Source organism: Mangifera indica, chromosome 10 (genome assembly GCF_011075055.1).
Source record: "Mangifera indica cultivar Alphonso chromosome 10, CATAS_Mindica_2.1, whole genome shotgun sequence".
NCBI classification, from domain to species: Eukaryota; Viridiplantae; Streptophyta; class Magnoliopsida; order Sapindales; family Anacardiaceae; genus Mangifera; species Mangifera indica.
This window is the reverse complement of record NC_058146.1, coordinates 1-244,386: the sequence shown is the minus strand read 5'-3', so window position 1 is coordinate 244,386 and position 244,386 is coordinate 1. Positions and strand designations below refer to the sequence as shown.

The window sequence follows — 244,386 nt, the reverse complement described above, 5'->3', positions numbered from 1 at the left end:
TCATATTTTATTTATTTATTTTGAATATATAAATATATACATATTTATACTTATTATTATATAATTAAATATCATTTTTATTATTAATTTAAATTTATCCAATCATAAATACACATAATTTTATTGTTAATATAATAGATAATATATAAATGATTTAATTATCATTTTTTATTAGTATTAAAATAATATTAAATAATTTTAAATTTGTTATAATTTATCCCATATATCTACACTATTAAGTTAAAATAAAAGCAACCCTAAACCTTATTTAAACAATTATTAACACAAAAATAGTGTGTTTGATTCAGATTATTTTTTATTATAAAAAATAAAATATTATATCACAAATATATATTATTTACAAAATTAATTGATATAAATTATTATTATATAATTAAATATCTTAAAAATTATTTAATATAATTACTCTAAAATATTTTTCATATTATTATATTAACTAAAAAAATCCAAAAAGTGATTAAATGAAGATAATATTATAATAAAATTAATATTAATTCGGTAATACTTTAATATTTAAAGTAAAAGTTATTATTGGTAATAAAATATTATCATGATATTTTATTATTTAAAAAATAAATATAATAATATCAATAATAAAATATAGGTTACTGAAATAATTTATTTTTCCTAAAAACTAAACACCCACTTATTTTAAATAAAAATAATTTTTCACCACCCACCAATCACTTATTTGCCACCACCCAATACTACTTGCCAATTTTGTTCTCTCTAATTTTTTTGGTATTGTCGTCGTATAATCAAAATGCATAAATAAGATATGGAAGCAATTGCCTCCAAATCACACAACTCCCATAGCATCAATTAAGAGTGGGAGCAAGTCATGGCCGCAACAACACACACAACCTACAAACTTCAAATTTGAAAACTTTGAGTTGGTAACCAACAAACTTCAAATCTATAGGCAATCGCCTTTAGGTCAATTAACCCTTCAAAGGTGTTGTCCTCGCAACATCAATCAATGGTGATGAAGTAAGATTTACCCACCAATGCTCACGAATAGTTATTATACTCTTTTAGTTCAATCTCCGACTTTTAATTTATTATTGTTTTCTCTTATCATTTTCTTTTCAACTCTCACATTTGATTTACTGTAATTTTTTATTTCTTTATAAGTTTGATTTTTTTTATATAAGAAAACATTCTAATAAAATAATATTTTTTACTATTAGTAATCAAATAAAATAATGATTTATGTAAATCAATTTATCTAATACTCATTAAAATAATTTATATTAGAAATAATCTTTAAATATAAATAATAAAAATTTATCAAAACCAAATATTATTATAATATTATCCAATGAGAAATAATAATTTATATGAAAAGCAATCTTTAAGTGCCACTAATAAAAATTATCGAAATCAATATCTTTTATAAAATTACTGAATGACAAATCAATCAAAATTGTATAGGGGATTGGAATAAAGATGATAATATTAAACATAAAATGATAAGCGTAGTCTTCTTTCTCCCTTAGTTTGTGATGTGATAATCATGGTAATAATGCAAATGTGTGTCCCAAGGTTTTTTTCTTTCCTTTTATTATTTTTTTAAATTAATGCGATGGTCTCTGGGGAATTTCCTTTTAAAAATATTAATAAGGCCAAATAACCGCTTCCCACTCAATGTTTGAAACGACAATTCCGTATCATGATTAAAAAATAATATTTCAGACGCAAATTATTATAATATATCGGATATAGATAAATTATTTTGTTATTATAAATAAATAAATAATTTTAAATTAATAATAAAATGAACAATTAACTCATCTAAATATTTGATGTTAATTGTAAATGTTAACCTAAATATTTGGAAAAAATAAAAACCTACCATTATATTTTCACTCATACGTATATCAACGTTTTAAATGATTGAATTATTACTAATTTTTATATTGAATAAATTTAATTTTTTTATTAAAATAATAAACTCTCGGGTTTTTTTATTAAAAGAATCAAATTTTTATATAAAAAAAAAAAAACATTTTAAAAATTTTCTATTGAATGTACCACCTAAATACAATTTAAACAATTTATTTTAAAAGTAATGTGATTAGGATGATATATTCAAATAGAAAATAATAAAAATTTGCTCATTTCAAAATAAAAAAATTGAAAATTTGATTGCTTAAATAAAAAAAAGGTTCATTCCCTCCAATAAAAAAAAAAAGATAATTTGACATCTTTAAATGTTATCATACTTATAATTTTATAAGATTGTGAGTGAAATATAAGAATAGTTTTGAGTTTTGTCTATATATTTAGTTGGTGTTCCCAATTCACACCAAACACTTGCATGACCTAATTCTTTATTTATTTTTAATTCAAAATTTACTTAATTATAAGTTAAAACTTAAATTATTGACATCTATCAATGCTTAACAATTTATATATTAAATATTATATTCTTAATTGATATTTCATAAATGATAAAGACAAGGTAGTATATATTCTTATAAGAGAGTCGATTCTTATTTAAACTTAACTTAGTTGGAATTTATCCCTAATTAGAAACGAGTGTTATTAACATTATCATGTAACTACAAGTATACCTTAAATTATTTTAAAAAGTCCATAAACAAAATTTACAAAAAATATCATTTTGTCATTGATAACCTATACTAAATAATTGAAAACTTTATATTGATGTAAGTACGGTTGATACAATTTTATCTTAACCATTTTTTTAATAATATTATATATATATATATATATATATATATATATAATTTTGAATATTTATTTACGAATCCAAATAATAATATATTATTTGAATTTTTGACTAGATAAATGACGCTGAGTAGAGGTAGTTTTTATTGTGTATTTCTTATATGGTTATAATATTTAAAACAAAACCCTCTTATTTCCACCCAACACCCACCACTTGGCAACATTCTATTTGACAAGTCACCAATCACCGACGCGCGCCACTTTACTATGCATCATTGATTACCAGTAATTCTGTTTTTTTATCCCCTGCAGCCAATTCCAATTGATTCATCATTCCTTGATCCGAGCTGTCGATTTTTAAAAAAAATGCAAAGTAAGATTGAATTTTGGCCGACCTAACTTGAAAATGATTATTATTATTAGCTCAATTCAATTGAGCTCAGAACAAGTAGCTTTTAGACTAGTTTAAGTTTAATTTTGATATAAACTGAATCTGAGTCTAATTTTGAAAGAATTTATCAGATCCAAACCTAGATTTTGAACGCAAGTTTACTGCAATTTAAATATCTTCATTGTACAATTATTAGATGCTTCACTCCAATGTTCTTTGTCATTTCGTTCATTCAGTTTTTAGTCCGTTGTATTTAATTTCTAATCTCGTAAAATCTTCCAGCCTAGCCTAGCCTACCGTTCCATCTTGACCATTAAATAAGTACAAAGCCGATTCCGTTCCTCCGTTGTCAGTCCGTTATATTTAATTTCTAATCTAATCTTTCAACCAACCGTTTAAATAATAATAACTCCGATTCCATTCATTCCGTTTGAGTCAGTTAAACTAAAATTCTAATCTTGTAAAATCTTTTAACCAACCGTTCCATCTTGACCGTTAAACCAACGTATAATTCAAGTTAAGATGATTCACGAAGCAGGTGATAATTCCCCATTCTATACAAAGTCCACTGAACCCTGTTGCAGAAGGGAAGGTAAAGAAGAAGATATTTTCTATTCTAACAGTCTCAGATAACGGACTTTGTAAGGATGACGGTGATGCGAGTTCTTTTAAACGGTGGGAGGTACGGAAACAGGTACATTTGGACGGCGATCTCCCGACGGCATCCGGAGGTTATGGAGGGCAACGGCTTGCAGTCGGCAGTTATGCAATGGAGGAGGATGTTGAGCAACGCCGGTGGAGCTGAAGCCCAATTGAAAGAGCAGAAAGAGGAGAAGAAAGATGCGATGGTGTCCAATTATTGGGGAATTTCCAGGCCAAAGATCACTAGGGAAGACGGCTCAGAGTGGCCTTGGAACTGCTTCATGGTAGAAATATTTCTTCATAGTCATATTTCTATTTTTTCGCGCTTTTTTTTTTATAATTCGAAAATTTAATTTTAAATGTTAAAAATATTTAGATATAATACGAATTTTCTTGAAAATTTATTTCGATTAGAAATTAAATGACCTTCAATTTAAGAGTTTTATAAATTTAAGTTTAGCAAAATCAAATTATGGGGATTTTTATTTTGAGTAATACCGAAGGTAGAAACAAATCTTCTTAGTTTATTATAAAAAATGAGTGTGATTTCGAAATGATAAAAAATTTGACAATCACATGACCTAATCACATCCTTCCACTCAAAATTATTAAGATTTGTTTGTATGTATAATTTTATTCTTTTAATTTTAATTTTAATTTATCAGCTAATATGATAATGTTACTATAATAATACTACATTTGTTAACAAATTATGTACTAATGCATGCGAAGGGCTGGTCTGTCATTATTTAATTATGTCATTTTGAATAAGTATAAAAATAAACAATTAAATAATTTTATCACGTGATGACACATAGACGTTAATACTTGTTAACACCCATTTTGTTAATATATATAGTATTACTTAAATTCCTAAGAGCTACAATTGAAGTATTGAAATAATGATTTAAAAAGTTAATTCTTATATGGAAAAATTTAGACTGATTTGTGATAACTTTAAATTCAAAATCTACTGTTGACATTTGGACATTAAATTGATCAAAGTTTTCTTGGTAGTTAGTGGGACTTTAGGCAAATTCTTTTTAATCTTATTCTAGTTGGTGTAATTGGGTATATATTTTAGTAATGAATGTTGAGTTGATTTTATTGGCTTTGAATGTAGCCATGGGAAACTTATCGGTCAGACTTATCAATTGATTTGAAGAAGCATCATGTACCAAGGACATTTATGGATAAATTTGCATACAGGACTGTGAAAATCCTTCGAGTTCCAACTGATATCTTTTTTCAGGTCCATTTCTTCTTATACTGCAATAATCATTATCTGTTACCTGTAGCTAGATTCTGTTTTAGGCTTTATTTTCTGGGGTTAAAGAGTTTAGATTAGATTATCAACTTCCTTCTCTGTTTTTGGTTGATACAGCTGTTTTTTTACTTCCATAGTGTATATGTTTAATTACTGCCACTAACTGCAAGTTAAATGCAATTACTCAAGAAGGGCAGTATACTATATATTTGATCAGTGTGATGACCTTTGATATGCTGCAGAGACGTTATGGGTGTCGGGCAATGATGCTGGAAACAGTGGCTGCTGTGCCTGGAATGGTTGGAGGCATGTTGCTGCATCTGAAGTCTCTCCGCAAGTTGGAGCAAAGTGGTGGCTGGATCAAAGCCTTGCTTGAAGAAGCAGAGAATGAGAGGATGCATCTCATGACCATGGTGGAGCTTGTGCAGCCTAAATGGTATGAGAGGCTGCTGGTTCTTGCTGTGCAGGGAGTCTTCTTTAACTCATTCTTTGTGCTTTATGTACTTTCTCCCAAACTGGCACATAGAATTGTCGGGTATTTGGAGGAGGAAGCTATCCACTCCTATACAGAATATCTCAAGGACATTGACAGTGGTGCAATAAAAAATATTCCAGCCCCAGCTATTGCAATTGACTATTGGAGACTTCCTAAGGATGCTACCCTCAAGGATGTTATCACTGTGGTCCGTGCTGATGAGGCTCATCATCGAGATGTCAACCATTTCGCATCTGTGAGTTTCCTTTCACGCTGGTCTTACATTTTTTTGTCTTTTACATTTACCTTTCATACATCAATCTCAATTCTATTGAAATGTTATTATTAGCTATGTTGACAATGTTTCAAAAGTCAAATATTGGGTAGGTGCTAATTCTTTGATAAGTGGAGATTTAGATTTTTCTTTTTTGAATTTCTATTTGAGTTTGAGATGAGAATGACTAACTTAAGGTTGATTCGAGAAATTATAGTTAAATTTCGTAACTTATATAATTATTAATTATCCTTATATTTGAAGTTAGGGAGTACGATTTTAATAGTATAAGTGTAACATTTTAAATTGTTAGAGGTTTATTGGTATTATATTTGAATTGAGTTACATGCTTGCAAATTCACTTAACCAAGCATTGGCAAGATCGAGTTGGAAACCCTATTGTGTGTTTATAAGTTTCAGTTGTTTTAGTATTTGACAGTGTGCTTGGTTTTGCAGGATGTACAAGTTCAGGGGAAGGAATTGAGAGATGCACCGGCCCCCGTTGGTTATCATTGAGGCCTATTTCGCTGTTCAGGGTATAATTTTACCTTTTGTATCTGCTGAGAGTACTATAATAGTACTACTATAGGAATATGAAATATGAACGCAAGTACTAAATAGTATGTGGTATTTGTATCTGCTGTAAAAGAAAACAAATTATTGTATGTTGTGGATTAACTTGATTGAATTTAAGAAGCATTGAAGCTCTACAGATTCTACTTTTCTTTTTTACCTGTCCTGGGTTATAATTGACTTCCTTTCGGCTTCTGAAAAATTATTTGTGAATTGGAAAGACTGACTCTACGCATTGAAATACAGTCATTGAAAGTGATGATTTAAAATATCGGACTGGACTGATCAAACCGGTTTGATTGGGACTTGATGATTAGTTTGGTTGAGTCAATGTTTGAATTGTCATTAGTTGTTGGAGCAGATTAACATGTGATTTAATCTTGTAGTCATTAAACAAGTGACTTGGTTGAATCTTGTAGTTGTTAAATGACTCAAATTGAATTCATTTGGTAAAAAATATGCACCACTTACCCTTAAGTCATAATTCTGTCTAGTTATATATCAAGGAGTGTGTACCACTTGTCATTAGGTCATAATTTTGTTTAGTTATATGTATTAATTTTTATTCAATCTATCACAGATCCAACTATTAGTCAAACTGGTCGATAGACGAATCCACCCATTAATTGGGTTAATATTTGATCTAGGTTCTTATATCTATTTAATCTTTCAATAATTTGATTGTTAATAGGGCGACTAAAACTTGAACTGACCCTTTGATTGGGTTATTGGTTGGTAAAATTTGAAAAGAAGCTTAACTTGGGAAGACAATTGAAATATTGGATCTAGCATGGAAATGTCCTAATGTTACCCGTTGATTAGTGAGGTGTATGATGTATATAAATGTGAAGGATGGGGCCAAATAACCTTGTTGGTGTCATCTAGATGGAAAGCTGAATACTTGAAAGGATGAGAGGGGACTTGTAATATTCGGTTTGAATTTGTTCAAGCTTGTCTATAATATCATTGAAAGGTTTACTACTGAATGAACAATGTTGCTAATAAGCAAGCAATATTGTCAAAAGATGTGTCCGATACTACATTAAAAAGGCACATTGACGAACTAAAATTGAATTGTTGAGCTAGTTAATAAAATGACAAGTGTAATATATATAACCAAATGTCAATTAAATAAGGTCAAAAAATCCACATGTCATGAAACATCCTTGTATATTATTACCAGACCTCGATGACATCTTCATCTTCTTCTCAGAAACACCTCCAGCTTGGCTTTCACTTTCATGGCTACTCCCAAAAAGCTCCACATAGCCATGTTTCCATGGCTAGCCTTCGGTCACATGCTCCCATTCTTTGAACTCGCCAAGAACATTGCTCGAAAGGGTCACAATGTCTCTTTCATTTCAACCCCTAAAAACATCAAACGCTTACCAGAAATCCCTCCAAACTTATCACCATTGATGAACTTCGTCTCCCTTGCTTTACCTCACCAGGCTAATCTCCCTCATGAAGCAGAAGCCACCACTGATTTGCCATTTCCCAAAATCCAATACCTCAAAATCGCCTACGATAATCTTCAGAATCCTTTATCTCAGATTCTGCAGACGTCTTCTCCAGACTGGATCATTTACGATGGCTTCGCTTATTGGTCGGCACCGATAGCTAGGGAGCTCGGGATCTCCTGCATGTATTTCAGTATCTTCCCCGCTTGGTCGATATGCTTTTGCGGGTCGTCGACAACGGCAATGATCAACGGTGAGGATCCGCGGACCAAGGCGGAAGATTTCACTGTTCCTCCTCAGTGGGTACCGTTTCCTTCCAACGTCGCGTTTCGCCTTCACGAGGCGAAGAAACTGTTGGTTCATTTTGAAGAAGACGATTCGGGAGTCAGCGATTTGTTTCGTGCAGGATCGGCGATTGCTGGCTGTGATGTGATGGCAATCAAGAGCTCCATGGAGCTGGAACCTGAATGGCTAAGCCTCTTGGCAAAGCTTCATGGTAAGCCGATTGTGCCCATTGGCCTGTTACCTCCATTAGAAAAAGATTACAGAGAAAATACAACTGAGCATAAGGCCTGGCTTGTAATCTGCAAATGGCTGGAAAAACAGAAGACGGGTTCTGTGATTTACGTAGCTTTAGGAAGCGAGATAAACCCTAGTCAAGAAGACATCACTGAGTTGGCTCTGGGTTTAGAACTATCCGGGTTACCATTTTTTTGGTCTCTAAGAAAGCAGCACAGCTCGGTGGAGCTTCCAGAGGGTTTCCAGGAGAGAGTCAAGGAACGGGGAGTGGTATGGACGAGTTGGGCGCCTCAACTAAAGATATTATCTCACGATTCGGTTGGAGCGTTCTTGACTCATTGTGGGTTGAACTCGATCATCGAGGCACTGTGTCATGGACGGCCATTGATTCTGTTGGCTTTCGTGATGGATCATGGGCTGGCTTCTAGGGTTTTCGCAGAGAAGAAGGCGGGGATAGAGATAAAGAGAAAGGAGGAAGATGGGAAGTTCAGGCGGGAGTCGGTGGCAGAGACAGTGAAGGTGGTGATTGATGAAGAAGAAGGAAGAGTTTACAGGGAAAAGGCCATGGAAATGAGGAACATAATAGCTGACAAGGAGCTTGAGAATGAATATACAGACAATTTTATTAAGTTGCTTGAGAATTACAGACAAATTTCTACAGCTTGAATTACGTTGTTGTGGTGTGGGCACGTAATTTGTTTTTATGTAATAAAATAAAAAACTATTTTGTTTCATTTTTATTTATTTATTTATAACTTTTTTTGACATTTTTAAGATTACAATTTACAACCAATGTTTCCATATTGGCATCGGATATTGAGTTAAATAAATATTACAACAAATTTTAATTAAATTGGAATATATATATATATATATATATATATATATATATATATATTAGTATGTTGACAATATTTTTTAATAGATGGACTTGGTTGCAGTCTGTCTGCCCCAAAGGATGGTATACTTAGATTCCTCAAATTATTATACATGATTTCCAGAAACTTTATAATGTTTAAAGTTTAAAATAGATTGATTATATCAAGTAATAATATAATGGTATTGTTTTGTTTGACACAACACAAGCTCACTTTGATTGCGTTTGCGCTCAAAGTGAAATTAACCTAAAACAAAAAACACAGGTGTCAGGCAAACCTTGGTATTAATGACTTGGGGGGTTGGGAGCATATAAATGGTCCCTTCCCTATTGTCTGAATCTGATTATGTGGACGGACTTCAACAACTTCTCAATAACAGCAGTGGTTGGCATCTTCGCGGGACAAGCATGGAGTGGCATCCCCTGGTTCGAGGCCGGGGCTGACCCCGGTGCTATAGCCCCATTCTCCTTCGGTTCGCTCCTTGGGATCCAGCTCCTCCTGATGGGTTGGGTAGAGAGCAAGAAGTGGGTTGACTTCTTCAACCCAGAATCTCAGGCAGTAGAATGGGCGACGCCATGGTCGAGAACGGCTGAGAACTTTGCGAATGCGACGGGCGAACAAGGGTACCCTGGTGGAAGATTCTTCGATCCTTTAGGTTTTGCGGGGACGATTAAGGATGGAGTGTACATTCCTGACACTGAGAAGCTGGACAGACTCAAGGTGGCTGAGATTAAGCATGCTAGAATTGCTATGTTGGCCATGTTGATTTTCTACTTCGAAGCTGGTCAGGGAAAGACACCACTTGGTGCCCTTGGTTTGTAAAACCATTACTTTATTTTGTGTAGGTAACCGGGTTTTGTTTTTGGACGATCCTCCAATTTTAAATCGAATGTAATCAATCCATCTTTTATGGAACATATTATCAAGGAGGCTTGATTCGAATCGATGACCCGTATTTAAGTTGGAGCTCCTACACAAAAGTTTGGTTCCAATTTCTCCAACAACAATAGTTATCTTTTTTAATAGTATTATTTATTTTATCGATAATTTTCGATAATACTATACATTAATTCGAATAAATTCAATTTAATCAAAATATTATTGACTTGAGTCAAACTCAAATTAGTTTTAAGTTCATTTGATTTAGATCGAAGCTACCCTAATTATAAAACAAAAATTTTCTTTATTGTTCATAGATTTTCTTAATACCATAATATTTCATGTACTAATAGTTATATACTAATAAGTAATGAGTAAAATAAATTTATGATTAATTTATATAATCAAATAATTTTAAATTAAAATTATAATAAATAATTTATTTATTTAATTATATAATAATATGTAATTTATTTATAACTTTTCAGCACACATTGTTTGTACACATTACCCTTATTCATTAATCATCCACCTCTCAAAAGTTAAGAATAAACAACCGAGTCCGAGCTCCTTTCAAACTGATTTTTACTTTAGACGTTTTGATTTTTCCAATTATATCCATGTGAAAATGAGTGTAGATTTACGTCAGCTGCAAAAATTAAGTTTAGATTTAGTTTTGTCCTACGTGAATAGTACCACATTGTTTAGGTGGCTGGCTAGCTACCAATCAATTTAGCAGTTCTCAAACATCACATGTTAATTTCATTATTTATTTTATTTTCAATTTAAAACATTTAATTTTTTTTGCATCTATTATTCTTCATTTATATGTACAAAAAAAGACATTTAATTTAAAATATATTTTATTATTAAAATTAAAAAAATATCTTAACGATAAATTATTTAAAAATTTATTGAATATAAATAATCATTATATTTGATAAAATTTAATAAATATAGATAATTATTATGTTTGATTAAAAATAATAAAAGAATACTAATAAATTATTTTATTTAAATAGCTTTAGGTATAATTATTCTAAAATATTTTTTAGATTATTTGTTATATTAATTAAAAATAAAGTTATTTTTATCAAAAAAAATTAATAAGTAAAAATATAATTATAATAAAATTAAGATTACCTTAGTAATTTTTTAATATATAAAAATTATCAACTATATTACTTGTCATATTATAATTGATAATAAAATATTACTGTAATATTTTATTACTGATAAAACAAACAGAGTAATGTAAATAATAAAAAATAAATTACCAACGTAATCTTTATTACACTTAAATCAAACGACACTAAAGTATTATGGGTGTTCCTTCTTTATATACTTCAATGTTGTAACCAGTGAGAAATAGAAGAGAAATATTTTCTTTCCACAATATTCCCATCTCCGTTACAACATACCTATGTATCAAAGCTTTAGAAAACTTGTTTGGTGGCAAAAGGGGAATCTGATGTAGATAAAAAGATGTACCAACGTCTAGTAGAAAACCGGCCATAAGGCTCTCAGTATGAATGAATTTTTCAGAATTATTTTATGCTTCATTCTGCAGAATCACACAGATATTTGTAGCTAAAATTCAGAGCGACAGGAATGAACAAGTTCCAAAAAGATGAAACCACAGAAACCACATCTATGGATCATATCAACCAAGAGAATTCAAAGAGATAAATAAGTTTGGACTGTCATTCACGAAAGTTCAAAAAAGTGAGGGTGGAGAAAGGAACTCAAAAAAAGGAAAACCTTACTTGTATTGCAGCAAAATACTTGCATAAAAAAGTAGTAACTTAATTGAAAGCAGCAGCCATCAAAAACTCCCCCTCGCACACCACTTCACCTCCAACATAAGCTTTGCCTTCCATCTTTGCAATGCCAAAGCGTTTTTGTAGCTTCACCAGATTCATTCTCATAACCAACGTGTCACCTGCAATCACTGGTTTCCGGAATCTTACTTTATCAACACCAGCAAAGACAAAATTGTCACGAGAGCCTCCCACAGCTGGTTGCAGCATAACCAAACCACCAACCTGAGCCATTGCCTGAATCAAAACAGTGGCAAACATCATTACTGACCCAGAATACATATACAACTATAAAAGTGGAAACAGTTTTGGAAATCTTGAAGTACATTGACTTAATGTCCTTGGTGGGAGGCAAATGCCTAAATTTTTTATGAAATTCTACTTGTTTGGCCTTCATATTGATAGAATCCATTCTAAGTGTGTGTGGTGATTTTGTCAATGATATTTTCACTTCATAAACATAGTAGACCATTAATAATCACACATGAAAGTGCAGCTTTTTAGTCAAAAGACTTTCAGTCTCTCCAAACACTTCCACCAAGTCCTTTTTTGACCTTCACCGCATCAAACCGCTAACCTTATTTTCTTATGATCATAGCAGATCCGAGATGACAAAAGAAGTTGAGTCCTGCATGCCAATTGCTTAATTGCATCTCAATGTCTGTCTTATATGAATATATAGTTTCACTATTCTTGAAATCCACTGTAATTTCATTCTGTATATTACTCGAAAGTGATTAAAACTAGAGAAAATAGAGGTTACAAGAATAGACCAGTCTCCTCTCATATGACAGCAACCTTCCTAAAAGCAGGGACAGAAAATCTGATCTGCTCGAGAACTAGTTGGGTGCAGTGTTTTATACCTATTACTTCTCGGGGATAGTTGGCAACAAATAAATATGTCGTAATCAGCCCTAATCAAGTATACAGGATTTGTAGAAGATAAAAACATAATAATCGGAAGCATTATGCCTAACTAGATGACCATAGTAAATAGAACCTAAGAACTCAATATATATTGTAATAATACATTAAGCATAAGTACAACTAAACATTGGATAAAGGAACAAGAAGATACTCAAATAACTGCAAAAAGGTCTCCCTTCAACCAACAGAAGAGAGAGGAGAAACTAAAGCAGAAGTTGAAAGCAACACAGCCTCAAAACAGACAGGGTACTGTTGCGAGTAATCTGCAGATTGACAATTATCATTGATTACAAGCTATTGAACCCAAATTAGATGGCTGATGTTGAGGAATAGAGTTTAGAAGAAAGTAGGGACTTAAGGTCTGGGTTTATAGTAGAAAGGACGAAGTTTGATTGTACTGATTAGGGATTGACATTATTAGGGCAAAAAGTTATGTATAGGATTTTACTGATGCAAAACCAAAACTAGAGCTCATTATGAATGAATCGAGAGGCGCACAAGGAAGAGTTACATTGAATTTAAAATAACAAAGAAAAAAGAAGTCAGAATAAACGAGGGTGGGAGAAAATGTCCCACACACTAATGCATTCATTAAGCCAAACAACTCATACATTCCAAGAAGCATGTGTAGCACGATGAAGAGTTGAAAAGATGAATAGATACATAGATAACTTACACTAACATATAAAGGTTCCCCCAAAAATTGCAAACACTCGAGGTTCTATTTACAAATGGGATACTATGTCTTTTTTATTGCTGCATATAATAATAGATAAGCTTTTGATTATAAGTTTAGATCTATTTTGCTAACTCTTTCATTTATCAATCTCTAAAAACTGAGTTTTAGGTAGTGTCAATTCCATTATTGTGGCATCATAAGGCAAATATAGATCTAACTCCATAGCTAAAACATGAATTACCCAATAGACCTGAATGCTTGTGCCCCACAACTGATTTTAAGAATAGCTGAATGGAGATACTTGGGAACACCAGGTGGTGATAAAGTTATAATAGATTATTCTGTTGATCAGACTTTCAATCAATCTATGATGTCTACATTGACCATGATGATATGCTTGTGGTGAAAGTAGAAATTTTGCTGCCTTGTCAAAATACTAGAAACATGTGCAACTTGCCAAATGTTTCATTGTTATGTAGACTGTAATTGCTTCAGACATAATATCACTTTTTATAGGTAACTTTGGATTTTCAACAAGGCTTTTATATCTTTCAAATTTCTTAATATGTTACTTTCAGGGTTTAATATTCATTCTTTTTCTTTCCCTCTGTTCTAGAACATCAGTGTTCGGTTATGTTTTCTAGTGTCATGTCATTAAAAAACATAAAATCATTTTAAGAGCATAGATGTTTAAAAAACCCAAAATACATCCTGAAATTGCTATGACATTCATGGCTGGCTAGATCTTTGCTGATCCTGTAACAACCATATATTAGCAGATTATAAGAATAGAAAGATTTTACACAGACAAAATCTACACAATTAACTTCCTCTATCGCCTTCTGTTGTCACACCAACATTCTTCATTCTTTGCTAAGGAAGGATTGTTCTCATACCTTGTCAATTTTGTATATTTTACACAGACAAAATCTACACAATTAATTTCCTCACACCAACAAAATCAAATAACAAATGGAATTAAAATATTATAGAAAGGATTAATCATTGAATTCAATAAAATTTACATAATATTTTGAATAAGGACAACAACAACGAAAAAAAAGGAATTACCTCAATCATGAGAACACCAGGCATGATAGGCCTTTCAGGAAAATGTCCAGGAAAAAAGTTGTCATTGATAGTAACATTCTTAATACCCACAGCTGAAACTCCAGGTTTGTATTCAATAACTCTATCCACTAAAAGAAATGGAAACCTAAACACAATAACCTAAATCGCATTACAATCCAATCCAACCCAATTAATTATTTAGTCAAACAAAGTCAACATCAACATCACCCACCCACTCACCTGTGAGGCAAAATCTCACGAATCTGGTTAATGTCCATAACTGTAGGAAACGCCTCATATCCTGCATGCAAGACCAAATAATAATAATAACAATAATAATAATTTACAGTTAAATTAATAAGATAAAACAAAAAGAAAAATAAAATAAAAAATACTTAGTTCAATAGGAGTGTCTTGTTTAGGATCTTTGGCCTCCAAAGAACAAAATGCGGTGAAACGAGCAGTGCTATTGTTGTTTTTGTTGTTCTTGAATTGGATGGCTTGAAGATTGGATTTTGGAAGAGAGAGAGAGTTTGGTCGATAAGATTTCAAAGATAAAGCTGCAGCTGAATTGGCCAAACAAGTAGTAGAAGCCATTGTTGACATTTTGAATAAAGTGAAAGGAAAACCAAAAAAACAGAATGAAAAATGAGAGAGGATTTGGGGTTGAAGGAGAGACCAGAGAAATTGAAAAAAAATAAAAGAGAGAGGCGGGCAGTTGAAGGTGGCGACACTAACGAGGAGTTAGCTAGCTGTTAGGGGAGTCTTTGTTTTAGCCAGCGCCTAATAACTCACGCCAAAGGAGATCGCCAATTGGGTGGAGTTGAGATCAGCTAGTTTGTCTCGAATTAATATTCAATTCGATTTGAGATAAAGTCTTAATTTGGTAGTATAATTCGAATTTTGTTTGAATTTTTTTTTTATGGTATAGTTAATTTTGTTGGTGGTATTTATTTTATTAGTAAGGCCAAAGGGCTATTTTCTATCCAAAGTAAACAATTTTTCAAGTTTTCTTCTGGTAATTTTGAAAATACTATTTACACATCCATATATGGTTAAACTTGATAGTTTTAAGAGTAAAATTATTATTTTATCTATAATATAAAAAATAAACTTAAATTTGATTTTATTTTCCCTCTTAAACCCTAAAAACTAACAATTTTCTCTAACCCAAGTTTTCAAAAACAATATTTTCTCCTTTAGGGTTTTCAAACTTTCAGATTGAATTTTCTAACTATGATCGACAATCTCCAAACAATGTCTCTTTCTCTCCAGTGTCTCCTCCTTCCAACCGTACGATGTCTCCTGATGACATCGAGGAGGAGGAGACTCTGCACAGTCGAAAGGAGAAGATGTTGGAGAGGAACAGATGTTGTCTGGAGATCATCAGCCATTGTTAAAAAATTCAATCTAAAAGTTTTGAAACCTTAGGAGGAAAATGTTGTTTTTGAAAATTTTGGTTAGAAGAAAATTGTTAGTTTTTAGGGTTTAGGGGAGGGGGAGAGGGGGAGAAATGATATAATTAACGAAATCAATAATTTTAATCATTCATGGGTGGGTAAAATAAGATTTTTAAAGTTAATAAGGGGATACTTAAAAAATCAACATACTTTTTTCGGGGGGTGGGTGGCGGGGGGAGTCCTTTGACATTCAGTAATATTATTTATTTAATTTTATTATTATTTGATTTGTTAATAATTTTTTTGATAATATTTTTAATTAATTTAAGTTGAATTCAAATCGATCAATGCATAGACTTAATAATTTGAATCTAATCTTAATTAATTATCATGGATAGTTGAGATAAACACAATGGGTACTATTATATTCAATTATGACAGTGAATACAAAATATAAATATAGATATATTATCATGTAATTATATATTTCTTTATTTTTAATTTAAAATCATTCAATTATATAATAATACGATATTTATTCTAATATTTGTATAAAATGTTAATATGATTACAATCAAACCTTAATGTTGGGTTCAAATTTGATTCTATTGAGTACATAAATAAAAATGACTAACTTAAACTTATTATAATTAAATCTCAAAACCTATAATGAATAAAATTCAAAGTCGTAAATGTGAAATTTTAAATATTTAAAGGTTTATTGAAATTATACTTAAATTGAATCATAAACTCAACAAACTAATCAATAATAAATTTGAATTCTACTCAAAAGTTGTAGTTGAGTTATTGAGCTCTACTTAATATGAGTTAAATCTTTAGTAGATTACACAGAAGGTTGGACTTCTTTATAATTTTAATTGTTTGTACATAAATTATGATATTTTTAATAAAATAATACGCATACAGCTTTTATTATCTAATTAGGAATAACATGTCATAATTAAAATTAAATGGAAATTAATTAAATTGCCCCAAAGTTAAGAGAGCAAAATGAAATTATCCCTATATTTAAATTTTAAAAGAAAATACCCTAAATTATTGCATAGACGAAAATGTCTCTCATATTAAAATCGACGAAAACAATGCGGTATGCCATCAAACACACAAATATTGTGTGTTTTAAAATTTTAGTCAATTTCTTATTACCTCTAATATAGTTTATAACATTGTCACATTTTTCTATCCATTTTCTTCCGTATCTAATTGAAACATATTTAATTATTTAGATTAATCCTACAATAAAATATATAATCAACATAAATAATATGACTGAAAATATTATTTACAGATTTCTATTGCATAATTATACCTATTTTATAATTCAATTATATATTATGAGTATTAATATACTTTGATTAATATGATACTAATTTGTGAAAATATCACTTTACCTTTATATTGTAAAATATCATTTTACTCCAAATATTATCTAACATATCTCTAATACCTTTTATTATAAAATATCATTTTACCATTTAATATTATCTAATCTAATCCTCTAACATAATTTACTGTGAAATATCATTTCATCATATACTACTATAATATTTACAGTTTAACCTATGTAATTTTTATTATTTCACTTTTTACACACAACTATAATTTATTATATAAAACATCATATATAATTACATTATTAATAAAATAATAACGATTAAAGTAATAGTAGGTACAAATACTTCGATATCATGAACTTTTCTCTTTTCGCTTGAAATATTGAATACGAACTTCTTTTCTCTTTCCAGAAATCTCTTTCAAATATGTTAAAATGAAGGAATACATATAATTTATATAGAAATAAATGAAGAATAGTTTTGATATTATATTGAAATATTTTTGATTAAATCCCTTAAAATAAGAGTATTTTAGTTTAAACACTTAAATTAGGGGTAATTTTGTTTATTATCCTTAGAAAAAAGGTAATTTAATTAAGAAAAGTAGTTTTGGTATTTTATACGATATTTGAAATATTTTTATTTAAATTTTTTAATATATGCGTATTTTTATTTAAACCTTAAAATTTGAGGTAAATTTTTTATTACCCAAAAAAAGGGGTAATTATTTTAATTTATCTGAATTAAATATATAATAATACAAATTATATAAATACATTTTTATTTAAGTATCAAATTTGATATTTAAAATTGAGGGCACTTGATATTACATTTTATTTTAGTAATATTTTATCAGCGGTTGGATTAATCTAACGGTTAAACGAGTTATGCACAGGAATTGTAAGAAGGCACGTGATGTACACGGCGGCCGGGCAGCATGAGGAACACAAGTTGAGAGCAGGGAGGAGAATACATACAAGCAAACAGATTACGCATAAGGCAGGCGACGTGACGGAAGGAGCTGACAACAGTCCACCAACGTTGACCGTCCAAACAAATCAATAACAATAAGCATTCCGATTCTAGGGTGTTTTTGATCCATTTTCTCGTTAGAATGATGGAGAGTTTCTTCCATAAGCTAAAGAGTTTGGACGCCTATCCCAAAATCAACGAGGATTTCTACCGCCGTACATTCTCCGGCGGCGTTATTACTCTCGTCTCCTCTCTTGCTATGCTCCTCCTCTTTTTCTCTGAATTCAGTATGTCTCTCTCTTTGATTGATCATGGAGATCAAAGCCTCTAGTAATTTCATTGAATTAAGGACATTTTTAAGATAATGATTGATTATTCATGAAATAAAGAGTAATTTGTTGTTTTTTTAAAGTTAGGAATATTGCTGATGGGAAAATTTATATGAACATTTGATTTGAAGAAGCTCATAATGTGTGATTTCTAGACGTCTAGATTTTTAGTGTCATTCCTTGATTATCATGAAGGACTTTCTCCCTCTTAAGTTAAGGGTGAGGGTTATGTTAGAATGGATTCGACCCAAGCTAACTTGGCTCGAATTGGTGTGCCGCTTGATTCAAACCAAATTCAAGATACAGTTTCAGTTTGGTAACTTGGCTTGAATCCTCTTTAGGCAACACTTTTTAATCCATCAGTGATACTATTTATCCATTGGTGACACTATTCATCCACCATGCGACCTCTGACGACATCTCCAACCAATTCAAACAAGCTCGATTGCAAACTTGAGTTGGCCATTTAGGATTTGAGTTAAAGGACTTCTAAGAAACATGGGGAAGATTTCACCAAGGGAGATATGAAACTTGGCCTCTTATTTGAAGCCATGACATTTAGCAATATGCTGAACAGTTGGGTTTAAAGTGTGAGAGTTTATTGGATAAAATGTGGCTTCTTGCTTAGTTTCAATGTTTTATATTGATACTCTTTCTCAATTTCCTTAAAAAAGGAAAAGAAAGAGAGAATATTATTTGTTTGAGTTATTTGATTTGTTCATCTTATTTGAGTAGGATTTGAGTTTTTTACTTAGAGTTTAGGAGTTAACCGTTATATGTTGGCCTCTTTCATTTTTTACCAGGTTGAATAAAGTATTTTAAGCATAGAACAATGAAGGAAAGGTGGTCAGCAATCTCCATTCATTTTTTTAATACTGTAAAATGGAGAGCTGCTTGCTAAAGTATATTTTTGTTGGATCACATGTCATGCATTGATTTTGTCTTGAGCTAAAGCCCATAGAAAGACTTGGACTTTGGGAGGGATCTTAAAAACGTTTTAATGGGGAATTATCTAACAACTACTTATAATAATAGGATTTACTAGAGTAGATGCTTGGAGCCTCCAATTTCTATAATCTCAATCCTTTCTTGTTTCATCAATATTCAAGTCTTTTACCAACAATGAAAGCTCTATGAATTCTTTTATTTTCTGCTCATTCAAATTCATTTGAATTTGAAGATCCAATACCAGCTTAGAGTTGGAGAGCTTGAAGAGAAAACTGCACAATAGTAGTTAGAAGTGTTTCCATTAGGACAAAGCCCATAAGCATTAGGCATCTCTTGGTCATTTGTCCCAGAATTGGATATCCTGACCATATGGCCATTCAACTTCTGGGCTTGGATCCTTCTCCCTTGTTTCTTGTGTTGCTGCTTTTATCATTATTACTATTGGTGTAGTTATTTACCATTCAGGTTAGGTTTTTATTCTGCAATGAATAAGTTTATACAGGGCTATCTCCACCTAAAGATATGATTCAAGCTCCTTCAAAGCCTTGAAACCTAATGTTATATTATAAGAATAAGCATAATTTGCCTTAAAAATCATGGCCTTGGCAGATTAATTAGCAACGGGTAGTTTGGCAGGGTAAGGAGTTATGAATCTACCTGCATAAGGGATATATGGTGCATTGCCTTTATCTTCTCATCTATTATTTATTTTATGTTCTTATTTCTTTGAGTTGTTGTTCTTATTCAATAGTTTATGAACCTTTTTGCAGGATTATACTTGCACTCAGTTACTGAGACGAAGCTTTTAGTGGATACCTCTAGAGGGGAGACTCTACGCATTAATGTAACAATTAATTATTGATTTATTTGTGAAGATATTGAATTAGCCTCCATGTTCCAATTGTCAATCTGTGGGACTCAGCTTGATAGATCATCTTCAATTGTCAAATTTGGATCCTTCGCACATTTATGTCCCAAAGATTTTCATCATTTCATTTTGCTTTTTTAATTGCTGGCAATTTTTTATTCATTAAAAACAAATCATCATGGTTTTCAATAATGTGGTCTGAAAATGCAGTTGATGTTAATTGATGCTATGTTGATTAAAGCTCATGTTTTATATGGAAAATGCAGTTTGATGTTACTTTTCCTGCCATACCATGTTCATTTCTCAGTCTTGATGCTGTGGATATCAGTGGGGAGCAACATCTTGATATTGTATGTATTGCAAATAGTGATTCTTGATTACTTGACATTGCTTATATCTTAGCGTTATGATAGAAAAGATTCCTGGTCCTCACATTTTATTTCATTTAGTAACATTCCTTCTGAGAAGTTTTTTATTTAATTTTCAATGTCGATTTTATTTATTTTGTCTGTTCATGTTGCAGAGACATGATATATTTAAGAAAAGGATTGATTCTTCTGGTAAAGAACTAGAAGTCAAGAAAGATGTAATTGGTGCACCAAAGGTTAGCAATAATATAATTTTATTAGCATGTTTATAAAGCTAGCAATGATTCAAAGATTTTTGAAAAATCTTTGAATCAATATTGCCATTGTTGCTGATGACAAAATGTTTTTGTGGTCACAGAAACTGACATAGAGTCATATGTCTGGAACACTATTGAAATCCTTTGTGGGCTTGTGCCCTTCTATTAGTAATATTTAATTGGTATTATTAGGCTGAAAGTTTTATTTGTGTCAATACTAAAACTAGCTAGAATAGAAAAATGCTGTACTTCAAACTGTGTTTATTTATGTAGGAGAAATTGGAAGTGATTGAAGGCCAGTAAGATATTATAATATAATGGCAATGGATAAAAGTTTTTGTTGAGGCCAAAAGTTGTTAGCTTTTTAAAACACACCCTGGTCTTCATATCTTGAAAGTGTTTCTTTTAATTGAAAATTTGTTATAATGTTATATATAACCATCATACTAATGCTTAAAACATAGGGGTTCTGTTAAATTAGGAGTTTATGAATATTATATTTATTAAAGGAAGGAAGCATCGCATATATAAGTAGTGATATTATAAGCCTGCACTGACTTTTTGGTGAAGTTTGACGTAATGGTGTTATTTTCATGATATTTCTGAAAATCAATAATGTTGAGCATATATACATGAAATTCACTAGTGTAGATGTTTGCAGTTTCTTAAAATCCAAACCATTGACAATGTTATGTCTTGGGCCTTCACATTTTTCAATAAACTGTTAACTACACTAATGAACAAGGTCCAGAGGTTCTGGTGTTTACGTAACCTAGGGATTTGTTATATGGTGCGTTTTCTTGTTGCTTTGAGCTTGTGAGCCTTGTGTTGTTGCTGTCTTGGTTCTTGTGGCCAAGGTGAGCTTAGGTTGTGCCTGGTTCCTCTTTTGATGTCTCGGTTTGTTTGTTTGTATATTTTTCTTACATACCAATAAAAAAAGGTCTGAAAGAGAGATGATACATATATAAAAACCTTGTTGGAATTTATGTTAAATGTAACTATTGAATGTAAGAAAAGCAATTCCTTGTTGAAGATGAGCAAAATTTGATCAAGCAGGGTGATTCCTTCTTATCAGATCATTGGCTAATAATTTGTGGCTAGACATCAAACCAATATATACTGATTCAATGAGGTGTTTTCAACAAATCCTGAAGGGAAGAAATGAACATATCTGCCAAGCTGCTTGATGTTTACTTATATTAACTCCAGTCTTTTTTATATTTCTTGGAGTTTTAATTTGCATCTTACAGTGCTTTAGTTTGTTGAAATAATTGGTCTTTACATACTATCAATTATGTGCTTACATATTTGCTTACATTCTATTTTTTCCCTTTTACACACTGCAGATTGAAAAGCCGTTGCAGAGACATGGTGGCAGGCTTGAACACAATGAACAATATTGTGGTTCATGTTATGGTGCAGAAAAGGTACGGTTAATGTCTGGTTCACTGTGTCACTAAGTAATTTACTTGTTTTGAAGCTTGTAACAGTATAATATGTTAGAAATTATTATGACTTTTGGGCTGATTAACTGGGGAATCATTGGGAAAATTTCCTTGCATATTCAATGAACATAATTAATATTATTGAGCCAAAACTATTGTGATGATATTTTGCTTCGAAATTTATTGTTTTCAAATGCTTTCCCATTGCGCTATTCCATTTTGATAAAATGTGAATGTGTTAGGAATCTCTTAAACAGAACAAATACTTTAATATGACACATGCTGACAATTAGAGGTGTCAACTCTTCTAAAGGTTGTTGTCTTCCAATCAACCAAAGGCTGCCCGAAAATCAAAAACAATATTTTTTTTCTTCTCCTCACCTCAATCTAACCACTCTTGTTTATTCTTCCAATATACTAAATTTCAAAACTAAATATTATGCTAATCAAATCAAATATATTATCCTAACTAAATATATTATTAATTATTACTTTATTATTATTATTTAATCCTAACATTATTCGTCCCTTTGAAAACCACCTTATCCTCAAGGTGTTTTCCTCTCTTGCGCTAGTGATGCAAAAATTCAACCTTGTACTTCCTCCTTTTTTTAAGTACCGCCTTTGTTGATCCTCATTTGGTGCATCTCTGTCAATATCTCACTTTTTGCTTCTTTTTTCTTTCGCGTTTTCTTCTTCGTTCATTGCACATTTGGTCTACTTCACCAATTGAATTAAATCACCAAGTGAACAAATGGATTCCAACAGTTAGAACTCAATGGAATCCGTCAATTGAACCCCTAAATCTGTTGATTCCCCAACGTGGTCACCGTATATGACCAACTAAAGCCCAAATTTGTTGATTCCTTTTTTTAGTCCATTGTCAGCTTAATAACTTTGTCGGAATTAGCCGATTTTTCTTTGGAATCTATCGTCTCGACCGAATCTATTTCTTTCTTCACTTGTTGCTCGTTGTACACGATCAAGATGATGTCATCATCTGATCCGTCTTCATCCACCAGTTGACACCTCATGACTTGCATTTACAGTCATAATTTGGTTACTCTTTGCTTTCACAACAAAGACAAATCCGTTCTCCCTCATTGCTCAAGCTACCAGTTTATTTAGGCACCGAACCGTTCTCCATCTTCTGCTCTTAGCTTGTATGATATCAAACTCTCACATCCTTATAATCACAATGCTTTGACATCGATTTGTTAGTGTTACAGACCTGGCAGACTGAGGACTACAGAACTTGGGAATTGCAGTTCACCAAGAGGTGCAGAACGGACTTGCAAGAATTCCAGAATCGCACTCTCATCCAACCCACATTAACCATCTCAATATTTTCAATGTAACAGTATTATGTAATGCACCAAGTTTAACAAAATAATATAATTCATGCATTCATTTCTTTTCCATTTTGCTGTCACTTACAATGGTCAAGGGATCCTTCCCTGATTTACAATTACAATACTGGGTCAACAAAAAGATACAGAACAGTAACAACAAAAACCACTCCCAAACAGCAACTACTCTTACTATAACCGCTCATCACCTGCAACACTTCGAGAGGCTGTCATCTCTCCCTTCCTAACCACTCCTTTTTCTTAATTTTTTTTCTTAACCTCCTATACTCCATCCCCCAAGATTATATCTACTCCCCCACTCCATGTCTTTTCTCTGTTACTTCATTGCTTGAATTTCCCTGGGTCAAGTACAAGCTTCTTTCTTCAGTCCCCTGCTGCTCTTGACTTGAGAGATTTTCCTCAGTTGCTTGATTATCCTGTGCTCTTCCTACACGGCTGCCACTTGTCATTCTCCCTTTCTTGAACTTCCTTTTCACATATACCTTCACCCTAACAGTTAGGGACCACTTATATTGTACAAATACTCCAATATAAAACAATGCTAGCAATGAGGTGTTAACTCCTCCCAAGACTGTAACCTCACAAACATTCAAAGGCTGCCCAAAAATTAAAGACAGTATTTTTTCTTTGGCTCTCCTATTTATTCTTCTAATATCCTAAATTTTAAATTAAATTATTATTTTAATTAAATCAAGTTTATTATCCTAATCAAATTAGTTATATTGTCCTAACTAAATTTATTATTATTAGTATTGTTATTATCTTCTAATCCTGACAGCATGTAAGAAAATTAATTTTGTTACACATGTTTTATTATCTCTCTTTATTCTTCTCTTAAAAAATTATCTGTACGTTTTGCCTTAACATTTTTCTCTTGGGAGTAGGACATATTGTATCAAGTTCAAATTGTTTGAAACTTGATTGCTCCTGAAATATCCTTGTTCCCTTAGTTAAGTCTAGTCAAGTCTTAAAATAGCAATGACTGGCATTGTAGTTTAACTGAGCTTATGTTCATTCTAAGACATCAATATTTGATCTTTACCTAACAATAAATTAATAATTTCATGTCTAAATACGTTATATAAATGTTGATTGTGTCGACATATTTTCTTCTATTATCATTTGATATATTTAACCATTTGTGATTTTAATATATTTTGATATCTAGTATGCTCTTGAAGTGTGCTTAAATAGAGATTGACTTATTAATTCATGATATATCTTCAAAACCATTTTCGTTGGGTACTTTGCTTGCCAAGTGAAGCACCTCTCTGTAATTTGCTTTGGAGATGCCAAAACAGGCTGGTATAAAAAGATGAATATAATAACAATAAAATGGCTTTTTAACACCATTTAAAAAAAAAAAAAAACGAAGAAGCTAGTGAGCAGAAAAGAATTAAATGATACGGTGCTTCTGGGTTCTAGCTTATTTATATTGTTGATTTCAATAACCATAATTAGAGAGCTTAATGGAATGTGGTGCAACAATTATAAGACCTTAATTAAACTGATTTTGAAAATTTATACCTCATGTAGTATATTTTTAATTTGATGGTTCTCTGTCTGTGTATATACTTCTACTTTGCTTACTTTGAAATTCCTTTTGATGCAGTCAGATGATGATTGTTGTAATACATGTGAGGATGTTCGTGAAGCATACAGGACAAAAGGTTGGGCACTGACAAATGTGGATTTGATTGACCAGGTTAGTTTTCAAACCTCCCTCTAAAGAAAGTAGTTTATTTTAAAGCTCTTTTAGAAAAGGAAAAAAGAGGTTTTTTTAAAGTTTATTTTACCCTTACAACAATCCCCCAACCATGGTATTAGTTAAGATTTAATTATGAGATCTGTTAGATCCCAAAACACATGCACACCAGCCAAAATACCTTTTGTCTTTAATATATGTTTTATATGTGTATTAATAATTGAGGTGAAACAAATTACTAGAGTTATTAAAGTATCCACTATAAGAAAATAAATCCCCTTCAGGAGTCAAAATCCTTAAAGAAACATGGAAGTTTTTGTATAAGCGCTACTAGAAAACAATGAAAAGACTTCTTCAGCTTGAGTAGCCCCAAACCAGTACAAAATTAGCATAACACCACTTCTCTATTTAGATGAATAATAAAAAATAAGTGAAAGTTTTATAAAACTATCAGCTTAAAAGTTTTCCCTATGTTTAAAGCTCCCAAGGATCATAAATGTATCTGCATTTTCTAAAACCACTTCACAAATAGGTGCTACTTGACTGCACCAACGATTTGTGTAGTGCTGGCAGTGTACGTTTTGACAAACAAATCTTATTGTATCACCTAATTTATTTTGCGGTCTGCTCCTTGAGGCCTGCATTTTATGTTATTTTCATGATTTTTTAATAAGAAATTTTAACTTCTTAAAAAGATGACTAGAGATACAATTTTGGACCAGGTTTCACAAATAATCAAAACCAAGGGGAAAAATGTATATATACTGCAGCAAGCCGTTCCTACCTTGAACTGAATTCCAAAAACACAACAAATTTTACCAATACCCTGTTTTCAGTTGTGATGAATGAAGAAAAAAACAAAGTCTTGAAATTCCTACTGATGCCCAAAAATGGAAGCAAAAAGGAAAACTTTATCTCACATTTCATTATTTTTTTTCTCTTTTTTCACTAAAAATCGATTATTTCTTTCGAGCCTAATCACCCAACGATTAATTAAAACATGTGTCTGCTGAGTTTCAGCATTCATTCCTTTGCCAATTCCCAAATGCCCAGGGCATCCGAGCTACTCTACAAGCTTTTGCCCATAAGTTTGAGGCCACAGCTCAATGTCGGAAAATATGATTATAAGACACTTCACTTCTTTTACACAGTACATACCAAGGAAATAGAGACTCTTCATTTCCATTAAATGTGTTTAAATTTTTCTATAAAGTTTTCTTGTATTTTAAAGTGTTTTATAAATAATTATTTTGAATTAAAAAGTTAATTAAGTGATTTTGTAGCTAGAATTCTCATTTAATATATATATATATGTATGTATGGTAGCTTTAGTTAGGATGTTTTGATATAAATTTTATCAAGACACATACTTAAGTGCCATTGGTTTCATCTCATTGGCTGAATTAATATTTTACAGATCAATTCAATAGTCCTGAAAAAATGAGTCTCCCATTTGATTGAAAACATAACAATTGTTCCTTTGTTATTTATGGTTATCAACAGTACCACATAAGTTTTCATTTCATTGTATTATCTGTTTTCTTCTTAGTGTAACTAAAAAATATAGATGAGTAACAAATTCAATCTTTTTAACTGTTAGGGTTGTATAAAAATATTATAAACGACTAAATTTGTCAGTAGTCTCTAGATATTGTGAGAATTTTCAGAAGTCCAGGAGGGCCAGCTTTTAGTGCCATGTGTACAGCTTTTGAGCTTGAGAAGTTTATTATTTTCTAGTGTTACATTGCTTCTGAGTTTCTAATATGCCTTGTTAGCTTTCAGTGCAAGCGAGAGGGCTTTATTGAGAAGATAAAAAGTGAAGATGGTGAAGGATGTCAAATCCATGGATCTTTAGAAGTCAATAAAGTGGCTGGGAATTTTCATTTTTCACCTGGGAAAAGCTTTCACCAGTCTAATATTGATATCCTCAATGTGTTGGCTTCTCCAAAAGATAAATATAATGTATGGTTTATTTGGTTTCTAAAATTCATTGGATATAATTAAAATATTTTTGGTATTGCAATTCTTTAAGCTAAGTGTGTTTATTGTTGTAACTTTACTGCCTATGGTACAGATAAGTCACAAGGTCAATAAGTTAACTTTTGGTGACCACTTCCCTGGCATGGTGAATCCTTTGGATGGGTAATTTTTTGTTTCTTCTCTTATGTAGCTTTTGTGTTTTTGTAGATGCTTTCTTTTTCCCTTCTTTTTCATAGTAGTATTGATTGAAATAAAGCTAGAGTTTTATTTGCCAAGAAACCACTTAACCTAAAGACAAGCTCCTAACACTCTCCTTCTGGTTCAATGTAAGTGCATCAACTTATAGCAAAATCATAACAGGAAACAACCATAACTTGTTATTATTTAAATAATGCTGTAGGGTAATTTGGAAACAAGTGCAGTTGATTTATTTTGCTTTGATACTATGTTATAGAACCATGCTTATCTGATGTAGACTGTTTATTTTGAGGCTGATTTTGTAATCTTTTTGAATCAGTTCAGTGTTGCTGTTTTAGTTGTGGATTCAATAAATTTCATCAGTTGAAGTTGTGTCACTGTATGCCATCTGATGCTATATAGTCTTGCCACTTGTTCTTCTTTCTTCTCCTTCATGTTCATGGTCAAGTTTGTTGTGAATTCTATAATGCCATCAGTACATTAAATTTATTATTTCCTTATCTTCCACTATGAAATGCACATATTGGCTTTAAAGAGGATTACTTTTGTATAGTCATCTAATTCTTTTTTATTATTATTGCTTTTTCAGAGTTCAATGGGGGCATGAAAGACCATATGGTATGTACCAATATTTCATCAAGGTTGGTATTTTCTCGGAGTTGGTAGATGTTTTTTGCTGCTATTCCGTTTTGTTTGGGTGTAGGATTGAAGCTAAGTCTTGTTAAAAACAATATATATATATATATATATATATTGCATCAATGACATTTGTAAGGCTAACAAAAAGGTTTAGATCTATGGCAATTTAAAAGCTTTGTGTTGTTGATCATCTCTATTGTTTTTTCCCATTATAATTTCACTATTTGTCTTTATTTTTAAAGGTTATATGTTTATTGAATTCCTTATAATCATAACTGGGACAATCCTAATGTGGTCCCTAACCTGTTGCTTAAAATGATTTTAAAATCTACACAACTGTCCCTAATGTTTGAGATTGCTAATTTAAATGTCATACGAGATGTGCTGAAACATCTTTTGTTGGAATATATATGTCCCTCATTGGGATAAAAAATAAAAATGGAAGGGTATATAGTGTAATGGGTATCCAAGTTAGATTGGCTTAAGTCATTTTAATAATTGTAACCCAAAATATGTTAAAGCCCATAATTAATAAAGATGTTGATCTACACTTCAAGTTTAAAGGGCCCAAGATTGCTATCATCTTTGATGCTCCTAATCCTTACCAGAGCACACATTAAATGATAAAGTTATGAAACGGTACTAAACAAATGATCAATAGAAGGCATAATATGTAGTGTTTTGTTGAAAGACAGTTTAAACTTGGTTGTATTCTACTGTTTACATGAGTTTTGACACAGTTCAAGAACATCAAAGAAAATTAAGGGTTCTACATATGTTAAATGATAGATTTAATAATTTCATGGACCCTTGTGCCTTTAAGCAAAAGGTCTGTGAGCTTACCATAATTTTCCGTAATTGTAAGATACCCTGTTCTGGGCTTTCAAACTGTATAAATATTGATTTTTCACGTTATCTTGTTGATAATCAATTAACTGCAATGGGTGCAATCTATATATAGAATTTCCACTTTCATGGACCTTTGTGCCTTTAACCAAAAGGTCTGTGAGCTCAGCATAATTCTCCCTAATTGTAAGATATTTTGTTCTGGACTTTCAAATTATACAAATGTGGAATTTTCACTTTATCTTGTTCATAGTCAATAAACTGTGATGGATGCAATTTATATGGGATTGTTATATGGAGAAGTGACCTTTTTTTTTCAGTGGTGATTATGTCAGAGTTATGTGTGGCTAGTTATGTGAGATGATATTTTTAGAAACTTCTCTTTCCTAAATCTCCCTTATTGTGTGTATGACTTCTCATCTGTTTGTGTATACTTGCCCTACTTGACTATTTGTTATGTTGTTGTTCACTATTATCTACTGTTAAATGATGCAGGTGGTCCCTACAATATACACTAACACCAGAGGTTACACTATCCAGTCAAATCAGGTATTCATGCATATATTAAAGATAACAAATATGATTTTCCTGTCTTATTCATGAGACCTTGACCTGAAAATACACAGCATTGGTTTTTGTCTAGTACTCTGTGACAGAGCACTTAAGGGTTTCAGAACTGATTCACTCTGATTCACATTTTGGAGTGTTCTTCTTTTATGATTTTTCTCCCATTAAGGTGCACCCCCTTCTCCATATCTAAGAATTTAATTAATTATCTTATCTGATTATTTTTTATTGTTCATACTTATTTGTTCTTGGTTGGCAAAATGTTAGATACAGGTTATGCTGTTTCTGTCTTTCTTTCTTTTCTTAATAAGCAACTACAAGATCAGGGATCGTAACTCTCTTGTAGAAATAGTAAATAAATGATTTTTTCTGATAAGAAACATGTTTTTTTATTTGAAATTGAGGAAAAAAATAACTAGATGTAAAAGAAGAATTACATGTTTGTCTAGTGAGGCAGCAAAATCTCTAATTAGAATTAATCAATAGCACCAAAATCACTGCTATGATCCAAAACACCTCTTTACTGTACAACCAAAAAGCCAGACGATACAGGTAATGATGTTGGAGAAATAGGTAGTTTTTAGGAATAGTATTTTTGGAGTTCTGTTTCATTTATAAGTTGTTTTAGTTTTTTATTTCAGTTTCTTTGTTTAACCGGGAATATATTCATATACATTGTTTTATTAGGATCAGAATTATTAGAACTCTATGTTGATTAGGTTTTGGTTTCATGAACATATAACCAAAGGCTTCATCATTATTGTTTTCATGCTTGGTTATTTGATTATGAAATGAGATGTTGGGTTTCTCCCTTATAGATCATCTTTTTTTTTTTGCAATCTATCTCCTAAATTTTAAATTAATGTACTAGTGATCTATCAATGCATTTTCCTGCACTAATATATTGATTTAGAGTTAGACAGAAGTGGTTAAGGTTCACCATTTTATTTCATAAAGATTAATTTTACTACAACCTTTTAAGTTGTCTAATATTATGAAATATTGTGATGAGTTTACAATAAGCATTCGTGATTGGTATTATCTCTTGCAAAATCACATTTGCACAAGAAAATCATGTTTTTTTATCGCTTATTGACTATCATAATTGCTGTTCACCTCACGGTAATGTCTTGATACATGAAAATTTATTCTATTCATTTTTTCAGATCTTGCAATTCTGACATTTTTAGGTTTATTTGATAAGAATTTTTGGTAGTAGAGTTTGTGGAAATTAATTTTTTATCAAAAGGTTGTTCTATTGTTGGTTGTTAATTAACCAAACTCTTTTAATCTAGTAGATTATTGAGTTGTTGAGTGATTTAGCGATAAATTACCAGAAAGGCTCTTAATATGCAAAGTTAAGTAGAGATTCTTAATGACCTGAAGGTGTATTTGATATTTTAATAAAGATAAAAATGAGATTATCGAAGAAGCTAAAATTTTATGGTTCTCCAAGGTCACCTTTAGTTAATGTGAAATAAAGTAACTTGCGATTGTGACAATTTTAACAGATTAAGATATGATATGATAAGGGTTCTTAGAGGGGAATGTCTGTGCATCAATGAAGTTTAAACTTAAAGGGACTGAAAGAGTGAATTTCTAGTCATGACTTCATTAGTTATATTATGACCATGCATGTAGGTGGTTAGATTCATCTTATTGGATTGAAATGATATTTTGTAATTCACATCGAATTCTATGTTGCATGGTCTTGAAAAAATTATATCAGGATGTTTTGGCTTGAGAATTATTATATACTTAGAAACACCCACCTGTTCAAAACATATATAACACTATTGGAATTTCATTTAAAAGGTTAAATTTTGGTAAGGTAAAAGTGATTGAATCTTTTAATTATGTGATTCTTGGAAAGTTGGACAAGAAATAAATAATAGTACCAAAGCCCAGTAAAGGGGAGATAATAAGAGACTCGAAAACTTAAATAGCAGATCAATGCCTAATGTTTGTGGTGCATGAATATCTGTGCTTTATTGATTTAATTTCTTTAAAATTAGATTTCAAAACTAGGAAATTCAGTTTAAATTACTTTGTAGCCCTAGATAATTTTGTGGGATTCTGTGAAGTTTGTGAATAACTCAGTTTGTCAAAAAATTAAAAATAAAAAGAAAAATTTAGTTTAGGGTGGAAATCTTGGTCATGGGGGAGTGAAAGCAGTTTAAACCGTTGAGATAAAAGATGGTTGCATTAATCATTTAGATGAAATTACAAGTCAGCCCCCTCATCTTGATGGTTTTCTTCTATTGTTATTTTCTTTTTATCTTTGTTTAATTTTTGCATGTTGCAGGTGACCTATAAAGAGGAACATATTTCATTCTTACACTTTCTGACAAATATTTGTGCTGTAATTGGAGGTAATATTTTCATTCTTGTCTTTTCTCCATCTTAATATACAATTTGAAAAATTTGAACATAACACTGGAAGAAATAGTTTTCTATGACAAATTACACTGTTTGCAAACATCATTGAAACTATATCTAGTTTTGTATTTCTTTACACATTAGGTAATGTTACTAGGGGTGTAATTGAGCCGAATCGAGTAGTGTTTGGCTTGAGCTCTGATCAATTACCTTAAGAGCAAGTTAGAGCTCAAGCTTGAGCTTGCAGAGCTGGTAATGTCTCAATTCGAGCTTGAGACAGGAATAGATAGTTTGAGATTAGCCCAAAAAAAAAAAAGCAATTAAACCCCTTAAATTTTAAAATATTACTTGAAACCTGATAACTTATATATTTATTGATTATCATCTATATTCAAAGTCAGAGAGTAAAATTTTATAGGTGTTAATGTATGATTTGAAACTATTAAGTGTTTATTGATATTTTACTTAAATCGAGCATGAGCTTATGAGTTCACTAAACTAGTCAACATCATCCTTGAGCTTAGCTTGAGAGCCAAACTAGAGTTGCTTGAACATGTCAAGCCAAGCCCGACTCAAGATGAGTTGAGTTGTGAGTTGATCGCGAGCGGCTCAGCCCATTTACACCCCTACAATGTTACCATGTGAAAGAGTTTTTATTAGTGTGGAAAACAATGTTTTTCTTGCTTTATTTTCAATGTATTAAAAATATATTGTCCCCTTTGCTGAATTTGGTCTCTAAAATTCATAATATCCTGGTGTAAAAGTTTTTTTTTTGGCTTCTATGTGTTGCTAAATTGGATCCTATCAACCGAATCTTTTAAGTATGATATGTGTTGCCCTTTTCTTGCCCCATTATTATGGGCAACAAATGTTCTTTTATCAGATATTTATTTTGCAATTATCCTTGTACTCACTCTATTTTGTTTATTATGTATTTGTTAATTGTGATAAACTGATGAACAATGCATTCTTTTAGGTATTTTTGCTGTTGCTGGAATAGTAGATTCATTTATATATCATGGTAAAAAAAGACTCAAGAAGCAGATGTAAATTGGGAAGTTGAGATGATAATTTTGAGGTTTGGTTGTAAAACTCCAATATCATCTGGGGGTGCTTTTTCAAGTAGCATTTTATAGATGGTCTAAAAATGGAGTTAGAATTTCTCGTGTTGATTTTTGATCACAATACCATGGACGATATACTTTTTCAGGTAGGTGAAAAAAAAAAGTGGAGTTGGAATTTTTGTGTTGATTTTTTTTTTTTTTTTTTAATCACAGTTCCTTAGACAATATACTGATAATGTTTCTTCAGTTTCAGTCAATGATTTGATTTGGGTTTCGGTAAATTGGATATTTTAGTGGAAAATTAATTATATATGTATAGTTTTATTCTTTCTTTCCCAATACTGTGAATGTGAAGGTAAAGGTAGAAATATGAATTTGAAACGTAAGCTGCACCTTGTAGTGAGTTATGGAATGTGTATGTTTTTGGGGAAGGGAAAGACAAAAATATTATTAGTTTGATAGATAGATAGACCGTTTCATTAGAGTTTTGAAAAGAATGGAGGTTGTCACAGGGCTTTCTTGGTTCAGCCATTTATATAATTATAGTTGTTTGTGGAGGGCTTCTCTAGTTTTGGAGTTACGTAGGCTAATCTAGCTAAGAAAAATGTCAAAGTTTGAGTGGGCTGAGTAAGTGTGAGAGTTGTTAAGAAGAAGAGATTGATTTAGAATGGTGCTTGGAGAAAGGCCTCGCGCTTGGGTTGTGTGCTTATGTAACTTATATGTATACATGGTAATTACAGGTACAATTGTTCATTTCATTGTCACCAAGGGTCAAGGGAATTAATTGTATAACAGATTTTGATCATTATTCAAAAACTTTTTCAGCCATTTTTGTGTCATAAAAAAGGGGTTCTTCAATGTTAAGCATTTCGTTGATTACCAGAGTTCTAACATTAAATGTCAAAGGGTGTTTGTGCATAATATAAACAAAAGTTTAATCTAGATCAACATAGAGAAAAGGAAAAATTGATAAAATAAAGCCTGAATGAGAAATCTATAGAAATAATAATAATAATAATGTTCCCCAATGATGAAATACAAATGATAAAACAATATCATCCTTGCCTTAAAAAAAATTGGTAGAATTATGTCAATTTCAATAGAGAATTATTATTTAGTCTCTATAGGAACATTTATACCACCTTGATTGATTGAAACATGGGAAAGTTTCAATTTCATAGCCTCAAATTCAGTATTCTGCCTCTCTTCTTTGGTTAGCCACAATGATAGGCACTGGTCAATCAAGTCTTTGCCACAGCTCAAAGGATGACTTCCTTTGAAAATCCTTGCCCTAACGAATCTCATGATGCTGGACAGATTTGACTCAGATGGTTCATCTGCATAACGTTTCAGAATGTCTTTAATGGCAGCACACCAGATTGGCCGAGCAATCTTAAGAAAGTCATTCAAGATCAACACTGGAAGGTTCACACTTCCCAGTTCCGACTCACCATGCCCACCTCTTCCATGATAATCTGAACCCCCGAGCTTCAAAAGACCATGAGCATCTGCTAAATCACTGTAAGCTGCCAATCAAACAATCAAATCAAGAGCCTTATGGAGACATGGGATACTGATGATTTCAGTTGAGTGCTACATCACAATAAAACTATTGGAAGGAAAGCAAAATGCAGATAAGAAAATCTTCAAGAGCATGATAAATCAATCTGAATCATTAGTATGGTATATGGTTGAAGTTCTAAAGGTGCCTTAAAATCAAGAGCTTTACAATCAATATTCAATGTGCTGTGAATGCCAACAGTTTAACAATTCAAGCAACAAAATTGACATTTGTTATAAATTTCAGCCTTCAGTATATGCAAGTGTTGCAGGCAGTCTGCAGTACAGGTGTAAATCAAGGTGAGCTGCTCACGTGCAGCTCATGGCTTGGCTCATGTCAAGCCAAATTCAAGCTTATTGTTGGTTGGCTTGGTAAACTTGTGAGCTCACAGCTCGATTCAAGTATTAATACACCGTTATAGTTTTAAATCTTGCATTTAGACTCCTAAAATCTTGTCCTAACTTTGAATATAGAGAGTAATTGATAAATATATAATGTATAAGATTTAAATGTAGTTACTTGAAAATTAAGAGGTTTAAATAAAATTTTTTTGAGCTGATCTTAAGTCAACTGGTCCTGTCTCGGGGCTCAAGTCTAGAAATCGACAACTCGGCAAACTCAAGCTCCTCCTTTATGCTATCGAGCCAAGTTCGAGCCCAACACTAAACCCAATGACAACCCTAGTCTGCAGCTTTGCATTGTAAAGTGCCCAATGAAAAATAGAGGCACATAAAAAGAAAGGAAACCACCCTGCACTTGAAGAAGATACCTGCTAGTCTTCCATCGCTTCTGTAAACCTCCATCCCATGAAGGCCAGCATCTTTCAACCTTCTAGTGATAGCTACAGGATTCTTCAATGCCCATGGATGAGCCAGCACTGCCAACCCGCCTGTTTTAACTATCAGTTGCACTGCTTCCTCTGCAAGAGGTTCACTGCCTCTGAATTCAGGGAAAACATAAGCTTTTAAGTCATTATGCTCACATATTTGAAATATGCATTAACCATCATCAAGAAATTCTCAACAGTAAGCGATATTTCATTACGTGGAATATGCTGGTCCGCCATCATACAGATATCTAGCAAAAGCCTGTTTCAGATTTTCTACATAACCTGCTTCAACCATAGCTCGAGCGACATGCAGCCTTCCTGGAGCAACTCCTTTGCCAGCAATTTTGGCCACATGCTCCCACTTAAGCGGCAACTTCAGTTTATTTAGTTTCAAGACCATGTCCTTTGCACGTGAATAACGACCATCCCTTATGGTAGCAAGGAATCTTTCCAATTCTTCATACCTTGCTGGCCCACAGCTGCTGTAATAAGCAAGGATGTGAACAGGCTCTTCCGACTCGGTGCTGCTGGTTTTTTATCAATAGATGAAGCATCAGTGGCATATAGAAGTTATGGAAAGGAAACAACAAAATACTCTTAATGAACTGGTAGACTGGTAGTATAAGAAGTAAGAAAGAAAGGGGAGACAATCAGAAGAAAAATAAATGAGGTAAACTTAAAGAGAAAGGGCAGATAAATAAAAGGATTAAGGGATAAATGAATAGACAGTATCAGAAACCCCAAACAAAATAACAAAAGTCATCTAGCTATAATATTGATCCTACTAACATGAGGGCATATTAAACACCTGATTAACAAAATCACAATTAAAACAAGCTAAAGCATATGCTTAACTAAATGAAAATACTTACAAACATAGTTACCAGAATAATATTTTCATTACTGATAAACACCCAACATTTTTCCTGATCACCCCACAAAAGAAGTTTGAGATGACATGAGATGAGCCAAGAAAAAGCAGTGCATATTGTGGATGGTTTAACGCAGAGTGATATAACCCATTGTAATTAATGATAGCAAGAAACTGTACATGATGATGATTTTTTGCAGAAAATAAATAGAACCTTGAAGAGAATATTGTGCTGATTTCAACGCCTGGGATTATCTTAATGCCAAAACGGCGAGCTGCTTCAATGGCCTCAGGTATACCAGCCAGTGTGTCATGATCTGTCAGAGCTAGAACTTTCACCTGTTCTGAACACACTGTACTAATTAAATTCCTACTTACAAAGGTAAAAAGAAACAAACTGCAAAAATATTTTCTTATCCCATCTTCTTAAAGAAATCAGAGCAGTAAACACAAAAACTTGAGAAAGATAGCCATCAATAACCCATAGATACTTAGAAAGTTGCACCCACACCGCAGTTGAACAGAATTATAAGTACACAAAAATGGGGGAAAAAACATTGAAAATGGTCATTTCAGTTGAAAAATTGAAGTAATTTATAGATTACATTCGCTCACTCATAGGCAAGCTATAAATACTCAAGTTTCATATAAAATAATCATTTTGATCTAAACGCAGTTAGAGAGATATATATTAAAACTACATCTTCTCTATGCACGATAGGTTGTCTTACAACTGGCTGTGCAACCAGTAACATTCATCTATGATGAAACATAAGAAATCATTCTCACCTTAATAGAGACAGAAGTAAACATTGCCCGTTAAAACATTGATAACCAACAAGCTCGCATAAACTTTACCAAGCAATCACAGAAACCGTATTAGGAAGATGAAATAGAAAGAAGCATATATTTCTGCACAAAACTACGATAGAAACAAATATATGTGCTATAAAACAAATATATCTAATAGTCTCTTTGTTGTCTATCATTATCCTTCTCTTCAGCATCTCCTTGGGGGAAGATCTACTTTTTCTGCTTTACCAACTTTCCTTCTCTGGATGGAGTTCTTAAAAAATAGGCATATCTATATGTAGTTATGCATAAACTCTAATATAAAATGGTCCTACACAAAAAATCAAGTCATCCTATTTAAAGAGTCCTCTATCCATCAGCAACATCCTAGTTTCATTGTTGAACCTCGTCACTGACTCAAAATCTTCATTCCACCTCAAGTATTATTGAAATCTTTCTCATTATACAGCACACAAAGTCAAGCTGTTATCAAGGAATGCATAAGAACAATTGTTTTGCCTTTACATATAAGCCATAAAAAAGCATAAATGAATTTCCTTAGATCTAACTTTTTAAAATATTGCAGTAGCTTGAACTATGAAAGAAACTTTGGTTACAATAACAAGAAAGAGCGCAAGAAACTCAAGTTCACAAGCAACAGCTCTACTGATGAACCAGAACAAATACGTAATACGCAAATGAGAACTCAAAGAATCAGACAAACAAAAGCAAAATCATAAGAATTCATTAGTAACAAGCAGAAAAATCATGTTCATTTTTAACTAAATCATAGAATCCTTCTTAATAAATAAATATAAATAAGGATTCTGACATAAACAAAACTAAAAAGGAACACTGTTCAAATAAAAATACAAGAGAAAAGAAGCCTTGCTCATTTCAGTCTCCCATTCAAAACAAACAAAACCCACTAAAGCGACCCCCTAAAAAATAACAAAGAAGATAAGAACTGGAATATGAATCACTGACCCCATTGCCATGAGCTCTCTCAACAAGCTTAGAAGGCGACAAGAACCCATCACTAAACTTGGAATGCGAATGCAATTCAAACACCACTTTCTCCCCTCCTCTTCCAAGACTTCTTGGAACTCCAAAATCATCGACAACAAAAGAAGAAGCAGAAGAATTATTAGTGTTGAGGTATTGGTCCAAATATACCCATTCAGTAATAGATTTAAAAGCAAGAGTCTGCTCAGCAGTCATCTTCTTCTTGGTTCCGCCACGCTTCTTCTTCTTCTTTTTGTCTTTGGGTTTCTTGGAGTTTGAAGAATTGGAACTGGAGGTGATGGTGGAGGCGGGGTTTGGGTGAAGAAGAAAAGCATCACCAACCATGGCCATAGGCTTGGCTTTCAGGGTTTGGGAATAGAGAGGTTAAAGAGTAATAGGGAAGAATAGGTTATATAGGTTATCTTAATAGTACACAGAACAGAAGAAAGAGCGGTCTTTGTTTCTAAACGCTAAGCCATTTTGTCAGTGTCATCACCATTTTATGCTTTCTGCCAGCTCTTGGCCTCTCCAGGTAGGGGTAGTAAATCACAAGTTTCCCCCTAGAATTTGGTTAAGTGACTCCTTAGTCCAGCAAAAATTCCATTTAGTCCTTGATATTTGGGCTTGTATAATGGTTTTATTAATAACCGAGTAATTTTGTTTTTCTATATATATATATATATATATATATATATATATATATATAATTAGTGGAGATTGATATTATTTCTCATAGGCAAGGCAAGGATTGAAAATTCATTAATCATTTTATTGGCTTGTTACCATTTTCAATATCTTAAGACATTTCATTAATTTTATCTCTAAGTTTCTTAGCTATCTAGATTATTGTTTGAATAAATAGCATGATACCAATTGGGGGTAATTATAAAAGGGGCTACTTGGAGTTTAACTAAAAATTGTGCCAATTTGGAAGTTAGCCTTAAAAATTAGCCAACCGGGTCACATCTGAAAATGGGAATTCGTCAAGGGTAGAGTGAAAAAATTAAGCTAACTATTATTTATACATCCCTAAAGACCCTTTACCAAAGAAAATAACATATATTAAACTATTTAAACATCCTTAAATAATAAAGGCCAAAGGATGATTTTCCGCATAAGTTAAGATGCATTTCCAATGTTACACATGTAAAATTTGAAAAACAAAAAGTCTCACACATCCATTTAAAATCTCAGTTACGGTTAAAGATAATATCGTCATTTAACAAAAATTAAAATTTTATTACTTTTACCCCTCTCAGTTTAAAAATATCACAATTCTCCTTATTTGAAGTTTGAAAAATCAAAATTTCTCCCTAGGATTTACAAATCGTCATCAAAGATGTCAAACTTCACCATCTCCGATCTCTTTGGCTCTCTCTATTGATCACATCCCAACCATTGGTGAACCCTATTTTCTCTGAAAAAGACAAAATTGTTTTCATTAGATTGTTTTTGTTTCAAACGAAGACGACCGTCGAAGTTCTCAAATGACCATGTCATCTTCATCTGAGACCTCTGACAGTCATTTTTGTCTCAAACAAAGATGAAATCGTTTTTGTCCAAGACGAAGACACTCTGACAAAGACAATTTTATCTTCGTGGAAGGAAATAGGTTTCACTCGTAGCTAGGATGTAATTGATGGGAAGATTTAAGTGGGGACGGAAAGCCAACACAGTCAGAGAGAACCGTTTTTGGTGACAGTTTGCAAACCCTAGAGGAGAAATTTTGATTTTTCAAACTTTAGGTGAGAGAGAATTGTTAGATTTTCAAACTGAAGGGTAAACATAATAAAATTTTAAATTTTTAAATTTTTTTATTAAATAACGATTTCACTCTTAATTATAACTAAAATTTTGAACTGATAAGTGAAACTTTTGATTTTTCAAATCTTACATCTATAACTTAAAAAATGCACCTAAACTTAGGGGGGACATAGACCTTTGGCCAATAATTAATAAATCCATATTACATTAACTCACAATCCAACTATCATAAATGTTCTGACGAACAAAAACGTCGTCGTACCAGTTTCCAATTCTTCAAATCCTTACAATCAAAGTAGGCGGAGTCGCACAAAGCAAGACTTGCCTGCTGGTAATCCTAGATGTTTAATGTTCTCTGCCAATTTTTATTATATCAATTTACTTATTCTTTATTTGTTTATTTTCAAGAATTACCAAGTCTCTGGATTTTTTTCTTTCACATTATATATATTTTGAATATAACATTCGCATTCATATATAGGAACATTTGGAAGAAGATATCTAAAAACGAGTTGAACCTAATAATGAATCAAACTCAGCTTGACAATGGAAGAATTCAAAGCTCAAGGTTCAACTCATATTCATGACTTGTTAATTTGGCTCGAGTGTGCAATTGTCTAGTTCATAATGGTCGTAATGTATGATAATAAAAACAATATTATTTTGACAATTATTGAACTCAGCTTAATTGACTAATGAAATCCAATTTGAATTTGACTTTGTTACCAATCTATCCTAACCTAAATTCAACCAAGCCACAGGTCCAGTCCTAAAGGTAATGGACGAGGAAGAAAGAGAAAAAGAAAACGGAAACGGAAGCTCCAGTTTATATACAAATCTTGACTACTGATCATTCTTCAATTATTTTTCCAGCTTGATGTCTTTGCTTGTTTTTGTCAATCAGTTTGAATGGAGCATACTGTTTTCAGATTTGGTCATACTTGTTCTAGATTTCCCTTGTAGGTTGTGCACTGATAGATACTGCAGAAAAAACGAAAGTGTTGTTCGTGTATTCAACCTTCCATAACCAACCCTATCTTCTATATTTCCAAAAATCAATACATCCCTCAGAGTGGCCCTACCACCGGTTGTGTATCGGCTTGTGAAAACCCTGAGTTATTTTCCGCTGTCACCGTGTATTAACACTTATTTTCCACTTTCACCATCACTTTGTCTTCACTGCTCTGATCCATTCTGGCATATGAATAGCTGAGAGTTTAATCGGTGACTGCAGTGCCATGTACTTCAGTATATGGCCCCCAGTTGAGGTTAAGTCTCGGCGAAGCATTACAGTATCACTTAATCCTATCAATTTGTTCTCATTCTCACTCACACTTATGCTATGTTGGTATTGTCAAAGAAGAAGAAAAAAATCATTGGCGAGTTATGACAAGGCCAACAAGGCATCAATCTGAAGCCGACGAGCTAAACCTTATTCAATCATCCACCCCTACCTGACATAATAGAACAAAAATACATATCTACACAAACACAACAGCTTGTGACTAGATGAAATCTTCAATTCTCACGGTTGATGCAATCAATTCGCACAAAGAAATATGAAAAACCAGCATTGTCATCCGTGACAAACATGCAGACACTTTCTGTCATGGTAACAGTTATCATTATGCATCAACATACCTAAGACATGAGCTTTAAAACATAGATAAAACCTGGCAGGCACCTATGTTGAGCTGCTGTTATAAATGATCTATTTAGTGTTCCGAAATAGATATATTTTACAATAACCGTGCTGCTCAAGTAACAACTCCTTGTCACTTGTTATCAGTTGTCAGCAAATTTTTACCTGCATAGTTGGTAGTTTCTTCCGAGCAATCCTGTTTCTCACCATTCAGTGGTGGACTGGTGATAGATCCATTAATCTGTCATATTGAATTAACTGAATAAGCCTAACAATACAAGGCATGTCATTGTCGCGAACAATAAAACAGTGTGCACTAATAATAAAAAATAATTTGTGCACCAACGAAAATATGTTATTATATGATTGAGTGATTTTAAATTAGAAATAAAGAAACACCTAATTGTATAATAACAAATCACCATTAGTATACAAATTATTTTCATTGTTAGTGCACATAATCTAACTCTACTGAGATACCTAAATCAAATGTGCAAAAGCTTACCAAGGCTTGAGACTTAAATGAAAACGCATCTTTGGCGGCATGCATTACTGTTGAGTCTGAGGGCCTGTGAAACAGCAAGTGTGCTATGGATCGGTCTATAGGATTTGTATCCGTTTCCATATCAATAAATCCTGCACCCCTATATGAATCCAAATACTAATACTAGTGAGGAAAAGGAGAACAAATTATACAAAAAAAAAAAACTAGAAAAACATACAACAAGTTGGGGATATGGGAGATGAAAGAAAGAGAAAACTTCTGAACCAATAAAAGTTAATGTACTACACATTTCATGTGTTAGGTGCTATTGGACTCCTCACACATATATACCAACACCTAGACCTTTTCCAAACTAATATGAGACAACCGAATAACCTTTCCCTCACACATTGATTATGGGTTCGACATTCCTCACAACTAGCCAACTGAAGAAGCTACAAGTGATTGGTTGGAGTTGTTGCAACTAAGCTCTGATATCTCTATTAGTTGCTATAACATCTCTTCTATCTTAAAAGCTAGCTCAAAATATGAGATTTTCTCTCACTCTTAGATACTGACACCTATTCTTTTTCCCAACCAATGTGGGATAACCCAACAGCATGTCAAGTCTTATTTCTCAGCATATTGCCAACCTTAATTTATAAAAAAAATTTATGACAAGCTCATCAAATACTCTACATAAGTTGGTCATCAGCAGTTAATGATGAAAGTCAATATTCAGTCATTCGTCTTAAAATTGTTTTGACATATTTTCTGAACTTCCCTAATGATTGAGAGAATAGTTGGGCTTAGTCCATTGAGCTCAGTTCTGACATAGCATGATCTACTTCATGCAGAAGAGAAAGGCATCTAAGTAATTCATGCATCATGTTTTTCAAAATTTTCTCATCTGCTATTTCTTTTGGATGTCACAAAAATGGAACAATTCAGTTCCAGGTTTCAGTTTCCCCAAGTCAAACCTCGAGTTGGTACTTTCATGCCTATCTTCTCAGAAGCTATAGATATCTATGCACAAAAACTTGGGAACATTTGGGCATGCAATCAAGGAAAAATTCAAGAGCTTGATCATGTTGATCAACCAACATAATGGCTTGCTGCAGAGGAAGACAAAGAGGATATTAATATATCTTATCTGAAAAAGCATTAAAATGTTGCCCATCATTGTATACAGAGTAACATAGCAGTACACTGAGGAATGAAACAAAGTAGGGTTAAAGGAAAAAAATGGAAAAGAAATAACAAAAATTGGAGACGTGGAGCTACAGATTTAAGAACAAAGTTTTCAAGCGCTGTAAAGTTAAACTACATGGAAAGTCTTCAATTGCAGAATTTGTCACAATCTGAACAGATATTTCAGCATCTGATAAACACAGAAATAAAGGACTAAGTGCAAATATGAAGAAGGGGTAGAGACAGAGGGGAAAAAGTTCATAATCTACATAAGCAACTCACTGGACCTAAGATTTCAGTTAAGGGCAAAATGAAGGAAATCCATTTGTATACCAAATCCAACAAAATTGCTGTTAAGTATCTGTTAGGCCACCAATCATGCAGGTATACAAAAGGAAAAACAAGGGAGTTAATTACGGAAAGCTGGAAACTTTAATCACAAACAGATCGTCAGGAGATAATTCGGAAATACTGGGAGACAGCAAGCAGATGAAGTCTCAGCAAAACAATCAGGCCAAGATCAAGGAGCCCGAAGCAAAAAAAAAAAAAAATAATAATAATAATAAAAGACTATAATAAGAGAAGAGCGAAGGAGAAAAAGACAGAAAAATTCAGGAAATCTTTAAGGGGCTTTCAGCCCAAAGGCGGGGACTGACACCTCTATTGTTGGGGTATTTTTCTTTTATTGTTTTCAATTCTGTTGGGTGAATAATTGTTTTAGGGTGTACTAAGTAATTTTGATGAATAAAATTCTCTATTTGCTTTCTGTGTTGTGTTGATTATAGGAGTAAGATTGGATTATTGGTGAATTCTCTAACAATATCAGTCAGTCAAAGTAGAAAAAATTATATACAAATACTCATGGGTTAGTTGCATACTGATAACCAGTTTACACAAGCAAAGGCAGATTTGTTGATAATGAAGTCCAGAAACATAGAAGGTGAATTTCAATGCATCAGTTTTACTAAAAGTACTCAAAATACACCCAATTATCAGGGACATCACGCTGCCAGCCGTTAAATGTTAGTAGCCTGTCAACAACTTAAAAAATGGCCCAAAACCTAGAGTTTAGGCTCCATTTTACATCATATTATATATATGATTGTGCAAACAACATTCTTTACATGCAATATTTAAGAAAGGTTGAAATAGTCAAGAAGAGTGTGCCTCTTAATAAGAAATAAAAATGAGTAGGAAGGAAGTGCAATAACATACTTATTTGTTTCTTCACGCATCAGTGCTCCAGTTGCCTCTCTATCAACTCTGATGCCAGCACCTGAATTACCACAATTATGTCTTTGCTCTGCACTCCTAGCCAAGCGATATAGACTGTCCCTTATGCAAAGTTTTGTTCTAATATCCAACTGAAAATAAAAGCTTCAGTTTAGTAAATTCAGCACCAAAACGAACACAGAGAATTTACAACTAGCATAGAAGCAGAATACTATAAAATGCAAGCTGATGGGTAGAATATTTTACCCTATAGTTTCAAAGATCACAATCTGAAACTCAATTTAAAATTATTAAAAGTATTGACAGCATTTAATGAGTACCTACAGCTTAGATGCTTGCATAAATTGTCGTCAATCTTTAGGTAAAAAAAAAAAAAGAAACAGTTGAATTTCACAACACAATTCATGAGAACCTTTTTAAACTACGCTATCCCATCTAAAAATGGCATGCCATAAAATATGCACAATGCTAGTGTTCATTTTTCTTGCTGATCACTGTTGATTAATGCTTTACACTAAGAACCTACAAGCAGGTCCACTGTCTAACAATATAAAACTTTGTGCATTGATTATGCCCTCATTTATAAGAAAATCATTTTTCACAATCAATTGTATCCCATATATCACATATACACTTAGATTAACCTACATGGAGGTCTGAAATAGTTCCTTAGATCCCTCATCTCTCTCTTATGCATGCAAGATTCATTTTCATGCATTAGGACTTGAACACATTAGCTAATACAATGCAAATTTCCACCAAACAATATACAGTTTAATCTAGTACTATACACTGCTCTTTATGCTATACAATGTTGCACACCAAAATACCCTAAGTGTCTAAATGTCCCACATAGAAAACAAAATGATACATTTATTCTAAACACAGATAAATGTATTTCATAGTTGTTGAATAATTAATATTTTTTAGGTTGTTTGATTTGTCAACTGAAAATAATTTTCACAACTAATGATACAATTAAAAGATTTAAATAATATCTCAATAGCTTTAATATTTCAAAAGTGTTTTGGTTGTAGACATTTGAAGATTATAAGGAACGATTTTTAATTAAAAAATACAGTCAAATGCATGAAAAAAGGGTTTTGATTCTTTTGAACCAAAATTCAAACTTTTTTTGTTAAAAAATATTAAATGAAGTCTAGAAAAAAGTAGCCTAATCCATTCCCTCTAAAAAACCATTTCAAAATCTCTCGCTGTATTACTGAAAGACTCACATTCTGTTCCCAATACACAGTAGCTAATTCACTAGCTTATCTTTTCTCAAGCCTTTTATCATTTAAAATTTCATTAAAGAAACTTTGAGCTTAAAGTTAATGTGCTACCTTTTATTAACTTTATTCTATTGCTTATAATTTCTCATTTGACCACCATAATTCCATCCTTTTATGTAAGCCTAAATCTTGTTTATGTCATTTGATATTTCTAAGCAGACACAGGCATAGGCATATATAAAGACGAACATCAGGTTTCATGCACAATGCACACAGATTTACGTCTTCCAAACCTCACAAGCACTGAAATATCATGAGCACGAAACCTTCTGATGCCAATCCAGATTCAAAGGAAGATATCCCAAGTATTGAGATATATGGTTAAAGCTTTTCAAACTAATATACCTTGTCCATAACTTGCTGAAGCTGACAAAAACTGGTTGCTTCCAAAGAGATTTCATCCAACACAGAGCTCATGCAAGAGCTCTCTTGTCCATTTGAAGAGACTAATTCTGTAGGAACTCTAATGCTGACTCCATCAACTTCACTATTACCTTTAATCCCAAGTTCTGACTGGACTTGCTTCTGAACTGAGACTGCACTACAAAATTCCACAGGACCAGCAATATTTGCATGCTTGAAATTCCGAGTGACTGGTGCTTGTATATCCTGGCAGTGATACAGCTTTTCTCTCTTATCATTTGTTGTCACTGAAGGAGTCTCAAATGAAAGGCCATGAGAACTCTCCATGGACTGCACCTGATTTGATGCATATGAAGACTCCTTTGGAAGAGGAGATGTGTGAATATTGTTTTCATATTTGGTACCTGATGGAGTTGGACACACAGAAATTTGATCAGATGGGTGACTGTAGTCTAGGTGCATGTAAGGAATGTGTGTGGGGATATAATTCATCGAATTTTGTTCTATATTTTGCTTATGTGGCTGAAGGCCAGAGGTAGGGAAGACTCGAGGGGATGAATCTCCAAATGGATGTTTAAGATCAGTAAATTGCTTTAGCTCATCATAATGTGGAAATGAACCATTTTCCACAAGTCGAACTTTTTGTTTTCCATCTGACTTGTTCTGATGCTTCAGCTGCTTTTTTTGCAAATGGGCCTGTGACACACCAGCAGAATTACATTATGTAATAGAGGTTGAGTGTAGAATACTGCTCCTAAGGTTCACATGCACGAATAATGACTTTCGAACCACCTTTTATATATATATAATACAAATCTAATGCAAATGTATCTTCAAATGTTGATCAGATTATAATCCTTGAGAGGAGTTGGACACAACCAGCCAATAATTTTAAGAACTAATTGGGGAGCTGGTCCTGACACTCTGAGTGGCTGCTAACTACGACAACAAGAATGCACTCAAAACATTTAAGGATGTATCCATTAACGCATTGGAATAAGGAATAATAGGGATTACACAAAAACGTTGAAATGGATTTTATCTCGCATGAAACTGTCACAATTAACTGCATCATGGTGGAGAAAGTGGTAAAAGAGCCTAAAATTTTTTTCACAGAAAAACATATGCGGAAATTTGTACCTTAACGGTGATAAGAATAGAGTAAAATTTGAAATAGCCTAGCAGTGATACATTTACAAACACAAATAGCCCACTGACCTCATTAAACATCAGGTCATCTGCACTTTCTGATTGTGTATCAAATCCATTCCCGAATGACAAGTGATTAAGACCAGAATTGTCAGTATCCAGACATTTGAAATTTATATTTTCTCCAGCACCGAAAATTTTCTCATTGGAATCATCAGTTGAAGCACCCACACCATTTTCCCTAGAAGCTTCATGATGTCCTGGTAGGCCGTTCAATTTTGAGCCTGACTTCAATAAATCTTCAGGTCCTTCAGCAGCATTTGTAGTTGAAAACCAGCACAAATCCTCTTCATTACTAAGACTACCTAACCCAAAAATTGAATCACAACTCCTGCAAGAACAAAACAGATGTGTTCACTAGACAAAGTTAGAGTACCGTATAACATTGACAAAACAGTAGGGTTTTTGACGTGATAAAATTTCATAAAAGATAGAAAAAGGTTAAGAAAATTTTCAGAAAAAGAAAGAAACACTTGAAGGCTACCTAAACATCCTGTCCACATCTTCAAAATTTCCTATATCAGGCCAGCCATAATACAAGAGATCACTGCTTTCTTTGTCTTCACGATCACTATCAAGAAAGCTGAGATCATTATCTGCTTGGGAAATGTGATTGAGTGGATAATGGTATACATTATCATCCTCTGACACACACTTGTCACCCAAAATATGATCCTCTTCACTGAACTCAACCACCTTAGCTGCAGTGCCACTATTTTTTGATCCCTGAGTTGACATTCTAGAACCATCTGATGCTTCACTGGTCACCTCTTTGGGTGTGTCACTATCACAAGAAGTAGGAAACACGTTATCCTGTGTGTCAGACCATGAACCCTTTTCCAACATCTTAACGTTTTTCTCCATTCCCTTTATACCATATATAGTTGAGTTATCAGCAATGTTTGTAAAACCAGTCACTTCACATCGTGATTTCTTCCGGCCCTCACCCTGAGTTGCATACTGGTCAACATATTCATTACTGGGATGAGGCACTATATGATCGTCACTAGCTTCAAATTCATCCCACACATTATCTTCAATCTGGATCATTAACACATGTAGTCATAATCAAGAAATTGTCAGTGGACTCTTCTTTGTAGAAAGAAATAAAACCTAGGGAAATAAAATAATGGGAAGAAAGACAGTAGATACAGTCTAGAAGCCACACAAAATTCACCGTAAGATTATAGGAATTAAGCAAACAAAAATGCCTTGCGAATGAGTAAGAATTTATAATTTCATCCTAAAAACAACCAGTGTCCAGTAATCATATCATTGATGCATCTGCATTTATCAGTGTACTAAAATTCTGTCTGCTTAATAGGTAACATTTCACAAATAATGGTAAAAGCACTATCAACAATAAAATGTAAACATAATACACTAAGATATTTTACATGTAAAGACATCAGTGGTAAATGACTGATGCAATATATACGGTCTTAAATCTCCCAAATTAAGGCACAAAACTCTTGCTAGGAATTATAATAAAATCATATGCATAACTAGGAGCTCATAACCTTCATAAACACATGGACCAAAAAATAAGACAAGCAGAAATTATCTGACTGAACCATAAATTTCAAAAAATAACGTTGCCATTGAAATCAACTTAATGAAGTTAGAGAAGAGGTAAAATAATCCCTCAATAGATACCATCCCCACAAACTAACAATGAACCGTAAACGGAAAGTTATAAGTCTGAAAGTCTAATGCTTCAAAGAAAGCAAAAGAAGCTGACTTTACAAGGCATGATAGGAAAAAAGCATTTAATGCAAGAAAACAGACTAATGCAGTCACAATCAACCCCGGTTTCATTTAGATTATTCACAATAACTGCAGCCGAACAAATAGCTAATCATCAAAGGAATATGAGAAGACTTTGAACCTCAATAGCACAACAGAACCAAAAAAAAAAAAAAATCAAAGAGAATATATAAACAAAGGAACCACAATAGAGCAATACTCTATTTGTACAATAAAAATAAAAAAGAAACCTTAGATGTTACAAATATTAGAGGGTAGAAAGAAATACTTTTTAATTTCAAAAAGTTTATTTTAGTTGCCAAAGTTTATTAATGGATGGTATAATCAGCAATCACCAGCCCTAAAGGCCAGCAAGTTAAAGGGTGGAGTTAACGGAATTAAGAATAGAAGGTTCAGGTAAAAATTGCTTACGATACAAAAAACAGTTAAGAAAATTGGTTAAACAGAAACAACTTAAATCAAAGTTCAGGCCAACAGATTCCCAAGACTGTCAACCAAAAATTAAGAGTGGCTACCAGAACCAACCCTTGTTAAGCAAAAGGGGCTCACCATAATTATATGAATCCAGTTATAACTTGATAAAACATATCCAGCTGAATTGGGAACACATGCCAATTTCAAATTAGCTAAAGGGCAGTAATTTCTTTGTTAGCCTCCTGCCAGCAAATAAAGGAAATTCCTCGCTATAACACCAATATAGGCTGTAAAAGGTAAGGCGAAAACAAATTAGCACATGAAAAGAAACAATTCAAAACAAAAGCTTAATGTAGTTATTACAAAAATTCATAATATCAGATCCATATCCAATAATGTTCCAAATGTAATCTTTCTTTCAAACTTTGGATGAATTGTACTGTATGCTTAACCACATCATTTTGCTCTGGTATATGAGCTTAAATGCTGGACAGCATAATCATTCATAACAAATAAAGCACATGTGAAAACAGATGCCTACCCTCAACACCTATAAAGGGCCAAACTGGAGGCATGAAATTGTAACAAGAATTTGAGAGGATCAGCATATAACACTATGCTCACTAATAAAAGTGATAACATTTAAGAACCCAATCAACTTGTAAATAAAATAAGTTTCCTATATTTAGATGAATAACTAGAGTAGGGTGACCAGCAGAGATGTAGCATTAAAGTTGAAGACTCCATGATGCTTGCATGATAACAAGCACAATATTTATAGTAAAACATGAAAAAAAAAAAAAGGAATCTCCAGTCGATGGAAATAGTTTAGAGCTTCATAAACTGCAAACAGAGATAAGAATTCATAAAATACACTTTTTTTTTTCCCCTTTTTTAACATTACAACAGTAGCAACACAAACTTGCCATCCGCAAACAAGATAGAGAGGCCATCCACAATATGCCCTCCACCCGTCACTGAATTCTTTAGTATTTAATGATTTCCTAGAAAAGAAAAAGAATCAAAACTAAGGAGAGAAAAGATGTTTGATAATTGTAGTTAACTTAATAACAACTGAGTATAAAACTTGCTAGAATGACAAAAAACTAGAAGTAAACTTGTTAGAGGTATAAAAAGGGTTAATTTTCGACAGGAAAACTTGCCATCAAGGAGACAATGCAGCATGGCTATAATTCATAGTACTAATCAAAATATAATTGAATCTTAAGACATATAATAGTAATAATCAATTGCCTCAGTTGTAAAAAGTATTATTTCCGTTTGATCCCTCTCATTTTACCTTGAAAAGCTTGGTATCAACGGAAGCATTAATAGCACAAGTAAATTATTTATTTCTTACACCTTTTTAAGACCATGAAAACTTGGTGCCAAAGTAAGAAAATAGCACCCATGTCCAACAAGGCGAAACCAATTGAAGAAGAAATTTACTACATAGGCCAGCAACTTTAGACGTATAAATAAAAGATAAATTTAAATCTGCCCAAAGTCATCAAAAAGGTCCAGTAAAAAAAAAAAATGAGGCCTTTAAAGATCATGCATTATGATAACTCTTGTTCTATCATTCCGCTCATACTGTTTCACTTCAATTCTCTCTCCCACTTCTCTAACTTCCTGCAATCCCTCATTTGAAATTCTTTAATTAGTAGTCCTATAGTACCAACAAACTGTAGTGAATTCTGTGGGAAAACATCACCTGTTTTCCTGTTGTCTGTATAATCAGATTATGTAACATTATTTTTGTATTTTGGTTGGTAGGATAAGGGTTGTTTTCTATTTTAAATATTCAGATCTTATTCCAAATATCTTAAGTTTTTATACTTTTCCTCGTTTTAAGGGAAGTAAGTTTTTTATCTGCCTATTTATTTACGCCTCTGGACTTTGCTTTAATTCAAATTAAAAATATTGAGTTTTTCTTCTTGACTATATCTACCAGTACACAACCTTCCACCCTAAAACTTCAGAAAGCACTATTATTACTGTTCTTGGATGAAAATACTTGAATTTTCAAACAAACTACCTTCCATGACATTTATCAAACCCACCTCCCACCCCAAAAGAGAAAAAAAATAAAACAATTATTTTGAGCAAACAAGTCAGAAAAGTCGAAAGGTGGATAGTTCAAATTTCAAAGACGGTAGAATCTATAGGTAATAAAAATCAAATGCAAACTAAAAACAGCCAGAAGTATAACTTCACCAAAGAGCTAATAACCATAATTGAAAGAATACAGACATTTAAACTCTCTTTAAGAGTTGACAATGACTGAAATTTGGATGTATATGTCCTGTTTCCTTTTAGTTCTCAAAGACCACATAGAGCAATCAAAGACTGAACCAAGAGTAGATATTTTTTCTTTTATCTCAATTTAAGAGGCATATTCCATCATCCTAAATAATTAATTGCTAATATATTGTTTCTTCATTTCTCCAACAATTTATTTTTACATAATATAATATAGACTGAAGTGATAAGACAATTCAATCTTGAAAAAGAAAATTACAAAATAGCTCAACTTTCCATATGGTTGTTGTGCCAACTAAAATTTTAAGACACAGAAGACTGAAACAGCAAGTTTAGAAAAGCTCAGTTCAATCTATTGAAAGAAGGTAAAATTGTAGCAAAAAGAAATGTTTCTGCTCCTCATAGTCCACCCAAATGCCTTAAGAGCAATGTTACACAGATTTGGTTTTTCTTTACATGAATAATGAAGTAAGGTTCAATAAGATGCAATCACACAAATTATATTTTTTTCTCTTTCTGATAAAATTTGCTCCCATAGTTCAGGTCATAACTTGCAACTGTGTGAAACAATAAAAGGATTTCATACATTGCGTGATTTGAAGCTGAAGCAATAATTCTTATGCTTCCTACATATTATGATGTTTCCATATTTTAATCACCATAGCATTCTACAAATTCTTGCTAATCAAAATTATTACACCTCGGCTTCATCTCAAAGCCTTTACGCTTTTACTAGATCGTGGTTTTCTTGTCTGATGTCCAAATCCCAGCACTCTTATCCCTTCTATCTCTGAGCTCAGGTTATGTAAGAAGGAAAAGAAGGTATCAGCAACATCTGATTTTATTATGGGACAGCATATGATGTTCATATTGATCTATTATGCTCCTTTGCATCAAGCATTGCTTAGACCTCATTCAATAATTGTCTGAGCTCTACCAAATCTTTTGTTTCATTTCTTATGGAACAATCACAAACACTTTTTTTATCTTGTATTTACTATCTAAAATTCAATGCGTAACCTTAGCATTCAATGTGTAATCCTGAATAATCTCATTTCCCAATTATTCAACCATTTAATTTTACCGAGTTCAATGTTGGCCAGATTAGTCAACATTTCTTTGCCGCGATGCAACAACAAGATGTTATTTGTAATAAGGAGTCCTTTACCATGTTTGTACTAACTATATCACTAAGTACACTGTAGAAGAGTAAGACATAAAAAAAAACACTCTGTTGACTTTACACCAACCAGAAGAGCTCCAATTTTCAGCCCTTTATCAACTTATTCAGCTTAAAACTGAAAATTACTCCAAAGCCACATTTTTAAGCCCTTATTTTTTGTTCTTCAATTTTCTCCTGCAACTCAAAACTCAACCTAATATATCCACCTTTATGGAAACAACCACAGTGAAAAATGAAACCATACCAAACCAGACAAAGATTTGATTTAAAAATTAATTTAAAAATCAATTAACCTGTGATTTATCCTAAAATTTTCTTGGCAAACAAACGCAACATAAATAACCATACAATAGAATTAAAATACTTACTAATATTATCAAAAACACGTTTGAATTTCTCTAAACAATTCAGTTCCACCTTTACTGACTTATTCACCTTAAACCTAAACCAAATTAATATTCTGAACTCACAATTTCTAGGCCCTTGTATTTGTTTTTCACTTTTCTAATATGTTCCAGATTTATCAAAGCTGCCACAAAACCAGACCAAACAAAGCAAAGATCTAACTTTAAAGATTAACTTAAAACAACTATTCACCTCTCATGTACCATAAAATTTCCCCACAACCGAACACCACATAAATCAACCAAACTAGAACTTAACTGATCACTAAAATTATCAAGAACAAGTGACTTTCTCTAAACACTTTAGTTTCAACAACAGAATCTACTAAAACAAAGCAAAAGAACAAAACAAAACTCACCCCAAATCCAAAGCCAAGCGTTTGACGAAGGACAATCAACTGGAGATCTCAACGACGACAGAGGTGTGGAGAGAAACGACGCCGCTTTAGTGAAAAAAAAAAATCGAGTGCTTCGGGAGGTTCTAGAGCAATTTCTCTGGAGAAAGCACTTGATTTTTGTTTAAATTTTTTAAAGAATTTTTATATATTTTATTATTAAAATTGGTAAATGAAAAGAGAGTCACGTAGGTGATGACACGTGGCTAGGAGATCAAAACAAGGCAACTAAGCGAGTGATAGATATCAGAATTCGTGGACGAGAGAGAGGAGTAAGATCCGATCAGTTTCGCTAATCCTATTGGTCCACGTACGTCCTCCTTGTAGATAATCGACACTTGGCGCGTAATGCTTTTTTAAAGAAATTGTGTTTGTTTGTGGTGTGCACGTGATCGCATGTGCTGACGTAGGCTCTGCTTATGAGGTTTTATCGGTTTAATTTAGTTTAAATTAAAATGTGTCACCGCCAGATTTTTTGTCGCTTAGGGAAATAAATAGGATTAAGTTTGAATTTAATTTGATTTTTTTTTTTAGCGATACTGGTTATTTATTTTGGTAATATGGTATGTTATTTATAATTTAAAATTAATTTTAATTCTATTTAAATTAACTATAATAGACTTAAATTGAATTAAAGTTAATTTATATTAGACTTTAACTTAATTAAAATTTATCTCCATTTAGAGATAGTAATAAATTTAATTCAAATCGTATAAATTTAAATTATTTATTCAACGTGAATGAGTTAAATTCAAATTAAAAAATTTTTAATTTAAACACAATTTAATATAAATCCTCTCAACAAAAATTATTTTTTGTTACGGTTCATTTTTTAAACTTTTGTACGTCATGTCATGCCTCATCGCCCATTTTACACAAGCTTTGGCACTGCCCACTCACACGCAACTAAATTTCTAAAAAGAAAGTTAAAAAAAAAGGTGAGCATGCGTCAGCCGCATTACAACAGATAAGTGCAACACAAAAGATGGCAGCATTATTGAGAAAAACATAATTCTGTACTGTGTAATACAGCAACAAGAACCCAATTTTAACATTCTATACCCTGTACAGTCTCAAACAGTGAAGATTTCAAAACTTGTAACGATAATAATACCCAACAACTTGATTATTGACAACAAAATGATACATTAAGATATTGCCAAGCAAGAAATTGGGAGCAAAATTGCTCTCTTTTACACTCTTCTGAGACAATGGAAGAAGAAGAGGCTTCACTGCATTCCTGAGAACACAAAAAACTCTGGTTGTCACCATCAAAGTTTTTATGGTTATAATTGGTAGCAGAAAGCATGGCATTGATAACATTAAACAACAACAGTGTTTTTTTTTTTTTTCCCCAGAGGGGTTGGAGCGAATCTACATCACTTCTTCAAAAGCTTCTGAGAAAAGATCCTCTTTGAATATGGGCTGTTGCGTGAAATTGCTTTACGAGACTCGATTGTTTCAACAAGTGAATTGTGTAGGGAGCCCTGACGAGAAGGAAGAGTCAGAAAATTAATAAACCGGGAGAAAGATTGGCTGCAAAAGCTGAGAACAAAAATCTGATACAAGGGTTATTCCTCGGTAGGCACCGTGTTTCTAATATAAAAGCATCGCAAGCAGAAATAAGGACACATTGTCCAATGGCTTTTATCTCCAAATCACTAATCTGCATCATTAAATGATCCTGAACTTACCATTTCAAATCTAGAAGTCAAACTCAATTATTTTTCCTCTTTTGACTTCCCATTAGATGAGCGAAACTTTTACCTAGTTTGCCCACAATAAAAAATTTCTGGGACTACAATTATACCCTTAAGTGGCATAATTGGAGCAACCATGACTCATTAAGTATGCAACTTTTAATATGGAAGGACAAAAAAAATACAGAAAGTGTTGTGAAAGCGAATGTTGATTGACCCCTACCTCAGAAACACGAAGAGCTGTTTGAATAACATAGTTAGCGTGTGGGTCTTGAAGCAACTGTTCAAAGGGAGAGGCAGAGAGCAATTCATGGATGATTCTTGACCGACTCTCATCATCAAAAACGTGAAGACATTTTTCAACAACATGGCTGCTGAACTTCTGTATCGAAAGGTGTACATAGTTCCCTTCAAATTCAGAAATCAAAGTTCTGATAGCAGATGGAATTTCTAATTCCAAGATGAACTGAACAACATAGTTTCTGCAAAACAGAAAACAGAAAACGGAAACTCTGCTCTCAGGGTTAAGGTGAAGAAAGCACGAGAGAAATTGTCAAACTTCAAAGTAGTTTGTATACAGAAAATGACTGCAACCCTCCATTGCTTCAATATTTAGAAGAGTAATACTTCAACAAATTAATGATACAAACTCCTATGTACAAAATGACTTACCATTGTTGAGCTATTTCCACATTATTCAATTTAATTTGCTAAATTATCTTTTTATTTGCTCAATTATATATCAGTCTATTAAAAACGTTTCTACAGAAGTCAAATAGTTACCCAAATGCATCTTCAGCTAGGCGAAGTCCATTTGCTGAAATCTCTGCAACTAAGTTCTCACGATATTCTCCACTTGAATGACTTATGCACCGTTGCAGAACACAGCACCCATGTTGATGAGTTGCAATTTCAACACAATATTTTGCAGCAGCCACAAAAATAAACTGAGGAAAAAACATACAGAATAAGAAATTAACACTGAAAAGAAATGCACTAATGATAAACAAAGTAAGATTTCAAAATTTTATGATAGCCATTATTGGTGACAAGCTCTTGAATTCTACTTTCGTAGTCAATGAAAGAGTGATGAATTTATAATTTATTTGAAGAACTTCATACAACTATGTAAAGAGCCTTGATCTGATGCTATTTGCAAAGGAATATTCCTTCTTTTACCAAACCTATCACAAAGCTATGAAATCAAAACCAAATTTAATTGTTTGCACACCCTATAAAGGAACTTCAGTAGAGGGGCTTAAGTCATAGGATGTCAATGTACACAGGTACATACAAATAATCACTGATGCTATCAATGTACTACATTAAATATCCTGAAATTTCTCTTACATTTGATGCAACATAATGAGAACTTTTGTCCAAAAGTTTAGCAGGTATAATAGTACCAAATTGTCTCCTTACCTCTTCTCATTGCACATTCTCTTAATGCAGCCTAAAAGTAATAATGAATGATTAACAGAAAACTTGCACTATCTCTGAGATTGTTCTCATATTTTCTGGAAGGCAAATCAAGAGAGCCATATTTTATCACAGAACATCCTTGGCTTAAAATTAGTTGGGTGCACTTGAACTTCAAAGACTCACTCTCTTAATTCTCTTTAAGTTTCCAAGGAAAAAGGGCATTTCTATTTGAATCATACATCCAAGGACCATGGTCTAAAAATCACTACCATCTTTCATTGAGGCGCAATGGTAACTTTGGCACCACTCTGTTAGATATATTCCTAATGTGAACAGCCAGTCATCCACTTTTCACTTTAAATCTCAGATTTCGAATAGGGCTTCAATTTCTGTCCTTACGCTAATGACCTTATATTTAGCCTTCAACATTCAGCAACTTGCTGCCAAATTGCTATCAGCCTTACCATTAATTCACCATCTTAACTTCTTTTTAGTGAGATTAGTCAACTTCCACGCATGCTTACTTTAGACACTTCAACTGCTGAATAAAAGATCGTCCAATAGAGCTAATAGGCCTAAGATAAACATGTTTTTATATACATTTGAGTTTTAAAATATTTAAGTTCCTAAAGCAGCCTAAACATCATAACTATATGAACAATGCAGTATGAATATTCGTGATTAAGTTGGGCTCCACAAAGTTACACGTGTTTGTGGAAATTATCTGAAGATTAAAAAAGCTTACATGCGAGTAATGGCTCTTTTTCATGCAAGTAATTTTACTGGTAGATAAATTCTTAAATGACAATGCTAATGCAGCCTCTACATTCACGATAATTCAAGACAGATAAAAGAAAGTACTGATTCCAATTGGAAGACACTGGGAAAAGAATAGTTTTTTTTTCAGTGCACACTAAATTAAAAGAAGCTCTTTGTTGTCTTTCACATTTCCAGGACCCTTCCAGGAAGAAAAGGTCTGGGAATCTGTTAAATTGGTGCTTCTTATTTCGGTTTCCATTAACTGCAGAAGCAGACGGTACAATGTCATCCTGAAGTGAGCTACAGACACGAGGTGTTTGCATTATAAAAGGGATGTTACCCACTACATAAACCTCTTTTAAGGAAACCACATGAATCATTTTATCTGACATGAAGACCAACACTAAGTTTTGTTTGCTCACTATAACTTAAAGTTGTATCTTTTATAGTCCTTACCTAAATGAAAAAAAAATAGAAAAAAATCCTCAAATTCTCATTAAAAACCCAATAAAATTCAATTTGCGATAATAAAATAACTCTTGTTAGATTTTTACAGAACAGGGATTAAAAGCTTGCAACCAGAACTGGTATGAAGTAGAAAAACCCCTGCAGTTTACTTTTCATCAAAAACACTAAGCTAAGTAATACAAACTAAACTATGGCATGTGTCCCTGATTTTAAAATAAGCATGATGGAAGCAAAGTTGACTAATCAAAGGCCAGTCAACAAAATGAGAATGAAATGAAAAGTTTGAAGCAGTTGCAAATATACTAATTCATAAGATTTGGCAACACTTTTAATGCACAAATAATGCAATGCTTCTAATGACATCATCTGAGAAAACTGCTTATTCATTAATAGAATGGCATGAGCATTATGCATAATTGTTAGATGGATTACAAAATTTTTAAGAACACTGAGAGAAGATATGAATTCAATTTCTTTAATACATTCATTCAAGATGATTAACAAAAACTAAGCACACAGAAAGGCATATCAAAACCAATTGAAAGCATAATTAACGATTAAAAATAGTAGAGTATTTCATTACTAAGAACACGACAAGGGCAAAACTTACCGAGTTATCTTCATTAGTAAAGCATTGCAAGCAACGCTGGACTACATGATTTCCATTCAGGTCCTTGATGAGATTACGAAACCCAGGTTCAAGAGCTGATATAACCAGCAAAATCTGCTCTCTGGTTTTGAGGGTCTCAATCAACTTTTGAACTACACGAGTGCTGCATAATGAAAATAAAAAATTCTAAAATTAGAATGATAACAAAGTGATGAAAATTAATATCTCTAAAACTTACCCATAAGTGTTTAAAGAGATTCTAACAAGTTCCCCAGGTTCCTCAGTAAGCTTGAGGAGAATCTGCATTCTCTGTTCTTCATTACACACCTCCAATAACTTCTGCATTAGGTAATTCCCAAATGGGTTCATCATAAGCTCAACTACATGGTCAATGATCTCATCAAATATTATTTGCACATCTTGTTGGGAGCCCTCATCAAACATCTTTTGTAAGAATCGACAACCATGCTGATCCTTTGCTATAAAGTATATATGGCTCCGAGCTTCCACCAAGGAGTTATAATTTGACAACGGAGAAAATGGGCAGCAAAATTTGGCAATTCGAGCATTTCCATGAATGCCTGCCATTTGGGTCTGACCATTAAGTTGTGAACTTCTTTCCAGATGCCTGCCAACACCGATCTCATGTAAGCTGCGGTTATTCTGACCTCTTGAGTGAATGAGTCCCTTATTCACTAGGTAATTTAATCCATTGCCTTGAATTATGTAGCTATCCTCTTTACTAAAAGCCCCAAGAACACTTTGTGGGATTCCAATGTTTGAAGGTGCTCTAGTCCTTCCATAAGATTGTGGCATCCTACACTGTAGAATATTTTCAACACTCATATGAGGCCTTGGATGACTCAACTGAGGAGAATTAAGAAAATTCAATGCACCTCTTTCTTCATTCCAATGCATTCCATTTCTTTGTGCACAAAATAAAGCATCATTCATGGAAAGTCTACCAAAAGAATTGCACAAATTTGATGTTGGAGTCCCTCTTGGGGAATAGTTGTTTGGCTGCTCCTCTAATTTCTGAAAATGAGAACTCATAGACTCATTTAACTCTTGATGAGAAAACAAAGCATCAGATGGACCAGGAATCATTTGCAAACCCAATAAATTACCCATTCTATATTCTTGCTCCAATCCCGACAATGCAGAACTCATATCACTATCAAACCCCCTAGCAGTTCTTGAAACTGGAGACTGAAATCCCATATATTTCTCAGAATTCATTTGATTACTACCACCCCTCAAGAAACAATCACCAAGTCTACGCCCACTCTGGTATGACGGGATATCTTTAAAAGAATCATTTTGTTCATTACTAAGGTACATTTTACCAAGATTTCTACAAAGATTCATTTCATCAATCAAACACTCACTGTCCTTCCTAATGGGCAAATCCAAATGCAATGACAATCCGTCTGGGTGATAAGAAGTTTCACTAGGCAAATGATATTTACGTTTAACATCAGGTGGAGGTGGTGATCCATTATCAGATAAAGAATGTCCATTAGAGAACAAACTTGAAGAAGATGAGCCATCTGACTGCAGTGAGAATCCACTAACAGGAGAAGCACAACACTGTCTCAATGTCTCATAATCACGTACACCATACATACCATTACCATTACCATTAACATCATGATGATCATGATGCCGTTGATGCACATGATGATGATGATTATAAAGATTAAGAGATGTTACTTGAGGGATTTCTTCCAATAACATTTCAAACTCTTCATCTTCCTTCATGGTTTTCTCACCAAACGAGAAATCAAACAACAAGAAAAACACACACAAACAAACAAACAACACAACACAAAAACAGAAGAGAATAAGCAGCAACCCAAGAATCAATATAGGCAGATAAGAAACGGATTGAAAAAAGGCAAAAACTAAAAACCCAGAAGAGATTACCAGTTATGAATCATCTGGGTTGGGTTGGGATGAGGTGTTAAATTACAAAGTGAAATAGAAGGAAGAAAGAATCATCTCATTTGGGTTTTGGGAATTGTTTTAGAGGGGTTTGGTGTGACATGCAAAGATTGAGTACGGTTACTTTGGAACCGTAGAAAAATACAGTGTCTCACGCCATTAAAGCTGGAAAAACAAAGAGACGCTTATAGCAATATAAATGTAGCCTCGCTCGCCTCCACAAAATCAAACTAGTGACAAACACACTTCACTACAAACTAATGTACTATAGCGTGAATCAGCCTTCCTAGTACTTTTTTTTTTTTTTTAATTAAAAGGGGAATTGTACAACACACCCCTGTGTTTCACTTTGATGACCTTAAAGGCCTGCTATAGCTAGAAATATGACTTTAACCCCCTTGTTCTTATGATTGAATTCAAGCTAGCTAGGTTTTGGCTTAGTGTTCAAACCAAGTTGGTTCGAATCTAGCAGATTGCTGAAAACTCTTCAACAAATTCTAATTCTCTAACAATTTTTCTTTTTCACCAACCTCTTATATGGTAATTCTTTTTCATCATTGTCTTTAACAATTTTTTCTATTATTCTTTTAACTCTTTTGATTATTTCATTGTTAGTTAGAACAAACTCAAATTCAAACTAAATTTTATGAATTCAAGTCTAGCTTGAGAGTGATATTTATTCATTTTAATTTAAATGTCAATGATGATGTATTAATATATAATTGAACATTATTTTATTATTAATTTAAAAACATTTAATCATTTAATAACGCTTTATTATTGATATTTATTATAAGTGTACATAATTTGATTAATAATAAAATTTATATTTGAACAAAAAATGTTATTTATATCTTTTAAGGACAGAAAAGTGTTTTCAAATTAAACCTTGGGCGTGAAAATATTAGTAATAAAATCAAAAGAATATTTATACTACTATACTAATAAAGAAATAATAAAAATTTAACCATAGGGGGAAGATGAGTTGTTCCGTACGTCAGTTTATTTATACGTACTATTACCCAACCATTTGTACATAAAATGTTATTAACACGTAAGTATGCATTGTATGATAGTTTTCTTTTCAGTAATGTGATTGGGTTTGGGGGGGTGGGCAGGAGGAACATCTTCCTCTAGAGCAGATTTAAAAGCTTGCTTGCCGTGTGAAAAAATAGTCATGAGATGTTCCTTTTAATGATATTTCCATTACTGCATAACCGCTCGATGTTGTTGCCTTCTTAGCTATTTCATTAACTAGCTTTCCATTGGTATAAATTTAGTTTGGATTAGAATTAAAATTTATTAAACTAAATTAATTTTAGATTAAATCAAATGAATCATATCAGAGTATGATTCAATTATTAGAGTAGACTAATTTCATTGTCATGTTGATATCATTATAACTAAAATATGTTATAAAATTTTAATTATATCTCATTAACATATTCATTTCGGTTTAATCAATCACCCAACATATCAACTATTTGATTGGTCAAAATTTGACTGAGATCTAAAAATATTATTACATAGGTTTATATTCAAATCAAATTTGAATCGCTTAAAAAGGAGATGAGCTTGAACTTAATGAGCCTTGATGAAGGTTGGTCGAACTTGAGCTCAAAACTTAATAAACTGCTCGAGCTTTGTCAAGTTTAAGACACAGCTTGTTAAAGTGAAACAACAAAGTTTCACACCAATTTCACCAACAAACATCGTCTCTTTACTGGCTATCATTTTTTTCTTTACAAAATATTGTCGTTTCTGTGTTGCACCAGACAAACTTGCCTTGAAGTATATAACCGAGTAACACAAGTAATTTCTACTTTAGACAAGCTCCTAAATTTTCAAGGTCAAGCTTAAATTTGCAAATAACATATATTGTTTGACCTCAGTAGCAGACTCGATTCAAATGCATCTCTAACGTTTCATATATAATAGTCATTTGTTTATTTGTCTAATTATTAGAAACTACGGTTTTAATAAGTTGAGTAACATGTGAGATGCTTATGACTCCGATCAATTAATGTTGAATCAAGTTTAAATTTGAATTTAACTTAGACTCGACTCAAGTAAAATATTAATAAACCTTATAAAATTTTAAATCTTGTAGTCACAACTTAAAAATATCATTTCCTATTTGAATTAAAAAAATGTAAATAAATATACCAATTATAAAATTTAAATATATATATTTTTTAAATATCAAGATTTAAATGCAAGTTGTCAAACGAAACTCAAGCTCACCGTTCCTTGAACTCAAACTAAAAAATTATCAACTCGACATGCTCGAATCAAACTAGATCTGCAGTAACAAGACATGGCACACTGTCTCCTCTGGCTTGAAGACAATGTTTTGAATACGAAAGCCAGCCAATGCTGGTGTTGAAGCCCGCCCAAAGGAGGAACCTACTTTCTTTGCATGCATCAACGCCAATGTTGCCGCCGGATCAATTGCCAACTCCATCACCATGCAGATGTTGTAGTTCCACATGCAGTGCCCCATCGTCAAGACCCCATCGAGACTGCATTGCAAGCAATTCAATTACTAAAGTTTAGGGTTGTGAAGTTCACAGAAGTGACTCTGAGTTCAAGTCCATATTTTGCTCAAACAAGCCAAATTTGAACTAGTTCTCCAACTCAACAACCAAACTTGAGTTCAACAGCTCCCAAACAATACTTCACCAAAACTCTTCTTCTACAATAGCAACTCATCTTCTCCAACATCATTGTTCACTTTTCAAGTTCAATCTCGCCATTACAAATTTGAACTGCGCCCAAACTGGCTAGAAGTTTGTTGTCTCTCATTGTGAAGGATGACTGAAAGACAAAATTTTATCTACAGAAAGTACTTGTAACAAAATAAATACTGCCAACATGCCAAATTTCAACATATAACGCCTACATCTATAAAATCACACAAGCAACAAATGAGAAATTGCCACAAGGAATTTCCCAAAAGTGTTACAGAAATTGACGGTAGACCAGGTCTAATTTATCCAAAACTGGGAAGTCCGAGAATCCGAAGACAATGCAACATATGGCTTGAGACCATAGTCCTCGAACAGTTTCAAGATTTAGGACACCTACGAGTTTATGAAATGACATTTGTTGCAAAGAACCACAACATATAGATCGTCAAAATATATTAGGCAAAGAACTGGAGATTAAATATCAGAACCCATTACCACAAAATTGTCATCTACATTCAATCTCATTTCTGAAAAGGAAAAAGAGCTGGAGATCCTCAAAATATATTAGGCAAAGAACCACTCCATACAGATCGTCAAAATATATTAGGCAAAGAGCTGGAGATTAAATATCAGAATCCATTACCACAAAATTGTCACCTACATTCAATCTCATTTCTGAAAAGACAAAAGAGCTGGAGATCCTCAAAATATATTAGGCAAAGAACCACACCATATGGATAATCAAAATGTATTAGGCAAAGAGCTGGAGATTAAATATCAGAATCCATTGCCACAAAATTGTCATCTACATTCAATCTCATTTCTGAAAAGGGAAAAAAACATGGTATAAAATGAAAAAAAACCATTGTAATTTTTAAGGAGACTGGGACCAAAAAGATAACCATGCATACATGACAAAAATTCTACCAGACTTTGGGTCCTATTACAAGTTAAAAATTTTAAATTGCCATGCCTGTGAAATCAAATAAAATACAATGGGCTAATCGCTGAACACTGGACAAGAGGACACTAAAGTAAAAGCAAAGATTCCATGAGCACAGCCTTGATATATATATATAAATTCCAATAGCAAAACTGCATATAGGTGAAAATTCTTCATCAAATGCAATTTTGGAAGATATTATTCTTCCCAGCAATATGAACACAGGTTACCAAACTTAGAATGCCAGATCTAAGATGTTCAATGCAACATGGCACCACAACTTTGGCATATAAGAGAACAAGAAATGCAACTTTTTAAGGTAATGGCCAAGCACCATAATGATCAACAACCTAGATTTTTAAGATGAACAAACTATTCAAAACAAATGACAGCTGACTCAAGATCAAAGAATCAATTTCAATGTTGAAATTAAATAGGAAGAGATGGATTGATGGAAAAGAAAAAGCAATGCATCACCATATAATTCAAATGGTAGAATGCAAGTAACCGAAAGATCGTTTGAATTGCAAACTAGCAAGCCAGGTGACCAATTGCTAGTATCAATTAAGACCCTGACTCCAGTAAGATGAACAGCAACAGCCCGCTAAATGTGGTTATTTGTTAGAACTCAGTTACCCACATCCTCATGTATATCACAGACAGAACAAGAATCAGCTACCACTTCACAGCTACAGTCACGAACCAATGAGCTACAACTCACTACATTAAGCATCAAGTTATAAAATTCAATGGCTAGGGTTAAACGTCCTTAAATTTCATAGAAATTCCCCAAATAAATAATTCAAATAGAACATTTTACCCTGTCCACATATTGTGGCTGCAAATTCAGACCAGCATACTACAGATCAGTCTCATATGCAGCATCAGCACAGAGTAAGGCATGTTCACTTGTGTGCACCCTTTATTTTCATCACAGCAACAAGGTCTTTCAGGGACATACTTCAAATCAGCAAAGACCAGAGGATAATCAGGTCAAAAAAGTCGGAAACCTGAATCAGGTTTAAAACCAACATTGACTGTGGATCTTACCAATTACCAGATCATTCAAAGAAAATAAGTTTATCCTATTTTGTTCATGCAATCAGCATATTGACATAACCAGCATCACAATCAACGATCATCCATCTAGGATTTACAAACAGCATCACAGAGTCCGCCTCATATGCAGCATCAGCCACAGGTTAAAACAGGTTCAACTTGTATGCGCCTTTATTTATCATCACAGCAACTACTATGTCTTTCATGGCCAATACTTTCAAACAAGCAAAGACCAGCAACAATCAGGTCAAAAGTTAGAAACCTGAATCATGCAATGGTTTAAAAGACAAGACTTGACTGTGGATCTTACCCATTATCAGATCATTCAAAGAAAATAAGTTTATCATATTTTGTTCGTGCAATCAGCAAATTGACATAACCAGCATCACAATCATCGATCATCCATCTACGATTTACAATCAGCATCAACTGCTACAATAGCCATACCAACATTCTGTCCATCAAAGCCCCCCAGTCACTCTTCCCGAACAAAACTATAAAACCCAATAAATGGTTTAGGAATTAAAATGAATCAGAGCTCCTAAAAAAAAAAAAAACTAGAACAAACAAAATAGAAGCACACATAAAGGCCCTAGCTGAGACTTGGGGTCAAAAAGAGCATACTGAACAGAAATTAAAATCTAAATTAGAATAAAAAAAAAAGTTGGAAAATGAACTCACAAAAATAAACCTAAAATACAAAATATTTGATTGATACAAAATTAACAGCCACCACACTTTATGTCCATAAAAACCAAACAACCACAACTAAGAAGGAAGAGGTTCCACAGAAACACTGCTGAACACTAAGGAAACCAATCCTACCAATACCATCAAACAGATATTCAGATCAGAAATTGCATGATGACTAAATGCTGAATATTGGCATCCTCAATCATGTCAATCACTCAAGTTGTCTCCATGAAGTCCCACATAGGCCACCAAAATCAGTCCTACAAAATACAAAATAAAAATTCAGTAGCCAGTTTAGAAATAAACTTCAAAATGCAGCATAAAGGAAAACATCAGGTGTGATAAACTCACATCAGCATCCGAATTTCTTGGGGATGGACTTCAAGAATCAACACGACGACCTCGTGGTGGCACAAACCGAGGAGATGGAGATCGTTCATCCAAACTGCGTCTACCTGGGCTCTCACCCCTAGGAGAAATCTTGCGAGGAGAAACACTCCTGTGAGGACTAGGGCTACGATGGCGAGGGGATGCCCTGTGAAACAACAGAAAGCATAAAGTATATATTTTAATTAAAAGTTTAAGTACTTATATAAAGACAATTACGTTAATATAATGATACACGTTGATCTTCATAGTGCAAGAACCTGTCAACTGATCGACTAGCACTTCGGCGATCATCATCATATCGGCCTCTGCCTCGGCCTCTAAAGTTGTCAGGACTGGCACTCCGGCTTCTGCTTCTGTGACGATAATCTCTGTCCCTCCCACGATACCTGTCATGATCATACCCATCCAGGCTTGTACTGCGACTTCTCCTCCTATAGTCCCTATCTCTATAATCATCCCGATACCTGAAGAAGTTGAGCATTCATTGATATTGGATTAAAAAAATCAAGATATATACACTCTCACACACAGAGAACACCTACAAGGAAAGCCCCAATCTGATAGTATCCACTCTACTGTCATACAAACCTGAAATGTAAAAGCTTAAAACTTGGTAACACTAATCATCTTTTAACAAGTACCCAGAAAATAATACATAAAGAAGGATTTAATAAACATATTTATTATCTCAAATTCTATCCCAACCAAATTCAAATGGTTAGCTTTTCAGGTTTCACACTCAATGTATTTTTTATTATTTTTGTGGGGCCAGTTTGCCGGATTTCAAGCATTTCCCTACTGGACATCCTCATTTATATAAATGTGAACTTATCAACTTCCTATCCTTGCAAAAAAAAGAAATTCTAAGGAGATGTCAATTGATCTGACAGAAGAGGTAACCTTAACTGATTTCTCAATACTGTTTCCTCCCTGTCTTGGAGTATCATGATTGAAAAAGCATTTTCAGGCATTAAAGGTATCACTACATTGTTTCTCTCCATTAAAAAAAATTGCTTTTCAAATGAGATCTGAGAAACTACCAAATGCTTCCAAGAACAAGAACACCATCACACATTCTGGACAGTCCACTACAATTTCATATAAAAGCTATGAAAAATATGGAACTGAGACTCACATTAAATTAATGAAGATATAAAATTTAAAAAAAAAATGCTGACTTACCTCCTTCTGGGACTGAAACTTCTTGACCTGTATCGTGTTTTTGGAAATGATTCACTAATCCTTCCTTTATGACTGAAATATCAAAATACATGAATTTATAAGTGGCTAGAATTTCAAAAAAAATTATAACAGGCAGGTAGAACAATATGGTTACATAATCTCATTCCAAGCTAAGTGATTGGTAAAACCCTCACAAAATTTAAGCTGCAACACCAATAAGTTTAAACTCTATATACGAGTAGATATTCTTTACTTTATAAGCACAGACATAGTGCAACGCCCATAGATTTAAAAGCCGAACTAAGGAAGAATTTCATTTGTAGTCAAGAATTTCTTCAAGAATCAAAGGAGTTACTTTCTTATCAAAGAAACCAATTAGTAATTATTAATAGTTTGATATAAGCAGGGGTTAAACAAACCAAGTATTTACTTTCATTGAAATTTCATATCAACATAGGACTGAGTTACTAATTGGGCATGCAAAATCCAGGGTGTTTCAGAAAATACAATGAAACAGATTAAAAAATAAGACATGCCAATTTGCATCAATAAAATGGAAGAGACTGAAAATGGTCCTAATCACAAATATCAAACAAATGGCTTGTAAAATTTACATCATCTTCATATACATATTATATAAACACATGAATGAATGCAATCTAACAAACAATTATCTAATGTAACAAATGAAAACAATTATATTTATTAATCAAATATCAGCACTTACATCCTCTCTGCATTTGGGCCATATTTTGCAAATTGAACAGTTATCTCTCGGCCATCGACAACCCGTCCTAAAAATATAAGAGCATGAATCAATTCAACTGTCAAACGAATCATTAACATACAATACACAAACACATTTAACAAGAAATACATGGTTACCATCAAGCCTGTCCACTGCTTTCTGGGCCTCATCTGCGTATTTGTATCTCACAAATGCAAAACCCCGTGAATCACCCGTCCTACACAATACCAAATAACAATATTATATCAGTCAGTCCAGTTAAGAGCAAAAAGTATTAAACATGTCGATAATAATTAAACAGCCATAAAATTAAACTGGCCATCAAATAATAACCACAGGCCATCAAGATAATCAAAGTAAATTGAACCCACATCAGACTTCAGAAAACGTAAATTTAAAAAGACACGGGTTAAATAAAAATACGTTACCGTCGATCCCTTGGGATGAAGATATCAACGACCTTGCCGTACTTATCAAAAAGTGGAAACAAATCGTCAGCGGTAGTACCTGATAAAAAATCAACATTAAAAAAGGAAAAAAACAGATCAAGTAATTAATTTATGTAAAAAACAAATTAAGTGTAGAGTTAAGAGCGAACTAGCGAGAGAGAAATTACGGAAGGTGATGTTCAGGACGAGGAGAGAATAGGTGTCGGTGATGTCCGGAGGGCCTGACCTGCCGAAGTGAGACATCTTTCTTCTTCGATTGACGAGGAGATTGGGGTTGGGGTTGGGGTTAGGGTTTGTTTATGTGCTGGAGGAAATGAAATTGGAATAATTCTTAAAAATTCTACGATTTATTTATAGACGTTGATGATGGAATGGCTCCTTGGTCATTCTATTTCTATCACTACCATTTCTATAATTTAGTATAGAGAGACGTTGGTGATCGGAAGGAACTGAATAATTAGCTTGATTTGATTTAAACTTAAGCTGGAGTGGAGAGTTTGATTTGTTTGTATTAATTTTATTTCAGAAAATCACTAGAAAGGAAAGGAACTTCTTTTTATTTATGGCAAATTTCTTTCTCTTATTCTCTAACGTGTATTTCTTTTTATTATTTCTAGCGAAACGTGTATTTCTTTCTTTTTAATATAATAATTAAAAACTCATTTTAATGATTATATTAAATTAATTTAAATCTGAATTGAATTGAATTGCAACTGGACAATGTTAGGTTTGTATTATCCACATATGACTCAAACATATGGTGTCAAGTCATTGAGTATAACTCAAATGTAAATTAGCATAAACAAACACCAATGAATAAAGACATCAAATGGGTTGGATCGATCTGAAGCTTAACGAAAAAGCCTAATATTATAAAATTTGATCTGAAGTATGAAACTGAAGTCAAGCAAAAATCTGTCGATGGATTTGGTGCGGGAACTGGGCAGCAATCTTGGGCAGCTGGGTGGTGGGTGTAGAGCTCCAGGTATTTATTGGCTTGCTTTATAATGAGTTGGTGAAGGGAATAGCTGCCATTTTCTTCTGACCACTACGCTTACAGCAGCAATTCACTCCATGATAATATATGTATGTATAAAAAAGTATGTTCCAGTTCCTGTTGTGCCACAGAGTGAACGGTTCATTTTCTCTCTGGTTTGCCTCTTTTGGTCTGATGATAGTGCCTTTTTAAAAGTTCAATATAACAACCTCTGTGAATAATAGGTATGGGCTACACTACAAGGATGTTGGCCAAGAAAATCACCTGGCATTTGAGCAGCTGTTAATTGAGAGCCGCCTTGAGAAGTTATAACTAGTCCACTTTTGGGAAGTAAAAGAGTAAGTCACACAATCAAATTCAAATTAAATGAAAATGTTAATCTTCAGACCAAAGACATGGAGGCTTGCCGTTGAGACAGACTGTGACTGTGACTGTGACTGTGACTGTCTATGAATTTTCAAGGCTCAGCTCAGGATATATAACTAACTAGTATTATTTCCATTGGTTTTCGGACAACATGATAGTACGTTGGCCTTTTAGACATCAATCAATAATGTTGATATTTATATTTAAAATATATAAATATTTATAAAAATTTGTGGTTTGGTTTGGTGGTAGGAAGCATTGTCTCTAAATTGTTATATTGGGTGGGAGTCTCAATAATTGTTTGTAAATTTTTTTTAATTAAAATAGAATACAATACAGACACAGACGCACACCTGACCCAAATATAAATGAATGTATCATGGGACGGGACGGCTCATGAATTTGGTAAGAAGGGAGGACATTTAATTTATCCAAGCCTCTAGGGGTTTGTATGCTATTTTAAAACTTATTGGGCCGGTTAGAATTTTGTATAATAGTAATAACATCAATTTTCTCCTTTGGAGTAGCCGGCAAAACGCGAGCAGAGAAGAGAAGAGAAGAGAAGAGAAGGGTTCTTTGTCCGTGTTGTAGCTGCTCACATAGATTGAAACACATCAATTTAATGGAGGAAGAAAAACAAAGACAAAGAAATTCACTTGAAAATCAAAAAAACCCAAATAATAATAATAATAATAATAACAACAACAACAACATTAAACACAGCAAAGGAAAGTCGTGCAAGGGTTGTTTATACTATTCTTCTTCTCTCAAATCCAATTCTCAAACGCCCATTTGTGTTGGCATTCCCAGAAATCTCAATCAAGGTATGTTTCTCATCTGCTTTCTTTTCTTTCTTTTGTTCTTTTGATTTCTAGCTTGATAAATATCAACATGGTTATTTTTTGTTGTGTGGGTTTTATGTTTCTCTCAGTGTCTGATTTTAGCTTAATTGTGGAATTGAAAATGATACAATAATCATAAAATTGTAAGTGCTTTTGAATGCGGTGATGGACGGCTATGCAATTTGGGCTCTTTGTCGATTCCCTTGAATTCCTGACTGATTCGTTAATGTACGTTATTGGGGACCAACTGTAGCTCGGTTTGTTGTGTCGGTGCTTCACGTATTTGTAATTGTTGCCATTTTTTTTTTTTTTTTTTTGGTGTATTAAATTGCTACCTTTGTTTAGACTTAATCTCCGTTCTATACTAGTGCTGTATAACTGCTTGGGTTCTTTCAATTTTTTTGTTTGTATACATATATTTGTGTTTGTGCATGCGCATAGCAGTATCTTCTCGCTTTCTAATCTTTACGAAATTATGATTTAAAGTTTATTGCCTGTTTCATTCTGATTAAGGGTTTTAATATATTGAAACTGTGAAGAATATGCCCTTATTTTAAGGTGTATGACTAGTCCCCAGGTACATTGTGGGAGAAACTGAGTTGGAAGCTTCAAAAGAGGGTCGTACCCTTAAGGATTTCAAGTATGGATGTGTTGGTTACTCGGTTTACTTGGACAATAAAGATTTGTCAACTGAAAAAATGAATAAAGAAGCTGAATTGCCATTCTGTGTTGGGCTTGAGGTGATGTAATATGATCTCTTTTCTGAATGCTTCCTTATGTATAACATCTTGTTGTGAAATTTGAGGATCTACTGACTTATTTTCTCTCATTCAATTTTAAGAATATGTCAATATTAGTAGAAGCCTTGAGAGTTGGGTTACTTGGGTATCAACTTCTCTTATAATTTTGAAATATTTATGAGAAGGGAGGAGGGGAGCGTGGCCAGCCTGTAATTTGCAAGTATAGGTTTCGTTTCTTATTTCTTTCTTTTTTTCTAATCTTGTGTAAGCAAAGTAGTTCATAGATTTGTACAATATGGTATTTGTTGCTCTAGAAATGAATCCATTCATTGAACTTCATAAATTTGTGAAGTTTAAAATAGGTTATATCTCATTTGATTTGACCATAGAAGTTTGCGAGCTTTAATATGTGAATTAGGTTAGGTAAGTTATGTCAAAAAATGCACCTTTAATGCACGTAGGTTTTGCAGATATTCTTGCAACTTCAATAGAATCTTCTTAAGAAGTAAACTAAAATTTATTTTTTGTTTCATTTGTTTCAGATATTGTTGGACAAAAGCCTTTCAACTGCTGATCATCTTCCTGCTCATGTTCGTAAAAATGAAGGTATTGAGAGTCTTTCTTTCTCTTTCAAAATTGAGCAAAGACTATCTTCTTAGAGTTTTTTTTTTTTCAAATTAATTTGCTAACAATGCACTGTCTTTGAAAAATTTTGGGTGATAGAATTTGCTTTCTAAAACCTGATTCTGTAAGATTGCTTAACATTTGGGTGCCTTGGGCCTTATTCCACCCTCAGAGATAAAATGAGGAAAATTTGAAAATTTGTTTATCTTGATGGTTCTTCAAAATGTAATTGATTTTTGCAATTTGAAGAGTAAAAAGAAAAAGAGAACTTGTTGCAGGAAGCAATTTATTGTGATGTCTCCATAACAGTATTATAATGTCATTCCTTCACATGCTGTCTAGTGTCAATAAATATATTAAGAGATCACATATGAATTTCTTATAAAAGTAGTACTAATTTGTGTGTTAACGATAATATGTCATTATGTGATTAAGTGGTACTTTATTACTAATTTAAAATCACTTGATCGCGTATAATAACTTGTCATTATTGATACACAAATTTCTACTCATGATTATTGCACATGATTTTATTGTACTTTTAAATGTAGAAAAGTCATATTTTCAAGTACTATTCTTTTGTTGGAATGTACTAGGGGCAGTGCGTGTGTGTGTGTTTTTTTGTTTTTTTTTACATGTTTTATATTTTTTGCTGAATTCCCCATGGCTATTCAACTGTGTAGTGTTTTAGGTGCATCTATGCCGATGTAAAATTGTGTTGCCGATGATTCAAATGCTTTATCAAAATTTCCCTTTTAAAATTTGATCTCTTGTTTCTTTGTCTAACAACAATGATTCTTGGTTTTTCGCTTTCATGAAGAGACTCGTCCTCATGCTCAACCTCAGCCCCGAAGCTACAAGCCAGCTCTCTTTCCAGATAATGAGTACTTTAACAGGTAAAAATTGAAAAAACCCAACTGGATGAAGTAAGTCATAGTTCAATTATCAATTTAGTCTCTAATAATTCAACTTGGGTCTAAATTTAGCTGTCAAAAGTGTTGCATGCTGGTCTAATAACTTGGCCTACTTCAAAAATATTGTCTGATTTGGATACATAATCTATTACGGTTTTACTTTTAAATTTTATAATCTAATACGCGTCTTGATCAGGGGTGGTGCAAACGAGTTGAGCTGAGCTGAGTTGAGTAGTGTTGGCTCAAGCTCAGTTTGAGAGCATATATATAGAGCTTGAGCTTGTTAAGTCAACAAAATCTCAACTTGAGCATGAGTTCAAAAAAAATTGGTTGACTGCTCAACTCAAATAATTACTTTATAACCTTTTAATTTTCAGAATCACATTTAAATCATATAACTTATATATTTATCAATTATTTTTTTTATATTTAGAGTTTAAAAATAAGATTTTAAAAGTGTAGATGCAAGATTTTAAACTTTTAAGGTCTTATTGATATTTTGCTTGAGTTGAGTCATGAGTTTGCAAACTCATTGAGCCAGTCAATATCAAGCTTGATTTTGGACCAAGTGACTCAAGAACTCGTGCTAAGTTGTAAGTTGCTTATGAGCGATTCAGCTTGTTCACAGTCCGTGTCTTTTCATTCCATAATAGTGTGGATTATTTATACATACTTAGCATTTATCTTATGTTTTATTGATACAAAATTTGTGTCGGAGTGTTATAGAAAAAACCTTGAAACTAGGTTTCACGATAAACTATATGTGCAGGTTTAAAAGGAACGCAGGAGTGGTTGCATCAGGTGTAGCCAAAAACGTGAATAAGGTGGGCAACTACATTAAAGAGACATTGGAAGATATTCTGTATCCTTACAGAAGGAAGTAAAAACTTTGTTTATCACAATTAGAATGCCATAAACTGTAGTTTCTTATGTTGATAAAGAACATGCATGGTTGCCTTTATTCTTCTTTTCAATGAATTCTGTATTTCCTTTTCCTTTCTTTACTTTGTACACAATCTTTCGTAGCAATTCCTTTCACATTAAACACTGGATGGCAGCAAGAGATGAATTTCAGTCATAAAAAAATATGAGCTTAGTCTGATTGTTTAATCTAGCCTAAGTTTGAATTCAAATTTGTTCAAACTGATTCATAATGTCATAAAAAAAAATTATCAATTAGACAAATAGTATTATTAATAAGATAAAAATCTAGTTAAATTTCAATTAAATATGATAAATATCAAGTTTAAACTTTAATTCAAATTTTGCTTATATAGGCTAAACATAGATTCGAATATGAATCAATTTACCTTGAATCTACCCTTAAATTAAAATTAAAATGACATATAAGGGAAAATTTAAATTGAGTCAAAATTAAACAAAAATCAACTTAAAATCAAACTCAAACAAAAAGTATCATAAAAAAAGAACAAAAATTATTGAAAAAGAATAATAATTATCAATGAGTTAGTTTTTAGCCAAACTAAATTCAAGCTCAATTTTCTTCAATTTAACAGCTCAAATTGAGTCTATCCTATTGGCAGGGGCATGCTCGGTATAATTCAAGCCAAACTTTGAAGATTTTCAGAAAATAATTCTGAATAAATCTTGCATTCAAAAACAGTCCACTGCAACCCTTTACCATTATGTTCGTGCAACTGAGTAGCATGAATCCAATCGAAGCAACTCATAGAATGAATTTTTAGGGTTTAAAATTTAGGATTACAATCAAACATTGATAACTATTCATGAATTCAAACAGTTACCCATCCAAGCATTTTATACCATCTGAATGAAGTAAAAGAATCCATTGAGACAAACAAAATAAATAAAATGCAGGTGACCACCATAAACTGAAAATGGGTGAAAAAGTAACTGCTAATCTATAGAAGGTTATACAGTATAAAGCTCAAAAAGATTTAATGTCCAACTTTCTTTAACCGAAATTACTGTACAGATTGAACTGTTCTGTTCTACACAGTGCTCAAATTCAATTCCCATACTTCAAGTGTGTAGATAATCACATTGAGATCCTTTCTTGCAATGTCCACTCTCATGGAATTTGCATACCCTCTGCCCTTTATTAAATGGGGGTCTTGATGAATCTCCCCCCACTCGATTGCCAAATGATGACTGTCTATTATTCCACTGTCTACCTCCACTGTAACCAGAGTCACCACCCTGAGGATTCCTATCTCTTTGGCCTGAGAACCTGTCTCCACCGTTCTTCTGTTCACCTCCCCAAATGACTGAATTCCCAGTAGGGGCTCCCCAACCGGGATTTGCATTTCCAGGGGCTGGCCCTTGTCCAGGAGGAACCCAGACTGGGTTTGCATTTATGGGTGGTGGTCCTTGCCCGGGTGGCACCCAGGTAGGAACTGAATTTCCAGGAACTTGTCCATTTACAGGCGCAGACCAACCTGAATTTGCATTTGGAGGAGCCTGTGCTTGTCCCTGGGCTCCCCAGCTCATATTTGTGCTTGCAGGTAATTGTCCTCCCCAACCCATGCTTGGGTTTACGGGCATTTGCCCCCAACCAGTATTTTGATTCTCTGGCCCCTGTCTCGGGACAGCACTTTGATGGCCTGAGACACCCATACCCCAAGGTATGTTGGGTTGTGCAGGAGGTGGCTGTATGTTTGATTGACCAGGAACTAGAGGTCTCCACGAATTGGATGGTGGCATACCAGATTGGCCAGGAGCAGGAAAACTCCCAGATGGATTTCCCATACTGAAGGATGAAGCATGTGGTTGAGCAAAAGCAGGAGATTGGGCAGGCATATGAACTGGATTATTTGGCTCCAGCTTCTGAGATGAAGTATTTCCCCATGCTTGAGATCCACTCCCAGGTTTTGGAGATGGAGCCATCATCTCTGGCTGTGCAACCAAACCAGACCCGAATCCGTGAGTTTCAGTAGGGGGAATCTGAGCAGTCACAGGTTGAACCAAGCTCTGGAGAGCAGCACCAATATTTTTCAAATCAACACCAGCATTCATTGAGGCAACAACCGAATTAGTCACTGGTAGCTGATGGGAATTGACTAGCACCCTGGGTGATTCACCTACTTCTGGCTTAGATGCAGAACTCACTCCATGAGACATATTTAAACTATCCATATTACCACTCAATTTTGATGTAGAAGATGTTGGAGTGGAAGAATGCATCAATTGCCCACTCTCAGGAACAAGCACAGCAGAAGATTGCTGCCCTCCATTGCCTCCCGGAAATTGGTTGGTCATCATCAGGGGAGCAGATGGTTTAGTTGGAGTGGGTGACCATTCTCTTTCGAAAGCTTTTCCCTTGGACTGAACTGTGGTACTTGGAGTTGGAGACGGGAGATTTGTTTCAGAAGCCCAGCCATCTCTATGACTGTTAGGAACCTCAAGTGAGGATGGAGCAGCCCCACCAGCAGAAGAACTGAGTACAGATTGAGCCCCAGAACTCAAGGAATCATGTGAATTCCAAGCTGTACGATTCTGATCGAAGTTTGAATTTCCACCAACTTGAATCTCCATTCCTTGCTGCAAAGTTGCTCCATGAGCTTTCCCAGAGTATGAAACTGTTTGAGACAAACTGATGTCTGCCAGTGGAGGATCTTTACTGAAGTTGCCACTCAATGCATCAGTCAGAAGTATAGAGTCCTCTTGCTTCTCAGTAGATCTCCATATTCTCAAATTAGTAGGAAAATAACCAGTGTTGTTCCATTTTCGCAGCTGCACCATAGAAAATGGTCCTTGAACTTTTCCAGATGGATCCTTGTAGTGCCACATTTTCTCTGATTCATTAATTTTAGGAGAAGACTGTGCTACACCTGTAGAGCCAGGTACTGGTGAAATTTCTGAAACAACTCTAGAATTTGGCTCAGATAACACAATAGGATGGGGATTTTTAGTTTCTAAATTTGAAGCAATCCTTGGCTTCTCCCAACTGTTTAACTGCAGAGTTTCTTTAGCTCTTGCTTGGTTCCATAGATTTTCATTCACTATCTCACCAGCTCCAACAAAATCATCCCCTTTGTTCGAGAAACCTTTATTGGATAAGTTTCTATTCAATTCTTTTCCACCTGAATAATTCCTCGTCCCACTAAAAGAATCATTTGAAGCAGAAGCTCCTCTCCCAGGGGAAATGGGTTCTCTTCCCCTCCTGCTAAAGCCACTTCCTCTTGATCTCACATAGTTTTCTGCATGCACCAGCTGCAATGTTACCATTGAAAATAGCATAAAAAGACATGAATATGTTCAAAATCCATGGAAAAAAAAGGCAGACCTTGTCTCTTGTCATCTGTTTCACCAACATCCTCATCCGACTCATAACTTGGATCCATTTTAGGGTCCGAATGAATTTCTGGAATGTCCTCCAGTCTACGCTGCCTCTCCTCTGGTGTCTTTAAGAGCTGCAACTTCTCAACACATTCTCTAAGCGTGAACAGAAGTCAAGGAGTAACTGTTGTGACAAAGCATAGACTTGCCATTACAAGTAACTAATTTCAGATACATAATTATTGAATTCAGCTGGAAATGGAGTTAACAGTTCATCTACAAAGTTTAAAATGAGAACTAAAATGATGAGATGGCACAATAAATCACTGATAGAATGGTGGATTTAGACATGGAGGGAAGAAGATTGGTGCATAAATGTTCCTCCCTATAACTTCTACCAAATTGACAGATGAAAATACACCTATTTTGGTTTTTTCTTTTCTTTTCACTCAAGGTTAGAGCAGGTTGTCCACACAATCTAAGATACAATACAGCCAGGAGGAAAGAAACAGTTACAATTGGAAAGATTATGCTAGATGTATAGTATGAAAACAGATCTTGTGCATGCTTTCAGATAAATTGTAAAAGGATATTTTTGGTCAATTTTTTTCCAAAAAGAAAATAACAGCTAGAGCTGTCAGCTCAAATCTAAGATTAGATAGACTTTGATAAGTATATTATTTGGTCCAAAAGAAAATACTTTTAGGAAAAAAATATGGAAGATATAAAACATACTGTAAATTATTATTTTATCATGAAAAATCATTAAAAACTTCCATCCAATCATATGGTGTAAAGTAATAAAGAAAAAGAAAGTAAGACAAGATAAAGAGAAAATAAGAATTAAAAAAGGAAGGAAGTCTGCACTCAAGTCTCCCTGCTGCAGATGTTAAGAATTTACCATAGAACTAAAATATTAAATGGCAATCATCCAACTGCATGCAAGATGATAATAAAGTTCTCAAAAAGTTGTAAGGATATTCTTTCCTACGCCCTAAATCACTGGCTCGATCACGTAGATGACTCAGGCGCAATATCTCTGCTTCCATTGACTACATTCAAACAAAAATTATGATGCATCATATGAAAGAATATTAAAACATGGCATTGCGAAATGTGAACATTAATAAAAGTAGAGGGGAAAAGAATGTTAGAAAAAGCCATCAACGTTAAAAGAATGAAATGGTATCATTGTTAGAACATCAGAACCTTATTTTATACATCTAAAAGTGAAAAGCATTACATATCACTTCAGTCCTTCCATCATGAAATAACTGTTTCTTAGCATTGGCTATATCAGTCTCTTCTGATGCAATTTACTTCTTTATGAAACCAGTACCGAGTGGTTATAAGCTACATTATTTCTTCTTATTTTGAGGTGAACGTTTCTTGGGCTTTTACTTACTATCAATGGGAAGATTCTGCCAAACCTTTGAAACAACAAAGCATCTTTTAAAGATCACAACCTTATTATTTAGTATCATTTTTACTAATGATAGATTTTCCTCAACATCGGGGACTATAAGGGAGGAAAAGATGTTACATTTATGGAGAAAGCATAAAGAAGAAAATTCCTCAACAGAATATATATATATATATATTCTTGTTTCCATATGTTAAATCAAAATTTACACTATGCTGCTATATCCTGCACTTCCTTTGGTTTGATATATTTTACTTATCAAGGTCATCTACCGAACTCCAAGAATACAGAAAAAATTCCCATGCACTATCTGTAAAATGAAAGACAATACTTTAAGACAAAATAAGCATACATCTTTTACTCTGACTGACTGGAGAGCCATGGCCTTCTCCTGAATGTCACCCTACAAGGAATCAGTTAATGTTTTCAGTAGAAAGAAAACAACTAAATAATAAAAGGCTAATTTGGTCTTAAGCATACCACAGTTAGACAATTGATAAGTCCACATTTTATGCTCTGGCGCAGCCTCTTGCATTCATCCTAAAAGGCAAAAAAATAAATAAACAAGCAATTAGATACTGAAGCAACATATTATGAGAGAAGAGCATCATCACACAAGTAATCAACAAAGATATTGAAGCAACATATTATGAGACACAAACAGCATTAAACACAGCAAATTCCCATTTTGTTTATACTTATAATAATAAGTCGACTCCCCTCACAATTCCCCAGAAGCAGACAAGAGGGTTACAACACTAGTTGTTTGCAGATAACCAGATCTTTTTTTTTTTTTTTAACCCTAGAAAACTCTCAAACCTTTATATAACCAGGGACTACTGTCACCACTTACAACCTTAGTAGTCAAGAGACTACTGAAATAAAAATCCTAGGTAGATGGCCCTCAGGAGCTGAATCCCTTACCTCTTGGTTGAAACCAATGCCTTAGCCACTCAACTTAATCATTCAGGTTACAAATAATGCATACTCACTATAAATTTGAAAAAATTACAACTATGTTTCCCTATATTTATACCAATATTTGACAGGCATGTTGCACTTCCCTGAATCATATAAGCATGATTACTCTCCTACTGATAACTACAATGCAATCATTTTATTTTTCCAAACCCAAGCAAAATAAGATTACAACACTCTCACTTCCTCTCTGGCGATGAAGCCACGCAAAGGAACCGAAACAAGATTATAAGAAGATCTATCAATCACCTCAGTGAACTCTTGGTTTGAGATTATATCCATTGACACAACTTCTGTCTTGCTCAAATTCAATATTTCAAGCAGGATATCTGTCATCCTTTTGCCGACTCTGTATGGTTCAGCAACTTTGCTTGTACCTACATAACAAAAAATTGTTTAAGTTTAGGGGTTCTACACTTGTTTCAAAACTAATAAGAGTGACAGACACACAAATAGATATTTACCTACAACTTGGACTAGCCTATACAAGTCTTGCTTTAGAGCACTACCGGATATTCTTATTCTCACAAAAGAACCAACAACTTTGTCATGAAATGTTTCAGTATCTTCTAAAAGTTCCTCCACCAAATTGCGCCGCAAATAAATTAGATTGATGTTATGCATATCAATAGCTGCATAATCATCTACATTGGATTGGAGTCCTCTCTCATCACCCTTCTTACGTGTTTTGCGTTTCTTATCTTTACTCCCTTTTACTAGGACATCAGAGTTCCCATCAGTCTCCATCTGATTAGCTTCAGTATCAACGACACTTCCTTGGAGATCGTCCACTTGAGAATCCTCTCTCACAAGAAAGTGGGATTCAAGTAGCTTCAACATTTCAAAGTGCCCCACACGTGGTTTCCCAAACAAATTTTGAAGCCGTGAATCACAAATAACATGAGTTCTACCATGAGGATCACGAAGCTTATACCTTTTTATATAATCCAGTAGGAGAGTCTGCACATCGAACTGAGATAAAACAGATTTATCACCATTTCTCATGTGCATAACCAAATCAAGAAGCTCTTTTGATGCCCACTCCACATTTTCATCTGTAGATGGCCCCTCAGCACCATTTGCTGTCCTTGTTCCCAATGAACCACCCTCTTTGACTCGGGATTTTGACCGTCTCCTCATCTTTCTTTTTTTAGGGGCAGTAACTTCTGCATTCTCTGAAGAACTGTCTGAACCATGTCCCCCATCATTAGTGGCCACATAAAGTTCATCAGGTGAGTCCCGTTTACCAGCATGTGTATCAGGTCCCTTCCATGGATTTTTAGCCTGTGTCACTTCTTCCGAGCTCAAAGAAAGCCGCCCTTTTAAATCAAGCCAGTAATCCTTGAAGAGATATTCCCAGCTACTTTTGTCATCAAAATCTACTTGATTCTACAAAAAGGGTGTGAGAGAGAGAATATGTAAAAAGTTGAATCAGATCCTACAAGTTTCTTGTGAATACATCATCATCCTAATCCTAACCAATATCAAAATAAGAACCTTGAAAACCAAACGAATATTAACATAAGATACAACCCATTATTTCTCAATTTCCAAATCCTAAATGAGCTATTTAAACCAATTTGGTGGTTCTTAATCAATCATTTCATTAATTCTGCTATTCTGGCATGTAGATATGACAATACAATGTAAATGAATGCAAAATAGATGTTACAGAGAAAAACAGAAGCAGGGAAAAAAGTCAAACCCAAACAAAAAACCCCAAAGATAATCAAGGTCGCAGAGAACACAGTTATTAAGTATTCCAGCATATCATAGGTATAAAAATGCAACCTTGACAATAAATCAATTTTTTGAGAGGAAAGTGGAAATCAAAATTTAGTGTTACGAGTTGCAACTTTACAACATATTACAGTCAGCTTATATGCTAGTACAAAAGTTTTAAAAGTGCCCTTCATGCCCTAGCATGTTTTGATGCTCCACCAGAAAAGTTGGAGATCAGTACTTGGTGAATAAAAAAATGCTGCCACAAACCAAACCTAAATCTAAATTTTAGTTGTTTACCCTCACCCAGAATTATGAAAAGAAGTCTAATGACACAAGTTAAATCCAAACAAAATGATAAAACTTGACACGTAATGTTTACTATGGCCTAGGTGTTAAAACTATAAGAATTCAATGATATGAATTATTTTCAGACACAAATTTAGCATAACAAGTACATTTCAACAAAATAATCTGATTCCAAAACTGCATAATTATTCCTCACATCCTTGACAATGTGAATGACATCTCAAAGAAACAGATTTTTCTTCTGAAAAAAAATTGCCACTCACCATTTCCTTGTTTCCCTGCTGATTGGTTTCTATCAACATCACAGTTCTCATGCATGTCTCACAGAAGCCCTTGTTACCTCTCACACATAAGATGACAGCATCTTTAATACAACCCTTGCACAAGGAAAATGTACACGTGTAGCACATATAGTAAGCATTCTTCTCACAAATACTGCACAGATGCCAACCTAAATACATAAAATTAAAAGCACCTCAATTAGGCTGAGTTACACAGTCAAACATAATAACCATAATTTAAAGTGTAACTTTAAAAATTAAATATAGGAACCATAAAGCATGTGGCAAACTCTTAATACACAGTAACGAATAATACCCTTATAATAACTGACAGAATGTACATCAAAGAAAAGATCTGCCTGCAATACCATGTTTTGCAACTACATGCAATATATATGGTAAACCATAAAAAGTGAGTTAAGCATGACAACAAAAAGAAGAAAAATGCATTTAACCTTTACTAAGTGACCATAAATATGATTGAAATAATCCAATAATAATCTCAAGCAACAAAGAAAACAGGTTGATCACACTAGGCATAAAAACAGCATTAATGATATGACCATCAGCACTGATTATTATCTGAATAAGAACTATCAGTTTCCTCATTGGTACAGGATGTTCTTAAACAGATTCATATCTAGGAACTATTAGCCTCAAGCTATTATTACTTAGGTTATCCAGTACACATTCAAGCCATGGCATCCCTTTGTTATATGTTTGTTTCATGCTACACTCATTCAGAAGTGGATAATTTTCAACCAAAAACATATAACAGTTCCAAACAAAGTAGTCTGAGGAATTTAACAACAAACTCTTACAAAACCAAGTGTAGCTTGCGTTAATGGCTACATCCAGTATTAACAGATAACTTCTTAGTGTTAAGATAAAGATGCTAGGTTACAAGTCAAAAGTACATGTTGCAAGCAGTTGAAGGGAAGAAAGTGGTAAATGTTGATTCAATGATCCCATCCCCTAAATTACAGATTCCATTTGGTATGGTTTACAGCACCAACTACATTAGACTGGCTTTTCCTTTTTCCTGACTTTCCTTTTATTTAAGTACACAAATAACAACATCTCCCATCACCTAGTCTCACAAATAATTTCCAGAAATTTCATGTTTATCCCTTGTTGCATTTGTCTAAAACAAGTTACTTAGAAGCTTTATGTTTTGAAAAAGGGGAAAAATAAGATATAAGGGGAGAGAATTAAAAAAAAAAAAAGGAAAAGAAGTGTCAACTTTAAGCCAAGAAATTATCCTCAGTGTCTGCCATGCACTTTAGATCAGTTGATCATCTCTACTAACTGCCTTCGTAGGCACTCATACCCTTCTCTACAAGAGACAAGGTATACAACATTGAACAACAGAAGCAGAACTATTTCATTGCATCAAGTAGATGGCACTTAGGACACATATCAAGTACTCTCTACCAGAAAGGTAGCAGCATATATCTAGGGAACAACAATATTGTGAAACTACTGAAAATCCAATCAGACTGCCAATAAATCCAAAAAGACAAAATAAATTCACAATTTTGCTCCAAATAAATGCATAACCCCAATCTTGCCACTAATTCAGCATATTGTCTAACATGTATTGGTACCAACTGGTTACTTGTTGGTTAACAATATTCTTCCGAACTTGTATACTTTCTTGGTCTCAAGGACCCCAACATTAAATCATCTAAAACAAAGTACATTCCAGGCTAGTAATGATGACTTGGCCAATTTTAGTTGAAATTTAAAAATTTCCAGTATCCACAATTGCTTTTGAAACCCCTAGTCACCAAAGAAAAGCTACACTTCATATGACGCACAATAAACCAACTTGATGAGCTTGCAAAACTTGAACATTGTGCTGGGCAAAACTGAAGATTTTACTTCCTGTCCCTTCACACAAGTCACTACTGCAAGGTTTGCTGTCGGTAGATCACACCTTTTACAAAGAAAAGAGGAAGTAACGACTTCAATACTTATAAAGAAATTGAATGAAAATGAATCAAGAGGACAAGGAAGCGTCATGAATGTATTGAACTCTATAAGGTAAACCAATATCAACATTTGTAGCACTGTTTTTTCATGCAATTGTTGCTTTAACCAACCGAAGAGTATGATTAGCATTAAAATTTTCAATTCCCTGAAAATTCACTCTACATTGGGGTAAAAGATAAACTCTGCATCGCAAAGAACTTAGTGATCACTGAAACATCCACAATGCTACAAATCAAAAACTAACAGAATGACAGCATAAAGCCAATTAGATGGTGAAAAAAACATAATGAAATGAAACTGTGATGCAGACTCACCACAATTCCATCGACCTTTAGCTCGAAAGAAGGCCTCATCACGATTAACACATGAAGGGTGGTATGCCTTTGGACATCCCCTAGAATCGCATCATCAAAAAAAATCTCTCAGTCATCAATTACCATCAGATAGTAAGAACAATAGCAAAACATGGAAAGAAACATAATATTGGAATAACAAGAAAAAACCAAATATCACCTGCGATCACAGAGGACAAGTTCACCACCATCAAAACAGATAAAACAGACATCCTCCTCTGATTTCTTCTTTGAGGGAGGTCTCCCAGGGAGTTTTGGGTTCTTCCCTCGCTTCCTCTTACCTCCAACAGTTTTACCAACTTCCTCCCCTTCTTCACCAGTCTCTGTTTCCTCTGTCACATCAGCTCTCTCCATTTCATTGGTTATATCAGCACCAGCCTCTTCCGCCATGTCACCCATTTCTGTATCCACCTCCTCCATCTTTGCCACCTCCCTCATTTCAGTATCCTCTGCCACTTCTGCTCCTCCAGCCACATTAGCCATCACAATATCCTCCTCTAGCATCCCCATCTTATCTGCCACATCACCAGCAGCTTTTGCCGCAGAGGTTTCTTCAACAGCAGCTGTTTCCTTAGCTATGCCAGCCGTGTCCATCTCCTCAGGTTTTAAGTCAGCCTCAACCTCCAACTTTGCCAACACTCCCCCTTGTTCGTCAGTCTCCTGCACCAAATCTGCATCCTTTTTCCCATCCTGAATAGCAATATCCTCTGCCATTCGTGTCACTTCTTCTGTCCCACTTGTTAGCTCATCCTCAACAATCTCCATCTCTGTCAGCATTGCTGTCCTATCCTCCATCACCATTGTCACTCTATCTTCCATCGGGTCTGCCACTTCCTCCTTTATCTCCGTTTCCTCAGCAATGTATGTCTTTATCTCCTTTTCCCCAGCCACGTCCGGATCCATCTCCCTTTCCTCGGCCATGTCAGCATTTGTCTCCGTATCCCCAGCAATGTCAGCATTTGTCTCCGTATCCCCAGCAATGTCAGCCTTTATCTCCTTTTCCTCAGTCATGTCCGTCTTTATCTCCGTTTCCTTATCCATGTTGACCTTTATTTCCGTTAATTCAGTAGTATCCGCCTTTGTTACCATCTCCTCAGCCACTTCCGCTTTCATTTCAGTCTCCCCGACAACATCCGCCTTTACTTCTGTCTCTTCTATCCCGTCCACCTTTATTTCCGTCTCCTCTACCAGGTCCACCTTTGTACCCGTCACCTCTGCCACGTCTGCATCATCTCTCCTCTCCTCTGCCACGTTTGCATCATTTCTGGTCTCCTCTGCCACGTCTGCATCATGTCTCGTCTCCTCGGCAACGTCTGCATCATGTCTCGTCTCCTCGGCCACGTATGCATCATGTCTCGTCTCCTCAGCCACTTCGGCTTTTATTCCCGTCTCCTCAGCCACATCCGCCCTCCCTTCCCTCTCCTCAACCGCATCATCACCTTTGACTTCCGTCTCTTCGTCCTTCTTCCCGTGCTCGCAAATCAAATCCTCATGGTTACCCCCACCACCAACCACCGGTTCCAAAACATCCAAATGTCCTCCGCTCATCTCACCCTCGTTCGCTTCACCAGAATCATCGGCTTCCTCTTTTCCTTTACCCATAGATACTCGTTCAGGTGCTGTCTCACGCGCCTTGCTCAACTCGGCCACCGAATCCGAGTGGCATTGAGGCTCGGTCTCTCGTTGGACCTCCTCATGCGGGTCCGCAACTGAGTCATCTTCGAATCGAGTAGGAAGGTTCAATAACTTTGAAGCATCTTCATCTTCAGGGTCCATGGAAGAGATTGATTGATGATCCAAATGAAACCCTAGAGATTTGAAACCCTAAGGGTTTTGTGTAATTTGTGAACTTTTATTGTCGAAATTGTAAGATAGTGAGGCAGAAGGAGAGAGAGGGGTAGAGATTGTTCGCAAGAGAAAATGTTAATAATTTTTGTGGTTAATGAGGCAGTTTACCATAATGTCTTGTATTTTGTGATTCAAATGACGTTTTTCGCCCTGAATATTTGTGGGGCCGCTGAAATTGGTGGAAGATTATTCGGTGGTCACGTGTCCATGGATGTTTCTGACGCTACTGATTCTAGAACCGTCACAACCGTGTGATTTCAATCATAGTACATGGTCCTAATGTTAGCTGTCAGATAAATGTGACGTAATAAAGTGCTGATATTTTATTTTTCCATTAACAAAACTTTTTTTTTTTTTTTTTTTTGGTCTTCTTTCAATGGGAACCAATGTTCTCATATTTAGATTGGCCTCGGCTCGGTTAAGGAACAGTCCGGATCAGTGTCAGTTTAATTGTTCATTGAAAAATTGTAAATAAATTATAGAACAATGTTCAATTCATACAAATTCTACAGAGTCTTAGGGCAAAATAATCGCACGTTATTACACTACAAGCACTGTCTTTGCTTCCTTCGGAGATTGAGGCAATTGATGTTCATAAATCAATCTTTTGCTTTGTCAAAATAAGACCACTAATTTTGTTTAGACATTACAAGGTTTATCTGTAAGTCTTTTGGCAGAACTCAAATTAGCCCGTCCTATCTCCAAGTAATGAGCTCAACAACCTTGTCCTAGATCTTGATGCATACCCAATCCAACTGAACTCAAGCCTAACACAACACAACTCGATTCAACTCCTCAAATGATTGTCATTCAACTCCATTATCATCAAACTTCACTGAAAACCAACTTGGGGGATAAAATTAACATTCAAGTTCTAGTCAATGGTAAGGTTTTATTCATAACCCAGTAATAATGCTGAATCATTAAGTCTCAATTGAAAACAAATTATCCAGTCCTACAACATAAAATTGCAAACGAACTCTGCTCAACTCTCTACGCTGTCTCAAACTTCAACAAATCTCATCTAAATAAGCAGTATCCAATAACAAAAGGCATAAATAGTACAAATTGCTAAAAATGCCTTATGTCACCAGACATTAGTACCTACGTGAATACCGGTCCATGAATCTTCCCGAAGGGCATTCGTATGCCAAATGTCCTCGTCCGCCACAATTATGACAAATCATCAAAGGCCCCATGCAATCCCTGCTCATATGTCCCAGCTGCTGGCAGTTCCTACATACAATATCTCGGTAACCACTGCCACGAACTCCACCACCAGTTGCCACACCCCGCTCTCCTAGGACATTGCTTTTTGGGCACTGCCTAGCTACATGCCCAGACACATTGCACAAGTTGCAGATAGGATCATTGGGACAATCACGTGCCAGGTGACCAGTCTTCCTACAATTATTGCATGCCTTGTCATTTGTACAATCAGCTGCAAAATGACCCTGCTTATAGCAGTTGTTACACAACCTCAAGTCGCCAGGTGGCAGTGGAGGAGCTGTGCAATCTCTAGCACGATGTCCACCCTTGCCACAGGTGTGGCAGATGCCCTCATTTGGACAATTGCTAGCCATATGGCCCGGTTCTCGACAATTCCAACATAATGCCTTTGTGGTGCATTCTGAAGCAATGTGGCTGCTCACATGTTTTCAGACATGATAACAACAAATACATCAGTTCAGTCATTAACATTAAGAGAGAATAGATTGCAGAAGATCATCAACGACTAAGTAGAAATGGTGATATTGCCTTTCTTCGGGAAGGGCAAAGGAGTTGCAATATAGTTTGATAAGTAAAATGATGAAATAGATGGTCAAGTGATCCAGGTAATGATGGAAAGATATAATGACAGCAAGAGAATACAGGCGAAGAAGAAGAGACCAAATGACAATACTCCAAGATGGTGGAGGTAGAAGCAGAAACAAGGTAGTTGTAACAGGTCACCATTGCATTAAAGTCTAATTATTTCATGGTTATGGTGATTTTGCCAGTGGTAGCAGCTAATAGAAAGGTTAATAAAGAACAACACATGTCAAGAAGTTTCTTTGATTAAGGCCTAAAAAAAATTGCTTACAAAAAAGCACTGCATGAAAGTCTAAGAAATACCGTTTATATGAACAACATAATAAAAATTAGTGTTAGACAAAAGACGTGTAACATTGTTCATGAATGAATTCACATTTTAAGTGACAAAGAATGAACCATATACTTTTGTTTACAAGGACAAAAGAAATTCCTTACCCTGGAAGTCCACAATTGTGACAAATCGCCACATTGGGACACTCTCTAGCGTAATGACCTGGTCGTTTGCAATTCTTGCATAGATTGTTTTGGCTGGCAACAAAAGTAAAGTATAATTAATAGCAAAAGAATGCATGGATGTCTAATAATATACAACCCAATCTTTTAAAGTCAAGGTCCCCTTTCAAGAAGATGATAGGAAAATATGATTAATAGTGAGATCACAATCATTTTTTTTTTTTTTGGGGGGGTGGTGCAGGGGATTAGGGGAAGGGAGAAAGATAGAACATGATACCTAGACAGAACCCATTTCGTCCCATTGAAAGCAGAGAACCAATGATTCCAAAGCCCACTCAAGTATTAAAAAAAGGATAAGGTATTTGACAATCCAATTTGAGCTAGCAAGTTTATGGGCTCATACTTTGATGACTCCCTAGTGGCCAGGGAAGTGTTAGCTTCACCTTTGGAACATCATATCTACTCACTGGCTCTCAGATTGACTAAAACATTTATTTTAACTCTTTCACCTAGTTGGGTCAGGTATCAAGAAATGGATAGATATATGGCCCTTTCTTTCCCGTTTCTTTGATCCATAGCCAGCAAATTGCCATAACTAGCACAGCAGTTTCACCCGCAAGCCCCATCCATCTCTATTCATTTTTTATCCAATCCCGAGAAAAAAAAAGGTATCTATCCAGTACAATCAAGAAGCCACATAAATGAGCACCCTAAATAAGAAATTGCTACAAAGAATCTAGTACAAGAAATTAAAAAGTAAACTGCCAGCAATCATATGTAAAATATAAAAGCCAATATTCTCTCTTGAATGCAGAATAACGTGAGTGAAATGCTTACCTTTGATTAACTCGGAATTTAAAATAAAATATTTAGTCATTATCATAGAATGAAACACCAACAGAGGACAAGGAAAAAGAAATATTTACAGCATATATATCATTATGTAAAAACATGGATAGATCACTCAACGAAGTTGTCACTTTACCATAAAATTAATGAACAAAACAAGAAATTAGCAAGTGAACAGCCAGAAGCAGCAATATGGAAAGCAACTCTAAATATCCATCCTGACACAAGCAAGATTATCCAACTTGGACAACCGTCAACCACAAACACAACCTCCACTGAAGCACATATTGACAGTTTTCTTTACCCACTACCCCCTCAAGAACATGGTAAAGCAGATAGAATAAACAAGCATATGATCAAAAATCAGAAACCTGTAACCCCGACGTGACCCTCTCCTGTAAGGTGCATCACGATAGGAAAAGCGATCTGAACGGATCCTACGGTCCATTGGGCTCCGACTTCTGCTCCTGCTTCGGCTTCTGCTGATTGAACTCATGTTCAAATTAATTCTTACTAACACCTACAACCACTGATCTTCAAAAACTCCACCAACACTAACACCACAACAGCAGCTGCCTCCTCCCTGTCCACATCACAACCATACACCTATCATCATCCATAAGTACAAAGCAAATCCCCTGCCATACCCTCCAAATTAGAAACACCAAATCCCAAAAGTAAAAGCACACAACATTTTCATCAAGCACCAATTACATCCAATTATTTATCACTGCATTCAACACTACCTCCAGAAACAACCTTCATGGGATATTCAAACATCTCTTCTACAAAATCATCTTCTCAATATGACATTAACATTAATAATAAAACATATGTGGAATTCCAACTTCTCCACCAGCCATATGAACTGGATAGACGTCAATTCACTAATGGCAGGTCAAGAATGTTAAGACAAATGAGAGGAACTAGCCAAAAACACAAAGTAAATTGATTACATCTTACCATAAGTAGCCATCTACTATCAGAAATGTTGTTCTAACCTCTCATATAGATTTCCATAAATGAAATATGCAATGAGAACTTAGAGCCTCCATGATATATGTCCAAATTTTCAAATATTTCAGAAATGAAAGAAGAAAAAAAGAAATTAGCCCTGGGCTATTGAATGCCAATGGAAAGTCCAAGGAAATCTTTGATGTTGCTACTATTGTCAAAAAATGTTAAGATGGTATGAGATGTACTCAAGGACATATAATAAGGTGACATGTCAAAGTCGGTTTCCTCATCTCTTGAATCTTAGGGAAGTAATACTATGCCTCTTCAAACCTCTGAAATCTCATTTTCCTTATCTACTACCACTAAAGCCTCTCATCATTTACTACATTCATACTTCCCCAAACAACACCCAAAATATAGAACAAGGAGATAATGCTCCTGGATCATTTTATCCTGTCATTGCAATGAAGAAAAAACACAGCACTTTTAAAAACAGGGCAATCGATGCCAAAATGTCAATCCAACAGCATCACCACAACCCAACAGAAATAATGAGTGACAAAAGGGTAAATAGATGTATATAAGTCAGTAAAATTATCCTAATTCTCATACATGAGGTGTTAAGAATGCCAAAATGGAACTTGAACCAGTATTGGGAGTTGGGACAAGAATGATTATTACAGGAATTTTTCATGACCTGGATAACTTTGGGATGCTGAGCTCCAACAACCCACCTTTCTCATTTATAAATGAAACTTATGGTAATGTAGAAAAATAGAAATAGCCCACACTTCCTTCAACTTTGAGGTGGCAGTCGATGCAGAATTTATTTAAAAAAAACCTAGGATTATAGGTTTAATTTCAGAAAGAATTTACATAAGAGTTTTAAACAATCCACAATAGAGAAAAGCAATCAAAAAAATTATACAGAGGATGATTATCATAACATCCATCTACTATCGGTAATGTCAATCTCAATTGTCAAAAAAGCCATCAAATTTTTTAACACTATATTTAGCACCTTTGAACATATTGGAAGGACTCATCACCAGCCACCTCCACTAATCTTTAATTTCACTAAATTGGAACTCTTCTCAAATCTATTTGCACAAAATAAAATATTTAACATCACTCATTCCCAATTTTCAAATCAAAATGACAGCACATAAAAAGTGTAATATTACACATACAAACATTGGTTACTACTATAATCATGTGACTGGATGATCTAATTGGTTAATTTATCTCTAATTCTAAATCACTCAATCATATGATGATACGTTAAATTATTTATATCCGAAAGTACTCAACCATTTATGAAGTAACTTTAATCATGTGATTGGTTGATCTAACTGTTTTCATTTTATCTTTAACTCAAAATTCATCACATGATGACACTTTGATTTGTTCGTATCTGTTAGCATTAAAACATTTGTACATAAAGTATAACTGAAATAAAAAACCCTGATAATCCAACTCGAAGCAAAATTAAAATGCAAGAGCATCCTTATCCAAAATTCAGCCAATCAGAAAACGTAAATACATATAAGTTATATCACGATCAGATCCAAAGTATGAATATGATACACGACGAGCCCTAACCCTAATAAAAATAGCCTAAGAATGAAACTAGGATTAATTAACTTCCATTGAAATGAACGAACCTGATGAGAATAACTCAGTGAGTCAGAGCCTACGAGACAGTACGCCTGAAGAGAAGAAACTTTGGTTGTACAGGAATAAAAATGACTGTTTCGATTTTAATTTTGGGGAAGAAGACGAGGGAGAGTTGCCCCAATCGCGAATCGAATCGTGCATGTGAAGTACGGTCAAGTTAGCTCTGGTTATAAGCTCAAAACAGTGACGTGGAAGCGGCCCGGGATGCAGCCCCTTTATAGTCTAAAGAAATGGTCGGGGAAAGTCTGGGCTGGCTCAAATTGATTCAAAAATTTGATGAGCCCATATGTTAGTTGTTAAATTCCTTTCAAAATACTTTCTTAAAATCCTGGTAATGGTTAGATTCGATCTGAATTTTTTAACCATATATCAAAGTAGTTGAGTTCGAACTAAGGATGTGCCCATTTTCATAAATAATTTGGGTTCAAATTAATTTAAATCAAATATAAAATTGAATTATTTTTTAGTTAAATTCTAATCTCAACTATTCAATATGAAACTCAACCATTTTTTGAGATTGGTTTAAACAAAATCTCTTAGTCTCAAGCATAAGTTCACTTAAGTCAAATTCAATCAAGTTAAGTTGACAATCAAGTATAAGTCAAATTAGTTTGAATTTATCCAAAAATATAAACAAGGTAATTTTGAATCAACAATTAAATAATTAATTAAATTATTTAATAATATAAACACACATCAATTCATTTGCGTATATAACATTCTTTCATCTTGTAGAAGAGACGAGAGACCCCAAAACAAAAAAAAAAAAGAGAAACATTGGAACAATCACTGCCTCAATCTTTATTGGACATTATGTGCCTTCGACAAGAAGATAAGAATATCTTCTTTATCAAAACTTACGGTGCTTTTGCCTTTAAGAATCGCTATACCATACTCTTGTCACTATCACCTTTCTATTGTATTGTACTATCAACTTTAAACATTACATACTCCAAGTTCTTTCCTCTGTCTGCCCAACAATGAATGTTTTGTGTCCACTGATAAAAAAGAGGCACAAAGTAACATAGAATAGAGGGTATAAATTTGAAATCTTATGTATGAACCCCAAACCCAAATTGCTTACGAATCCGAAGTCATTCTCCTCCCATCCCACCAATTGATCAAGCAATCGGACCTCTATGTGTTGCACCTTATAATTGAAATGGTTATATATAGGACAAAATCCCCCTAATGATTCCTGAAACCTTGTTTTTCAAAATTGAGAACTTTTTACAATCATATTATTCCTACGTGGCTCTGTAATGTGTTTGAGATTAAATTTCCGTTAAACATTATAAGATTAAGTCGAATCACACGATCCTTTGATTAAAATTGTATTTGGTTTTCAATTGCTTAAATTTGAATTAAATAAACCGAATTCTTAACTTAAATTAAATTATTTTTAATTGAATTCAAATATTAACTTATCAAATAAATTTCGAACTAATTCATTCTCATTTGATCAGATCTTTATCCAGGCTTTGGTTTCGTAAATGATAGGAGGAGCTAGTTGTAAAATGAAGATCAATTGGATACATAATTTTCCTTCCGTTTACAAGAGAGGCATTAATCATGGTTGATTCCAGACTTTGACAATGCCCACGTATACATAAAACGACATAAACTGGACTCACAATAGCTCCATTAACCCACCACCATCCCTTGTCAAAACCAGCACCATGAAACTCTCTTTCATCCCTTCCTCTCCTCTGCAACAACTCACATTGACTCTCCTCACTTTCACCACTTTTATCAACTTACCCTTTTCTCCTTCCTCCGGCCACGACTACCGAGACGCATTATCCAAGTCAATCTTATTCTTCGAAGGCCAAAGGTCAGGCTACTTGCCGCAAGACCAACGCATAACTTGGCGTTCGAACTCGGGCCTCAGCGACGGCTGGACCTTTAACACGAGTTTGGTTGGTGGGTACTACGACGCCGGTGATAATGTGAAGTTTAATTTCCCCATGGCTTTCACCACCACTCTTTTATCCTGGAGCGTCATCGAATTCGGTGACTCAATGCCGCCAGATGAACTCAGAAACGCTCTGGTTGCCGTCCGTTGGGCCACTGATTATTTACTCAAGACTGTTTCTGAGCCTAACCGGATTTTTGTACAGGTTCGTATCGTTTTGTAATTTTAATGTTTTAGTGGGGGTATTTCGAGGATTTTATGCGTAATTGAAGTAATCCGTGACTGAGTACAGTGAGTTGTGGAAGTGTTGTCCGGGGTGGGTCTCGTTGTTTATTGCCCAATTTGCCCCTACATGCCATATCCTTTATAATTTTGAGTGAATCTTCTGGGACGGTGTGGATGAAGTGAGACTCCTCTGGGGTCTGAGATTGATTTATAATTTTGTTGTGTATACTATATTAAGTTAAGACCAAATCGGAAGCTATTCGTAAGAGCCTCTGGCTCTTGACGCAACTCAATTCAGTTATCTATAAAATGTAACGTAGATTCACACGGATCCTGTTGTTTGTTTAGTAGGTGAGAGCCTCGCTTTGCAATGAAGGGATGAGGAACAAGGGACATCGGAGGGAGCAGTTGAGGCTTAATTTATGAAGAGATGTTTTGAATAAGCATTCTATTTGATCATAAACACGTTTCTCTTGTGTGAGTGATATTATTGAAATAATATTAACTCTGTAACTATTATTTAGATGGACCTATATAAATCATATGTTTTGACTTTAGTGTTCACACTCTCGCTAGTCCATACAAACCCAAGTGAAAAACATTAGATAAAACTATTTTTTATAGTACAATTATATAGATGATGTATTTATTATTACGTGATCTTATTGGTCGACAAAAGCATCTATGAAGGTGCTTTCTTGCTTCCTTTTTTACCTCAGCAAGAAAACCATTTGGATGCTTTTGAATAAGATTATAATTCTTTTTGTTTGAATCGATATGGCCATAAGAACCTGTGGCTATGACAGCATGGACCATTCGCGCAAGAATCTATGACTCAGACCTTTTAATGGGGTCCATTTTGTCTCCGTCATTCTTACTGTCAATGCCATTTTGGTAATTTTTGGTAATTTTTTAGCTTGTTTTCATGTTAAACGTTTAGGTGGGTGATCCAAATATAGATCATAACTGCTGGGAGAGACCTGAGGACATGGACACTGCAAGGACTGTGTATGCTGTTGATGCACCAAACCCAGCTTCTGATGTTGCTGGTGAGACTGCAGCTGCTTTTGCTGCTTCATCCATGGCATTCCGGTCGTTGGACCCGGGATATGCAGAGACATTACTGAGAGCTGCAGTGAGCGCCTTTCAATTTGCAGACACCTATAGAGGAGCTTATAGTGATAACTCCTATATCAAAGAGGGTGCTTGCCCATTCTATTGTGACTTTGATGGATATCAAGTAAGTAATGTGAGTATAACACAGAATAATTAAGGGTGGATTCAAACTGAATCGAATCTTAAAAGACTCGAATCTAGAAAGTGTTAAAGAAGAGGAAGGGTATTTGGAAAAATCATAAAAGAAATGAAAAGTTGTTGAAAATAATGAATTTGTTGACGACTTTCTAGCGACTTGTTGGATTCCAATCGACTCAGTTTAGATCCACCTTTAAACGCATTATCAATTAATTAATCTGTTTAATAAAATCTTTTATATTTAGGTTGTCCAAGACAGAGTTGGTTAGTTTGTTACATCTTATTAAATGCTGTGTCTTTTTCTGATGGGTCCTTGGGTTCTTCAGGATGAACTGCTATGGGGTGCAGCTTGGTTAAGGAGGGCATCTCAAGAAGATTCGTACCTTTATTACATTGAAGCCAATGGTGAAACACTTGGTGCTGACGAAAATATAAATGAATTTGGGTGGGACAACAAGCATGCTGGTATAAATGTTCTAGTCTCTAAGGTCAGAACACTCTGACAAAATCAGATCAATCAGAATGATCAAAATTTTACCTAGCTAGCTAATACAATCTTATGGTTGGTTGGTTGTTCCAGGAAGTCTTAGAAGGAAACATGTACTCACTACAATCATATAAAGCATCTGCTGATAGCTTCATGTGTACATTAATCCCAGAGTCATCAGGATCCCACATAGAATACACTCCTGGTGGCCTAATTTACAAGCCTGGAGGCAGCAACCTGCAACATGCCACAATCATTTCATTTCTGCTTCTGGTTTATGCAAAATACCTAGCTGAAACTTCACAAGCTGTCAATTGTGGTAATGTATATGTTACTCCCTCTTGGCTTCGCGAACAAGCTAAAAAACAGGTTGATTACATTTTAGGAGACAACCCTATGGGATTATCATACATGGTTGGTTATGGAAACTATTATCCACTACGCATTCACCACCGTGGTTCATCATTACCATCGATTAAGGACCACCCTCAATTCATTGCCTGCAAGGAGGGTTCAATTTATTTTAACTCGACAAATCCGAATCCTAATGTGTTGGTTGGAGCTGTGGTTGGAGGGCCTGGAGAAGATGATGAGTATGAGGATGACAGAGCTGATTTCAGGAAGTCGGAACCAACAACTTATATTAATGCACCATTTGTTGGTGTACTTGCTTATTTTGCTGCTAATCCTTCTCCCAGTTAGCAGGAAATAGACTCAGTTTGTGCATAATTTTGCAGTTATTTCAGCCATTTGAAAGTAGGAAAAAGTGGTCTCTCATCTTGGATGAAAGAAACCAAGAGGGAAGAGGCTTGTTTAGTTGCTCAAGTTTTAGAGATTTACAAGAATTCCTTGTCTACTAAGGGACGAGGCCTGCCAATCAGTGTAAAATCTTGTATGATTTCATTTAAAGATGAATTCAAGTCAAACCAAATTTGAACAAGGGCTAACTTAATTTGAATTTCTCTCCGGCGTAGCCTCTTTCTGGAGATTATACTAGGCACGATCGTCGAGACGAAATGAAGATGAAGACAAGTCGTCTTCATCGATGACAGTTTCCAGGACAACCGTCGGAAGGAGGCTGCGCCGGAGAGGAAGAGGAATGGCCTGGAGGTCGCCGGAGAGGAAGAAACGACGTCAAAAAACTAACTCAGAAAATTGAAAACCCTAAGGGGGAAAATATAGTTTTTTCAAACTTGGGTTGGAAGAAATTGTTTAGTTTTTAGGGTTTAGGAGAGAAAATAAAATCAAATTTAAGTTTATTTTTAATAATACAAATAAAATGACGATTTTACACTTAAAATTGTTAATTTTCATTGACCACAGGTGGGTAAATGATATTTTCAAAGTTAATGGGGGAAAACTTGTGAAAAGCACATACTTTAGGTGAAAAATAGTCGTTTGGCCTTCTAGTTATTCCAAACTAAGTGTAGATTACCACAAGATAGTATGTAAGGTTGATAAGACATGTTCCCCAAGTAGGCTCAAAGGACCTACATGAGACTGAACTGAGAGGACAACAATGAAATAACACTTTGGTCTTTCTTATTAGTGGTTGGCTTGGCTACTATTTCTATTTGTTACTTGGCCACTTTATTAAATGGTTTCATTCATGTCATGGATCCGTATTTCTATCCTCTCTCTTTCACTATGTTTTGGCGGTTCACGATAAGGACTATGACAGTGTTGAATCACTGTTGATGTTAAACCCAAAAACAGCTTTTTCCTCAAATTAATATTCAGAGCAATTTGTCGGTTAATGCTTGACTTGAGATAGCGTTTTTTCGATGTGGGTCTTGCTGCTTTAAAAACAAACCGCCCCCTGAATGTTTTGTAAATAATTAAAATGAAAAAATTTTAAAGTCAGGGAATTGATCTCTAAAGCTTCTTTCCCGCTATCTAATGACCGGAGGTTTCTTTGGTAATATTCTCTATTAAAAAGTGATTGCTAAGCCACGGCTCCGTTGTAGTCTAGTCGGTTAGGATATTCGGCTCTCACCCGAAAGACCCGGGTTCGATTCCCGGCAACGGAAATCAAATTTTTATATTTCTAAAAACACGCTTCCAAAATAAAGGCCGCTTTATTCCAACCCTCGCGGTGAAAAACAACAGTTTGTCTAAATAGAAGATCTGCGTGCCTGATCTCATAAATTGGGTCTTCCAAATTTGATTGCGTTAGATATAATCCTCTCACTTTTGAATTGTCTTTCTTAGTAACTGCTGCTTGAAGAATTGAATCAAAATGACTGATTTGTTCAATTCCAGGGGCTTAATGCCTACCATGTTTTATTTCTGATAATGTTTGAGTAGGAATTCTGTAAGCATTAGGACGTTTCGGCTGCCTATCTCTAAAACAGTGTTTAATCTCATAAAATTTTTATATCTCAATTATATATACGTCATAACGATTTTGTGGTAAATAGCTGTAACACGCAAAGATGATGCGTAATTTGTTTTTCCCTGTTAGGTTAGTATCTACTATTTCTACTCTTATTATTACTCTCCTGCAAAGTGCTTTACTGCACTTCACTAACAATATACTTGTCATTTGTTTTGATGTAAAAGAATTTTGCCAGGGAAACTGCATATTGCTTACAATTTACTTGTCATTTGTTTTCATGTAATTGAATTTTGCGAATGAAACTACTGCATGTTGCTTACACTTTACCAGAATTCTAAGGTTTAGGACTGGAGAGGCCGAAGCCCCTTCACATTCACATACTTTTCATGTGTGATCCAAGTGACTGGTTGCACAATTGCAACTCGAACACATGAGGGTGGCTTAGATAATAAATTATATAAATCTTTGAATAACCACAACCCAAAAGTTGTTGAAATTGGAGAGCCCATACCATTGGAATACATTTATAGGAGGTCAGAATTATTTAAGCACATGATTTGAATTTTAAGATGTTAACTAATATTTTTGAGCAGCCCAAATGTACAGTCCTGGGCTGGTGATCTAACATTTACTTGATATTGCCTTGATGTTCCGTTTCTTCTTCTGATCACTTCTATCGCAAATCTTATTCTGTGGATAGTGTTTCTTTTATATATAACACTGTCGGAAGGGCTGTGCTTGGTTTATCAATGAAAGAGAGGTGAGCATAAGAGTGCACTCGAGCCAAACTGTTTGGGTTTGAATCCTTGTTCAATTCGAATAATTTGAATTTGAGTTAAAACTTTAATTTAGTAATTCAATTTGAGTTTAAAGGTTCATCGGCTATTCACATCTCTTATGTTACTGTTTTCCAACTTTAAAAATTATAAATTCAAACTAAACTTAACTTGAATCTCATTCATTCTCAATTTGAATCCATCCCTCAGTGAATTTATGTTTTAATAAACCTATTCTTGTACACTAATTTGACTGACACTTCCTACTTCGGGCTGTCCATTTTGCTGTGGTGGTGACGATGTTCTAGACTTCTCGTTTGGTGGGTATTTTCAGGTCAAGTCTTGCTCGTATTAGATGCTGTGATATCTTTAATTTGATGTCCTTTTGAAATTATAAAATTTTCATGCATTACCCTTCTTTGGATTCAATGAACTTCGACAACAAATGACATTGTTTTTTTCTTCTTTATACTGATAGTTCTAAAAACTTTTGCAGCCTTGGCTCTAGGGGATGAAATGGCGGAAGGGTCTATATTTTCGCCTATAGTTGAATCTTTGCAGTTTATTCAGAGTGGAGACGTGTTTTCCCCTAAAAATTTAGCCTGGATTGATTCTTGCCTGATTAAAGATGCTGAGATTTCAGATAGTGGCTGGAATTCTCTGAAAGATGCTTTACTAGAAATTTTTAGAACTGAGCCTTATCACTTTTCCATTCTGCAGCTGAAAGTGGTGCTTCTCGCAGATAAGCTGACATTATGATGCACACTCCAGATGCGTTTGGTTAAAGGTTTTCAAAATTACCTTGGTAATAATCTATCTTTTATTCTCTTATTTGGTTTGTCAAAAGATTACAGTAATCTTCTATTACCAATGCTGATGTGGTAGGTAATATAGGTGGTACTCTGATTATCACCTTCATTAATTAATATGATAAATAATATAAAAAATATTTAAAAATAATTACATTCAAGGGTATTTAAATAAAATATTTTACTAGTAATCTTTTATTACCTTTAACCAAATACAATAATTATTTATAGCTATCAAATTTTATCAAACATAGTAATCATTTATACCCAGTAATCTTCTAAGTAATCTATTTTCGAAGTAATCTTTTTATTTTAGTAATCAAATATTACCCAAATCAAACGTCCCTCCGAGTAAAGAGGCAGAAACTTTTCAGTTCCGTGCAACAAACAATGTTGATGATGATGTTGTTCCGGTATTTGTAGAATCAGAAACCAACAGTGATGGATTTCCGGTTAAACAGAATAATAGTGTTTCGCTTTCACAAAATTTTCAAGGATACGATGCTTCAGAAATTTTTGTTGGAAATCCTTTTCTACCAAGGTACAAGGTGGGTAAGGAAATTTACAAGGCTGGCAAGAGAGGGAATGAAACCATTGGTTCCGGCCTTGATTTAGATCCTTCAGCGGTTCATACAAAACCCTTGTCAGAGGATATATTTAAGGTTTGGGATTTGGGTGTTTCAGCTGAGGAAGATGAGCTATTTACACAACTGAACAAGGCCCTTTCAGACACTGTCTTTCAATCAACACCACCATCTTTGATGATTTGGGACATGGAAGGACTTGGAAGATTCCCTCGATAACTTGCTGGCATTGCTGATCTCTCTTTGAATCAAGAATCTGGTTAGTTTTTTGTGTTTTAGTAGAATAACAACTCTGCAAATTGAGTTTAGTAGATAATTGATAACGATGCTAATCCTTTCAGGTTCAAACATCTAGATTTTGCTGTTTCATATTATAAATTCAGGCCGCGTTTGAATGCTCCCTTGATTCAGCTTTACCCAAAAGAAGCATTGATTTAAAACCTAGATTGGATTGGCCGAGGTCTTGATTGGTTCAATTGATTACGCTGATGTTAGTAGATGTTTTTATAAAAATTTATAGTTGTTAAGACTCAGTGTCACGTTTTTTCTTTTTTGAGAATCGCACTAAATCAATTTAGTAAGAAATATATGTCTCTTAATTCCCTATCAACATTTTTTTAGATTGAAAGTTTGGTAGCATTTTTCTTATCCTATTCATGTGATAATCTACCTAACCCCCAAAAATATAGAATTCTGGAAACTACTTATACCAACCCTTCAACATTTGTTGTTGTTAGTGGTGTATTCGGTTTGAGCTGCTTAAGCATGGATCAATATTCGACTTGGTTCTAATCCTCTTGCCATGCCAACATAACCGTATTGAAAATTGAGTCAACGGTAATTCTTCTTTTATTTCAGCAATTTGCACAAATCTAACTTGATCTCATACTGGCCATTCTGGTTTTCAACCAAGTTTTTTTAATGGTTGAATGAAATTTGAATCACGTGTCACTGGCATTTTACATCAGCCATGGGATCTGCTACTGCTAGTTGATGTGGGACAGTGAAATGAGCCCACCTCCATGATATTTCTGAACCAAGGTGACTGAACCAGGAACTAGCAAGTCTAGCCAGAGGCTTGACATTGGACAGCTATTAACGTCAATACTGAAACTCACAAATCTCATCAATTTCTCTGGATTCAACAATGACCATGGACCAATTTCAAGGTACAAACAAAGAGAAGAGAGACTGTTACATTGGAGCCTCATAAGGATCCGGCCAAACAACACTGTATATATAATAGAACAGGACGTTTTTGTCTATTTGGGAAAAAAATATCAAAATTCTGCAAGGTGAACATGGCACCATCCATTTGAGCCATGCATGCATGGTGCCACATGGCTATACTCAATCGGTGGGTTCATGAGAGCCTCAAATGAGACATCTTATTGTAATGCACCAGACAAGTATAAATACAGTGAGGAGTTTTGTGTATGTGGTAAAGAGGCTCAATAAGATACTGGAGATAAGATTGTAAAGGAGCTGGGACTGTTATCTACCAGAACTTCAACAACAACAACAACAATGGCCTCAGCCTCAGCTTCTCTACCCAAGTCATCTCCCGTTCTTGACAAGTCTGAGTGGATTAAGGGCCAGACCATCCGTCAGCCATCTGTCTCTGTGGTTAGATGCCACCCCAATGCCCCTTCTTCTCTCACCATTCGTGCCAGTTCCTATGCTGATGAGCTTGTCAAAACTGCAGTATGTTTTTCTGTAAATCTTTTTAATGTATGGAGATATCATTGATCTGGTGAAAGGTCGGTCCTAGTCGATTCATAGTCGAACCAATGTACTTTCTAAACAAATATTGAAAGTAATATTAAAAAAGTTTTGCTAATATAATCATTAGATATTAAATCTGAATTACATTTGATCAATGTCGAATTCAACTTAGTAGTTAAGCATCTCCATCTTCACTTACGAGTATTCCCTAGTGTTGCATTGCATACTCGGTCATGGACTCCCAAATTTTCCCAATTACAAGAGTAACTGACAGTGGAACCACGAACTGGGATGGATGGTTCCGACGATTTGACTGCACAACTTTGACGACTTGTTTTAGTTATTATATTACCAGCTGGGTCTGATGTGGGCATTGTTTATATATGTATGGTGTGTACAGAAAACTGTTGCATCTCCAGGGCGTGGAATTTTGGCCATGGATGAGTCAAATGCAACCTGTGGAAAACGTCTTGCCTCAATTGGGCTAGAGAACACTGAGGCCAACCGCCAGGCATACCGTACTCTTCTTGTTTCAGCCCCAGGCCTCGGCCAGTACATCTCCGGTGCCATCCTCTTTGAGGAGACCCTCTACCAATCCACCACTGATGGCAAAAAGATGGTTGATGTTCTGGTTGAGCAAAACATTGTCCCTGGCATCAAAGTCGACAAGGTAAATTAGCAAGCTAATTATGTAATATGAGCTTAAGTTTGTAGAGAATTAGTATATGTAAAATATTAATATAATCTCTGTATTTGAACTCGACTCCCTTAAGTTTTATTTTTGGCTTCCTAGAGATACACACAAATATTGATAATGAAATGATTAATAACAGGGTTTGGTTCCCCTTGCTGGTTCCAATGATGAGTCTTGGTGCCAAGGTCTTGATGGCCTTGCTTCTCGCTCAGCAGCTTACTATCAACAGGGAGCTCGTTTTGCCAAATGGTACGTCATACTTTAATCAAAACCCCATTTGCAAAATTCAAAACTTGGAAATAAATACTTTTTGACAACTTATTTTACTCTTTATAAATAAATGTACTTTTTCTTTCCTCAATATAATTCAACTTTCTTAGCATGATTGTCAATTCGGTTCAAATTCAACCCTTCTCCATTATAGGGGGTGGATGTGATCCGAGTCGGATCAAGAAATACATGCAAATGGTACATCATACTCTGAGCACAAATGGTAGAAATTTTTGGATTAAGTGGTATCCCTCCTTAACATTAATATTGAATCATCCATCTGATTGATCAGGCGTACTGTTGTGAGCATTCCCAATGGCCCATCTGCTTTGGCTGTGAAGGAAGCAGCCTGGGGTCTCGCCCGTTATGCTGCCATTTCTCAAGTAAGACAAAACTTTAACTGCAAATATAAATTGGTGTATATATAGCTATAGAAACATGCAAAATTGAGGCAACTGTGTGACTTGGATGTTGCAGGATAATGGATTGGTCCCAATTGTGGAGCCAGAAATCTTGTTGGATGGTGAGCATGGCATTGACAGGACTTTTGAAGTAGCCCAGAAGGTTTGGGCAGAGGTTTTCTACTACCTGGCTGAGAACAATGTGATGTTTGAAGGAATCCTTCTCAAGCCTAGCATGGTGACCCCTGGTGCTGAATGCAAGGACAAGGCCACACCTCAACAGGTTGCAGACTACACTCTCAAGCTCCTCAAGAGGAGAATCCCACCGGCCGTTCCAGGCATCATGGCAAGTGTCACATACAAATTAAGCTGCTTTCAAGTGTTATTTTGTGAATAGAAAATTTTAATTCTCATGTTTAATTTGCAGTTCTTGTCTGGTGGGCAATCTGAAGTTGAAGCAACGTTGAACTTGAACGCCATGAATCAAGCTCCAAACCCGTGGCACGTGTCATTTTCGTACGCAAGAGCTCTACAAAACACCTGCCTGAAGACATGGGGAGGCAGGGCAGAGAATGTGAAGGCAGCTCAGGAGACACTCCTTGTGCGTGCCAAGGCCAACTCACTTGCTCAGCTTGGCAAGTACACAGGTGAAGGAGAGTCGGAAGAGGCAAAGAAAGGAATGTTTGTGAAGGGCTATGTCTACTAAATTGTTTGAAGCAAAGCTGACGAAGGTAGGAGTCCGGTGATGAAGATGAAGAAGGAAACTGAATGATGATAAGTTCTCTTAGCTCAAATGTGTTAATGCATGGATGGAGACTATTTTTGTTTCATGATGATATTACAATGTACTTTTACCTCTTAATAATAAACTTATTCTTAATGAGGTTAGTTAGTGTGGTATTTGTGACCAATGTTTTAATTTAATAATTGGATTGGGGCTTGACCAAGTGAAAAGTTTGGTATGAATTTTTCTCGATCCTATTGGTTACATTGACAATTAAATTAGAAAAATAACATTTTTTAAAAATAAATATATCACAAATTCATTTTTGGCTTGATAGTGTTTCACCATCCCAGCAAAACTCTCAAGTTGATTGAACTAGTCATTGGATTTCAATCTACCATTCCAATTTGATTTTCTTAAGTGATGAAATCTAATAATGTGTTACCCAATTATCATTGCACCATTGATATGTATATTTGAATCTTCCTCGTTTGAATTCCTTTTTTTTGTGGAATTTTAAATATAAACTTATGAGTTCCAAAAAAAAAAAAAAAAGAGGCAATTAGGGTTGAGGGATTTTTTTAAGGTTAAAGTTATGAACAAAATTGTATTTGATTAAATTATTTAACAATATGCTTGCAAATCTCCCCCTTTGAGGTGAAGTAAATCTCCATAGAATATTTATACAATGCATCTTGCCAATCCGACTTGACAATGGGCTAAGTTGACACATAAGCTGACATAGCTGGAAACTAAAAAGACTTAAAACGCATGACTCACAAAATTATGGATTGTGTCAAGACTAGGCTTTAAGACAAACATACTACGCTAAATGAAGAAAACTTGTGGGCCAAACCAATATGGCAATTAAAAAACTTGCAGAGACTCAACCCAGTAGCTTATGAGTCACACCCCGTTCCTATGAGTTGAAACATGCCTCGGCCTGTCATGGCAGTCCGCACCAAATTAGTTGCTATTTCCCCCCAAAGTTCTCAAAGTCATTTTCATGAAGTTTAAAAATCTAAAGTTTTATTACGTTTACCCCCCTTAGCTTAAAAATCTCACCCTCTCCCCTTTTCCCTCCAAAGTTTAAATGCGTTCTCAAAGTCATACTCATGAGATTTGAAAATTCAAAAGTTTCACTCATCTGTTAAAAATCTCAATTATAATTAAAAGTAAAATCATCATTTAATAAAATATTTTAAAAATCTAAAGTTTTATTACATTTGCCCCCCTTAGCTTGAAAATCTCACAATTCCCCTCCACCTGAAGTTTGAAAAATCAAAATTTTCTCCTTAAGTTTGCAAACTGTCATCGAAGACGACGAAGGCATTGGCTCTCCCTCTTGTCTTAACTCCCTCTATCGATCACTTTTCAACCACTAACAAAACTTATTTCCTCCGACGAAGACGAAGACCACCATCAAAGGCCTTAGACGAAGATGAAATGGATGTTTGATACCTTCAACAGTTGTCTTCATTGAAGGAAATAAGTTCCGTCGATGATTGGGAAGCGATTGACAATTAAAGTTAAAACGAGAGGGAGAGTCAACGCCATTGGAGATTCGCCATCTCCGATGATGGTTTGCAAAGCCTAAAAGGAAAATTTTGATTTTTTAAACTTCAAATGAGAAGAAATTGTAAGATTTTTAAACTGAGAGGATAAAGATAATAAAACTTTAGTTTTTCTATTAAATAACAGTTTTACATTTAATCATAACTGAGAATTTTAACAAATAAATAAAACTTTTGAATTTTTAAATCTCATAATTGTAACTTTGAAAACTCACTTAAACTTGGATGGGTAATAGTCCTTTGGCCAATTAGTTACTGATTTTGTATTTTAATTTTTTTTTCCATAATATTATGCCAATCTCTAAGGTTAGGTACTTAGCTTAAAAAGTAAAAAAAAAAATAGTCTTATCCCGTATTTTTAACTATTATTATTATTTTTAAATCAAAAAGTACTTTTATATCAGTTTTCTATCTTTGATACGATTAACTCCACCCATGCCTAAGACCTAACATACAAGTCAATGCTTGAGATTCGTCTTCTCTCATATTAGTTTACTAATCAATATTAATCAACGAACTAAACTCAGTCTAACTTAGTCTTCTCAACCTTGAATTAAATATTTTAGATTTCAAATTGACTAGCTTGATCTTTCTATTATGTGAAAAATTTATACTAATTAACTTAGAACTAACTAATGAAGTGTTACAATAGTTATTCGATGCAATGATTATAGGTCTAATAATTACACAAAGGTTTACCCATTTGATAAAATCGAACAAGATTCCAAGAAATAAAACGAAAAAAAAAAAACCTTCTTATTTAACCCCATCACTACCCCAGGGTTTACTTGTTTGACAAAATTTGATCGGATTCCCAATCATTAAAACAAAAATAACCCTTTTATTTAAACTAATTTCACTTGAATCCACCACTGCTCCATTATGAACATATATTGTATGTAAAAAGAGTAAGAAAAACAGAAAAAGCAAATCAAGTACCAACAATCTCAAGCTTAAGCTCAACTTTGACAAGCAAGGTGTCAAAATTGGCACCTGCAGGACAATTTATCCAAGGCATTCATTATCAATAATGCCCCTTTAATATTGCTCAATAAAATAGAATATGTCTTTCCAATCATTATCATCAGATTCACTGAAATTATTTTTGGTACAAAGTATCAATGTTGCAGCATATTCACATTACCAGAATAGTGTTAGCCTGATCACTTTTGGCACACAGGTTAAACTTCTCTTTATCTATCCCACTCTTCACAACAAATACGCTTTTAACAGACAGATACTAATCAAGTCAAACATGCAGCAGATTGCTCTTATAAACTTGTTCATGCCATTAACTCAATCTCAGAGCTGAGTTTGGCAGAACATCTGCACCCACAAAGTACAAGGAAGAAAATCATCTCTGCTATTAACACTTTGTTAACACATTCTTCATCTTGGCACCAATATTGACCATTACATATTAGAAACCTCTTTTTATATGAACCACATCATCTAAAAAGGTAGGAAATTAGAAGAAACTCAACTTTATTCCTCATTTTTGGTTTCAGATTGTTAAAGTAAAAATATTTTGGGATCCAATACAGCCATTCTAGAGGAATACCTGTCCAAACTAGCACTCCTGATAATAAGAGGGTTAGCACTGGCCTTTATGAGAGGGCCAAAAAATAAAAAACTCTCAATAGTCCACAGAGACAAGTTAAAAACAGACGATCCCATTTTTCTACTTGATTTTTTATCTATAGTATCTCAAGTAAAGCGCCTCAAAACCTTAACTTTAATAAACTAGAGAAAAATCAATTTCCATTCTAGAAAAATACTAGGGTACCATATCACATCTGCTTCAGTAAATAAAATACCAAAAGTGGCTTTATTTCATGCAACTTTACCATCATATCAAAACTCTCATTTTAGAACTTATCAACATAAATTCTGGTGGCTTTGATTAGATTTTCACTAAATTACAAATACAAGTACTAAATTCCATAAATCTTCTACCGTTATTCTCAACTTGTATAATATCATTAATTAAAAAAAACTATGCACAAAGTTGTGTGCATGCTTGTAACAAATAAGAACTACATGAAAATTTTCTAAAAAAAATATAATGACACTGTTGTATATCATAGTAGTTTCGCCATCCACAGACTACTATATTGATAGAAAAACTTAAGGCTGATATAGATACAACTTATTATAAATATCCAGAATACAAAGCCAAAACAAATTTTAGCCCATGACTCACTGACTTGATGACAAGACTAAGACAAAGACTTAACAAACAAGATGCACATACAAAGCAACTCTAAACCTCCACTGATACAAGGGCAAATATGCATATGGGTTGAACAAGAATTTCATTAGATCTTCCACTCTTCACCCCAGAGGAAGAAATCATCTGATATGTGGCATGCCAAGCAGAGAATTCTGACTTAGATATGTAGACCACCATCACATAACACAATTTAATACAATATAAGAATTTTCCTCTAGAAGTTCAAACTGAAAATCCAATTATTCTAGTAGAGAGAAAACAACAAAGTTATACAATAGGATGAATAACATTACTAGCAATCGTAAGTGTTGGTGTAATTGCCAAGTCTAGCACAAGTAATCATATCAAACACCATACTAACCAAGATGGGATTGTTTAACAATCAGAACACTTCACAAAAGTACAAGCAAATTATATTCACTGAAACCAAATTATTCAAACCACTAAAAATATGTAACAGAATAACGAGAGATGAAACATTTAAACCCAGTATCAATGAGAAATAGGGATTATACCTTGTTCATTTTTCAGGCTCTCTTTTGAAGGATCCAACAGGAACCACCCCAGGTGACTCATGATTACTGCCACTAAGAACATCCATCCCCTGTTCCTTAAACATTAATACAGTAGCAATTTTATCAACTCAAAGTATCAATACAGTATTTAACTTGCAAACAAAAGACAGGCCATAGAGTTTTAAGAATACTGATTAACTTCAGATATCAAAGAACTACCAAAAAAATGGAGTCTCTGGAATACAGATACCTGATTATTTGAAGTTTGCCCACGTTGGGGCCTGGCATTAAGATCAATTAATTTATTGTCCACCATTCCATCACCATCAGCATCACCATCTAGCATTGGAGCAACAGAAGCCCTATGATTTTGCTGGCTCTCTCTTGCCATGAGCTTAAGTGGTTGAATCTGGTCCCTCCTTACTTTACTTGGATCAATGGTTTGAAGTGCTAGCTCCTCCAAACGACCTAGCTTATCCCCTGGAAACTACAACAAACATACCAAACGAAAACCAAAAATGACTTCAATAATACCATTTACAGAATAAGAACAGAAATCCTCCAGTAATAAGACACAAACCTCAACTCTCTGCCTTAACAAAAGATATCTCCCGTGGGTTCTTTTACCACCCACGTGCACAGTCATATCGCATTGCAAGCAGAGTGAACTACCGTCTATCTCACAATAAAAGAAACCTACACACACGTTTCCAAGGGAAAAAAAAAGACAAACAAACTTCAAAACCCTCATACAAAACCTCAAATTTCAATTCTTCACAAACATATAGATCACCAAAAAAAAAAAAAAAACTGCACACCAGGCGCATTCTCACAGATATCACAGCGTGGCACATCACTTGGGTTCGCTAGCCCTACTCTCACGTGTCGACTAGCCAGCTTGTTGCACATATGAACCTACAACAAAAAATTACAACTCGACATGAAAGAGTATTCAAAACGACGGATCTTTGTGTTCATAAGGCCATTGACCAAATCATTTTCAAGAATTTCAGACCAAAAACAAATTATGAAGAATTAAATCATCATTAATTCGAATAATATTTACCTTCTCGTCACAGGACCGGCAAAGAGCGGCTTCGTCAGCTGCACAGAAAAGAATAGCAGCAGCGCTCTCACAAACGTCGCAAAGCGTCCGCATTTTCTTACTCTTTTCAATTCTGTTAACTGTCTACTTGTTCGTTCTTACAACTAACTCATTCCAGTCTACAAAAACGACATCGTTGACAAAGTAAAGAAACTAATGTAAAATTGACCGATTAAGAAGAAGCAAAAGTCTATGGAGAGAAAGAATAGAATTTTTTGGAGAGATTTTTTTTTTTTTGGAAAAGAAAAACAGAAAACAGCGGAGGACCTCTGCAATGGACGCCACCAGAGAAGGAGACGGCGAGTGGATTCTCTTTTGATTTGAGTCTCTCTCAGAAGAACTCTTGAGAAACTAAAGTTTACTCACGCGCTGATCAATGCTTGATGTTTCTACTCGCTGTATTACTTGGGAACGAACCAACGTTTGAAGACTTGGTCCGAGGGTTGACCAGTTTGATTGGTCGTACATTTAGATAAATTGTTCGTATCACTTTATAAAATCAAAATTTTGTATTATATATCAAATATTGTATTATTAGATATATTTTTTTAAAATTAATAAAAATAAAAAATTTGAATTATCAAATTATTAAAAAATATTATAAATATTTTTAAAAGTAATATTATCAAATCATTATTAAAAAAAAAAGGTATGTATAGTAAAATTATTTATATATATTTTATTATATAATATATTTAATATATCAAAGTGTTTTTTATACAATTTAAAATATCTTTTTTTTTACTACAATACTCATTATATATCATATAATATTAATAACTATGATTTATACCTTTCAATATCTCAACCCTTATTTCAAGACTTTTTATCTTCACTTTAAAATAAATCATGTAAATTTGAGTATAATTAATCTAACTGAATTGATTAATAAATCTTTGTATAATAAAATTTAAAAGTATTAAACTATTTTTTATAATTTTATTTTTATTAAATGAACTAATATTTTATAATTTTTTATTAAATGAATTAAATTTATAATTTTTTAAATGTTTTTTATTAAATATATTAAAAAATAATATTATATTTATTTTATTTTAAAAATAATGTGAAACAATAAAGTAAAATTAAGTGCGTGCATTAGTTAAAATGGATGCGAGTAGGGTGTATAATTGCTTACCTGTTAGGTTCGGCTCTATTCCACTTTGTTGGTTGTGAAAATAAGAATTCACGCGATCTTAAAAGCTGTGACAGCCACGTTTAATGGTGGTCAGCTTCTTTGGAAGGTGGGTTCCACTTATCAGGGTGGGGAGTGTGGAAGTGAATGTCTTCGATGGCTTAGCGGTGTTCTACGTTACAGCACTACTGCGTGTGTGGGTTTACCATCACTAAAAATGAGCTTTTTTTTTTTTTGGGGGGGGGGGGGGGGGAGGAGAGGTGTGTGGGTTTACCATCACTAAAAATAATTTATTGAATCATAAGCATAAGTCCAAATAGAATTTTGCTTCATATTATTATAATTATAATATAAATAATAATTTAGCGAAATAATACAATTTTATCATTCAAATATTTACCGTTTAAAGCTCTAATTTAAAGAAATAAATTGTGAAGATTACCCATTTATCCTTCTGACTCTGGAACCTATTTTCATTAATAGAGTAATTTTTTTAAAAATATTTAGTTTGAATTTATCCTTATCTAATAGTAAGAATTATTTTTTCTATAAATTTTGGGTGAAAATAGTGATTTAATCTAACAAGGGATCCATAAATGATTTGAGAAAAATCATAGAAAAAAAAACAAAAAAACTCTACAAAAAATCATTAGCATGCCTTCAAACTCAAGGTAAATTATCTAGTTAGAATTTTAACTTATTCAAGTTCAATGCATATTTGAGTTTAAACTGATTCAAGTCAAATCTACTCTTATTCAAAAGATAAGAGCTTATAGTTTTCTAATACTTTGGGTGAAAATAATAATTTATTCAAATAAAAGGATCCATTATTGATTGAGAAAATTAAGTTTGAGTTAAAACTCAAATCAACTAAAATAGTAAATAATGACATCAAAGAGGATGACAAATCATTTGTGAAGAAATTGAAGAGAAAGAAGAATTGTTAGAGAAAAATAATTTCAATGAAGAATCATTAATAAACCCTCAAACTCATGTCGTATTGTCGATTTAAAGCTAAATTTTAGCCCCATCCATATTCAACATGTTGGAACTCATGATGTCCTGAAACTTTAGATTAAAAATAGTAGTTTACTCAAACAAGGGCGTCTAAAATTGATTTGAGAAAGTGTGGTGGAATCCCACAAAGGCAAGGTAGAATTTGTTAAAATTTAATCAGATTGTGATAAATAAGTCAAAAATAAATAAAAAATGGTGGGTGAACCCACTTTCCCTATTCGCCACTATCTTCAAATATGAAAGCTCCTTTTAACCCATTTTGAGCCACCAATCTAATATCTTTCTTGGCCCACTTTGCTTATTCCATGGCCATTGCTTTATCTCATCCCTTTTGTTTTTCCTTATCATTTCACGCCTGCACAACATCATAAGCTTGTCTCATTCCTTGTACCATGCCATAATGCATGGTGCATGCCACTATGATCTCAAGAAAATAGTACTCTTCTACTATGCTGTTTCAACTTAGTTATAAGTACAAAGAAACAATTAGTTATACCATCTAAGATTAAATATGTTATATACATATATATCAATATGGATTTGAAAGTTTGGATAAAATCTTTTTTTTTTTAGCAATATTATATATATATATATATATATATATATACACACACACATATTTTTATGCATAATTTGATACATAAATGATATATTATTATGTGATTAAATATTATTTTATTTTTAATTTAAAACTATCTAATCATATGATGATATATTATCTATATACATAAATTATATATAAAAAATATATACATATATTTTATTATTTTTTTAAATAATATAAATAAATATTTTTGACAATTTCAATTGTTAATATAACTTTCTTAATATATTATTTGTCTTTAAATCCGATTACCACTTTTTATATCTAAATCATATTGTTATGAGATGATATAATTATATCTTATTTTAATAGGATAACACAATTAGTTCGTTTTTTTGAATGATTATATTCAATGTGTTACGATTTAAATATATCATTTATCTATTACCTATTATCATCCCATTTACTTTGTCCTATAAATATAATATTGTGTAAAGGTTTTGAATCTTCTTTTATATCTTTTTTTATTATTATTATTATTATTATTGTTATTATTAGTATGTCAAATCTACACCAAATAGCTAATAATTCAACCATAGGGGTAAACTTTAAAAAGTTAAACCAAAATTCTTTAATATGATACAGACAGGTGATGGGGATATGAATGAATTCGTGTGTTTTTAATCATTGCACATAAATGATACTCTCATCCTAATTAAGATCAATGAATACGGGTTAAATAGTACAAAGTGGGCAGCCCATGTGTTATTGGGCGGCCCCAAAACTGGACATCACTTACCATTGTGCAGGACAACACTAGTATATAAATTCCCACATACAACCCAGAAGCTCCCTCAGTAACTCTCCTCGATAGCCATCAACCAATCGATTCTAGTTTTGGTTTTTAAATCTTAGAAATTATACAGTTATTAACTTTTGTTCCTTTGACAAAATACCTATTAACTTATTTATATAAATTTATGTGCATTAATAATATTTATTTTATTTATTTTTAATTCAAAATTATTAAATTATGTTATAAAATATTAAAATTTTATGCGAATTCAAAGGCGTAACATGAATGAGAATTGCTCTAACAATGATACATCAGAATTGTGATGGTGCAACTACTACTTTGGTGGTCACAAATCGTGATGGATCATTAATGCACCACTAATCCTTTGTTATTTTGGTAAATGACAAAATTTATCAACTCTGTAATTTCCTCTCATTTGAAGTAATCAGTTGGTTGTAAGGTAGATGAAGTGGGCAGGGCAGTAATTGTTCACCTCAAATGTGTTGTTTCATACCAAATTTAGAGTCCAGTAGGTATAATTTTCAGTTTATTAAGTTTTTTAAATCTTTGCAGTTGAGTAGCACTAGATCTTATTTGAGTTAAGTTAGAATCAATTTAAATATTTAAATTTAAAATAACTTAAATTGAATATATATTTTTTTTCTAAAATTGAGTTAGAACTGGGACTTGTGTATAATTGATCAAACAATTTTACTAGTTTTAAACATTGGATTGTTTTGAACTACAGTTCAATCATTGGTTTTACTGCGTTTCAAGTGCATGTTGATGTCAACATTCTGTTTGCAATATTTTGTTTATAAAAACAATTAGGCTTTGATTATAAAAACATTGCCACTCAGGTTTTAAAACACTGATTCGAACAGATAAAGTTTGTTCATCAAACATGAGAAGATGAAAATGAGGGATGAGAAAGAACAATTCACAATGCAGCAGCAGTCCTCTTCAAATGGTCCAAACCAAAACACTTATTTTGTCAGACACTTTTGCCAAGTGCATTTTGTTTGTGGCTATTAAGCAACAATATTTATTTGATAAATGATATAGTATCAAATAAATTATTATTATTATTATTATTATTATTATTATTATTTTACGGGATAATAACATTTAAAGTATTGACTATTAATTTTTTATTAAAAAAATCAAATTTTATTTTATTCTATTTTGGGATTGAATTTTTAAAATTTCCTCTTAAAAAGACTTTTAAATTAAAATTTGAATAAATATTAATTTATACAATAATGATTACACAATAATATTCATCATTAATATACAAATTAATATTTATTATTAATGAACATACTGTTACATGTTTTTTTTTAAATATATAATTTCATGTAATACAGTTTTTATAATGTAGATTTTATAACAAAAGAATTTGATTTATTGATTAAAATATATTTTAACTATGATTTATATTGAATTTAACACTAATTCCCAATGGGGCTAGCCCATTATTCAAATTTTAAAACAGTGTTCTTGTATATAGAAGAAACTTTGATTTGATTCTCATTATTTTATTGCTTATATTTTTTTCTTTTCTTTTATTATCATTTATTTTTACTTTATGACATTAATCTTATACCTTTTTTATTACTACTTATTAATGTGGCTGTAATTACTATTGAAAATCTATAGTATCATCATATTAATTAATCAGAAATAACGTTAATTATCAACACCGAGACTGTAAATATCCATGGTCATTTTTAGTATTAACCACGATTATTTGCCTCAACAATTAACCATTTATTAAAAATATATTTATAAATAAAACATAAGATAATATCCACCAATTGAATGAACTGGACTTGATCTTGAACCAGCCATTTTGCTTTTAAACCAAATTTGAACTTACTCTTGTTTAGTTAAAACTCAGGATTGAATTAAACCTTAATTATCAATTTTAATGGAAAGCATCTTAATAGTAAAATATTAAACAATCAAACGGTAACGGAGAGGTAATCAAACGGGTGATATTTGGACCCACGTACCTGACAAAGGACGAAAACCACGTGGCGGGAGATGGAAACGATCAATCTCCTTACTTGACGGGCCTAGCTTTCATAATCAGCAGAAAATGAAAGGTCAAATTGTAATTACATTCTCCTCCAAGCAGAAATGGAAGGCCAAAATAGTAATTACATCTCTCCTCCCTCCATACTTATAAGGTGTGCTCGTTCAGAAACTTCAACGACGTTGACGCCGCATCAGATTTTCAGCCAGCCACTCAACGCCACTGTTGGTCCACTACAACGCTCTCCGAGAAAGAAACTTCAGAGAGAGAGAGAGAGAGGGAGCCAACTCTTCTCTCTCGTATCTGAGCTTGTTCTTTTGGATAGATCGGGAGTGTGTGAAATGTATACGCTTATTTTCAGTTTCTCGCTGTTTCATCGGGCACTTTTACTCTTCTTCTACCGTTCTTACCCTTTGTCTTCACTCACATTCTCCTTTTAGTCCTTCCTTTTACCCTTGTTCCATGCGTAAAAGCGCTGTTTTGCTGGAAACTCGCTTCGTATGTTGCTCTTCCATGAACTCCTTAAAAAGTCTGCTGAATTAACTGATTTTCCTCTTTTTTTTTTAAAATTTAAATTTCAAAATGATTTGATATTTGAAGTCTTGAAGGTAGATTTTAATAGGAGTTATGTCTAGGATTTGTTGTATATTTTTTTTTGTAAAATAGTATACCGTTATCTATTTAATTTTTTTCATGTTAAAACGTTCGAATCCTTGAGATTCGGGATCATTGAAAGCATTTAAATGTTGGTGTTTTTGTTGATTTCAAATCAGAACAGGCAGCTAAAAACCGTGACGGTTTGTTGGACAGAATAAAATCTCTGACTATGTGTATTTGTAACTTTTATCAGAACTGCATTGCAGAGACCCATGTTTATTAGCGGTTTATTACAGGTAAATGTCTATGTATTTTATTTGGAGGTTCTTTGTTACTTGGTTTTCAAGCATGGTTGGTTGCTACTGCGGAAAGTTCACTGTTATGACAATGCAATTGATAGTTTTTTAAGTAAAGAATATGAATGATTTTGTTTTTGATGTATAAAGCTAAGGACTAAAGTTTAAACTGAAACTTTCGATCTTAAATCTTAACTTCCTCATGATTATTGACTAATGTTTGTTTTGTTTTGTATATTTGTTTATCAGTGGTAGGTTGGTTCAACTTTATTTTTTTTTAAATATTTTTAAAAATGACATTTTCTGGTTTAAAACCCATGATTAATTTTTGTTGTTGATTTAACCTGTATTTAAGCTTTTTATACTTCTGGTTTACTATCTTTTTGTTGGTGGGTAATACCCATGATTGGTTTCTGCAGGTACCTGGTAGTGAGAGGTTGGGGCTTACTTATTTTTGGCAAGTGCAACAGCCTTGTTTTTTTCAATCATATCTAAATAGTCTTGCGGTTTGGGAAAGCAAGAGTGACTGTGAGTGTTTGACTTGATTGTTGAGTTCAATTTTTGTTTTTGGAGATTTGTGTAGAATGGATTTGCTGTGAGTAAATCTTTGGTGGAAGTGGGTTGGAGAAGAAAGAAGAAAGGTGAAGTGTGAAAAATGGGGGCTGTTAGTGGGGAAGAAGTTATGAAGATGGAGAAGATGCAAATGCCAAATAGCCATGAGGAGAAGATTCTTGTTTTGGTGAGGTTGAGACCTTTGAGTGAGAAAGAGGTTGTTGCAAATGAAGTAGTTGACTGGGAATGCATCAATGATACCACCATCTTATATCGGAACACCCTCCGTGAGGGTTCTACATTTCCATCGGCCTATACGTTTGGTAAGAAATATGTTCAGAATTTCCTTGTTATGGCATCTGCATCCATTGTTTGTTGTCTTAAATCTCAATTAATAATTTCATTATAGTGATGTGGATTAGGCTTTCAATTAATTTGTGGTACACCTTAGACAACCTTTTCTATTCTTGGGAGAAAGTTTTGTACGCTTGTATCTAAATTTTAGGAGTCTTGGAATTTCTTACCACCATCTTTTTAGGGATACCATACAAATTAGTAAACCCTAAGGCCTTTCCTCTCAATTTATATCTTATGATACTACATGTGTTACTAGAGTAGGGGATGATTATGCATCATACACCAGCTACTTCAATTATGTAGTTAAATCTCTCCATCCCCAACCGCGCCCCACCCCCCCCCCAAAAAAAAAAAAAAAAGAGAGAGAGAAATATATTTAAATTTGGAAGCATTTGTCATAAAAAGATTTTTTACTAGATTTGCATTGGTCTAGATTGTTCATTCTGTTTTTCCTTTGTTCTTTTACTGTTGATAGACAGAGTATTTCATGACGACTGTCCTACGAAACAAGTGTATGAAGATGGAGCCAAGTCAATAGCTCTTTCAGTTGTTAGTGGTATTAACAGTAAGTATGGCATTGGTATTGTAATATCTTTTTCTTTTTGGGTTCCTCAATTCTTAGTGACGTGACAAGAAAAAAATTGTTCAATAAAACTTTGTTCTCCAGCGAGTATTTTTGCATATGGTCAAACAAGCAGCGGAAAGACATATACCATGACTGGAATAACTGAACACACTGTAGCTGATATATTTGACTATATACACGGGGTAATAAACTTTCTAATAGTATTCTGGGTTCTATTTTTCACCATTAAATTTCTTCATTAATACTTTTGAATGGTTATGTAATTGCAGCATGAAGAAAGAGCATTTGTTTTGAAATTCTCAGCAATTGAGATCTACAATGAATCAATTAGAGATCTCCTTGGCAATGATAATGCTTCACTTAGGCTGCTAGATGATCCAGAGGTGACTGTTATTGTCCTTATTAGTTTTATGTAATGAGTGCTAGATTATCACTGGTAAATTCTCATTTTCAACAGAGAGGAACTATCTTGGAAAAAGTCACAGAACAAACTCTGAAGGACTGGAACCATTTAAAGGAACTCCTTTCTGCTTGTGAAGGTAAAGCATCTTATAAACTCCATTATTATTGGATGATGTGGTAGCTTATTTAATTATTGTTTCCTGCCAGCTCAAAGACGGATAGGGGAGACCTTACTGAATGAGAAAAGCTCCAGATCTCACCAAATTATTAGATTGGTTTGCCTTGGCCTCTTTTCTTGTTTCTGGTTTTAGTAGTTGTTAACACATACTTTATTTCAATGCTTTAGGATGTTTCAACTTTACCTTTGCATATTAATTTGTGTAGACAATTGAAAGTTCTGCTCGAGAGTTCTTAGGGAAAGAAAATTCAACAACCCTTTCTGCCAGTGTGGTATGGACCATTAAATCAATGGAGTAACCTTTGTTTCTAACTTTGACAACAATTAGGTAACTTATGTAGAGTTGATTTTGTTTGCAGAACTTTATTGATTTGGCGGGGAGTGAGCGTGCATCTCAGGCATTGTCAACTGGGGCAAGATTGAAAGAAGGTTGCCACATAAACCGTAGTTTACTGACTCTGAGCACGGTCATTCGTAAGCTAAGGTTGGTTGAGTTCAATCATTAGTCAGAAATATGAAAATTGTTGTGGCCAATGTTTTTGATATAGTTTAGTGGTGGTTCACTTGATTTCACTTTCTGACGAGCTAATACCCTTATTCAATAAAAGCTCATTAAAAATGCTAACCGCAAAGAAATTTCAGGATTTGTTCTGGATGTCATTAGCAGTAATGATACCTCGAGAACTTTTCTAAATGCAAAACATCGAGATGGAACTTTTGTGTTCACTTTTTAAAATAATGGACTTCATAAAGTTATTTGAATTATTGTAATGAGCCAAGTCAAAAACTGAGCTATTTCAGTTTTTCTCTACTAAGTTGATAAGAATTGAAACTGAGTTATAGCTTGAAAAACAAAGCTCGAGCCTATTTCTGAACATTTTAATAAAAGTTTAAGCTTGGCGCAAAAATTGCTTTGATTAGATTAACTGATTATATTTCTGCATTGAGCGCTCCAAAGAGTCCTCTTTGCCATTATTATTCCATTTTTTGTTCCTCTGAAGATTTTTACAGAAGAGGTTAATAATTTAACATACTAATCAATATGGTTCAATGATAAATGCAGTAAAGGAAGACATGGACACATAAATTATAGGGACTCTAAGTTGACACGCCTACTTCAGCCTTGCTTGGGTGGTAATGCTAGAACTGCCATTATATGCACTTTGAGTCCTGCTCGCAGTCATATTGAGCAAACTAGAAACACTCTTTTGTTTGCTTGCTGTGCCAAGGAAGTTACTACTAAAGCACAGGTTAATGTGGTCATGTCTGATAAGGCATTGGTTAAGCATTTGCAAAAAGAGTTGGCTAGACTGGAAAGTGAGTTGAGAAGTCCAGCCCCCATTTCATCAAGTTGTGATTTACCTGCATTACTGAGAAAGAAAGATCTTCAGATCCAGAAGGTTTGTGCACTCCTTTTTGAAGTATTCATCAAACATAAGCCTTGTCATAAAGCACATGGTTAATGGACATAGTTTAGAAGTAACATTATAAAATTTGAACTTCTTTCAATTGAATTGGTCATATAAATGACTGGGTTTTCAATTATAGGTATTATTTTGCAACAGTTATGTATATTGCCAGATATCTAGTTCTACCAATTTACACAATACATAATCAGCTGCCCTCGTCGGAGCTGTAAGCGTAGATTTTTCTCTTTGATTGGCTATACAACTGAAAAGGACCTGAGGTCATATTTATAGTGTAGGATGATCTGTATACACTGGTTCAAAAATGATTGAGGCAGGCCTTACACATATTTTAGTACATATTTGCTGATATATATTTGGTTTTACTTCATGCAGATGGAGAAGGAGATTAAGGAGTTGACTAAGCAACGAGATCTTGCTCAATCTCGGGTTGAGGATTTGCTCAGAATGGTTGTGCATGATCAAGACATGAGACAAGAGGTTTATGTCAATGCTCAATTACTGTAGCATCTCATTATACACAAACTAATGTTGCACTAGTAACTTGTTTTTTCCTTTTCATGTTTAGGCTGCTATCAATCATCATCCAAAGCACCAAGTAGATGGTACACGGGAAGATTCCATATCAGAGTCATCAGGTGTAGCTTATTTGAATCATATGGATGTAGGGGCAAAAAGGTCGAATGGAACTCATTATTATGACACAGAGAGTGGGAGTAATTCTGATGATCTGTATCACCAGGAAAACACTGAAAGTCATTCTTTTTCTGATTGTACATCTTCACCACTTTTGATTGAAAAGAATTTTGTAAGATCCCATTCAGGTAATGTTTTAGATGAGAATGCAAATATAACTCTTGAAGATTCTGATGAGTACTGCAAGGAAGTTCAATGTATCGAGATGGAAAGGACAACTGGGGATAAAAATGAATCCCGTAGATTATCAAATACAGACAATGAGGGACTGCTAGCCTTGACATATGAAAATGGGGATGCGACAGGTCAGGAAATAACATCAAACGCTGCATTGAAGCAGAGATTGAATAATGTACAAAAGACCATTGATTCTCTTATCAGTCACCCTGATCTTAGCGAAAAATCTCCAATGTCCTTGGCAGCAGATATGTCAAGTTCCAGAAACCTGACACTAATGAGGAGCTGGAGTTGTAGAGCGAATCTCATGGCCGACTCATCTACTCCTGGCCTTAAGAATGGAGAACAAATTGAGAGCACTCCACCCAATGGGATGGAGAGAAACTTTCTTGGAAGACCAGAAGGCTTCCGAAGAAAATTTTCACTATTTAATCATGGTAAAAACAATGCATGTTTATTAAGAAATGATTCTTCATCTTCTTTGGAGACAGCTTCCATCAAAACCTCAGCAGATGAGGATATCACTAGCATTCATACTTTTGTTGCAGGATTGAAGAAAATGGCCAAAAATCAGGTGACATCTTTTTACTTGTATCTTTTTGCGTGACATCTTTTTACTTATATCTTTTTGCAAGAATTTTACCATTGTCAGTAGGCCAGTGTCACTTGTGAATTTGATTCCTCTGATACTTGTCAATACATACTCTACTTGTGCATTCTAGGTTCAGGAGACAGGACTAAAAGCTGATGACTTTGAAAAGAATGTGAAAGATGTAGGATTGGATCCAATGCATGAAGCATTGGCAACTGACGATTGGCCGTTGGTATTTGAGAGCCAGCAAAGAGCTATATTTGAACTTTGGCAAAGTTGCAATGTTTCATTGATCCACAGAACATATTTCTTTCTGCTCTTTAAAGGTGATCCATCAGATTCTGTTTACATGGAGGTAGAGCATCGGAGACTTTCCTTCCTCAAGGAAACATTTTCTCAGGGAAATCAGGCTTTGGTAGATGGTCGAACCCTTACTTTTGGTTCAAGGTTATTTTCTACCCTTTCATGCAGGATTGCATTCTGGATTTGCATAACATAAGTGTCATAAATGTCAAAAACTTTGTTCCCAGTTCCTTGTAAGTGCACATATTCAAAATATCCATGGAGTTTATTTGCTTGATAATATCTGACAAAACCTTGAGATCCTGATCCTGAATCCTGAGAGTTTGGAATGAAAAGGTGTATTTTGTCAGTCTTTGCATGCGTCTTTTCTTTTCGGTTAGCATTTTATATATGAAAAGCTGTCATGGTAGATGGTTTGGTTGGATTCCAGTCAACTACTACAAAAATTTAGACACATAAATTTACACTGTTTTTTGGCAGTTTGAAGGCTCTTTGTTGTGAGAGAGAGACGCTGAGCAAGCTGATGCGTAAAAGGCTTTCAGAAGAAGAGAGGACAAAACTCTTTGAGAGGTGGAATATCAGATTGGACTCAAAGCGTAGAAGGCTACAGCTGGCCAATCTATTGTGGAGTGACACAAAGGATATGAACCACGTCAAAGAGAGTGCAGCCGTTGTGGCAATGCTGATCAGGTTCGTAGAGCAGGGGCAAGCAGTCAAGGAAATGGCTGGACTTAGCTTCACACCCCCAGTCACAAGGCGTAGATCGATTGTGTGGAAAAACCGCATGGCATCCCTTCTGTAAGCTTGTGTTTATCCAATATGTATACAGCTAATTGAGAGAATCTGTTGAATTAGGTAGGTCTAATAGCATTCTTTTGATGAGTGAAGTTGTTACTGATTTGTGCCTATGGACTATGGTGATCTAGTGCCGTGTAATCCTTTCATTATTGGTTTTAGTAAAATGGCTTTCTGGGTTTGGTTAATTCTTAATTTTCAGAATTCGTTGGATAATTGCTAAACTGAATCCATAGCAAGGCCTGGTGGCCAACTGGGCCAGATCGCAGAGTCTTTCCGATCAAACCTGATGCTGTGCTTGCTCCAACACCCTACAAATGGCTATGGTCATGTGTGCACTAGACCTTTTTTACTTGAAGAGATTCGCATGGCTCTCATCGATCTTTCCCATAGCCAGTGTTGTCATATTGGAATTTGTCTCATTAACAATTCTTTATTTGATTTAACAAGTTGATACAATTCACCAAACAAATTGAGGTTAATCTTAAATAAATAAATAATTTTATATTCAAGTTCAAATTTTACTCAAATTCACTTCAAGACTATAATTCAAGGGTGATTTAGGATTTATGCTAACTTATTTCAAACCTCCCATGAGTATGAAACACCAAAAATTAACGAAAAGACATACCATAAACAAATTTTTAGCCAAGTGAGGAAACCTGCTTTTTAGTGGTTATATGACACTTTTTCGTTCGAAGTCAGGAAAATATGAAACGCTGCGTTTTAGTGGTTATTTAGCAAAGTGAGCAACTTCTAGAAACGAACGACTGAGACAGAGAGAAATGAGCGGAGCAGCATCCACGGCGGCGTACCTGGTGCGGCGAGCGGCGCAAAAGGAGAGAGTTAGGATCCTCTACCGCCGTGCTCTCAAAGACACTCTTAACTGGGCCGTACATCGCCACCTATTCTACAAAGATGTAAAAGCCTCCGCCATCATTTCCGATCTATCTCATCCTTTTGATTCAATATTTTCGATTGGTTCTACTAAGATCTGATGAGTATTTATTTCTTTCTCCTCTAGGCCGACGACCTTCGCCTCAGGTTCGAAGCCAACAGACACGTGGTACATTGCCTCTCCATTAACTTGAGAATAATTCTACGTTTATTTCTCGATTCGCATAATATTTTTCCTGATAATTTCGATTTTTTTTTTGGTTCTATATATAGAGCATTTTATTGGAATATATAGTTCAATTGGCCGTGAAAAGGTTCACGTAGTCTTTAGGTTGTTGTTCTTGTAATTTTTTACATCTCTTTGAAGCGCTTGATATAAAGGCTTGCTTCTGAATTGTTTACTATCGTACGTCTCTTGTTAACAACGTGAACTATATCACGGCCCATTTGATGTTTGTTACTATATATACTTTGATAAACTAAATTAATTGATAACATTGTTATGTGTTGGTCTTAATCTCGAAAATTTCTGTTTGAATTAGTTTAATTGGTTGAGTTTTCAAGTTGGTCAATGATCACCATACTTGTTTATTGAGTTTTACATCCTTTTGCATGTTTATATATTGGGTTAGTGGTCACATTTGTTTGAATTTTTTAAGGAAATGAAGGCTTAGTTGCGAAGTGCATTTGCTGTGTAAAGTGCCTAATGTAATGGCCTGAGTATTGTAAACTATTGTGGCTGCATTGAGCAAAAATGAAAGGAATCATAGTGCAATAAATGTTTTTTTTTTTAAATTCTTATTTTTTTATGTGTTTATGGATTTATGATGGGCTTGACATGGTTCCACGCTAATTATTGATATCCCATTTGTTTCCTTATGGAACGGTGATATATCGTTCCTATTGGTTGATGGTGCTGATATGATCACGCTTTGGAATTGTTGGTAAAGATTCGGTCACGTGAAGTTGTTCCGACACTGCATTGAGCTTTAATGATCATAGAAGCAGCAAGCTAAAAACACAAAATTGATAGTTGCAATGCATTCTGGTTTGTGCTCTTTATAGCGGTTGGCTATCTGGTTACGTTTTCTTTTGTTTGACCTGCAGGAGGATATTGACACAATTGATAGACTGATAGCTGATGCTGAAGCAACCTATAATAAGTGGCAGCACCCCGATCCTTACATTGGTAAGAATTTCTCATAGAGCTTTAGTGCTACTTCAAGTTAGGGAACCTTTGCTACAGCTTTCTGTAAGAAATGATGAAACGTTTTTCAGAAGAATATTTGAAGTTTTTGAAAAGGTGTGTAAATCATGGAAGGAGACTCCTTGTGTAAAAATCATAGTAGGAATTTGTAAAATTATTCTGGAACTTTTTCTTTTCTTTTATTATTTGTTTGGAACTCGGAATGTACAAGGAAGTAGAATAAGGTTTATGATTACTAATGAGTTAATTTTACAATGAGTTTTAGTTTAGGCTTTCATCCTTGAAGAGTGTGTGATTTGACTACTTTAATGAAGACACTTCTATTGTCAGTCTCTTGTGACCACAAAAGTTGTAAATGTGATTTGATATGAGAAAAGGCATCTAGGTCTGTAAATGTTAAGTTGTTGGGGGGTGCTTGTATTCACTCTGTTTTGGAGTTGTTCTTATTAATATGCATAGATTTGATTGAGTTTATATGAATTATAATACTCAATAGTTTTCCCATGGTTCTTTGTCAAATTTTAAAACTACATCTCAGCAATTTTTGAAGCTTAATTATCCTTTTTATTAATTCATTTTTATTTTATTTTTATAAGAAACTTGAGCTTGATTATCTTTTTCAATTTGCAGTTCCTTGGGCTCCTGGTGGTTCTAAGTTTTGTAGAAACCCAACTCCACCTGCTGGGGTAATTTGCTATAATTCATTGTTCTCTTCTGTTTGCACGTGTTAAATTATTTATTTTATTGGACATGGCTTATAATGTTTAGCTTTCATTCTCCTCTTATGCACTTCTTTACATTGTATGTTGCATATCATTTGTCATTGTTCTTAAATATGCAACTGTGAAATTTTTGTGAGAGAAAAGCTAGTAACACTTATGCTTGATTTATTGTTTGTAATCAAAATTTGATATTTTGATGTTAATGCAGATTGAGATAGTATTTGACTATGGTAAAGAAGAAAATGACTAAAGCCTCATTTTTCCTGGGGCAATAAATAGAAGGTTTGTATTATAATTTGTTGTTTTACATTAGTTGATGGCTACATTCTCTATAAAATTAGTTGTAGTGTGTACCTATCATTGCCACATTAGTTATATTTCCTGTCTTTGGGTGTCTAATTGCAGCAGAAGGTTTGTGTTTAATATTTTTGCTTGACCTGGACATGATTTATTTATGAAATAGTATTTGCTGTGATATATGTTATAAGTAATGGGTACTTGGTGCTAGGGGTGTATTTTAGCTGAATGGTGCTTGGTTTGAGCTCAGTTCGATAACATTAATGAAAAGCTTGAGGTCGAGCTTGCCGAGTTGGGAATCTCTTGGCTCACATTCAAGGTCAAGATAGAAGTGGTTCACTTGAGCTGGATTAATAAATTTACATTTAAACCCTTTTGAAAATATTATATATAAATCTCGTAGCTTATTAACTTATATATTTGTCAATTGCCCTTATTTAAAAAACCAAAGGATAAGATTTTAGAAGTGAAAGTACAAGATTTGAAATTTTTAGGTTTTATTAATATTTCACTCAAATTGAGTCGTAAGCTTGTAAGCACATTGAGTTGACCAATAGCAAGTTCGAGCTCAGATTGATAGCTAAACTCGAGCTGTTCAAGCTTGAGCTCAGCTCAATTGCACCTATACTCGATGGTATCTTGCTGTACCAAATTGCTTACTGTAAATGCTGCACATTTGTAGTTTGATTTTAACAATAGGATACACCTTGTTCACTGTGTGGGTGAGAGGACAAGGGCTTGTTCTGTGAGTGCTTTTCCTAGTAAAAAATATTGAATTTGCAATGCTTTCTTGCTGGTGCAGGTTGAGATGAGCCATGGCTACACTTTGGAAAATGATGACGAAGGCTCATATTCTGTTTTTCTTTTGTAAGTGAATGGAGTTGTGTTATCTCTATAACATTAGGAGATTTCAGTTGCTCCCTTTTCTGCATCTGGTTTTTTCCTTTTAAGATGAATATTTCTATTAATAAGTACCAAGCGTTTGGTGACATTGCACAAAATTAACCCTTAAAAAATGTCTTTTATGAAAAATAATTTGCATCCTTCATATTTTTGTTTTGTATTTGGTATCTTTAAGCAAGGGGAAACAACGGATAAATTAAGTTTAAAAATACCAATAAATATAAATGTACTCTCATTGGACTCTATCTGGGTTGCTTGGGCACAGATCATTGATCAGCTCCAATTAAAACTCTTATTGTTAGCAATTCTTCTTTTTCATTTGTTTTTGGTTAAACTTCGTTTTCAATTGGTAATTTTTGGATTTAAATTGAATTTGAGTTGGTTCTTGATTTGGGTTTAATTCAGTTTGATTCTATCTTTTTGTATTTGCTCAAAAAGATAGCTGGTGCATAGGCTTCGGAAGGTATGAAAAGTTCATTCAACAATATATAATCGGTTATCAAAGCCCAACTGGCTTAAAAGAAGCCTGTAGACCAAAAATTGTGCGTTAATTTGAGTTCTCAGTCGGGCATAACTTGTTTAATCATTGCTCTTATACAAACCGGGAGCTAGGGCTAGATTCCTGGCAAGACATGTTTGCAGCTGAACGGGTGGAATGGAAAATGGTAATCTTTAAGGTTGAGACACAAGAGCCCTTATACAATCTGGGAGTTAGGGCTAGATTTCCGGCAGGACGGTAGAAAGGAAAATGGTTCTCATTAAGGTTGAGACACAAGCTGTTTGCTATAGCTTACAAAAATGGTCAAATCAGTTTTTTCTTTTTCCTAGTATTTAACATGACCTAAAGTCCGCAATTCCCATGACACAACACCCCAGATCATTGTAGTTCTGTAATTCTTCCTTTAGGAAGAACGAACAAGGAAGATTAAATTAAAAGTAACCTCGATAAATTAATCAATCAGCCCTTAGTGAGTACTTATTCCCAGTAAAAGGCTGGAACTTGGGCTCTTCTTCATTTTCACGTTCCTCCTGTTTTTTCTCCTTTCCTGCAACCTGTATGACATACAGCAAAATAGTTTAGCAGCTCATACCAGTGTTCGCTAGATTTCATTGTTTTTTCTCGGTTATAGCTGAGTGATGGTAAGCAAACTTATAGAAAAATATTAAAGAATTCTAAAACTAAGAATACCTTCTGTATTTCCTTGGGAGCATGACTTACATTTGATACAAACACAAGCTTTCCTTGAGATTGGCATGCAGCACTAGGTGAACCAGAGCCTGCAGAAGGTTTTCCACTACTATTAGCAACAGCAGGCTGCTTATCCTTGGACAATGAGGAAGAAACTGGTTGAGGTTGATATGCCAAAGGTTTCCCATCCAAACGTCTCCCAGCTCCAGTAGAAGGGCTGAATTTTGGTTCAGTCTCCACTGGAGCCCCCTCAACTGCACAAACAAAAGAGACAGAAGTGATGGTTTAATCACTCCCCATCAAAATCTCACATAAATTTTGACAGAACTCCAAGTAAACCACAAGAAAAGGAAATTTCAGTCTCCCACAACAGATCCGCAATCAGAAGGAAGTGAGCTGAACTAATTTTAGTCAAATCTTTTATGCATCATAACTTGGCAAATGACTCTGCATAAAAATCTCATTTCTAACATGCTAAAATGTGGTACAGAAATCACTTAAAGAAAAACAATTAAAAGAAAGAGAACTTTGAAAATTGTTTCAATCCAGTATAATGTACATAAGAAACATAATAACATAACAAGAGAGATAGTGATAGAGAGAGTGAAGGGAAAAGGAGGGTAAAGAAAAACAAATATGACAGAAACAACTAGGGAAGGTATTGACAAATTCTCACCTTGTGATGCTACCTTTCCAGAAGCACTTGCAATAGGCTTTTCAGGTTCCTTGTAATCAAGGGGTGGCGGAAAATCCACCTCACAATCTGTCTCAATGATACTGATTGCATTAGAGGGCTTTGTCTCTATAATGTCAATGTAATATTTCTTATTGTTATATGCAACCATGATACTGTCCCCAGTGGTCAGGCAGGAATAATTCCTCAGTGTTGTCTCCTAGCTAAAGAATTATACAAAAAACAATTAATAAGATATCTGTCTTTTAAAGGCATGACTAAAACCATAAAATAATAAAGGGATGGGCAGATGCAAGCATGTCAAGGTTAGATAAATTCATTAAGATACACAACAGGAATGGCAAATTAAAGGAAATGGCACACAGCACGTCAATAAAAAGGAAAACAACATGGTTTTCACACAGAGAATTTCCCATTTTTGTCAAATCATCAAAGTTTAAACTACCTTACTACCTCTCATCCTAATTAATAACTGAAAATAAAATCAATATACTTACATGGCCTTGGGGTTAGAAATATCCAAAAAGTCCTTTGTGTGAGGTTGGAGTTTAACATATGTTCCCTTAGGAAGTGTTACATTTTTCACTAGTACAATATTGCCCTCTTGTAGGAGCAGATTCTCCATCATCTAAATAACAAAAAACAAAACAAACCAATAGATATTAAATAACTTAAAGAGATCTTTACCAGTGACAATTAACTAAACATAAATCACTCAAAAAATTCTAACCAATGTGTAAACACTTTTTCCACCTACCCAATATGGCATATAGATCATGCCTTCTTCTGCAATGAACTCCAGAACTCCACACTGTGAGACTTGCTCAGCAGCATTTTTTTGAAGTTCAAACAACATTGGATAATCAATATGCAAAGATACTGCAAAATTCTTTCTATTATCAGCATTATCAATCTAGACCATGGCTCGTGAAATTTTGGATAAATAACTATATGTTAATCAAAGCCCAAAATAAAAGCAACTATAAAAACTAAGCAAGACGATCAAGGGCTGATGGAGGCATTATAACTGAAACACAGAAATAAAAAATTGATTAAGAGAGCCTTAAGAGAAAGAAAAGTCTAGAAACTAAAAGCACACCAATTGAAAGACTCACTTTTATGACCACTTTCAATTTGTGGCTGCAGCGTAGTCTAGAAAAAAGAAAATTAGAATCATCAATAAAATGCACCAAAAAAGGTCTTTTGCGAAAATAATTTGTAGAACTAATAGTATCATAAAGTTGTCAGCAAATTCAAGAGGTACAAGATGAAATAGGATTTTTAACCTTTTCAATAAAAGATGCAGGGTAACATCTATAACTCTGTGTAAATGATGTCCCATGATGTCCATATCCATCGAAAAACTACAACATCAACAACCGACACAGTGAACAGCAATAACAGAAGAAACAATACAGCTATATTATTGATCCATAGGATTCCACATAACCCATAAAAGGAACAAAATACAGTCAACTACTTAAAAAATAAGCACGTTAACATATTACTCTCTAACATGCGACATAATGATATAACAAACAGGAATACTCAGTGTAATATAGTTATGAAAATTAAAAAAAAAAACTAAAAGTAGCACTATTTTGTTAAATTTGACTTAGTCTCGACCTTGTAACCATCACAGTTCCAAAGACAACTTTCTCAAAGTATATAGATTCATCTATAAAATATTTTCTCCTTAAATTAGTCAGCTAATTTTTTCACCTTAAATTAGTTGGCTGCCTCTTTCTGTCATGTGAACTATGAAATCTGAGTAACCAAGTGATGGACAGGATAGAAATGCAATAAGGGATTTGTTGGTCATGACAATATGCAACATGACTTCAGTTAGAACATTATCATAAAAAAGACAAGGAGACTACAACGGTTCAAAGTAAAAGATAGTCTAATAGAACTAGATTTATGATGTTCACAGGAAAAATATTTTGCATAACTTTTGGGTGTGAATTTTACCTTGACAATTAACAAAACAAAGAAATGTGCATAGAGGTTTCCTATTTATTTTGAAAGTACAAAACAATAAAAAAGTACAGTGCTGAGATAGGTAAGGATCATCAAAGAGGATCTAACTGCAATGAATTCAATGATAAGTAGGGTTTTATAAAGGATTGAAAGAATTGAAGTAGCCGCTCCTAAAAGTGTACATCAGAAACTCATGTTCAAACACATAAAGTTGAAATTACCTAAATCAACACCACTCATTAACATATTATGTCACAATCAACTGAACAACAACATTAAACAAACAAAATGAGTCTACATGTACAGACAGTAGGTACTAATGATTAAACAAACTGATGTGTTACCTTTTAATTCAAAATCATTTAATCACATTATGATATATCACTTTATTTGTATCAGAAGGTACCTAACCTTTTGTACGTTAAGTATTATTGCAAATAAAATAGGTTCTTAAAAAATAAAGGGGGTAAAACATAGCACACCAACAATCATCGAACTCTACAGCATTATTCCAAGCAGCTTGTTACAAGGATCAACATAATAAATAAATTGCATAAATTAGAATAATACCATTTTCGATCCGGTGTAATAGTTAAAAACGTCAATATATGTGTCGAGCTACCCATAAAAAAAAAAAAAAAAAAAAACCTCACGACGATAATTTTCAAATATAATACTCATAATTTTTTTTAAATATCCCTGTTGAATCATAGCTGAGAACAATTTTTTAATTAGGAATGTGAAAAGTTGATTACTTGGAAACCAAGCAGACTCAAGCTATACAACAACTACTTGATAGAAAAGAAAATTCGCCGATTCTTTAAAAAAAAAAAAAAAAAACTATAAAAGCTAAACAGCCAAACAATATTAATGTGTATTCGAAATCAAGGGAAGAATCGTGAATACCTAACCGTAGGGAGGCAGAGAGACATCGTTGGTGGTAAGACTAAGAGGTTGATCCGCGAGAGAGTTAACTAAGATACGGTTATCTGCGTACTGTGCATGCCACATTTGCTTGGGGTTCCCTGGGCTTTTGGGCCTGGACTCCTAGTATATTGGGCCCTTTTACACAGTAATAAGGATTGTAGACTGCAAAATAAAGTGAGTACGATCCGAATGGAAGTTAAGCCGAAGAAAATCCAACTCGGCTTGAACCTCTTGGTATCTCCAGTGAGTTTCATACCCATGTCATCTTAGATGACAAAATGAGTACCTCGTTTTGACCACTCGAACTACATGCTAAACTTGCTGGACAAGCTCATGCTATTGGGTGATTCTTATTAGAACAAAGTGTCACTAAATGAGAACAACGGTAAATTGTCAGCTCTGATCTATCCTGCAAAAAGGATGAAGGGGCACGGAACTAGTTGATTGTTTTTTTCGATCTTACCAGGTATATATACCTTAACCCACAGAATACAATTATTGAATTCTTCAAACATTATGAAGTTGTGGTGGCAGACAGACATAAAGCTACATTTAGCATTATGCAGAGAAATATCAACAAATCACAGGGAGATTCCTGCGATATATACATATATATATATATATATTCCTTACTTTTGCATACACTTGGAAAACAAGTTTTGTTTTTAGTCAATAATTATTCCATAAATGGACAAAAATAAAGTGGAGAGCGTTCTTCAACCCAACCCAGGTTAAAATTTTTAATAATATTAGTTGTTGATTGAAAGTTTATTCCAATGAATACTACATTTAATTTGGGATATTCGGGTGTCAAAGTATAGAAAAAAAAAAAAAAAAAAGATAGACAACTTTTTACATGATTCGGCCCGAAAGATCAATAGCCTATATATACAGGGTCTTGTTATTGTGTTGGTAAGACAAAAATTACAGAATAAACAGAAATAATGCAAATATTGTATATTATTTCCCACAGCTTTAAGTATGTCGATCACTGCTTGGTATCTCCGAGTTAACGGCAAAGGATTAGTGAATCTTCCACACTGGTTATGCCAGTTCATCATCTTTAAGTTCTCTCTCTAGGATATGGTGCCTCTATAAAAGGGTAATTTTTGATCATGTATTCTGTAAAAGATAAAATTCTTGATACAAATATTTAATTGGTGAGATGTTTTGAGATTCTACTAATATTTTAGAACTGGGTCGGGAAGAGAAGAATTTCCTACTTAAAACTGTTCATACTTGTCAAATAATATATCATCACAAAAGACTTTCTATTTGTCAAATAAATAGGTCAAAAAGGAAATCTGAACTCAGAAGCACTGCAAATGATTTATTATTGCATACTATTTTTCAAGGATTTGGAGTCAAACATGATGTTGGTTAAGCATTCAAATTGAGGCATTTCAAACTTGATTCTATGTTTGGTTCGAGTTCAATAACTTATTGGTGATTTTTCATTGAATCTCTTCTTAAATTTTTTTCTTTTCTTTTCTATCAACTCATCATCTTTTCTAATATTACTATTTATCATTTGAATCAAATTTGAACTAACCCTTTTTCGTACATTGATTGGTTAGAATCCACCCTTGGTGTTGGTTATGCTACTTCTCCAAACCAATTATAGCATGTTTAGTCATCTGGTTCATCTCCCTTCTACTAGCTAGAAAAGCTAGTTAAGTTAGGCTGAACTATGCCTGGAGTGTTAAAAGATGTAGTCATTAATGAAGAAAAACATGGAGTACATGATATTGATGGAGTATACAGTTCATGTTAGCTTGACAATGGCTTATGTGGGTCTCTGTAACCTTCTGTTTAGTCAAGGGAAGCTATACTAGTTCATTAAATAGCACGCACAGCATCCAATCTTGACCACAAGAGGTCCTGAGACTGAACAGAAGCCCACAAAAATTGTGGTCAAAAGAGCTATATCAATTGAGACAACTCGATTGAACCATCCAAGATTAGCTACCAGAAACAAGCAACCAGATAGAGTCCATAACTGGGAGCATAGCAGCAAGCAGAATTGCTAGTCAAACAGAGCCTACCTTGGCCCTTCACATGTTTTCATGAGAGCCAAAAGGCTGACCCTATTTGCAATACAAAATCAAAGTCCATACAGAGGATCGAAATTGAATATATAAAGAGAAAAGGCAGTCATATTTTCGAAAAGCAACACCATCAACTAACCATAAGTTATAGCTGACACTGTGATAGAAGTTTACTACAACTACTAGGACGAAAAAGAAGAAAGGGAACAAGATCCTGAATTTACAAAGGGGTGGATTCAGTTCCCCATCCCCTCTTCTTCCATCTTTTGGAAATGAAAACTACATGATAAAAATGAACAATGTAAACTATATTAAGAAACAGAAACAGGAAACCAGAAGGGAGAAGAAATCAAGCATAGCAATAAGACCACTGCTCGTCTTCACCAGGGCCAGAATCAACAGCAACAGCGTTGTAATCATCCTCGTTGCAGTAGTAAAACCCTGCTCCATTATTAATAGCAGTCAAAGAGCAAGAAGAAGCTGGCACCACAAGGTAAGGCATGTTGTGAAAGGAGCGAGCAAGACTGCTGGCTAATGCAGAATTTGAGTTGTTATTATTATTGTCATCATAACCACAATACTCCTCTGCGCGGTGCTTGAGGGTCTGGAACATGAGCTCAGGCTCATGCTGCATCACTCGGAGAACATCTCCACAAGACGGGCCTGGCATAGCACGAGTCACAGCAAAGCTGTAAGGACCATCACTACGTGAGACACGTACAACACTTGGACCACCAAACAAGTTATGGACTCCTCCGAGAGCCTCCTCATAAGCCCCTCCTAAAAACATCCCCAAATAGTACTTCCCTCCACCACCTCCAACACCCTCCATCTCATGTAAAGGCAGGCTTGAATCACCACCAATGAACTTATCAATCTTACCATCACTATCACAGGTTAAATCAGACAAAATCCCTCTCACTCCCGGCCGTTCATCCAATCGGTGAATCGGAACTATAGGAAACAACTGCCCAATTCCCCAGAAATCAGGAATTGAAGTAAAAACAGATAGATTCACATGGTATGTACGGACTAGGTCAGTTACAGCACCAATCTCTTTAGCAACTAATTCACACAACCCATCAACAGCAGCTAGTTGTTCCATATTGAGTGAACCGTCTTTAAACTGTTCAATGCACCTTTGTTTCAATTGATCAGCATAAAACAAACAGGTCTGAAACTCACCGCTCAAGGCTGCACTATTCAAATTCAGGTAGTCCGAACGGAATTCTTCGGCCAAACCTTCAATGAAATACTGAATGCCAACAGATGTCATCTCCGGGACAGATGGGGCAGAAGCAGAAACAGCTTCGAAGATCAAAACCGAATTATGAGAAACAATGGCACGACCACTCTCGCTACAAAGTACTGGGTGCTTGATATTCTTACGGTCACAGACATTGCGAATTGCTTGAACCACAGCTGCTGCATACTCTTCAAGACTGTAAGCAACGGACACGTCTGAGTCACCAGATTTTGACCCATCATAATCGATGCCTAACCCACCTCCGATATCAATAACTTGCATGTTTGCACCGAGACGGACAAGTTCACAGTAGATTTGTGCAGCTTCACTGACGCCGTCAGTTAATAACGCCGTTGTGGGTATCTGAGAACCGATATGAAAATGCAGTAATTGGAAACAATTCAGCATGTCAGACTGTTCAAGCTTCCTCACCACACGCAAAATCTGGGTTGTTGTTAACCCGAATTTTCCCTTCTCACCGGAAGTCGATCCAAAATGACCCGAATGTTTAGTCCTCAATTTTGCTCGGACTCCGACGACTGGTCTGACGTTCAGTTTCTTGCTTATGTCAATAAGCAAATCAAGCTCTTCTTCTTGCTCCAATACAATCACTGTGTTCAGAGCTAGCTTTCTAGCGAGAAAAGCCAGACTTATGTACTCCGCATCTTTGAATCCATTGCAAATCAGAAAAGATTCAGGATTTCCCTTGCACAAGCAGCTCATGGCTAACAATAACTCCGGTTTTGACCCGGCTTCCAACCCGAACCGGAATGGCGAACCAAATCTCACAATATCTTCCACAACGAAGCGGTCCTGGTTACATTTCACGGGGTAGACGCCTTGGTAACGAGCTTCGTAGCCTTGAGTCTGTACAGCCAATTCAAACGCTGACTGAAGAGATTCAAGACGGTTCTTCAGCACGTCGGGTAAACGGATTAGGAGCGGGAGCTGCAACCCGAGTCCGCCGGTTGATTTCGGATCCGAAACTTTCTTCACAACCTTAAGCAAATCCATCTCCTGGTGGGGCAGCGTACCAATACCGTAAGGACGGATAGTCACATTGCCAGACGAGTTGACGGAGAAATACGGCGCGCCCCATCCATCGATTTTGTAGAGTGCCGCCGAGTGAGACGGCGACCAATGTGAATCATTCTCTATGGTGGGTGTGGGAGCGGTGAACGGAACGGGAAGGAACGTGCCGTCCCTGGCAAAAGCAGCGTAGCCAGGAGGCGCTACGGCAGCGTCTACGCAGCAAGCGAGGGCAGGCATGATCCTCTTCCGCGAGGTTTATGAATAAAAAGAGTTAGAAAAAAATGAACTGGGTCAGTGCTTTAGGGTTTGATTTTTTTTTTTCAGTTTGTAAAAGGTGGGGGCTTTAGAACCCGCCGAGGCCGAGGCCCCGGCTACCCCCTCAAATGAAGACAGCAGAAGATCTATTACAATGGAAAAGACAGCCCCGCCCCCTTTACACTCTCATACACGAAGATACCCACATGAAACTTCAGAAGAAAAAAGAAACCTAATTGAGAAAAACTTTAGGCACGCAGAGATGCAGAAAGCATACAGATCTGAACACAATAATAAACCCAACAAAAGTCGAAGAAAGACGGCAGAAGAGAAAGAGTTCCGGGGATTTTCCCGGACAGTGAGGGAAAATGGGACGGAAAAATAGAATGAATACAAAGCACGGAAAGAGAGAGGAGAAATGGTTGCTAGGGTTTGGTTTTATCTTGCAAAGAAAACGAGTAACGAGGTGGAACTGAGCGAGAATTGCATGAAAGGCGGAGTCGATTTATATAGGAAATATCTCGGCCCACACAAATATATATTTTTTTAAAATCAATTTCTCATAATTAAAATTTATTCAATGGTAGATTGGATCCAAACTGGTTATCGTTATTCGGCTCAAACAAGCCTAATTCAAGCATCCCATATTTTAGGCATCCATCTTGAACCTTGAGATTGATGCTTTGTCCCGTTTCCCTTACAATTAAGAAAAGGCCAAAGCACTCATTCTCATACAAAATATCATTTTATTTCTAGTTTTGACCTTTCAATTTTAAATATTTATTTATAAATAATTAAAATTACTCATTTTAAAGATAAAATTATTATTTTATTTATAATATTAAAAATAAACAAAAATTTAATTTTTCTCTCTCTTAAACTTTAAAAACTAAATTTTTTTTTTTACTCAAATTTTAAAAAATAATAGTTTTTTTCTAAGTTTTAGTTTCTAGATTTTTGACACCAAATCAGACACCATTGCTAGCGATGAATATCTCTCGATGTCTCCTCTTTCTTTGACGATCAAGCTTTTTTTGTTTGAAAGCTTAGACGATATCGATTGATACTAAAAATGAATTTTAGTTTCATTAGAAAGACGAAGACAAGACGTTGGGAAAACGAAGATGATGGGTTGAGAACTACTGATAAGAGCAGAAAATGGTGAGAGAGTGACCGTCAAAGGAAAAGAAAGGAGATGTCATCGAAAAAGCGTTGGAGATGACGTTAGAATTTGAAAACTAAATCCTAGGGGGGAAATGCTTTTTTTTAAATCTTGACATATGAGGGAAATTGTTAACTTTTAAGGTTTAAAGGGGTAAAAAAAAATAAAATTTTAAGGGGTAAAAAGAAATAAAATTTTAAGGGGTTAAAGTCTCGTTAAGTTTAACCACGCATAGGTAGATAATGAAAATTTCAAAATTAAGAAGTGAAAACTTTAAAAAAGATGACACTTTGGGTGGGAAATAGTCCTTTGGCCTTAAAATAATCATAAGGGCAAAGGACTATTTTCCACTCAAATTTTATTCTAATCACAAAAATATATCTGTAATAGTTTAAAAATTCAAACGCTTGTTTATAGACTATTTTTTATTAAAATTTTCAATTATAAGTAAGGGTAAAATTGTCATTTATCTTTCATATTAAAAACATATAATTTATATAATTTTTTCCCTTAGATTTTGAAGAATGACATTTTGACTCAGTCTCTCAACTTTGACAAAGTGACATTTCACCCTACAAACCCTTAGGTTTTCTTCTCTTTGACGACATCGACAATAATGGCGATGAAGATGACCACCATTCTTCTCCCTTCTTTTTCTGCCATAGTCGATGATGTCTTATGACAGACGAAGAAGCACCGTCTTGACAAATTGAAGACGAATGAATTTGGCTTCTCCAACACCGGTGCAACGAAGCAACACCGACTTTGTTTTCGGTTGATTCCGCTTCAGACGAAAATGAATGACATGAAGGAAGCTTCATTTGAAGCCGATTCGATGAAAAATGTGACAAATTTGAGAGAGAAGGGAGGAAAATGGGACAATAGCTTTTTCATCTTTCATTTGTCGCATCAATGCTTCTTTGTCAGTCATGGGATGTTGCCAGCAGTGGCAGAGAGAGAAGGGAGGAGAATGGTGGCCATCACCATCGTTGTTGTCATCGTAGAGAAGAAAACCTAAGGGTTTGTAGGGGTGAAATGTTACTTTTTCAAAGTTGAGAGACTAGGTTGAAATATCATTTTTCAAAATATAGAGAGGGGAAATTATATGAATTATATATTTTTTTAATATAGAAGGTAAAATAATGGTTTTATCCTTATTTATAACTAAAAATTTTAACAAAAGTTAGTCTATGACTGGATGTTTAGGTTTTTGAATTATCGTAGATATACTTTGAGATAAGACTAAAATTTGGGTGGGAAATAGTCCTTTGCCCTAATCATAAATAGGATTGAATTCAATTTATATCAATCTCATATAAGATAGATAAACTCAAATTCAGTATAATCAAGTCAAAATTAATGTGTTGAAACTCAAATTTAACCAAAATAATTTAATTTTTATTCAGTCCAAGTAGATCAAACTTGAATATTCATCAAATTTGAATTCAAGATTGAATAATTTAGATCGAATATCCTAATCATAAAGCTGGATCACTGAATGTGTTTGTTTATTTTTAGATTTTTTTTTTTTTTGCACTACACAATATATCAATTTGAACATCATTTAAATATGCAAAATATTCCTCGGAAATTCTTTTTTCAAATTGATTTTGACATTTTGGACCCTTCCTAAACCAATCTTATGATTTTGTGAATAACTACTAGGCTCACCTCTTTGTAAATTCTCATTTGCTTGTTAAACTTTACAACTATCGTCATTAAATGTAGTTTTTACAAAAACTGAAATACATTTTTTAAAGAGGGGTAGACAGACCATTAAGAACCTTAACATTTTCATCATTTGAGATTTTAATAGTAATGTTGTTGTTCAGATATCTTAGTCTCATGCTTATCTAAATGTTGTTTACCTTTTGATTTAGACTAAATCCGAATCGAGCTGGCTTTAGATCAAAAGTCAGCTTAGTTCGATTCAACTTGGTTCTAATTAATTTATTTTGAATATGAATCAAATTCAAATTAAGACATTCGATTGGTTTTAAAACTGAGTCAAAGTCGAGCTATAGAGAGTTTCGAGTTTGACTTGAGAGCTAGATAGATGACTCAATTGGATTCAAACTTGGCTCGTGGCTTGATTCGAATTATATTAAATAATTATTAAACGACATTATCTTGTTGATGAGTCGTAAATTTAAATCACAAATTTGAGCCATAAATTCAAGTCAAACCCGAATTGAATTATTTTTATTTGAATCAAACTCGAACCACCCTTAATGTTAGCTCGATGAATTTGAGCTGAACTCTATCCAAGCTATTTTTTATTCAAATTGAACTCAAGCCAAGGGCTGTTCGTGCTTGGCCCAATTTGTATCCACCCCTACTTTCAATCTATATTACACTTTTCGTTTACCATTTGAATTAATTCCTCAAATGTCTTGTGCTTTGAAATTTTAATCAATTTTCTATTACCTTTAATATATTTTATTATGTTGTCACCCCTTTTTATCTATTCCTCCCAAGTTAACTGAAGCATATCCCACTATTTAGATCGATTTTACAATGATCAATATTGATAACTAAATTTATTTGAAAATAACATAAGAAAATGTACAAATATAATCAATATAAATAACATGGGTGAAAATACTATTTAAAGATTCTAGTTACATTATATTAAGAAGTTCGAGTTTCATGATTTTATTTTTATTACACAATTACACATATTCTATAATTCTACTACATATTGTAATTTTTAATATATTTTGCATAATTTGATATTAATTTTATAAAATATCATTTTACCCTATATCGCGAAATTTTACTTCACCCCTAAATATTATCTGACATCTCTAACATCTTTTATTGTAAAATATTATTTTTTTATTTACTATTATAAGTACAAAATACTCTCTATATTTTTTTGTTATTTTAATTTTTAGACAAAATTCTAAGTTATTATATAAGACATCACATATAATTATATTATTAATAAAAAGTGATAACGATTAGAGGTATAGGACGTATAAATACCTCGATATCTCAAACTTTTTCCCTTTCGTTCGAAATCACGATCACAAACTTTTTTCTCTCTCTTAAAATCTCTCTCTCGAATAATGAGTAAAATGATATATGTTAATAATCTCATTTTCAATTAATATAACAAATAACATAAAAAAAATATTTTAAAATTATTATACTCAAGGATATTTAAGTAAAATAATTATTAGTATTTGTTTATTATCCTTAATCAAATACAATAATTATTTATACCTATCCATTTTATCAAATTTTATCAAGTATAGTAATAATTTATACTTAATAATCTATTTTCAAAATAATTTTCTAATTTTAGTAATAAAATATTCTTCAAACTAAATTGCCCAAAGTAATTTCATTTAACTTATTGAAAATTTGGATATTTTTTTTTAAGTCACAAAATTATGGTAATTTTTTTTTATGACCCATGGAATATGGGTAAATTAATTATTATTATTATTATTTTGTTTTATAAGATTCATTAGGTAAAGGTTCAACAGCATCAAGTTGCCGCGTGGAATATGAATGTGGGGCCAATTCCTAAGCGTTTCTCTGCTGAGGATTCTCTCTAAAACTACGGCGATAAATTGGGACTCCATTACGATTATTTACTGATATTTATGGTGAGGAAAGTGAGTGAAAGTTTCCGCCGTTTTGGATATCCTTAACGGACACGATTCTGCCACATGACCGACCAGAAGTTATTTCCCGTTTGTTTTCAGTTTCCGTTGAAACTGAGAGAGTTGAACGGAATCTGCATGTGTTGGTCACTTGCCATGTAGTCCACTGAACTCGTGTTTGAAGAAAGTAAATTATTATTATTATTATTATTTTTTTTTTTTGGGAAAAATCTTAATTTTGTTCCCTTAAATAGTATAGTTAGTATAATCATCATCGTTTAAATTTTGAATAAAATAATTATGATTATTGATGACCTGATCCTAGGATGGATTATGGTGCAATGCAATTTCATTAAAATCGTATATTTCTCGATGCAAATGAATTTATATATATTCTAAAAATTTTGACGAGTAAATAACATTTATCAGTAATTTCTTCCAACTGGGATACTGGATGAATACTTCTAATTTAAGAATTCAATTAGTAAAAACTTGCGGCTGAGAAATTACAATTTACTTTTTTGTTTAATTGTTGCAATTCATTTAAATTCAAATAAGTCAGATGGAGATGAATTTAATTCCAAAATAATTTTTAATTATTTTTGAACTAATTTAATTGCTCACATCACATGTAGTGTAGGGTTTGCCGGGGGAAGGAAGAGTGAGCGGTAATTCAGGAGAACCCACATAGAGCCAAGAGCTTGCCCGATAATAGTAAGGACACGATCCATTTTGTTATTATTTGTAATTGTAACATAACCCACCCACCCACCCCGTGATAAATGGTAATACCAACCATCCCTGCTTGAACTAGCCAAGCCACACGACACCGTCTCATCTATTAAACAATCATGAAATCCCCTCTATGTGAGCGGTAATTCAGGAGAACCCACATAGAGCCAAGAGCTTGCCTGATAATAGTAAGTACACGACCCATTTTGTTATCATTTGTAATTGTAACATAACCCACCCACCCCGTGATAAATGGTAATACCAACCAACCCTACTTGAACTAGCCAAGCCACACGACACCGTCTCATCTATTAAACAATCATGAAATCCCCTCTAAACCCTTCTGGGTGATTGAATTATAAAACAGGTTGGGAATAAGCCAAATTATTAGCTTCTCATATTCAACTAAAAGTTTGGTCACTTTGAATTCAAAACAAACTCCAAATCCAAACCAATATAAAACAAACATCATAATAAAAGACTGATCATGGAGCCTAGTCAGAATGCTGACCGGGTTTGAGGTCCCTTGTCATCCAAGACCAAGGTACGTCAAGGTTATTGAATTTCGTTTCTCAAAAAATTGCAGGGTTCAACACAAACTCCAACTTCGAATTCATGCTTATAAAATACATGAACTAATTTGCTCAACAGTTTCAACTTTCTGCAAAATACATAGACAAATAAAACCAAACAAGGAAACCTTCCCAACCTTTATTATGCAGACAAACTCAATCCTACTTGTCGAAAAAGGAGCAGTATTCTACTGACTGGCAGTACAGTATCTCCCACAACAAATTTTGTGCTACCTGCAACTGCCAATGGATCATTACTGACCTGAGATAGTAAATAATCTTTTTCTGGGAGTGACAACAAGAAGACATTAAAGAATGCTAGCAGAGCAGCTCTGTCCTTAGTCTGCTCTAGACTGGCCAGCTCGAGAAGACAGGATGATGCCAACAATAAGACCATAGAGTGCAAGTGCTTCCGCAAAGATGAGGATAAGGATCATTCCAACAAAAAGTTTTGGTTGCTGTGCATTAGCTCTGCAAAGGAAAATTTAAACACCATGATATAATTTTATTTTATTTTATTTATATTAATTTAGATACATGTGAAAAACAGAACTAAAAACCCCTTGCTACATGAAGCTTTCATGGTTTTTCATTTCCCCAAACATATACCAAGCCAATGTCGCCAAGTTATTGCCTAATGCCATTCCACTGACTATCCAATTCTTATACAACAACATCCAAACAATGATTCATTCTATTTATTAATATTGTAACATTAAATCTGATTCTTTTCATTTGATTTCCAAATCAATGAGTGATGTATTGCAATTCAAAAAGTGAGTAAAAACATCAATGATTGAGTGCGAACAACTGATTGATGTCAGTGAAGCACCGTGAGTACTTTGTTTGTAATAAGGAATGAAACAAAAACAATTTGATAAGCTTCTATCAATGTAATAATATGCATTCTTCCTCCCTAAGACAATGGATGGATCCAAGAAAGGGACACAAAAGAATATTTACATATTTATATTTATCAAATGAAAAAACCACTCATGTATGTGCTGAATATAAGCTTACCTGACACCTGCATCACCAACAATTCCAATTGCCATTCCTGCAGACAGCCCAGCAAGACCGCAAGCAAGACCCGACGACAGATGAGCATAACCATCAAAAAGGTAGTATGATTTCGCCTTAGGGTTAATTCCAGTACTAATAATGACAGCAATAATCAACCCATAAATACCCAAAACACCAGCCATAACAACTGGCACAATTGACTTCATAACCAGTTCAGGCCTCATCACACCCATTGATGCCACACCAACTCCACTCTTGGCTGTTCCATATGCAGCTCCCATACCTAAACAAACAATACAGCCACAATTTACATCCCAAAAAATAAAATAAACTAAAGTAGTGGACAATTTTCTTTCAATCTGCTAAAAAATTTTGAACATTTTTAGGATTCCTACACAAGTTTGAAACTTCTATTATTTTCAATTTCGGCTGCAATTTACACCAAAAAAAAAAACCAACTGGGAGGAAAACTTCTACAATTAAACTAGTGGACAATGTTCTTTCATCCGCTAAAAAATTTTGAACATTTTGAGGATGCTTGTACACAAGCTTGAAACTGTCAATTACATACAATTACAACAAGTTATGCCAAAAAAAAAAAAATAAATAAAATTATACGTACTCATTTTGAGTAAACAAATATGTACACACTTGATGTGTGTCATCATGTAATTGGTTGATTTTAAATTAAAGATAAAGTAACATTCGATCACGTGATAACAAACATAAGTGTGTATCTAATTGTGTACCTAAAATGGATACACATAGCATTCCTTTAAAAAAAAAAAAAAGTCAATTGATTTGCACCCGTGAGGAAAACTTCTACAACCAAACTAGTGGACAATGTTCTTTCTTCTGCTAAAAAATTTTGAAAATTTTTAGATGCCTGAACACACGTTTGAAACTTCCGATTACTATCTAATTCTATGATTCTTCTCCATTTCAGATTGTATGCGTAATCGGATTTAATTAACGGCCAGCCATAAATCACAAGTTGGTATTATAATTCAATTCATAGAATCAGGAGATTTTTCGATGATCGAAACTAGAAATCTAATAATTTAATTTGCATATCACTTATTTTTATATATATGACATGAAATTATAATTAAAAAAAATCTGATCTAAGATCCGAATTTAAGCAGCAAATAATTCCAGATCATACATGAACTACAAACAAAAGATATGGCAAAATAAATATGTAGTGTAAGAGAAAGTTAGGGTTAGAGTTCGATCACAGGAGAAGACGAGGGCGGCAGCAGCGCCGAGGAAGCCGAAGAAAGGTGCCGTTTCATCGCCGCTGAAAGAGGAAGCCATTGAAGAACGTGGATCTAAAACGAAGTCGTTTGGATCTGAGAAATGAATAAATTTTGTTGTGTATAGATTTTGACAGAGTACCGATCTCCCTTCGGTTTTGTGGTATTATGTTGTTAGTCGGCCTATTTGGGCTGAAATTGTTCTGAGAAAAGGCCCAATTGTATTCATATGTGAGCTTGAGGCTTTAAGCTTGAATCGAATAAACTCATTTCGATCCAAGGATTAAGCTGTTTTAATAATAGAGTTTATTCAAATATTTAAATTTGAATTAATTTGAGTTAAATCTAAAAATAAATTATCTTCGAATCAATTTTGGTTCTCAAAACATATTGATTCTTATTTATTTGAAATGATTTCAGCTTGAGTTTTGTTCCAATTTAACCTAAATAAAATCCAAACCTGCTCTTGGACCTCTCTTTCCTATATTCCCATGATAAGGCCATGCCTGAGGGGTGAGCCATTGATCTCAATTGGGGATATGTGTTGAAATCTAGATACTCCTTACAACAGAAGGCCGAAGCTTGAATAGAAGGCATATGAGGCCTAACATGGTCAATAACAAATCCTTCTCCTTGAGAAGGCAGCCACCGCTCTTCATTCTGCAGTACCTCAGGCCGACAATAACTGAGTGATCAAAATGTAGATTATGATGCATTGCTGGAGTGAGTCACATGTACAGAAGCATTATTGATTATTCATATGTACGACATAATGATACCCATATTTTATCTTATCATATCTATCAAGATTTTCGTTCGGAGTCTCATTATCAGATCTCCAGTGCTGTAATAATTCTGATTCTACGAAATTTGAAAACGTAAATACCATTTGAATTATTCTATTTTTATTCATAATTCTTTTTCCAGCTCCGACTTGGCTTGAAACTATGTTCAAATTGAATGAATTGAATTCAAATTGAAGTTTTAATCTGCCACGTTTACTTGAGTTTGAGAGCTCATCCATATTCATCAGCACTCTTCTTCTCTGATGTTTGTAAGATTTGGATTCAATAGTTCAACCTATTATATACTTTGAACACAGACTTCATTAAACCTATCTTCTAATATCATCGTAAATAATATTTGATAATAATTATTTTATGTTTTGTTAATGCGGGGTTTTGTGTGGGGTGTCATAATGTTGCTATTCAGTATTTGAATTGATTCAAATTCAAACTTTAATTTGTCATATCAAATTTTAACTAAAAAATGAATAAACTTTCGTCTTGATTGACTCAAATTCACATATAATGCAAAGCTCAATGAATGGCATTGGTTTCATCAACTGGTACAGAAACCATTACCCCACATCTTAATTATATATATTTGCATGGCATGCCACAGGGAGAGGCTGCGTCAGGGTAAATAAACAGAGAAAGAGAGAAGAAAGAGTTGGAGAAAATGTCGCTGAATGGCAAGCATGATAATGGATTGAGCAACAAATCCAGAATGATGAATATTCCCAGACTCACACTCAACAATGGTGTGTCCATGCCCATTCTGGGGCTTGGTGTCTGGCGTATCGATAAATCACACATTAAACACCTCATTCTCAATGCCATCAACATTGGCTATCGCCATTTGATTGTGCTGGTATATATGATCCATTTCATCTCTCTCACTACTTGCTTTCTTTCTATACTTCTTTCTCCGATGTCATTTCTTCTCGGAATCAGAATTTGGAATTGATTTGATGCTTAAGATAGATGATAATTAATGAATATGTTTTGATGGCAGCTGACTATAAGAATGAAAGAGAAGCCGGGGAGGCACTGGCTGAGGCATTCAGGGCAGGATTTGTGAAGAGGGAGGAACTTTTCATTACCACCAAGGCTAGTTTATCTTTAATCCCCCACAAAACTTGAAACCACATGCTAATTTTTCGATATAAAGACAACTGTTTTCCTCCATTTCAGCTTTGGAATTCGGACCATGGACATGTTATAGAGGCCTGTAAAGATAGCTTGAAGAAGCTCCAGCTCGACTACTTGGACCTCTACCTTGTTCACTTTCCTATGGCCTCCAAGCACCTTGGTCATCATTCCACTTAATATTTTTTTTATTTCTTTAAATCCAGAAATCAATCAAAGCCAATACTGACCCATCATGGGTAAATAATTGGTTAAGACACAAAATTTCAAGTATGAAATCAGAGGATCTATACTTGAGTGCACGTGCTAGCACATTCTCATCTGCCTTAATTGAAATGAAAGACCCTAACCAAAGGTTGCTTGGCTAGCCTCTATTGGGTCGGAATCCACCAAGAGGGTTTTTTTCGTCGAGAAAAAAAAAAAAGTTACCGAAACTCTGTAATGTGTATATGCAGGAGTTGGTACTACTGGAAGTGTTTTGGGTGAGGATGGAGTGCTTGAAATGGACACCAGTATATCCTTAGAAAGCACCTGGCATGACATGGAAAACCTGGTTTCAATGGGCTTAGTTAGGAGCATTGGCATCAGGTTTTTTCATTATTGAAATATAGTTTTCCAGTAGAGTTCTCAATTTCCAGGACAATTTGACCCATTTAGTAATAAACTGCAGCAACTATGATGTGTTTCTCACAAGAGATTGCTTGGCTTACTCCAAAGTGAAGCCTGCAGTGAATCAAATTGAAACACATCCTTATTTTCAGCGTGATTCTCTTGTCAACTTCTGTCAAAAGCATGGGATCTGTGTCACCGCTCACACTCCTCTCGGAGGAGCTTTGGCCAATACCAAGCGCTTTGGTTCAGTCTCTTGCCTCGATGATCCTCTTCTCAAAGTAATTTTCTCTCTTTGTTAGGAATTTTTTCAGTAACAGCAGTGTTTTACAACCCCAATCCAACGAGTCAGTTGAACCGGATTGTCCAGGACCTAGTGGTCAGTCCAATCCAGGTCGACATTTAAAGTTTAAATAGTGACTGGACTGGATAATCAGTTTAAAAACATTGAGAAGCATAATCAATTTTTTGTGTGTCAGGATTTGGGTGAGAAGTACAACAAGAGCGTGGCTCAGATAGTGCTGAGGTGGGGGATTCAGAGGAACACAATTGTCATACCATAAACCTCATCAGTTGAGAGGTTGAAGGAGAATTTCAATGTTTTCGACTTTGAGCTAAGCAAGGAAGACATGGAGGTGATTAGAAATGTGGACAGAAAACATCGCACCAACCATCCTACCAAAGCTTGGGGCCTGGATCCTTATGCGTAAACAAGCAAGTATAAAATGATTTGTGCTCATGAAGTTCATGGCTTCTGGGAATTGAGAATAAAAGAGACTCACATTTGACATTCTCATCAGAAATAAATGTGCTGGACTGGACTTATTTGTGCCATGTTTGGTTCTTGCTTTTATATGGGATCAATTTCAGTACTTGAAATTGATTAGCCTTTCTTTAGATATTGGCTGGCTGTATGCAAGCAAATTAGGAAAATGAATAAAAATGCAAGGTCTGAATTCCACGTACTTTTTTCATAGAAACAATTAGTGATAAGCAAAACATTTCTAGCCAAAAGAACAATGAGCCAATGTATTCAGACTCAGCAGGCATTCACCTGGACAAACACCAATCTGAGTCTTGACCGGTCTAATAGGTCTAATGGACCACTTTCATCATCAACATTATTAAAATTTTACATGTATATTATGATAAAGTAATTCAATAGAAAACGAATTTGGCCTGATGGTCGATCTGCCGCAATACATAATAAGTTTGAGTTTTACCACCAATATTTTTCTTTTAATATCTAATTAAGTTAAAATACTATTAAAAGAAGATACTACTAAGAACCAGAATACAAAATTATGAGAAATAGAACTCGCAAGTAACAATTAACAAGTCAAGAGACTTGGCAGTGAAAACAATGGAAGGACACTTACAATGGATTAAGAGTATGGACAGGAAATATCTCACCAAGCAAGCAATAGTGAATTTAAATCAGTGGCAAGTTTAGGATGTAAACATTTAACAAGAGAATAGATAAACCAGGAATCTGAGGTGTAATTGTTCAACAAACTGATGTTGATCATAACTTATGGTGTAGAAAGTCAAAGATGCAACAAGTACTAGTAAACAAAAGGAATAATAGCATATCGGTTACTTGGATAATTGTCAAATTTACGCCAATACCACCTGTGTGTCTCTGCTGCTGTAAATACAAGATTTGCCACCTGCCCACCACCCAATTCATGAACTTAGTTCTTCTGAGAATACTAGAAGTTACAAAGCATAACATAATAGCATAACGCAAAACACTTTCATGTTCTAAAGGATGAAACAGTACCACAAATCCAAAAAGCAACCATATGGTGAGATCTTCTCCTCCACTAGCCACCAACAGACCAGCATATATAACCTTCATCATTTGCAGAAAACACATTACAACACAAAAATGCCAGACTTTAGCATAATTATATAGATTTGTTTCTCCATGTGTGTGTGAGAAAGAGAGAGAGATGAGAGAGATTACAATCTCAGCCAGATAGTGTGGAGATGAAACAATTTCAAACCAATCTCCATGAGGAACAACATAATCATCAACCCGTTCTGCATGTTCCCGCAGTGAGCCCTGATAAAGAGAGAATATGTCAACCGATGACATAACAGAATAAGTGCTAAATTTTCAAATAGGCCTCATCACATTTATGAAAAATTGTAGATACAGAGACACACATGGAAATTATATCATTCTAATCTGTTACGATGCTCTACTTCTTATCCTCTGTAGTTTAATTCTCTGCAAGTTGATTAAAACTGACAGCAGTCATAAGCATAGTTCTACATCACTAACATTTTTGTTGAGTTTAATAAAATATAATCAGAAGCATTTGGGATCAAAGTGATTAGGAAGAATTAAACAGGATTTGCAAACTAAGAAACTGATAGTTGGTAAGGAATTCAATAAAAACAGTGACACCTACAAGAATTGCATGACAACGGCGTTGATGTGTCCAACCCTGTAGAAATATAGCAGCACCAATCCATTGAAGGCATCTAAGCTTCAGAAGATTATCCACAGATCCCAGCAAATCAGATTCAAATGCTGGCATATGACTCTTTCCTTTAATGGTAAACTCAGCCAAGAGATCTGCTACAAATCTAAACAATTCTGGTGTCAAATTGCAGCAGAGCGACAATGGAGCTGCTGTGTAGAAACTAACCTCAGAAAAAGAAACAAAACAACACGTTAAAAACCAGGCATTTTCTGTACTTTCAAGCAACATTAGAGTTCACAAAACAATTTTGCAAAATAATAGCATTGCAAGAACATCTTGGTAAGAAAAATACTCACAACATGCCAGTTAGATAGCCAAAAATGTGCATCCGAGCTGAAGGACTATACTTAAACACATACACTGTTTCTACAAGCCGTCTCAAGACTTGAGTTTCCATCAACAACAGAAGGAAGACTGAACGCCAAACTGCATACCTATGCTTTATTGGAGTTAAAAGAGACTTGTGAAATGAAAAGATATTTGAACCTCCAGTGAAGTGGCTCACAAAAGTAGAATAAAGAGATGGCTCAGAAGTCAATGGTGCCATTTTAGATGCGTATAACCATGTTGTAGAAAGCAAGAATGTTGTCCAAACCACAGCCACCACATAGAAATGACAGAAGAATCTCTGAGGAACTGTGAATTTCTAAAGCCCAACAATGAGTAAATTTGTGAAATCTAATGGTATCAGGTGGAAACTATACTGAAAAAATGTGGTCATGACACTGGAATTTAACAAAAAAGAAAAATTCCATTAAATCAAATAATGTACTCCAACATCTACCCGCACACGTTAACCAGTCAATCACTCCATGGCAACTCCAAACAAGTAATGTTGCATTACAGATGCCACAGAGAATCAAACAAACCTTGAAACACTTAGCTTTAACATAACTATATCAATGAGTAATACTATGTACACATATAATGAATGAGTACTAATAATGATGTGCTACCATGCGATTGAATGATTTTAAATTAAGGTTAAAGTCATATCCAACCATATGGTAACACATCATCATTGGAATGACATCCGAATTGGTACTCATTATAAGTGCACATAACATTATTTAAACTCAAAATTGTTGTTGAATTCCTCCTCTGTTTGCAAAGTTTTGTCCTTTTGCAAACTAACTAACAAGAATTAGTTTAATTCTAGATGTATTTAACTTCTTGCTACTTGATTGCCATTTAAAACTTTTAATTCCATTAATCTACATAAATAAACTAAGTTAATAGAATCCAATAAAGCTATGTCCTTTGCTTTATTTTCTTACCAAGCAAATTAAAAGATGCTCACCAAGACAAAAGGAAAATACAAACTTTAGAATAAGAGAAAAATGATCACTCACATATGATGATGAATGCATTATCTTCCCTCTCTTAGCAAACCCCATCAAAGCTTCATGAAATAGATGGAGGCGGGAACTTGGTAAAGAAGCAATGATGATAGGCAATGTCCCAGCTACCCATGCCACTCTCAATAACCCAACAAGCCAAAACTTCATTTTGACACAAACCCAGATAAAAAACTAAGGTTAAGAAGTTGTAAGAGTCCAGAACTAAATTTGTCTCTGCACAAAGAACAAATACATGAAAATGAGAAAAGATAGCCCATAAATAAAACTGCGAAAGCTGTTAAATGTTTAGAAGTGAATTTATAAGAGGGGCCGTGATGAAAAGACGTGACTTTAAAAGTGATACCAAGTACTGTGGAGCTTGTTGTTTGCCTTCAATTCGAATCTCAGGCACATTTGCTTTCTTTGGAGACTGACTTTTCAGAAATCCTGAGGGAGACTTATGTAATTTTCCATGGCCTGAGGGGTGTATTGAATTGCTTTCACGTTTGGCAGGCGATTCTCTTTTCAGTGAGAAAATAACATGTGCACAAAAATATACTGACCTTATAATTCTGATCTCTGATATGTGAAGAATATAAGGAGCTTGAGTTATAAAGTGAAATAAACAAATAATAAAAACAGAAAAAAGCAGAGACGATTTATTTTTGGTGAGGTTTGTGTTGTGTGATGGTGAGGAGAAGTTGTGTGGAATTGATGCTGGGAACTAAAACGGGACATGAACACAGCCAATTAGAGTGAGGTGATAAGCACATGCGAGTACGAGGTTGCATTTGTGCCAGCTGACTTCCTTCTTTCTAGAACTACAGCTACTTATTATATTCACTTCTAAGGCTGTGTACAGTCAGGTTTAGGAAAAAATTTAAATAAAACCAAGAAAAACGGTTTCACAATATCTCAGACCAAACCATTTTTTGCTTCAAACCAAACTAGAAAATTTTGGATAAATCTAGTCTAGTTTACGGTTTGGGCCTATAAATTTTTTTATTCTCATTATCTATCCTTTCTAATTAATATTTACTGTTGTTGACCAAATCTAAAATATTAAGATGATGAATAACTGATTAGTTATTATAAGTAGCAAGAATCACAACAACTTTTGATGTTAATAGACACGAAGGCTACACGTTTCATAAACAGAATGATGAAATTGGTTGGTAGTATGATCTGCTGGACATGTTGTGATTTTTGTGCTACAGTGATGCTTGTATTTAAAACCAGTCTACCTGGCACTTTAATTACAATGAAACAGCATCCAACCTTTGTATAAATCTTGGACAATTTTCGCATCACACCTCAGAACAAACAAAATCTTCCAAAAGAACTTCTTCATCAATGCAATTAGACTGTTAAAGATTGGAGTGAATGGAAATCAGACTTCACAATCTTTATGGAAGCATTCTATACATAACGTGAGCAAGAAATTGAATCCTCCCTGTTAGGTAAATGCATCTGTTTCCACAGGAGGGCAAAAAAGAAGGGGAGGACCACATAAGGGAGAAGGCTACATGACTGGTAAAAGAGAAAAAAAAAGCAAAAAGGGATAAAAAGAGGAGGCAAGAGAGGGGAATGCAGAGAAGATTATTGTTTTTGGGTTTACCAGGTAGCTTTGGCTGATTTGGGAGGTCTCCAGCTCCTCAAATTGCTGCACACCAGTTTGGGTTTTCTATTTGTTTTATTGTTTGCTACCTACTGCAAGAAACCAACCTTGTAAATGTGTTGTAGTTCTTCTTGCTCATATATATAACAACAGTGTAGGTTTTACGGTTAATTTCTGGTGTGTTACTTTGCTAGAGTGTTGTGATTCAGGTGTTGAAGGTCCCAGGTTCCTATCACTCTCATAAATAATTCAATTTGCATTTTTCATTGGTTGGAGAGAAGGTACTAAATGTTTTGTTGGTGGTCCACGTCATATCAGACTAAATCCAGAAGGTTGTCAAAAAGGATTATTGTAAGTCACATTTATAAGCAGTAAGATCTCTGTCAGCCCATTTCAAAAATGGAAAAGGCCTTTGAAACACAGAATATAACTAGAAATAGAACTCTAACATAGTTGCCGATAAGAGGAAAACTAAAGACCCGTAAGAAAACACATAGTGAGATGTACATAATGTTATGAAGATATGACATATTGGATTGCTTTTGCAGCCTTGAAGTTTAAAATAGCAAAACAAACACATTTCTTCTTCCTCCGATGTAACTCTATAGTAAAAAAGCATACCAATATGAAACCTAGTGAAACAGGTAAATTCAGGATCCTTACATCCACTGCTCAACAAGATAGTATTTGTTCCTCAAATATCTACATTATCACTTCTCCCTCCCTCTTACCAATTTGCCTAAATATATCTGTAAACTACGCTTAACATTATTTCATTCTCCAAACACAAATGCACATTCTTGTTACGATGAGCAATAAACGTGATTACAGACACAGAAGGATTTATGAGTAGAAAATTTTCGACTTCAAGCAAAAACAAGGAACACTAACATTGCAAATGAAAGCCAGGGGCCATTTCAAGCCAAAAGTCAATCTTCTCTGCTGGAATCATAAGCCACAAGTCCACAACTCATAAACCAAGCAACCAAACGTATTAAAAAATACAAACCTTTCAGTGATTTATCGGCATCCCACTTTACAGTGAAACTCTGTCATCTGTGCCAAGCGAGACTTGACCTCATATTTAACTGAGAAAATAACAGATTGTCACAACAACAGTAAAACAACGAGAACAGCAAAGTGAAAAATGAGTAATTTTTTTGGACAATTAGGGCAGAAAGAAGGAAGGAGTCGACGGCTTTGTTTTGTTTTTTAAAGAAAAAAAAAAAAAACACTTTTCAGTTTTCAGGATAAAGGTATATGATTTGGTATCTGTGTTATTTTATTTTTAATTTAAAATCAGCAGTAACGTTACTGTCATTTACCACAGTCGAAAAAAACAAACGCCACGTGCTTGATCTCAGAAAACGGTGCGTTTAGGTGGGAGAATAATTTCAGTCCCACTCCACTTTTACCGGTCAATCTCCTCACTCACCTCGGTCTGACATTTCTCGTCCCTCATTTCAATTTCTAGCTTCAGTTTGTTTGTCTTCGAAATAAATAAAAAAATAAAAAAGAAATCAGACAAGCATCTTCGAGTCTTAAATAGATCCACCAGTAAGTTTCCTTCTTTCTTCGATCTCAAGCTCGTGGCTACAAAACCCTAACACCACTCAAATTTGAACTTGTATTGCAATTTCTAGATTTATTTTTTTGTTGGTCAGTGTAATAAGTTTGCTAATTTACTAGATTTTCTCACTTGGGTTGGCTTCAAAATCCATTTTTATGTGTTCTTTTAGTGTTGCATCGAGTGTTAATCTGAGATTGCATTTGGTAATGTAAGTAGTGATCTAGAAATTTTGTTTTTCTCTGAGAAAAATAGGAAAATTATAGACTTCCTTTTTGTTGGAGAGTGTGATAAGTTCGATAATTACTAGATTTTCTCAATTGGTTTTTTTTTTTTTGGTAAGTGGTTTTCTTAATTGGGTTGCCTTCAATATCTAGTTTTTATGTGCTCGTTTAATGTTTTAAGAGTGTATTGAGTGTAAATCTGAGATTGCATATGGTAATGTAAGTAGTGATCTAGAAAGCTTGGTTATTTTCTGAGAAAAATAGCAAATTTTTGGGACTTCCTTTTTGTTGGTCAGTGTAATAAGTTTGCTAATTTACTGGATTTTCTCACTTGAGTTTGTCTTCAAAATCTAGCTTTTATGTGTTCATTTAGTGTTTGAGCGTGCATTAATTGTTAATCTGAGATTGTATGTTATGGAAAGTTCGGTTTTTTTCTTTTTCATCTGAGAAAAATAGGAAATTTTATGGACCTCCTTTTTGCTATTAACTTGATTAACTTTAAACATATGATCAAGAAAATCTTGATCTAAGGTGTTTCAGACGTTGGAGGCATTTTTTTGTGCATATATTAAATTGCTTTGTCAAGAAAAGTTAAAATGGTTGGAGTTTTCAACCCTCTTCTGTTTTTTTGAAAGCCTGGAACTTTTGTGATTATCTAATAATTTTAATAACACTTGTTTTCCCTTCCAGTTATGTTTGGGTAACCAGTAAGGCCAAGTTCAGAACTGGGTTTATGGAAATAAAGAAGGTATGGAAGTTCTTTTGACATAATGCATGATCTGTTTGGTGTTTTTCTGAACTTTTATGGTGCAATTATAACTTGCAGAAGTTTTTTATGCAAATAAAGTGTATAGTTAGGATTTGTTCAATGTGTATAAGCTAGCTTTAACCAGGTATTGTAGAACTGTGGTGCATTGTTGCAAATATTTCAGAATTGTCGCTTTCCTGTTGTCAATGTGAACTGTTTTTGGTGTGTGTTGATTAAATGCTGTGTCTTTTTTAGTTTTGGACCTTATTGCGTTTTGGCATTTGGTAAGATTTTCTGTTAAATGTTGGATCATTTTGAGCTCACTGCTCTTGTAATTTTCTTGTGGGATACCTGGCAATGTCATATAGACCTGCTCATAAGGACCCCTTTGCATTTTGTCAATCATGTAGTAAAAAACAGGCTAGTGAGCATGATATACCTAAGTCTGCTTATTTGTCATAGATATATATAAGTCATTTCCATCTTAATTTGATATCCCTCTTCTTGTTGATGAAGATGAATTGGAAGAAATGAAAATTTGTTTTATTTTTGGTTAGTTTAGTAATTCTTCTCTTCACAGTAACCTGCATGTTTATTTCGTGATACAATTACATTGAATCATGGTGTTATTTTATGGCTAGAAATCTGTTTTTCTTCTCTATATATGGTATTTTTTGTTGGCTCTCTTAATGAGGTTGTTTTTAGATCTTTCTTTGGGACCTTGACTTCTTGCTAAGGCCATGTTGTTACAGTTCTTTTGTCACATATTTTTACTTTTACAATGTTTATAAAGTCCCAGTCCCTCCCCTAATAGCTTGCTTCTTTTATTGAAATTCAGCTTTTGGTTTTTTTTCTGAAACATATGTTTTCTTTTCTGCAAAACAGGTGAATTTACAATATTCTGAACTTTTAATTAGCGTGTAGATCTAAGATGGATGACGGCAGGCAACATGAAAGTGGGAGATATAAGCCAGATTATTACAAAGGGGCACATACACAGGCAGTAAGAACAATTTGTTATTGTTTCTTGTTAATTCATCTTTGATTATCTGCTGCTCAATGATCCAAATGAGTAATATTTAAATGACATGTGCAGTGGAATGTGACGCCCCGTCATCAATTGAAGGAACCACCAAGTAATGCCTTGATCATGAATAAGAAGATCATGGCCATTCTGGCAGAGAGGGATGCTGCTATACAGGAGCGGAATTTAGCACTATCAGAAAAGAGGGAAGCCTTAGTTGCTCAAGATCAGGCACTTAAGGAGCGAGACAAAGCCCTTGCTGAGCGTGATGATGCCCTGATAGCCCGTGACAATGCCTTAGCCACATTACAATACTGGGAAACATCTGTTAACTATCCAGTGGGTGGTGGGGTTCAACGTGGAGGAAAGCGTATGCACCACCCGACATACCATCCAAGTGATGTAACAGAATCCCTTAATTCAGGGGATGTGCACATAACTGACGCCTTCCCCCTATCAGTCATTTCTTCTGAAACAGCCAAGCCACATCAAACAAAATGGATGAAAGAGAACAAATCAGTTATGTCAAAGGCATCTGCTTCACCAAGAAAGGTGAAGAAGGTGGGTGAGGATTTGAATAAGAAAGCTGCTCCTGAAGGGAAGAAGGTAAAGTCTAACTGGGAAAATCAAGATACAGGGTTGAAACTGATCAACTTTGATGAATCAATAATGCCTGTGCCAGTTTGCTCATGTACCGGCAGTCCCCATCAATGTTACAAATGGGGAAACGGTGGCTGGCAGTCATCTTGTTGCACAACCACCTTGTCATCATATCCACTGCCACAGATGCCAAACAAGCGGCATGCCCGTGTGGGAGGCCGAAAGATGAGTGGTAGCGTCTTTATGAAATTACTAAGCCGACTGGCAGCTGAAGGTCATGATCCGTCAGTACCACTCGATCTCAAGAACTATTGGGCCAAACATGGGACCAATCGATACATTACCATCAAGTAATGTGCAAATGATCCATTTAACAGAGTATGTTTCCTTTGCTGTATGCTTGAAATTTTTAACTGGTATTTTAATTGGCAAATGTGCTGTATAGCTTTAAAGCAATTGGTAGCTTATTGATCAAAAGCTGTTTACCTTTGCTTCTCTTTTAGGCCATTGTAGTCTTTCTCCAGACCTTCATCCTAATGGAAGGGAATTTTTGTAAACTACTGTTGTTCTTTAATAGATTATGTGGCCTAGGTTGTAATTGCCATGCCATGTGCCGATGTCTTCCAACTCTTACGGCTGGCTGTTTTCCTTCCAAGATGAGAGTGAAACAAAGGAAATAATCGATTATATATTGATGATTAGTTGACACACCTTTAGGGACCAGAGATGTGGCAAATTTCAAGCCAGGTATAACTCCATCTATGATATGAATTTGATCGAGAACTTATCTAATAGTCTCTTTCTTCGGTTTCAAACCTGCATACCTCCAAGATTTATTTTCTATTTGCCTCTTACACTCATCTCCTACACATTCAAATTGCATAACAAACTTTGCATCGACACCAACATGAACATAGAAACTGCACCTCAAATCAAGCCACCAAGAGCTGTTCTTTCTTCCACCTACCCAACCCAAGAATCTTTTTACTCTTCGTGTTCAAATTAAAGGACTGTGCTTATTTTCATAAAATATATTGAGTTTAAATTTATTAAAATATTCAAATTTGAGTTGATTTGCATCGAATTTGAAATTAAAATATTTTTAAACTAATCTCAAATTCCAATTTGTTGATCCTACACTTACTCTTAGATTTTAACTAATAGCATGTTCCATCAACTGTTGGAGCTCCCATAATATATTGGGAATATTCTGAGTCTCATGTAATCTCATTCATCTTTAGGGTTTGCTATTAATGGTTGATGGTTGAGTGTTGAATTTATATTGTGTAATGCAGCATATCATATCGTTAACTATCATGTACATGGTAGACAATTTCAATTTAGCTACACCAACTTTTATGCCTCAAATTGCTCCATTTCTTCCCACAGTGGGGCTTCTTTGCCAAGAGTCTTGACTTCATGGGTACACAAGACAAGTATAATTAAGTATGAATTCTTGATACAAGTTGCTCAAACTCGAATTCAAGTTTGGATCGAAAGAGTATGGGTTCAAGTGAATTTTAATTTGGGAGGTTATATGACATCTTGGAGAAGGCTGTATCAAACACTGTTAGATGGAACATGGGTCCTTGGGGAACATTTGTAACATTGCCCAATAGGCTCGCTGAGCTTGCCGAGCTTCTTCGACCACTGAATTTCTGGAGTAGATCAATATTCGTCTTGCCCTTTCAAGTTTACATTTCTCTTCAACTCTTTTACATGGATGGGTGGTTGTTTTGTCGTTGGTAAAAGTAAGTTTTATTGACCTTAGTTATAAGGATAGGAAAAATGTTTTGGGGCAGCACAACTTCAAGTTTAGAACATTTTATTCACAGGGAAAATTATGTTGATAGGTGAAGCCATAAATACAAGATATTTGAAGATAGAAATTAATATTAATGAAGGACAAGAAGATATTATAAGGTCCCATTAATTGATTCCATGATTCGATTAGTGATGCTACATCCCACCTACAACAAATCAATAATCCTATTGAGTAGTGAGGTGAGACCCCAAAAATGGCGTTTGGGACTGAGGAATTTTTTAGTTTTTTGTTAAAAACTGGATTTGATTAATTCAATTGGGAACCATGAGTCCGTCCGTCCGTCCTATTTGAAAAAGCATAAAAATAATAATTTATTTATTTATTTATTAAGCCAAATGAATAATAGTAATTAGTTAATTAATGTATTCCTTGGTAGACGTGCATGGATTAATTAAATAAATTTGATTCTTCTTTCTCCCAGGTAATTCTCAATTATATTTAAACACATTTTCTTGTTACGTCAACTTGTCAATTGATTGAGACCCACGTAGCCCCTTTGCAATTATTGGTGACAACAAAAACAATCCAAAGGTTTTACCACACCTAATTACTTACGTATGGGCTGTGATATTATGCTTAATTGTTATTAATTTAAAATTTCATTTATTTAATTCTGTCTGCATACACTTAATTAGCATCTAAACATGAAATTAATCAATAATTAAATTAATGAAAAAGTGGCAATTAATTGCAACATAATCTGCGGAAAGTCAAATTCAGTCGGAATGAAATCCAAATTCACTCTAAATTCAAATTCAACTCTTGTCTCTGCCACATGCCACTTTACTCAAACTCAAATGAAATGAGTGTGAAATTTCTTTTTATTTTTTAAACTTTCTGTTTTACGCGTCCCTCTCTCTCGTCACGAAATCCTTGTGTCGTAGTCTTCAATCTTCATTGTCACAGACACTTTTTAGAAAGTGAAAGAGGAAGAAGAAATTAATTAACTGATTGATTGAAAAATCCAAATTTAACTTTAAAGTATTTCAAGCGCCTGCTGTTTCTGATTCCGATTCAGTTTCTTTGCCATTTCCATCGCAACAGGTGTGTTATTAGTCGAAATGGCCGACTGGTTTACGAGATAATTTATATATATATATATATATTACTTTTTTAGCAATTTTTTTTTCTCTTTATTCTATAGTGTATGATTAAGTTTGTGCTTACTCATATGCAGATTTAAGTGTTTTAATTTGTGGTTTCGACTTGGTTTTGCTTGAATTGAACTGGGTTAGTCTTGAATTTGAGCTTTATAGGCTTGTCAAGTGGTAAATTTTGTTGTGTGCTATAGTCTAAACCAGCGATTTTGACTGGAATTATTGAAAAAAAATGGGTGATTGTGAAGAAGGTAATGGTGGTAACACTGATATGATGCAAAGAATTCAATCTTCTTTTGGTACTTCATCTTCTTCAATTCCTAAACATCAAACTTTGTTGTCGAAGAATCAGCTTGATATAGCTCAATTGAACCCGAATCAAATGCGTGCTCGTCACTTTTCTCATTTTGCTGCTAATATTAGTGGTGATAATAGCAAAAGGGTTGGTATACCACCTTCTCATCCAAACCAAATCCCACCACTTTCACCATATTCTTCGATCCCGGTGTCTAGGCCTTTGAATCAGCAAATGGGTGTACAGAATTTTAGCCCGGGACCTGCTCATTCCCGATCTTTATCCCAACCATCATCCTTCTTTTCACTTGATTCTCTGCCCCCATTGAGCCCATCTCCTTTTAGAGACTCACCATCAACGTCAATTTCAGACCAAGTGTCCACTGATGTGTCAATGGAAGATAGGGATGCCAGTTCACATATGATATTGCCACCTTCCCCTTTTACCCGTGGCAATGCTTCAAGGGTTGGTGAAAGTTTGCCTCCACGCAATAAGCATAGAAGATCTAATAGTGATATACCATTCGGGTTTTCGTCAGCGATGCAATCTTCACCAATGCTAATTTCACCCAGGGTTGCTGGTGGTCTTGAGAAGGCGATGTCTGGTAGAGAGAATGTGGTGGTAACTAAGCCAGCACCCGTGGTTAAGAGGGAATCAAGCTTAGGGAGAGGTGGAGATAGCAATGCTGAAGGAATGGGTGAGAGAAAATCTGAAGGGGAAGTTGTGGATGATTTGTTTTCTGCATATATGAATTTGGACAACATCGATGCATTTAATTCTTCAGAGACAGATGACAAGAATGGTAATGAAAATCGTGAGGATTTGGACAGTAGAGCAAGTGGGACAAAGACGAATGGGGGCGATAGTAGTGACAATGAAGCAGAAAGCAGTGTTAATGAAAGTGGGAACAGCTTGCAAAGAGGAGGAATGAATTTTGATAAGAGGGAAGGGATTAAAAGGAGTGCAGGGGGAGACATTGCTCCTACAACTAGACATTATAGAAGTGTTTCCATGGATAGCTTCATGGGGAAGTTGAACTTTGGTGATGAGTCACCTAAACTGCCACCTTCACCAGGAACTCGGCCAGGACATGTGTCACCCAGCAATTCAATTGATGCCAATTCACCTGCCTTTAGCTTGGAGTTTGGGAATGGCGAGTTTAGTGGGCCAGAACTGAAGAAGATTATGGCTAATGAAAAACTTGCTGAGATTGCATTAACAGATCCAAAGCGAGCAAAAAGGTAATTAATCTTTGTTTTCTACTGTTTTACCAGAGTCGTTAAAATCATGATACTGCTTTGCATATATCTGTCATTTACTTTGAGTAACTGGTCCATTTTAGGATTTTGGCAAATCGCCAATCAGCTGCTCGTTCCAAAGAGCGGAAGATGCGTTATATTTCTGAATTGGAACACAAGGTTCAGACTTTGCAGACAGAAGCTACTACATTATCTGCTCAGTTGACACTTTTACAGGTAAGTACTTCTGGTGGTGATTTTTTTTTTTGGTTCTTTTTCGTCTCTTATAATTCCTCCATTTTTGTCTTCCTTTGCTTTCTACTAGAGAGATTCTGTTGGGCTCACAAATCAGAATAACGAATTGAAGTTTCGTCTTCAAGCAATGGAGCAACAAGCACAACTTAGAGATGGTATTTTTCAAATCTTTTGTATGATATCCTTAGGTAAATCTCACATTGACAAAACATGGGAGAGATACTGGGTCTGTTTGTATTCTATCTATGTATTTCACATCGGTTAGGGGTGGAAGAATTTGACTGGTTAAATAGTTTGTGAGCTCCTTAAATTGTTAAGACACGTTTTGGGTTGCAAAACTCAGAAATAAAACCATGATGGACTGAGTGTCTAGAAGAGACAATATCCTGATAATGGGTCGGGTTATTAAAACAGAGATGTCATAAATGGCATTAGAACGGTTTTGCGTGTCTTCTTAAACGATGGTGGAGCAACCCTTAGTGAGGACATTGAGCCCCATAAGGGGGTGTATGTGATACTCTTAGACAAATCTCACGTTGGCAAAGTATGAGAGAGATGTTGAGTCTCTTTGTACTCTGTCTATGTATCCCACATCGGTTAGGGGTGAGAGAATTTGACTGGTTAAATAGTTTGTGAGCTGTTTAAACTGCTAAGATGCGTTTTAGGTTGGAAAACTCAGAAACAAAACTATAATAGACTGTGTGTCCAGAGTGGACAATATATTGACAGTAGGCTGGGTTATTGGAGTAGAGATGTTACATTTTATTAAGTTTCTCTGTTGCATTGAGACACTCCATCACTTTGACTATTGTCTTGGAGTAGTATGGCGTGCTTGTGTGTGTTTGGTAGTTTGGCTGTTGCATGACCATGCTTTTTTTTAGTATTCTTTTTTCTAACATCTTTTGTACTACATTTGCATTTGAAATTCGTGGTAGCAAAACCAGTAAACGACTGTTATATGCCACCATAAATGCATTGGTGTTTCTGGTGCACATTCTAGTGCATGTCTTAGGATAAAATTTGGGAATATTTTTCCCAAAATGCAAGTCACTCTTTCTTCCCTCTATGCTGTGATTAGAACTCTAGCAGTTGTTATATCTGTTTCAAATTAGCTAGTTTATTTTTCATGGAATTCCTATTGTCAATCATGTGAAGTATGCCACAGATTGCTCAAATGATTAACACGGAAAGTTCTACCTCCAAGTTGCTTTTAGCCCTAGGTTATTTTTCTTGATTAATGTTAACTCACTCATTATCTTTTTTTTTTTTCAAATTTTTTTATAGTTGTGAATGTTGAAGTTTCGGTCTTTTTATCTGTCATCTGTTTGGGTGATTCCTGGTAGTAGAGAAAAGATTAAAAGATGGAAAAATAATTGTTGAAGTTAACTTTGTGAGCAAATTTGGCAGGTATAGTTAGTTGCTGGCATTATGTACTTTCTTTAACTATGTTTGTGTAGTAAATAGGAGAATTTGACTATGAGAAGTGGAAAAAATTATGCAAGTGAATTATGCAAGTGAATTCATGAGAAGCTAAAATTCATCTCAGTTGGAGCAAGGCAAGAAAATCATTGGGTATTACTTAGTGATGAGAATTGTTTATGTAACCTGTATTGAGACTGACTGGCTACTCCAAATAAGAATTACTGATTTGCCTTTTGAAAATATTTTTTTTCTCTCTTCACCTTCTTATTAGCTAGCTAATGGAACTAATTCATTTCTTGTTGAACAAGGTTTCATCTGCTCATTTTTCTTTAGTGATCCTAGGGTACTAGAATTTGTTTAACATCGTATTGATGTTTACATGGAAGTTGATACTCATGTGGGCATAGTGATAATAGATCTGCTTTCTCTGCATAACTTTTTGATGCATTTGTCAAACCCAAATATAATTTCAGGCTTCCCCATAAAACTTAAAAATGTACTTAAAAGCATCTGATTATGACAGCTCTGAATGAAGCCTTAACTGCGGAGGTTCGACGGCTGAAACTTGCTACTCAAGATCTTCCTGGGGATTCTAATCCTTCCAAGGGCATGGTCTCACAGCAGCTTCCCATGAACTCCCAGATGTTCCAGCTACACCCGCAGCAGTCTTCTCAACCCAACATTCCTCAGTTGCAACAACAGCATCAGCTACCTCATTCCCAAGGCAACTATCATCAGTTGCAATCACAGCAGCCGCAAGCACAACAGCAGAATGGGAGCACAGCCGCAAAACCTGAAACAAATCAGTAGGTTGCGTGAAGCTTGGGAAGGGCACCAATCCCTTAGGAGTCTTTTGGCACATGAATATTTAATTGTAGTTTCTGCAGTGCATCCTATCATTAGTTTTGTCATCTCTACACCAAAAGTCTGTGTGTGTGGTGATTACAAGTTCAACCTCTGGATCTCATATCCATCTTAGATTGTGGTATGAAGTCATATACAAGCAATATTATTTATATTATTCATATTTATAGTGTTTATTTATTTATGTTAGGTACGTAAACATTATTTTGAGCATGGTTTGTTCTGTCATGACATTAGAAGAGTTGAACTTCACTCTTCTGTCTTTGTATTGTCAAGTAAAGAATGGTAATTTTCTTGAATTGTATGCAGTTTGATTTTATTTTTTAATCTTTCTGGCTGGTTTACTTTGGATAAAATTCGGTTTCTGTTCTTTCCAATAGTAACAATGTACATATTCAAAACTATTCACCAAATGCCAGGTGTTTCAGATCAAACATACTATCTGATTGATGCTTGTCTATGAAAATTCAAGTTATGGTGGCCCATGAATATGTTTGATTGTGGAATTTATGGTTGTTGAGTTTGAGACCATGTATTATGACTTACTGATTTTTTCCATAGGCATTCAATTAGGAGTAATCCAGCAAAGTCTTGCACCGGCCATTTGATCATCGCCCAGGTAATTCGGGTGATGGTTTAGATCATCTGCTAGCATATCTCTTGCCCCTTGAAAAGTGTATTCCCCCTAAACAAAACAACATGGGCTTGAGAGATCATTAGTAGGTGTTGATGTGAGCCCAGCTTGCTTGGGCTCGACTCCATGTTTGGTTTACCTTTTCGGTGTTATTATTTATCTTGTTCATGTTATTACTTACTAGCTCAAGGTGGGCGATTTGAATTCAAAGCAGGTCAGCCTTTTTTATTTGTTTAACTTGGATCCATCTTTAATCATAGGCTTGTATAACTACGAACAATTTTTTTTTTTTTTATTTCATCTAACAAATTCTCTGTTTTGAACAATTTTTCATTCTTTTCAATGACTTTACGAGTCTCAGCCGCAAAGTTGCTCTCTCTGTGGGCTCTTTAGATCCCCCTGTAAGGATAATAAAAACTTTGAACATTGAATTAAATATTATTTTGCCGATCATCGGTAGCAGGTCAGGATGGCCGAGTAGTCTAAGGCGCTAGACCCAAGTTCTGGCCGAGTCTCCTCTGTAAACCCTCGTTCCTCTCAGCGTTTGACTTCCACTCTCACACCTATCAGAGTTTTATTCTCCATGGCCGAGTTGGCAACCGAACTCGGTGGGTCCCCGGCGGAGGCACCTGCGCCACAACCGAACTCAACCGGAGCTGCTGAACCACATAATTTAACGCCAGAGCAACTCGTGGTCAAAGCCATTGCTCCGATTAAAAAACAGTTCCTCCGTTCTCCACCGATCCGAACCATTCAAGGCGATGCCGTTTCACCGGTAAATGACAAAAAGAAGCTCTCTCAGTCTTCCAAAACTGTTACTAAGGAAAAGAACTTAAAGGCAACTATGCCATCTCAACATATTCTTGAAAAAATCGAAAACGTGAGGCTACAACTGATGATGTACTTACAGAAAGTGATAGAATCTTTAAAGTACACCCTTGTGAAAAGAAGCTTATTGATTTTAGAGGAAAGCTTTATCTTGCAGCTCTGACCACTGTCGGGAATCTTCCTTATCGGAGGATTTGCAAAGTACTGGGAGCAGATATAACCTGTGGCAAAATGGCAATGTGTACAAATCTTTTGCAGGTGTGTGTACTACTTTTTCTAATAAAATTGCTTAATATATGAGTTATCTTTGCAGCTGATTGAATCCTTTCTGTACACTTGATGATTGTATAAAGTTGCTTAAAATAAATGATGTCACTTAAACAATGAATTCAGTTATTACTTGCACATGATTTATGTTCTCCAGATCATTCATATAATCACACAAGTTTTCTTTCAGGTTCTAAGAACTCTTTGTTCAATGACTTTCATCCCTTAATATGAACTATGAAGCTACCCTGAAAAAAAAAAACTCTGCTGCTGTTTCATCAGCTGGCAGTGAAATAAAATTTGATGCATGTTTAAAATGATTACAGATCAGAATCTAATTTTTCTGTGTGTATGTCGTGTCATGTGTGCAATTTGTTTATCCACAATATGTTATTTCATCAGCGACATATATTGTCGATGGAACTCACGTGATATGATTTTTTTTTTCCTTTAAATCGTTATTTGTTCTTTTCTTTTTCCTTTCGAATGAGGTTTGTTTGTTTTGTAGTTGTGTTCTTTCCTATTAGTTTGATCCCGGTATTCTTTGTTTCATATATGAATTTTCATCTGATATCATTTTGCTGTATTTTTGTTTGGGATAGGGTTAAGCTTCAGAATGGGCTCTCCTGAGACGACATTCATCAGAGGATTTGTTTGGCTTAGAGATATGTGGGGCATACCCTTATACTGTGGCACATACTGCTGAACTTATCGATCAAGAATGTATGCTGGACTTTATTGATATCAATATGGGATGCCCAATTGATATTGTTGTTGACAAAGGTGCTGGGTCAGCTCTAAGCTTCTGGCACTGTGGACAAACCTATAACTGTTAAGGTGCTTGGTGAAATTTTGTACTTATTCATTGCAAATAAAGTTGTGTTCATAACTTGAATGCCTAGAGTAAATCAACAAGAAATCTTTTATACTTGCTTCTTTTGCGGTTTTGAATTATGACACGGACATGTGGTCTAGGAACATCCTGTTCTCAGCTTGTTCAAGACAGATGATGTTGTATTCTTGTGTTTCACTAGGTGTGGACAGGTTACTTTGAAGGGAAAAACCGTGTTGATTCCTTAATTGCTGATATTGCCAATTGGGGAGCCAGTGCAGTAACTGTACATGGTCGATCATGTCAGCAGCACTATAGCAAGCTTGCTGATTGGGACTAGATATATCAGTGTGCTAGGAAGGCGCCTAATGATCTGCAAGTTCTTGGAAATGGTGACATTTTCTCATATTTAGATTGGAACAGCGCAAAGATGACTGCCCTGAGCTCACTTCATGCATGATTGCACGAGGAGCCCTACTTAAGGTATACTTGAGTTTCGTTTGATCTTTGGCATTTTGAACATAATAAAAATATTTTGCATTATCTGAGTGATGAAATCACACACTTGTTTTGTTGAAGTCATGGTTCTATAGTCTGTGGATGATATCTCTTGTGATTTGCAGCCTTGGATATTTACTGAAATAAAGGAACAGAGGCACTGGTTCATCCATTCCTCGGAACAGTTAAATATCTTGAAGGATTATGTACGTTTTGGCCTTGAACATTGGGGATCTGACAAGAAAGGTATATAGTACTTTGATTCAGTAAACTCATGGAAACATCAAAATGCAGTCTGGGTGTGGTAACTAGTTGTATTTTTTCTGTTTTCATCCTTGGATTTTGAATAAAAATAGTCTTATAATACCGCCCACCAATTATCAACAATTGTTTAAAGGAATTTTGAATCTCAATCTTTTATGTATCTATGAATACACTAAAGTTTCTTGCTTTTTACAAATTGTTAGGAACCTGGCAAGATGGCAGGTTTCCCTTTCAAATTTTTGGATCCAATCCTATGAACTCTTCTCACAGCAGATCACCTGTTCTGTTTTATCTAACAGCGGACTCCAATATTCTCATCCAACAAGCAACACCAGCATTTATCACTCAACCAAACTAAGCAAATAATGCTAACTAATGCAAGAAGAAATAAGGAAACTGCGGCTCATTTCATTAATCCAAGACAGCAATAACATGTTTCACTTCCAGTGTTCATAATTCTCCAAATCAAGGGAAAACAAGCAAAAATAACAATAACAATAATAATAACTATACTAGTACTGGAATTCGAGAGCCAGTCCTCTCCCTGTCTACTTAGCCAACAATTAACAAATTTTCCAGAATAAAAATCCCCTTTTCTCCTTCTTTTCCTGCCATATAAAGGATGTGCAGTCCCTAACAGAATCCTCTCCTCTGCTTCCTCACGTGCTGCCATCTGTACCAACTGGATGGACAAGATCATTTTGTTCCAGTGCAACTTCCTTGATTCCCAGATTGCCCTCCTCATCACTGCTCTCTGAATCTTCAGCTGAGAGCTTCTCTGGATCACCTTCTCTTTTCTCCACAGGACCATCTCCCACTTCCTTCTTTTTGGGCCTACGAAAATATACCTTTGTGATCAGGCCTCTATCACAAATTCTTTTTAATTTCTATAATTGAAGTTTCAGATCAAGTTCAAAAAGTTCCTCTCAAGGGGTTGTTAGTCATATTCATGTGGCTTGGAACTTCTGGAAACTTTGGATTCTCATTCTGAAGTGTTTTCGCATCTTGGTTGTCCAGAAGTGTTATCAGTGCCATTATTAATGTTATTACACTACTTAATTGCTACTTCTGAAAAGTTTTCATGAAGACCTAAATCTCTGCGTTTCTGTGCAGGAGTGGAGACTACTAGGCATTTCTTGTTGGAATGGCTTAGCTATACATGTAGATATATACCTGTTGGCCTTTTAGATGTCATTCCACAATGGTTGAACTGGCGTCCACCCTCCTACTTTGGTCGTGATGACCTTGAGACACTAATGTCATCAGATTCTGCAGCTGACCAGGTAATGCCATTGCCTTAAAGTATAACTAATCTACACCAATATTTGGTGCTTGGTATGTGCTTAATTTTCAGTATCTATTTTTTTGGCAGATTCTTAGTATCTGAGATGTTGCTGGGTAAGGTTCCTGATGGCTTTACATTTGCACCGAAGCACAAATCTAATGCATATGACCGAGCAGAAAATGGCCGAGTTTTTCTGCTGTTGAGCAAAATTTTACGGGTGAACTTGACAATGGTTTCAGCCATTCTTAACTTTTTGGTTGATTCATTAATCTGAAAAGGAAGCAGGGCATTCTGAACTTTCATAATTTATTATAAATGTACAATATGTTTAATTGAGAAACTTTTTAGTTGGCTGGAATTATCCTTTTAATAGTACATTTATGTAGTATCAACAATTATAAATATTTACAAATTGAATTTTTTGAATTAAAGATAAAATAATATTTTTATTTTGTATTCATTGTTGGTAAATATAGTATTACTTAATTCCATCTTCGGATGATCAAGACTTTGGCATTTACAAGAATTTCATCAAGGCATTGCACTTGTTATACCCCCTTATATCATGCAATTCTAAGTATTTATAAATGTTTTTAGACGTGTATCAGGTTTTGAACTAACCAAAAAGGATCAGGGTCAGGTCTGATTGGTTGAACAGATTAGTAATACTAAATGACATGATTAAAATTTTAACACAAGTTCTAATAATGCCGGTTAAACGATTTACTTGATTCTATCTTAGATCAATCCAATTTGACATGAGCTGGGATTCAATTTTTCACTAATTCTCAAATGAAGACAGTTGAACCAACCACTCTAGATTAAAATCACGGGCATTTATTCATTCATTTACATAAATTTTCAACAATCAAGTAGATTTAAAGAACTTCCGGGCACTATAGGTTTGCAAAGTTAAGAAAAAATATACATTAAGTTGATATTTATTGATCTATTCGAGGGAAAGATAAACTCCGCATTTAATCATCAGATAAACTTTTCTAGCAATAATTGAACGAGCCAACAAAACCGCTAAAAGGTTTAGAATTTGGAACTCAATTCATACAAAAAAGATGATAACAATAATAATAATACTGTATTCGGATGATTTTAAGATATGTCGTGAACTTCAATCACACACCAGATACCGCTAATCTTCTTGCGTTAAACCCAAAACCAAAAGGCCTCAATGCTGTATATTGGACGAATTATGAAAAGCAATGAACTCATCATCACCCTGGCTGTCTTTCATATTTTGAGGTCCTTGCACCCAACCACGATCAATGGATTCAATGCTTCCATTTAATCCATCATCCATAAAATCACCAACCCTTTTGACTTTGACCTCTGTTGGCTTAACTGGGTAGTTCCCAGAGAAGCAAGCATAACAAAAATTTGAAGAATCTTTTGCCAACATCTTCTTCAAGCTCTCAAATGACAGAAAAGCCAGGGAATCACATCCTATGAAGTTCCTAATCTCTTCAACACTCATCCTATTGGAAATCAACTCCTCTGAACTTGGTGTGTCCACTCCATAGTAACATGATGCAATGATTGGTGGGCAGGCAATTCGCATATGAACCTCCTTAGCACCGGCCTCCTTGAGCAACCTAACAATTTTAGATGAAGTAGTTCCTCTGACAATTGAGTCATCCACAACCACAACTCTCTTCCCCTTCAATACCGCTTGGACAGGTGAGAGCTTAAGCTTGACACCAAAGTCCCTGATCTTCTGTGAAGGTTCAATAAAAGTCCTGCCCACATAATGTGACCTTATCAACCCTTGTTGAAATGGCACCCCAGCTTTTGCTGCATATCCAAGTGCAGCTACCAACCCAGAATCTGGGACGGCAATCACAACATCGCAATCAACAGGAGCCTCAGAAGCAAGTATTTCTCCAAAAGCATGCCGAGACTTGTAGACAGACCTCCCAAAAACAACTGAATTAGGCAGTGCGAAATAAATATGCTCAAAGATGCATTGTTTTGGTCCAGGGCTAGGCATCAAACAAAGTGACTGTACCCCATCTTTATCCACTACCAAAACTTCACCAGGATAAACGTCTCTCTCATATGCAGCGTCAATTAAGTCCAGTGCACAAGTCTCTGATGCAAAAACCACTGCTCCATTACTCCTCCTACCCATCACCAATGGTCTAAACCCGTACGGGTCACGAACCGCCACAAGCTTATCCTCAGTCACAAACACCATAGAATAAGCACCCTCAAGCTTTTCACAGGCATCAAGAATCCTCAAAATGAAAGGTCCTGCTTTCGATATCGCAATTAAATGAAGAACAACCTCAGTATCAGAACCAGTATTAAAAATTGAACCATTATCTTCAAGCATAGCTCTTAAAGTTTTGTAATTGACTAAATTTCCATTATGTGCTACCCCAACAGACCCAAACTTATACCCAGCAACAAAAGGTTGCACGTTTTTTAGCATAGAGCTACCGGCAGTTGAATATCTAACATGACCAATAGCCATATCACCAGGTAATTGATCAAGTTTAGACTCATTAAACACCTCCGAGACTAAACCAACACCAGTAATGGTTTGAAGAACCTTATCATTCGCAGCAACAATACCTGCACCTTCTTGTCCACGATGTTGCAGCGCGTGTAACGCTAAATAGCACAAACGAGAGGCTTCAGGGTGACCATAGATGCCCACAACACCGCATTCTTCACGGGCCTTATCGTCATAACCATCATCAAAGCTAACAAAACAGTCATCTCGTTGACTTTCTTCACTGGCAAAAAACCCGGATATGGGGTTTTTGGAGAAAACAGCAAAATCAGTTTTGTGGGGTGGTCGTTTGAGAGAGAAGAAAAGAGAGCGTTTTTGAAGGGTTTTGGACAAGAGAGAAAGAGGGGAATTCTGGGGTTGTTTGGGGTTAGAAGAGAGAGATGAGGAGAGGTTGCGGATGGCTGTAGCGGCGCCGGTGGTGGCGGCGGAGCCGGTAGCAGCCATGACACAGAAGAGTAATATTGGAGGAAGACCAAAAAAAAGAAAAAGGTGGGAACAAACGATAGGGGAGTAGAGTATGAGTAGTTCTAGGTTTTAAGAATTGTAAGGGGAATCCGAGTTGAGTTAGGATTCTCTATTCTGTTACCTTTTTTGGTCACTTTCCTTTCTCAATCCTCTTATAAATAAATAATATATAAATGTATGTTAGACGCTTAAGCTTCACTCGGTTGATTTTGAATAAAACCTAATTTAAGATTAAATTAAATTAAAAAATCTGCTTGAAACTGATGAATTGATTTAGGTCAAATTTAAATGTATTGTTGATTTAAATTTTGTTCATTTTATGAAATCAAATTTGATTTAAACTTAATTCACTCAATTTAAATTTAATTAACTCAAATAGAATATATGATTCTTTTGTTTGAACAAACAAGTGTTGGATTGCAGGCGTTAGGGTATAATGGTCAGAATGCATGCATGCATCTGGTAATGGTGCATTGTACGTTACTACTTAATTAAAATTTAAGCCACTGCCATATTTGGTTTCTCCGAAATTGGACATAAATCAATATACTTTGGAAAGAAATTTTAAGATTTTGGTAATGACATTGCCGTCAATATTGTTTATATTTTGACCAAGACTTTTCCACTTGATTCGAGGGACTTTTGTTGACACTTCTCTCTCATTATGGATTTGAAAATTTGATAGGAGGTTTAAAAGGCCAAATGACTATTTCCCAATCAAGGTATGCTATTTTTTTAAGTTTTTTCTTGTTAATTTTAAAAATCTTATTTACCTATCTATAAATTATTAAAATTAATGGTTTAAAAAATAAAATTATCATTTTATCTATAATATTATAAATGGGGCCAAAGGACTATTTCTCATCCAAGGTATATTGTTTTTTCAAGATTTCTCTTGTTAACTTTGAAAATCCTATTTACCTACATGTGGATGGTTAAAATTAATAGTTTCAAAAGTAAAATTGTCATTTTATTTGTATTATTAAAAATAAACTTAAATTTGATTTAATTTTCTCCCATAAACCCTAAAAACTAATAATTTCTCCAAACTCAAGTTTTAAAAAATATCATTTTGCCCTCCTAGGGTTTTCAATTTTTTAGATTCAATTTTTCGATGTCGTTTCTTCCTCTTCGGTGACCTCTAGGCAATGCCTCTTCTTCTCCGACACGGTCTCCTTCTGACGGCTCTCTTGGGAATGGTTGTCGACGAAGACGAGTCGTCTCCGTTCAAACAAAGACAAGTCGTCTCCTTTCAGACGAAAACTACTGTTCTTCATCCCTGACAAAGACGAATCATTTTCGTCCAAAGACGAAGATGGAAGAAACGACACCGAAAAATTGAATCTAAAAATTGGAAACCCTAAGGGGAAAATGCTGTTTTTTAAAACTTGGGTTGAGGTGAAATTATTAGTTTTTAGGGTTTAGGGGTTGGGGAGAATGATATAACTAATTGACTCAATGAATTTTAACAGCCCATGAGTGGGTAAATGAGATTTTCAAAGTTAACAAGGGGAAACTTGAGAAATACGCATGCTTTGGGTGGGAAATAGTCCTTTGGCCTTATAAATAAATTAAAATTTAATCCAGTTGCCCCCCCCCCCCCCCCCCCCCCCTTCTAACCCCTAAAAGCTAACCATTTCCCCTTAGACTAAGTTTTGAAAAATAGCATTCCCCCCCCCCCCTTAGGGTTTAGTTTTCAATCCCCAAAGCCAAATCTAGGACATCGTCAACAACAAAGCTTTCCTGACGCATCACCATGCTCCAACGACCTCTCTTCTCTCCTCTGGAATGTTGATCGACCTAGATCTGGCACTGTCTTCGCCTGGAAAGTTGAAGAGGATGAAACTCTTCGTCTTCCTAAACAAAGAAGATGACCTTGTCTCCGTTTGGGAAGATGATCGTCTTCTTAGACGTCTTCTCCTAGAAAGAGAGGTCATCGGAGCATGGTGGTGCATTGGGAAAACTTTGTCATAGGCGATGACACTAGATTTGATGTCGAGGATTGAAAACTAAACCCTTGGAGGGGGAATTCCATTTTTCAAAACTTAACCTAGGGGGAAATGGTTAGTTTTTAAGGGTTAGGGGAAAAAAAAAAGAGATAAAATTTTAAGATGTTAGGGTTTCGTTAAATTTAACTGTTTGTAGGTGAGTATTTAAGATTTTCAAAGTTAAAAGAAGAAAACTTAGGAATGTAACATATCTTTGGTGGAAAATAGTCCTTTGGCCAGTTTAAAAAGGGTTGTGATTCTCATAAAAATATATATGATTTTCAGCAAAATCATACCTTTTCTAGTGCTATTATTTTTTTATGGAAAATTATTTTTTGACCTTTTACATTACTTTGTTTTAATGGTAATAGAACTGGGGAAAGAATATTGGGAAATACTATATATATTAATTATAAATATTAATTTATGTATTAATAATGATATATTATTATAAGATAATTATATTAGTATTTAAAGTTATCATTTAAAGAGATTTTTTTAAACCCAAAACCCTATTCATATTAGTGGATGAGTAAACCCAAAACAATAATCAAATTCATAACTATTGTATCAAATAGACTAGAATTTCATAAACATAATAATAACTTGAGTCTAGATATTTTTTTACAAATTTTAATATTTTATTAGTTTGACTAACTTGGGAGCCTAAAGGGATTTTACTTGCCAATCCTATAAAATCAAGCAAAATTTTCCAATGGGCCAGAGATTTTGGGCCGGCTTGAGAGTTGGGCCAGGCTCAATAAAGTCAAGATATGGGCTTCACTTCAGTAAGACTTGGTCTTCATCTTCGTCTTTAAACTCATCGACTCATAGGATAGCTTAGCAAGCATTTAGATGGCGCCACCTCCTGGTCCCTACTCCGGCACCAGCACTCTTGCTTTGGTATTTTCTTTTTCTTTTTCTTTTAATCAACACAAATTGTGGTCTTCTATTTTCTTTTTCTTTTTAAATAGAATAAATTTTGGTTTATTCGTCATGAAAAGAAAAAATTGACTCTGTGATCTGGCTTTTGTTGGCGATAATCTATAGGTGGCTCGTGTTTCGGCTTTCTCATTTGGGCTTGTTTATGGCAACATCAAGCTCAAGTACCTCAAGGTACTTCTAACATCTTCTGGTTCCTATTTTGTAAATTGATGGTTCTGGTTGATTTAAAATTTAATGTTGAGTGCGCAAGCTGTTTGGTTTTAATTGCATTTTACTGTAAATTAATGTTTTTGTATTGGAATTTTAGTTTTTGGGATTATCGCTAATTGTTTGTTTTTAACTGAGAATTTTTGGCTAATATTAGATATTTAATCTTAATTTGCTGTGGTTTTTGTCTACAATTCGCCAAAGTTGCAGGGTTCAGAGGATGCTTAAGTATATGTATGATATTAGTTTTTCTTACTAAGTTAATGATTGTGACTTTTAGTTTTAGATCAGTAGATTGTGAGTGAACAGGGAGTACCAAGGGAATTTGCTTAATTAAAAAATTCTGCATCAAGTGAAAGCAGGGGTGGATTTGAGTCTAGCCCAGCCCAAACAAGGACCAGCTTGTGTTTGGCTCGAATCTAGAATGGCCAGCTTGAACTCAATCTTGGCTTACTTGATCTGGTGAACAGTCATGCTGGCGAAGAACAAGAATTGCTGAAGAATGGGACAAAAAGAGTTGCTGGCAAGGTGAGCTCCAGTGTCAATCTCAAGCAGAGGATCCTTTGTTAGCTTGAGCTTAGTTTGTTTGAATTGAACATTGGGCTGAACTCAAGCAAGTTCGGCTTGAATCCACCCTTTAAGTAAAAGTATAAATTCAGAGGCAGGGTTGTGAGAGTGATGTACTTTAGTCCGTAATAACTTTTTGGGATTTGTAGATACTGGTTCTGCTTTGTTCTTGTGGAAGATGCACTGTTGATGCTGTGTTTTCCTTTCATCTATACTTTTGCGTATATATACGCCAATGGATTACTTATGTACCTTTGTATTCGCTTAATGTGTATATTTTTGTGACAGGCAAAGGCAAGATCTCACAAGAAAGCTGAAGTAAAGGCTCATCATTGAAGGTGATGGGATCTATCTCATGTTGGGTGAACATTTGAGTACAGAAATAATCTTTAATGGGGAATGGTTTTGCAGACCTTGCAGGCTGCTTTTGTCAATTTTTGTTTTTGAGAGTTAGTCCTTTAAGAGAAACTGCACTTAATTGGCAGTGACAATTTTCACTTTCGTAACAATTTAATGTTGAATGATTTCCTCCTTTGTTTAAAATAATAATCCTCAGTTACTTTTAGGTCCCCAACTGCCAATGCTTTTTCTGTCCAGTCTGATTGGTTTTTATTTTTGTGCGCTTTGTTGCTGCTCAAGTTTTACTCAGAATTAGTCCACGGTGGTGGTGAGATATGTTATTCCTCAAATGCTCCTTTTTCTATGACCTTGACAATTTATGTTGGTAATGGCAATTTCTATCATTTTTTGGCCTTTGGCAGAAGTAATAATTTTGTGTTAAGTAGCTGTGATGATCTTTTTGCTCTGTTGCAATGCCTTTGAGATTAAGGTTGAATTTAATCTAAGTTGTTCGAATTGAGTTCAAGTAAGAGATTAAACTTGTTTTCATAAAATAAACTGAGTTCAAGACAACTTGAATTGAATTCAAAATTGAATTGCTTTTATGCTGATGAGCTAATTGATTTTAAATCATTGTCAAGCTATTTCTTTTAAATTTAAACTGATCTCAAACTATGTCTTGTGTGGGGTTGGGGTTGGGGTTGGGGTTGGGGTTGGCATGCATGGAATCCAGCCATATTTGAGAATTAATATCAACCGAATATCAGGTATAAGAACAGGTTTCTCAAATCTCGAAATATCAATTCAATTCAAATACTCGATGACAACCTCTGTGGCTGTTAAATCTTAGCATGAAAGCTGAAACCTCCATTCACTTTCAAATTATTAAATGCAAATTAAATGATACCCCAAACTCAGCACGTGAAAACAACTAATCTTTGCACCATAGTCTTAGTAATGATGAAATACCATCCTTAACATTCTTAAACATGTTCCAAGTTTTGGTTCCACATATAGGGATGAATTTGAGTTGAAATATGTCGGGTCTGGCTCATTGTTCAGCTTGAATGAACCAACTCGAGCTAAAGCAATTTTATCTTGTTGAGCTCGACTTTGTTTGCGTGGCCATCATATTTGAGAATTTGGGATGGCTTAGGATGTCTATCAATAAGTTTAAATGGCAATCATCTCTACTAAAGACTAAGAATACCTCAGAACATGGTAGTTCTGCTGTAAGATGAACAATTAAAATGCTGGCTTGACTAAGCGCACTGCTATTTCACATATATGATGTCTTCATCAGGATCATCACCCTCCCAATCTTTCTCATCTTCGGGCAAATCATCTGATTCAAGTTGTTCCCCCTTTTGACTTTTTGAAACCTCTTTTTCTGCCTTAATCCTATCTAATATTGCAATTACCTGAAATAGATTGAATCAACATATCAGTTTGGGTTGGAGGTGCGAGCAGAAACAAATAAAATTTTGGAATATAAAATGAAGAGAAGATGCTAAAAAGTATCACAAATCCAAAATACAATTGCATGTACTACAAAGCAAAAACACAACTGCGAAAATGAAGAACAACATTTGATAAGTTGTTACCCTGCTTCCTCTCTCTAAAGATTCATCTTCAATAAAGCGTATCTCAGGAGTCAGCCGCAACTTCATACGCCTACCCAACTCACTACGAACATACTTAGCTTTAGATTTCAACCCAGCAATTGCAACCTCCTTCCCTCTATCATCTCCAAAAACAGATACATATACTTTTACCACCTGCAAACAGAGGTAAGTACTTAATGAATACAATTCATAGAATACCAACATTATTGGGCATAATCACAGTAACAATGTCTATATACTAAATTTCCCCTTTTTGATGGCATATAACGATGCTTGTATCAAACAAAACGAAGCAGTGACATTTAACATTGATAATCCATAAGATATAGTCTTGCAAGTTGACTTTATGCTTCAAAAATATGACAGTCAATGTTTCTTGAACCAAGTTATGATAAATTTACCAAAACTTATTCAAACCACATCTCAAAAACTCTACAATGTTGGCGTTACCAACCGCACTTACAATGTAGGAGTCACACAATTGCAATTGGAAGACATAATATGAATCTGGGGAGAATCACATCCTAAAAACCATATGAACCCCTCACCAGGAGTCAGAACACCAAAGTTTACCATGGTAGTTTGTCCATTGCAATTGGGAGACATGAAATTTTTCAATGTGGGATCCAAATCCCATAATTTACAGTTGGGATAGTAACAGCTTGCAATCCCCGAAACAACTGTCTACTACAAATTCTAATATCTCAGTCGCCCTGGATAGACTACCATGGTAAAATCATGACAAACTCTAACATCCAAACTCAGAACACTCAAAAAAAGAAGAAATGCAATGCAGTCTAACCAACGAAAAGGAAAAAAATTACCTTTACAAGTTGAAATCACACATCATGGTAGCCAAAACAAAACCCAGAACCAATAATAATAACAATAATAATAATAATAATAACGGGTTGATTCATAATCCGAAAACTATTTTCAATAGCTCGTATACAATCCAAAGTAAAAACTAAATTCTTATAAAAAAATTCTATTTTTCACTATCTTTTAAGATGATTAAAAAAATTAAATGAAGTGACTAAATATTTGAGTTAAATATATGATTATAATTACTTGCAAATCACCGGAGACTTCAACGTCGCTAATAGTGGTAAGAGAAGAGAGATAGCGGTCGGCTCCTAAGGCAGCTTCAGGCAAGACTGCAAATTGCAACACTTTATCAGTTAAGAGCATATCCGAAAGCTCTCTCATTATTTGTTTTGCCACCATTTTCACTCTCCGAGGGTTCGCCATACACTTTATTGAATGTCCTCTGCGTAGATGAATCTCGGCCGTTGGTTTCAGCGCCCATGCGGCGGAAAGGAAGGCTGTATTGGGGAGAGGATTAGGGCGGTGATGATGAAAACCCAGAAATGGTTGGCGGGTATGAAGATTGTGGGAAGAGAATACATGCAACATCGCCGTGGCGGATTCGTTTCGTTTCTCTTCTTGTTTCTTCGTCTTTGTACTGGCTAGAATTTCTCGGGATAGTTTTGGATAAATTTGTACACTGAAGTATTAGCGACGTGTCGGTTATAATGTCAGGAATTGGACGGCCTGTCGTTCAATTTTGAAAATAAAAATTGTGAACATGGACTCCATCTTTAAGTCACAAGTTCACAACTGCCACTCTGATAGCTTAATTCAGCAACAGGGTGCAAAGTGAGGCCCATTATAGACCTGATCAGCCTATTCAACCCTCCTGGGTATATTCAAATGGAGTTAATTTGGGTTTAAATCTATATTCTGTTCGAGTTTGAAGACTGGCTGGTTTGCTTACATCACAACTGTTTTATTTTTTTACCATGATTCTTGTTAAAATCTAAGGACTCATTGCCTTGTCTTGTAATGTTACTGTCCATCCTAGTTGTTCGTTATCATTATTATTATTATTATTATTATTATTATTATTATAATTAATCAAGTTAAACTCAAATTTTGGTTAATTATTTTGTATTTAAATTGAACTCTAATTAACTCTTATTAAATTAAATTTGATTTGAATTTATCTAAACTCAATTTTAATATTGTCTCAATAAGACCCAAAAATCATAAACAAAATGGTTTTTTACGTATAGATTAAGTCCATTCAAAAATTGAATTCATTTTAACCGTACATAAAACAAATAGCATCGTAAAATTGAGTAAATTTACATGTATTTATGATGACATGTTAGCATATTTATACTTATCTATGCTCATATTTTGTGTAAGAAGTATTACTACTTTCTCCTAGCCGGGAGGAAAAAGCTATTTTAGGGAACTTTAGGGTTAAAAAAACAGACAATAATGCCATACCGGTATGATATCTGTACTGTGGATTATCTTGCTTTGAACACCACCAACCAAGTAACGCTCACCCCTCAAACTCCCTTAATAATGGTGCTTAGAATTTCATGCAGCAAATAGTGACGCTTGAACGTCACCAATTACCCAAAGGAAACCCTTTTGCGGCCTCTTCAAGCTCTCTCCAACTCCTCTTGTTTTCAGAACCTCAATTGTAGCCTACAAGTAGTTGACGTTCACTGAAGAAGAAAACCAGCTCATTGATGCCCTTGTTGGCATCTAAGGCCGCGACGAATCATCACCTCCTCTGCAACTCAACGTATGAAATTTAATATTGCATTCTAAATATTACAAAATTCTTTAACATATAATATTTTTTTTATATGTTTATTGGCATCTAAATATATAGACAGCTTTAATTCATTTTTCTTTTATACTTTTAAAGTGATTGCTTGAATAGAATTAGAAGCTTTGTAGGATGTTTTACTTGCAGTGAAAGTCTTTGAAGATTTGCAAGGCCTGTCCAATCCAGTATGTGAGTATTATTTTGATTGTTTTGTTTTGTGGGGTTAGTGTATTTGCTGCAGAAACAGCTCAAATTATGTTGTAAAAATTAACAATTTCTTAGGGTTTATAATGTCATAAACAGGTCTCGCAGACAGGCTCTAGTTTAATTGAGGGTCGTTGGCAATTAATGTTTACACCAAGACCTGGAACAACATCTCCAATTCAGGCATAATTAATTTATTAAATTTTAAAAATTTGTTAACAATGTAATTTATAAAGTCAGCACTTAAATGCTGGATGTAATTATGTAATCCTATCATTGATGCAGAGCATGTGAAATAGCAAATAGGACTTGGGTATAGTGAAGTTTGAAGACAAAATTAGAGAATGTCGAGCGCCATAGCAAATGGTCTGGCAGGAGCTGGTGGTGGTATTATTGCTCAGATAATCACTTATCCCCTACAAACGGTACCCAATTAGCGACTTTACTACACTTAATTGTGACATCTTTCAATTGTTGGTGTGTTAGTTTATTATAATTACTTCACATGAGGTGAGTATAGGTGAATACGCGCCAACAAACTGAGAGAATCGCCAAGAAAGGGCTAGTTGCTTCCTCCAATGCTTCCGAACGTCCTTCAGGTGGCACGCTTCGTCAGATCCTCCTGGTAGAATTCATTTGTCTATCTATCCATCTAACCATATTATGCTCAGCTGCAATTGATTTTGAATTGTCATTTTCAGCTCATAAAAACTGAAGGTTGGGGAGGTCTTTACAGCGGTCTTACGCCTTCCCTCTTTGGAACTGCTGCTTCCCAGGTTTCTATTCTTCTATCTCTTTCTTATAAGAAATTATATGTGCAGACCAAGCTCACTTGAATTGTAACTTTGTATGAATCACATATTTATTCCTTCTCCTCTTTTCTAGGGAATTTACTACTACTTTTATCAGCTTTTCAAAAACAAGGCTGAGGCAATTGCAATTGCCAATAAACGCAAAGGACGTGGGGATGGTACTGTTGGCATGTTTTCATGGCTTATTGTTGCAGCACTTGCTGGGTAAAGCCCTTACCATATAATTTTCTTAAAAATGATTTTGCTTGTCATCAAAAGGCATTTTAAAGTCAAGTCAAGCCTTTATTATTAACGTAAATCTTTTGAGCCATGATTTCTCTGATAGTTGAACCTGTATTTGATGTGAATAAATAGAACCAGTGCGCCCTTCTCATGATGCAGTTGTTTTTTTCTTTTTTTTCACTCCTACTTATGTTGTTTTTTAAGCATAATCTGAACAATGTTCCTTAATTTTGGTAGGTCGTTGAATGTATTGCTGACAAACCCAATATGGGTTCTTGTGACACGGATGCAGGTGCCATTGCTATTCTCAACGAAATACACATGTTTTTGGTTTTAGTTATTATAATAATGGAGAATGACCTTATACTTTGACCCTTTAAAAGTTGTGGCTCTTTGAGTTTTAAGATGTTTGTGTTTTGCAAATCCTACACAAGAGTGTATGTTTACGGGTCATGCTAGGTATGGCTTAGTGTTTCTCTTTAAACATTTTTTAGATTACTTTGGCCCAATTTTCTTTATACAGTAATGCTTCACAATCTCATGTAATCAAGCTTGTCCTTCTTTTCTTGAATCTAGACACATACTCAAGCAGAAAGAAAAATTATGGAGGCAAAGAGGGAAGCTATAATGAGCGAAGCTTCTGAATGCTCAACAAGTCCAACTTTACAGGAAAAATTGGCTGAGCTTGACTCAATAAAGCCTCACCCTTATGGAACTTTCCATGCGGTTGGTTCAAGTTGTTTAATTTGCTTGTGTATGGCATTTTTTAATCGTTATGTCATTGGCATTAATCTTACCAGAGTTATACATTTAACCTTTACATCATGATAAGTTTATCTTATAATGTTTTGGTTATACTATTTTCATAGCTCATCTTCCTCAGTATATGCTTGTGATTGATTTAAATATTGAAATTATAAGTATGCTGTTACTTTTCAAATTTATGTCAAACCTTTGTACTTTTTGCAAGCAAAAATGGAATTGAACTTTTGACATATTACATTAATTATGTTTCTTGATGGGCAGAAGCTTTTTATTGGTATGACTACTAAAATATGATGATTATGATCGCTGGACCTATGGTTATCAATTGTAGAATGATATTTGATTATAGTTTTCCATAACACTTATTATTCTTTGTGCTTTGTTTTTAGGCACGTGAGGTTTACATGGAAGCAGGAATTACTGGATTCTGGAAAGGAATAGTTCCTACACTTATTATGGTCAGCGGCATCTTGATAATTATGTGAACTTGAAATGCTTGTTAAAGTACTTATTTTTTTATAAGGAGTTCTGTGTGTTAGGTATGTAATCCTTCAATCCAGTTCATGATTTATGAGGGCTCGCAAAAACATTTAAGGAAAAAACGAGCTGCTAAGAAGCAAGGATTTAAAAATTTATCAGCTTTAGAGGTATAAAGCTCAGATTGTTCAATACCTTGTTTTTACGGGATTTTATTCTTTTTTATTAAAGGCTATATCACGCTTAGATGCCAGTTATAGGTCTGAATTTTCTTAGCTTCCACATCCTCCTAGCCTCCCATGGAGTTGGAGGACCCATATCAAAATCATGAATGTTTATATCTTTGGTCTTACTAGAGTTCAACTTCTCATTCTAATGCTTAATGTGATATAGGTTTTCTTACTAGGGGCATTGGCTAAATTAGGAGCAACTGTGTCAACATATCCCTTGTTGGTTGTCAAGGTAAGTTAGTCCCTGGTTTGCTCCATGTCTTTGCAAAAAAAAAAAAAAAAAAAAAAAGGTTTGCTTACATCTATGGTGATAAAGTTACTTGCATTATTTTTACTGGAATGTAGTTTCTGCTGATTGTTGCTGTATTTATGTAAATTTTGCTTGTATTTTTTTTCTGGTTTTTATTATCTTCTTGTTCTGTTTTATTGTACACACACACACACACACACACATATATATATTTGTGCTCATACACATTTCAGTTTGTTTTCTGTCACATTAACCTTTTCTCTTCCCTTCTTTTGGTCTTCGGTCTTCAATCTTGTAGGTTGTGAAACCTTAGATATATTCATCTTTCTACAAATTTTCTTGATCAAAGCTTTTATGGAACTCACAACCTTAAGTTCCTTACAACATGCATACAATGGTTTATGAAAATAGTTTCTTCCACCTTTTCGCAAATGTTTTTCTCCTTATTTATTGTAAAATTGTTGTTTTTCTATTACGTATTGTAGCTATCTTAATCATATGCTGTCATAAAACTCTTAGATGTTGACCTTCAAAATGCTTGTTCCAATAAATTCAAAATCGGTCTTAAAACATATTGGTGGCTTTTCACCACTTGGGAAACTTTCTAATGCATTAGATACTATTATTTATTTATCCTGATTTGTGTTAATTTTCTCTAAACACAAACATATATTACCAGTACTCAAGTTTGCTTAAGTGTGCTTGAAGTCTTCACAACTGTTATTCTTGATTGCCTACAGTCAAGGCTTCAGGCAAAGCAGGAGATCGGTGGCAACATCTCATTAAGATATTCAGGTTAGCTTTCACATGGATTCAACAATATCTTATTTTCTTCATATTGAAGAATTTAAACAATCATCATTATTGTCTTTATCATCATCACCCCTATCATTTTTTATTATCATTTCATTTGTTACGTCATATGTTAATAAAGCTAATAGTGTGATTTTCGTGTGATCACTCATCACCTTAAGTTTGGCTGCCACGATATTATGATCATTTGGGTGTTCTTTTTTGAAAACTATTTCCTTTAATTTATTTAACTTTTTTAGGGTGAAAGAAGGCAAACAAGACTTGGCTTGCTTTGGCTTCCTCCAATATGAACATTTCAGGCCATTATTGTCATTTCCAATTTTCTTAATGAAGTTTAAATTGGTTCAACTTAGGGGATTAGTTTGATATTCTCAGAAGTTCTTTTATTATGAAAAAATTTGGTTTAAGAGGGTTAATTTCATTATAAAGTTTTGTGTTTCTAATTTTCTTCTCTGCACACACATTGCAGGAATCACTATTAATTGTTTATTTCTGTAGTATGTTTTACTAATTCTCCGCAGCTGCATCTGCTCTTTAGCAATGATTTTACCAGGAGAAGCACATTGCTTGACTTCAGTTTGCTTTGTTTTAAAAATAGAATTCATGCTCTCTTACATGTGTTAGGACCTAGAATGCAGATGACTGTCCTATTGTATGCTAATATGGTAATTGATTTTTTTTTTTGGGTGCTGCACAGGTACTCTTGATGCAATAATTAAAATGATACGTTATGAGGGATTGCCTGGCTTTTACAAGGGGATGAGCACAAAGATAGTACAGAGTGTTTTTGCTGCATCTGTATTATTCATGATCAAGGAGGAACTTGTTAAAGCTTACATGTTAATGGCAGTTAAGATCCAGGAAGTTGCACCCAATTTGATAAAATGATTTGTCTATTATGTATAAGGGATACCTCTATTTCTCTACTTTTTGGTTTACACATAATTTCTACCTTAAATACAAGGACAAGGGTACTGAAAAGACATTGTTGTAATATATGATAGTCAAAGATTGGCATCACAAGCCTAAATTCCTATCATCTTGGACTTGTGAGTTTGAGGGTTGAACATCTAAAGATTAACTTCTGATGTCTTCTCAGAATGAAACTCTGTAATATACTAGCTGGATGATAATCAATCAAAAAGCTTATTCAGAATCAGTGGAATCATGCAATACATATTTAAGACTCTGTTATCTTACTCTATTGCGAATTCTAGACTGATAAGCAGCATGAGTCAAGTTTGTTCTCTGAGACTTAACTGCATGGCTCAAATAATCTCATTGTTTTTTTTTCCCCCTAACATTTTGTGGATATCTAGTCCACTGATATACCTACCTCAACCTCTTTTTTAATCATATCTTGACAGTAAACAAGTTTGTCATTGTCCTCTACTCAGTAGAGTGATCAAGTGTTGAGCCATACTTTTTTTTGTGGCTCATGCAACTGGTTTCTTTTTGAAGAGTTAGTTCTGGGGATTTGCATATTGCAAGGGCACCCAAAATTTTCTCCTCTATCACTTTCTCTTTACCTGAGTAATGTTTACAGGCCCTTTACAGATTTTTCCTTTGCTATTAAGACAATTTGGTACCTTTGGGCTTCTTTGCTCCAGCCCAAGCACTTTCAGATGCAACTTGGTTGCTGCTATTTGGAACTGGTTTTGCCAGAGCTTGCCTGCAGTGTTGGCAAGCTGCTGGTTTGGTTGTGTTGAGTGATAGTGGTGGAATTTGGAACTGTGGGATGTTTGCTGCAAAGATGGTTCTTCTCCCTGGTTTTTCTCTTCTGCTGGTGCTTCTTTTGGCCTGTAGCTAGGTTGGCTTGTCTCCTTTCTTGGCTGGAGCCTTTTTAGGTTTCAGTATTTGTGGCAACGCTCAGGCTCTCTTAGGTTCTTATGTGCTTTTGTTTGGATTCAGTATTTTTGCTTGCTTTTGGGTCTGCTTGAAGGTCTCCTTTAGCTTTCCATATAGTTTTGTTGTTACTATCTTGTCCCATCATTTATTTATCAATATATAAATCACCATCAACTCGTACACCGTAGAAAGAGGCCACTTGAATTAATTTCTTTCTTTGAAGCTTCCTTGGATTGGTTAGATCATGTCTGGCGGGCTACCATAAAAATACAGACAATGCCCCCTCACAGTATCTAGTGAAATGTATTTGGACCCCAACAAGGTTTCCCCACATCACAAATTGCACTCCACCTCTCCTTCACCACTGCCTATGCTTGCCCTCGCATATGAAAACACATAAGAACAATTTCATAATATCATCAACTAATACATACATACATGCATGTTTATATAACTATCTATAAATACTAGTTGTTTCATATTGTTGGATATGAGTTGGATGATCTTTAATGTTATCATTTGATTCTCAGGGATCACGCATTTTGGAATTATATATTTATCATCTTCTAAGTACGTTGCTTTGTTCTATAAACACATGGCATGGCCATTTCGCTGCAATTTTATGGATTAACTGCTGAATTTCTCAGACCGACCTTGTTGCCTGCTTCTGTGGCAAAGTTGGCCGCATTGATGCAACAAAACAGACCGTCCAACTCATCTCATTTAAAAACCGTCAACTTCTTTCCCTCATGGTATACAAATACATGCACGTCTTGCTCTTTTACTGTAGATGTTATGTAGTTTAGAATGATTCCACGCAGAAATTGATATTTGATGCAAACATAAACTTCTAAGGGACAGCTTTAATTAATCGGTTACTGCATCGGGGACAATGTGCAGCAAAAACATGGCAGCCCAACTGGAAACTAGTAATGATTTACCTGTAGAATTAAAATCTCCAGCTCATTTTTTATCTGATATTGATATGAAAGATGGATGTGACCTCTTTCACATGATAATTATCTGGTACTTGTCAGATCTGTCTCCCTTTTGATTACTGATGGATTCACTTTTTGATTGAATCTCAGTTTTAACATATATACTTTCAGGTGAAGTCCTTTGTGAAGCTTCTTCATGTTCTATGACAGCTGCATGCATGCATGCCTACTATATATTATTTATACATTTCCTAAATTAAAAAAGACAGATTCTACTCATGCAGATTGGTTGTTTATATATATAGCTTAAATTATGAGATTGTAGATTCAAACATGGATGTTAGTTTCAATTCATTGTGAATGTAGCCAGTATTTGATATGATATAATGCAATTTAATATTCAGAAAGTCCATCCGAAACCCCAGATCAATAATATCTACATAATCAAATGCATCACATTGCCCAATCCTTAGAGTCCTTTTTTACAAATCTAATCCACGATATATATATATATGTTGGGTATATTGAAGTTAGAGTTTGTAAACATAATTGAAAACACAAATGAATGGAGACCAAAATTCAAAAAATAAAATAAAATAAATTAAAGAAACAAAAAAAAAAAAACCCATGGAGATCATCATGAATCACAATAGAGAAGACGTTAAAAAAAAGATAAAGCTAGCAAAATTAGAGTTGTTAATGAGCTAGCTTCATCTTACAGGTCATCTTCTCCAAGAAAACCCTTAACACTTTTTTGTTGTTTTGTTTCAACTAAGCATCGCTGTTAAAGAGCGAAAAACGACTTCTTCACAAGGAATAGTGAGGCCCATATCGTGATCAAAGCCGAACTTTTCTTCAGCTTGTCGAAGTAAGCATTGAAACCTATGTAGCACGGAAATGAAAACGGAGAAATGCAGAAACGGAAACGTGGAAACGTATTTTTAAAAAAATATAGAAAACGGAAATATGGAGAAACTTATAAATATAAAAAATATAAGAGTTTTTTTATAAATACTAAATTTGTTATAACAAAAATATATAAATTTATATAATATAAAAATAAATAATAAAAAAAGAATGAAGAAAAAAAATACTATAAAATAGAATTATATAATTTATTGTAAATTGTTCTTAAGCAAATACATGTAGATATGTAAAAAAATAATAATAATACATACTAATCTATATGATATGTCGGGAAAAAGATAAGTAACACATCGAAGAGTAGAAAAGAGATGAATTCAATATGAGATTTAAAGACATTTTCAGTTTGAAAATACAAAAGATATGTGTTTAATAGATTTCACGAGTTTTTTTTTTTAAAAGAAACGTATTTCAAAATTTTTCAAAAATTTCGAAATGACCCAAAACGTTTCTTACAAGTTTCTGAGAGTTTCGGAAACGGAAACGTTTTCGAAACGTGGAAACGCATCCTATTATAAGTTTCCGTGCTACTTTGATTGAAACTGAGGAAGAGTCAAGAATGAGATTGGAACAATGTATCTACTTCTGTTTTCACCAACATAAACAGCAAAGTGACCTTTTGGTACGTCAACTGGAAGCCCATCTTCATCATCGTATCCATGTTTTTTCCCTAAGCTTGAACACCTCTTCAGAATTTGCTTCAACACTGCTGATTGTGTCAACTTGTGTGACTTTCTAATGGCCATTTTTGGAGCAAATTAAGAAAGTTGAGAGAAAGAGATCGATAATTGAGTGAAAATGTAAAAGCTGATGGAGGTGTGTTGTGTTGAAATTGAAGGGAATGGGGAGGATATATAGAGGTATTTATTAAGGGATTGAGAAGTAGAAGACACAGCACGGGTGTTTGGGATTTGTGTAAGAGAGTTAAAGACATGGTGGGTGGGAGCCAAAGCCATTACGTTAGCCATTGTTTGCTGCTCCTCCTAATGACACAATGGACCCTCCTCTCTTTCAAATTGCTAGTTCTAAGACTCTACTATTAGTAAATATTAAAGCCATGGGTTATTTTATTGAGATGGAGCCGCTCAAAGCTCTAATATTATACTTGTATTTATCGATTGGATAAACTCAGATTATGATGATCAAATCTATCATCATTGTATGAGATTCCTTGAAGCTAATTTTGTTAACTCATGATCCATTCCAACTTATTTTATTGGTTAGTATTAGATTATCTTTGATTATTTGCCTGATGTGGCAAGTTATCTTTAATTTTCTTTACCTAAAATCACAGGCCAACTGTAACTGTACTGGACAGTACAAAACTGCTGGCTGTTTGTTTTTTCTTCTTGTTTTGGCCTGTGATTCTGCATAACTTTCTCCAAGTAAAACAATTGTCTTTGCAGAAACCCATGTGCATTTTACTGCTTGTTTGACACCTTTTGACCTCTTTACTACTACTTAAATCTTTGCTTTCTCCCGTCAAGATTTGATCAGCTTTTTGTTATCGTTTAATGAAATATTTATATATCACCATCATCTCTCTATATTTTGTCAATGTAAGATCTAGTGTTACATTTGAATTCTGGGTTTTATGCAAAATTATTTTAAAGAGAAATGGAGCTTTTAATGGTTATCTACTTTTGTTTTGAAGTGAAGGAGAGGTTCCTTAATTTGTGGTCCTGAAGAAACTACCGCCACCAAATGCATAGAGTAGTTGTAATAAGACATCATTTTTCTTCAAATATTCTGCATCACTAATATCTCCATGTTCTATGGCTCTGTAAAAGCCTATAGATTTTCATGTTTCATACGGCAATGTCCTGCATTTCTGTCTTGTCTTTTTATTTCTCTTCCTCTTCCCCAATATGTTCATATTTGGAATGTCTAAAGACTTGCACCTTAGTACACATTCAGTCTTTAGGAAGTTCACTTTACCATAACTTTGCCTGCATTGCTTCATTTATGCAAATCCATTAACACTGCCTGACACTTTTGTTGATAAGTTAACATGACGCATTTCTTTTTGGGTTGTATTTCTCTGTGCCTATATCATTTCCTTAACATGTGAGAAATCCAACTCACATGATTATTAAATTAGACTGAAGATATGGGTGAATATTTAGGAAGCACATATGAAAATGAAGGAATATTAATGAGTTTGACTCTAAGTATCAAAGTTGGAATATATAATATAATTAATCTCTAAAAGACTAATTCTTTTAGGGTCCCCGATAGCATGTGAGCCATATTTTATGAGAGTTTCATTATCAAACTCAATCAATTATAGTCATATTTCAAGGTGTTATGATCTCTTCAAGGCTCAAGATCATCCTATAGAAAAGTCTCTCCTTAATATGTGCTTCCATCATTTCATAGATAAAAACTTCAGATACCATGTGAAGTATTAAAGTCTTCCTCCTTAACATGTGCACTTTGTAGAAACTAACTAAATTAAATAAGCTTCAAAATGAAGACGATTAATTGTCAAGACAAAACAGGGCAGAACATTGAGAAAACTACCAAACCTACAAATGAATAAAAACTTATGCTTGCGTAGTAACATATGCCAAAAGAAACAAAGATGTTTGTTTAACCTAACACATTAGAACTCCACCATCACATGGATATGTTGATGTTGCTCTTAATTTCAGTGTTCGGCCGCCTGGTTTTTAGGCTATCTAGCTGATGTACTAGTTACTGACAAATTAATGAACCATACTCTATAGAAATAAAGCTGTGATATGAAAGATGACTTCAAGGAACAAGTGGGTCTCAATTGGTTTATCTAATTTTTCACCATAAATAATTGGTACGGTGTAAGATATCGATAGAGAAATTAATAAGATAAACTCAAGAATGAGCAAAGCCATGTGAGCCTGCAGGAGTGGGGCCTTTTAAAATACCCAGTTGCAACTCTGCTGATCGCATGAACTCAGCTGCGTCTATTCTATGTACTCGATAAATATATGTACAACAACTAGAGACCTTAACTCCAAGCTCAAACTTCTTATATTTATGTTTTTTGGAATATGGGTATTCGTTTGCCATCAATGATTCTAAATGCAAAGCAAATTCTAAAGAAGCGGTCTGGTGTGAGTAGAAATCAACCAGATGTTCCAAAAGGCCGCATTGCATTTTATGTTGGACAGTTGCAAATGAAGAGATTTGTAGTTCCAATATCTTACTTGAATCACCCTTTATTCATTGGTTTGTTAAAGCAGGCGGAGGAAGAGTTTGGCTTTAATCATCCAATGGGTGGCCTCACAATTCCATGCAAAGAAGATGCTTTCGTTGATCTCACTTCTCGGTTATTTTATGCCTCATGAAAGGTCGATGAAGAACAATGAACAGCTTAAAGTCCTCCGAAATTTTGACCAGCTAGCGATAAATTTCTTCCATTTTGTTCCTAACTATATATCTAGATTAGAAGATCGAGTTGTAGTATAATCATGTGTAAATTTTCCCACAGTCGATTGGGCAGATATGTTACTAAGAAAAAATAAACCTCTCTCTCCCTTTGAAAGATCAGTAGAGAAATGCTGTTCTTTTTTTTTTCACTAATACCCTGGTTCTTTAACTAGGATATGTTAATATATTTCTTCAACTTGTAGGTGGATGATTTTCTAATTTATATGATCATATTCATAATTATAATAAACATATACAAAGATTATAGTAAACACTTGATGCTATTCAATCCTGATTCTGATTTGATCTTAATTTGATATAATTTGGTGTATATTATTTTTCTTGTTTTATAATATCAGGATCTTATTTCAAACTACAGTATTTTATCAATAGTATTTATTAAATTCACAAATACTTCACACATTGGATCCAAGATACTTAATTAGACTAAAATTTCTCAATTTAAATAAGAGAATTTGAAGAATAAAGTTTCACCAAGAAACATAGATATAAAAAACTTTGAAGATTAATTAGAAAATTCTGAAAAAGCTAGTGAGTTTGATTCTACAAATTATTCATTGAAGAACTGAAATATGGTGCTCCAGAAGCCTGATTAGAATATTTTGTACGAAGTTACCAATTATTAACAGGACTCTTCCGCTAATAATAAATCTGAAAATAAAATACATTAATCCTGCTGGAAATTGGTCTACAATATCGGTCATAACTTTAGTTTCTTGTATAAGAATGTTACGTGCTCTTGTACCCAGTGACCCCAAGTACACTATATATCGAAACATATAGATCATCTTCATTTTTTTGTACCGTAATAACATGTATGGTCTTACAAGGTGAATAATGACACCGGGAGGTCAAAACCTGCAATTTTTTCTCCGTCAGGGCTTGAAATGGTTTTGAGTCACCCAGTTGGGTAAGTCACTAGACTATGCATGAATTGAAAAAAATAAAAGAATAAAAAAATGGGTATGCAACATAAATTAGGGGATAAATAAGAGAGAAAATTCATGGTGAGCTATCTTAGCTAAGCCATGTGCATTTTCCGAGTTGCCAAACTGCCCAATTATGAAGCCTGGCCACACATTTTATTAGGCTTTAACTGGAAAAGTATAGCACTCCACTCTTTCACAGACCCATTGTTGGAATATACTAAATCTATAAATATAGAGATTAAAACTTATGTTATATAAAATTAATTTACTTAAGATCTAATTTATCTTTCTTATATATTAATTACTTATATTGATTTTATTAAATATTAGACTTTAATCACTAATACTCTCTCTCAAAACCATAGACTCATGTGGTATCACGATCAAGTTAGATTATTAAGTCATTATCACTTTAAATTATTAGACACACCCATTTAATTTTGAACTCTGATTCCATATAAAAATATATTAAATTTATAAATGCAAAGATCAAAACTTATATCACACAAAACCAATTGGTTTATATTAAAATTTAATCTACCATAGATGTATACCATTCATTTATATTAATTTTATTATATATAAGAGTTTAGTCTCCAACAAGCGAGTCTTCAAGCCTGCAAGTTGTGAAACTTAGTAAAAATCAAATAGATGTACCAAAATGGCACGCTGCAGTTTATGTTGGAGAGCTTCAAAAGAAGCATATCTTACTTGAACCACCCTTCATTTGCAGACTTAGCCGAGCAGAAGAAGAATTTCGAAAGTTTTTACTATCCTTATGCATAATCTTTTTTCTAATACTAAGGGTGTAGGGTACTATATACTAAATTTCTTGTCGTGTGACAAAGTCATGATCTTCATGTTTAAGATGTACACATTTTGTTCAAAATCTAGGAAACAGACAGCTGAATATTTCAAAACTAATCTGAGTGTAGGTCCAACTTCATACCCCAATTTCACTACACTGACAACATTACATGCATTGGCTTATATGCTCCACCTAAGTCTATTGAATTGGCAATGCCATGTTAATCTTTCATAAAACTTGGTCCCTCCACATACCAAACACCCAGCTTTGTATCTAACACAAGACTGCATGCCTGCATTAATGTGGTGTTTTGGACAGTTTGCAAGCAGTATATTACTTTTTAAAGTAGTATGCATGGATTACATAACTTTAGTTGTGGCAACTGGAATTTATAGCTACAACATTGGAAACACTCTAATTTACAGCTCATACAAGTGGTAATAAACATTATTACGCATTCTAAAAATTTAATACTAATTCCATAAAAAGTGGAAACATTTGTACCTGAAGTTTCCAGCATGGAAGCCTTGCAAACTTTTTGATTTATTATACTTTTCAAAATGGAATATGAATGTGGGTCTTCCTGTTATCTGGGATAGCTATGAGATCTGAAACCGTATTCATGTTTTTCTCTTCCACACCATACTTCCACAAAGTTACAGTAAGAAAGAATGGTCTTCATCCATTCACAAATTGTGCATACTATGGAGATGCAAGTTGGGTTTGGGGCATATCAAAGGCTCACATTTGGAAATGAGCATTTTCACCATATCCCAAGTCTTCCTGCTAGAAGCTAAATATTTCTCTCTTCACTCTAAAGAAAGATTACCAGTTCGAATATTGCGCTGCTGATGAGTGATTCCTTTTCCCAATTGTAATGAACTTAGCTCCCCTGGTTTTCCTAGGAAAGGAGAAGAAAGCTTGGGCTGGAACCATCTTCTTAAGGCAAGCCCATTGATTCTAATTTTTCCATATGATTCCTTCCCTTGGTAAGTTAGTCCTAGCCTTCTCAATAATGCTGTAATTGCCTGGCTGGTCCTGTAGTCAACAAAAATATTGAAATTCAATATCAGTTACATCATTCATTTACTTGATGGATACAATGCAAGAAAGGAGATAGAGAGTTCAAGTGCAATCTTCCATTTCACCGAGCAATGCTGCAACCACAGCATTGGAAATGGAAGAAAATCAGCTTAGATCTATGTGCCGTGGTTACCAAGTTAGCGTAGTTGCTTCTTTTTCACAAACAGATCTCTACTACAAAGTTCTTTTTTCCTTGGGTTAAATAAACAGATAGCATTTCAGCGATTCTTAAAAGAAATCTAGATTCTCAAAACACCGGACAACTGAAGCTGATAGATAACTTAACTCTCAGAACACTGTAAGTACCATTGTAGGCATAATATTACCAAATTCTAGAGAGAGATGTACAAATCATCAAATGAATTCCTACAAATTATCACTCTACTACTTGGGATTGGCTCCATCTTGAAAAACCCTTTGTGGTAAATTGCCAAGAATGGTGTAAATTTGGGTCTTAAACAACTCAAGATTTGAGCTTAAGAAATGGATGCTGAATTGGCACTATAAGAAATGTACATACATTCCCACTTCTTACTGACACAGTCTGATCATCTGGATGTTAAAACTTTTCAAGTTTAATGCCCAACAGCAGCATGATGGCGACACATTTGGTCTTTCAAACTTGAAGTAACATGTAATGTTTTTAATGGTGTTTTGGTTGTACAGTTTGGTATGAGCTCATCTTTGCTTATTAGCCATATACCTTAGAGGGGGGAAGAAAAGATAGGAATATAATTGCAACTGAACTCGTTAAAGAAGATTTTCACACCTTCCTGCAAGATTGATTGTTTTCTCTCCTCTCAAGGACATGATTTCCATCTTCTCCACGGGCAGTAAAATGGTTATATTGGGCAGTTTCACACCTGTGCAAACTCAAGGTGGAAGAAATAATTAACAGAAATTAGACATTGAAATAATTAAGTACAAGTTATAGTTTTCTAACATTCTTTTATATCCCAATATGAAATATATTAGTGCGATCATTGAATAATTAGATTGTTTGCAATCAACAAATAGAAATGTATACAGGAAATTAATAGATAAAGAGCAAAAAGCAATGCAGTAAAATGTTACCAGCAGCAAGCCGATGCTTGAGACCTTTCAGAACAGTTAGTAGGTACACCTGACAAGTTTTAGTTAAAAAAAAATGGAAGATTGTAAGTGTAATGAAATCCTGAATGACAATGCATATATAAGCTCCACAATGGCACAGATCAATGAGATTAGTATATTTTATTATTTTAATTTCATTTTGCATGTATTCATGCCAATCAGCAGATATTATGCTATAAACAAACAGAAAGTAAAGATACAAATATTGCTGGGCTGAAAACAGAAAACAAAGGGACATATGAAGAAAATTTGTAATGCTGAAAAATCCAGATATTCATAAATGGTTAACGGAAGAGATTTTTAAATAAGTTAACGAAAGTATATTAGTAAGTAGTACAGATGTGAACAGTTTCAATAAATCTGAGTGTACATAAAGTACTTTCAACTAAGAAACAAGAAAACAAACTTAACATAACCAAGATATTTCATATAAGAACAACTATGAGCACACAATTAGTAAATTGTCAAATGCTAGATAGATAAGCTCACCTCAGCAGTATGTATCTGCAGCTTTTTAGCATCAATAACAATCGGACTTTCTTTGAAGGATACACAAGGAACAACTCCAAGGGAAGCAGCTTCCTATCAATTCATAACAATCTAGAATGATTTAACCTATTTTATCTAGACCATAAAAAGAAACTTTTAGTTTCAGCCACTACAGACCTCAAGTAATGAGAAAGCACGAGGATCATACTCCCCAAATCCATCAATCAATGAACAAACTTTTGAGGATTTTGATGAGTAAAGACTGACTCCCAGATTTTCAACCAGTCTATCTTTCACTTCAGCACCATAAGGGAGCTGCAAGCATCCCAAAACTTGCGAAACAAGTTCTGAATTCAGTTTTGTACCAGATATAATTGCTTCACGGTACACCATTAAAGCCAATGACGTCCTAAAGAAAAAAAAAGAAGAGATTGGAGATACTCAGTTCTTTATATCCATGAAAAACAAGAAACCTTTTAAAGTTTGAAAACAGAAACAGAATGCAAGATTAATTGAAGAGTCATTGAACAAAGCCAATCTTCTTCAGTTTATAACTATATGTAGGGAAAAATGAGATCAAGAAATTTGCAAGAATGGCTATTAGTTTAACAAAAAAATGCTTAAGAAAACAAGAAGGCACTTCTTTCATGGCAATATGCAGCACAAGATCACCCACAATGAGTACAACTACTTATGAGCTGCTTTCCATTTCTTGTAATAGAAAAGCATGTCAACAGAATATGTTGCTGTAGTAAAGGAAGGTACCATTTATTTTCTATATGTGGTCGTCCCGAATGGAAAGACAAAACATGCTCACCAAGGGTACGAGCCTTCTTAAATCTCCCCAAGCACATGCCTTAAAGGATATCACAATAAATTAGTTATCCAAAATCATCAAACTCCCATGTAATACAACATTTATAAATTCCTTCAAACATTTGAGAAAATAATCATCTGTAACCACTTCCCTTAAAGCTCAAAGATGGTATTAAAGCCAGGCAAAGATAAACTACAATACATAACATATAAACAAATGTGAAAAAGAGGCATAACAAATAATTAACAGACTTTGAGAGGTTGAATCTTGAAAATCCCAAGAGAATACTGCAAACTTTTAAATGATTTCAGAAATCTGGTAATTGTCTGAAGAACTGCACTTAATGAAATCCAGCAATAGAGTACACTTGTCATACTATATATATAAAATACCTAATTAGAAGGTGCCACTTCAAGTTAATTTTCCAACAGATTTGAATTGAACACTTCCTTTATTTTTTCATCTCTCCTCTATATCCATTTACCACTAAAACTTTGGAACAATTATATATTTTATTCACAAAATTTGAGAAAAAAAATTGGAATCCATATCCAAGTTTGAAATAATCCTACCAAAAAACATTCAAGAGGTTGAGATTTCACTTCAATTCTGAATATACAATTAAGTTGTGCGAGCATTCAGCCCCCTCAGTCTCAAATGAGCTATAATTATCAATTACGGTGCTTCATTCCTTCAAAGATAAACAATCAAGTGAAACTAAGATAAGGCATTCTTGTGACCATATCACATGTGCCATCGAGTAAAAATTATGGTTTTGGAACTTGGCATCCTCTAAGTGGTGTAAGCAAAAGTCAAGAGTTTATGAGACTATGCATCTTTTGTAACAATAAGAGTCATTAACAAGGAAAAAATAAAATAAAGTAAATTAAAAAACAGAATCATTACAAAGAACCAAAGTTGTCACAGAAAGTATAATATCTCCTGAAATTCCTTTTATATTTCCAGTATATAGAATATGGTTACTAAGATGTCATAAATATATGGAATAGATGCATTCAGATGCCTTTGGGGGAAATCGTAAAACTAATGACTAGAAACTTTTAAAACTTACCAATTACACATTTAAACATAGTGAGGTTAGGAGTAATTCCATCTTCTTTTGCTTCAGAAAGTAGCATGAGGCCTACATCTACATCATCCTTTCTACAAAAGATGGAATTGACGCTCACAAGTTCAATATTCATTAGGAAAATAAAACGTTGAATCATCAATCAGACTATGGTAATCTCGCTCCAATTCGCTTACTTTTCACTTGCCACTATGAGTATGGAGTATGTAATGCTGTTTGGGCAGAGGCCTAATCTCTTCATTTCTGATAGAATTTCCATTGCCTTCAGTAATTGATCCCCTTCACCTGTAAAGCAAGTTCATTTCTTACTCAAAATTTTATGCCACATAATTTCAGACACAAATCCATGCTTAAAAATAGTGCCAACTTGGTATCCACCACACTTTCTAATTTGACAATTGATCACACTTCATATGAAGTTAAAGAATCACTCTTAATTCATAATCCTAGAAGAGAAAGAAAATATGACTCATTATCACTCCACTGAAATCTGCTGCTATATTTTCTCCTTCAACAGAAATCTTCATGTTAAAATTAAGGAAAACAATGGCAGCGTGATATTTTTTCAAAGCACACTGAACTTCAAGCCATACTCTGAATATATTAGAAAAATGAGGACTTACACAATGCAGTAATTAATGCATTCATAGTAGAAATTGTGGGTTTCAGTTTAATGGACTTCATATCTTCATATAGCTTCAGTGCCTTCTGCCAGTTTTTGGCCTGAAATAAAGATTAGAATGTCTTGATCAATCTCAGTAAAATGCTGTACAATGTGACAATATAATACTTTTTAATATATTAAGGCATATGACCACATTTAAGAGCCTTAATCAATGGAAAAAAGGTTTCAAACCATTTAACCAAAATATAAGTTGGAAACAATTATGGTTAAACACTTAAAATCAGCACGGGATCATACCTCCGTTTTATTTAAAGAATTAATTTAAAATTGTTTATATTACAAGGAGAAGATGGAAGTCAACATTAGGTAAAACTTAGACCGAATTAAAGGTACAGAACCCAAGATACTTCTCTTTTATCATATAGCTCCCAATGTAATTCTCCTATCTCTTTCGTTTGAAATTGAAACAGTGCTATACACATTACTTAAAACAGACAAAGCTCCTCTCTATGAAAAACACACAAATAACTTCAAAGAAATTTTTTTTTTTTTTTTGGTAAGTAACTTCAAAGAAATATTTCTATACAGCTCTTCTGCAAAGCAACAAGCAAATTCTGCTTTTGCACAGTATAATTAGCTAAAAGAGAGTAAATGCTCTCTTCACAAGTATTTGTACGTTCATTCATACATATTGTAAATTTGAGATATTACATATCAAATACATTGAAGGGGGATAAGGCTCAGGTCTAGAAAAAGATGCACTATGTTCAATCACACATATTAAAAAACTTTTCTTTTCTTTTTTCCTTTTTTTTTTTTTTTTTTGCAAAAAAGATGATGGTAAACTATGAGAAAATCTATTCTGAGTCGACAATCAAAAACATGCCCAAGAAGAATCTACTTTACCAATCCAAGTTGTTAGTTAAGAGCATTTGCAAGTCATTATCAATATAAGGTCACACAGAAGACCTTAGTTAATCCAATTTCATGCAAAAATAACTAAGATCACATTTAGGCTAAACTGCAATGGTTCTGCACCTGGGGCTAAACAAGGATGAGCAGAGCACAAACTGGAGTTGTGTTCACTAATTAAAACCTCACTGAAAGCTCTTTTTTTTTTTTTTCACATTTGACTACAAAAAAGTAACTTATAGTGGTAACTCAATATTACATGATATTTATTTATGAAAAAAAGGCCATGTCACAGACAACTAAGGTTATTAAAGAAAGTAATATCAATCAACCCTAATGTTGTTTAGATGCTAATATTGAACCAAAAAATCATAGCTGTTGTTTTCTAAGAAAATAGGAGATATTCTTCTAAGTTTACAGGAGACCTTTAGATTTAAATCTTTATACATGGAAATTGAAGTATCAAAAAATGCAAGGACTGATTGATAGCTAACTAACATAATCATGGAAATTGAGTGTTCTAGATTTATGCTCATATATTTAGTTTACTCAGTAACACCAATTTGGACCCTATAATGAACCATTCATTGATATTCAAACATTAAAACCAATAATTACTGTAGATTGCCTAGATGATACATACATTGCTACAGGCACCCATCAGTGAGCTATATGATATAATTCCAAGATGCATTCCTCGAGTCTCAGCTTCCTCCAGGATTTCAAAGGCAGCCTCTAATTTTCCAGCATGCCCTGCAACATCAATCAATGCACTGAGAAACACCTGCATGAGGGGCCAACTTGAGTGAGAAGTGTTCATGTTGTGTTCAATAAGCAACTTTAAGAACTAAAATCAATTGCAAGAACCTATAGGATTTCTTTCCTATCTTGCAGAAAGTAAATAAACATATAATATATCAGATGCGGGGCCCTAAAACTCTAGTCCAATTGCCTCCTATAGACCCAATCATCCAAGTAGAAAAGAACCACCAATAAAAGATTGGAGTATAAAACAGAAAGTTTCAATTTTTACTACGGTATGAAAATTCTGGTGGTAACAAGCATGGGTTATCAGATTGGCCTAACAAAAAGGAGCAAAGAATACCTCATCAGGGACCACCCCTTTCCTTATCATGTCACTATACACGCTGCATGCAAACTCCCAATCACCAGTCTGGCTGCAACAGTTGACAGCTATGGTATACACCTCTGGAGTGCCCTTGATATTATATTTATGGATCATCTTGTATGCTTCTTGTGCTCGATCAACCTATAACAATTGTATTACTCTTAGATTATACAAATGACCACAAGAAACTATAAAAAAATATGATGTACATACCTGACCAGCTTTAGCACAAGCCTTTATCAGGGCACCAACTGTAATATGATCAGGGTCTATAGGCCGTGTCTCTGCGATCATTTCTGCTAAAACATCAAAGGCACGATCAACAGCTCCCGATTGACCACATGCAGTGATAAGTGCATTGAATACAACTATGTCCGGTTTCACATTCTACTGCATACAACATCTTATCATAGTAAAAATTTTATTGGAGATAGAAATGTGAAACTAATCAATAACCACTGAAACAATCTTGTTAAAAAATACAATTATAAGAAAGATAATGCATTCATAGAATCACAATGAATAAAAATAGATGTCTGATCAAAAGATTTTAAAGTATTTATTCTATAATCATACCTTAGACCTCATAATCCCATAAGCACCAAAAGCCTTAGCCACTTGCCCTGCTTTCGCACAACCATCGATAAGTGCCCCATAAGTATGAACATTTGGCTCTATTCTAGAATTAACCATCTCATGGAACACCTACAAAGACAATTTATAAGGAACGAATATCAGCATTAACCATGCATGTTAGATATAATTTTATTGGTTCAAAAGCCATGTCAAAATTTTGGATGATGATAGGGACAATAACTGTGTGGCTGATTGGACTTCAAAATAATCACATTGAAAAGGGTTAAACCAATGCAAGATGTTGAACCTTGAAGTGGCAGGAAGGCATTATTACTAACACTGATGGTGGTTAGTTATTCAAGAAAAGCATAAGGATGACAACAGGAACACAAAGCAATAACATTACTAGTGACATCATAATTGATGAAAAGTAGGTAGACTTATATTGGAAACCCAGTTAGAGACCCCTAATTGCGAGACATTCGGATCAAAGAAAGTAAGAAGCTACTATACCTCAAACATTGCATCAACTTTCCCACATTTAGCACAGGTTGATATTAAAGTCGTGTAAAGTTTACAATCAGCTTTCAATCCAGCCTGCTGAACAAGTCGCAAAACTTGAAAAGCACCTAAATGCAGATTTAAACATCAGGAATCTAAAGCATAGTAAAAATAACCAATTTGCGCAGCTACAAAGGAAGTATACTAAATAGAAGAGAACACATGGACTTACCCTCAGAATCTTGAGAACTTGCATACACAGACATCAGCATGTTAAATGTACTCAAGGTTGGGTTTGAGATCAGCTTGAAGAAACGAAGAGCTTCTCCAGTAGCCTTTTGACTTTTGCATGTATTAAAAAACCTTGAATGATAAACCTGAAACAAGAGAATTTCATAAATTCCAACAGGAACCAGAATAAGTAAAGCATAAGATCAAAACATTAGGTAAATGGATAAAACCCTACCTTATTCATATTTAACAAACCCCTTCTTTCCATGTCTTCAAGCAAATCTACGCAAGCAGTTAACCTGATAAATCATTCAAGGAAAACCTCATTAATTTTAGAATCCCAAAAAAATATGGTAAAATTTATTACGGCGCCATCATGAGAATAGTTTTCTTTTTTTTCCAACACAAGAAAAAAATTGAAGAGCTTGTTTCACTGTTCATTTCAAACCAAAACTTATGATAATGGCAATTATCTGTATCATGACAATTTGTCCAAGAGCAAAACAATAAATGTTTCAGAACATAAATGTAAAAAATGAAATTTACCTCCCAACTCTCAGCAAGCGATTGTAAACACTTAATTTCTCGGAGAGATCAGTGTCATTAGCATGCATCCCATTTGGATAGGGTAATTGCTGCAAATTTCTGCTGTGTTCTTGTACCAGATTTACACTTTCATTGTTTCTGGGGATGTCCCTGCCTCTCCTTATGCCTTTTCTTTTGTGGAAAGCTCCTTCTTTATGTGAAAGAGAAATTTTTCTTTGGAAATACTCTGAATGGAAAAATATACTTTACATAATGTCAGTATAATTGAAAAGTCAAAAATCTGGGGCAGCCTGCTTTGATGAATGGCAAATGAATCAGACAAAGATATCAATGCTAAATTATAACACATCAAAATGATAAATAAATGATGTTATAGAATAATGTGCACCTGCAGTTTGTAAAGAATCCTGTACTGATAATTCTGCTCCTTTAATTTCAGTATTCCTCTTCAGTGAAAAAAGGCTATAGCTATTCATAGGAGAAGCATAAGAAGATATAGCTTGTACAGCAGCCAAACTTGCTAGGGGCTTCAGCACTGATTGATTTGCCCCATGAAATGTGTATTGTTCTTCTCTGACTGATTCTTGGAAGACACCATAACACGTAGTTTTCTCACCCTCTTCAACAAGTCTACGATGTAATTTTCGTTCTTCATATTCTTCAGTATGAGCATTGTTTTCTGAAACTAACAAAGCAATAGACTTGATATTTACTGTCGGACCAGGAAACTCAGTGCCCACATCAATTTCTCTTTGATCTTTCTTCACCTGCAGTTCTGACATATCAGCTGCAAACATAAGTGGCTGAACAACACTTGGTTCAGGGAGCACAAGAGGTGGCAAAGGTAGAGCAGTAGCTTCAGATTCTTGAGGAGAAACATAACCACCAACACTTGAGACAAGAGACTCAACACCAAGTGAATTTGATGTACCTGTCAACAGGGAGCCTTCATGCACCAACATAGATTCCTGAAATTGATGATGGGCATTTTCTTCCTCAGAAACTAGATTGGTTTCATTCTCTATCAAGCAGTCATTTTCTCTTGAAGTAGCCCCATTCTGACTTTCAGTGGTATAGTTCACTGTATTTCCTAGTTGAGATAACACATTATTTGAGGTACCCGACACCTATAAAATTGGGCATTATCTTAGAAAATGGATCATCTCAAAAATTGAACTCAAATTAAACCAACTTAAAATTTTATGAGCTCCTACAAAAGTATACAAAAAAAAGGAAAATTGAAAAAAGAAAAGTGCTCACTATCCCACATTGGTTGGGATTTCAGCTGGGTGTGGGCAGATAAGTCTGAGGGAAGCCATATTCATAAAAAGTAGACAAATTTGGCAAGTAAAATAAAATGTATCTACACAAGTTAAAATTTATCAGGTTCAAACAAGAATATCTTAAAGAAAAAAGAAGAAGGAACTAACTTAAACTCGTCATAGAAGAACTCTCTCAAACAGTAACTCCTTGGAAACACGGTAATTATGTCACTAGTATAAGAGTACTAATCAGCTTCCTGAATTTTCTCTGCTAAAATGTTAGACATGATCCACGATAGCTTAAGAGTAATCTCACACTTACAAATTATAGCAATCCAATCCAATCTGACCATAAAATAATGAAGCCATAGAAACAGACAAAGAGAGAAATTAAAACTTGCGAAATTCTTTATAATAATTTTCAAAAAAAAAAAAGCAACAACAATTAGAGCGAGAATGGATGGATGCTGACTAACCTCTTTGGAACTAGTCCTGCTAATCTTAAGAAAGTGATTGAAGTACGCGACAGCAGTGAAGGTTGCAAAAGCGACGACGATAAAAAAGGAATTGGAATCGGAATCGAGAGAAGCTCGGACGAGAAGTTGAGGGGAGGCGCGAGTGTGAAGAAGGCCGAGTTTGTTGCATTTTTTCATTCGAGAAGTATTGGCAGGCCTGAGAAATTGTGGACGGAGAGTGGGTGAAATGAAGGAGGAGAGTGAGGGTGTGGAAGCCGTGACGACGGCTAATGTTTGAGATTTTAAGGAGAAGAAGTTAGCGTCCATCTACCAAGTGTAAGCTTCTGTGAGAGAGCGAGTCTGTGTGCGTTGGTCGGGTTGGGTTTGCTGAGGATAGGAGAATTGAAGGAGAGGTCGATGAGAATCGGTTATGAAATGACGAGATACACTACGATTGTTGGTTGATGACCACGGTGTCGTTTTGTTTTCTCGTTAAAATGGCTCGTTTCTCCGTACTACAGCCAACTGATTTTTATCAAAATTAGGCAAGTAGCATTCATTCATGTATGTTGGGTAATTAATTAAAATAAGTAAAAATTTGTACGTTTTATCAAATTTTTAAACTAACATAAAAAAGTTTTATCAAATTAAGCAAACACTAATTTTTGAAAAATTAATTAAAATAAGTAAAAATCTGTATGTTTATACGTTTTTAGGCGAACATAAAAAAGTTTCACCAAACTAAACAAACACTAATTTTTTTACCCTTATGTTGAAAAATCAAGTAAAAATATTTTTTCTGAAAATGTGCGTCGGTTTATGGTGGTTACGATAGCGGCTAGGGATTTTACAATAAAACCCTAAATATGTCGAATTATGTATATGGATGTTTTTGAATATTTTGAATGGTATAAAATGATGTAGTTTCGATGTTAATGAATGTCTGAAAGTGTAGCTGTTGAGAGACAAAAGCACGTAAATTTATAGTGCTACGCAAACTACTTAAATCGCGCTAACACTGTTCACACCACGCAAACACTATTCAAACCGGGCAAACCGATTGCAAAATCGCGCAAAAATCCTGTTCATAGACTATGATATCTGCTTTGCGCGGTTTGAACTGTGTTTGTGTGATTTACGCAGTTTGCGCGGCACTGCAAATTTGCGCGCTTTTGTCTCTCAACGGCTACACTTCCAGAACATTGAAACTATATCATTTTATATCATTCGAAACATTCAAAAACATCCATATACATAATTTGACATGTTTAGGGTTTCACTCTAAAATCCCTAGCCACCAACGTAACCACCATAAACTGACGCACATTCTTAGAAAAAATATTTTTTCCATCCAATCAATAACATCACAACATTAAACCATACCCACAATAGATTATTTATACCAGATCGATAAAGATTATTTAGCCGGTGATTCTTATTCTGTATTTTTAGATTTTAGATTTTGGCTTTCTCTTTTCCGTTTTTGGCAAAAGTAACTTTCAAAGTGTTTTACTTTCGATTTTACTTGGTTTTTCCACATAAGGGTAAAAAAAGTAAAAAAATTAGTGTTTGCTTGGTTTAGTGAAACTTTTTTATGTTAGCCTAAAAATGTATAAACGGACAAATTTTTGTTTATTTTAATTAATTTTCTCTAATTTTTTTACCCTTATGTTGAAAAACCAAGTAAAAATATTTTTTCTGAGAATATGCGTCGATTTATGGTGATTACGATAGTGACTAGGGATTTTACAGTGAAACCTTAAATATATCGAATTATATATATGAATGTTTTTGAATGTTTTGAATAGTATAAAATGATGTAGTTTCGATGTTAATAGATGTCTGGAAATGTAGTTGTTGAGAGACAAAAGCACGCAAATTTACAGTGCCGCGCAAACTGCTCAAATCGCGCTAACACTGCGCAAACACTGTTCATATCGCACAAATACTGTTCGAACCGCGTAAAGCAGATATCATAGTCTGTGAACAGGATTTTTGCACGATTTTGCAAGCGGTTTGTACGGTTTGAACAGTGTTTGCGCGATTTAAACAGTGATTGTGCGGTGTGAACAGTTTTTGCGCGATTTGCGCAGTTTGCGCGGCACTGTAAATTTGCACGTTTTTATCTCTCAACGACTACACTTCCAGACATCCATTAACATCAAAACTACATCATTTTATACCATTCGAAATATTCAAAAATATTCATATACATAATTCGATATATTTAGAGTTTCACTGTAAAATTCTTAGCCACTATCGTAACCATCATAAATCGACGCATATTCTTAGAAAAAATATTTTTACTTGGTTTTTCAATATAAGGATAAAAAGGGTAAAAAAATTAGTGTTTGTTTAGTTTGGTGAAACTTTTTTATGTTGGCCTAAAAACATATAAACGGACAAATTTTTGCTTATTTTAATTAATTTCCCTTTGTTTATTCCCTTATTTAAAATCAACCAAGACTTCGAACTTGTCTTCAACTTTAACACTTCAGTCGACAGGCTTCTTGGCACCAACCTAACATCGATAAACAAAGGTTCCAATAGCTCAAAAACAATCTAATTTTGAATTCAATTTGAGTGAATTCAAACTTGATTTGTTTGATTTTAATTTAAACAATTCAATTAAATGAAATCCAATTCGAATTTCACTTTGTCACCGAAATAAAACAATGTAGTACTTTGCCCTTTCTCTAATTTGTCTCTAATTTTACAAGTGAAATTATTTGAAATAACACAGATATGATCTTTTTGTTTTAGTGGAAACTACTTGTGGGATACTTTTCTTCATGAGAAAACTAAGTTAAATATTAGTATGGAATGTCTTAGACAGAATGGGATTACGAGTGTTTCAGAGCAACAAATTAGACTAGAGATTGACCAAGTCCTATGTTTGGACTGGTGTCAGTTTATAATAAGGTTCCTTAATCACATTTTCTTTTCAGGATTTGGTAGCTATGTTGGCAGTTGGCGATGCCTTCATTTCCTGGTATAATATTAAGGCCAAAGCACTATTTCCCACCCAAGTTATGCTTTTTCTGTAAATTCCCTCTCATTAACTTTGAAAAGCCCATTTACCTGCCCATGGGCTGTTAAAAAAAAGTCAAATTGACAGATTCAAGGGCAAAATCATTGTTTTATCTGTAATATAAAAAATAAACTTAAATTTAATTTCTTTTTTACCCTCAAACCTTAACAACTAACAATTTTCCCCCAACCCAAGTTTTTAAAAACAACATTTTTCCCCCTAGAGTTTCCAAACTTTCGGATTGAATTTTCCGGCAACGACCAACGATCTCCAAGCGACGTCTCTTCCTCCTCGGCATCTCTTCTTTCCGACCGTGCGGTGTATTCCCCTCCTAGATGTCGTCTTCGTCGAAGACGTCGTTTTTGTCGACAACGACGTCATACAGCGTCAGAAGTGTACGATTGAAAGGAGGGGCCGTCGAAGATGGAGAGTAGGTGCTTGGAGATCACCGGTTGTCTTTAGAAAAATTGGATCTGAAGTTTGGAAACCCTAGGAGGGAAAATACAGTTTTTGAAAACTTGGGTTGGGGGGAAAGTATTAGTTTTTAAGGTTTTGGGTGGGAAATAATCCTTTGGCCCAATATTAACTCAACTTTGGAAATACAATTTTTATTTTATGATGGTATGCAACAGAAATTGATCATACCTTGTTACAGGCGACTGGCAATGCATGCGCAAGAGAGAGTGGCCTTCTCTTGTGGCCGCAATTAGAGGCTGCTAGATAGGGGCACACAAAGTTGTGTGATATTCTGCACTAATTTTCTTCTTCAAATTTCCGGTGCCTGCAGGTTTCTGATGCTGCTAGTTAAGGGCTCCAAAACTAGTCTATCTGCCTTACAAGTTGCTGCCTTGAAACAAAAACAGTGGCAGTTGAAGAGGATAACATGTGGACACGGTACACTACTCTTTTATTTATAACAGAAGCTTATAATACAATACAATACTCATCTATGCTTAATCTACTATTGATTAAAACTTTGAAAGTTGTACATTGATTGAATGGAATCAATACTATAAAACAAACAGACGAAGTAGACAATTCCAGATATCTCATTCTCAGCACTACTTGCTTACCTGCCACGTACCCAAAATACTTTCAATGCTGCATGATTAGTGTGACTGAGAAAATGCACACACAGGCGACCAAAGTAAACAAGCTTTCGGAAACACTCCACACCGCCCCACGTGTCCTACTCTTCAGTCAACCTGCATGGTTCTGATTTCATTATCTTTGTTTTAATTACATTAATAATAATAATAATTACAAGATAATTACATTTCATTCTTAATTTCATGGGCCAAGCCGAATACATAAGGAAACTGTGCAACCATTGAAATCAGTTATTTCTGAACGCACGATGAAAAATAGGCAACGCTATATTTTATCCATTCTACTAATGAAACCAGTAATTTCAAAACGCACGTTGAATAATAAACAACTCTAAACGAAAACGAAACCAAACATACACCACATTTTTTTCACAATGACAGGGAGAGCTAAGAGGTTCAATTCATTGAACAAGGCAAAGGGAGATCAATCCTTCTTCGCTACTTCAACTCTTGTGACTCACGAGACTCTCATCTCACCAAAACAAAGGCATCACAAGACTCACAAGAACCAGAAGAAGAGGGATTAATGGATTCAACAAGGACAGGCAGTGCAACAAAGAAAAAAAGTAGTGACCGACAGGTGGTAGACGGTTCCAATATAATGGAGTTGGTTGGGAATGAGGAGGAGTTTACCAGCTTTGTTGATCATAAGTTCCACGCACATGATACAGACAAAGATGGTCAGCTCTCTGTGAAAGAACTTCAACCTGCTGTTGCCGATATCGGTGCTGCCCCTGGCTTGCCTGCTCAGGGTTTTCCTCCTGATTCCCATCATATCTACTCTGAGGTTAATTTCTAACTCATCTCATCAACAACAGGTTAATAGGTTAAGTGGGTTATATATGCATGATTTGTAGAGAAAAATAACGAGAGCTTTTGTTATGGATGATTGTTAATGTGTATAATTTCGGTAACTAGAGCATTTCCAATCACATTTTATCTAAAACAACACAGTCACTTTGTATAAATATGACTTCAGTTTTTTTTTTTTTTTTCTTCTTTTATGTCCAAATAACTAAATAACAAAACTATTGATGCAAGTCCCGAAGCTAGTAGAAAAAGCTAAAGTTGTTGGCACTTGACTTTCTGCTCTTAATTATGCTGTTTCAGAACAGATGTTGTCCAAAACTTACAAGTCAATTCTAATTATTTTTCTTAATTAAAGGAACTATATATAGTTGCAATCTTAATTGTGTCATATGGAGACGAATGGTGTGGAAACTACTGGGTATGCCTCTTTTTTTAGAACTTTGTGGCACTCTTTTAGTTGATAAGATATATGCCTTTTTATCAATAGACTTGTTTAGTTATTAAAGGTGATAAAAATCCTGTAACTAAACTTGCCTAACTCACAACACATTTGTATTACACAAATTAAGATAAATAATTTAGCTTCCTGTTAGGTGCATGATGAATGTTGAAGCAATAATGAATCACTTTCATGGCCACAAAATTGGCTGAGCAAGGACCATGGTGGTCCTAGACTTTAGAAGTATGCTTAAGTTTTTTCTGTCATTTATCATCTTAACTAAAATAATTATGCATGTACAGTTATGATCATATCTGATATGTGATGTTATATAGGTTTTGAAAGAGTTTGCTCATGGCAAACAAGAGAAGGTGAGTAAGACTGAGTTCAAAGAGGTTCTCTCCGATATTTTACGAGGCATGACAGCTGGCTTGGAACGACACCCTACAGTCATCCTCCGTATTGACGGAGAAGACCTGCAAGAGTTCATCAATATCCCTACCTATGAAACAGAGATGGTCTCCATATTCTCTCAAATTGACCCAGCTGATTCATCACTACATGATTACATTATCAAGGCTCTCGATAAACTAACTGTTGATCAAGGAATGCCCCCTTCCTCAGAATCTTGGGTAATTTATCTTTTTCCCTTGTATTTTTGTTATTGATAGTTGCTTCTTATATATATGTTTCTTCATAATTATTTGTTCGGTTTTTGGTTGAATATTGCATAGGTTACAAGCAACATTGTAGAACCAGCCATGCAGTCTTGTGGTATAGATGAACATAGAAAGCCTGTGTCTCAAGATACATACCTGGTGGAGTTTAAGAAAGTGGCAGAGTGTGTGGCTCAACATTTAAAAGAGCAGCCTGTGATTGTTGCGCATAGTGAAAACACTTTCAATGGAAGTGCCATCAAGAGACTCTTATCCAATAAGTTTGAATTAGAAAAGGTTAATTTGTTGTAATATTAACTGCTTTTGTTTTGCCTTATTGATGAAGACAATTACTCATTAAGATTCATTTCAAAATTCAGACAATGAATGCAGCTCTAGAGAATGTGCCAAAAGATGGTAGAGGAAAATTGTCTAAGGACTATTTACGTGTAGCACTGGATACATTGGCTCCATCAGCTGGTTTACCTCCATTGGGTGCTGTTGATCAGATACTTTGAGAATCAGGCTCAAACCTCATCCCATTTTACACCTCTGATTTAACTTGTGAATTAACATCTTCACCATCTTAAACAAATTCTGCAGGTGGACAAGGTCGTCGGTGATGTTTTTAAAATGGTGAATGCTGATGATGGGAAGATAGTAAAGGAAGAGGAGTTCAAGAAGATTCTGACTGAAATTCTAGGAAGTATTATGCTGCAAATAGAGGAGAATCCCATCTCAATATCTACAAATTCGGTTGTGCATGAGCCCTTTGCTACTTCTTCATCTACACTTTTGCAGCCATCTTTCTAATTGCACATCATGGGCTTAACTATAAATAATACATATGTGAAGGGAAACAAATTAAAATAAAAAAGGAGAATAATTTTTTAAATGTTAAGGAAAATTATTGCAAGCTTAAGTTGTGTAATATATATTGCTGTGGTTACGAGATTTGATGCTTGAGATATGCAAATACACACTAATTGTGATGCTCGAGGTAGACTTAACTCTACATGTGATATTCATATCTTTACTGATATTCAAGAGAAGAGATGGAATTAAAAGTGAATTCAATCTGAGTTAAACTGAATTTAGGGTTGGTTTAAGTTCACATTGAAGTTATAATGTTCAACTCAAGTTTAAGTTAATATACAACATTATTAGAGGGTTACTAGTGAGGTAAACAATATCATCAAATCAGTAAACAATATTTTCAATGAGATAACAAACGTCATCAGATGAACAAATGAATTGATATAGAACTTAGTTGTTGAGTTAAAGCTCCACCTCAAAATCCACTTATTTGAGCAACAAAAAGACTCATCTAAAAATACCCAATGCCTTTCACATAATGGGCCTTCATGGATCAATCTGGGTCTAGGCACCTGTCTGGGTTCAAGGCCACCCCTGAATATCCAGTCTGCCCAGTTACTGTTATGGACACAGAAACTGCAATTGCCATTGCCTCTGCCACTATACCATAATCCATTCCCAAGCTGAGTTCCTTGCACCTTCTCTTATCAAATGCAATTGTCACACCGACAAATAACACCCCAAATGTGCAAGTAAACTCCAGTGTTAAAGCTGATTCTGCATCAATTTCAGTTGTTTCCCCATTTCCTTCAATTATACCCCCACCATAAGAGTACTTCAGTGCTGTGTTGTAGCTCATTACACTAATTAGTATAACAAAAGTTATGACTGAGCCTATGCATTGAGCCAACACTTACGCCAGCTCTTGCTAGAGTTATGATTCCTTTCAAAGCAGCAATGAAGGTGAAGACCGGGCTCATATGGCCTCCAGAACCGCAGGTTCTGCTACATGAGATAATGGAAGCTATTAAGAGTAAACGTAAGGCAGGCCGTTGCTACTAACTCTGTAGTAGCAGCCCTCGACGTCTGAAATGAGGAATCACATGAATGGACAAAATCAATATCTTTAATTTCTCTCCCCCATGCAAGAGATAACATTAAACGTAAAACAACTAAATTTAGGTGCTTATCTAACTTTTACGTCGTTATAGGTGCAATCAATGTATCCTTCGGAACATGAATAATGATTTGTTCAGCTATTATTGGAGATGGAAACATGCACAAAGAAACTGCAAAAACTTTAAATAATATTGTTGGCTAGACAGTCTTAGCTCTCTGGGGAGTAAAATTCATGGGAGCCAATGCAAGAAACGAACAATTCCCATCTTGTTATATTTATTGTTGCATGACGATGATAGGTTTCATGGGAGACAGCCAAATCCATTCTATGAAATTCTAAAGAATACACATGAGAAAAGAAAGGAAGAGACAGGCATTTCATGGAGATCCACAGGTAAACTTGATTTGCCATTAATTGCCATACGCCCAAACATCATTATCCAAACAAACGGACACAGGTATTGAGCAGCGGATCTCCAGAATAACACTTCAAGACACCACCCGCTACCACTAACACCAAGAAACAAAGGATAGGCACATATAATTTGATAGAGATTGATTGAAACTTTGGCCAATAATACAAGATTAATTGAGAAAATGAATTCTTTTTTATGCGTAGGTGTGGAAATGCTGACGTGGAATAATCTTAGTGTACAAAGCAAATGCCACGCAAGCAATTGCAGGACCTGCCCAGAAGACCCAGTGGCCATCCCAGAGATGGCCTCCTCTCACAATGGCTGGACCCAAACATCTTGCAGGGTTCAACCCAGCACCAGAATATCCCTTTTGAGCTGTAAGAGTTGTTGATATAAACACAAGAAGCCCCAACACTATTCCAACGATTATGAACACAGAAACTTGACCAAGAGATTTGGCTTGTCTCTGGTCAAAAGCCATCCAAATCGAAGCAAAAAGAAAGACAAACGAACAAATTATTTCAATCCAAAAAGCCTGGCTTGTTCCCAACCCAATCACAACCGGCCCATCTTCACCCGGTGTAACTAAAGTCACTGTGCAGCCTCCAAGTGAATATGCATCTTCAATGCCGCTATTCACCACAGCTTTTAGTGCTAGTGCACCCACAATACCACCAACACATTGAGCCAAAATATAAATGACGGCTCGTGTGATCGAACAGAGGCCAGCGAGTGCTGCTGAGAAAGTGATTATCGGGTTAATGTGACCACCAGAAATGGGAAAAGTAGCAAGAAGGAGGATTGTTACTATTATAGCAACCATTAGTGCAATTAAAAGATTCGGTGTCTTTGTATCCGTCTGAAGGGAGGAGATGACAATGGTGTCCAATGCAAAAACCAAGACTGCCGTTCCTAAGAGCTCGGCCAATGATGCTCTCCACACCTGAACTGAGTAAATTGGTTAACGTTTATCCGCAAATCGAAATGCATATATGCAAAGTAAATTATATGAACGTACATTCATAGAGACAAGCTCTTGCAACCCCAACATCTTATTCCAATTACTATAGGAATGTTGTTCCTTCTCTTTTTCTCCCACAATCAACCGTTGCTCCGACCTGCAATATCAATTAATTTAACAAGAACAAACAAGAGCAATGGAGTAAAACAACGGCGCTTACCTTGGCGTGGCAAAAGGTTGAACTTTGTTAACATGACAGCCATTCTCTACATCTTCATCAATGAACTCCACATTTCCAGCCATCTTCTTCTTCTCTTCTTTCAGCTTCTTCAATACTTGTCGGCTCACGCTTTGTGTTCTATATATCTTTCAAATTTATAGAACTGGAACTATCAAGTTCTTAGATGATATATCTTATTCAATAAAAAGGCAATACTTCATTAATTATTTCAACCAAACCATTTTTCTCAACCAAAAATATCGGCTGCTGGTAAGAATTCATTTATTGTTACATAACTTTCCCAACTTCATCACTTTCAGAGCATGCCTTCACTTTCACGTATCGCTTATCATCATGCATTGACAATATTTTTTTAAAAAAAAATAATGATTGTCTCTTCCAATCTCACGGCACAAATATCTTACGATAATATAGTATATAAAACCTCACATCTTTAAGAAGAAATCCTCTCAAATTCAATTAAGAATACAGCAAGATTATAGGGATCATTAGCGTGATTCAATTTATTTTGATATGTGATATTTTGTATTTGTTGTCTATAATATTAAAACATGCATATTGATGATATGGCCTAGTTGAAAATGGTCATTTAGTGCTCCAAGAGTTGTGCAGCCAATGCCATACTCCAAATTAAATGGTCACTCACACTAGTTGAAAATGTAGCGCAACCGAAATAAGTTTGTGTTAAATTTCCAACCATAATCCAAAAATATTAATACTCTTGAATTTAAGATAGATGGGATGGGAGATCCAAAGTAGTTGGTTTATATTAGTTGAGATTTCTCAATCTCAATGCATTTAATATTTGAATAAAATATTATACCTAATGTTCATTATAAGCACACATAACATTACTCAAATAGTATAAGTTTTATCCCACATTTATATTACCTGTAAACCCAATGAGTAATTTTTAGCCGTTTGGGTATAATCAATTAATTATAAAATCTCAATGGAGTTGCAGAAAAACACAGCAACAAATTGTTCTAGGGCCTTTTTGGTATGATCTATCATGTTTAGACCTACTAATTGGCAGGCCATGTGGGTTAAGCTAGCCCATAATACTTCAAAAACTCAAGCATGGCCCAAGGCCCTTTGGGTATCCCACGGGATTTTATGAGTCAGGCTGCCATATAATATTTTTTTAATCTTTCAAGTGTTTTAAAATTAATAATGTGTTACTATTATTCATATTTGTATTCGAATTAAATGCATCTTTTAAACTTTACTAAAAATGTTTTGTTTATGTTAAAGAAAAAACTGTCGTTATATGATTAAAAAATTAAATAAATTGTACATAAAAAATAAAATAAATTTTAAAATTTTAAAGTATCAATCTCAATCTACAAAAAAGATGGTCAAATAATTTAGATACACTAGGTTCAGATAAGAAAGAAAATGTTTAGAGTAAATACAGTAAGAAAGATATTGTAAAAATAAAAGTGAAAACGCTTATCATATACAATAATTTCTTTGGTTTGAGAAATTTAGGTGGAATAGCATGATATCATCATTACACATTTCTGTAAACTTAGTATCTGTCTTGGCATCTACTTTGATAATGTGTTGACATTCTGATAATGATATAAACAAGTTTTCTAAACGATGATTACTATGCGAAAGATAAGGGAAATATACAGCTATCTACATCATTGAAGACCTACAGCTTTGTTTCTTTGATGTGTTTTAGCAATGAAACAAATCTGTATTCTTAATTATCAGCATACTATTGTCAATTTTTTCATCTGGTTTCAGGAATTACTAATGCCGTCCCTATTTACCCCAGTGTACTTATGAATCCAGTACAAGACAAAGAGTGCTCCGAGAGATCGTATACATTTTGTTGCCTGGTACACTCACAAAAGGCCCAGATAGAATCTTGTGGCTACATATTCAAAAATTTTTCCATTCGGATTTGTTAATTAATATCTATTCGATAATGCCAATGAGTGTTGTTTCTTTTTACTATTATTTTTCTTGTTTGCATAGTTAATGAAGCGCTTGCCGTGTCTCATTGAGCAGTTTAACAGCATCTATATATCATATATTCCACTATTCCGTTACCATTTCAACAAAAATGGAGCTCTGCAACTTTTCTAACGTATGGCCTTTGGCACTGTTATTGACATTGTTAGTTGCTATGGGCAGCTTTTCAGGCATTTCACTTTAATTTCTTTCATTTTCCTTTTGTTATTTGGGGAAGATGTAGTGAAGATTTACGAGTTTTTGTTTGGTTTGCAGATTGTTATGACCCTCTGGATCCCAACGGAAATATTACTGTTACTTTCGACATCCATCGGTGGACAGATACTGGCTATTTGGTTAGTTTCTGATTCAGCTGTTCAAACATATGAATTGATGGCCTGTTTCTTCCATCATACAGCCAGGCAATTTTGAAGCAATACTTAAATTATCATTAGCTCCTTCTGAGGCAGTATGACGATGCAGAGTCTTCATTTTTCTAAGATGATTTTAAATTTTGTTTGCAGGCAAGGGTTACAATTCAAAACCATTATCAGTATCACCATGTGGATAAACCCGGGTGGAAAATAGGGTGGACATGGGCTCAGAAGGAGATTATCTTGTCAATGTCTGGTGCTTTTGCCACAGAGCAAGGGAACTGCACTGAATACAGAATAAATGCACACTGCTGCAAGAAAGACCCTGTGATTGAAGATCTCATGCCAGATGCCCAATGGGAAAACATGACAGAGGGCTGCTGCCGTGGAGGCCTTGTTTCTGCCTATGCTATCAATCCTGATAAGTCCTTTTCATCCTTCGAAATCACCGTTGGAAACTTGGACAGCAATGCCTCTGAGCAAGCACCCCAAAATCTCACTCTCTTGGCACCAGGTCCTGGTTACACTTGTGGCTTACTTAAGGATGCTGATCCCACAGTTTCTTCAGCTATAGGGGGCAGGAGACAGGTTCAAGTTTTCAGTAAGCACTTCATCTAAACTGAAAATTTGATTATTGAGTGGGTGAATCAAGTGTGTGTGTGTGTGTTTTAAAACTCACAAGAAATGTTTCTAATCTTGAAATGGACAGCCACGGCTTTGACTGCCTTTGATTAATTAAAATGTCCGGGTGCAGAAACATGGAAAGCAACATGCACTTACTCTACTTTCTTGGCTAACAAAGCGCCTGTTTGTTGTGTTTCACTCTCAACATTTTACAATCCGACCATAACACCATGCCGTCAGTGCAGCTGTGGATGCAGAGAAGCTCACCAAACCGCAGTCTCATGCATAAGGCAAACTCTTAACATCGACTGCTTAATTATTCATTGCAATTAGATATCATTCTTACCTCTCTCTATATACATATTCGACTGCAGACAAGGTTTGCCATTATCACAGTCAGGTTTTATGAATAGTCTAGACCTTGTGCAATGCACCGATCATATGTGCCCAATTCAAGTTCATTGGCACGTGAAGAACAATTACATGGACCATTGGAGAGTGAAGCTCACTGTATCTAACTACAATTATAAGAGAAACTACTCAGACTGGAATGTGGTTGTTCAGCATCCTGGTTTCAGCCAGAAAGCAACTACATATAGCTTCAACAGCTCCATGCTTCCTTCTGTAGGATTTGCAGGTACATCAATGCTTCTATAGTATTAAATTATTCTTAGATTGATAGAAAATTTACATATAATTTTTGCAGATGAAGTAGCTATATTTTGGGGAATAAGGTATGTGAACGAGGAGCTGTTGAGTGCTGGTGATTATGAAGTGGGTTCAGTGAGCACGGAGATACTGCTGGAGAAGGACTTGAAAACATTCACATATAGAAATGGATGGGCATTTCCTAGAAAATTATACTTCAATGGAGAGGAATGTGAGATGCCTCCTCCAGACACATTCCCAATGCTACCAAATGCCTCCTCATCAAATCCTGGACCTGCTAATTTCTTGCTCTTGCTTATTCTCTTTCTAATAAATCTGTGTCTCTATCCCTGCAGCTGCACCTCTCTATGGCATATTTTTTCAGCCATTCCATTGTTTGTGGCTTGGTGCTGTATTTAATTGATAAAAACCCTGGAATTGTAAAAACGCCGTTGCTCACTTGCAACAGTTCGGAAAACAACATAAATATTTCTTAAGAAATTAATATTTTTATATTCATAATATACTAATATTTTTATATCATCCAATTTTTTTTTTCAAATTGACATCTTATTATATACTAGTATCTACAATATATTATACATATTTTATAACATAATACGATACAATTAAAAAATAATATGTATCATAAGATGTATTAAATTAATATGATATAGTGCACATATTATACGATAAAATACATATTTTATAATATAATATATATCATCGATATATAGATCAATACACTTTTTCAAAAAAAATTAATGTAATAAAGATGCATATGAAAAATTTTAAATTTTTTAGAAATTTGTAATATTTTTTAAAATGATAACGGATTAATTAAAATTTTAATAAAAACTATATACATAATTTTATATACAAACAATAATATTTTATTATATAAATTGTTATTATTTATCACTAATTTTTAATTACCTAATCACATTTTATATAGATATACGCGCGCGCGTGTTAACTGAGAAATATTTTTTATGTCACTGTAATTGGTCAGCAGCCATTTCTATCTTTCTGTAGATTTTCCTGGAAAATCTGAGTGAACTGAATAGAGAGATTACAGAGACTGCAAAGAAGAACAGCAATGACAACTAGTGACGAGAAATCACAGGAAGCCATTTCATCTATCGTCATTATCATCGTTATTATCTAAAATGAGCTAGTCGTTTGTTTACTTGGTTTGTCATTGGTTTTTCTTCGTTACTTATTTATTTTTGTTACCTTTTTTTTCCTTTGTAAAGCTATGCAAGAGGAAGCGATGCCTCTAATGAACAAATTCGAGCTCAAAGAAGACGAGATCCCTGTGTGAGTTTCTTTTTTGGTTTGTTTATGTGTTATTATGAACTTTGAGGTGTGTAAATAAATGCAAAATGGATTTTTTTAAAGTTAATTTGATTAATCATTAATGGATTAGTTCTGTTGTTAAAGTTGCTTCTGAATAATAAAAACCTTTCATGTTTGTAGGCTAAAGCTATTAATTCGTACACACTACTCCTCACCACTTTATCTGAATAGCTGTATAATATAATTTTGTCATATATAAATTATTCTTTCTTTTAAATCTAGTTGACTAACTCTTATGATTAGTGCATTCGGTTGGTATTTGGTTTATGAACTCGATTTCATGCATAAAACAGGGGTTTGATAGATAACTAATAGGTGCACAATATATGTAAACCTTTTTCTTGTACTTTTGTAGTAATTAAAAAAAGCACTCCAAATTGAAACTCCGGGAGGCATGCTTTAGATATGCTTTTGTTGACATTTTCTTATTTTGCATAAAATGGTAGCACTCAAGATTTAAATCAATTTTTGCCTAAGAGAAAGTGGAGTTGGAGTTAGTTTATGGGCAGCCATGTACCTTAGCTTTTTCTTTTTGGTATAATATGGTATCAGAGGCAGGCAGCTTAAGTTAAGCAGCTCCACTTAATTTGTGGTCTGATATATTTCATTTGTTGCTCATTTATTGATAGTTGATTTAATGGAACAGGTTTCCAAATGGGCTCCCATGGGTCAGGTATCACGGTCCTTACAAAGACCTCCATATGAACATTCTATGGCCTGGAAAAGACTTAACTTTGGGTAAGCATTTGGTTATTGTGCTTTGTTTTTGTGTATTTCTTTTTTATATTCTGCTCAAAGCATTAATTATTCACGAGAGATGTTCCTTGTTATTATTTTTTTTTGTTTTGCTTCTTTGTACTCCTGAGAATTGCTATGAAGAATAAGATAAAAAGGATAACACAAGTCTTATACTTCATGGGAATATGAACTTTTCTTCTTGATTGTCTTATGATTATTCAAACCAATTCTTTTCTGGGGTTAATAGCGTAGGCACAGTTTCTGCATCCCTGATAACATATGCTTCTATTCAAGCTTTAAAGCCAGACCTGATTAGAAACGTGGAAATGTATTTTATAAAAAATATAGGAAATATAAATGTGGGAAAACTTATAAATATGAAAAATATAAGATTTTTTTTTTTTATAAATACCGAATTTTTTATAACAAAAATACATAAACTTGTATAATATAAAAATAAATAATAAAAAAAAATAAAAAGAAAGAATACTATAAAATAGAATCATATAACTTATTATAAATTGTTCTTAGACAAGTACATGTAAATATTTTAAAAATAATAATAATACACATCAATCTATATAATATATCGGGGAGAAGATAGGTGACATATCGAAGAGTGGAGAGATGATGAATTTAATATGAGATTTAAAGATATTTCAAGTTTGAAAATACAAAAGATATTTATTTAATCGATTTCACGATTTTTCTTTAAAAAGAAACACGTTTCAAAAATTTTGAAATGCCCAAAACGTTTTATACAAGTTTCGGGAGTTTCAGAAACAGAAACATTTCCGAAACGTGGAAATGCACCCCATTGTGCGTTTTCGTTCTACTTTGTTCTTCATCAATGGTACTTGAAGCATCCTCATGTCAAAACCTGCAATTATATGTTTTGTTTCTAATGAACAGCCCGACAAGGTAACCCAAACGCGAGGCTCTATTCACCAAGGGCCAAGCAGTTCTATGTCGCATTGTAAATTTCTTTGACTTATTTTAAAATGAAACTCAAAGTCAATCTTTCAACCAGAGAACATTAAACAGAATTCCTTTTCCTTCCTTGAGGTTCTGTCTTCCCAGCATGACTGTGTGCTGTGGGAAACTGAAATTTCAAGCAAACAAATCTTTTTATATATTGAATTATGCATTTTGACAATACCGAAATATCTTCAAAGGCTTGGAATATTTTCTGGGGGCTTTATGAGTCTAGCATTATTACTCCCTCTGTAAGTGATGTTTTGCGGTAGACTGAACAGGTGTTTCTGTTTCTGCCTCTAAAATTTTACTTGGCCAGCGGTGATTACTTTATCATCGACGTGAAATAATTTCAGCTATTAGCCTATTACAATATGTGGATTATTGTGGGGACTAGTCATAGGCCACATTTCATGTGCTGTTCACAAGGGCCTGTCCGGTAACATAAGCTGATGATATTGTTTGAAGCCATGTAAGTGAATGCAGTCCTAATCCAGCCTACAGCTTTAATGTTATTTGTAGGCTTCTGCAAGAAAAGGCATTTTTAACAGTTTCCAGTTTTCACCTTTGAAGTAGAAATCTTTTGCTGTTTAGCTAGCATTAAAGTTCTAGTCCATTCTAATTCTCATTGGGGTCTTCACCCGAAATGGCTGAGCAAAAATGTGTTCTAATAAAATACAGTCCTTGTCTATCACCAAATTCTTGGTGATAATGTGGAAGGCAGGACCATGTGATCCTTCATATGGCTATGTCTCTCACCAGGACTATCCAAATGCCACTACATCAATTGCTCCACATATCAAAGATTTTGCTTCACCCTTTAACTTATATATACGGTCAGAATATTTTCTATTAGTAAAACTTCCTCAAAGGCATAGGTGTGTTCATCATCTTCTACCAATAGGTAGACAGCTGTGGCTATTCGTTTCCTGGGAATTTTGCATGCTAAGCAGGTTCTTCGCCAATCAAATTTGTTCTTAGATAAATCACCAGTAGGAGATGTTCCAAAAGGCTACCTTGCAGTTTACGTAGGTGAGAGCCAAAAGAAACGATTTATAATTCCAGTATCATTCTTAAATGAACCTGCATTTCAAGAATTGCTAGACAAAGCAGAAGAAGAATTCGGGTTCAATCACCCAATGGGAGGTCTCGCAATTCCCTATGGTGAAGATATGTTTATTGATCTCACTTCTCGCAGGTACTGATATGAGGCAATAGACATACACAATTTTGTTCATTTATGTCCATATTCATCTTTCTTTTGGTACAGAAAAAGATTCAAGAAAGAAAATGTTCACTCATGAGATAAAATTCTTGCATGTTCTTTACACAATTTCAATTACCTTGACTAAAACACTGTTCAATCAATACAATTTTAAAGGTAATCAGTGCTAATTTCCAATTGAGCATTACAGTTAGTAATACTTTATGTTAATGTTTCTTCTGATACTGAGAATCAATCAAGCAGGAAAATTTTCTAGTGCCCTTAAATTAAATACCATGCAGGAGTTTGTTAAATATACAGCAAAATGTATAGGCAGCTACCTGCAGACTTGTTTACTGGAATTAGAAAATGTGGCTTGGCGGGTAAGATTTCATAAATGCAGCGTGGTTGAAAGGGGTGGTCGTTTCATATAATTAACAAGCATCTGAAAGGTTGAATTCAAATCAGGATCCTTGACCATCGGGCGAAGGCAAGAGGCCATTTGGATATCTATACAGCTGCCATTACTACAATAGAAATTTATACAGTTGAACTTTTAACCAGATAAATATGGCAGACGCAATATCTTAAAATTTTTCATGAGAATAGAATATTCAATGGAAAAATTGAAATTTCTTGGGAGTCTGGACATACTGGAAAGGCAAGTGAAGGACATGGAATAAGTTGGATGGAGGTCTCTAGCTGAAATTCTGTAAGATTTAATAATTTTCATTCCACTAAATTTTATTCTTTGATCCTCTCAAATGGATTCAAAAGTTATTTGATTTAGCCAAAGTGTTTTATTCTTATTCTTAGTCAAACCTTTGTTTTTCTCTCATTTGAGAAGATACTAACATTTCCCATATACTTATGTAACACCCTAAATAAATTTTATATCAAAAAAAAATGTCAAGTATGCATTAGACATCCCACTTAACTTGAGAATAATAAAATTTGTTAAATAGTCTATAACTTTTATGTCTAAAATGACATTATCTTGACCATGGTCTGTTATTAGATCGGTATGTTATAATTTATTTTGTGATTGAGAATTCAAAGTAGCTTGCAGAAAGTTTTTATTACACTAAAAGATGCAAAAGGGCAGGAGACCCCATAGGGAAAGAATGGTTATTGAATAAGATAGATTCACTAAACCTAACAAAAAGAAGCTCTGTCTATCTTAATGCATTTTCCAAGGGAGACTAATCTGTTACAATATAATAGATTATCCATTCTGATTAAAAGATCCCGTTGGTTGTTGTCCTAGAAATGCTAGGGCAGAAGGTTTTCTACAGTCTCAGTCAGTTCAAAGTTCTTGCTGATGACTTAAAAGACAACCATGTGAGCTTTTATTTTGCTTTTCTTATCCCAAATGTTTCTACACCACTCAACTTGAAATTTCAAAGATTTTCTATGCAGTTTGGCAACCATAAATACATTGTAGTCGCAGCAAAATCGAGCCTTACTTCCTCTACGAGAAAGTCTTTCCTTTCTTCTTACAACTCAATAGTGAATATACAGTTATGGCTATCCGTGTACCGGGCATCATTCACATAAAGCAGATTCTCCGCCAATCTAAATTGCTTAAAAATCAAGTATCCTCAACATCTATAAACGTTCCAAAAGGCTTTTTTGCAGTTTATGTTGGAGATAGTCAAAAGAAACGATTTGTTATTCCTGTATCATCCTTGAGTCAGCCTTCATTTCAAGAATTGTTAAGAAAAGCTGAGGAGGAATTCAGATTTGGTCATCCAACGGGTGGCCTCACTATTCCTTGTAGAGAAGATATCTTCATTGATCTCACTTCTCCCTTGAATTGATCATGATATGCACCGCAACACTTTGTTAGTCACCAATAAGGACAAATTTTGTAAATCCCTGTTCATTTTTTCCCTTTTCTTGTTGGCCATAGAGGTGGAACAAGATACCTATACAAGAAAGTTACACAGAAATGTTCCTGCAATTTTCTCACTATCAATATGAGATCATCATTTAGTTGAAAATGACTATTGTTACAGTTCTGATGTCACTTTTTAACTTTTTCGTTTCAATCAATCGTTGCAGCAGTATTCATTCAGGATTTTGTCTAGTTATTATGTGACAGCAGTTTCCAACATCCGCACAAAACCAAAAAACAACAATAACAAAGGAAAGATCACATTACATTTCATTATAAGCTTGTGCCTGATAAATTGTGTAATGAAAATGTATTAATTAGAATAGAATCAAACCCTACACAATTTGTAATAATAACTATAACTCTTCTAAGTAAATTGCACATTGATAAAATACAAAAGAGATGTTGAATCTCGCATATCATTTGAGGAGGATAACAAAAGATTTATTTAATGTTTTATGAGTTCCATTGTGTGAGAAATAGAATATTTTGTTCTAATTTTATATATATTCATTTGTTTGGTTACATTTTTTCAAAACAAGTTAAATCAGTCTTTTAAAGTCAAATCACCTAAATCCTTTTCGCCATTGTTGTGAGTAGGGTTAGATTCGAGCTAAACTGAATTCGAACTCACTTAAACTCAAGTTTAGCTCAATTTGCATGAAACTGAACTCCAGTTCAGCTCAATTTGCATGAAACTGAGCTTGAGTTCAAACTTGAACTTGTCAAGCTCACTTCAAATGAGCTCAAACTCATTAAGTTTGCTTCAAATAAACTCAAACTTGGCTCGTTTCAAAGAGCCGAGCTTGAGTTCAACTTCAGTTTTTAACTAGTTTATTATTAAAATGGTGTCATTTCAATACATATTGGTCAAAACGACGTCGTTTTATATCAAAATTTTTAGCTTGTGAGTTTGACGAGCTAAACACTCTAAAGTTCGAGCTCGAAAATGTTGAACTTTCAGGCTCAAACTCGAGCTCTAGCTCTAGCTCATTTGAGCTTAACTCGTTTTGAGCTCGTTCAAATCAAACTAGTATTCGAACAAGCTCGGTTTGAATCCACCCTAATTGTGAGTGGGATATCACCAACTCTAACTGTTGTAGACTGACTGGGACTCTTATGAGATGAACAAGATGTTACCCAATAATAATATCAGTATTTTATTCTTCTGCAGTGAATTCGTTTTGTCATCAATATGATAGTTTATGTTCTCTAGGTTGTAAAATATTACAGGTACACTTTGTCTCTATCCCAAGGTCAGCAACTTGAATTTTGGTGCCCTTCTATCCTGGAAGAGTTGGGATATGGTGGTCCAACGACTATGAAGTCTTTACCGGATCAAAAGTCTTGGTCATGACTTGAAAGACAAAGCCATGTGAAGTTCAGGTTCTTATGCCTCACCCAGCTCCCCCTACACCACTCACTCCAAATTTTGAAGATATTCCAACATAAGCATACCATTGCTAGTGTAGGTGTATCTTCAAGCAAAGTTCTTTCAATTAACATGGAAGAGAAGTTTAGCCTACCAAAAGAGACTTTACACTTGTTCGGCAGCGGTGCAACTGATTAATGAGAGCAATTTATGTTCCAGTCTTGCAACTTCAGCTAAAAAGCCTAGCCATCAAGTGAAGGCACACAACTGTTTCTATGGTTGATATTCATTGCAGAGCTGTGATTAAAAAAGCCATATGGAAGTTGATTACCTCTAAAGCTATATTTGCCTCCTTTGACTAGAGCCACTTCCACGGAATTGAATGTGAGATATTTCATTTGTTGCAGACATCATCAGAATTTCGAAGTTAGAACTAAATTGTTTCTATCAAAAAAATTTCAAAATAAAATTTGTAAATTTTTTTTATGACTCTTTAAAGGATTGGTTTGGTATCCAGAATGACAATATGCAACCAGGGATCAAAAACAAAAGCAAGGAATGATTTTGATGAAATAAGGCTGAACCTACAAATTTGTCCCCAATGATATACTACAAATTGTTATCCTCAACTCAAGCATTTTGTTCCATCTCCTTAGTTGGCCCCGAGTTGTGATAGGTGTTAAAAATGCACCCTACACCTTGCTTATCCCTTAAGAACAGACTCTTAAAACTTGTCTCGACCATGTCTGCAATCAAAGGATGGCTTAGTTTTATATCCATATCAACAGTGAATATCCAACTATACTTGCCAAATCTTTATACCATCCTCTATTGGGCTGTTGTTGAAATTGTAGGCCAATGTTGATTTTCAGCATACTCTAATGAAAATTTTTCAGCCTTTAATCCTTGTTCATTAGTTGGAAGGCAAAGCCATGTGATGCCCTCTTGAGCTATGTCCTCAGCAGACCCCAGCCATTTCTCTCTTGGCCACTTGCTCGAGATTTTAGATGATTTCATCTATATATACCCACCTGTTTAGCAGATAACAAGCCAACTCAAGCTTCCCTTACCAACTGATAGCCTTTCCTAAAGCAACAATCCTTTAAAATCTTACTCTTGATTCATATTAAAGAAAATACATTTCGGTGCTAGTCATGGGTATCCGAATGCCAGGTTTCTTTCTTGCTAAACAAGTTCTTCGTCAGTCCATTCAAACTGCAAAGAAAGGAGCTTCAACGTCTTTAGATGTACCGAAAGGCTTCTTTGCAGTATATGTTGGAGAGACTCAGAATCAGAAGAAGCGCTTTGTGGTTCCTGTGTCCTATCTGAACCAGCCTTTGTTTCAAGATTTGCTAAATAAAGCAGAAGAGGAATTTGGCTTCAACCATCCAATGGGTGGTTTAACAATTCCCTGCGGAGAAGAAACTTTCATTTATGTCACTTCGCGCTTAAATAGAACATAGGAGAAGGCAGGAATTACTGACTTGATGTAAATATTATTTAGCCTCTTTTGATAGAAGTTTGCAGGGACAGAGTCTTCCCATATAGGAAAAGTGAGTAATGGAATACAATATTATTTCCATCTCAAATTCATTATACTCACTAGTTTTATGATCATTCTCCGTATTTAGATGAATAGCAATTTTAAACTTGTAATCCGATGCAACCTCAATTTTTATAGATGGAATTCAACTACTCTGTAATCGTCATTGACATTCCCATCAAACATGTAACACTGGTGTCTTCTCGGTCAAATTTACGGATAGAGACATCAGCGGTTAGCATATAGATGCCCTATCAGTCCCAGGTGACACAAGTAGAGTACAATCTCATCCAGAAACAGCAAAGTCCACAGTCTCTTTAACGTTAAATAAAAGTTTCTCTAAATGCACTGTTAATAACATATCTATATACGTCTTTGCTTTCTCGCTGAATTTCAGTTACATTAATCTCATGGATTCCTACCTTTATACTTCCTGCTCTTAACTATTTATAATAGACTAAGAACACAGGGACGTTTTATGAACGCTTCAACCTTTTTATCAGCCTCATCTTGATGTCAGGTCAATTCCACCTTCACACCCTAAAAAGCTTCAATTCCATCACTCAATTTTTACTTACCTACTCCGAAACCAAAAATCTAAGAGGCGTTAAGACTCTCTATGCCCACCTATTTAGAACAGGCTTACTCTACTCTGCCGACATTATTCAAACTAAACTCATTTTTGCGTACACGATATGCCTTCACAAAAACAACCTTAAAACCTTTACGAACTGCTTTAAATTTATAAACCACAACAACCCATTACCCTTTAATGTTCTTATATCTGATTTTTGTAGAAATGGGTTATTTTTTTGTTCTCAAAAAACCTTGTCTTTCATGCATTTTCATGGTGTTCCTTTAGATACTTATGCTTTATGTAGTTCTTTGGCGGCATCATCTTCTACAAAAGAAGTTACATTTGGAAAAGAAGTACATGCCCATGTTATAAAATCTGGCTGGTTGTCTAGTGTATTTGTGGGCAGTGCTTTGGTTGATTTGTATGCAAAATTATCATATCTTACTGATGCCAAAATGGTATTCGATGAAATTCCCGTAAAGAATAGTGTGTCTGCAAATGCGCTTTTATGGGGTTATTGTGAGGCTAAATTCTGGGTTAAGGGTCTTGAATTAGTTCGATTGATGCCGATGCTGAAGTTAGAGTATGATCACTTCACATTATCAGCAATGTTACGTGCCTGTGCTGGACTATCTGCCACCGAATTTGGTAGGCAGGTGCATGCTTATTTGATACGTAAATTCAATGCGGAAGAGAATGATGTATATATGCAGAGTTCCTTGATTGAGATGTATGGTAAGTGTGGTTTAGTGTTGAAGGCATTGCATGTATTCAATTTGGCCGGTTATAGGCCAAGAGGTGAAAGAAACAAGGATGTTGTTCTCTGGACTTCAATGCTTAGTGTTTGCGGTAGAAGCGGACATTTTGCAGATGTGATTAAGTTATACAATGCAATGTTGAGGGAAGGAATAATACCAGACGCAGTGGCATTTGTGATAGTAATTTCAGCCTGTGGTCACACTGGCCAAGTCAAACTTGGGATTGAGTATTTTGAAACCATGGTTCGTGATTACAATTTGGATCCTGGTCCAGAGCACTATAGCTGCTTAGTTGATTTGTTATGCAGGGCAGGTGAAGTGGATAAAGCATGGAAGCTTATAAATGAGATGCTCAATAAAGGGCAAGGCACAGGCAGTGTTTCTATGTGGGGAGCTTTACTTAGTGCTTGCTATGATTGTGGAAACTCCGAGTTGGGTAAACTGGCTGCTCAAAAAGCTCTCCAATTGGACCCCCAGAATGTTGGAATTCACATTATGTTATCAAATATATATGCTAAGTTGGGTAGGTGGGACGAGATTGGCCAATTGAGAGAACTGATGAAAGAAAAAGGATTGAAGAAGGACGTTGGCTGTAGTTGGATTGAGGTCACAAGTTGAATGGAGTGGAATAGATTCTGGAGGAGAATCATATTTTAAGACAATGGTTTCCATTTCATTGAATGAGGTTCCATACTATGGGGCTTGCCCCAGTGGCCTGAAATGACAAATAAACGAATGATTTCATCTAATCACAGTTCTAATCTCAAAGGCAAGGAAAAGATGAACAGCTTGCTGGTTACTGATTAATAATCTAAGAATCTTGCTGATTGTGTAAGCTGGAGAATGAGATGCCCAAAGAGGAACATGGCAATAGTAACTATTAGTTGTTGTTGTAAACTTTCCAGGGTCATACAAGGATAGTGAGATATTAAAACTGGTTATTGGCTGCCTAAGGGGTAGTTAAACTGGTTCCTTCAAATGCAAGGATTGATGTCATGCCATCAAATTTGTATGAGTTTGATTCAATATTTACGGTCAGCAATGAAGGTAAAATCTCCCTTTACAGTTCTCAGTTCCTAGTGAAGAATGAGCTGCCAAAGATGTTCACATACTTATTCAGCTACAGGGGGCTGATTTTGCCATCTTTTCCACATCGAAGGAAAAAGTTCCTTAGTCATGTTCATATGTGACTTCTTTTTCAATTGCTTTATTGTACTTGAACTCTGATGTAATCCTTCTTCAATCAATTTAATTTCTTCCTTTTAGCTCTGGATTTATAGCAAACTCCTCTGTAAGTTAAAAAACACTTTTTTTGAAGTTTAGGCTTACCAAGAATAACAGATAAAATTTGCAATGGATTTGAGCCGAGCCAGTTCAGACACAAATTTATGTTCCACTCAATCAAGTTAAATTCGAATTAAAGTTTTAACTCGTCTCAAATGTGAAGGTTTATTGACAATTTTTTTAATTCTCAAGTAATTCTTCTTTTTTTCTTTTTCAACAATTTATCATTTTTTTTTATATTTCTCTTTATCACTTGAGTCAGTTTAAACTCAAATTTTAACTTAATATTCTTGATTCAAGTCAAACTTAAATTGCGCAAGCCCAACTCAAACCCAGCTTCAGTTCATAGAACTGCCCAAATGAAAGGGCCTCTCTGCAAAATTCTATGCTTCTTTTAAAGACAGAAAAGACTTCTTTAACGGTAAAAGTAACAACCGCTAATTCAGTGTGTTATATTTACAGCATATGTCAAACGAGAGTCTGCCACGACACTAATTGAAGGGTTTTTAAGTCATTTGCTAAAATGACTAGCCGATATGTCAATTATATTCCCAGATTTCTACAGAGCTCTGCAAACTTTTGTTGTAGAGAAACTTACCCAAACCCTAACGTCCTCGAAATCAGGCCCTGTAATTTCGAAGACAGAAACCCTAATCTCTTCAACTAAATAACAACATTGATTCTCCTCTGAGGAAGAGTTTTGTTTTAGGACATGACAAATAGTTCATCATCGAAAAAGCACGGTCCAGATCAGCCTGAAATAAGTGGCCCCACTCTCAAATCACAACGCACCAAAATGAGCAAACCTGAAGACTCTGAAAAGAAGGTAAATAAATAGTAAAGGTTTCAATTTTCATTTTCAATCCAAATTTGAACGATTACCTATTTCATACTCCACCAAAATAGTTATACCCAGAAAGCCAAAACTGCTTTTTGAAAATACTCTCTACTCTTCCTTAGTAAAAGCTTCTGTCAAATACTTTCAAGCTGACATTTTTTCGTTGTAAGTTCCAATTTTGAAATTGTTCATCTTTTAAATAACAAGATAATGTTTACCGGGAACCCGAATTGTGTTTTGAAACCACCTTTTATATTTCAAAACAAAACTTTACTTTGAGATTGCTTTTACTTAAGTGTGGTTCACTGAAATAATTTGAAACGAGATTTGTTATAAGTTGGAATTCAATAATTGCCAATTTCTTCGATCACAAAGTGACGAAAATTTTGTAATCCGACGGCAGAAAAATTTTTTGGAAACCAGTTTTTAAATTTTCCGCCAAAAACTCTGATTTTGAGGTTATTTTTTTATGTTATGCGTTGTGATGTTGTTGTACCCAATTGAGCTGAGGCTACAGTTTCTTTAAATCAATTTTGGTCGCCACACCAGTGTTACTGACACGGCCAAAATTAAATTTGAAAATGCTATAGTTGCTGACCCATGACTGTGTTTTGAAATTACATTATAGTTAATATAGTGTGGTATTTTTGATGTATTATGTTTCTTGTGTAGAATTTGAATAAGAAACTTAAAGATGTTGAAATTAGTGTTCCCATAGTGTACGGTAACGTTGCATTTTGGCTGGGCAAAAAAGCAAGCGAGTAAGTATCATTGTTGCTAAATGTTGCTAGTTTTATGGTTGCTTCTTTGTGCTACTTACATGCTTTTGTGAATGTTTATTTGCATTTTCTTGATGGCTAATTAGGTATCAATCTCACAAGTGGACTGTATATGTTCGCGGAGCCACGAATGAAGATCTAGGTGTGATAATAAAGCGTGCTGTTTTTCAGTTGCATTCCAGTTTCAATAATCCCACAAGGGTTGTAGAGTCAGCACCATTTGAGTTATCAGAGTCAGGATGGGGAGAATTTGAAATTGCAATCACGCTATTTTTCCACAATGATGTTTGTGATAAACCATTGAACTTGTGAGTTACTTTGCCTGTTATTATTATTGATGTACTTGAGCATTACTTTGCAATTAATAAATTTGGCCAGCTAATTTTGAGCGCTGATAGTCTTTTCCATATTCTCAACAAAAGATTGACGATGAAGTTACAGTAACAGATTAACAATAAGCAACTGGATTTAGTTATGCCTGTGAATTTGACTATGAAGATGAAGTCAGTACTAGTATTCAAGGAGCCAGTTCCTGCTATGGCAATGCCAATTTAGCATAAAGTTAGAAAAAAAATCATAACTTGTGTTTCAGTTGGCTGATTGTCCGAAAAAATGAATTTTATTAGATTAGTTTTAACCATGTGTTTATTTAGCTATTACTTTCATCATGGCATTCTAAAAGGTCACTGCACCAGAAATAGAATTTGATTAGATTTAATTTATTGAAATGATTGAAAGTATTTGTTAATTTAGATCATATTCCAAGGACAACCCATCCAGTGGTGGCACTTGATCCTTTTTTTGATGAAGTGGGATGAATGAGTATTAAATGAGTAAACTGCCAGAATGGAGTGATTCAGTAGGAATTGTTAAGAGGGACTGCACCAACTCTTCTCCTCATTTCTCAAGAACTTTATCCTCTCTCCACCATCTCTCTCTTTCTCTATATGCTTCTCAACCAGGACTGTCTCCTTTGGTTAACTTTGTCTGCTGCCAATCTTATTATCCAGAGAAAACACTATCCATTCTCACCTCTTCATTATATTAGCTTGCAGTCAAAGCCTCATTGCTTCACAATGATGGAACTCAAGGTTATTGTACACACAGGCAGGCTAAGAGTAGCTTTTAGATTTAAGCCAAACAGAAGATCAGTGTTGTAAGTGCTTTAGAGAGTCCCTTTTTGTCATTTTACATATACCAGTTTTGACTTTTAGAGAGTAATAAGCTCATGTTTGGTCTTGTCTTGATAACATAAAGAGAATTTACTTTAGCAGCAGGATTTCTTTTTTCTTTTTTTTCAACAGAAATTTTAAATCTCATGATCATATTATATTATATAAGCCTACTATGTAAAAATCCAGAAATTGAAAACAATAGGATTAATTCTATTCAAGTTCAAATAATACTCAGGTTTCATCACCTAAAGCTGTACCCAGAGGAAGAATCTGGTCCCATGTCTACAAAGAAACCTGTGGTTGTTGAATCCTATGATGAAATTGTGTTCACTGAGCCTTCAGAGAGCTTTTTAGCTCGTGTGCAAAATCATCCAGCTATAACGTTGCCCAGATTACCTGCTGGTTTTACTTTACCTCCTGGTAAGTTCAAGAGCTGTCTTGTATACAGATGCTTCTCTCTACCAGGCTTGAGATAAATAATTGCCTTAATTTATTGTAGCACCAACTGAGGATACAAGTAAAAAAAAGAGAGGAGACACTAAAGATCATCCCTTGGGCCAGTGGTTCATGAATTTTTCTGAAGCAGATGAGCTATTACAACTTGCAGCAGCTCGTCAGCAGGTCAGTAAAAATGGAATGCTTCCAATTTTATTCACTTGTTCAATTTCTATAAAATTCTTGATATTGATGATGAAATGTGTGACTGATGAACATTGTATACTTCTTGGCTTTCTTGTATGCATATATGGGCCCTATTATATATGTATTATTGATGAAAATCTATTCCTTTTATCGATACGTTCTATTACAATGGTATGCCTTGTGTCACAATTCCAATTTTGTCACTGAAGTACATTTTGTATTTTGAGGAGAAATCACATTTAGAAGGAAATTTCTTTTCTTAATCATCCTATATTTTTAAGTGATCATCACTATAGGTCCAATAAACTTAGAGTTTCTCTTTTTTTGTTCACCTCGCTGCAAACTTTTGTATCCTTAGGGGATTTCTTTTACTAGTTAAATCAAGGAATTGGCCGGAACTATCCTCCCTATGGATCCAACTTGCTTGTTACCAAAGTCTCTGTCTGCATGGCCACCCTTGCAGAATATGATTTTTGGTGCTTGCAAGAAACAATCCCACAGATAGCCTATTGTTCCCCATCTTACTTTAGCTGTTGCTTTCAGTCCTTTCAGTGCATTATACATAATTACACAGTGCTCACTCCAAGCTGCCTATGAACTTAGTTGCCACCAGTAAATGAAGTTGAATTCAATAACTCGAATATTTTTTACACAGAAATGCCATTAGGGATTTGGTTGTTGTACTTATTTGTGTGGATATCGAACTGTGGGTCATTTTGAAAGCATTGGTTTTGGTTTCAAGCTTTTTACTTGTTTTCCTATCATTCAAATGTAGCTTCAAAGGACTGGGCACCCATATTATGTAGAGCTGTATGTGCTTTCAGCATCCTTTGGGCTGGATTAAGTTTATCAATAGTTGAAGAGACCATAAAGAGATCACAATTTTTCCATGTGAAGGGTTAAATAGTTTTAAGAACTCTTTTAGTATAACATCCTTTCATTTATCTGATGAACTTGTGAGAAACTATTGAAGTTCTTATTGATAAGATCAGTTGCTGGGAAATGAGTCAGATTGTCAATATTGGAACAGCTGCACAAGATCAGTTCCTAAAACAATATAAAGTTGGTCTCACTTGATTTTCTTGATAATGTCTCTGCCACATGATTTACTGAATATCTTGACTTTGATCTACTTCAGAAAGTATTGAATCAGTTATTAGAAAAGGTTTTCCTTCCTTTCTTTTTTCATGGGTTTCAATGTCTTATCACTTCAGTGTTATGAAGGCAAGATTTCATAGAGCATTATCTGAAAGGTCAACTGTTTCTTTGTTTTAGAAGTTATGCATTAGCTATGTACTCATGATTATTTGGATGTTCATATATGATTAACAGTGCATTGAGGAATTTATTCAAGTTCCTTATATCTTAATTATAAAAATTTTTAAAAAATGAAAAACTGTTTGTGGATTTTCAGACATCTGGAAGTTAAATATTTTGACATGTAGCTCCTCTTTGTTAGGTACAAGCTCATATTGCAAAACTGAAACGACAGATAAGTTTGATTGATGGGCAGCAGCAGCAGTTCAGATCTTCCTCAGACCAGTAACTTTATATTACTTCTGCAATTTTGGGAGATTTCTATTTCGAATTGATTTTGCGGCAAAGCCACGTGATAGCATAGGAATGTACCTTTGATATTTGCTCTCTTGGGTATTAAGAGTTTTGTTCCTTTTGCTTCTTAATTTCTTTTCCTCCTATGATTGCCTTTATTTGACAATTTTGCTCTGTATGATTAAGAAAAGATATCAGCATTATTTGGTTTATATAAAGGTTAAATATTTTTTTTTTTTACATTTTCAAATGGTATGCTGAGATTAGTGCTCTCCGAAGTGTTTAGGATTTGACAGCTCTATGGACTTTGAAATCAAGTAATGTTGAAAGAATAATCTGTTAGATCTGTTTGGTTTGAGTTGGTCTGAAAAGAAGAATCCAGGAAATTAAAGAAAGTACTTATCGTACCTCGCTTATTCTTTTGAAACCAAATATGTGAGTCCCATGCCGGCGAATTTGAACTTCAAGATCTTGCAAACTAGGAAGGCTGAAATAACAAGCTAAATAGTTAAATGGAAACAGCAATCTTGTGATTTTAAAATTTAAGAGACTGTTATTGAGTGGAATCTTATAATTATGACACAAAAGCTTGGGGATTGAGATGCTCCTGGCAATGGCTGATAAATTCAGTATTTCAGTTAAGCAACATCTGGATATCATCAAAGTAACTGTTTAGCTGGTCTGATGTGGCAAGGGGCCAGGCTTGGGGGATATGGATAATGAGTCTTCTAAGGTTTTTCTACAAATTGTCATGAAATTCACTAGAACAAACAAATTCGTCTCAGTAGTTTTATTACTGTGCTTTTACTGTATTTGACAGCCCATTAAACCAGCCACCATAGTCAGAACTTTAGTTGAATTGGGTACCAAAACTTGTACCATTGAAGAATTCCCCAATGAATTGGGTGAGGACCATTAAGAGGTACATCAGTCCTTTTAATGGTTTCGCATAGTGGTAAATTAATAGGGGTCATCAGTTTTGGCTTTTTGCTGGGGTCGTGCATGTGCTATCCTTTAATCAATTTTTTTAAAAAAATTTTAATTAATATTTTTTGACATAAATTTTTTTCAATTATTAAAACCGATAACAGTATCCCGAATATTTTATTTATAATCCCTCATTTGTGACGGAGGAATACCGTAGTTATATGATGAAAAATATTATAAATTAATAACATAGTACAAATAAATTAATTTATATATAGTATAAATTATAAAATATAAATAAAATATATCTACTATATAATATTTATTTATTCATTTTTTATATTTAAATCTCTGAATTCTTCAAAAATAAATAATTATTATTTACGAATTTAGATATTTTTCGAAAGAGAGTTAATGAAATTGAAAATATAATAAAATAATTGAAATTGAGTGATTAAAAGATTTATAAATAAAAGTGAAAATAAAAAGAAATAAAATAGATTTATTTAAAAAAGTTTTTTTTTTTAAATTATGCAGCTTCTGCCTGGCAGAAGCATAAATCTGCTTCTGCCAAGGCAGAAGCAGACCAAGGCAGAAGCAGAACCGCAAGGCAGCTTCTGCTGCCGTTTGTTTTTGCCGCAAGGCAGCAGAAGCCAAAATTTGCTCTGCTGCCTTTTGCTTATGCTGCCCAGGAAAAAATATATATATATATATATACAGTATCAGGCCGGGCCAGCCCATGGGCCTAATATTAAAATCCTAGACCCAACCCGACACTCTACAGTGCCGGGCCGGGCTTTATCGTGCCTGGGCCTTTTTTCGTGCTTCGGGCCGGACCTCCATTTAGCCCGGCCCAATTGACATGTCTATGGAATTGTAAGACCGCCTATTGGATGATTGAATCCGAATTCTTCCTCAGCCAAGTTTAGTAGATCCTGAAACAGAGGATGATTCAAGTATGATATGAGAACTACAAATCTCTTCTTGGAGTGTTCAACATAAATGGCAATGTGGCCTTTTGGAACATTGCAACTACTATTGCATGATGCCATTCTGATTTTAGCTGAAAGTGTTCTCTGAAGTCTTTGCTTGGCATGAGATAACCCCATCAATTGAATACCCATCTCGGAAATATCAAAGTGAAAGAAAACTAATTTAGGTTGAAGAGACTTACGATGGATGAATGAAGATTTTGGGTTGAAAAGGTTCTTTACTAACAAACTTTTTACAGGGGCAGATGTTAAACAACCTTAGCTTGGTGTTGGATAGGGTAACGAGAGGTGATTGAAGAGTCTTGAAAAAACATATCAGGTGAAAGAATTGGTTATATTTCACATGCTGTTGTCCCGTCTATGGTAAAGCATCAATCCCTACCACACCTTTAGAAAGGGGGAAAAAAAGAGGTGCAACTTGTGAGTTTTTATATAAGGATATTGATATTGGTCCTGTGTGTTTTTGAACAAATTATAAAGCAATGACGTTTTTATGCTCGTCATATTCTTGGCGTCAAAGCTAGACTTGTCCTCATCAAATAGATCTTCATATACATTTTGCTTATTTAGTAAAGCATTGAACTTAGACTTTATCATTGTTTTGCCAACCAGCAAACCAACCATTTTGGGTTACTGTGATGACCCTCAATTTATAAACTGCCTGCTTTGTATCAATAAAGCGTTATTTCTTAGTCTTCACTTCAGCCTTTAAAATTTGGCTATGACTAATGACTATTGACTAAGATTTCATCAATAGGAGAGACTAAATTTGCCTCACTAATTTAGTTAGTTACACAAGTTTTGTTTCTTCATGCTGTATTGATTGATGATTCGATGGATGTGAAGGAAATTTATTTATTAAAACAGTATTCATGAGAAGTATAATATATATGAAAAAAGAAAGTACATGTATTTCCATTTTGAATACAAGTAATCTCTGTGAACTTTGCTCTGGGGGCAATTAATTAAGTAGTAGCATTATTTAGGTCAAATGCCATCACCCCATTCATTTTCTTCCTTGTTCTTAAATATCATCAATGCATTCTATTATTGGCAGAGAGTTGAGGAGCATAGATCAGTCTAAACAACGTAATGATTAAAACAAAAATTGTCTTAATTAATAGTATGAACTTGGATGTTGTACCCACTTTCATTTGCAAAGACTAGTAATAACAAAGTGCCATATGATAGACTGGAAGAAACGGTAATGATAAGCTTGTCATATTATGATTTTAGGCCAAAGGACTATTTCCCACCCAATTTTTAGCTGAAACTCAATAACATACCCACGGCAGTTGAAAAGCCCAAACTCCTACCCATAGCCCAATTTCCGTTAACTTTTTCTGGTAAAATGAGAGGTAAAACGATCGTTTTACTGTTTATATAAAAAGTTATAAATCTAATTACTCCTCTCCCCCAAGTTTTATAAACTATTCGTTTGACTGTTTATATAAAAAGTTATAAATCTAATTACTCCTCTCCCCCAAGTTTTATAAACTATTATTTTCTAAACAAATTGTATGATTAAATTCTAAATAAATTGTATGACTAAATGGAGATCTCTTTGTCACACGGTTTTTTGGTGCACCAGGATAAGGAAGGGGTCAGAGACCACGCTGGAAGGGATCCGAAAGCTAAAGTTGAAGAGTGGGGGTGAGATTGTTGTTTTTGAAAGTTTTAGGGGGTGGCTGCAGTTTGAAAAATATGAAAACTCTAGGTTTGGGGGTAAAATTATTACTTTTCAATGTTAATTTCTAAAACCTGTGGGGAAAGTAATAAAATTTATAATTTTTCAATATAATTAGTAAAATAACTATTTTACTCCTTATTTTAATAGAAAAAGTTAACAAAAGTTGGGCTATGGGTGGGAGTTTGAATTTTTCAATCGTCGCAGATGCGCTTTTGAATTTCAGCTAAAACTTAGGAAATAGTCTTTTGCCTTATGATTTTAATACTTAATCATCAATAAAATACATTTCAGGTTGGTTAATTAGAGGGTGTGCAGTTAACAGTATTAATTCAATGAAGACTTATCTCAACCCACCAATAGGCTTTCCTATTTGCTAAAAGGCTTCAATAAGGAAAAAAGACTGTTTTTTACTTAAGTTTTAGCTGAAATTTAAAAATACACTCGCAGTAATTGAAAAACCCAAACTCCCACCCATAACCCAACTTCTATTAACTTTTTTTGTTAGAAATAAGGGTAAAATAGTCATTTTACTGTTTGTATTAAAAATATATAAAATTTGTTATCCCTCCCCCCAGGTTTTAGAAACTATCGTTTTACAATTGCCTAAAGTTTTTAAATTTTAAAAAGTAATATTTTCATCTCCAAATCTAGGGTTTACATATTTTTCAAACTCAACCACCCTCCATAACTTTCAAAAATAGCAGTTTTACTCCCACTCTTCAACTTCAACATCCCTTCCAACATCGTCTTCGGCCTCCGCCTTCTCCTGGTGCAATGATAGGTGGTGCAACAAAGAGATCTTCGTCTTTTCATCACACTGCACGACGAAGAGATCTTTGTCTCTTCGTTGTACTGTACGACGAAAAGATCTCTGTCTCTTCATCACACCGCATGATAAAAAAATCTCTGTCTCTTCGTCTCGCCACTTATTGTCACACTAGAAAAAGAATGAGGCTGAAGACGATGTCGGAAGGGATGCCGAAAGCTAAATTTGAAGAGTGGGGTTGAAATTGTTGTTTTTGAAAGTTCTGGGGGATGGCTACAGTTTAAAAAATATAGAAACCCTAGGTTTGAGAGTGAAAACATTACTTTTCAAAATTTAAAAACTTTAGGGAAAAGTGAAATTGTTAGTTTCTAAAACTGAGGTAGAAAAAAGTAACAAATGTTATATCTTTTTAATATAAACAATAAAATGACCATTTTACTCTTCTGATAGACAAAGTTAACAGAAGTTGGACCATGGTTGAGAGTTTGAGTTTTTTAACTGTTGTGGATGTGATTTTGAATTTCAGCTAAAACTTAGGTGAGAAATAGTCCTTTTGCCCTTGAACAATGCATTTAAGTTGATAATTGTCACATGATATGAACCCTGAGACACAATGCCCTACCACTCGTGTGTGAATCCAAGCTATTGAGATGATTGCCACCGTGATTTTCTATCATACACATGCATTTTACTTCATACTGTCATAGGCTTGTTTCTGGAATGCAAAATCTTGTTAATACATCGTTTGTTTCATATTCTTCAAAGGGGTCATCTGTTGATATTTATTGCCAAACGGCAGCCCTCTCTGTCGGGAAAAATCGTCTTTGGACACTGTGTAAGTTGAAAAAAGTGTGAAGAATACTGATTGAAGCACATGAATGGATCTGTAAGATTATGAAACATAATCTACATCCCATCACGATGTTTTTTGAATTTGCTTGGACACATCCTGTGGTCAAAGTAGAAAAGCAGTCACAATCTGAAATCATAAGGAACCACCAAGTTTAACTTCATGATAGCTGATTGTGTGTGGATATGCTTTAGCTCGACCAAAAAGTTGATAATTCCTTAGCAAAGGCATGACCAATCGAATTTTACAGAAAAATTGTCAAATTCAAATGCCAGGTTGGTTTTCTGCTGCCTTTCAATCAATCATCAATTCAAATTAAGGTCATGTTCATATAATTATCCTCTCATTCCCAAAGCATCTTCACAGGAACACATTACATCTTGTATGTTTCTCATATTGGTAGGGCTACGTCACATAGTACCTGTGTCCTTTGTATCTAATTGCAAGATTTGTACTATTCCCATTCATGATGAGCTTAAAGAATATGCATACCTATCACAACTTTAGGTATAGTTGGAGGCAAAGCCATGTGGTTTCTCATGCATTATGTCCTTACAAATAGAATAGACCCCATTGCAGTTGTCACTTCACTTTACCACTTAATTAGTCTTTCTGATATTGTTGTCCACAAGAGTTTTGCTTCATTTATATTATCTCTCCTCCATGGACAATCTGCTCCACTGCAATTTTTTTTTTTTTTAACTTTAAAAAAGATTAAAACTATCACTTCCTATATCAAATGCTTGTTAGAGCACTTCAATTCGGCACATTCTTTTGTCTGCTCAAACCGCTGACGTTCCTTAAGGCCACTTTGCTGTTCACAATGGAAGAACTCAAAAGAAGAGAGTTGTTGCTCCCATTACATACGCTGAAGCTGAGTTTGGGTTTAATCTTCTAGTGGGTTGGTCTCACCACTTGATGTAGTGAGAAAGCATTCGTTGATCTTACTTGCAGTTTGTAGACTTGATAAGAAATGATGTTAGAGATGTAAAAACAGATAATAATATTGACCCACTGACCAATTTTGGATGAAATTCATTGGATGACGATATAATTAACTGTAATTCAAATATGAGCTTATTATGGTTTATATATTCATGTACAAGTAAATGCCTGGTTATTCCTTGAAATTAAAACTTATGTTACATAAAATTATGACTTGTGTTAAAGTTTAATTCATACACTTATATATCACTATCTTATATTCTATTTTTTAGATGTAAGACTTTTAGTCTCTAAAATCTCTACTCAAGTGCAACCATTTAGACTGTTAAACCTAACATTTTTGGTTGGATATATTGTCATTTGTATTTAAGAATATTTTAGAGTGTTAAGCCTGCCGTTAAAGTCCCAATACTCCTACTCAAATGTAACTACTTAGACTATTAGACCTACCGTTTTTAGTTAGGTGTGTTATTACTTATATCCAGTAACATTTTAAATTGTTAGACTCACTTTTTAACTCGTGTTTTGATACTTTATCAAAAATACATATTAAACTTACAAATGTGAAAATTAAAATATATATTACAAAAAACCAATTAGTTTGTGTTAAAGTCTAACTCATACCTTATATACCACTATCTCATATAATCAATTTGCTGGCAAGGTTAAACGTATCTCAAAAGTTAGACACTGTGAAAGGCATTGTTATTATTTTGCATTAGTAGCATGTTGTTGGTTGCTTTCTGATAGCTTAAAGAAAGTTAGGACTGCCATGCAATGTGGAGGATGACAAATCACATGTCTGTGTTTGTCACTTAACCGCAATCCGTACAAAAACATACAAGTCGCAACACACAGTACCCTCTCTGCTGAGCTCACACGAATTGATATTAATCACCTCACACAGGAAAAATAAATACATGTATAGTTAATGTACACTTGCCAGCCCTAAAAGGAAGTCCAAGGTTTGAGATGGGCTTGGTTTTGCTTTCTCCTCAGAGGACTCCCATCTTACCTAGCCTAAAATAGTAAGGAAACCATTTGAGTGTGCAAAAGACAAGTTTAGCCTGTTAGGAGAGTTGGGCCAAAGCCGAAGCCCAAATGAAAGTATATGGTTAGTGGTAATGGCAGCGTATGTTGTCACACTCGGATCTCTCTATTAGCTGCGCCTTCTCCTTTGTTCATTATCTCCAAGGTCGACCTAGTTTTCTTCTGTCATCTCGTGAGTTCTCTTGTTCTTTTGGGCTTTCTCTTTCATTTTATGTTCTTCGCTCTGCTCTCCGTTAGGGCTGTTGTTTTTATCTTGTTCAGAAGAACCTCACTTTTAGGTTAATGTGAATATGTAGCGTGTCAATAAATTTATGCCCTCTTTTTATTTTATTTTATTTTTAATTTTTTATTATTATTGGATTCATGTAATTTGATTAGATTCTGTTAACTCTTCTGTGTTATAATGTTTTAGAAATGTTATTATTAGAACCAATTGTTAATATCTGGATTTTTATTATGAACTCTGAGGTCTGTAACTTAAAATCTTGTTCACCGACAATATGACCCTTGGAAGAGTGTTTAGAATAGTTTACTGATTGAACAGTATTCTTCTTGATGATGCTGACTGTGTGAATTGTTTTTCAACATGTTGCCTGTTTAACGTTGCCTTTTGAAGTTAATCTGTTGCTTGATTAAAAAACTTCAAGTAAGTGGGAGTGATGCTGTCACATGGTTCTGTGTTCCAAATATGGTGTTTTTAAAGTTTTTCACTTGGGTGTAGTTTACATGAAGTGCTATATGGCAGAATCGCTCACCATAAAGTGAGCTCTGTTTGCCCACTCTATATTGGGTTAATGACATCACAATTTCTAAACAAATTGTATGACTAAATTTTGATATGATGATCAATCCATATTGATCACTTAATATTACATTTGGAATATTGAATTAATTCATCTTGGAAATGGCATATTTTAGATGTAATTTCATTCATTCAAAGATTATTACTTTAAATGTCTACAACTTCTATTATTTAAAAAAATGGCTGTTTATATTAACCGTAAAAGAAAATTTTGTTTGAAAATTAGTGTTGTAATCTGTGTATATGAGCACATATTTCTTCTGTCTTGCATAATACAGCGATGCAGCTTGAGATTCTGCAAAACTTTGAACTTTTTGTGTATCCGTGTTGGAATGAATTTTTAATTATTCTTTTTCCTGTCACAGTGAATTAATTGATAGGTCTGTTTGTTGAAATGGCTGGAGGAGGAGTTATCCACCAGCTCCTAAGGAGGAAACTTCAGTCTCACTCTCCTGTAAGTGCAGTTCTTACTATTATGTGTGCTCTACTATATTGAGTCTGGAAACTAATAATGCTTTTATTTTATATTTTATCTCCTGCTTTTATAATGAATGATATTATGCTTAAATGTTTGAGATTATTTCCAACTCGAAGTCATGCTTCTCAATTCTGTTTGCAGTACTGCAGCATTATTTAGTTGCACCTTTATACATTGAAACTAGGTAGAATAAATATTTAATGGTTGTTTCTATACCTAATAGTTTACATATGTGTCTTGCAGGGGTTACCTGCTTTATCTTTTTTCGCTTCAAAGAAATTTCATGAAGATGGTGGATCCGTGAGTATGAAGTCCCTAAGGGCATTTGCACTCCTTGGAGCTGGTGTTTCAGGGTTTTTTAGTTTTGCAGCAGTAGCATCTGCTGATGAAGCTGAACATGGTTTGGCATGTCCGAGCTATCCTTGGCCTCATGAGGGCATTCTTAGTTCATATGACCATGCTTCGTGAGTTTATGGCCCCCTTTTAGTTGTAAAATTTTTTATTGAACTTGCAATTCAAGTTGACTTAAAAAAGGTGTGATTCTGGTGTTATGGAACCTGATTCAATATCATTTTTTTTTTCTTGTTCCCTATTATCTGTTTTTATTATTAATTAAATTTTTTAACTTTATCCTATCTCCAATATCTAGTTTCACATACTGTTTAGTCTCTGTCTGTTGCTTGTAGTGACTCTAAGTGAGAGTGTCTTTATTTATTCTTTTAGTTTACACGTTGTTTGGAAGGCATGTTGATGTTGCTGACAAATTGTGTGACACTACATATACTATAATTGTAGCTGCTGGTCCTCCACTGTATGGGTAAAAAGGAAACATTTAATATCTATGTGTGTATGTATAGAGAGAGAGGGAGAGGAAAGCTCAAATCTGTCTTTTTAGAATCTTTCATCAGAAAAATTGTGATTTGATTTGTTGCTTAGTTGCTAGTTGCATTTAGTTTGATGCTACTACATGTCGTAATTTTTGTGATCAATTTTGAGTGTTTAGGATTCGCCGTGGTCACCAGGTTTACCAGCAAGTATGTGCATCTTGCCATTCTATGTCACTAATATCATACCGTGATTTGGTGGGAGTTGCATATACAGAAGAGGAGACAAAGGCAATGGCAGCTGAGATTGAGGTGGTTGATGGACCTAATGATGAGGGTGAGATGTTTACTCGTCCTGGTAAACTCAGTGATCGTTTTCCTCAGCCATATGCCAATGAACAGGCTGCTAGGTTTGCAAATGGAGGGGCATATCCTCCAGATTTGAGTCTTATTACCAAGGTAATTACTATCTTCTTATATTTAACCATAAAAGCCGTAATTACCTATCTAGGAAAAATTTACTATTTTTCTTTGCAGGCTCGACACAATGGTCAGAATTATGTGTTTGCTCTTTTAACTGGTTACTGTGATCCTCCTGCTGGTGTTATGGTAAATTCTGCTTCCAAGTCTCTTTAACGTGATTTCCCTGCTTTCATAGTTGGCTTGTGGCATTTAAATTATGCTTTTGTGGAATTCTCCATACATAGTGCAAGGGGAACAGAAAACAAGGATGTGTCAAAGCCAGCAGGAATTTTCCCTGTTGTGATTTTTGTTTTTGGTTCATTGAAGTTTTCTTTCTGTTGGTTCTATCTTTTATGGTTGCTCTTTCAGATGCTATAATGTTGACTAGCACGGACCTCCATGTTATTTTTTTATGCAGATATTTTAAGTTCACTCATCTATCACAACCAGAGAAAATTTCTTCTCCAACAATATTTTGTTTCTTTATTTTTGTGGTCTACCAGATGAATACAAGGCACACTATTGCTCAGTTGGCTGTTCCTGTTTGCTGTCTTGTTTGTACAATACAGTTCTGGCTGTTTTCTTACTTTTTATCTTTTTTGGGTAATTTTAATCTGCCTCGATCATAAAAGTTCTTTCAAACTTAAAGGTGTTCATATCTACTCGTTAAACTATGTACCTATATCTTTTTATAAAACTACTTATTTAACAGTTGAGTGCAACTAAATTTTATCTTGTGTCTGATCATATTTATTGAGGTTTCATCTTCTTTGCTGCTGAGATCTTCACTTGTTTTTTGGCTAAAATTTACAATTGCTATTGTAGATCCGAGAAGGATTGCACTATAATCCTTACTTTCCAGGGGGAGCCATTGCTATGCCTAAAATGCTTATCGATGGTGCTGTTGAGTATGAAGATGGTACCCCTGCAACTGAATCTCAGGTTGGTTTATCTTCTAAAATGTAATGCTTTAGGTTCTGGTAGATGTTCTTAGCTGTAAGCTTACTGTGTAGATATTTCTGTGGTACAAAGCTCGGTGTTCTACTCTTGTTTTCATTGTGTTGTAGATGGGGAAGGATGTTGTGTCATTTTTAACATGGGCAGCAGAACCAGAAATGGAAGAGAGGAAGCTGGTACATTTGTTTTTAAATCAAGTCACTGTCGAACAAATATTATTTGATATTGAATTATTCCTGACATTTTATGCCTTCTAACACAGATGGGTTTTAAATGGATATTTGTACTATCACTGGCATTACTTCAAGCTGCTTATTACCGGCGCTTGAAGTGGTCAGTCCTCAAGTCCCGCAAACTTGTCCTTGATGTTGTCAATTAGCATCCCCCGAGTTTCTGGGAGGACCTGAACCGGAAATATTGCTTTGTCAGATGTGAAATTGGTGGATTAATTATCATTGGCAATGGAGTAACCTGAAGAAGGTGTTATTCTTTTTTCCAATTTGAGGAAGAAATAAGCTATTCCATAGACATGATACATTATTTTTTGTTTGTTTCCCAACGAGTGTTATATTTGTGGCTGAATTACTGGTGTCACGACTCATAATTTGTTACTTCAATGGGATTTGCAAATGCAATCATTGAAACAAAAAGGGAAACAATTGTCATTGGTCGATAATGTACCTTATTTTGGAGAAATGTCCTTTGACAGCATTCTGGCTGGTTTTTTTTTTTCTATTGATGAAATCAGTTTATGATTTCCACTTGGGAATTGTTAAATGTTAATCGGTTTATGGGTATTATGACTTATGGTTCATCGGCACAAGAAGCAACAAAAGCTTCCGGATGCTTTAACCAAGACACTTGCTTTCCGAATCCAATTGCGTTATTTGGGAATTCTTGGCTCATCACTGTTGCCCTCGTCAAGGTTGGGGCATATTGCTAAGTCCTTCAT

At 34.5% G+C, this 244,386-nt stretch overlaps 41 protein-coding genes, 1 non-coding gene and 2 pseudogenes across 87 annotated transcripts; 26 read left to right on the top strand and 18 right to left on the bottom strand.

Moving 5' to 3' along the window:
- Nucleotides 1–3,674: 3,674 nt before the first annotated feature.
- Nucleotides 3,675–6,476, top strand: LOC123226951 (ubiquinol oxidase, mitochondrial). Of its 2 annotated transcripts, XM_044651537.1 has the most exons (4): nt 3,675–4,032; nt 4,872–5,000; nt 5,258–5,746; nt 6,221–6,476. In XM_044651537.1, exons 1-4 carry the CDS (start codon nt 3,754–3,756, stop codon nt 6,278–6,280), a joined length of 957 nt encoding a protein of 318 aa, XP_044507472.1. In that variant the 5' UTR covers nt 3,675–3,753; the 3' UTR covers nt 6,281–6,476. The 2 variants fall into 2 exon arrangements, with proteins under 2 accessions (XP_044507472.1, XP_044507473.1); XM_044651538.1 differs by lacking the exon at nt 4,872–5,000 and having other exon boundaries at nt 3,677–4,032.
- A 1,064-nt stretch (nt 6,477–7,540) lies between these two features.
- Nucleotides 7,541–9,050, top strand: LOC123228344 (putative UDP-rhamnose:rhamnosyltransferase 1). The gene has a single exon (XM_044653704.1). The coding sequence runs from the start codon at nt 7,579–7,581 to the stop codon at nt 8,980–8,982; it is 1,404 nt and encodes a 467-aa protein (XP_044509639.1). The 5' UTR covers nt 7,541–7,578; the 3' UTR covers nt 8,983–9,050.
- A 380-nt stretch (nt 9,051–9,430) lies between these two features.
- LOC123228421 (chlorophyll a-b binding protein CP24 10A, chloroplastic-like) lies at nt 9,431–10,135 on the top strand. The gene has a single exon (XM_044653848.1). The coding sequence runs from the start codon at nt 9,540–9,542 to the stop codon at nt 10,014–10,016; it is 477 nt and encodes a 158-aa protein (XP_044509783.1). The 5' UTR covers nt 9,431–9,539; the 3' UTR covers nt 10,017–10,135.
- Nucleotides 10,136–11,328: 1,193 nt separating this feature from the next.
- Nucleotides 11,329–15,400, bottom strand: LOC123228436 (3-hydroxyacyl-[acyl-carrier-protein] dehydratase FabZ-like). 3 transcript variants are annotated; one of them, XM_044653867.1, is made up of 5 exons: nt 14,966–15,400; nt 14,811–14,871; nt 14,571–14,715; nt 11,840–12,130; nt 11,329–11,637 (listed from the first exon to the last, which is right to left on the bottom strand). In XM_044653867.1, the coding sequence occupies exons 1-4, from the start codon at nt 15,174–15,176 to the stop codon at nt 11,879–11,881; spliced, it is 669 nt and encodes a 222-aa protein (XP_044509802.1). In that variant the 5' UTR covers nt 15,177–15,400; the 3' UTR covers nt 11,329–11,637; nt 11,840–11,878. The 3 variants fall into 3 exon arrangements, with proteins under 3 accessions (XP_044509802.1, XP_044509803.1, XP_044509801.1); XM_044653868.1 differs by lacking the exon at nt 11,329–11,637 and adding an exon at nt 11,694–11,724; XM_044653866.1 differs by lacking the exon at nt 11,329–11,637 and having other exon boundaries at nt 11,750–12,130.
- Nucleotides 15,401–18,256: 2,856 nt separating this feature from the next.
- On the top strand, nt 18,257–33,541 carry LOC123227304 (endoplasmic reticulum-Golgi intermediate compartment protein 3-like). 2 transcript variants are annotated; one of them, XM_044652048.1, is made up of 13 exons: nt 18,258–18,584; nt 20,345–20,418; nt 20,709–20,792; nt 20,966–21,046; nt 22,414–22,494; nt 25,495–25,587; nt 27,370–27,549; nt 27,662–27,729; nt 28,355–28,406; nt 29,746–29,799; nt 29,894–29,986; nt 32,123–32,189; nt 33,173–33,541. In XM_044652048.1, the coding sequence occupies exons 1-13, from the start codon at nt 18,440–18,442 to the stop codon at nt 33,244–33,246; spliced, it is 1,146 nt and encodes a 381-aa protein (XP_044507983.1). In that variant the 5' UTR covers nt 18,258–18,439; the 3' UTR covers nt 33,247–33,541. The 2 variants fall into 2 exon arrangements, 1 of the variants encoding a protein (XP_044507983.1); XR_006504458.1 differs by lacking the exon at nt 33,173–33,541 and having other exon boundaries at nt 18,257–18,584; nt 29,877–29,986; nt 32,123–32,178.
- A 694-nt stretch (nt 33,542–34,235) lies between these two features.
- Nucleotides 34,236–38,805, bottom strand: LOC123227303 (3',5'-nucleoside bisphosphate phosphatase). Of its 2 annotated transcripts, none has more exons than XM_044652046.1 (5): nt 38,301–38,805; nt 36,736–36,860; nt 35,866–36,177; nt 35,591–35,760; nt 34,236–34,786 (listed from the first exon to the last, which is right to left on the bottom strand). In XM_044652046.1, the coding sequence occupies exons 1-5, from the start codon at nt 38,667–38,669 to the stop codon at nt 34,371–34,373; spliced, it is 1,392 nt and encodes a 463-aa protein (XP_044507981.1). In that variant the 5' UTR covers nt 38,670–38,805; the 3' UTR covers nt 34,236–34,370. The 2 variants fall into 2 exon arrangements, with proteins under 2 accessions (XP_044507981.1, XP_044507982.1); XM_044652047.1 differs by having other exon boundaries at nt 35,866–36,174.
- Nucleotides 38,806–41,581: 2,776 nt separating this feature from the next.
- LOC123227598 (protein LNK1) lies at nt 41,582–54,046 on the bottom strand. Of its 2 annotated transcripts, XM_044652655.1 has the most exons (8): nt 53,886–54,046; nt 49,813–49,964; nt 47,981–48,537; nt 47,506–47,827; nt 46,270–46,983; nt 44,615–44,763; nt 42,230–42,368; nt 41,582–41,965 (listed from the first exon to the last, which is right to left on the bottom strand). In XM_044652655.1, exons 2-8 carry the CDS (start codon nt 49,813–49,815, stop codon nt 41,858–41,860), a joined length of 1,992 nt encoding a protein of 663 aa, XP_044508590.1. In that variant the 5' UTR covers nt 49,816–49,964; nt 53,886–54,046; the 3' UTR covers nt 41,582–41,857. The 2 variants fall into 2 exon arrangements, with proteins under 2 accessions (XP_044508590.1, XP_044508591.1); XM_044652656.1 differs by lacking the exon at nt 49,813–49,964 and having other exon boundaries at nt 53,886–54,041.
- Nucleotides 52,403–53,121, top strand: LOC123227723 (uncharacterized mitochondrial protein AtMg00370). The gene is given in 2 exon segments (XM_044652840.1): nt 52,403–52,407; nt 52,740–53,121. Coding segments are annotated over 2 exon segments (387 nt in total).
- Nucleotides 54,047–54,893: 847 nt separating the features above from the next.
- LOC123226897 (putative pumilio homolog 7, chloroplastic) lies at nt 54,894–61,065 on the bottom strand. 2 transcript variants are annotated; one of them, XM_044651459.1, is made up of 6 exons: nt 60,807–61,065; nt 59,119–60,635; nt 58,881–59,043; nt 56,405–56,568; nt 55,845–56,103; nt 54,894–55,408 (listed from the first exon to the last, which is right to left on the bottom strand). In XM_044651459.1, exons 2-6 carry the CDS (start codon nt 60,615–60,617, stop codon nt 55,301–55,303), a joined length of 2,193 nt encoding a protein of 730 aa, XP_044507394.1. In that variant the 5' UTR covers nt 60,618–60,635; nt 60,807–61,065; the 3' UTR covers nt 54,894–55,300. The 2 variants fall into 2 exon arrangements, with proteins under 2 accessions (XP_044507394.1, XP_044507393.1); XM_044651458.1 differs by having other exon boundaries at nt 59,119–61,065.
- Nucleotides 61,066–62,993: 1,928 nt separating this feature from the next.
- On the bottom strand, nt 62,994–69,527 carry LOC123227103 (serine/arginine-rich splicing factor SC35-like). Of its 6 annotated transcripts, XR_006504441.1 has the most exons (12): nt 69,146–69,515; nt 68,958–69,036; nt 68,667–68,746; nt 68,509–68,575; nt 67,782–67,853; nt 66,857–67,063; nt 66,561–66,744; nt 66,348–66,469; nt 65,827–66,010; nt 65,508–65,730; nt 65,278–65,417; nt 62,994–65,177 (listed from the first exon to the last, which is right to left on the bottom strand). XR_006504441.1 is itself a non-coding variant. In XM_044651764.1 (8 exons), exons 1-7 carry the CDS (start codon nt 69,219–69,221, stop codon nt 66,591–66,593), a joined length of 735 nt encoding a protein of 244 aa, XP_044507699.1. In that variant the 5' UTR covers nt 69,222–69,515; the 3' UTR covers nt 66,203–66,469; nt 66,561–66,590. The 6 variants fall into 6 exon arrangements, 2 of the variants coding, with proteins under 2 accessions (XP_044507699.1, XP_044507700.1); XR_006504440.1 differs by having other exon boundaries at nt 62,994–65,417; nt 65,827–65,970; nt 66,342–66,469; XR_006504439.1 differs by having other exon boundaries at nt 62,994–65,417.
- A 1,317-nt stretch (nt 69,528–70,844) lies between these two features.
- Nucleotides 70,845–74,461, top strand: LOC123227104 (putative uncharacterized protein DDB_G0280391). Its single transcript, XM_044651766.1, has 5 exons — nt 70,845–71,165; nt 71,754–71,923; nt 72,466–72,529; nt 73,368–73,443; nt 74,231–74,461. Exons 1-5 carry the CDS (start codon nt 70,964–70,966, stop codon nt 74,343–74,345), a joined length of 627 nt encoding a protein of 208 aa, XP_044507701.1. The 5' UTR covers nt 70,845–70,963; the 3' UTR covers nt 74,346–74,461.
- An 854-nt stretch (nt 74,462–75,315) lies between these two features.
- On the bottom strand, nt 75,316–86,710 carry LOC123227429 (zinc finger CCCH domain-containing protein 19-like). 2 transcript variants are annotated; one of them, XM_044652223.1, is made up of 11 exons: nt 85,734–86,710; nt 84,943–85,703; nt 84,744–84,823; nt 82,417–82,604; nt 80,587–81,511; nt 80,372–80,499; nt 79,625–79,684; nt 79,497–79,547; nt 78,703–78,773; nt 77,729–77,883; nt 75,316–77,642 (listed from the first exon to the last, which is right to left on the bottom strand). In XM_044652223.1, the coding sequence occupies exons 1-11, from the start codon at nt 86,556–86,558 to the stop codon at nt 75,466–75,468; spliced, it is 5,421 nt and encodes a 1,806-aa protein (XP_044508158.1). In that variant the 5' UTR covers nt 86,559–86,710; the 3' UTR covers nt 75,316–75,465. The 2 variants fall into 2 exon arrangements, with proteins under 2 accessions (XP_044508158.1, XP_044508157.1); XM_044652222.1 differs by having other exon boundaries at nt 84,943–86,710.
- Nucleotides 86,711–87,502: 792 nt separating this feature from the next.
- LOC123227432 (zinc finger protein GIS2-like) lies at nt 87,503–92,589 on the bottom strand. Of its 2 annotated transcripts, none has more exons than XM_044652227.1 (4): nt 92,369–92,589; nt 90,119–90,385; nt 88,881–88,973; nt 87,503–88,274 (listed from the first exon to the last, which is right to left on the bottom strand). In XM_044652227.1, exons 2-4 carry the CDS (start codon nt 90,241–90,243, stop codon nt 87,728–87,730), a joined length of 765 nt encoding a protein of 254 aa, XP_044508162.1. In that variant the 5' UTR covers nt 90,244–90,385; nt 92,369–92,589; the 3' UTR covers nt 87,503–87,727. The 2 variants fall into 2 exon arrangements, with proteins under 2 accessions (XP_044508162.1, XP_044508161.1); XM_044652226.1 differs by having other exon boundaries at nt 90,119–90,330.
- Nucleotides 92,590–93,918: 1,329 nt separating this feature from the next.
- LOC123227431 (endoglucanase 24-like) lies at nt 93,919–97,202 on the top strand. 2 transcript variants are annotated; one of them, XM_044652224.1, is made up of 4 exons: nt 93,919–94,501; nt 95,462–95,770; nt 96,102–96,263; nt 96,356–97,202. In XM_044652224.1, the coding sequence occupies exons 1-4, from the start codon at nt 94,061–94,063 to the stop codon at nt 96,962–96,964; spliced, it is 1,521 nt and encodes a 506-aa protein (XP_044508159.1). In that variant the 5' UTR covers nt 93,919–94,060; the 3' UTR covers nt 96,965–97,202. The 2 variants fall into 2 exon arrangements, with proteins under 2 accessions (XP_044508159.1, XP_044508160.1); XM_044652225.1 differs by having other exon boundaries at nt 93,921–94,501; nt 95,462–95,761.
- Nucleotides 97,203–98,219: 1,017 nt separating this feature from the next.
- On the top strand, nt 98,220–98,292 carry TRNAE-CUC. The gene has a single exon. It is a non-coding gene; the product is annotated as a tRNA-Glu (tRNA).
- Nucleotides 98,293–102,191: 3,899 nt separating this feature from the next.
- LOC123228420 (fructose-bisphosphate aldolase 1, chloroplastic) lies at nt 102,192–104,747 on the top strand. Its single transcript, XM_044653847.1, has 6 exons — nt 102,192–102,473; nt 102,895–103,164; nt 103,328–103,437; nt 103,751–103,841; nt 103,936–104,205; nt 104,287–104,747. Exons 1-6 carry the CDS (start codon nt 102,297–102,299, stop codon nt 104,563–104,565), a joined length of 1,197 nt encoding a protein of 398 aa, XP_044509782.1. The 5' UTR covers nt 102,192–102,296; the 3' UTR covers nt 104,566–104,747.
- A 2,462-nt stretch (nt 104,748–107,209) lies between these two features.
- Nucleotides 107,210–110,423, bottom strand: LOC123228144 (B-box zinc finger protein 19-like). Of its 10 annotated transcripts, none has more exons than XM_044653410.1 (7): nt 110,278–110,423; nt 109,972–110,129; nt 109,739–109,820; nt 109,486–109,601; nt 109,156–109,392; nt 108,906–109,000; nt 108,272–108,513 (listed from the first exon to the last, which is right to left on the bottom strand). In XM_044653410.1, exons 2-6 carry the CDS (start codon nt 110,062–110,064, stop codon nt 108,911–108,913), a joined length of 618 nt encoding a protein of 205 aa, XP_044509345.1. In that variant the 5' UTR covers nt 110,065–110,129; nt 110,278–110,423; the 3' UTR covers nt 108,272–108,513; nt 108,906–108,910. The 10 variants fall into 10 exon arrangements, with proteins under 10 accessions (XP_044509343.1, XP_044509339.1, XP_044509345.1 ...); XM_044653401.1 differs by having other exon boundaries at nt 109,724–109,820; nt 110,278–110,422; XM_044653408.1 differs by lacking the exon at nt 108,272–108,513 and adding an exon at nt 107,210–107,483 and having other exon boundaries at nt 108,906–108,994; nt 109,724–109,820; nt 109,972–110,344.
- A 5,248-nt stretch (nt 110,424–115,671) lies between these two features.
- Nucleotides 115,672–122,686, top strand: LOC123227089 (kinesin-like protein KIN-7E). 7 transcript variants are annotated; one of them, XM_044651733.1, is made up of 15 exons: nt 115,672–116,433; nt 116,853–117,308; nt 117,818–117,907; nt 118,010–118,110; nt 118,198–118,311; nt 118,386–118,467; nt 118,538–118,605; nt 118,715–118,780; nt 118,868–118,992; nt 119,572–119,908; nt 120,311–120,415; nt 120,504–121,245; nt 121,357–121,382; nt 121,531–121,847; nt 122,184–122,686. In XM_044651733.1, the coding sequence occupies exons 2-15, from the start codon at nt 117,089–117,091 to the stop codon at nt 122,503–122,505; spliced, it is 2,715 nt and encodes a 904-aa protein (XP_044507668.1). In that variant the 5' UTR covers nt 115,672–116,433; nt 116,853–117,088; the 3' UTR covers nt 122,506–122,686. The 7 variants fall into 7 exon arrangements, with proteins under 7 accessions (XP_044507668.1, XP_044507666.1, XP_044507664.1 ...); XM_044651731.1 differs by having other exon boundaries at nt 115,673–116,038; nt 116,391–116,433; nt 120,504–121,382; XM_044651729.1 differs by having other exon boundaries at nt 115,673–116,038; nt 116,319–116,433; nt 120,504–121,382.
- Nucleotides 122,687–123,136: 450 nt separating this feature from the next.
- LOC123227090 (NADH dehydrogenase [ubiquinone] 1 beta subcomplex subunit 9-like) lies at nt 123,137–126,669 on the top strand. The gene is made up of 6 exons (XM_044651734.1): nt 123,137–123,418; nt 123,523–123,564; nt 124,503–124,584; nt 125,233–125,288; nt 125,533–125,606; nt 126,424–126,669. The coding sequence occupies exons 1-5, from the start codon at nt 123,284–123,286 to the stop codon at nt 125,572–125,574; spliced, it is 357 nt and encodes a 118-aa protein (XP_044507669.1). The 5' UTR covers nt 123,137–123,283; the 3' UTR covers nt 125,575–125,606; nt 126,424–126,669.
- Nucleotides 126,670–127,261: 592 nt separating this feature from the next.
- Nucleotides 127,262–129,932, bottom strand: LOC123227722 (annotated as a pseudogene).
- A 3,520-nt stretch (nt 129,933–133,452) lies between these two features.
- On the bottom strand, nt 133,453–136,412 carry LOC123226896 (arginine decarboxylase-like). The gene has a single exon (XM_044651457.1). The coding sequence runs from the start codon at nt 135,875–135,877 to the stop codon at nt 133,712–133,714; it is 2,166 nt and encodes a 721-aa protein (XP_044507392.1). The 5' UTR covers nt 135,878–136,412; the 3' UTR covers nt 133,453–133,711.
- A 5,479-nt stretch (nt 136,413–141,891) lies between these two features.
- Nucleotides 141,892–144,403, bottom strand: LOC123228137 (V-type proton ATPase 16 kDa proteolipid subunit-like). The gene is made up of 3 exons (XM_044653389.1): nt 144,237–144,403; nt 142,996–143,281; nt 141,892–142,446 (listed from the first exon to the last, which is right to left on the bottom strand). Exons 1-3 carry the CDS (start codon nt 144,313–144,315, stop codon nt 142,314–142,316), a joined length of 498 nt encoding a protein of 165 aa, XP_044509324.1. The 5' UTR covers nt 144,316–144,403; the 3' UTR covers nt 141,892–142,313.
- A 1,312-nt stretch (nt 144,404–145,715) lies between these two features.
- On the top strand, nt 145,716–147,357 carry LOC123227721 (NADP-dependent D-sorbitol-6-phosphate dehydrogenase-like). Its single transcript, XM_044652839.1, has 6 exons — nt 145,716–145,907; nt 146,021–146,146; nt 146,231–146,348; nt 146,641–146,773; nt 146,856–147,075; nt 147,274–147,357. The coding sequence occupies exons 1-6, from the start codon at nt 145,716–145,718 to the stop codon at nt 147,355–147,357; spliced, it is 873 nt and encodes a 290-aa protein (XP_044508774.1).
- An 894-nt stretch (nt 147,358–148,251) lies between these two features.
- Nucleotides 148,252–153,489, bottom strand: LOC123228039 (polyprenol reductase 2-like). Of its 5 annotated transcripts, none has more exons than XM_044653231.1 (8): nt 153,257–153,489; nt 150,994–151,208; nt 150,642–150,863; nt 149,586–149,935; nt 149,215–149,449; nt 148,764–148,862; nt 148,578–148,649; nt 148,252–148,464 (listed from the first exon to the last, which is right to left on the bottom strand). In XM_044653231.1, the coding sequence occupies exons 3-8, from the start codon at nt 150,795–150,797 to the stop codon at nt 148,360–148,362; spliced, it is 1,017 nt and encodes a 338-aa protein (XP_044509166.1). In that variant the 5' UTR covers nt 150,798–150,863; nt 150,994–151,208; nt 153,257–153,489; the 3' UTR covers nt 148,252–148,359. The 5 variants fall into 5 exon arrangements, with proteins under 5 accessions (XP_044509166.1, XP_044509167.1, XP_044509168.1 ...); XM_044653232.1 differs by having other exon boundaries at nt 150,994–151,150; XM_044653233.1 differs by lacking the exon at nt 150,994–151,208.
- A 163-nt stretch (nt 153,490–153,652) lies between these two features.
- On the top strand, nt 153,653–157,019 carry LOC123228451 (protein BASIC PENTACYSTEINE4-like). Of its 2 annotated transcripts, none has more exons than XM_044653893.1 (4): nt 153,653–153,804; nt 154,729–154,786; nt 155,704–155,789; nt 155,883–157,019. In XM_044653893.1, the coding sequence occupies exons 3-4, from the start codon at nt 155,718–155,720 to the stop codon at nt 156,762–156,764; spliced, it is 954 nt and encodes a 317-aa protein (XP_044509828.1). In that variant the 5' UTR covers nt 153,653–153,804; nt 154,729–154,786; nt 155,704–155,717; the 3' UTR covers nt 156,765–157,019. The 2 variants fall into 2 exon arrangements, with proteins under 2 accessions (XP_044509828.1, XP_044509827.1); XM_044653892.1 differs by having other exon boundaries at nt 155,672–155,789.
- A 2,042-nt stretch (nt 157,020–159,061) lies between these two features.
- LOC123227467 (bZIP transcription factor 29-like) lies at nt 159,062–163,733 on the top strand. 3 transcript variants are annotated; one of them, XM_044652273.1, is made up of 5 exons: nt 159,062–159,279; nt 159,413–160,868; nt 160,970–161,102; nt 161,191–161,308; nt 163,066–163,733. In XM_044652273.1, the coding sequence occupies exons 2-5, from the start codon at nt 159,565–159,567 to the stop codon at nt 163,350–163,352; spliced, it is 1,842 nt and encodes a 613-aa protein (XP_044508208.1). In that variant the 5' UTR covers nt 159,062–159,279; nt 159,413–159,564; the 3' UTR covers nt 163,353–163,733. The 3 variants fall into 3 exon arrangements, with proteins under 3 accessions (XP_044508208.1, XP_044508207.1, XP_044508209.1); XM_044652272.1 differs by having other exon boundaries at nt 159,062–160,868; XM_044652274.1 differs by having other exon boundaries at nt 159,064–160,868; nt 161,191–161,275.
- Nucleotides 163,734–164,623: 890 nt separating this feature from the next.
- On the top strand, nt 164,624–168,505 carry LOC123227720 (annotated as a pseudogene).
- A 434-nt stretch (nt 168,506–168,939) lies between these two features.
- Nucleotides 168,940–171,138, bottom strand: LOC123226900 (amidophosphoribosyltransferase 1, chloroplastic-like). The gene has a single exon (XM_044651463.1). It carries the CDS (start codon nt 170,986–170,988, stop codon nt 169,198–169,200), a length of 1,791 nt encoding a protein of 596 aa, XP_044507398.1. The 5' UTR covers nt 170,989–171,138; the 3' UTR covers nt 168,940–169,197.
- A 2,665-nt stretch (nt 171,139–173,803) lies between these two features.
- LOC123227067 lies at nt 173,804–175,290 on the top strand. Its single transcript, XM_044651695.1, has 3 exons — nt 173,804–173,900; nt 174,048–174,113; nt 175,005–175,290. Exons 1-3 carry the CDS (start codon nt 173,853–173,855, stop codon nt 175,050–175,052), a joined length of 162 nt encoding a protein of 53 aa, XP_044507630.1. The 5' UTR covers nt 173,804–173,852; the 3' UTR covers nt 175,053–175,290.
- Nucleotides 175,291–175,977: 687 nt separating this feature from the next.
- LOC123227034 (probable ribosome-binding factor A, chloroplastic) lies at nt 175,978–178,219 on the bottom strand. Its single transcript, XM_044651647.1, has 3 exons — nt 177,752–178,219; nt 176,660–176,833; nt 175,978–176,476 (listed from the first exon to the last, which is right to left on the bottom strand). Exons 1-3 carry the CDS (start codon nt 178,094–178,096, stop codon nt 176,330–176,332), a joined length of 666 nt encoding a protein of 221 aa, XP_044507582.1. The 5' UTR covers nt 178,097–178,219; the 3' UTR covers nt 175,978–176,329.
- A 746-nt stretch (nt 178,220–178,965) lies between these two features.
- LOC123226906 (peroxisomal nicotinamide adenine dinucleotide carrier-like) lies at nt 178,966–184,241 on the top strand. Of its 4 annotated transcripts, none has more exons than XM_044651468.1 (14): nt 178,968–179,282; nt 179,457–179,498; nt 179,613–179,696; nt 179,799–179,938; nt 180,034–180,138; nt 180,215–180,289; nt 180,399–180,529; nt 180,785–180,839; nt 181,124–181,273; nt 181,702–181,770; nt 181,852–181,959; nt 182,183–182,251; nt 183,010–183,064; nt 183,780–184,241. In XM_044651468.1, exons 4-14 carry the CDS (start codon nt 179,858–179,860, stop codon nt 183,968–183,970), a joined length of 1,089 nt encoding a protein of 362 aa, XP_044507403.1. In that variant the 5' UTR covers nt 178,968–179,282; nt 179,457–179,498; nt 179,613–179,696; nt 179,799–179,857; the 3' UTR covers nt 183,971–184,241. The 4 variants fall into 4 exon arrangements, with proteins under 4 accessions (XP_044507407.1, XP_044507403.1, XP_044507404.1 ...); XM_044651469.1 differs by having other exon boundaries at nt 179,441–179,498; XM_044651470.1 differs by having other exon boundaries at nt 179,409–179,498.
- A 2,061-nt stretch (nt 184,242–186,302) lies between these two features.
- LOC123227955 (auxin-responsive protein SAUR50-like) lies at nt 186,303–187,716 on the bottom strand. The gene is made up of 2 exons (XM_044653116.1): nt 187,336–187,716; nt 186,303–186,750 (listed from the first exon to the last, which is right to left on the bottom strand). Exons 1-2 carry the CDS (start codon nt 187,536–187,538, stop codon nt 186,636–186,638), a joined length of 318 nt encoding a protein of 105 aa, XP_044509051.1. The 5' UTR covers nt 187,539–187,716; the 3' UTR covers nt 186,303–186,635.
- Nucleotides 187,717–189,758: 2,042 nt separating this feature from the next.
- On the top strand, nt 189,759–190,356 carry LOC123227959 (auxin-responsive protein SAUR24-like). Its single transcript, XM_044653120.1, has one exon. It carries the CDS (start codon nt 189,825–189,827, stop codon nt 190,119–190,121), a length of 297 nt encoding a protein of 98 aa, XP_044509055.1. The 5' UTR covers nt 189,759–189,824; the 3' UTR covers nt 190,122–190,356.
- A 1,911-nt stretch (nt 190,357–192,267) lies between these two features.
- LOC123227949 (pentatricopeptide repeat-containing protein MRL1, chloroplastic) lies at nt 192,268–203,292 on the bottom strand. 3 transcript variants are annotated; one of them, XM_044653109.1, is made up of 20 exons: nt 202,812–203,292; nt 202,005–202,200; nt 201,462–201,848; nt 201,074–201,299; nt 200,763–200,826; nt 200,529–200,673; nt 200,309–200,424; nt 199,796–199,924; nt 199,433–199,606; nt 199,196–199,360; nt 198,734–198,874; nt 197,177–197,276; nt 196,730–196,838; nt 196,536–196,627; nt 195,412–195,502; nt 194,824–195,055; nt 194,647–194,739; nt 194,119–194,167; nt 193,814–193,916; nt 192,268–192,999 (listed from the first exon to the last, which is right to left on the bottom strand). In XM_044653109.1, the coding sequence occupies exons 1-20, from the start codon at nt 203,115–203,117 to the stop codon at nt 192,771–192,773; spliced, it is 3,147 nt and encodes a 1,048-aa protein (XP_044509044.1). In that variant the 5' UTR covers nt 203,118–203,292; the 3' UTR covers nt 192,268–192,770. The 3 variants fall into 3 exon arrangements, with proteins under 3 accessions (XP_044509044.1, XP_044509042.1, XP_044509043.1); XM_044653107.1 differs by having other exon boundaries at nt 201,462–202,200; XM_044653108.1 differs by having other exon boundaries at nt 193,814–193,907; nt 201,462–202,200.
- Nucleotides 203,293–207,317: 4,025 nt separating this feature from the next.
- On the top strand, nt 207,318–209,946 carry LOC123227953. Of its 2 annotated transcripts, none has more exons than XM_044653113.1 (5): nt 207,318–207,717; nt 208,515–208,811; nt 208,914–209,132; nt 209,216–209,347; nt 209,442–209,946. In XM_044653113.1, exons 1-5 carry the CDS (start codon nt 207,457–207,459, stop codon nt 209,646–209,648), a joined length of 1,116 nt encoding a protein of 371 aa, XP_044509048.1. In that variant the 5' UTR covers nt 207,318–207,456; the 3' UTR covers nt 209,649–209,946. The 2 variants fall into 2 exon arrangements, with proteins under 2 accessions (XP_044509048.1, XP_044509047.1); XM_044653112.1 differs by having other exon boundaries at nt 207,320–207,717; nt 209,216–209,330; nt 209,439–209,946.
- A 126-nt stretch (nt 209,947–210,072) lies between these two features.
- Nucleotides 210,073–210,781, bottom strand: LOC123227957. Its single transcript, XM_044653118.1, has one exon. It carries the CDS (start codon nt 210,508–210,510, stop codon nt 210,205–210,207), a length of 306 nt encoding a protein of 101 aa, XP_044509053.1. The 5' UTR covers nt 210,511–210,781; the 3' UTR covers nt 210,073–210,204.
- A 147-nt stretch (nt 210,782–210,928) lies between these two features.
- LOC123227951 (aquaporin AQPAn.G-like) lies at nt 210,929–212,524 on the bottom strand. Its single transcript, XM_044653111.1, has 3 exons — nt 212,368–212,524; nt 212,205–212,304; nt 210,929–212,129 (listed from the first exon to the last, which is right to left on the bottom strand). Exons 1-3 carry the CDS (start codon nt 212,448–212,450, stop codon nt 211,380–211,382), a joined length of 933 nt encoding a protein of 310 aa, XP_044509046.1. The 5' UTR covers nt 212,451–212,524; the 3' UTR covers nt 210,929–211,379.
- A 1,941-nt stretch (nt 212,525–214,465) lies between these two features.
- LOC123227719 (COBRA-like protein 1) lies at nt 214,466–216,419 on the top strand. Its single transcript, XM_044652838.1, has 6 exons — nt 214,466–214,544; nt 214,630–214,709; nt 214,878–215,328; nt 215,482–215,641; nt 215,726–215,988; nt 216,058–216,419. The coding sequence occupies exons 1-6, from the start codon at nt 214,466–214,468 to the stop codon at nt 216,417–216,419; spliced, it is 1,395 nt and encodes a 464-aa protein (XP_044508773.1).
- A 1,576-nt stretch (nt 216,420–217,995) lies between these two features.
- LOC123227188 (auxin-responsive protein SAUR21-like) lies at nt 217,996–220,436 on the top strand. Its single transcript, XM_044651884.1, has 2 exons — nt 217,996–218,031; nt 219,980–220,436. Exons 1-2 carry the CDS (start codon nt 217,996–217,998, stop codon nt 220,274–220,276), a joined length of 333 nt encoding a protein of 110 aa, XP_044507819.1. The 3' UTR covers nt 220,277–220,436.
- Nucleotides 220,437–221,798: 1,362 nt separating this feature from the next.
- On the top strand, nt 221,799–222,106 carry LOC123227958 (auxin-responsive protein SAUR21-like). The gene has a single exon (XM_044653119.1). The coding sequence runs from the start codon at nt 221,799–221,801 to the stop codon at nt 222,093–222,095; it is 297 nt and encodes a 98-aa protein (XP_044509054.1). The 3' UTR covers nt 222,096–222,106.
- A 2,464-nt stretch (nt 222,107–224,570) lies between these two features.
- Nucleotides 224,571–225,383, top strand: LOC123227956 (auxin-induced protein 15A-like). Its single transcript, XM_044653117.1, has one exon. It carries the CDS (start codon nt 224,699–224,701, stop codon nt 225,005–225,007), a length of 309 nt encoding a protein of 102 aa, XP_044509052.1. The 5' UTR covers nt 224,571–224,698; the 3' UTR covers nt 225,008–225,383.
- Nucleotides 225,384–225,454: 71 nt separating this feature from the next.
- LOC123227950 (pentatricopeptide repeat-containing protein At4g21300-like) lies at nt 225,455–227,691 on the top strand. Its single transcript, XM_044653110.1, has one exon. It carries the CDS (start codon nt 225,601–225,603, stop codon nt 227,038–227,040), a length of 1,440 nt encoding a protein of 479 aa, XP_044509045.1. The 5' UTR covers nt 225,455–225,600; the 3' UTR covers nt 227,041–227,691.
- A 565-nt stretch (nt 227,692–228,256) lies between these two features.
- Nucleotides 228,257–232,926, top strand: LOC123227954 (transcription initiation factor TFIID subunit 14b). Its single transcript, XM_044653114.1, has 6 exons — nt 228,257–228,532; nt 229,217–229,305; nt 229,410–229,631; nt 230,734–230,918; nt 230,998–231,119; nt 232,600–232,926. The coding sequence occupies exons 1-6, from the start codon at nt 228,419–228,421 to the stop codon at nt 232,684–232,686; spliced, it is 819 nt and encodes a 272-aa protein (XP_044509049.1). The 5' UTR covers nt 228,257–228,418; the 3' UTR covers nt 232,687–232,926.
- Nucleotides 232,927–239,936: 7,010 nt separating this feature from the next.
- On the top strand, nt 239,937–244,145 carry LOC123228402 (cytochrome c1-2, heme protein, mitochondrial). Of its 3 annotated transcripts, none has more exons than XM_044653805.1 (8): nt 239,937–240,083; nt 241,079–241,167; nt 241,468–241,655; nt 242,195–242,474; nt 242,553–242,624; nt 243,303–243,419; nt 243,545–243,610; nt 243,697–244,145. In XM_044653805.1, the coding sequence occupies exons 2-8, from the start codon at nt 241,108–241,110 to the stop codon at nt 243,811–243,813; spliced, it is 900 nt and encodes a 299-aa protein (XP_044509740.1). In that variant the 5' UTR covers nt 239,937–240,083; nt 241,079–241,107; the 3' UTR covers nt 243,814–244,145. The 3 variants fall into 3 exon arrangements, with proteins under 3 accessions (XP_044509740.1, XP_044509738.1, XP_044509739.1); XM_044653803.1 differs by having other exon boundaries at nt 241,435–241,655; XM_044653804.1 differs by lacking the exon at nt 239,937–240,083 and adding an exon at nt 240,171–240,189 and having other exon boundaries at nt 241,435–241,655.
- The last annotated feature ends 241 nt before the right edge of the window (nt 244,146–244,386 follow it).

Coding starts and splice junctions, on each gene's coding strand:
- LOC123228344 (XM_044653704.1), top strand. CDS start 7,579: ATGGCTACTCCCAAAAAGCTCCACATAGCCATGTTTCCATGGCTAGCC.
- LOC123227950 (XM_044653110.1), top strand. CDS start 225,601: ATGTCAGGTCAATTCCACCTTCACACCCTAAAAAGCTTCAATTCCATC.
- LOC123227304 (XM_044652048.1), top strand. CDS start 18,440: ATGATGGAGAGTTTCTTCCATAAGCTAAAGAGTTTGGACGCCTATCCC. Junction 18,585..20,344: donor CCTCTTTTTCTCTGAATTCA/GTATGTCTCTCT, acceptor ACCTTTTTGCAG/GATTATACTTGCACTCAGTT. Junction 28,407..29,745: donor TGTACCAATATTTCATCAAG/GTTGGTATTTTC, acceptor TAAATGATGCAG/GTGGTCCCTACAATATACAC.
- LOC123228137 (XM_044653389.1), bottom strand. CDS start 144,315: ATGGCTTCCTCTTTCAGCGGCGATGAAACGGCACCTTTCTTCGGCTTC. Junction 143,282..144,236: donor TGCCGCCCTCGTCTTCTCCT/GTGATCGAACTC, acceptor TTGTTTGTTTAG/GTATGGGAGCTGCATATGGA. Junction 142,447..142,995: donor GTTGGTGATGCAGGTGTCAG/GTAAGCTTATAT, acceptor TTTCCTTTGCAG/AGCTAATGCACAGCAACCAA.
- LOC123228144 (XM_044653401.1), bottom strand. CDS start 110,064: ATGCGGACGCTTTGCGACGTTTGTGAGAGCGCTGCTGCTATTCTTTTC. Junction 109,602..109,723: donor TATCTGTGAGAATGCGCCTG/GTGTGCAGTTTT, acceptor ACGTGTGTGTAG/GTTTCTTTTATTGTGAGATA. Junction 109,393..109,485: donor TGTTAAGGCAGAGAGTTGAG/GTTTGTGTCTTA, acceptor TGTTTGTTGTAG/TTTCCAGGGGATAAGCTAGG.
- LOC123227432 (XM_044652227.1), bottom strand. CDS start 90,243: ATGAGTTCAATCAGCAGAAGCCGAAGCAGGAGCAGAAGTCGGAGCCCA. Junction 88,974..90,118: donor GGGTCACGTCGGGGTTACAG/GTTTCTGATTTT, acceptor TTTTGTTGCCAG/CCAAAACAATCTATGCAAGA. Junction 88,275..88,880: donor CACAATTGTGGACTTCCAGG/GTAAGGAATTTC, acceptor ACATGTGAGCAG/CCACATTGCTTCAGAATGCA.
- LOC123227719 (XM_044652838.1), top strand. CDS start 214,466: ATGGAGCTCTGCAACTTTTCTAACGTATGGCCTTTGGCACTGTTATTG. Junction 214,710..214,877: donor GGACAGATACTGGCTATTTG/GTTAGTTTCTGA, acceptor TTTTGTTTGCAG/GCAAGGGTTACAATTCAAAA. Junction 215,329..215,481: donor GAGACAGGTTCAAGTTTTCA/GTAAGCACTTCA, acceptor GTCCGGGTGCAG/AAACATGGAAAGCAACATGC.
- LOC123227303 (XM_044652046.1), bottom strand. CDS start 38,669: ATGGCCATGGTTGGTGATGCTTTTCTTCTTCACCCAAACCCCGCCTCC. Junction 36,861..38,300: donor AGAGAGCTCATGGCAATGGG/GTCAGTGATTCA, acceptor TGTTCAGAACAG/GTGAAAGTTCTAGCTCTGAC. Junction 36,178..36,735: donor AGCACAATATTCTCTTCAAG/GTTCTATTTATT, acceptor ATAAAAAACCAG/CAGCACCGAGTCGGAAGAGC.
- LOC123227951 (XM_044653111.1), bottom strand. CDS start 212,450: ATGGCTGGAAATGTGGAGTTCATTGATGAAGATGTAGAGAATGGCTGT. Junction 212,305..212,367: donor CAACCTTTTGCCACGCCAAG/GTAAGCGCCGTT, acceptor TTGATATTGCAG/GTCGGAGCAACGGTTGATTG. Junction 212,130..212,204: donor AAGAGCTTGTCTCTATGAAT/GTACGTTCATAT, acceptor TACTCAGTTCAG/GTGTGGAGAGCATCATTGGC.
- LOC123227067 (XM_044651695.1), top strand. CDS start 173,853: ATGGCGCCACCTCCTGGTCCCTACTCCGGCACCAGCACTCTTGCTTTG. Junction 173,901..174,047: donor GCACCAGCACTCTTGCTTTG/GTATTTTCTTTT, acceptor GATAATCTATAG/GTGGCTCGTGTTTCGGCTTT. Junction 174,114..175,004: donor TCAAGCTCAAGTACCTCAAG/GTACTTCTAACA, acceptor TTTTTGTGACAG/GCAAAGGCAAGATCTCACAA.
- LOC123227953 (XM_044653113.1), top strand. CDS start 207,457: ATGGATTCAACAAGGACAGGCAGTGCAACAAAGAAAAAAAGTAGTGAC. Junction 207,718..208,514: donor CCCATCATATCTACTCTGAG/GTTAATTTCTAA, acceptor GATGTTATATAG/GTTTTGAAAGAGTTTGCTCA. Junction 208,812..208,913: donor CCCCTTCCTCAGAATCTTGG/GTAATTTATCTT, acceptor AATATTGCATAG/GTTACAAGCAACATTGTAGA.
- LOC123227956 (XM_044653117.1), top strand. CDS start 224,699: ATGGGTATCCGAATGCCAGGTTTCTTTCTTGCTAAACAAGTTCTTCGT.
- LOC123227103 (XM_044651764.1), bottom strand. CDS start 69,221: ATGTCTCACTTCGGCAGGTCAGGCCCTCCGGACATCACCGACACCTAT. Junction 69,037..69,145: donor CGTCCTGAACATCACCTTCC/GTAATTTCTCTC, acceptor ATTTTTTATCAG/GTACTACCGCTGACGATTTG. Junction 68,747..68,957: donor TTCATCCCAAGGGATCGACG/GTAACGTATTTT, acceptor GGTATTGTGTAG/GACGGGTGATTCACGGGGTT.
- LOC123227957 (XM_044653118.1), bottom strand. CDS start 210,510: ATGAGCTACAACACAGCACTGAAGTACTCTTATGGTGGGGGTATAATT.
- LOC123227090 (XM_044651734.1), top strand. CDS start 123,284: ATGAGCGGAGCAGCATCCACGGCGGCGTACCTGGTGCGGCGAGCGGCG. Junction 123,419..123,522: donor GCCACCTATTCTACAAAGAT/GTAAAAGCCTCC, acceptor TTTCTCCTCTAG/GCCGACGACCTTCGCCTCAG. Junction 125,289..125,532: donor ACCCAACTCCACCTGCTGGG/GTAATTTGCTAT, acceptor ATGTTAATGCAG/ATTGAGATAGTATTTGACTA.
- LOC123227089 (XM_044651731.1), top strand. CDS start 117,089: ATGGGGGCTGTTAGTGGGGAAGAAGTTATGAAGATGGAGAAGATGCAA. Junction 117,309..117,817: donor TCCATCGGCCTATACGTTTG/GTAAGAAATATG, acceptor TACTGTTGATAG/ACAGAGTATTTCATGACGAC. Junction 118,312..118,385: donor GGCTGCTAGATGATCCAGAG/GTGACTGTTATT, acceptor CATTTTCAACAG/AGAGGAACTATCTTGGAAAA.
- LOC123226896 (XM_044651457.1), bottom strand. CDS start 135,877: ATGCCTGCCCTCGCTTGCTGCGTAGACGCTGCCGTAGCGCCTCCTGGC.
- LOC123228402 (XM_044653803.1), top strand. CDS start 241,108: ATGGCTGGAGGAGGAGTTATCCACCAGCTCCTAAGGAGGAAACTTCAG. Junction 241,168..241,434: donor AACTTCAGTCTCACTCTCCT/GTAAGTGCAGTT, acceptor TGTGTCTTGCAG/GGGTTACCTGCTTTATCTTT. Junction 241,656..242,194: donor AGTTCATATGACCATGCTTC/GTGAGTTTATGG, acceptor TTGAGTGTTTAG/GATTCGCCGTGGTCACCAGG.
- LOC123227958 (XM_044653119.1), top strand. CDS start 221,799: ATGGCTATCCGTGTACCGGGCATCATTCACATAAAGCAGATTCTCCGC.
- LOC123226906 (XM_044651468.1), top strand. CDS start 179,858: ATGTCGAGCGCCATAGCAAATGGTCTGGCAGGAGCTGGTGGTGGTATT. Junction 180,139..180,214: donor CGCTTCGTCAGATCCTCCTG/GTAGAATTCATT, acceptor TGTCATTTTCAG/CTCATAAAAACTGAAGGTTG. Junction 182,252..183,009: donor ATCCCTTGTTGGTTGTCAAG/GTAAGTTAGTCC, acceptor GATTGCCTACAG/TCAAGGCTTCAGGCAAAGCA.
- LOC123226951 (XM_044651537.1), top strand. CDS start 3,754: ATGACGGTGATGCGAGTTCTTTTAAACGGTGGGAGGTACGGAAACAGG. Junction 5,001..5,257: donor CAACTGATATCTTTTTTCAG/GTCCATTTCTTC, acceptor GATATGCTGCAG/AGACGTTATGGGTGTCGGGC. Junction 5,747..6,220: donor ATGTCAACCATTTCGCATCT/GTGAGTTTCCTT, acceptor TTGGTTTTGCAG/GATGTACAAGTTCAGGGGAA.
- LOC123227188 (XM_044651884.1), top strand. CDS start 217,996: ATGGAACAGGTTTCCAAATGGGCTCCCATGGGTCAG. Junction 218,032..219,979: donor AATGGGCTCCCATGGGTCAG/GTATCACGGTCC, acceptor ACCAATAGGTAG/ACAGCTGTGGCTATTCGTTT.
- LOC123228039 (XM_044653231.1), bottom strand. CDS start 150,797: ATGAAGTTTTGGCTTGTTGGGTTATTGAGAGTGGCATGGGTAGCTGGG. Junction 149,936..150,641: donor TAATGCATTCATCATCATAT/GTGAGTGATCAT, acceptor GTTGGGCTTTAG/AAATTCACAGTTCCTCAGAG. Junction 148,650..148,763: donor CACACTATCTGGCTGAGATT/GTAATCTCTCTC, acceptor CAAATGATGAAG/GTTATATATGCTGGTCTGTT.
- LOC123228420 (XM_044653847.1), top strand. CDS start 102,297: ATGGCCTCAGCCTCAGCTTCTCTACCCAAGTCATCTCCCGTTCTTGAC. Junction 103,438..103,750: donor GGAGCTCGTTTTGCCAAATG/GTACGTCATACT, acceptor CTGATTGATCAG/GCGTACTGTTGTGAGCATTC. Junction 104,206..104,286: donor CGGCCGTTCCAGGCATCATG/GCAAGTGTCACA, acceptor TTTAATTTGCAG/TTCTTGTCTGGTGGGCAATC.
- LOC123227104 (XM_044651766.1), top strand. CDS start 70,964: ATGGAGGAAGAAAAACAAAGACAAAGAAATTCACTTGAAAATCAAAAA. Junction 72,530..73,367: donor TCATGTTCGTAAAAATGAAG/GTATTGAGAGTC, acceptor GCTTTCATGAAG/AGACTCGTCCTCATGCTCAA. Junction 73,444..74,230: donor GATAATGAGTACTTTAACAG/GTAAAAATTGAA, acceptor CTATATGTGCAG/GTTTAAAAGGAACGCAGGAG.
- LOC123227034 (XM_044651647.1), bottom strand. CDS start 178,096: ATGTTGCATGTATTCTCTTCCCACAATCTTCATACCCGCCAACCATTT. Junction 176,834..177,751: donor AAGTCTCCGGTGATTTGCAA/GTAATTATAATC, acceptor CTCTGTTTGCAG/GTGGTAAAAGTATATGTATC. Junction 176,477..176,659: donor CTTTAGAGAGAGGAAGCAGG/GTAACAACTTAT, acceptor AATCTATTTCAG/GTAATTGCAATATTAGATAG.
- LOC123228421 (XM_044653848.1), top strand. CDS start 9,540: ATGTGGACGGACTTCAACAACTTCTCAATAACAGCAGTGGTTGGCATC.
- LOC123226897 (XM_044651458.1), bottom strand. CDS start 60,641: ATGAAGGAAGATGAAGAGTTTGAAATGTTATTGGAAGAAATCCCTCAA. Junction 59,044..59,118: donor ATCTCTTTAAACACTTATGG/GTAAGTTTTAGA, acceptor TTCATTATGCAG/CACTCGTGTAGTTCAAAAGT. Junction 56,569..58,880: donor TTACTAATGAAGATAACTCG/GTAAGTTTTGCC, acceptor TTTTTTCCTCAG/TTTATTTTTGTGGCTGCTGC.
- LOC123227721 (XM_044652839.1), top strand. CDS start 145,716: ATGTCGCTGAATGGCAAGCATGATAATGGATTGAGCAACAAATCCAGA. Junction 145,908..146,020: donor ATCGCCATTTGATTGTGCTG/GTATATATGATC, acceptor TGCTTAAGATAG/ATGATAATTAATGAATATGT. Junction 146,147..146,230: donor AACTTTTCATTACCACCAAG/GCTAGTTTATCT, acceptor CCTCCATTTCAG/CTTTGGAATTCGGACCATGG.
- LOC123227431 (XM_044652224.1), top strand. CDS start 94,061: ATGAAACTCTCTTTCATCCCTTCCTCTCCTCTGCAACAACTCACATTG. Junction 94,502..95,461: donor CTAACCGGATTTTTGTACAG/GTTCGTATCGTT, acceptor TTAAACGTTTAG/GTGGGTGATCCAAATATAGA. Junction 95,771..96,101: donor ATGGATATCAAGTAAGTAAT/GTGAGTATAACA, acceptor TGGGTTCTTCAG/GATGAACTGCTATGGGGTGC.
- LOC123228436 (XM_044653867.1), bottom strand. CDS start 15,176: ATGTCAACAATGGCTTCTACTACTTGTTTGGCCAATTCAGCTGCAGCT. Junction 14,716..14,810: donor CGTGAGATTTTGCCTCACAG/GTGAGTGGGTGG, acceptor TATTGTGTTTAG/GTTTCCATTTCTTTTAGTGG. Junction 12,131..14,570: donor CTGGTGTTCTCATGATTGAG/GTAATTCCTTTT, acceptor GTTTTGATTCAG/GCAATGGCTCAGGTTGGTGG.
- LOC123227955 (XM_044653116.1), bottom strand. CDS start 187,538: ATGGCCATTAGAAAGTCACACAAGTTGACACAATCAGCAGTGTTGAAG. Junction 186,751..187,335: donor TCATTCTTGACTCTTCCTCA/GTTTCAATCAAA, acceptor CGTGCTACATAG/GTTTCAATGCTTACTTCGAC.
- LOC123226900 (XM_044651463.1), bottom strand. CDS start 170,988: ATGGCTGCTACCGGCTCCGCCGCCACCACCGGCGCCGCTACAGCCATC.
- LOC123227959 (XM_044653120.1), top strand. CDS start 189,825: ATGGGTATTCGTTTGCCATCAATGATTCTAAATGCAAAGCAAATTCTA.
- LOC123227598 (XM_044652655.1), bottom strand. Junction 47,828..47,980: donor GATGTGGACAGGATGTTTAG/GTAGCCTTCAAG, acceptor TTGTTCTTGCAG/GAGTTGTGATTCAATTTTTG. Junction 44,764..46,269: donor TTCAGCAAGTTATGGACAAG/GTATATTAGTTT, acceptor TTTTATTTTCAG/TTGGATATTAGAACAAAACT.
- LOC123228451 (XM_044653893.1), top strand. CDS start 155,718: ATGGATGACGGCAGGCAACATGAAAGTGGGAGATATAAGCCAGATTAT. Junction 155,790..155,882: donor AAGGGGCACATACACAGGCA/GTAAGAACAATT, acceptor TGACATGTGCAG/TGGAATGTGACGCCCCGTCA.
- LOC123227467 (XM_044652273.1), top strand. CDS start 159,565: ATGGGTGATTGTGAAGAAGGTAATGGTGGTAACACTGATATGATGCAA. Junction 160,869..160,969: donor GATCCAAAGCGAGCAAAAAG/GTAATTAATCTT, acceptor GGTCCATTTTAG/GATTTTGGCAAATCGCCAAT. Junction 161,103..161,190: donor CTCAGTTGACACTTTTACAG/GTAAGTACTTCT, acceptor GCTTTCTACTAG/AGAGATTCTGTTGGGCTCAC.
- LOC123227954 (XM_044653114.1), top strand. CDS start 228,419: ATGACAAATAGTTCATCATCGAAAAAGCACGGTCCAGATCAGCCTGAA. Junction 229,306..229,409: donor CTGGGCAAAAAAGCAAGCGA/GTAAGTATCATT, acceptor ATGGCTAATTAG/GTATCAATCTCACAAGTGGA. Junction 230,919..230,997: donor TGGTTTTACTTTACCTCCTG/GTAAGTTCAAGA, acceptor AATTTATTGTAG/CACCAACTGAGGATACAAGT.
- LOC123227429 (XM_044652222.1), bottom strand. CDS start 86,558: ATGGACCCTGAAGATGAAGATGCTTCAAAGTTATTGAACCTTCCTACT. Junction 82,605..84,743: donor TAAAGGTCGATGGAATTGTG/GTGAGTCTGCAT, acceptor TTATGTATTTAG/GTTGGCATCTGTGCAGTATT. Junction 77,884..78,702: donor GATTTAGGGCGTAGGAAAGA/ATATCCTTACAA, acceptor ACTTCTGTTCAC/GCTTAGAGAATGTGTTGAGA.
- LOC123227949 (XM_044653107.1), bottom strand. CDS start 203,117: ATGGACGCTAACTTCTTCTCCTTAAAATCTCAAACATTAGCCGTCGTC. Junction 200,425..200,528: donor AAGTTCTCAAGATTCTGAGG/GTAAGTCCATGT, acceptor ATCTGCATTTAG/GTGCTTTTCAAGTTTTGCGA. Junction 199,361..199,432: donor CTTGTGCTAAAGCTGGTCAG/GTATGTACATCA, acceptor CAATTGTTATAG/GTTGATCGAGCACAAGAAGC.